At 40.4% G+C, this 288,358-nt stretch overlaps 2 protein-coding genes across 9 annotated transcripts; both read left to right on the forward strand.

The window, feature by feature from the left end:
• Positions 1-18,945: 18,945 nt before the first annotated feature.
• On the forward strand, positions 18,946-38,906 carry NSMCE4A (NSE4 homolog A, SMC5-SMC6 complex component). The gene is made up of 12 exons (XM_084634682.1): positions 18,946-19,091; positions 19,243-19,557; positions 21,829-21,909; positions 22,522-22,652; positions 24,582-24,733; positions 26,620-26,719; positions 28,404-28,494; positions 32,594-32,688; positions 34,870-34,918; positions 36,641-36,732; positions 37,569-37,638; positions 38,255-38,906. The coding sequence occupies exons 2-12, from the start codon at positions 19,248-19,250 to the stop codon at positions 38,257-38,259; spliced, it is 1,176 nt and encodes a 391-aa protein (XP_084490808.1). The 5' UTR covers positions 18,946-19,091; positions 19,243-19,247; the 3' UTR covers positions 38,260-38,906.
• A 3,468-nt stretch (positions 38,907-42,374) lies between these two features.
• Positions 42,375-224,235, forward strand: ATE1 (arginyltransferase 1). Of its 8 annotated transcripts, none has more exons than XM_084633129.1 (13): positions 42,375-42,967; positions 48,362-48,425; positions 50,323-50,385; positions 51,311-51,414; positions 53,361-53,624; positions 62,447-62,679; positions 66,750-66,878; positions 83,327-83,494; positions 95,989-96,021; positions 111,056-111,237; positions 125,954-126,053; positions 183,644-183,764; positions 220,812-224,235. In XM_084633129.1, the coding sequence occupies exons 1-13, from the start codon at positions 42,733-42,735 to the stop codon at positions 220,988-220,990; spliced, it is 1,875 nt and encodes a 624-aa protein (XP_084489255.1). In that variant the 5' UTR covers positions 42,375-42,732; the 3' UTR covers positions 220,991-224,235. The 8 variants fall into 8 exon arrangements, with proteins under 8 accessions (XP_084489255.1, XP_084489258.1, XP_084489259.1 ...); XM_084633130.1 differs by lacking the exon at positions 42,375-42,967 and adding an exon at positions 42,989-43,624; XM_084633132.1 differs by lacking the exons at positions 66,750-66,878; positions 83,327-83,494 and adding an exon at positions 65,553-65,681 and having other exon boundaries at positions 42,376-42,967.
• The last annotated feature ends 64,123 nt before the right edge of the window (positions 224,236-288,358 follow it).

A 288,358-nucleotide genomic window follows, 5' to 3' on the forward strand; every position in this document is an offset into this window, starting at 1 on the left:
TTGAGGCTTAACTAATTTTTGGTGATGCCACAAATGCAAGGTGTTACAATAAAGACAAATGCATTAATATAAATTATTTGACCATAAAGTTGTTATCAGCAAGTTAAAGTTCAATGCATAGGTATCAGAATAATTGCTATATTATTTACCAAAAATTGCAACTCAGGCAAATCACCAGCTGGATCTTAATACAATATCCTGGCATTGCTTCTGCTTTTAATTCCTTTTAAAAATCAGAAGTACAAAGTGTGGAATATCTAGCCAACCGTGAGCTGGTTATTCTTATTAATTATTCATGTACATACATGTGAGAAGGAAGAGGAAAACTGTTTGTAAATAGCTGTGGATTCCAGGGAAATAGATGGCTTTGAGTATTCCATTCTCTGCCAGTATGTTACCTTATCATAGCAACCTTGTCTACTGTTTCACTCGGTTCAATTAATTAATCTTTCCTTTTGAAAAAAATTCCTGGCGCCCCTTTGAAGGCTTTATCCTGCAAGGTGCTGAGTGTTCTTCCCTGAATTCCCAGCACCTCACAAGATTGGGCCCTAAGTTTGCTAGATTTCCATCAATAACTGGTGATCTTCATCCTCTGAAAATACCTACTCAGACTGACAATGTATATTATGATTTGATGGGTTGTAACCAAACCCACTGTACTGAAAGAATATCTGTAGACAGAATTTTACCTCCCTCTGAGGTGAACTGCAAATGAGGAAAGGGAAGCATCTGTAAGAATCAAGAAGTGTTTTTAAAAAGATACCAGCACCAGTTAAACTACCTCCTTCTGTTCTCACTTGCAGAAATTGTTCCTTGAGGGGTAATCTGTATATCAGAAAGATCTATGATTGGACTTCTCCAGTTTACAATATTTAAAGAGAGGTGTGAAATTTCCTTAGTAGTAGATAACCTATTAGGCTACAATCAGGGAGAATTATGTCTGAGAGGAAACCCCTAATTATGGCAAGCAGTTACTTCCTGGTAGACGTGTGTTTGGAGGCTACAGAACTTGGATAGCCTCCAGTTACGGCCTTTTCCATGAGCTCTTTCCTTATCTTTAGGCTCCCCATCCCCTTCTCTGGGTTATACAGCCTCACAATTCCCCAGAGGAGAGGATGGAGGAGTCAGAAAGTAAGGAAAGGGCTCAGGGAAAAGGCAATAAGGTCCAGGAGTGAACAGACCTTGGCTGCTGAGTAGAGGGTCCCTGAGCTGGAACGCAGAGTAGAGGCCAGGGCAGGGTTCTCCTTCCAGCCACTGAGGAAGTGGTACTATGGGGCTAGTGAATGGGAAGATTGCCTGAGACTGTTGTCAAAGAAAGACTTGGATACCCAGGAAGGGAGAATACACAGTGACCTGGCCAAAGGGCAAGTCATGAAGAAGGAGCACCTGGAGTCAGAGAGAGAGAGCACTAATCCCCACAGTGGCCAGCAGGAGGCACCCCTAGCAGTAAGTGGACCCCAGGACCCTTTCATTAAGATTTAAAAGCAACTGGTAGTGGCTAGTGAATTTCTACACCAATAAGTCTCTCTTTTGGAGTTAGAGAAGTGGTTTATATCATATTGGTATATAAAGGTGGCCCAAGCATGTGCCAGCAAAGGAACATAAAGTTGGAGCTGATTTCACGGCATCAGCGTTAGCACTGGGGGCAAGTCACTTGGCTGTCTTATAAAACAAATCTGTTCCTGTGTACAACATACCAGTGGAGGCTGCCGGACCCTGCACTTCAGCAAGGAACAATGTAATCACTTAGACTGTTCCATTAAATCATGGTATAAAATAAAGTATGAAGCAATCTGAAATTCAATTCAGACTGAGCTATTGTGCCAAAGGCTAGGAAAATTGTGTATGTATTTCATTTGGTCCCGGTGGAAAAGGACTTGGGATCGCAAACGCTGACCCTTCACAAATCACCCATTTTTTTAGGTTTCACACACTGATACATCTTGTAATTCCAATGAAAATACATCACTGAAGGGTGAACCTAACAGAGTCTGATGGACAGCAAATAAAAACAGTCCTGTCAGAAATAAATCATTGAAAAGCCTACAAGCAACTGAACATAAACTAGTTTCTTTTGCCACAATCTTGGGTGTTGATGATACCCATTGGTGTATAAACCTACTTATAGTCAGGAAAATGAGGGATAAGGTGAGCTGAATAGGAGGAAATATAGAAATCAAAAAGTACGGAAGCTTTAGGCAATATGTGAAAGTATGCAGTTCGCAACAGATGCTCATTCATAAAAAGATAATTCATATGTACTTGCAGTAAGCCAGTGTTTCTATCCTGCCATAAGGAATCACTGGGAGTGCATATAATCACTGGCAGTGCATATATGTTAGTTATTTAAGAATACTACCCTAAATTGCCTCAATTTCAGAAATAATGTGGTTTGTGTTGGCTAATATTGCTGTAAGTGAGCCAATAGAAGACCTTGGTATGATTTTGGAAATACTGCTCTTTAAGCCTTCAGAGGTCATCGTGATCAATCAATCAGAGATGTTGCATATATATTGCATTACAAATTTACTATAGTGTAGGTTGTTAAACAGGAGTCCCTCTGGAAATTGCTGGTAGTCTGCAGGGATCTGGCTGATCACATGATGCTGGCTTCTCATTTCCAAGAGCTGAATTGTTTAAAAGTCATCTAAAAATACGTAGTGGATATCTGTCTGTGGAAATAATTTCCACAGGGATTGTTATATGATGGTGAAGGGAAGGGGAACAATGCTGCCAACTCATCAATAATGTGATTCATGCTCGTGTTATAGTTGTGAGTCCCACACGTGCTATTCCGGAGCCTTGGAGAAGGTGCACTAAACTGCACAGCTAGAACCAATGAATTTGGCTGCTAATACTTTTGTGCTCTTCACAATCCTTATGACAACCCAAATCCTGTTACTGCTGCCTTGATGGAGGTAACTATCATTCATCCCGTACCCAGATAAGAACTCACAGTGGATCACTTCCGGTAGAGCTGGAAATAGAACCCAGGTCCCTAATATAACAGAGCCAAGTTTTATCCGCTCGACCCACTACCTTTGAGGGACTTATGGCAAAGTTAGGTGTGCTGTAATCATCTGCATTGATCATGGCTCTGTCACCCTTTACTGGCTAGACCACATAGAGAGGTTTGGGACTGCCACTGCTTCCATTATAGGACCACTGATTCCAGGGCCGGCTCCAGCTTTTTTGCTACCCCAAGCGGCAGAAAAAAAAAGGAAAACAAACAAACAAACCAGTTGAGTTGCTGCCGAAGTGCTGCCCAAGACCTGGATGTGCCGCCCCAATAACTGATGGAGTGCCGCCCCTTTCTATTGGCTGCCCCAGGCACCTGTTTCCTTCGCTGGTGCCTGGAGCTGTCCCTGACTGATTCTGTAGCTCAAGTGATAGAGATTTATGATTTTACATTCAGAAGTCCAAGGCTCACTCCCCAAAGATGAACCAACCATGGGTGGTGTGACATTTGGCTATGCTATCTGTATACATTACACTTCTCTACCCACAGAGTCAGGAAGAGAAACCAATATCCCTAACGCCCAGCATTCAAATTCTCACAAATATTTATGTAACCCAGGGCACAGTGTCCTCCTCTGTATAAGTTAGACCACAGGGGATAACAGCATGTGTCTCTCCCACCATGGGGTTGCATCTCTGACCATCTTGGCTAATAGTAATTGATGGCTATCCTTCATGAACTTTTCTAATTCTTTTTTGAACCCAGTTATACTTTTGCCCTTCACATCCCATGGCAATGAATTCCACTGGTTAAATGTATTGGGTGAAGAGTACTTCCTCTAGATTGTTTTAAAGCTGCTACCTATTAATTTCCTCAGCTAACCCCTAGTTCTTGTTATGTGAAGGGGTAAATAACATTTCCCTATTCACTTTATATCTGTACTATTTATAATTTTATAGACCTCTATCCTATCCCTTAGTCATCTCTTTTCTAAGCTAATCAGTCCCAGTCTTTTTAGTATCTCCTCCTACAGAAGCTGTTCCATACTCTGAATAATTTTTGGTGCCCTTCTCTGTACTTCTTTCAGTTCTAGTATCTTTTTATGAGATTGAGTAACCAGAATTGTATGCAGCATTCATGGTGTTGGCATACCATAATTTTATTGGGGCATTATATTTTCTGTCTTATTATCTATCCCTTTCCTAATGGTTCCTTACATTGTTAGTTTCTTTTGACGGCTGCTGCACACTGAGCAAACGTTTTCAGAGAACTATCCATGATGACTCCAAGATCTTTCTTAAGTGGAAATTTAGACCCCACCATTTTATATGTATAGTTGGGATGAGATTTTCCAATGTGCATTACTTTACATTTATCAACATTGAATTTCATCTGCCATGTCATCCAGAGTGAGACCTGAAGAAGAGATCTGTGTAGTTCAATAACTTATCTCTCTCACAAACAGAAGTTGGTCCAATAAAAAATATTACCTGACCCACCTTGTCTCTCTAATATCCTGGGGCCAACAGGGCTACAACACTTGGTCCATTTGTAACTCTTTGCAGTCAGTTTTTATCTTAGCTTAAGTAACTTTATAATCTGCAAATTTTGCCATGTCACTGTTTACTTCCCTTTCCAGATCACTTATGAACATTGAACAGCACAGGTCCCAGTATAGATTCTTGGGAAACTCACTATTTATCTTTCTCCACTGTGAAAACTGACCATTTATTCCCACCCTTTGTTTCCTATCTTTTAACTAATTAATGATCCATGGGGACCTTTCCTCTTACCCCATGAATGCCTAATTTGCAAAAAAGCCTTTGGTGAGACTTTGTCAAAGGCTTTCTGAAAGTTCAAGTATATTATATCCACTGGATCACCCTTGTCCATATGCTTGTTTACTCCTTCAAAGAATTCTAATAGATTCGTGAGACATGATTTCCCTTTACAAAAGGGATGTTGACTCTTCCACAAAACATCATTTATCTATGTGTCTGATAATTCTGTTCTTTAAACAATAGTATAGTTTCTACCAGTTTGCCTGATACAGAAGTTAGGCTTACTGGCCTGTGATTGCCAGGATCACTTCTGGAGCCTTTAGAATACATAGATCACTGTTACATTAGCTACCCTCTACACATCTGGTACTGAGGCTGATTTAAGTGATAGGTTATATACCACAGTGAATAGTTCTGCAATTTCACACTTGAGTTCCTTCAGAACTCTTGGGTTAATACCATCTGGTTCTGGTGACTTATTACTGTTTAATTTATCAATATGTTCCAAAACCACCTCTATTGACCCTCAATCTGGGATAGTTCCTCAGACTTCGCACCTAAAATGAATGGCTCGGGTTTGGGGATCTCCACCACATCCTCTGCAGTGAAGGTCAAAGCAAGCATTCATTTAGTTTCTCCACAACAGCCTTGTCTTCCTTGACTGCTCCTTTAGCCCCACAATCATCCAGTGGCTCTACTGCCTGTTTAGTAGGTTTCCTGCTTCTGGTGTACTTCAGTGGCATGCTATTTGTGTAAACGAGGCATGCAATGCATGCCCAAGGCCCATGAGACAACTCCATCCAGCCCCTGAATGTGCACGGAGGACATTATTTTGCATGCAAGTGTAGAATTGCATGCCTGACTAAATGTCATTGCACACCACTGATGTACTTAAATTGTTGTTAGTTTGTGTCTTCAGTTAGTAACTCCAAGTTCTTTCTTGCTTTCAATAAACCAGTTTGTGTATAGTCTTTTTAAAAAGATAGTAAGAGTTCTTGTGAATCAAACTGTACTTTTACATATTAGGTATTGTATCAACTACTTATTTCAGTAAATCTTTGATAGTGATATTGGAATTTTAAAATAAAGTTATACAAACTTGTTAAAAAGACATTGTATTAAGTGATGTTTGTTTTGCCTTGTAACAATATACTAGGCCAAATTCTTCCTTGGTGTAATTTGACTGAAGTCAGACTTGCACTAGGGATTTTTTTTTCTGCTGCTGCTCTGTGAAGCATAAAGACTGCATAAACTTAAGCTTTTTTAATGGAATATACTAACCTGTGTTTCTGCTGTTATTCATCAGACATTTGGATCTTGAGTCAATCTTCACAAGCTTGTTTCTTTTCCAACTTAATTTCAAATGGAACATTCCTCTGGATTGATGTTACAGGACATAAATCAACAAATGTAGATGAAAATGGTGAATCTGAGCAACACATGTAGTCAAAACAAGATTATAATTTGGGACTCTCCCAGATTGCAAGTTACTTCCTTTCTATGTTATGTATTCAGAAAGTGTCTGAAATAAATATCTAGGAAAGAATTTTATATTAACGAGGCCCAAATGGGTCAATGTAGGTAAGAACTAGCTTGTTTTAGTATAGAATAGCTTTTATCTGAATTATAGAATACTCCACCTTAAATTAATATTCATCATAACTGTCTTCAGCAATAAGCATAAATTTGTTGTTCTTCTCAGCCCCTTGAAAGGCTCCCAAAAGTAAAAATCCTCTATAGTAATCCTTGTAGCTGCAATTCCTTCTTCTGCTTCTTTTAAATTACATAAATATTCATTGTTAAAAGGTGAGTCAGAGGTCCCAGTCCTGCAGCTGCAAGTTCTATCTGAAAAAGTTTGGTTTAAAACCAGTACAAAAAGTAAACAGGTTTTGAATAACAAAGTTTTGAATTTTTGGTCTCTCTGTGTTGATTGGTGATGAGATTACAGTGCCTAGCACAGTGTAATCCTGACCTAGTTAAAACCTTAACAAGCTATTGTAATACAAGTTAAGAAAAATAGCTATCGCTATGTAAAAAAAGTAAACAATGTTTTAAATAGGATTCTTTGTTGAACTTTTTTGGGGGATGGTTAACAGCTCTTACAAATTGCAGTGATGGGTCTGACAGTGGGTCAGCAGGCACCATAAACTGTAATTCCAGATGTAACTTTACATTGTTAGAGTTTAAATAGATCTATTTTGAAAAAGAAAGTTATTTGTCACTTTAAAATGGTTTTTTTTACCAATGCACATAAACCCATTCTGAGCAACGGAGCAGGATATTAAGGCTTTGAGGTTTCCATTTTACACATTACTTAGATTGTTAGCTTGTTTGGGCAGGGACTGCATTTGTGTTGGTACAATGGCTAGCACACTGGGGCTGAAGCTGTACGCACTACTGTATTATTATGGAGGCACCAGTCATTATTCCATAACTAAGATTGAACTCCATTTCATGCTTCTATAAAGCAGGAATTAAGCCTGTTTCTTACGAGTTTTTTAAATATTTACAGCAGTTACTCAGGGTACAGAATGAATTTGCTGAGAATTCACAAATTACTATTAAATAGTTGTTAAATTTAAAAGTGGTTCTTTTGTTGTAGTAGCCAGGCAAGGTACTAACAAACTTCAACAGGACTTTATTTTTTTTAAGTGGAAACCTCTTTTCCAAGCTGTTGCTGCACCCTCAAAAAGAAAAGGAGTACTTGTGGCACCTTAGAGACTAACCAATTTATTTGAGCATAAGCTTTCGTGAGCTACAGCTCACTTCATCGGATGCATACTGTGGAAAGTGTAGAATCTCTCTTTATATACACACAAAAAGCATGAAAAAATACTTCCTCCCACCCCACTCTCCTGCTGGTAATAGCTTATCTAAAGTGACCACTCTCCTTACAATGTGTATGATGATCAAGTGGAGCCATTTCCAGCACAAATCCAAGGTTTAACAAGAACGTCTTGGGGGGGGGGGCGCGGAGGGTTGGAAAAAACAAGGGGAAATAGGTTACCTTGCATAATGACTTAGCCACTCCCAGTCTCTATTCAAGCCTAAGTTAATTGTATCCAATTTGCAAATGAATTCCAATTCAACAGTTTCTCGCTGGAGTCTGGATTTGAAGTTTTTTGTTGCAATATCACAACTTTCATGTCTGTAATCGCGTGACCAGAGAGATTGAAGTGTTCTCCGACTGGTTTATGAATGTTATAATTCTTGACATCTGATTTGTGTCCATTTACTCTTTTCCGTAGAGACTGTCCAGTTTGACCAATGTACATGGAAGAGGAGCATTGCTGGCACATGATGGCATATATCACATTGGTGGATGTGCAGGTGAACGAGCCTCTGATAGTGTGGCTGATGTTATTAGGCCCTGTGATGGTGTCCCCTGAATAGATATGTGGGCACAGTTGGCAACGGGCTTTGTTGCAAGGATAGGTTCCTGGGCTAGTGGCTCTGTTGTGTGGTATGTGGTTGCTGGTGAGTATTTGCTTCAGGTTGGGGGGCTGTCTGTAGGCAAGGACTGGCCTGTCTCCCAAGATTTGTGAGAGTGTTGGGTCATCCTTCAGGATAGGTTGTAGATCCTTAATAAGGCGTTGGAGGGGTTTTAGTTGGGGGCTGAAGGTGACGGCTAGTGGCGTTCTGTTATTTTCTTTGTTAGGCCTGTCCTGTAGTAGGAGACTTCTGGGAACTCTTCTGGCTCTATCAATCTGTTTCTTCACTTCCGCAGGTGGGTATTGTAGTTGTAAGAATGCTTGATAGAGATCTTGTAGGTGTTTGTCTCTGTCTGAGGGGTTGGAGCAAATGCGGTTGTATCGCAGAGCTTGGCTGTAGACGATGGATTGTGTGGTGTGGTCAGGGTGAAAGCTGGAGGCATGTAGGTAGGAATAGTGATCAGTAGGTTTCCAGTATAGGGTGGTGTTTATGTGACCATCGTTTATTAGCACTGTAGTATCCAGGAAGTGGATCTCTTGTGTGGACTGGACCAGGCTGAGGTTGATGGTGGGATGGAAATTGTTGAAATCATGGTGGAATTCCTCAAGGGCTTCTTTTCCATGGGTCCAGATGATGAAGATGTCATCAATATAGCGCAAGTAGAGTACGGGCGTTGGGGGACGAGACCTGAGGAAGCGTTGTTCTAAGTCAGCCATAAAAATGTTGGCATACTGTAGGGCCATGTGGGTACCCATAGCAGTGCCGCTGATCTGAAGGTATACATTGTCCCCAAATGTAAAATAGTTATGGGTAAGGACAAAGTCACAAAGTTCAGCCACCAGGTTAGCCGTGACATTATCGGGGATAGTGTTCTTAACGGCTTGTAGTCCATCTTTGTGTGGAATGTACAAGCCATTTACAACACACACTTTGCTTCTCTACAAAAGAAAAAGGATACTAAACTTTCTAAACTACTACATGCCACAAGGGGCCACAGCAGTGGTTCCCTCAACCCACCCAGCAATATTGTTTACCTATCCAACTATACTCTCAGCCCAGCAGAAGCAGCTGTCCTATCTCGGGGCCTCTCCTTCTGCCCCTCCACCCCCACGAACAGGATACAGTTCTGTGATGACCTTGAATCCTATTTTCGACATCTCCGACTCAAAGAATATTTCAAACATACCTCTGAACAACATACTAATCCACAGAGACCTCCCTACCAACACTACAAAAAAAAATGGATTCTAGGTGGACTCCTCCTGAAGGTCGAAACAGCAGACTGGACTTCTACATAGAGCCATTCCGCCGACGTGCACAGGCTGAAATTGTGGAAAAGCAGCATCACTTGCCCCACAACCTTAGCTGTGCGGAACACAATGCGATCCACAGCCTCAGAAACAATTCTGACATCATAATCAAAAAGGCTGACAGAGGAGGTGCTGTTGTCATCATGAATAGGTGGGAATATGAACAAGAGGCTGCTCGGCAGCTCTCCAACACCACTTTCTACAAGCCATTACCCTCTGATCCCACTGAGAGTTACCAAAAGAAACTACAGCATTTGCTCAAGAAACTCCCTGAAAAAGCACAAGATCAAATCCGCACAGACACACCCCTGGAACCCCGACCTGGGATATTCTATCTACTACCCAAGATCCATAAACCTGGAAATCCTGGGCGCCCTATCATGTCAGGCATTGGCACCCTGACAGCAGGATAGTCTGGCTATGTAGACTCCCTCCTCAGGCCCTACGCTACCAGCACTCCCAGCTACCTTCGAGACACCACTGACTTCCTGAGGAAACTACAATCCATCGGTGATCTTCCTGATAACACCTACTACAGGAAAGGCCTAACAAAGAAAATAACAGAACGCCACTAGCCGTCACCTTCAGCCCCCAACTAAAACCCCTCCAACGCATTATTAAGGATCTACAACCTATCCTGAAGGATGACCCAACACTCTCACAAATCTTGGGAGACAGGCCAGTCCTTGCCTACAGACAGCCCCCCAACCTGAAGCAAATACTCACCAGCAACCACATACCACACAACAGAACCACTAACCCAGGAACCTATCCTTGCAGCAAAGCCCATTGCCAACTGTGCCCACATATCTATTCAGGGGACACCATCACAGGGCCTAATAACATCAGCCAGACTATCAGAGGCTTGTTCGCCTGCACATCCACCAATGTGATATATGCCATCATGTGCCAGCAATGCTCCTCTTCCATGTACATTGGTCAAACTGAACAGTCTCTACATAAAAGAATAAATGGACACAAATCAGATGTCAAGAATTACAACGTTCATAAACCAGTCAGAGAACACTTCAATCTCTCTGGTCACACGATTACAGACATGAAAGTTGCGATATTACAACAAAAAAACTTCAAATCCAGACTCCAGGGAGAAACTGTTGAATTGGAATTCATTTGCAAATTGGATACAATTAACTTAGGCTTGAATAGAGACTGGGAGTGGCTAAGTCATTATGCAAGGTAACTTATTTCCCCTTGTTTTTTCCTACCCCTCCCCAGACGTTCTTGTTAAACCCTGGATTTGTGCTGGAAATGGCCCACCTTGATTATCATACACATTGTAAGGAGAGTGGTCACTTTAGATAAGCTATTACCAGCAGGAGAGTGGAGTGGGAGGAGGTATTTTTTCATGCTTTGTGTGTATATAAAAAGAGATTCTACACTTTCCACAGTATGCATCCGATGAAGTGAGCTGTAGCTCATGAAAGCTTATGCTCAAATAAATTGGTTAGTCTCTAAGGTGCCACAAATACTCCTTTTCTTTTTGTGAATACAGACTAACACGGCTGTTATGTTGCACCCTCAGTAGCTCTCCCTCAGCCTCTTCAAGTCCTCCCCCGTCCTTCCTGATTCCTGTCCTTTCAGACTCCCAACAGTGCTCCCAATCCTAATAAGCAACATCTAAACACCACATCTTTTAAGAAACTTATCTGCGACAGTCTTTTCTTTGTCCCAAACCATATTAAAATATCACTAGAACTCTTCAGACTTTCCAAACATTCACATTAATCAGAATCTTGTGCACTGGCTATATCGGGAAACATTAGATTATAACTAAGCTAAGTTACTAAAGATTGTTTTATCTAGTTATGATTATATAGGCTACAAACAGGGTCAGGTCACTCTTAAGTAGGACCATCTTGACAAAGGTGACTTTAACCTTTCCTCTCAGTTAATTTGCATCCAACAATTCTAATGGTTGTAATGAGGCCATAGAATGAGGGATACTGCACAACGACAAGTGTTCTTATTGGAATATTAGTTGGGGATAATTTTAACAATCATTTTCATCCACTTTGTGGCCATAAACACTAACAATCTTTAATCTTAATAGTTGTGGCATAATGTCAATAGAAAGCAAAATGAAGGTTCTTTGGGTACCTGTAAGCTCTTCAGGGCAGGGACTATCTTTTTGTTTCATGTTTGAATAGAACCTAGCACAATAGGGTCCTAGTCCATACTAGGACTCTGCGGAAGGATAGACTTACCATTGCAGTACCCTCTTGTGACTGGACATGGCATCTCTTTCATCTTTAGCACCCCCCGCTCCACTTTTAGTGGTCTCTCTTGTTGCAAGTTGGCCTTCCAACCAGGTCAAATTTAGCCCCACCCCTTCCAGGGTAACAGAAACTCAACAAGTAATTCCAAGACCTTGTGTCAGGCATGGGAACTCAGGCAACCTTATGCCTTCCTAAAGATTTTGCATCATCCTTATTCCCTTATGTCAGAGTGGATTCATGCTACATTTCTTGTGGCTTGTGGGGGAACTCAGAAACACACTCTACACTGGGTTCTAAACCAGGGACCTTACAACACGCAGCCAGTCTGTTCCATCAGCCACTTTCCCACTGCCTCCCTGGAGGACGCCTTCCTACCATTAGCCTTTTCCCCTCAGACTTTTCCTCAGCCCCTTTGTAATAAGCAATAGCTCCAAGGACTTCTCAGAGGTTTAGCTCCTGTCCTTATGTCAGCTACAGGAGTGTATGCCAATCACATGTGTCAAGGTTCCTCCCCCACTCTGAACTCTAGGGTACAGATGTGGGGATCTGCATGAAAAACCTCCTAAGCTTATCTTTACCAGCTTAGGTCAAAACTTCCCCAAGGTACAAAATATTACACCTGTTGTCCTTGGACTGGCCGCTACCACCACCAAACTAATACTGGTTACTGGGGAAGAGCTGTTTGGACACGTCCTTCCCCCCAAAATACTTCCCAAAACCTTGCACCCCACTTTCTGGACAAGGTTTGGTAAAAAGCCTCACCAATTTGCCTAGGTGACTACAGACCCAGACCCTTGGATCTTAAGAACAATGAACAATCCTCCCAACACTTGCACCCCCCCTTTCCTGGGAAATGTTGGATAAAAAGACTCACCAATTTGCATAGGTGACCACAGACCCAAACCCTTGGATCTGAGAACAATGAAAAAGCATTCAGTTTTTTACAAGACGACTTTTAATAAAAAATAGAAGTAAATAGAAATAAAGAAATCCCCCCTGTAAAATCAGGATGGTAGATATCTTACAGGGTAATTAGATTCAAAAACATAGAGAACCCCTCTAGGCAAAACCTTAAGTTACAAAAAAGATACACACACAAAAATAGTTATTCTATTCAGTACAATTCTTTTCTCAGCCATTTAAAGAAATCATAATCTAACACATACCTAGCTAGATTACTTACTAAAGTTCTAAGACTCCATTCCTGGTCTATCCCTGGCAAAGACCAGCATATAGACAGACACAGACCCTTTGTTTCTCTCCCTCCTCCCAGCTTTTGAAAGTATCTTGTCTCCTCATTGGTCATTTTGGTCAGGTGCCAGCGAGGTTACCTTTAGCTTCTTAACCCTTTACAGGTGAGAGGAGCTTTCCCCTGGCCAGGAGGGATTTCAAAGGGGTTTACCCTTCCCTTTATATTTATGACAACATGTATTCCCAGACCTCCTTCTTCTACTGGTCTCTCTAGTCTTTATCAACTACAGAGAACTAGTTTATCTCCCAGCTACTTCCTTCTGTTGCAGACATCCTCTCTTTTTAATAGCACCTAACTTCATTTTTTATTATTCCTGACCCCTCTTTCAGGTGCAACCAGGTAGGAGAATTGGCTTTTCATGTGTAGCCTATCACAGGCTCCTACATGCTACTGCAATGCAAATAATAATTTCCTGTGGCCAGGTCTATACTTTGAAATGCTAGCTTAACATACAATAGTCTGGAAGAGTTCAGCCAGATCAGTTACAGCATTAGCAATGTCATTAGTGTGAGAACATCAATGAGTGCATGAGACCCACTTAAAATTTGGGAATACCTTTTGAATCATCCACAATTTGAGTAGCACAGTACCCAGAAACACAAACAACATAGCATAGCAAACAATATAGAGGTAGTACAAAATGCCCAGCACTTGCATGAGTCACACCATGTCTTGCAGGGAAACCCCAACTGTTAGTCATTATCCTCCTTATCATCATCATCCTGATGTCTCCTACGCTGCAGCACACAGGCTGGGCAATGTTTATTACAATGTGTTACACTGATGACCCCTATATCCAATACATATTTATGGGGGTTTCAGTCCCTTTTCCCCCATTTGAATTTCTACACGCCACTTGTATTGAAGTACCCCACTTCCTATAGGTTAATTATCCATTTATATCTAATTAATTAGCATTTATGTAAATTGGTTGCCATACTATTATTACAGTTAAACCTTATGAGTTTCATTTTTACATACTGCCTAAAAATATCCTAAACTTCAGTAACCTGTGTTTGTGTTTTTCTTACTTCATATCCATCAACACATCTTATTTGTTGCAGAGCAAGCATCTTGTGACTTGTCATTTGCCTGTCATCTAGTCATGTCAAGCCTAGGCTTTACGTATAAGCCATACTTACCTTATAGACCTTGGGCCTGTCTGTTCTCTACTTCTATTATAACATTAATCAATTTTTTTTATTATAGACAAGATTACATTCCATATCTTAATATGACTGAATTTCTTTTAAATAAAACCTTAACTTTGAATTTCCTGGTTTTGTAATGCTTGATTTTTGGATAAATACAACATTCTTGTAATGTTCTCTTCTTCCCCCACCTTAATTTCCTGATATGTACTCTCAACCTTAGATCCATATTGAGTACTTTATCTTTGGCTAAATAACACAACTGTAGTCTGTGGTTAGCTGATGAGTTGGTGTCTGTATCTCAGTACCAAGTATATGCTTGTTAATTTACTTCACATGACATAAACTGCTTATTCAGGGATTAATTAATGTACATACTTAGATAACTGAAATGTCTGTACATTAATTTTCACATTGTCTAGAAATAAAGATTCAATTATACTGTTGAACTGTACTTTGAGTGAATTTATGCAGGGAAGCTTAAGCACAGTAGCAGAATCTCTTGTAATCATGTCTAGTGTGAAATCAGTTTCTTAACAGGGTAAAAGTCTTAAGTCATCTTTGAATGGCTTTGCTCCATCTGGCCGTTTTGTTAATAGCAAGCCAAAACATAAAACATAATTTTTTTTGCTAAGCCAAGAGGTAAAGAGCCACTGCTATCTCTTCCCTGCAGAGACAATTTTGCTTATAGACGTCTATTTCTTTTATTCCATATGTAATTACTAGAAATGTTTTAAGTAAAACAGGATCTTTGTTTAAGAGTTGTAGTATGTTTGAGTACCTGTACATCTCTGCCCTCTACTGGATAGAAGATCAGATCCTATTCCACCTGTGCCAAAGGGAGGATTTCAGGTATCTAGTTTTCATGCTTTTGGAATCTATTTTAGGGAAATTCTGGCTTCCTTTGAGGAGTTAAAATTATTCAGAAAGTAAAAATGGGGAAAAAAGTTCCCTGTGAATCCCCATTCTTACAGAAATGAGACAACCATATCTGAGAGATCTTTGGGGCCCACTCATCTCTTTTGTAATCAGTTTTCAATGTTAAAAAGGTTTAATTTAAAGCTTCATAACAAAAGCTTTTTACAAACATTTGCTTGATGTTTTAGCAATCTTAACCTAAAACTAGAAACTAAAGTCATAAGCCCTGCATTGGCACAGACAATAAGGATTTTCCTTTGTTTGTAGGCACCTGTGGAGTATCACATACAGTCCTCAGCTAAAACCTCTCCAACACATCATCAGTAATCTACAACCCATCCTGGACAACAATCCCACACTTTCACAGGCCTTGGGAGGCAGGCCAGTCCTCGCCCACAGACAACCTGCCAACCTGAAGCATATTCTCACCAGCAACTACACACCGCACCATAGTAACTCAGGAACCAATCCATGCAACAAATGTCAATGCCAACTCTGCCCACATATCTACACCAGGTTTCAGAGTAACAGCCGTGTTAGTCTGTATTCGCAAAAAGAAAAGGAGTACTTGTGGCACCTTAGAGACTAACCAATTTATTTGAGCATGAGCTTTCGTGAGCTTCTGACTTTGTGCTGACCCATAACTATTTCACATTTGGGGACAATGTATACCTTCAGATCAGCGGCACTGCTATGGGTACCCGCATGGCCCCACAGTATGCCAACATTTTTATGGCTGATTTAGAACAACGCTTCCTCAGCTCTCGTCCCCTAAAGCCCCTACTCTACTTGCACTATATTGATGACATCTTCATCATCTGGACCCATGGAAAAGAAGCCCTTGAGGAATTCCACCATGATTTCAACAATTTCCATCCCACCACCAACCTCAGCCTGGTCCAGTCCACACAAGAGATCCACTTCCTGGACACTACAGTGCTAATAAACAATGGTCACATAAACACCACCCTATACCGGAAACCTACTGACTGCTATTCCTACCTGCATGCCTCCAGCTTTCACCCTGACCACACCACACGATCCATCGTCTACAGCCAAGCTCTGCGATACAACCGCATTTGCTCCAACCCCTCAGACAGAGACAAACACCTACAAGATCTCTATCAAGCTTTCTTACAACTACAATACCCACCTGCTGAAGTAAAGAAACAGATTGATAGAGCCAGAAGAGTTCCCAGAAGTTACCTACTACAGGACAGGCCTAACAAAGAAAATAACAGAACGCCACTAGCCGTCACCTTCAGCCCCCAACTAAAACCCCTCCAACGCATTATTAAGGATCTACAACCTATCCTAAAGGATGACCCAGCACTCTCACAAATCTTGGGAGACAGGCCAGTCCTTGCCTACAGACAGCCCCCCAACCTGAAGCAAATACTCACCAACAACCACATACCACACAACAGAACCACTAACCCAGGAACTTATCCTTGCAACAAAGCCCGTTGCCAACTGTGTCCACATATCTATTCAGGGGACACCATCACAGGGTCTAATAACATCAGCCACACTATCAGAGGCTCGTTCACCTGCACATCCACCAATGTGATATATGCCATCATGTGCCAGCAATGCCCCTCTGCCATGTACATTGGTCAAACTGGACAGTCTCTATGTAAAAGAATAAATGGACACAAATCAGATGTCAAGAATTATAACATTCATAAACCAGTCGGAGAACACTTCAATCTCTCTGGTCACGCAATCACAGACATGAAGGTCACTATCTTAAAACAAAAAACCTTCAAATCCAGACTCCAGCGAGAAACTGCTGAATTGGAATTCATTTGCAAATTGGATACTATTAATTTAGGCTTAAATAGAGACTGGGAGTGGCTAAGTCATTATGCAAGGTAGCCTATTTCCTCTTGTTTTTTCCTCCCCCCCTCCCCCTCAGATGTTCTGGTTTAACTTGGATTTAAACTTGGAGAGTGGTCAGTTTGGATGAGCTATTACCAGCAGGAGAGTGAGTTTGTGTATGTATGGGGGTGGGGGGGATGTGAGAAAACCTGGATTTGTGCTGGAAATGGCCCACCTTAATTATGCACATTGTAGGGAGAATGGTCACTTTGGATGAGCTATTACCAGCAGGATAGTGAGTTTGTGTGTGTGGTTTTTGGGAGGGGAGTGAGGGGGCGAGAGAACCTGGATTTGTGCAGGAAATGGCCCAACTTTATTATCATGCACATTGTGTAAAGAGTTGTCACTTTGGATGGGCTATTACCAGCAGGAGAGTGAATTTGTGGGGGGGGGTGGAGGGTGAGAAAACCTGGATTTGTGCTGGAAATGGCCCACCTGATGATCACTTTAGATAAGCTATTACCAGCAGGACAGTGGGGTGGGAGGAGGTATTTTTTCATATTCTCTGTGTATAAATAAAGTCTGCTGCAGTTTCCAAGGCATGCATCCGATGAAGTGAGCTGTAGCTCATGAAAGCTCATGCTCAAATAAATTGGTTAGTCTCTAAGGTGCCACAAGTACTTCTTTTCTTTTAGTCTATAAGGTGCCACAGGACTCTTTGCCACTTTTACAGATCCAGACTAACACGGCTACTCCTCTGATGCCTGATTACTGAGGAAGCAGTGATAATTGTGCAGGCCTTGCTGGTCATAGATTCATTATGCTTGGCAACAGATTATTATATTTGAAGTCTTGTGAACTGCAGCTGCCTGAACATGAATTTTGTGTAAAGGGGATGTGGAAATACAGCATATGCAGTCACGTACATACTTGAATAACTATTCACATGTGGATTTTTTTCATTACACACACATCTATGTTTCAGAAGTGGTGTCTGGATGTTTATTTTCCTTAAAAATGGCTAGTTCTCTCTGAGGGATAGTCCTCAGTAACCTTCTGAAAAACATTTGAAACAACAAAGTTACAAGTAATTCATATTTAGTTTTCATGTACATATAGTAGAAAATATCGGTCTAGTTTTAGGTTTCACAGTTGCCTGCTGTGTAACTCCACAGTTCCACGTTGGTGCAGTACTCTAACAATTTATTTTTTGAGCACCTGGTGAAGTTCTGCAGTTTAAATACTAGTTCCAGCCAACAGAGGGTCCAATTTTGAAACAAGAATGTCTTCCTAAAAGCCAGATAACGCTGTGGGGTGAGGATGTGCAGTAACCACTGCCTAACGTTGTGGACCAATCCTGTCTCATTGTTTGCTCGTACAGTATTGCTCGCTCTGTCTAGATCCGTCTGTTGTCTCTTTATAGTTAGACAGGTTTCAGAGTAACAGCCGTGTTAGTCTGTATTCGCAAAAAGAAAAGGAGTACTTGTGGCACCTTAGAGACTAACCAATTTATTAGAGCATGAGCTTTCCTGAGCTACAGCTCACTTCATCGGACTGTAAGCTCCTGGGAGCAGGGACCATCTTTTTGTAGGGCTCCTAGCAGTACAGGGTCTGGGTCCAGGAGCAGATAGTGCGACAGTTACATATCTACACTACCGTGCTATGAACAAGGTAGGGAAGTGCCCTGCCGCCGATTGCACCGGCTGTCAAACCACACGGTGCGTTGAACACGGTCACGCACCAGGACCGTGGGCAAACCTGCAGCTTCCTTCGAGCACCGCCTGGTGCGGCCGGTTTGCACCCATCATTTGGCATGAAGCGTGGGCCCTGCAGTTAATTTCCAGGTTTTAAAGAGAGATGAGGTGAGGGGGAATGTAAAAGAAGAACTACAGCGAGGTGCCCCGTGTCTCCCCGGCGCTCAGGGCAGCGTCAGCACCCCGCCCCCGCTGAGCAGAAACACCCTCCGTTCTCACCCCTCAGAGGCGCTTCAGCGGCTCCCTGAGCGTCGTGTGCCTCCCACACGCCAGGGGGCGCTGCAGATACTGAGAGACGGAGGCAGAAGGGGACGCCGCCGGCGCTACACATACCCCTAGGGCGAGTTGCTTCCTCTTCGCTCTCCCCGCCCTCCATTGGCTTCGCGCTTTGGCCCTCGCGCTTCGCCGTCGTGGGAGTCCTAACAACGCATGACGCTCAGGGCGCCAGTGGTACGCGGGGCCCAGCGCGTTGAGGGGTGAGAGCCCGGCGGAGCGGGAGGGTTTGAGGAGGTGTTTCCCCCGGAGGGGGGATGGGATGGGGCAAGGCCCGAGCCTGAAGGAGGCCGGGGGAGTGAGGAAGGCGTAGGGCCGCCCGCGGCTCACGCTCTCCTTCTGCCCCGCCCGCAGCGGCGATGTCTGAAGACGCTGGAAGCGGCGGCGACTCCCTCCAGGCCCGGGGCCCGGACTCGGGCCGCAGCCACCGCCAGCCTTTCCCGTCCACCTCTCGCAACGGGGCCGTGCCCGAGCACCAGCAGCGCAGGCTGGCGGGAGGCCCAGGCCGTCAGGGCCCCCCGGAGGCTGCGAACGAAGCGGGTGACGGGGAGGAAGCGGAGTCGGAAGAGGAGTCCGGGCAGGGCAGCGAGAGGGCCGAGCCTGATGAGGACCACACGGACAGGAGGATGCTCCGGCAGCAGTATCGTCAGCTGATCAACAGAGTGCAGCGTAAGCCTGGGGATCGCCCCGGCCCTGGGGTCCGGGAGGGTGATCTGTGTTCGTACGGGGCTGGCACAGTGCGGTCCTGGGCAGTGGCTGGTGCTCCTGGGCGCTAGGGTAATACAAATAGTAACGACGATGATAGCGCTGGGGTCTCCCTGCGGCAGCCAGAGACTTAGCCCTGCCGCAGAGCTGCAGCTGTCTCCGTCGTGCTTGATGCAGCTGCAGGAGACTGCCCCGCCCAGGACAAACGGCCTGTGCCCTACTCACTGGGAGGCTTATAGAGAGCTAGGGCTGAAGCTGGTGCTGGTCTTCGGATGATGGAGACTAACGTCACAGCAGAATTCTTCCTCTCCAGAGGGAAAACACTTTACCGGGTTCTTTAAAGGATCGTCTCTCCTCCTGAATTGTATGAGTGAGCATTGCCAAATTTTGGGCACTTAAGTGGTTTAACCTTCATAGGTGCTGGATAACCAGACAATCTGTTGCAGGAGTTGAGGGTGTTTGACATTTTTGAAATTTAGGCACCTAAATATTTATTTAACATCTCGTTTTAGACATCCAAGTTTGAAAATTTGCTGTAAATGTGTTGCATCCTTTTTTGCTGCCAAGGCCCAATTGAGGGAGGCATACAGGCTAACATGGCTGCTACTCTGAAACGAGTATAAATTTAGCAATTTGAGGTGATGGCCTATTTAGTAGACTTTTATCTTTGAATTAAAAACAACTTTTGTCATCACATTTTTAATGTTAAAATGTAGAAGGATAGTTGGTCAGAGACATGAGAAGTTTAGTAATCACTATGTGGTCACCATAATTCCATATAAAACTGTATTAAAGCAATGTTAAGACTTCGTGCTTTAGGATTTTTGGGATGAGATATGGAAAGTCCTTATCAGTGTACAGCAACGCAGTGCACAGATGAAGATATGATATTTTTACCAGAAAGTACGGAAGAATCATAGCCAGAATAGACCTAAACCAGAACACTATCCTACAATTTGCAAAAGGGTCCATGGGGTTTTCAGTGATCACCAGTGCTTATGACCTGTATTTTACCTCTATGATCTCTGTTTCCCCTATGTGTACAGTCATCAGTGATGTCCCTTTGTCACTATTCTTCTGACTTGTAAGAGTGCTTGACTACTAAGTCATCAATAATAATTCCAGCAGCACCTGGTATTTTTTGTCTTTTTTTTGTTTTTGTTCCCCCTGTCCCCCCTTCCCAATCCCCCCGAAAATCTTCCATCTCATTCTGACTTGCTTAATTTACATAATTTTTACATGAAATTGCAACTCAGTTTTAGAATAACTCAACTATAACTTATAACTAGTGTTATAAGATGTTTAATAATACACTTATCAAGAAAAACACCAGCGCTTTGGAAAAGTGTATTAAGAGCTGGATGCATGTGCTCAAACCACTTGAACACTATGCTGCTGTGAGTAGTCATATAGAATCAGGCATTCAAATATTCCCATTGTGTCGATGTTTATTAATCTAAATAAATGTAGTTGTTTGTTTTAACCTAGTGATGTCTAGAAATGAAACAACCTTTATTATTATTATATGTATTATTGTATAGTGTTTAGGAGTGTTGGTCATAGACCATGACCCCATTGTGCTGTACAACCTTGCATGTTTTTATAGAGGTCCCTAATTGGTGATGTTTAAATGTGTAAGACAAATGACATATGGCATAACTCTCATGAGCTCTGGTAACTACTTTGACTTAGAACAGGATATTTTAATTGGAATGATCAGCAAATTACATATAAGATTAAGATCTACTTCTTAATTTTGGAGCTTTTTAAAAATGTCCACATGCCAGAAATATACTGTGGATGGTTTGTAATCACTTTAGGGCTTGTGGGGGAAATCCTAGCTTTTGCATTTCTGAGTCTCATTCTATAAATGGGAACTCTTTTTATTGAAACATTCATTTTACAGTACTGAAATAGTCCTACTATCTGCAGTGACAAGTGCTACTGTTTTGATCTGCAAGTACTTAGCAGTAAACATGCGAATAGTCCCGTTGATTTCAGTGGGACTACCCGTATGCTTAAAGTTAAGCATGGGCATAAACGTTTGCAGGATCAGGGCCTACATAAATGCTCACTGTAAAAAGTACTAAAAACAGATTTGGAGTACTTTAAATTTGGTGAGATTTAGCGTCAAGCACTGTTAGCTACTTATGCTTAAGGCTATAGGTGTTTATTTTTTGATGTGTACATGTTTAATTTAAGATTTCATTTATTTGTTGTTTTCTTTTTTCCCAGAGAATCGTGAGGATATGCTGAGTTCAAAAAGCAATAGTTTGACAGATGCGCTACAAGAAGCCAATAAATTGTTCAGTGGAGGTAAAGTTAATCCCACAGTCTATTTCAGAAATTTTTGCTTTGAACCTCAAAGCTACTGATGTGATACTCAAAATAAAAAAAATTATGGGAATCAAATTCAGGTCCAAGTACTATATGAAAACACTAAAATATAGCAGTACAGTTCTTTAATAAATTGAAATGAAGATGGAACTGCTTGAGCAGACCTCACTACACTTAAAAAAAGGCAACAAACAAAGCAGCCAGGAAACTCCCCTTTAATAAATTTAGGTTTATAGCTAAAAATACAACAGTTTATTTATACTTCTGTATCTTGGCTCTGCAGTGCAACAGGAGTGAAAAAATAGTGTAAAAACTAATGTTGTTTAAGTAAATATATTGGGGAAGAAAATGTAATTTTACTTTAATGATGGCTTGACAGTGTTTCATGCCTCCTATTGGCAGTGATTGCTATTTGCAGAATTGGCAAACGTTTTCTTTTAGAGCAGTCTGTACAATAAAAGGAATGGTTTGATCTTCAGAAATTGACTTACAAAGCACATTAGCTCTGATTTTAGAGTTAGTGTAGTGTATACTTTATCACATTTAGACAATTGTATTTTGCTAACATACATCTTTCTTTTTCCATAACAGTTTCCCAGGCAAGGGAGGCTGCTCTGGATGCCCAGTTCCTTGTTTTGGCATCAAATCTAGGAAAGGAGAAAGCAAATGAGTTACACTCTGAAATGACAGTATTTGACTTGCCAGCATTTGCTGAAGATTTAGTAAGTTAAAAACTGCTGACTTGTTAAAATGTGGCTTGAGATTGCCCTATATGTAATAGAAGGGGAAAAGAAACTGGGGTTTGAAGATTTCAGACAAAACACTGCTGTTGCATTAAAACTTAGCATAATTTCATGAGGTTCTTTAACTTTTTTTGCAAGCAGTCTAGAAGTTTATTCTAAGTTTCTGCTCAATCTACAATAGTTGTTTTAAAGGCTACATTTAGAATCTACAGTTTTAATAAAGGAAATGTAGCTATACAAATTTAGACTCCAAATGTTACAGGATCAGCGTCTTACTGCATCAAATGATTTTTCACAGCAGTGAATTGAATGAGGTTCTTTACAATAGTGTATTTAGTAAAGAAAAGAAATCTGCTGTTTGCTGTTTTGAAGGTATAGCTTTTCAAAACCAATGTTTGCTGTTCTTTTTTCTATTACATGCACTAATTCCTATTTTAACCAAAGCTGTGATTTTCAGTGGGACTTCGATATCTGAATCTTATTGGCAGTTTTGAAGATCTCCTGTTTTATTTCTTGATACTCTGGCTAAAAAGTGCCAGTTTGCGCTGACATTGGAGCAAAAGCCAATTTCATTTTCTTATTATAAGCTGTTACAAGTAGCCTACTGAGGAGTTGCAACTTTTTGTCAAAGGTGTAGCTTTGTTGTACAAGAGAATTAGGTTCCATTGCTTATTATTGGCTAAAGGGGGAAGAGGCATGTGATGTTTATACGGTACTTGAAATGTGTTCAGTTGTCCCAAAATGTGGTATGTTCAGAAACTGTGTGCTTTTAATTGCATTGTAAAGTTAAGAAACAGTAACTTCCACACTTGCTGGCATAGCGGTCATGGATTGTATGAAGGCAGAGGCGAAACTGTACTCTCATTCTTAGATATAGCTATGCAAAGACAAGTTTAACACGCACTGGGCAATGGAAGAAAGCTTGCAAATGAATAGAGGACTTGTGTTGTCTTTCTAGCACCATTCATAACCATCCGTTTGCATAGATATTTAGTTTATGGGTAAAAATACAGGTATCTGAAGTTATAACTGGCAACTGAACTTCTGGAGAACATATGATAAGTAAGATAGTAGATAGCACAGCATCACTCTTTGCTGCTATGCAGGAGGACACTTCAATTCCTGTCCTCTGAAATGCAGGAAAGCTGTCATGTTGAAGACAGCCGTGAGGCAGTGTCTCTTTAAACAGCCTCGTGCTGGCAGTCTGAAAAAGAGAATTGATAACTGCCTTAGGTCCCATTGATTTCATGGAACTACTCACAAACTGGTCATAACTTTATGCCTAAATCTTAGCAGAATCGGGGCTACAGGTCCCAGTTCTGCAATAAACTCTGTTCAGGCAGATGCCTTCACCCACGTAGATGTCTGACTTCAGTGGGGCTTCCATAGGGCTGAATGGGCTACCTGTGTAGAGCTTATTGCAGGATTGAGGCCTAAAAATTATACAGTGGGGGTGAGGATAGACAAATGAGAAACTATAATTAAGAGAAACTGCTATGTTCCAAGAAGGAACATACCAGTTTCTTTTTTTGTGATAAGACCAGTAAGATGTTGGACCAAGACCAATCATTCTTTCATATAATATTTAGTGAATTATTGTATAATTTTTAAAATGTGGATTTTTTTCCTTTTTAGTACAATTTGGGAAGACATATCTAAATATTTGAATTTTTGTTTCAGTAGCAATTGACAGTGTCTTTCTTTCATTAGGTAATTCATGTTTCTATATGTCGACTTTAACTTAGTTCTTTTTTGTTTTTTTTACTGTAATTGGAAAAAAAGTAAGCGATTCTTGCAGTATTCAAGTAGGGTATACATTATAATGCAATATCTTAGAAATAAGTAGCCATTGACTTTGCTTTAAGTGAAATTTAGATGCAATATCTCCCCCCCCCCCACCCCCAATAGCTAACATTTATGGGCCTAAATCGTCTAGAAGGAGAAGAAAATGATAGTGATGATGAGAGCATTGCTCATGGATTTTTACCTAATAATGCCTGGCATAAACTGGGAGCAGAAGCAGAAAGATATTTCAGAAGATCTCCTTCTTTTCACTACATGTAAGTATATTCAAGGAAAATGATCATGTATGCTGAAGTGCAACATGGCCTAATTCAAGTTAGTTTTCAAAAGGACTGACCCTTAGCTTATCAATGTTTAGGTAGTGCACTGTATTTGAGAGAAGAGATTAACTTGGGAGTCTGGCTGCAGTCCACAGCAGAGGTCTCTCCTGGCATGGCAGTTGCGTCACTGCACACTGAGTTGTGCCCTTCTCCCACCTAGATGAACTCATGTTCACCCAGGCATTTCAAATAACATTGTCCTTTCGGGGTCTGGTTTATGAAGTAGTAACACAGAATGAACATGAACCATTTTTTTCACTCTTCTGAAGCAAACAGTTCTTCCACTGGACAGTAAGATCTCAAAATTTCCTTTACCTAGTCTTTTCTGCCCTACAGTGCCATCCTCTGAAAACCTCTGAAAGCCAAAGTCACAGGAGAGTCCTCCTCTCCTCCTTAGGCCTTCCCCAGGCCCTGTAAAGCACTTTGTGGGCTTTGCTCCCAGACCTCCTACCTGATTGTGTGTCTATCCTGATCTGTCTCCCTGAGCACCATGTAATCCTCTGCAGGATTCTGTAGTTTGAGAGCCTCCCAGTACTTCCTGCTTTTCTCAGCTTTTCCTAGGAAATAATCTGAATCCTGGAAATCATCCCCACACTTCTCCTTTCCTGGCTCTACTGCTGGAGAGGCTTTGTGCTCCATGCAAGTTTTCCTCTGTGTGAAGAGGCACTCTTATGAGGTGCTGCCTCCGGGCTGCTGTCAAATGATCCTTGGTTACCTGACTCAGGCCCAGAAGCCCGGCGTTAACTTCAGACAGTCCCAGCTCACCCTGTGATAGATCCCAATTTAAATGAAAAAGATCAGTTTGATCATCCTGTCCCTGCTAATGCAGGTTTTCCCCCCTACAAGTAGAATTTCAACTCTGATAAAAGACTGAAGTATTTGAAGGCCTCAACCAGCTATACCACTTGTACTACAAGTAACTGTTGCAAGTGGTTGTAAACATGATCATACGGTCTAACACACTGGATTATAATAATGGATTGTAATAACAGATGATTGATATGTTAGGAAGACTAGTAGCTAGTTTACTATTGAAATCTCAGATAGTTTTTGTGTTTTAAAAGTACCAACAAAGTGCTGAGGGTAATTTTATTCAAACATTATACTGGAAATGATCAAAGATATTGAATGGAAGAAAGTCTAACTTTGATTTCTCTCTAAATAGTTGAGTCTGGACCTTTAGCTAAACCCTTCTTCTATAGAAGGTTAGGTTTCCTATGGCAAAGTGTGAATATTGACAAAGTACTGAATTTTTGGTATCTATTAAAGTGCCCTGAATTAGAACCCATGTTTTAAGAAATTAGATCTATATCCATTTTTCAGTCCATTGAACATACTATGCCCTATTCTGAGAGTTTTGTTTCAAAAGGCGAAGTTAACATGTTCATAGCTACAGGCTTACAACTGTAAAAATTAAACAAATGATCAGAGAAAAAATATAAAATTGGACTATTTTCAGAAAAAGAAGCATGGACTACCCCAAAAGCTCAGTTTAAAGAAGATATAAATTCAGTGTTACTAGTTAATATAAAAAATGTCATGTCTCTATGACAAATAGATTTTAATTTATTTTACTAAAAAAAACTTGGAATAAAATAATGCATTTAACATTGTATTGATTTATACTGTTGCAAAGCTGATTGCAAATTGTAATTCACAGAACCATTAGTGGTGGCAGTTTATAGGAATCATAGTACATATTAGAAGCTTCATGTTCAGTTTCCTAGCATTATTTTCCATCTTAACCCAGCAAACAAACTGCTCAATATATTCTCTAGTAAAGTAGTTTACATACATTCATGCTACTTTTCTACTTGGGTTAGGTTGGGATCCTTCAAGGCTGATCCTCCTGTAGCAAGGCAACGGATTGAGAGGCAGAAAAGGAAAGCAGGAACAGAAGAAAAAAGGGCAATGCCTGCTCAGGTTTGTAAAGTAATATTTTTAATAATCATTTTTGACAGCATAGCTATCCTAAGTCACTTTTTTAGTTTGTGAATTATCTGTTTTCTCTACCACTATGGCTGCACTTAAAACGCTATAGTGGCACAGCCGCAGTGGTGAGGGATTCTCCCGTTGCTGTAGTTAATCCACCACCCAGAGAGGTGGTAGCTAGGTTCATGGAAGAATCTTTCCAATGACCTTGTGCTGTCTACAACAGGGGTTAGGTCGTCTTAACTACATCTCTCAGGGTTGTGGATTTTTCACAACTTTGGGAGACTTAGGTGATGTGGTCCAAGTAGGAGATGCCCAGGATTTTACGGAAATATCTCATCTCTGCTACCTGTATTTTCCGTTCAAGTTCTGCTGTAAAGGTCCGTGTCTTGCACACATACTGAAAAATGGATATGACCAATGCGTGCAGCAGTTTCGGTTTGGATTCCAGGGAGATGTTCTTATTCCTCCAAATTGGTTTTGTTTTGCCACTGCTGCTTTAGTATGCCTCTCTTTATTATGGATAAGACAGATCTGCAAAATCACATTATCTCATTAATATCCTGTTAGGAGTAATTTCAAACCTGTCATGATTTTTCTTAAGTAAATGTCTGGCCTTTTTATCAACATAGGTTAAAGAAAACCTTAAGTAACTGTCCATTTTAGTAATAACAAGCCCCCCAACCCCCCAAACTGATTTTTAAGGTTTTAGAAGTTTATGCACCAGCAGAATCCTCCCAATTCCTCACAACTAGGAAAAACAAATGGTCCTTACAATAAGTCCTGGAAATTGATAAACTGGAACTCTTGAGCTGGATTGGAAGAGCGGGAGTAAGTTTCCAAAGCAGCGGCTAACTGTCTCCTTTCTTAAATAAGTGGGGCTGCAGTTCAGGTGCCACTGTGCATGGCAGATGTGGCAAAGAGAGAAGGGTAGTCTTTCAGATAAATAGATTCCAGGCATTTGACATAGTCAAGTATGTTATGCATATTATGTTCCATGACAGCAGCCTTTTATTACTCTGTCTTCTGTTTTTTATAGCCAAATGCAACAATTCAGAGCTGATGTTTTCTTTCTGCTGTCAAAGTTTGACTCAGACTCACAATTTATCTGACCACTCTGTTTTATTAGCAAAGCTGCTCTGCTAATACATTTAGAAGTGAGCCCCCCGAGTGGGGCTTGTGTCTCTTAATTTATACAGTTTTTGGAGAACAAGTTACAGAGAAGTTACAGAAAAAAGAAGAAAAAAGATTTTAGTCACCACCCTTCGAGATCCCTGAGACCAGTCACATATCTTCAATTACCTGCCACCCTTAACAATCTCCTTTAACAGCTTCCAGTTAACTTAACTAATTGCCCTTCACACCTTCCATTCTGATGCCTGCTTCTTAGATGTGCTGGCTCTATCTTAATTGCTTCTCCATTCAAAAGCTAACTGTCCCTACATGTGCTCCCTCAGATACTTTGTAACATATTTTGGCATGCCCTCTCATATACAATGTATCCAGCATGTCCCCTTATACAACGCTATACTTATACAATGTTATACTTCCACACTGCTTAGTACTAAAACTTGTCACTAAAAGAATATGATAAAAAAAATGTAGAAAAATGTTTTTTCTCTGTAATGTTGGCTTACACCAGGATAGATGCATGATTCTTGATATTTTTTTTCAGTTGAAGAAAATGGAGGAGTCTCATCAGGAAGCCACAGAAAAAGAAGTAGAGAGGATCTTGGGATTGTTGCAGAGCTATTTTCAAGATGATCGTAAGTGTGCCTCCAGTTTAGCTAAAATTTGCACTAAACAGGGAGGTGTAATATGCTATATAGATTACACTTTGGAAGCTAGGGAATGAAACTCAGTTACTACATTAGTAATTAATGGTGTCTAGAATCCAAGGTTCCAGTGTGTCCTCCTTTGCTGGTGAGGAGGTTAGGCTTGTAGACTTGAACTCTGGCCACATTCTAAATTTTGTCTCTGTGCGGTCTCCACAGCGATTGTACTGCATTTATGGCCTGCAATTGCAGCATTTAGCCTGAGGAGCTGTTGTTTCTCTCTGCAGACTCAGAAAAACATGGTTTCAGTTGACATTTGGAACAATAAGGACTAGAAACTTGATATTTTTAAATGTAAGCTTGGGTTCTGCTGAAACTGATGGAGGCTGTTCGAGAAATATGACAGTGAACCAGTTAAACTAATCTCTTGACTCTAGTCAAAAATAGGGTATTAGAAAGGTTCTTTCAGTCCTTTTTTTTTTAAACAGGTAACTGTGACAGCAGCCTATCATCTAACTGATGATATTGCACGAAGTTAATTGAGCACATATGCAAACAGTTGTGAGACCTCATCCACAATAAGTTTTTGAGCGGACATTAATTAGGGCTCTACTTGAATTTCAGCCAGCATCACTTATGAGATTTTGGATGTGTTGAGACAACTTTTTTTCCATGACTTGTGTATTGCCTTGGCTAGTGAAGGCCAGTGGGGGAAAAACGGAATCCTTCGCAGATGGGAATTGATACTCCCTCTGTTAAGGGAGGACAAAATTCCAGTTTGCCTTAAGGAAGTGTGTTTTGTGGGGCCTGTGTTCTAGAAACTAGTCCTTGGTGTTGAGAGTCTATTCATTATCAAACTGTATTTAATCTTTCATTTTTGGTTAAGATTATTATTATTTGGATTGTTATGATGTGACAGTTTTCACAGCATATGGATTTCTTTGACGTACAGTAACTCCTCACTTAATGTTGTAGTTATGTTCCTGAAAAATGCTACTTTAAGCGAAACGATGCTAAGTGAATCCAATTTCCTCATAAGAATGAATGTAAATAGCGGGGGGTTAGGTTCCAGGAAAAAAATTTTCACCAGACAAAAGACTATATTTTTTTACAGACACAGAATAGAAGTTTTAAATAATTTAATACTGTACACAGCAATGATGATTGTGAATCTTGGTTGAGGTGGTGAAGTCAGAGGATGGAAGAGGATGGGATATTTCCTAGGGAATACCTTACTGCTAAATGACCAGTTTCAGAGTAGCAGCCTTGTTAGTCTGTATTCGCAAAAGGAAAAGGAGTACTTGTGGCACCTTAGAGACTAACCAATTTATTTGCATAAGCTTTTGTGAGCTACAGCTCACTTCATCGGATGCATTCAGTGGAAAATACTGAGTGGGGAGATTTATATACATAGAGAACATGAAACAATGGGGGTTACCATACACACTGTAACGAGAGTGATCACTTAAGGTGAGCTATTACCAGCAGGAGAGCGCGGGGGGGGGGAGGGGGACCTTTTGTAGTGATAATCAAGGTGGGCCATTTCCAGCAGTTCACAAGAACGTCTGAGGAACAGTGGGAGGTTGAGGGGGGGAATAAAGGTGGGGAAATAGTTTTACTTTGTGTAATGACGCATCCACTCCCAGTCTCTATTCAAGCCTAAGTTAATTGTATCCAGTTTGCAAATTAATTCCAATTCAGCAGTCTCTCGTTGGAGTGTGTTTTTGAAGTTTTTTTGTTGAAGAATTGCCACTTTTAGGTCTGTAATCGAGTCACCAGAGAGATTGAAGTGTTCTCCGACTGGTTTTTGAATGTTATAATTCTTGACGTCTGATTTGTGTATTCTTTTACGTAGAGACTGTCCAGTTTGACCAATGTACATGGCAGAGGGGCATTGCTGGCATATGATGGCATGTATCACATTGGGAGATGTGTAGGTGAACGAGCCTCTGATAGTGTGGCTGATGTGATTAGACCCTATGGTGGTGTCCCCTGAATAGATATGTGGACACAGTCAGCAACGGGCTTTGTTGCAAGGGTAGGTTCCTGGGTTAGTGGTTCTTTTGTGTGGTTGAGTGGTCAGCCCCCCAACCTGAAGCAAATACTCACCAGCAACCACACAACAGAACCACTAACCCAGGAACCTCTCCTTGCAACAAAGCCCATTGCCGACTGTGTCCACATATCTATTCAGGGGACACCACCATAGGGCCTAATAAATGATGATTTAATAACTAGGGCTGCATTTTATAATCTGTCTAGTCAGGAGGTTGCAACCTTTTATGATTTATACAGGCCTTTCTATTGTGATACGTGCTTTTGTCATCTCAAGATTAAGCCGTATGCCCTCCATGGGGCTACATCTTTAGTTTTGCTAAAACGGAAGCTACTGTTGAATGCAGCTCTTCACTTCTTAAGCAGGTGTCTTGCTGCAAACATGCAGTGACGGTATTTGGAATTTGCATTGGCCGCCTATTTGCTTCTGGCTGGAGATAAAGGTGGTGATTTGGACCTGAGAAGCCCTAAATGGCTTGGGCCCTGCCTGCCTTCACCTGAGATTGACACAGTTTGGGTAGTGAGGGGTGTTGAAGCTGGAGCTTACTTGGTATTTGAGAGGGCGCTATTGGCAGGGCGTTTTGAGGGCCTTTCAACTTTCCAGTTTAGTTGGAAATAATCTGAATTTGTTGACATCTAGAACCAAGAGTAATCTTAGACTTAGAAGTGTGTGTGGGGGTGATTACCAGCTCGAGGAGACATACTTGCATACGTTCCCAGCTTGAGGAGACATACTCTCATCAAGCTACCATACTAAGAATAGTAGTGTAGCCCTAGTACCATCATGGGCAGTGGTGAACTCAGGGTGACCAGCCTCACCACTGCCCTTGCTACTGTGGCTACACTACTACTTTTAGTGCACTAGCTCAATGAGAGCTAGTGTGAATATGTGTACTGGAGGTGGGAATCACCACCAGCTCCCTGTGTAGACCTAGTCTAAAAGCCTACCAGTTTAGAAGGCTAAGGTGGCTAGGGTTTGAAGGTTTTGTCAACTCAAGGTGTGGAGTTTGTGCTTTCTGTCAAAGCAGAGATGAGGATGTTTAATATTTGTGTGTTGTGCCTGGCTATTTTTTATGCTTGGAGTAAAGGGGTGCAGGCACTTCGATCGCTGGTCTCCCATTGCTGTTTTTGTTTCTGTTATGTATCTGTGTTTTTTAATTTGTCATGAATCTAAAATCAGAGACAGGTGTGTCGGTTTTCATTTTAAATAAACAAATAGTTCGTTGAGCCACATTCTGCAGGCTCAAAGGCTAATATTTAGGGTGGGAGGTGCTGTTTTGGCTTCATTTCGTGTCTTGCCCTGGTTGCTGGGATCCCGATCAGGGTGCAGAATCCATAATTTTCAGATTTGAATGGGGAAACAGATTGTTAGTATTTTATCTTGTTTTTGTTCTCAGGTTTTTTGCATATGTAATAAATATGCTGATTGTGGACATGCTTTTGCCAGTAGTATATTAATATATTTGTATAAGAACATTTTAGTAGCATTGATCATCTATATTTAAAAAATATCTTCTCCAGCTAGACTTGCAGGGAAAACATATGTTTAAAAAAAAAAGTCTATTTAGGATGCATAACTGGGAAACTTCTTTTAACAAGACTCTAGGCAGAGTTCAGAGCCGTTAATTACATGTCTTTTGATCTCCTACCACCCCTTTCCTTCCTTTTTAATTCTTTCCAATGTATGGCCATTCCAACAGAGTAGGGCATGTTAGCACTTATCTTGCAGGAGTGTTCTTAATTAATGAAACAATGACAATTTTTAACTACTTTATTTCATTTCAGGTGTATGTGGGGAGGTGGGACGTAGCGGGGAGAAAGGGGTAATACGCTGTGTATTAAAAAACAAAAAAACAAAACCCTGTTACACATTAAGAATTTGAAAATATATTAAAATTCACATAAGAACAGTTAAATATATAACAATTTGCTTAAGCCCTACATAGACTATTATATCTCTTAAATTAGCATTTACATCTCTGCAAGCTTTATGTATACCATTTGTTTTATAACCACTGTTTTCTTATGTCTATAGCGACTATACCTATTTCCTTCTTTGATTTTGTGATTGATCCAAGTTCTTTTGCACGCACTGTGGAAAACATCTTTCATGTGTCCTTCATTATAAGGGTAAGGAGTAACTTGGTCTTCAAATCTTACTTGTATACTGGAATGATCCAAGAAAACCAGAATATTTGTTTCTTTTTATTTACCGTAATTGCAGCTGCTGTTTTCACAGTTTTAGTGAGGTGGTATATTTTTTGCTTCTGTGACAGGATGATTTGGGAATGCAGGTCTAACATTTGACACTGATTTGATACTGTGGAGTCCAACTCTGATTTGCATTTGTGAAAATTTTATTGGCAAAGTGTTTGAAATCCCATTTTTTTCATTAGTCTAATAGAGAAGTTTTAATAGATGTGTAATCAAAGACAAATAAGCATAAATGGATTTTACATTGTCACCAGAACCCTAAGATAAAAATTGGGGTGGACTGATTTAAATTAAAGCTATATAAATCACCAATTTTAATTATAATTTCAACCAGCAATCAGAAATTTTGATCTGGTTTTGCATTTTTACTTTAGTTACTGTGTTAAAGGTTAATTTTCATTGGTCAGTACTTGTTGCTAACAGGAGGTTACACTGTAACAAATACACATCATTGCTTAAATTAAGATAGTTTAACATACATTTTTAACATTAATTTTTACATTTGTATTGTTAGAAAATGGTGACCAATGCTTTTTTTATTTACTAGGTTGTTTCAGGCTGCATTTGGATGAAAATCTGTTTTAGTTTTTTAAAAAAATTAAATAATATATTTAGCACTTTTTGATTTTTATTTAGTTTTATTAATGTCTGTTTTGCATTTATAAGTATGGTTTATGCATTGAGCCTGGGACTTGTACCCAGAAACTCCTGAGATCTAATCCTTGCTCTGACACCGACTCATTCAGTGGACTTGTCCATGTAGTTTGTTGTCTGTGTAGATCAGTGGTGGGCAACCTGCGGCGCACGCAGCCTGTCAGGGTAATCCACTGGTGGGCTGCAAGACCGTTAGTTTACATTGGTACGGCTGCCCGCAGCTCCCAGTGGCTGCAGTTTGCCGTTGCAGGACAATGGGAGCCGCAGGAAGCGGCGGCCAGCAAGTCCCTGTGGTTTGCGCCGCTTCCTGCAGTGCATCTGGTTGTGAAATCAACCGTTTACCACCCGTGGAAGTGGTTTGAGGGTTTTTTTAGTGTTTGTTTGTAAATCATTTTAAAGAACTAAAACTTTGTGCGGGCACTTATTGATACACTCTTGCTTATATTTTTGTAAATTAATCCTCACTTAATCTGTGAAAGTGCTTTGCTCCTTTTGCCTGATTTCATACATGAAGTGTGGAGTACCAAGCATTATTCTTCCCCCGAATGACATTGTCCAGGAAGAAATAGGAATAATGCAAATGTGATGGTGTTTTTTCCTTTGTTTTTCCTTTGAAGCGGCTGGTAAACGAATCAAGTTATGACAGTCACAGAACTGTGGAATATATTGGAATAGTAGTTGAATTGTTTTTAAGATGAGTTTTAAGTGCAAAAGCCTGTAATCGCTTAAGAAGACCATGTTTTCCTGCGCATGTGTTTTAATGGATTTAATTCTGTAGTTGACATATTTTTAATCCCAAATCCCCTATTTTTGTATCCTTAACTTCACTTATATATTTTGCTTTGGGCTAGAATATCTCAAGTTTGTTCTCTGCCTAAAGTTTTTTTTTCAGTGGTTTAAAAGTAACCAAACCAGTTCTCAAATCTTTTCAGGACTACTATGTGCTCAGATAACCCACTCTCTTAATTCAAGTTTGGCATGTATGTAATCAGTGAAAGGAATTCTTTTGAATTCAGCGAAGAAAATTTGAAAATGAATAAATGATAATGAAAACTATAACTATATTTTCAATTTAAAATGCATGTGGTGAAATGACCAAGGGAAGTGTGTCAATACTATATTCATGTTATGATTGAGATTTTACAGATACATGTTAGGAAGTTCACTTATGTCTCCCTTAGCAACGGTAAATTTGCACTCCTGTGAATATGTAGGAAGTATTTGCAAGAGGCTTAGTTATTGTTGCTCTGGTAACATAACTAAGATTCTTGATGCAAGAATATATGTACATTTCCACTAATATAGCATTGCAAAGTTAGTCATATAAATAAATGAAAACTGTGTAGCCTTTAAAAAAAAATTGTTGTTGTCTATTTCAATATTTTAAATCATCTGAACAGTTTCAGTTTCTGTAATTGTAAAACAAATTGTATTGCATTCTAGGATGGCTTTGCAAGAATAAAGCTGGATCAGGACAAACTGCCAGTAATAGGTAAAATACATTTAACTTTTTAAAAGGCATATAAATTACTCAGGCACCAAAAGAGTTTGTGTATCTAGACGGTTTATAGGTCTTTTAAGCAATAGATTTAGGACTCATATCTCAAGACCTCACCATGACCTATTGCCTTCAGTGGGCATTGCTTCTGTTCCTATGTGGTATCTGCTTCATAGGCCTGATAGCATAACCCTTGCTTATTTGAGTAACTGTAGGATTGGACCATGCAACTTTCAAAGTATTGCAAACAGAGAGAAGCACTATAACTTGCATTTGTTAAATGAAGAGTCCTTTAAAGTTTACTTTAGTTTCAAGCCAGTTCTGTTAGGATGCTTGACCTTTTTCTCTGCAGACAGACACAGACTGCATGGGCTTTGGTATACAGGTCACTGAAGTTGCTAAAAAGATTGCTATTAACTTGAGTAGGCTGCGGAGCAGGCCCTATATGAGCTAAGAAGATACATAAGAACGGCCATACTGGATCAGATCAGAAGTCCATCTAGCCCAGTATCCTGTCTTCCGACAGTGGCCAATGCCAGGTGCCCCAGAAGGAATGAACAGAACAGATAATCATCAGGTGATCTATCCCCTGTTGCCCATTCCCAGATTCTGGCAAAAGAAGCTGAATTCTGGCTAAAGAAGTACCTGTCCAAAAAAACCCAGAAAATGGAAGTCTAATCCAAGTGAACCTAATGGAAAGAAGTATAAATTATGGTAGGTAAAAAGATGAACATTAGGAGAGCAAAGAGAATTTGAAGAGAAAATAGTCTGCAAATAACAAAAGTCTTAAACATAATAGACAAAGCAGGAAGCCTGCAAAAGCAAAGCAGGCAGCCTGGTGTGTCTGCTAGAATGCCAAGGAAAAAAAGGGAAATTGAGGATAAGCTACATGATTTTCTTTTTAGTTTTCACAGAGGGTAATGGGGTATATCTACATGAGACCTTCATTTTTTAGGTAACAAAGAATTAGTCCTGGAACAAATTGATAAAGAGCAGTAAGTCACCTGTACCAGATAGTATTAATCCAAGAGTACTAAAAGAATAAGAGAGAAGTTGACAGTGGCAAGCAAAAAATGCAATACACTAAAGTCAGCTATGGATGGCTGGAGAACTGGAGGGGAGCAGATGTCATATAAAAGGCAGTGACAGATACTTGGACTTACAGACTAGTGAGCCTTATATCAATACCAGGAAAATTGGTTAAAACAAGAATTAAGAACAGAATTATAAACACCTAGACTGTAATATTGTAGGGACAAACAAGTACATCACTTATAAAAGATAATGTGTCTAATCTAGAATTCCCTGAGCACATCATCAGTCATTAGTAAAGGATAATTAGTTGGCATGAATTGACAAAACCCTTCCTTAGAGGATACTAGGAAAACATGAGGTGTGAGGTAAAATCCTGTAATGGATTAGAAACTGCAATGTGGTGGTAATAGGTGAAGTTTTAAGATGGCAAAATATATATATTTTGCCTGAAACAGTCTGGCAGATTTGACACAAATTCACTACCAACTACTGAAGTTAAGAGAATATTTACTGTTGGTTTTTTATGCAGCATCTGGTACTGGCCTGTCAGAGACATAATAATGGACTAAATGGGCCACTGACTTGATCTGATATGGCAATTCTGATGTTCCTGAATGGTACTGTAACACCTGACATGCCTTTCTAACTGTATGGGTCCTGAAAATGTGGTATTTTGAACAGAGCCTTCACATGAAGAAGAAGGTAGAGAAAATGACCAGAATGCCCAAGTACGGAACCAAGCAGTAATATCTTTGAGCCATCAAGACTGGAAGGTACAATAGATGACACTGCCTTTTGCTTTAGTTTAAATTTAAAGAGTCTCGGAGAGCTCTGCTATTATATGATGTGAAGTCACAAAGTAATGCATCTTATGACAAGTTGTGTACACATCTTTGTATCAATACATATTGATCATTATGGACTCCGGAAAACTAGTAGGTACAATCAGTTTCTTTCTATAGTGAGATATGGAATATCTCACTATATTATATAGATATTTTCATTCCAGTCCATGTCACATTTATACTGCTTCCAATCTAAGGCTGTGCAGCTACAAATAACTTTCAATTACTGTACTTTATAAAGGCCATGTAGATATTAGAAGTCAGTCCAAATTGCTGTTTGTTTTCCTGTGTTACATGGCATTCAGTCATAGCGGGGGGAAGGTGGGGAAGGGATGTGTCTGCTATTTATCATATCCATAATTTGATTTAAAAGAATGTCCTAGGGTGCATAAGATCAGGCTTATCTAAGTTCCTGAAGGTGGTATGAAACAATGATAGTGCTCCATATGGTGAAGTGCTAATTGTAAAGCTATCACATATGCACCCACTTTTCACAGGCTGGGTGTGCAGAACTTGGTGACCTGAAGTTTAGTTTGACTAATAGACCTTAAAGTGGTTTATTTTTAAATATACCTGTAGCAAAAAAAAGATTTTTGGCACATGGAACTCCCATCCCTTCTCCTCCCTAAGTTGACCTAATCATTCTAGCAAGTGCTGAAATGTGAATGCCCTGTGTATTTCTAATACAACTAATTCCTATGTGTTTAAGTAGTCATAGTAGTGTAATAAACTTTTTTTTTTAAACTCTGATTTTCTCTGATCAGGACATTGTAGAAACTTTTGAAATCACAGAACCTATGATTCCCCCTCCTGGTGTCAGCCAAGAAAATGAAAGTAAGTATTTATTTAAATTGATTTGTCAGAAGACTTCTTCATAGTTCAATCCATACATTTTGTATGTATTTGAAAGAATTGTAGAGAAATTACCTGTAATGCTTGTGTAACCCATAGAATGTAATATGTTTAATGTAAATACTTGAAATTGCATATTTGTTTAGGGTTTTTTCCTTAAGTATACTTTAAAGACCACTTTAATTCAGGTGAATTACTCTGGATATTGCAAAGTGTTTAATTACAATGATGGGTGCTGTAGAAAAACCTGAGTGTGACTGTATTCTTTGTGGATCAAAAGTCTTTGCATATAAATCTTCTAAACAGCAAAGAGTTGAAATATGTGTACTTGAACATTTTATGGCTGGCTAGTTGTTCGGTTCTCAGAACTTCATACTGATATTGTAAATATAATGCTGTGAATGATCATGGTTTAGTTTATATAATTTTTAATTTTAAAAAGGACAGTTGATAAGTGATAAAATATTCTAAGGGCATCTTAAAATACATCTATGGAATTTATTTTTAGGAACAGAGTACATGAAGGAGCAATGATCAATGTAATAAGGTTTAGGTGATATTGAACTGTCTTTTAAAATGTTCTTTATTTCTTTTCTAGGTTAGGTTCCATGAAGGAAAAAATGTGTGTTAAAATATTCAGATAAGTTTTATATGTATATACTGTATGAAAAAATTTATTTTTGATGAGAACACTAGTTTAGTTTAAATTTGATTCTTTTTATATAACAAGCTTATTGTATCTTTTTATTTATACATGTCATTTACAGTAGTAAAGGTTGTCATGATACATAAGGCATTTTCATCCTATCATGATTTTCTTTAATAAAGCCCTTCTGTAATGTTGACTGTTTTCCAAATTTTTATACAATAAATGTAGACAGGGATGGCCCAGAATACACAGACTACATGACTGCAGCTTAAGTTCCATTTGTGGTTATTAGTGATTGTTATTGATACTCTGTACTTGATATGGAGGTGGGGTATACAGAAAATAGAAGGTGGTTTAGAACTCTTCATCGGGAGCTTTAGAAAAATGTTGGTGTCACAGCTGAAGTGGAATGAGAATGGAATGGAATATAAACACCAGAGGAAGAAACAAAACTTGCCAGATTTTGATCCTCAGTGTAGCGTCGGATGAATGCTACTCTGAAACCTGTAATAAAGTCTGCTGCAGTTTCCACGGCATGCATCCGATGAAGTGAGCTGTAGCTCACGAAAGCTCATGCTCAAATAAATTGGTTAGTCTCTAAGGTGCCACAAGTACTCTTTTTTTCTTTTTGCGAATACAGACTAACACGGCTGTTACTCTGAAACCTGTTTAGAGGCTGTTGGTTTCAGACCTGTTGATAGTAACACTTCCCCCTCTCTTTTTTTGTCTTTTTAACTTTTCTGTCTTAAGTGAGTTGACTTACATCATGCCAATAACTTAATCAGTATTTTTCTGAAGACAGAGCTTCCTTTCTTATGAGGGACATTTTTGATGGGTTTAGATCCCCGCCCCTTCCCTTCTCCTTTCTGTTCTTTCCCACCCACTTACTGTTGCCTCTTCTGCTTTGTCTGATGCTGTTCTCCGTTAGCACTCTGTTTTCCGGTGCATGATGTGCTGAAATACCTTGGCTGACATCATAACCTCCTCTGCTAGCTTAGGTAGTGTTGCCTCTGGTTTGAACATTTTAGGACAATTTATTGGCGCATTAGGCAGATTGAACTAGGCAAGGAAGGAGTTAACTCTCATGCAGGTTGAATGCAACAGTTTCCTGCTTTTATCAGGGTGCTGCACTGAGGCCCTGGTTCAGCAAGCTATCTCTATTCAGCAAGGCACTTCAGCAGGTGGTAAGGTCCCATTGACTGTAGTGGACTAAAGCACGTATTTGAGTTATTTGCTGAATTGGGGCCTAAGTCTTGAATGGGTTCACTTCAGCTACTCATTAGACAGTAGGTTTTGAATGGGACTCCAGTTTTGATGTACCTTACAAGAGAAAACTGCAAGTTTCTTGAAATGTTACACCTCTAGTGCAGTTTGCCTCCCCAATTTTTGTGCAGATTCTTCCCTGGTTTTGGAAATCTTGCACTTTTTGCCACATGTTGTAATGCTCACTCATACTACACGCTGTTATAAAAAACTGTTTTATCTGTCAGGATTTAACCTGCAACTGTAGAGTAGAGGCGAGGAGTGAGATTGATAGTGGACATTGGAAAAGAATTAAAACACAGGGAAATAGAGTTAAACAGGATAGTGTTCACTCACTAACATCTGTGGGGGGGAGGGAGGGGCTGGGAAGGAGGAAAAGAATCAGAAGAAAAGGGAAATGAAATAAAGGCAAAAAGAACAAAAGTAAGGAAGAAACAGCAGTAATCACTTTCTTCTATTGAGATTTCTGTGAAATCCTTAGAACAAGAGGTGTCTTTGGTTATTTAAAAAACAAAACAAAACACCACCACCTGAGCTCATAAGTACTGACTGGCTCAAAAGGAACTGTCACCAGCTTTGTTAGACACTGTCTACCTTCAGCTACTAGTTCCTGACAGGCCAAAGCAATTGCAACATGCACATGGAGATTCTTTAAACTAATATCCAGGAAATAAACAGAGAGCTTAGAAACATTGGTCTCTGATCATGATGCCATGGTGATTATCAACTCCTTGTTTCTTCTAATCTTTATCAGGACTTTTAGTATTGAGGCAGTGATAGAAAGGCACGGAGGAGCCTCATCCCTCAATGGAAAGAGGAGACATTACTTGTTGTTGCAGTCTGTTGTTTGAACAGAAAATTGCTTCTACTGAAAACAATGACTAAGAGATCCATCCATTACCAAAGAATACCTTATCAGAAGAATTATGAGACTGAGCATGGAGCAAATCAGTTTGTTTTCAATTCTGTTCTCATAGAAGTTGGTGCCCCACAAGACCACCTCTTTGATGCCAGATGTATGAAAGATCTTAGACCATTCAAGACAATCCTCAACTCTAGAATATTAATGTATAGTTACTGTTAACCAAGGAGACGAGATTTCATGGGTTTGAAGTGTCTGTGAATCCCCGGGAGGATGCATCTATGGACACTAAAATGTGAATGGGTAGTACTTGTAAGTCTACTCCTGACTGAAGATTGTCCTTGGTCTCCCATGAGGCCAGAAAGACCCTGAACTCATCTACTCTTTAGGGGTGATACAAGAATCTCCAGCTTGCTTCCATTCACCACTGTTTTCAAGTTTCCCTGTACTTTCATTTGCATGTGATAATTCCACATGGTTGTGACTGAATGAATGTCAGTAAATTGATCAACCTTCTGTTAATAAGAATTTCCGGTCACTGCTTATTTTGTTATTTTGTTGTTTTGTTTTGTTATTTTGTAAGGAAAGGCACTTAGTATTGAAGTCCATGAAAGAGCTAGGAACTGCTGTTTATGGGGGCACTTACATTACTGTAGGCAAATCACTTAATTTTAATTTTTGGAGGTGCCATATACGTTACTGAGGTTTCTGAAGAGAATCCTTCCCCATGTCGGTGAAAGTGAGGAAGAATGGTCTTGCAGTTAAAGCACAGGAATGGGGCTCAACAGACTGGGTTCCATTCCTGACTCCTTGTGTAACCCTGTCAACATTATTTAATATCTTGCTCAGTTTCTCCATCTTTATGCTGTCTTCAAGGGGCCAGCTAGCCTACTTTCCCTTTTTTGAAGTTTGGGAGAAAATTTTTGCAGATTTAATACTGAAAACCATTTTGTGTTTAAGGCTTTAAGGGGGTCCTATAATGAAAATTGCCTTTTGCTAAAGGAGAAGAAAGTGTCGGAAAGAGACATGAGGGACACTTGCAGAAGTGGCAGGTGTGGGAGCCAGTGTTGTGCTTGATATGTTTGTATGTGGCAGCTGTGGACCTCCTGTGAGGACAGGGAAAACTCTATAATTCCTTTCTTCCCCTATTATGGGGAACCTCCTTAGATTGCCAGGGGCCAGGAAAACAGGCATGTTCAGTGCATGCAGATCTGAAAATGGGAAAAGGTAGTGTATGTCACAAATACTCCATGTTGGAGGGAGTGAAACTGGACATGGTCAAGCCCATATGCCTTGCAATGGGATGAGGGAAGCTAATGGGGGAACTCTATGCTTGCACGAGGCCCATGGTGCTGCAGGAGGAGAAGAGACTAGTCCCACTTTTATAAAGGGGGGGAAGGAGAAATTCATTTCACACAAACTTTAATGTGGAATTAAAGCTGCTTATACTCAATTGCCTCCTGTGCCCCACTTCTCCTACCTTGCCCAATATGAGTTTAATTCCAAAAACTCCAGTTAGAAAAGGTAGGATAGGTAGAGTACAGCCTTTTCCACACACACAGAGCATTAGAAGGAAAAAAAACCCCAACCAGCCAGCAAAAGTATTGGAAGACTGAGGTGCAGAGTTAAGGTGACATCTCTCCCCCCCCCAGCTCTTAGACGTTTGTAAAAACAGTAAGTGAAATTTTAGGCGTACATTGATTATTTTAAGTTCATCTCTTTACAGCCCCTGACTTGCTCACAAATAGCTTTACTAAGAGGGAAAACTCTTTTGTAATCATGGCAGAGTTCATGCCTCTAACCTTCCATGGCAGACACTTTTTTATTTTTGTAACAGAGGGCTTCAGTCCTTAAAATACATCTGGTAAGGTATGTTCTTAAAGTGTATCCCACAATAAATATAAAAAAATATTGTTTTTATCATCCTGCATTTACTAGTATTGTGTACTCAACATTTTATTTAGGCTCCACAGCATAGGGTCTGAGTGAGTATTCGCTAGCAAAGGGTTGTAGTAATGGGTTTCATGCTCAGTGCCACGGCAGGGGCAATACCTGCTGCGTTGAAAGTAATTGAACAAACAGCTTGGCAGGGAGCGGTTCTCGCGGAGAAGGCTGTGTCGCCTCATGGACCCCCTCACACTTCACCCCCCCAGGCTCCCAAGCGGAGAATTTTCAATCCCTGGAGCAAGTTCGTGAGGCGGAGCAGCTCCCGTGCATTGAACAGGGCGCCCGGGAGCACTAACCTCACCGCAGCTATTATGCTTTATGATCCCAGACAGCGCCACGCCTGCCAACTCCCCAAATGCACGAAAAGGGTAAACCGGCTGCGTCCCGGCTGAGGGCTTGTCGAATAAGGCCCGTGCACATGGCGGAGCAGCTGCGACCTTCCCCCGGTGGAGGGGCGCTGCAGGGCGCAGTCCGTGGCCGGGTGCGAGGCCCCCCGTGCACGATGCACTGTACCGTAGTGGAGTACAGAGGCTGGAAGGAGGGTTACCAGTGTGGCTATTGCGCCTCTGTCCAAGGGAAAGTCTCCACTGGTAAGTAGGTATAAAGGGCTGGGCTGGAAACAAGCCCTGTAACACCGGCTCTCGCAAAGGCCGAGCAAGCAGCCCGGATCTTCAAGCACTGGCTGCCCGGGAGCCGGACGCAGCCCTCTCTGCCTGCTGCTACCTGTGGCGGAGTACACAAATGTCTGGGCAGAGGTCCAGCTTGCTCAACCAAGGCTGGGCACCCCGCCACCACCGGGCCGGGCCGGAGCTCTGAAATACCGCTGGGAAACTGGGACTCCCTCAGCGGCACTTGCCCTTGGTAAAGATGGCGGAGCTTGCGACCTTCTCGTCGAGGAAGCTCCCGTGCCCTTAGTAAAGAGGACGGACCCGCCCCTCTGTTTCTCCTGGAAAACGCGTGGGCTGCCGTTAGTAAAGATGGCGGAGTTTATGACTGTGTTCCTCCCTGTGAGGACGCAAGCTCGCCAGGCTTGCCCATAACCAAAATGGCGACGGCGGTTGCTTCCGGGCTCCCCGGGGTCGCGAGTAGGGTTTCAGGCACGGCGCTGCCCTGAGCTGGTGGGTCAGTACGGACCGTGGGGAAGATGGCGGGGGTCGACCGTTCCTCGAGCATCGTTGAGTACTTCGGGGGAGAGGCCGGCTACCGCTGCGGCTACTGCAAGAACGTGACTGGCAACCTTTCCCATGGTGCGGGCCGGGACCCCCCCGGGGCTGGGGCGGGGGAGGTGGCGGAGCAGTTGGACCTGTTAAAGGGGACTGAGGGAGTAGTTGGGCGGGGGGGGGCCGACCCGGAGGATAGCCTGTGGGGTGGGAGAGGCCGGTGGGAGGGGCTGGCTGGGGAGGGACTGATGCGGGCAGTTTAGGTGAGGGGACTGGTTTGATTCAGGCTGCAGGACAGGGAGAGTTGGCCAGTGTGAGGGGGCCGAGGGCGAAGAAGAGACATAGGGACGAGGGGGAGAGGGACTTGGGAGCATGGGTGCTTCTTTGTTTATATGGGGCTGAGGGAAGTGTGGGAACCGGGCACGTTCATAGGCTGGCTGGTGGAAGGGGTAGTTCTGAGGGTTAAGATCCAGTAGCAACCTGTTCACATTAAAATGCCCTGGCAAAACTGCCCATTCTTCCCTTAAGCCTTTCTGTGAGCCCTGCCTTTCCCCCCAATTTCTATCAAGCCTGCATCTGTGTAGAGTTTACAGGTGTGCCAGTCAATCCCAGAAGTTTTAAAAAGCTCTCCTGAAAGTAGGCTATGCCACTTTTGGCTGTGAGAAATGTAGCATTTGTGGACTGAGGGAAGTCGGCATTCAGATCGATAGTCAGGAGAGGTATGGGGTGTGTCTGACCTTGCTGCTGACTTGCAACGTGACCTTGGCAAGTCACTTAAAGCCAAACTTTCAAAACTGGCCTCTAATGTAAGTGCTTCCGGTTTTGGATTCCTAGCTTCAAGGAACCTAGATCTTGACATTCGAGGTGCTTAGAACCCACAACTCTTAACTGAACTCAGTGGGAGCTGTAATCACTGAAAAGTTAGGTACATAGGTTTGAAAATGTGTCCCCTAATCTGTGTGGGCCTCAATTTGTGAAAGACTTTCAGCTCTAAAAAGGAAACATTTAAATATTGTTTGTACACTATTAATAGATGGGTATTCCATTATCATAATTTTAATGATTTGTCTAGATGTAATTTTTTCAAGAATAAGTAGTTATTCAGTTTTCAGAGTAACAGCCGTGTTAGTCTGTATTCACAAAAAGAAAAGGAGTACTTGTGGCACCTTAGAGACTAACCAGTTTATTTGAGCATAAGCTTTCGTGAGCAGCTCACGAAAGCTTATGCTCAAATAAACTGGTTAGTCTCTAAGGTGCCACAAGTACTCCTTTTCTTTTAGCTATTCAGTGCTTGGCAGTGTGAAACTGACAAGAATCATGTGAATTTCAGGCAGCAGCTGCCAAGGCTTACAGGGTCTGTTATTGGGGGGGCTGCCCCACCATGTGGATTACCCATTGCTGGATGCACAACAGGGCTTCTGTGGGAGTTGCTGAGCCAGCCAGCCAGCTTGGGAGTCTAGAAGCTCAGGTATCACTAGCCCAAGACAGTCAAAGCTGCAGGGCTGCCATGGAGTCGCGAACCCTGGATGCCCATGTCAGGATATCCAGACCCCCGGCTGCAAAGCCAGGAAGCTGGAAGCCCTCGGGGTTTGTCTGTGCTGCAGTTGGGAGTGAATATCGAAGCCTGGGTAGACAGACTTGCACTAGTGGGACCTGAGCTATTGAGCTAAAGATAGCAATGTGGACATTATGGCTTAGGCTCTCAAGCCCACCCCACCCTGTGGCCTGTGACCCTGAGCTGGAACATCCACGTATCTATTTTAGCATGGTGGCTTGAGCTAGGCATACCCTGAGAGTCCCATCTTGAGCTGGTGTGACCGGTTTGGTCACAGAGACCCCCTTGGGACTGTCACCTGATGTGTTGAATTTGCCTCTGACCCCATTTTCCCTGCCACCTTGGGACTCCAGAACCCTTGCCTCTGAGCCAGACATGCTGGTCAGCTGCAAACACAGACCCACATCTGGTACACACCCCCAAAGCAGCAGACTTCAACCAAAAACTGCTCAGCAGGTCACCTATCTCCAGCACCCAGACACCCAGTTCCCCATGGGATCTAAACCCCAAATAAATCTGTTTTACTCTGTACAAAGCTTATACAGGGTAAACTCGTAAATTGTCCACCCTCTAGCACTGATAGCTGTGCATATCTCTCTGTTTTGCTCCCCCAGGTATTAATCACATACTCTGGGTTAATTAATAAACAAAAGTGATTTTATTAAGTGTAAAAAGTAGGATTTAAGTGGATCCAAGTAATAACAGACAGAATGAAGTAAAATATCAAGCAAAATAAAACAAATTACACAAGTCTAAGCCTAATACATTAAGAAACTGAATACAGTTAAATCTCACTGTTACACATGTTCCAGTAAGCTTCTTTCACAAATTAGACTTTTTCTTAGTCTCGGCCCAATCCTTTCCCTGGTACAGTTCTTGTTAGTTCCAGCTCAGGTGGTAACTAGGGGATTTCTCACAACTGGCAGCCGCATTTGTTCTGTTCCACCCCCTATTATAGCTTTAGCACAAGGTGGGAATCCTTTGTGTGTCTCTCTGGGTTCCCAGCCCTCCTCCTAAATGGAAAAGCACCAGGTTAAAGATGGATTCCAGTATCATGGGACATGTTCACATGTCTTGTGAGCCCCCCCTCCATTGTTCCAGGATTGGCCGCATGTATGTAGTGGAGGCTTGCAGGTAAACAGAGCCATCTACAGTTAATTGTCCTAGTCAGTGAGAGCCATCAAGATTCTAAACCACCATTAATGGCCCACACTTTGAATAATTACAATAGGACCTAAGAGTTATACTTCATATTTCTAGCTTCAGATACAAGAATGATACATTCATACAAATAGGATGAACACACTCTGTAGATTATAAGCTTTGTAATGATACCTTACAAGAGACCTTTTGCATTAATCATATTCCAGTTACATTATATTCACACTTATAAACATCTTATAAAACATGAAGTGCAAACGTCATGCTAGTGGGGCCTGAGGTATTGAGCTAAAGATAGCAATGTGGACATTATGGCTCAGGCTCTCAAGCCCATCCAACCCCTAGGCCTGTGACCGTGAGCTGGAACATTCACATAGCTATTTTAGCATGGTGACTTGAGCTCAATATACCCTGAGAGTCCTGTCTTGAGCTAGTTCTTAGCTCTGTGTTTCCCAACCCTGGCTGCAGTCCACACAATGGGGCTGCCACAGATCCTAGAAGCCTAGGCTCCTCAGCGGCACACCAGGAAAATAGGCAGGCTTCTGATAGAGTTTGTCAAACCTGAGACATTTCCGTGAAATATTTCAGGTTCAACAAATTTGCATTTTCCTTTGAAACTGGCTGGAAAAAGAAAAGGAGTACTTGTGGCACCTTAGAGACTAACCAATTTGTTTGAGCATGAGCTTTCGTGAGCTACAGCTCGCTTCATTGTAGCTCACGAAAGCTCATGCTCAAATAAATTGGTTAGTCTCTAAGGTGCCACAAGTACTCCTTTTCTTTTTGCGAATACAGACTAACACGGCTGTTACTCTGAAATTTGGCTGGAAAGTTCCTGACCGGCTGTAATGCTTCAGAACCAGAATTCCAAGGTTCAGTCCCCACCCAAGAACACAGCATTATATTCACACAAGTAGTTCTTCTGTTTTCAGCTGGAGTACTCTTGTGAGTAAGGATTTGTCTACACGGGAAAGTTATACAAGTGAAGTTGTGAATTTAAACTGATACACATGTGTGGACACTCTTGTTTTGGAATAAGAGTGGCTTTTTTTGGTTTAGCTTATGCTGCTTTGGAAGGAGTTTAAGATAAACCAAAAAAAAAAACCAAAACAAAAAACCCCCACCACCTTTATTCTGGAATTATACTGGTATAACTGGTTAAGCTTTCCTGTGTAGACATACTTTAAAGATCTGCAAGGTTAGGCCCTATTCTGGTAGCTGTCTGTGATCATATTCTGTGCACTTGTCCTAACCACCCGTACAGTTCAGGCCATTTTATGGTCTGTCTTGCTTCTCTTGGCTTGAGGACTGCTCTGTTTCTTGAGTTCAGAGTCCCATTGTCAGGTAATATGGTATTAAGTCTTTTCATGTTGGGAATATGGAATCGTGTATTAAAGTCTTTATCAGAACCACAACTGTGGTAGATACCGCAGTAAATGATAACATAGTAGGCACAGAAAGAAGCTTAGATAATCCCTCTCATTACTTGTGCCCTTTCATCTGCATTTTGTTTTGCCATTTCTTCTGGTGTTAAGGGTCTGAAACTCCTGGTTTAAATCTGCATCAGGAGGCCTTCCAAATATATCCTGAGCTACTCATATCTAAGAAGTGAGGTATTTTGCTCCTAGCCTTGAATGGCATCACCTTAAAATTGGGGAACTATATGTGATTGCCTCTTTCAGACATGTCAGTAGGGAATTTGGGAAACTAATAAATATAATCAGATTATAAAGTCGGTTCTACCTTTTGTATGGATGTTTGAATAAAATGACAAAACACATAAGTATTTTAATACACTTAAACATAGTAAATATTTGACACTAAAATGTTCTAAATTTTAAATTAATTGGATGATTGACTTTCAGTTTTACTTCAATCTTGTTTTACATTGCCTGTTTTTAAATTCTCTTAACAAATTTCCCATTAAGTTTTTTGTCTCTTTATTCATTGAAGTGTTTAATATGAAGTTTATAAATATAAGAAACTGGTCCCCCAAAAATTGTTAGAAGAAATCCCAAATTAATCTTTTAGATTTACAGTAAGCTTTCAGTAGAAATTGCTTAAATTTTAATGTTTTAAAGATAACTGTGACAGTGACCTGTTTGTTACAGGCATGTGGGCTCATTCGATGACTGTTCAAGATTACCAGGATCTTATAGACAGAGGATGGCGAAGGTAAATTAAGAAAAACAATCTTTAAAGGGATGCTGTCATTTTAAGCTTGGTCCAAAATTTAAATTTTGTTTAAGGAAGAAAAAGCTTTCATAATACTTAAGATCAGTAGACTATTTTACTAATTAGATAGAAAAGTGAAAACATCTGTATTTAAACAAATACACACATCGCAGCACTGAGGAACTGAAAATGATTTTCCTTGTCCTAGCTGATATAAATGCAATGTGCAAAAGTATAAATAATGGCAGATGAATTGGATTTTCAAAACTTTCACCAACATAAGTGAATATGTATTTATTTATAATATATTGTTCTTAAATTGTGTTAGTTTGAATTATCCTTAATAATTAGGGATTTGGGGTACAGGAGGGGGCTCTGGATTTGTGGCGGGGGCTCAGGGCTGGGGCAGGGGATTGGGGTGCGGACTTACCTCAGACGGCTACTGGTCAGCGGCGCAGCACGGGTGCTAAGGCAGGCTTCCTGCCTGTCTTGGCACCGTGGACCATGCTGTGCCCCGGAAGCAGCCAGCCGCAGGTCTGGCTCCTAAGCAGAGGCGTGCAAGTGGCTCTGCATGGCTCTTGCCCACAGGCACTGCCCTCTCCAGCTCCTGGCCAATGGGAGTGTGGAGCCAGTGCTCAGAGCGGGGGCAGTGCTCAGAGCCCCGCGGCCCCCCACCTCTGAGCTGGACTTGCTGCTGGCCGCTTCCGGGGTGCAGCATGATGTCAGAACAGGTCGGGGCTAGCCTGTGTTAGTCAGACAGCACCGCCGACGGGACTTCTAATGGCCCGGTCGGTGGTGCTGACCAGAGCCACCGTGACCCAGTTCCTTATATTCCATGACCCACAGTTTGAAAACCACTGTTCTAGGATTCCTACCAAGGTGCTATCCTCCATTTTTGGAGATGCCATCTTTTTTATCGAATGTTGACTAGTGGGCACGGGGTAATAAATTGGAAGCTGAATTTCTGTATTTGAGGAAGAAATTGTTTTTTCATCTCTCTCTAACCCCTAACCCAGCGTCTTTTGGTTGCTCCAAGGAGGATTGCTACTTTACCTTTTCCTTAGCTTCTGTTTTTTTGGCTTTCCTACTCTGTGGATACCAATACTTGCCTCCACAATTGCTCATAGTTTTTCCAAGGAGCAGTAGCAGAAGTATGTAATTGCCATGATCCTGATTCTTGTCAGTTTCATCGCTGTCCAGGTCTCTACAGCAGTCATGAAATTGACCATTCTAATTTGTGAAGTCATTCCAACTTGACTTGGTTGTGGCTTGCAAAAGCTATGAGCAAACAGATGACGCTTGGAGGTATATGTCTGGAGACTCAGAAAAACTGTCCTGTATCAGGAAAAATATCTGCCATTATGAGGGGTAGGCATGTAACTTAAAAGAAAAAAATCTCACATTGTGTGGAAATTGTTAGCTTAGGCCCCTCCACGCTCCAGGATAAACTTCCATGGTAATAGGCAAGTAGATTTTTCAAGCCCTATTCTGCTTCTAATTACAGAGAATTGGAGATCACTATAAAAGGTGTCTTAACTAGAATATAAATTAACAGTCAGGTAGGAAGGTATTGAAAAGTTAGATAGGAGATGGGGCTACATGACCAAGATAAGAGTCTTTCATAGTTGCGTTTCCATGCCTCAGTTGGCATTTTTGAAAGGCCTAAATATGACTGGATAAAATTTGAATGTGGAAGCAGGTAGCAGGTTGGTGAAAATGCTAAAGAACTTGCTATTTCAGTTTTGTTACTCTAGTCAGTACGGGATTTTCATATTACTTGAAGGAACAGTTTCATGTGTTTTTAGAACAATTTAGAAACTTCTGTGAATTAATTTTGTATTGTACTTATAACAGACATTGTTACAAGTTTAATGAAGTATTTTATTATAATTTTTAGAAGTGGGAAGTATGTCTACAAGCCCATTATGAATCAGACATGTTGTCCTCAGTATACAATAAGGTAAGAGCTTATTGCATGTGAATAGTGCCTTTAAAGCTGTGTTACATATAAAAGGAATAATTTAAAATATGATAGTAGTGTGAAAAATCGTAACATTTAAGGAAGGCCACATGTTCAAAAATAACTTGGCTTGACCATTTCCAGTTGAGATCGTGGTCATACAAACATGGTCTTCCAGGATGTATTAGTTCCTCCTGGTTAAAATAATTAGTTGGATGGTAAACCTACTTTTTAATGGTATTGCGTTCTTTGAATGTTACATAAGACATAAGTGGGTTCATGCAAACTATGACAGGCTTCATCATCCTGCACCATCCCATCATGAATGCATCCTGGCCTATCACATTTAGATTGCCAGCTTAGAGCAGCAGTTATGTGAAGGCGTACATGAAATGAGCTGGTGGTTGCAGGCTGGCTCTTAATGGATGTGTCTGCGTCCTACAGGCACTCTCTTTCATATTCTCAAAAGGGAATACTATGGACTTAATAGTCATGGAGAATGAACTACCTTTACTTCCAGGTAATGGTGGTGGGTAGTATCAAGGAAGCTTGGATTGCTGCCACCAGTGCTGTAACTGTTCTTTGGGTAACTGGATGACTCCCAATAAGTTCTTTTCTCAAGCAATAAAACTCTTTATATTTTTTAATGAGAATGTACTCCTTTATCCATATACAGTTGCAAGAGTGCATATAAAGGTGCATATTGCAAAGGCATCCATGAGGTCAGAATCTTGAAAATAATCCTTTTAATAAAGTAGTTGAGCAGGTGGTTACAAGGGAATTTAAATAGAAAAGAAATGAGTTAAAGAAAAATAAATAGTTGTATGCAATATTGTATTATAACTTTCTATAGTTCTTTGTTTTCTTTGAACTATATTTCTTGTAAAAAAGAGAATATTTAAAAATATTTGATTTCCTGTTTTAGATGTCGACCTTTACATTTTCAACCTTCCAAATCTCACAAGAAAGTTCTGAAGAAAATGTTGAAATTTCTCGCTAAAGGGGATTCTCCCAAAGTGGCTGGTGATGGTAAGAAATTCTTGGTCACTGAAGAAGTGTGAGGATTATTCCCATGGAAGAGTTAATGTAGCCTGCTATGTTTTTAGAAATGGTTCAGGCCCTGAAAGGGGCTTTGATGGAGGGTGGGGTGGGTAAGAAAGTACTCTCATTTAACAAAAAAACCCAAACAAACTAAAAACAAGATCGAATTTAGCCTCGGTGTTTATTGGTTGGATTCTAAATACCGTATCTTTACAACCTGCCCTGAGAAGGGGGAACCATGTGGCTACATTGCCCCAGGAGCAGACTAGGAATGAATTGTGACGGTTCCTCGTGTGCTACTTCCTTTTCTGCGGAGGAGTAAGTTTAACTTTTTTTTCATATAGCAGCTTGCTTCCCCCACCATGTACCTGGCACTTTCTAGCTAGGGGAGTATCAGGCAAGCGGCTTTGTCTCACCCTTGCAACTGAAGCTACAATCTGAACAGGATCAAGGGAAGGGCCTTTATTCCCATATGTGATTACAAGAGCCCCTACTCAAGAAAGCTCTGAGAAATTTACAGAAAAACAAAACTGGCAATTTTTTTGGTGAGCCTTTCAGTTATTTTGTGCTTCCTCCATTGGTCACAGCAGGTTATTAGATTATAACTTGAGTATTTTGTTTGAAGTGAGATTAGTTGTGATTTTCATTTTAGGAAAGCAAACAGCTGTTATCATGGATGTGTGGCACAAAGAAGACATTTGATTTGATTTTTCAGGCTTTTAAGAGGGTAGTGCAAATAAACAAAAGCAGTGTATCTTTTTATGTTGAAAAAAACTTGTTAAATTGGGAAAGTGCAACACTATTTTGGATGTTGCCATGAGCGAAGTATGAGCTATAATTTATACAGTGAAATTCACTCAAACAATTGTTTCCATGCCGCTTAAGCCTGTAGTGGGCTAGGCAGATGGCAATTGTAAAGGTGGAGTCTCTATGGCAGCACTGCACAAGGTATTGTGGTATTGGACTGGAGAGTAGTTTTGGTGTTTGTCAGTGTACATGAAGCACAAGGATATGAATCCCATTGTTACAGCACACCTCACGTGAGTTAATGCAGCCTCTATTCCCATCAATAAGATAGAATAGTAGTCAGAGTTATAAGTAGTTTCAGGCCTAATCTGCTCCTGAATCTGAGTTCCCCTGGATGCTGTGTGCATAGGCCTCCAGCTCCTTTGGAAGCTGACTGACTATACTGGGTGGAGAGGAGAAACGTGATTGTAAAACTGATCCTAAAAAGTGAGGAAAAATAGACTTTTCTTGAATATTTTTATAATAATCTTAATTGTTACTGATAACTAAGGTGCTACTTGCAATATTGAGGAAATTGTGGATTCTGCAGTATTAGGCTTCCAGTGCAGTTTTGACAGTGGGAGCCCTGACGTGTGTGGGACTGACGCTGGGAGTCCAGGCAACCCTGGGCCCTCACTCTCAGCCCCGGTGGCTGACAGCGGGAGCCTCCCGCTCTCAGCCTCAGGCAGCTGACAGCAGAAAATCGTAGAAAAGTGATAATGGACTTTATTTAGGTCCGTTATTACTTTTCTGCAATTTTCCATGGCTTGTCTGCAACTCGGCTGCAATTTTTTGACAGTCATCCCACAATTCAAGTAGGGCTTTACCTGTGACATTAAAAGGTTAAAAAAAAAATTTGGAAGTGATTTTTAAGTGGACTGTCTCTTCAAGCGTTGGATAAAAATCCAGTGATACGTTTATACAAGCCAAAGACAATTACACCCACTGCCGTCCTTCTTTTTTAAACGATACTGTTTCCTATCTTGATACTCTAACATTGCTTGTGTCAAGATCATAACTATCTGCATTCTTGCTAGCTGTTGTAGTTTCTAAATGATTTGGATGCAAATGAATCTTAATATAATAACCCTGGTGTGGTCTGAATCTGGATTTCCTGTCTTGCATTGACAGTTTGTCATCTATCTTAGTTACAGAAGAACCTATGGATTCCCACAGAGAGGATGCTGTTGCTTGCAGTTTTGTATTAAAAAATGAATCTGACATCAGTCAATCTGAACTGAAACCTCTGAATGTGGAGGAGACGGAGAGGGTTGAGACTGAAGATAACGCAGAGGAGGAACTGAAAAAAGAAGTGGAGTCAGAGCCTCCCCAGACATGTGCAGATAAAGACAGTGCAGGATCTAGTGAGAGATCGGATTCAGCTAAACTTGTTCATGCAACACCCAAGCCAGGTAGCCAAAGTTTCTTTATTTGCCTCTCCCCCCATTATTTTTCCCTTCAGATTGTTTTGTTAGAGTGTTATACCTTGGCTGGTAAACCTAGGGCTGTTCCTCTTTCTTTCATATGCCCTCAGTTGCCCAGGAAACTACAGTCTGTAAATCAAGATATGGTGCATATTGCATGACTTTTTAATGCTCCCAATATTTTGCCCAGTTCATTTTGTTCAGTTCACTGGAGCCATCCAGCAGGTGCACCTCTACCCCGATATAACATGGTCTTTGGGAGACACAAAATCTCACCACGTTATGTCGAGCTTGCTGTGACCCCCCCGTTCCTTGTTCCCTGACCACCCCCTCCAGAGACCCCCCCCGTCCCTAATTGCCTCCAGGACCTCACACCCTACCCAACCCCCCTGCTCCCTGTCCCCTGACTGCTCCGACCCCTATCCATACCCCCTGTCCCCTGACAGGCACTCACCGGCAGTGGCAGGAAGCGGCGCAACATGGCCCCAACCCGCTCCACTCCGCCACCTCCCAGCCACGGCACTCCGCTTCCCGCCACCGGTGAGTGTGGGGAGGGTGGGGAAAGGATGCCCCCACCTGCGGCGGGAAGCGGAGTGCTGCAGCTGGGAGCTGACGGAGTGGAGCGGGTTGGGGCCGGGCTTCCGCCACCTCCGGTGAGTGCAGGGGGGATCCCTTCCCCCAAGCCCCCTCCCTCCAGCGACACGGCTGGGGCCAGGGCGAGGGAAGTGGAGCGGGCTGCTCCTGGCCCCCCGCTAATCCCCTGGGCCATTCTGGGACTGTGGAGCCCACAAAAGTGCCCCCCCCCCAGCTCCTGCCTCCCAGACCTGGCGGGGGGGGAGCCCCTGACCGCCCCGGAGACCCTCTGCCCCTTATCCAACCCCTTGGCCCCAGCCTGGCACCCTTAACACGCTGCTCAGAGCAAAGTGTCGGAGCTTTACTGCATTGTATGCGAGCCCGCGTTATGTTGGGGTAGAGGTGTATTTATGTCCATGGTTGCTAGTTTCTATGGCTGCCAGTTCATGGAAGCTTTGAGCGTCATCTAGGCTCTCCAGCCAAATAGGCAATTGATAAATCTCACCTCATAAGCAGCAATAGAAAACCAATTTGGTGTCTAAAAAAGTGGACTTAGTTACTTCCATTCATGAAAACTAGTTAGCTAAGGGTTATCTTCCTTTAGGTGGCATGTTTAGTTATCCTGTAAATTATTTTCTCTGTTATAGTTGCGTCTTATTTGTGCACATTTATAAATTATCTTCTTCTTTTTAGGAGCTATGTTTCTTACACAGAAAAAAAACATCAGTTGCATATGTTCAATGGCCTAGGGTTGTACTTGCTATTTTCTGTTCCAAGGACAAGTTGGACTGTACTTTGCTGCAGAAGCAGAATGCTAGTGTTTTTGCACTCCAGAGAAGGATAGCTTTGCCTTGGCCATGAGCCCATGGAAAGACCCTCTATGGAAGTGCCCCTTGGCCTGTTTCATATGTTTAGGATGTAGCCTTATTTTTCTTTGAGAGACTTAAATATTTTAAAAACCCCCACCCTGCTTGATAGTAAAATGTGAGATAGTGAAAATGTATTTTTTTAATTGTATGTGTAGTAGTTCCATTTTTCTTTTATACAGCAAAAATAGACGTTTTCTAGTTCATTACACTTCCAAAGACTCATGCATTTGTGCAATGCTGGGGGTTTTGTGTATCAAACACTGCACGGGAATTTTTGCTTATTTTACTTATTCTGTAGGACAATGACCTGTCTATGTAATGAGGTTTTTATTTCTATATAAACAAATTTATAATGGAAAAGGTCAACTTTTTCCAAGGCAAAAACTAAACGTCTCTCAATCTGGAAAGTTTTAAACTAGAAGTAACCTTTAACACTAACTCCAAAGAGTTTTTCTTTGGAATTAAGAAGCAGAATAGTGGAGATATTTTTAACATTTTTCATAACTTAGTGGTTGTTTTACATTTTTATCGCACAAGTTACAGTGCAATCTCTCAACTGCCTTCAGATTTGTTGTTTTCCAAAATATTCACCTTTAACGGCAGAAACTAAGTATGAGATGTTTATTCCTAAAAAAAACCCCCAAACAAACAAACAAAAAAAACCCCAAAGCAAAATACTACCAATTGAGCATTCTAAAGGAATAACTTGAACAGGAGTCCTTCCATTCTAAACTCTTCTGCTTATGGGAGCTGTGATATTGCTTACTGTGGCAGCGGAGCCAGGCAATTTATAGCTCATGTACTAGGTTTTCTAAAATGATCAACCCCCCCCCCCCCCGCAATGGATTGTCTTTATTAGAAAAAAGAGTGTGTTCTTACCCCCTGTTAGTGAGCACATTCTAACTATACTGGGTGAAACCCTTGTGAAGAAAGACAGGGCAGTTTGTAGTTTTCACATATGTTGGCAGGTAAGTATACGGACTATGGGGGACCCTAGAGGTTAGCTTTACTTGCAAACGTGTGAAAACTACAAACCACTTTCTCTTCATAAATTATTTCTTACATTAGTTAGTGTCTGGCTAACGTGAGATAAACTAAGAATACACATTTTTTTTCCTAGCAAAGGCTCACCCAGCGAGTGACAGATTTTCAACAACACAATATCCATTTAAGCACCTAAATGAAAGAGCCAGACTTCTTGTAAAAGTACACAGCAAGAGCATTGGGAAAGCTGCTTGTTGGGCACTTCCGTAAATCTGGTCCCAGATTTCTAAAGGCTTGTTAGAATATGGCGATTACATTTTTTAAAAAGTTAAATACTTTTCTACCCCCTTGTGGACATTTTTACCAAAAAACAAAACAAACAAACTGTTAAAAAGACAAAGCTTTGCCATTAACTATGTAAACTGTTTTCCTAGACCTTGAATGCAAACTAAATGGAAATTGAAAAGGAGTACTGGTGGCACCTTAGAGACTAACACATTTATTTGAGCATAAGCTTTCGTGAGCTACAGCTCACTTCATTGGTTGCATGGAAATTGACAGCAGATGGCAGCCATGAGTAAAGATTAGTATAAATTGCCTTGTTTTAAAGTCGAGGTAGAGTCCTCAATTTGTGTGAAGAATAACATTGTGTGACACTTTTTAAACAATATAGATGCAGAGAAAGTTTGAAATGTATTGTTTGTATTCATTATTTCAAAATTAAGCACATATTTTAGAAACAGAAATTTCCAGTGTTGTCCTTTTCCTTTTTGGAAGGCTTTAAATAAAATATAAAAGTGAGTTACAAACACACCCAAATCTTATTCAGTATACCTGCAATGTTTTAGATGTAGTAAGTGTTAAAGGTTACTTCTAGTTTAAAACTTTCCAGATTGAGAGATGTTTAGTTTTTGCCTTGGAAAAAAGTTGACGTTTTCCATGATAAAATTTGTTTATGTAGAAATAAAAACCTCATTACATAAACAGGTCATTGTCCTACAGAATAAGTGGTCTGTTTCTGCATATTTTCATAAGGAAAAAAGGTTTGAATATTTATATAAAAAAAAGTTAAACCAATGTATTTATTCCTTTGCTAATATATTGTTTGTGTAATTTACAGAAGAAATGTGAGATTAAACAGATGCTGAGGACAGGCTAGATGCTCAAAAAACTCTTCAAGAGTATCATGAAAATTTTAAACTCTTCTGCTGATTTCTTCTAGGACCTTGGGCAAGTCACAATCTTTGTGGTTTCCCAATCTGTCAAATGGGTATAATGATGCTTACTTATCTTTGTCGAGTGCTTTGAGATCTCTAGATGAAAAGTATTATTCTCCTAAACAAAAATGTTAGTTAACTGAACAATAAGGATGATCACTTACATTCTTTTCATTGCATTGGCCGGAATTGCAGAGGAAGAGAGCAGGAGTGGTGTTGGGGTGTAGCAGTTACAACCTCCCGCTTATTGGCCAGTCGTGCCTCTTCCCAAGGTCCTTGGGAAGTCTTCACCCTCCCACCTGTAGTGGTCACTGCTCAAGTCCATTAGACTAGAACCCTTCTGGTGAATCATGGCAGGCTTGCCACTGGAAGAAGCTACCTCAGGAATGCAGTATGGTACCTCTGCTCCTGAGGCACCCCCCCCACCCCACCCCGGTCTGATGAAACAGGTTTGCTGGTGAAAAGACTAACTTAGGGGTGGGTGACCATGGGTAGATCACCTGCTCCTCTGTGATATCTCGTCTGTGTCTTCCTCTTGTCTCCCTCCTCCTCCCCATATCTTCCCTAGGTGCTTCCTTGTATTCTAGTAGAGCTGAGGCAACATCACCACAGATTTATTCACACATTTAAAGGTCAGAAAGGACCATTAGATTATCTAGCCTGTCCTCTTGAATAGCAGTCCATAAAATGTTACCCAGTTACCCCTGTATTGAGCTTCCCCTGAAGAGCCCTGGTTGTGCTAGAGCCTCTGCACCAGGTATCGCACCTTGGAGAGCAAAGCCTGTGTGTGTCAAGACATTAGCCCGTCCATCTCTGGTTCCGCACAGTGTTGAGTCTTGATGTACCTGATATTGGACAGGTGTAACTTTATTACCTGGTTAAGTAGCATTAGATTAGGCACCTAACTTTACTCCTCCAAGGGCTCCAGGCTCTACTCCTCTGTGGGCTCAGGACCTATTCCCTGTGGACTCAGGGCTTAATCTTTTGCAGGTTTAGAACATCTTTTACCAGTGAAAGAGCCTTACACAGTAATATCCTACTTAAGCTCTATTTATTAACAATCACCAAAACAATACACACGCTAAACCTACAATACTCACCACTCCCAATAAGGCAGATGAACTTTTCTTGATGGCCAGTCAAGAACAGGTCATCTGGGGGACTCCAGCTTGTGCATGGTGTCATTGGCAGGGTGTTGAGGGCTGCCAGCTATGATCTTGGGGCTGTCCTGGAATTGGTTTCCAAGAACTTCCTTTTGTACCACAGTTAATATAGTGCAACTTGAGTCTTGCTTAGCTTTCCCTTAACCAATCATTTTACTAAAATATTACTAAACAATTTTCTAATCAATCCTAACATATTGTAAAACAATTCTTTAACCAATCCTATATACAACTTATTTAAGGATGTTTTGTTAAACATTTTGTTTGTTTAAGTGCTCTTATGAGGAAAGCATAGGAAATAGCTGTCCTTTTTTCGAACTGGATGAAATCAATGTTAATTTTCCAACTCTTGATATTCCCCATATCTTGTGTTCTAACATTGATAGCTTTTGCCTCATTGTCAATATGATACTTATAAAATGAATGATAAAATGGAAGATTACAGTTCCTTACGTTCTGAGTTCATTTTGTTGTATAAAAGCAAGCGAAATGAGACTACAGATTTTAGTCTTGGACCAAGGCCAAAATATTACTGCTGACTTGAAGGATCAGTCACTTTTGAAAGATTCAATATCTTGGCCAATGAAGCTAAGTAAAGAAAATAACAGATTTAGAAGACTGGAATATTTTCTCCAATTATCTTTTTCTAAGTCTGATGTTTTCTCCAGTATACGTAATGGGACTTTATCAAAAACCATAACAACACAACTACTACTACCACCCACAATAAAACAATAACGCGACTTAATGGAAATTTTTTGACCAGCCCTGTTTATCATTGTACCAGATCTGTAGAGCTTGGGTACAGAGTAGTGAGTTAATTCTTAAACCTTTAGGTTATGGAAGTATTCAGCACCCATTATTTTTTAATGAACAAAAGGGAAAATTATAAGTTGTATTGCCTTAATTTATGTACATTCAACATTTGTTCATGAAAGACTGTTTATCTGTAGCATGTAGCTACTGGTTTTAGACTCTCTGTCAACCATGAAAATCAGCAAAATTCTAATAAGGGGTCAGGACTCAAGCATTTTTCTGGTTTTTCTTTCCAGCAGGGCCATTTCTGCAAAGGGAGACTTTCTCTTCATTTGTTTCTGTGCATCATTCCATATATATGATTTTACCAAGTGCACCCGTTGTACCTCTGGATCAGAGGAGTATGCATAAATTTAAATGATTGTGTCTCATACTAGAAATGGAAATAGGCCTGTTATAGTTTATTTAAACTCAGACATTTAGTTCAGCTTCATGCGAGATAGGAAAGTGACATATCTGAATGTTTAGAAAAGGTGTCATTGGGAAAGAAAGCCACAGAATTTGAAGGTGAACAGGAATTCAGTGAGTCTAGTCATAAATTAGCTGCTTTAAACAATGATTAATATAGCAAATATTGATTTTTAAGTACTGAAATACTTTAATACCTTTTTAGTGAAAAGCAGGAGAAAAATTACATTACCCCATCTCAGTAAATATCAGGAGAGTTTTAATTATTATAAGCAATGTGTTGGTGCGTTTCCTGCAGCATGATGGGTCCAGTGAAATCTAAGAATACACTCTTTGAATTAATAACCGTGACTTGCATGAATACATGTGATGTTCTGCATTCTATCAAAGGTCTAAAAATGAATATGCTTTCTTAAAGGCGTAATTAATAGGTGTGAGATTTTTCCATTTTAACTATTTGACATCGGTACTCCAATATGAGTCTTACTTCAAGTGTTTTTACAGGCACAAAGCCTGTGTATGGTTGGAAAATTTTAAAAGTTTTGATTATTTTTTAAAAGAAAAGCTCACTGTTTGTAAAGCATATAGTATTAGACGTTTCTTCGGTAAGTAAAAAAAAACCCTGAATTTAAATATAATATGTCTAAAAATACAGTGAGTGAGATTTTTACAACAAAGCCAAGAATATATTAACTTGTTTTAAAGCAGTATAATATATATTACAGCTGATGTGCTATTTTCATTTGCTAAATAAGAAAATAATTTTAATAAAATGGAAGGGGGAGTGGCTGGTGGTTTTTTCAGATCTTGTAAATTACATAAATACTAGAATACCAAAATGCTGTATTTTCTAGAGAGACCTGTTGTAAAATATTGTACCAAGTGTCTTCTATACAGTATACTGTTTCTAATGTGACTTAAATAAGATAAGACTGATATTTGGAATATTTATTTGCTTCTGAAATAAATGGAAATGCTAGAAATGGAAATATGAGAAAATACTGTGAAATTATACATACTGTTGTACAGTTCTTGTTTTCATAATTTAGAGTTATAGAAATATATTCAGACAGTAACATTTTGAAGAACATTGAAGTCTCATTCTCAAAGTGATTAGGGCACTTAAGAGCTTTGTAAGTCCCATTGAAAGTCATTTTTAAGTCAGCCACTTCTGAAAATGAGAATTAAACTCCAAAGTCAGTTATGCACTTCTGAAAATTTTACTCAGTATTAGTGATCAGTTTGTAATAGTGAAGCACCATATAGTCTTTTCTCACTTGTGTTAAATTATATATGGTCCGATAATCTTTAAGCTATCACTAATGACTCTTTCCCATACATGTTCCTCTTATACATTTGTCTTCTTTAAAAAAAAAAAAAAAATATTTCAGAACCAACCATAAGAAGTAACCAATAAGAGCCGACATAAAAATATGCACATTCAAAATACTGATGATGATGGGGTGGCAATATAGTTATTTAAACCTTTTTAAAAGTAGGAAAGCTAGGTCGTATTTCAGACTACACACTTATCTGGCCTTTAATTCTTCTCTGCTCTGCATATTAGAGCTATTGGCAATGACTATATATATGTAGCAAAGGGTTTTCAGGCTGTGTGAAATAAATCCATTCTACTTTGCGTCCTGTGCATGATTCTGTCAGGTTGCCCTCTGCGTTGCTAATGCAATATATCAATTCGCTGTTGGTGGTGACAGGTCCTTCCAGTGCCTCAAGGTGATCCTTTTAATTGCTTGGATATAGGACTGCTTTACACAATGCAACTAAATAGGAGCTGGCCTTTGTTTGTGGATAGATGTGGTAGTGATTTAAGCACAGTGTGTGTCGGGAATTGGGAAGTCTTGATTTGTATCCTTGACTCTGAAACTGACTTAAGGTCTAGGCCAAGACCTTTAACTATTTACCTCAGTTTCTCCATCTCGAAACAGGGAATGATATTTGCATCATGGGGCTATTGTCGGGGCCTTGTTTATTTTGCACTTCTTCCACCACTAAATCCATCATTTATAATTTTGCTACAGAATTTAAGCTTTCATTTAAAATAAATAGGGTATTTTAGTCCTTGTGGTTGTGAATGTAAGCATAAAAATGTGAATGAATGAGTATAACTAGATTATCCTCCTAAGTCTGTAGAAAGCATGAAACAGTAGCTCTGCCCATTTGTCTCAGTGGAGCATTAATTCTGAAACCAACTGTTTTATTGGCTGAGCATTTTAGCTGAAACACCCACCTACTGTGTTTATCTCTGATTTCAAACTGACTTCCATGCCAAACATCCCATTTCCTACTCAGCAGCTAAAATCCTGTATAATTTATATGATACAGCTATTCATTTAGACAAAAATATGCAGCATATTGAAAACTGAGTTCAGGGTACAACGTAAAATTGAATTTAATGTCAAAATGAATGAGGGCTACCGTAATGATTGTATTTTTGTTTAATTCATTTAAAAATCTCAAATTTTAATTTAAGGGAAGCTACCATAGGATTTTTAGTTTGCCATATCAGATGCCATGAAAGGAATGATCTTGCTGCAGTTTAGGTCTGGCTTGCCTTAAGGCATGTGGGATCCTAGCTAATGGCTGCAAAATGTTTTGAACGTGGAAAAGAGTGCTGTGTAAATGCTAAATAACATCATGCTATTAAAAAAATTATATCTTTTGTAAAAGTATTTTTTGTAACCAACTCTCTTCTGTCCCACCTTTCATGTAATAGCTATCTGTGATATAACCTTGTTGTTTAATTCTTTATGTCCGTCTAGGAAAAGGGGCTGATTTGAGCAAGCCGCCCTGTCGAAAAGCTAAGGCCATTCGGAAGGAAAGAAAATTGCACAAGCTTCTTCAGAACCAGACACACACACTTGAAGGCTCTCCAAGTCAAGTGGAGCCTCAGGTTTTACACTCTCAAAACTCTAAATCTAAAGCGAATCAACCTAAGTCCATTGAAGACTTCATTTTTGTCTCCTTACCTGATGATGCCGCACATCAGTTAGAGGTATTGTCAGTTACATTGCTATTGATTTATTTTTATGCACATACATAAGAGAAATCATTTCTACCGTTAGAAGCAACTTTCAAAGAAAAGACTAGTGAAAACATCTGAAGTGGAAAAGGCTCACTTTTAAAATAAAAGCACTGGAGCAATGATAAATACTATTTACATTTCCAGCGCTTAATTTGTCAGCTTTTGAAAATATATTTTGCTATAAAATATACATTATCAGGGAGATTTTCAAAAGTACCTAAATTATTTAGGACCGTGTGCTCATAAATTGCCTAGCTATTGTTTAAAAATTTCCCCTTGAAATCTTATGAATGAGAAAACAAAGGTGAGCCTTGCTTGGCCTCTAGAGGGCACTCTGACTCTTACAATCATGGGCTCTTACTGCTGAGAATCCTACATTTAACAAAATACTGTGAATCATGGTGTATAAAATCAGTTTACAAATGAAAGAATTAGAATTAGTTGAGTGTTATGGAGAGAAAAATGCAATGTAAATTTCTAAAGCATATACATATTTAACTGTCTATGATGATGAACCTAATAGGAAAATAAAACCTGTTCTTACAACTGAATTGAAAAGGCATAGTACAAAACTCTTTCCTATAAACGTATGTCTGAAATGATTTATAGCAGGTCATCAAGCTTTGCATCTATAATTTTTTTCTTAATGGCAGTCAATACATTTAGTTGTCTGTTAAATGAGTTACAAAAGAATTTAGTAATATACTGGCTACTGGCTGGCAAGTCTGAGTTTTGAGAACTTTCTAAGCTTTTTGTTTATTTTTAAATTGGACAAACGTTCCTGGAATATGAGACAGAGAATAGTTTATTGAAGACTTTCTTGCCTCTTCTATAAACTAGAGCCTGGTATTTATTGACCACCAGGGGCAGTAGTGTTCATAATATTGACTGAAGTTGAGAAATATAGTGCTTTTGTGCTAATAGGTTGAAAAGATCACCAGTGGTGGAAAATAATGGCTTGATTTGTACAGCCTAAATAATAATAATAATAAAAAAATAAAGAAAAACCCCACAGGCCTGGCTCATTCTTCCAGGTTTTCTGGTACAGTTAAGTTACAGGAGAGTAGGAGAGAACTTATGTATTAAGAAGGAAGGAGGGATAGTTGACCAGAAGATACCAGGCTTTTGGAAGGGGGCCAAGAGTTTAGGAGGATTTGCAGGAGGGAGTCAGCACAACTGTCGAAGAGTGATTCCATGAGTTTTCATGGGTCATGGTGGATTTTATAGGCAACAGCAGAACCTCCCCAGAACTGGAAATTATATTGTTTCCAAGCTGTCCTTGATATTGAATACAGCCTTAAATATGTCTGAAGATACGGGATGAAGATGAGGTTGTCTATATGATATTACTTTTTTTAATCTAGGAAGCAACCATTTTCACTATAAACTAAAATTTCCAGTTATTACTTTTCATTGGTCATGCGGATGCCTGCTGTTGTAACTCTATAGTAAATTACGATTCCTGAGGCAACTAACAGGTAGGAAATGGGAACAGAAAATGAGAAATGATTACCTAGGAAAGAGTACTGGAGAAAAGGAGCTGGGGTTATAATGGGGACCACAAACTAAATATGAGTTAACAATGTAATACTGTTGCAAAAAAAGCGAATATCATTCTGGGATGTTTTTGCAGGCATGTTTCGAAGTAAGATAAGAGAAGTAATTCTTCCACTCAGCACTGATAAGGCCTCAGCTATAGTACTGTGTCCAGTTCTGGGAACCACAGTTGGGGAAAAATGTGGACAAATTGGACAAAGTCCAGAGGAGAGCAACAAAATGAGGACAGGACAGGACAAGAAGTAATGGGCTTAAATTGCAGCAAGGGAGATTTCGGTTAGATATTAGGAAACCTTCTTAACTGTAAGGGTAGTAAGCACAGGAACAAATTACCTAGGGAGGATGTGGAATTTCCATCATTGGAAGCTTTTAAGAAAAGGTTAGGCAAACACTAATTGGGGTGGTCTAGGTCAGCGGTTCTCGGGGGGGAGGGGAGGTGGGCTGGGCTGCGAGCAGGTTTCAGGTGGTCCATCAAGCAAGGCTAGTGTTAGACTTGCTGGGGCCCAGGGTGGAAAGCTGAAGCCCGAGCAATTGCCCTGCTTGTTACCCCATAACATCAGCCCTGGCTTTTATATGTAGAAAAACAGTTGTTGTAGCACAACTGGGCTATGGGTTGGCCTCAGAAAGAAAAATGGTTGAGAACCCATGGTCTAGATAATATTTAATCCTGCTTTGGTGTAGAGAACTAGACTAGAGGACCTGTCCAGGTCCCTTCCAGTCCTACATTTTTATGATTTCTGTGATTGTATGATTCCTCTCTTCTTTTCCTTTTAATTAGGAAAAGGTCTAACTGTTCTCCTGTCATCACCACAGTAGTGAACTTCCTCCAAAATGTATAGAGTTCAGACTTCCAAGACTTAAGTGCATCTAGCATTTTTTCAGCATGATGTGAGATTGCAGTAAAAACACATTTTTAAATTATGGAGATCAGTTAGTGTCTTGCATTTCACTCATTGGCTTATTAGTTTTTTTGAACAATATTTGTATATTTCTAATATAAGGGCTTAATTACCTTAAAATTAATACTTAGAAAAACTCAAGTTTCATGCACTGAGAATAAAAGAAAACCTTCTTTATTTATCTGTTACATGGTAGAATTTTTTAGCTAACACACACCTGAAAAAAATTGAAAGGTTGAAGCCTGATTTATTAATTAGACTTTTAAGTGTGATCTGTTTTGCTGAAAGTCAGAATTTCTCTGATTGTGATATCTTTCATCAGCTTTTATTTATGTATGTAATTATGTGATATTGCAATAATGAATCTGTCTTTAACTTCTTCTGAAGGTGAGGGTAGTGAGATCATCTCCACCAAGTTGCCAGTTCAAAGCCACATTTCAGGAATCTTACCAGGTCTATAAACGTTACCAGATGGCTATTCACAAGGACCCACCTGATAAACCAACCATAAGTCAGGTCAGAAGGCCAAGTATAATTTTATGCAAAACCTCAACTTCCCCTCCATTTCATAGGTCTTGGATGGATTCTGTGAGAAACAAATGTGGACTTTATATCCATTATATACATGTAACTCTAATGGAAGCATGTAAAATCAAGGGAATAGTGAATTAAACCAAACCAACATCCTGGAAGTGCAAGCTGTTTTTTGGTATCTTACTGTAGGTGCCACAAATATTTAAACTTTATTGCAGACAAAAAAATGAAGAAATCATGGGCATGATTCAGAACATTTGGAAGAACTATACAGGAAAGCCATAGGGGAGTAGGAGAGGTGGACCATTGGAGGCACTTAGATACTAATATGAGGACCACCATATACATATTCAGCATTTCAGAGGGGTAAATCCTGAAGTAGAGTTTCATTGACTTAGATGTGAGTCTTTACATGAGGAAGGCAAGCATAATATGAACCAAAATGTGTGTGCAATAATTATCACATGCAAAAATTGCCTGTTGAGCTTTTACTGGAGTTCGTATAAAGCTCTTTGCTACTTACAGTTTAAAACAGTTTAAAAGAAAACAATACATTCTAGCTAAATTACATGTTGTCACTATTTCACACAATGAATGGACCTCATGTAATAGTTAAACTTGCCTGGTATATTATTTCTCTGTGAAGCAAAGCAAAAACTGGGGCAGGGGTGGGAGGGGAACTTAGGCAGCAAGTATTAGGGATGTGCCTCTGAAAAGAAGACTTTCAAACACACTCTGAACTATGCAGTCAAAATAAAATGTCTGTTATTTTGTTCTGTTTGTATTACCCAAGGATAAGAGGGCAGAATAAATTAGTACTTGCAGTATGACAGCCTTATATAAAATCTAATTTAAAATATCTGTAATACTTTAATATCACACTCCTTTCAGGTTATGGGGTATACTTGCCTTACCCCATTTAAGATATGATGCTAATGGCTGCGGCTTTGAAATTGCTTTGAGGAGATCTTCCACTAGCCTTACCTTCAGGAGCATATAATCTGATAAGATGCATTTAAATATTTTGCTTGTATTTTCCTTGCTCTGAAGGTGAGGTTAGTACCTGTCTCCTTTGAAGACCCACAGTTCAAATCATCCTTCAGCCAGTCAGCTACTTTATTTGCCAAGTATCAGATGGCTATACACAAGGATACACCTTCTGAATGTGGCGAGTATGAGGTACAGTTCACTGCATGCACCTTTACCAATATTTTTTGATAATGTTCAGATAAGTGGTAGCAAAGGGTACCTTTGAACTAGTCTGCACACTGAAAACTGTACTGCTATTACAAGTTGGGAAGGAAAAAAATAAAGCATTGTTGCATTCAGTATTTGTGCCAGGTTTTAGCTCAGAGGAAAATTTCTCAGCAGGAGAGAGACTGGATATGTTATTGCAATCATAACAAAAAAAATACTGACACCAGCAAGTAAATAGAGCAGTTGTACATGGTTTAATTAAGGAAATTTGCGACTGACATCTACAGTGAAAACAATGAATCGCAATGTGATGACTAAAATATTGTTTACCTGAGTTAGAAAATGTGTTAGATTCAGGATACTGTTTGGTAGCTGTGACAACTTCACATTTCAGATGCCATTCTTCGCTGTATTTTGACATGTTACTTTTTACGGCTTTTTTTTTTTTTTTTTAACATCTCTGTTTTGTTTTTACTACATTGCTAATGACATCATATATGGTCTGTTTTTTCCACTGCGAAAGCCAAATTAGCATTAAGAATATGCTTCAGACTGGTGGTTGCACACTCAACAAGAATACAAAGACTGTGGAAGAAGCTTGCTTTTTAAACCCCAAAAAGTGTTTATCCGATTTTAATCCTAGCTAACCACATAGAATGTAGGTGATTTCCTAAGAGGCGACATTAAACTTTAGCTAGCAAACTTTACAGAATTCGTGTCTTGTAATCTAGTTCTCTCTTTTCCACTGGGCACAAGTATAAAGTTAATATGTATCCCTTATCTAGTCAGAAACCTCTTCCAAAGTTATACTTAGCTAGAGCATTTCATTCTTAGGAATAAGATTGTACTAGCAGAGGTGGTATCAGATAACTCATGGTTGCTTTCCACCTGGAATAATAAATAGAGTAATTTTTTCATTTGTTTTCAGGACAAAAGTTTTTAAAACATTTAAGGGAGGTCAGAAGGGCGTTACTGAAGGATGTTGAAAATACCGGACTGTGAAGCCAAGAACTCTGATTTTTCACTTCATTTGATATCATAGTTTTTTTATAGTTCCTAACATAGTGAAATCTGAATAATGTTTAGTCATTCCTTTCACTGGCATAACCATAGGTGGTTATACTGCAAACCATGGAAAGCAATACTGGGGAAGTGGTCTAGTTTGGACTCTAATGTTCATGGTGGTTAGATCATGAAATTGCTCTTGCTTGGGGTATAATGACTCTTTCCAACTTTAATGTCTTGAGTTTTAGTCTGACACAACATCCCTGATCTTTTTCGCTCCAAAGATCTTGCTGACACACAGAAGCAGAGATCAGAACCTGCTACTTTTAATTTCGTCTTGTTCTTTATATTAAAAAATGAATGAAGAAGTCTTCATATCATAAAGAAGCCTTAAAGGACAAAATCAAAATAGCTATTTGATTTGCAGTTCATCTTTGAACTAGGGATCAGGAATTAGGGGTTGTCATAAATATAAAGGGAAGGGAAACCACCTTTCTGTATACAGTGCTATAAAATCCCTCCTGGCCAGAGGTAACATCCTGTAACCTGTAAAGGGTAAAGAAGCTCAGCTAACCTGGCTGGCATCTGACCCAAAGGACCAATAAGGGGACAAGATACTTTCAAATCTAGGTTGGTGGGGGAAGGTTTTGTTTGTGCTCTTTGTTTTACGTGGTTGTTCTTGCTTGGGACTGAGAGAGGCCAGACAAAAATCCATCTTCTCCAACCCATCCTAATCTAAGTCTCCAATATTGCAACCAGTATAGGTAAGCCAGGCAAGGCGGATTAGTTTCTTTTGTTTTATGTGAGTTTTCCCTGTGTTAAAGAGGGAGGTTTATTCCTATTTTCTGTAACTTTAAGGTTTTGCCCAGAGGGGGATCCTCTGTGTTTTGAATCTGAATACCCTGTAAAGTATTTTCCATCCTGATTTTACAGAGGTGATTCTTTTACCTTTTCTTTAATTAAAATTCTTCTTTTAAGAACCTGATTGATTTTTCATTGTTCTTAAAATCCAAGGGGGTCTGTGTTCACCTGTACCAATTGGTGAGGATTCTTATCAAGCCTTCCCCAGGAAAGGGGGTGTAGGGCTTGGGGGGATATTTTGGTGGAAGACATCTCCAAGTGCGCTCTTTCCCTGTTCTTTGTTTAAAACGCTTGGTGGTGGCAGCATACTGTTCAAGGACAAGGCAAAGTTTGTACCTTGGGGAAGTTTTTAACCTAAGCTAGTAAGAATAAGCTTAGGGGGTCTTTCATGCAGGTCCCCACATCTGTATCCTAGAGTTCAGAGTGGGAAGGAACCCTGACGGGTGATATGAGACTCGGTAGCTCTTTGGACAAATGCGAGAGGTCTACCATAGGCTTTGATGGCTGTGGGCCCTGTTGATTTATTTTAAGAGGGAGATCTGAAAACAACGATTTGTAAAGATGGCTTGGTAGGAATCCTAATTTTCCCTGTCTCAAGGTATCAAGAGTGCCATGAGTCATTTATTTGAATTTCAGAGTGGAAAGAAGGTGAATTTCCAAGAACAACTTAGCGCTTGTTCATCCGCCTCATCCTTACGTAGAAATACAGTGTAATGTGATCCACTTGAATGATTTTACTATTTTTTTTCTTGATAGCTTGAGTATCAAGGCTACGTGTAGTTCCCTGCTTGGGAAGAAAGACCTAGTGCCTTATTCAAAGCTCATTGAAGTGAGTGGAAATACTTCTACTGACTCCAATGCCATGTTTCTCAAATGCATCCACCAGGGGCTTTTCTTGTGACCGCAGCCTCCTGGGTGATGAGTGGGGAAGGGCAAAGCAGCCATCCTTCCCCAGGGCCACCAGCAGGAGCTGGTCCTTGCTGTTTTCTGGAACCACAAACATGTAGGAGCAGGCAACCAGTGTGAGTTCCCCACGTTCGTGGGGGTGGTGGGGCTTGGACTTCGGCCCTGAGTTGGTGGGCGGCAGGCTCTGGCCGTGTGGCGGTGGACTCCATCCCCCAGCTGCAGGGCTTCAGACTCCAACCCTGGCTCACCCTCCCATCGCCCCTGGCCCGTCCTGCCTGCCTCCCTCCCTCCCTCCTCCCCATCTAGGGCTTAATTTGTCCCCCAGCTTGCTGGGGCTGAGTAAGTCTGCTGTGAAAATTGATATTAACAAATATACAAATATCACTTTTCACAGTAGCAGATTTACTAGCTAGCACGTCTTTTAAAAAAAAAAAAAACAACCAAAAAAAGCAAAACATGCAGAGCATCTTATTTGTGTTCCTATTCTGTTTAGGTCCAGTAAGGAACAGACACAACTGTATATTACTTTTATTATTGAGTCTGCAAAAAAACAAAAAAAACCCTACATAAATAAATTACCATGATTTGGACATGTATATGTGCATATTTATTTGTTTTTCCTAAAATTAAGTAAGTATTTTAGGAAAAAGTGTCAGTGTAGCCACCAGCAAGAGTTGGTGGCTGCACCCTGAGGCCACGAAAAAGTTTGTTGTGAGAACCCCTGCTCTAATGACCTTGGATCAGGCCCCTTGAAAGCAACAGTAAGTCTCCTTTGGTAGAAGTCATTTTGGGAATTGTTTGCCCGTAGGATTTCTTGATCCACCATTAACATGCAATGAGGCAGAGCAGGGTGACCGATGAAGTAGCTAGGGGAAATGCAAGATGTTGTGTGACCACAACCAGTTGCCTCTCATGTCTGCTCCAGGGTGGATTTGATTTAAATCATGATTTAAATCACTAGTCAGGAAGACTCGATTTAACCATGGATTTCTTCATAAAAGTGCATTCTTGTTGGTTGTTATAATCTTAATACATATTCTTCACAAGTCAGAGATAGATGTAGGTTTCATTTTTAGAAGGTACACACTATCCATTTTTTAAGTGATTTGTTTTGAAATCTTTTCAGATTAGCTTCACAGCTATATCAGAAAATGAATGATTATTTGGTTATTTCATTTACCAAAGATAATTGAAGCAGATATTTATGAAGTCATTGGGAGGTGAACTATCTCCAATTCAACAGGTTAAGCATCAATATTTGGAGGATTTTCTTGCGATGCTGTATTAGGAGGAGAACATCACCAGACAGTTAAATAAAACAATTTAAATGTCTAAAACAATGTTATGTATTCTGGATTTTTTTTCTTCAACAGCAAACATATAATATTTTAACAAAACAAGCATATGAATTTTTGAATTTAGTTAAATATTTGAGTTTTTTTAAAATCAGGTTTGTTTTTGTTAAAATAAAATATTAAAAAAAAAACCCACAAAAATTAAATCGACTATGTCAGCCAGGTCAACATGAGAAATTTAAAATATTGGCTTCTGCAGCTAACTCAGTCATCTTCAGCTTCATTTTCCTGTTTGTTCATAATCTGGAAAGGAAAAACAAGCTTTCCTGCTTTTTCAGGTCCCAAACGATTTCTCAGTTTGGAATGAATTAGTCCAAAGGAAGAAAATATTCTTTCTACGCCGGCAGAAGAAGCTACTGCTGTTAAAAGTGAGATTATCACTTCAACAGTCTCTGAATCCAACTGCTTAAGTGACTTCCACCAGTTCACTTAAAACATCATCAACAAACACAGACAGTATTTCTTGAAAGGTTCTTATTCCCAAACTGGGTCTCTTTTACGGCCTGCTGCCATTATAGGTTTTCTGGTATGGAAGATCTCAAATCAATGAAGTCTACACTCAGAAAGACCTCTAGACTTCTGGAATATGCTGCCCAAACAGTTTCACTTTTGTTTCTACTGCTTGTCCCTCCCTTCTCACATTTATCTCTAGACTTCTGCTTGTCCAGATCGGTTCCGCCCCCAACAATCTTCTATTCATTGAACTTTTTGAAACTTTGCACTTTTAGAGAGAGATAAGGGATTGACTCTGTGTACACAGATTTGCAGAGGGACAATATGGTTGAAGTCTGTTATTTGTCACCTCTATATAGTTATTTTATTTTAAAAACATTTTTTCTATTAACAAGCATGTTTGAGAACTGCAAAACTAAGCATCTCTGATGGTATCTTCTAGACTGAGCACTGAGTCCCATTGGGTAGATAGAAAGATTTATCTAACTAATCTTTACAGAAGTTCCTGGAACCCAATCAGACTGCATCCCTAATCCATGAACTATTGGAACTCATTTACAAAACTTTTCTTAAACATTACATGAATATATTGTCTCATACTATAGAACTATAATTTATAATCCCTATTCCATGATGAGAGAACTTTGAGCTGTAATGTAGCTTAATTAAAACTATCTTTAGACAGGTTTTTCCCTAAAAAAGCATTTTGTCAAAAAAAATAATCTGATAAAAAAAAATCACTGATTTTTATTCACCCTGGTCTGCCCTGACTTAGTTGTTGTACGGTAGGAACAAACAAATATGACAGGAACCAGTGCTCGGACATTGGGCAGAGAGGGTTTTGTTTTGGTTCCTGAAGGAAATAGTCCACAGAGTGGATTCTGCATACTGTTTGTTACATATTAGAAGCCCCTAATTTTTCAGACTATGAGGGATAAGGAAGATGTCCTCAAGTCCTTGATCTGAGTCACTTGTAGGAGAAGATGGAAATCACCACATACAAGATTTAAGAGCTCTTAAAACACTCTTTTCTCTCCTCTTTTATTTATTTAATAAATCATAGAGACATTAAAAAAACCCACTTTCTGGAGCCAAGCACTTCCTTGAGTGAACGTAGAATTAATTCTCTCTCCCCTGCGAAAGGCCTCTTATCAGGGTAGCCGCCAGAGTGGATGAGTTTAAACTGATAAAAGCTAAGTAATGCAGAGTAAAGACTGAATAAAGAACAAAGACCCCTACTTCAAAAAGTTAGGTCTTGTCTATTGTATTGTATTGTAGCACATATGGGTGTAGTGGATAATCTTTCTGCTCAGGAAGATAGTACCACAATTCACATATTTGGAGTATGGACTGGTGCCAGTTCAGAAACTTTTCTAAGTTTTAAATTCAGAAACCAACCTCCTGAAAAAATTATGGGACACATTTCACATGCTCTTTCAGGAAGATGATCCTGAAATGTTGGCATAGGTATATACTGTGTACTCACATTGATTATTTTTTTCTGTAGCTCAAATATTTCTCATTGCAGCAGATGGCAGTTTTAGGAATAAAATAATTTTGTGACTGACAGAAAAAACTAAAGATGAAAGTTGTAAAGTAGTTAATAAAACTCTTAATCTGTAAAACTGAGTACTGCTAATATAACATGAAAGAACATTCACTTCCATGCAGATTTAAGATGAGAACATGTCCCTTTACATCTGGATGTCAAATGAGAAGGGGGATAATGAGCCTTCTCTAAGAATATCAGATTGACTGGATTTCCTGTAGCATGGCACAGGCTGCAACTGTCCTAGCGCTCAAAGACTTTTTGAAGCACTGGCTGTTTAGTCCCATTCTGAGACCAGTGCTCAGTGCCCTCTAGAATATTCAGTTTAATTTCCTTTCCAACCATGGTTAGCTAAAAATACTAGAATAGTGCCTTTCATTCATACCTCTCAAACTGCTTTACAAAGGAAGGGAAATATAATTATCCACTTTAAGTTGGAGAAACTGAGGTGGTTGGTGGAAGTGGTTTGCTGTCAGAACAGGCTTTCTTTTTTGGTATGTTCCTTACTCCTAGGTTAGTATGTCTAACCATTGCAGTGATGGAACTGAATATCCTTCTCAGTTGCAGCTGAAGGAATTGTTCGCAGAGATTGTAAAACTCTCTGTGGGTTGGTCCTCATTTGTTTATTTTATGAGTAATATGCTGGTTCTGGAGCAGGTCCTCAGGGTTCCTCTTCAGCATGGATCACAAGGATTTGGAGTATCAAAATCTCAGTTTTCAACAATGGGCTTTAAAAGGAAAAACTTACTGGTGCTGGAAGAAAGACTGGAGGTGCTCTTTAAGTATATGGTCAAGAGTGAGACTTATTGACTGAGGTATTATTACAGATGGAATCTGATTGATATTGACATGCCTGCTGAAGAGTTTTTCTGGATACCTGAGAAAATTATCTCTAGGTCTTCCCCTCTGGGCACTATCCCTGAAGTTTCATTTGTTGAACTGGAATGAAATTGAACTGTAAACTTTGGATGATTTTGTAGAGTCTAATAAGCTGACCATTTCCCTTAGGCTTTTATGACGTCTGATATAGGCTATGTCTACGCTAGAGAGCTTACAGCAGCACAGCTGTACTGCTGTAAGATCTCTTGTGTAGTCACTCTATGCCAATGAGAGAGAGCTCTCCTGTCAACATAATTAAATCGCCTCTAACAAGCGGCAGTAGCTATGTTAGCGGGAGAAGCTCTCCCGCTGACATACCACTGTGCACACTATTACTTATGCTGGTGAAACTCATGTCACTTAGAGGGGTGTTTTTTTCCCTCAATCCTGAGCGACAAAAGTTTTGCTGACATAAGTACTAGTGTAGACATGGCCTTAGTCAACTCTTCTGGACGACTTCAAGTGTCTGGTCCAGCATGTATAGCTGTACTAATTTGAAAGAATAAATCTTGTATCTGGCTCTGGTAAATAGTGAGTATTTCATGCTTGACTTGAGGGCAGTATGTGAGTGGAACTTGTGCTGTGGCCAATACCCTTTTGCGCTTGCTTGATAAGATTGCAAAAATGACAAAAGCCAGATATTAAAAATCTCTTACATGCCATGAGTTCCTTTATTATTATATAAAAAAGGATGCTTTTTAAGACTGTATTGCTAGATTTTTTTTTTAAAGGAACTTTAACACTGAATTAAAAAGTTTCAGGAGCTAGTTGACATTGGGGGGTGTTCTGGGTGGTTTTTAAACCTTGATTTAAATTGGGTTGTCTTTCCAAAACTACAGCTATTTGGTGTGATATTTTTGCTCTGTCAGTGTGCACAACTCTACCTGAGCATGTGCACAAGAGAGAATAAATGACAGTATTCTGAACAGGAAGTTAGTGTGGTGTATTAACTCTTGTTTTATTCTCTAATTTTTCTCCTTTCTTTTAAATTGAAAAGGCGAGCTTTGCCTTCCTAATAAACAATTTCTTTAGTGGCCCGTAATTAGACGCTCTACCTTCCTGCTCTGTGCAATGACAGTAGAACCACAAGACTAACACAGTTCCTTTAAAAAGAATACCAGTTTGTTCAGTCGAGTTCAGTGACTAGCTACTAGTCAAAACTGACTGAAATAATTGAACAGAAAAGAGCCGTGTGTTGCTGTTGTCTGCTTCATCTGGCAGTCAAGTTTTTCCCTTAATTTTTTTTTTTTTTTTTTACATTCTACAAGTGCAAGACAGTCTCTTTTTGGTTCCCAAATCTCAGGGTTTATGTAAATTCATAGCTAGGCTAGTTGTAAGACTGAGCTCTACTTGTAGCAAAGTATGTCATAGGTTATATATTTTGCTAATTTCTTATTCCAATTAAGGTATTGTTAATTTTGGATATTAATCTCTAATAGGTTTGTCAAAGACCACAAACTTATGGTAGTATAGCTATATTAAATATAGAGCTGAAAGGAAAAGGAAGGGAGACCATTCACTTTTTAAAAAGTGATTCTGATGCTATGTCTCATAGCTTTGTTTTTTGCTCACCACCGTTGCCAATCTATTTCTACTGGACCATTGCCGGTATCAAAAATCTCTCTCTCTTTCTCTGTAAAATACATATTCACTTAACCTTTTCTCAGTTGCCAGTTACAGTATTTTGTTTCCAACCTCCCCTTATTCAGCAGTGTTCTGGAGACAGCAGTCTTTTCGCCCCTCTAGCAGCATTTCTCAGCATAGTCTTGGTGACAACTTTATTTCTAGTTTTCACCTCTGAGATTGCCATTCTCCTTGTAAGATTATCACACTTCTTTTGGACCAAAACTGAACAGAAAAATCTTTGCTGACTCACTTGCCAGTCCTGTTCTGAGATGGCTGTGTCCCCCCCGTTCCTCGCCCCCCGCCACTATACATCTTGGCTACCACATAACTTCTTGTACCTTGTGTTAACTTAAGCCCCAATCCTGCAAACCTTTACACATGTATTTAACTATACTACCTTGAGTAATCTTATTGAAATCAAAACAACAACTCTCAGTAGTAGAGTTAAGCACATGAATAAGTGTTTGCGGGATCAGGTCCTTAGAATTTAAACTCTTTGAACAGGGGCTCTCTTACTTTTTAAAAACCCTGTATTTTTACAGTACCCAGCACAGCAGAGCCAAACCATGGTCATAGCCTTTGGTCACTGCGGTAATACAAGTAATGATTCTGCAGGGCATTGAGCACATTCCAAACCCAACTTTCCCTCCACCCTCTCACTGTATCTTTCCATTCTTCCTTATGCAAAAATACCTTCTTCTTTGTCACTTTTGAATTTCAGTTTTCATTTACTTACATTGCGTACTTAAATTCATGTTCAGCTTCCTTCCTTCTTTCCTTCCTGAGTTTTAGTAGTAAACTAAATGATCAACAATCTTGTCTTCTGTGCACTGAATACACTAAAATTTGTAATGTTTTTCTCTTCTGCCTCTTATTCATATATGCACCCAATAGAGTGCTCACTCGCTAATGATATTTTCACCTGTATAATTGAAATTTTGAAATAGTTAATGTACAGATATCGAAATAGCAATCATTTTAAAAAAGGCAGTCATTTTTAGTCCATTGTATTTCATAAGTATTTTGCTCAACATCCCTTTTATTTCCTTCTAAACAGCACATATAATCACCTAAACAAGACCTTAGTGTTACTTGTTGCATGATCATTTGTTACACCATATTCATGGCTGAAACCCTAGTGTTAAAGCTGCTCTCATTTTGTAAAGATTGCGCTGAGCAACTATATATTTTATTTTCCCATTGATACGTTTCTTATTAATGGTACATTGATAATTGCATATATGGACACAATATACTAATCAGTGAGTTTAGTAAACCTATGTTAGTTGTGAATCAAGTCTCCTTCCCTCTTTGTCAGTTAAAAATACTGTCTACATTATATGTCAACTTGTTGTACTCAAGTCAGTTTCAGGATTTGTTTAAGGTTAGCGTCCTACTGGATTTTGAGCATTTGCTGTCAGTGTCTATCAATACAATGGTTTCTATGATTCATTGTAACAGATATGCTGGAGGTGAGAGTCCTGGTGGAGGTAATCTAGTTCCAAGCCCCACTGATTGCGACAACATATTAAAAAAGTAATGTTGTGATTGGTTCTCTAGTTGAAGACATTTTTTTCTTCTTCAGAATCTTTATAGCTCTTCCAACTGGTTGGCAGAGAAAATGGTTGCTTTGGAGCATGCTTGCCCTTTGCCAAAAATGCTATAGTTTCTCCTGGAATCCAAGGTAGTTTTAATTGCCAACAACAATATTTTTTCATCTGTGCTTTCATCTTGACTTGAAAACGGCAACCATTTGGCACGTAAATCTTGCATCTATTAACTATTCCCTTTGTCTAGATTTGTTTACTATCAATTGCACTACCCTTGGAAGACCACTTAAAAGCTACAGACCGCAATGTCGCTTGCTTGGAGATGTTAGCCATGTGTAGAGCATGTTACTCCAGTGCTTCAAAGTTTGCAGTGGCCATCTCTTTGCTTCCAGGTGCAATTCAAGTGCTGATGTTAATATGTGAATTCCTAACTACTACAGGCCAGCCCTCCATATGCTCATTCTAATAGAGTAAATGAAGCAAGGTTCCGGTGGGGGGAAAAAGACATGATTATATGACTGAAAACTCTCAGTGCATTATAAGTAAGTAGAGGTGTATGTGAACTGGATTTTTTTTGCTTTGGGGAGAGTGTCACAAATTTGAGTTTTCTTTGGTTTTCTTCCAGAATAAAAGTCTTTGAAACTTTCTAGAAGCTAAAATTAGGAAAAAGTTGATCAAGACATTTTGTTTTGACAAAATCTAAACATTTCTTTCTGATTTTGACTTTCTTCATTTTATAATATGAAATAAACTGAAAAAGTAATTTCAAAATGGAAAATCAAACCATTTCAAAAAAGTTGAAATGGGATGTATTGACCTTATGAAATGCTTTTTAAATTTTTTTTTTTAGTTTCTAAATGAATTTTTATTAAAAGGCAACACACTTCCTCAAGATGCCATGCTTTCGATGAATCAGTGGTTTTCAGAGGAAAAATGTTCTATAGGAAAATTTCCAACCAGCCCTACACATGGAGGGCCAGAACTAGTGTTCCTGGGTGGTCTTGATTCTGGTATTTCCTGAGTTTTGGGTGCTTGACTTTCCAGTCTCAACTTTCTTTTAACATAGTTTTTATATATATAGGTTATTTTAAAAAGAGAAAAAATAAATTGTATTTTGTGCAATTGTAGGATATTTGAACATTCAGGAACTTTAGTATTATGGCTCCAGCAAGGTTCACAGAACAAAATACAGACAAGAAATGGTGATATTTGACAGTTTTTATAGCACAATTAAATCTGAAAGGCTTTAAGGGGGATAACAAAAGTCTCCTTTCTGACCCCAGGGTCATCATCCGACCAAATTTCAAGTTCCTGCTGCAAACTCTGGTGATGGTAGAGCTCTTAAAAAGAAAAAGTCAAAACATAGTTATAATGGAAAATGTTAGGCAATATGAATATAGAGTTTGCCTCCACTCCTTGTATCATAAATTTGCTACTATATCAGGCTTCAGCTTTCCTATAATCATACCTTTTAGTATGTAGAAAGATGCTAATGAAATCAGTACTGCAAGGATTTATTTACAGACTTAACAAAATTATTTACTTATTTGTACTGAACTTGGGTGGTGGTTATGTGGGTTTGGTAAACCAAAGGAAATGATTCAAGCCATAAAGTAAGAGGAGAAATTACTAACGGTAGGAAAAAGTAAGTATAGATGTGACCTCTGTAATGAATAGCAATTTAACATGATGTTCTGATCACTGACCAAAAGTAAATTGCAATGTATATTTTGGAGAACTTTATCATACCGTACAGTGAACCGTAATGGATTTTGTGCAACCCTCCATTAAACAAGTTTTTAAAAAGTATTGATTTTTTAAATCAATGTCAGATGAACACAGTATCATTTAAAACATTTAAATACAGTATCATTTAAAACGGAATTCTACAGATTACCAGGAGATCAAGAATATTATAACTGTTCAGACAAAGTGTAGTAAATGGAATTTTGTTCACTGATTGTGTTTTGAAATGTTTTTAGAGTTACACATTTGTATTTGTCTTTGAGTGAGTAGGAAGGAGAAGTGGTTTATGAACTTGTGATATTGTTTGGTGATGTGAGTAATTTTCATGTTGAAAAAGCAATGTGGTGGTAAAATCAACTCCATTTTTCTTAGGAGCATTAATCTTAATTTTCTGCAGTAAACTATTATAAACCTTGCATACACTTAGAAAATTTATATGAAAATATTGGCTTCTTTGTTAAACCCATACACAACTGTGTATTCAGAAATCAACTTGAGGTCAAACTCAGATGAACTATTCACTGAAAAGTACATTTAAACTATGATATTGTCACCTCCTTATTTTTCTTCATCTCAGAAAGACATCCAGTGGCTGCCAATATATAAATATTAGAACTTGCCTCTGAGCCACAATGACTATGAAAATGATAGAGTAAGATAGTTGCTATGAGAGAGTAAATAATTCACTGTCATGGTATTGAAAGTAGACAGTCATATTGTATTTCCATAATGAGAAATTAGTACAACAATATTGTTTGATTTATAAATGAATTAGATTTGTCTGACTCATCTAGCTTATTCGCTCCTCCAGACAAATGAGTTAAGTCAACTAATATCTAAAAACACTCCACAATTCAATACCATTTTGCTTTCCGATGTGATCTAGAGGAATTCGTTTCTCAGTTCCTGTGACTTTGCTAGGCAATGTTAGCAGAATATCAAAATACACAATGCAAACTTTTCTTTTGTTTACTAGTTATAGTTTCAACAACAGAGGGATTTGACAAAGTGTATGTGCGCTAGTTGGTCCAGGAGAATAAGGTGTTAATTCCAGTTTACCCCTCTGCTTATGCAGGTGCTCAGGGGAAAAGTTGAGTGACTCTCTTGTTACAGGGATTGGGAAGAGAGAGGGATTGGGAATTTCCCTGAGGCACAGGAGTCAAGGAGAGGTCCAAGAACACAGCAGAACCTGGTTGATATGACTTCCTGATGTGTGGCTTTGTTTACTTATTTAAAAAAAAAAAGTGTGAATCAGAATAAAAAATGAGTTCAGGAGGTGTATAATGATTTATCCATACGTCTCCCATTGCTGTTATTGCAGTCTAGTGGTAGCTGTGTTGGTGCTAGGATATTAGAGAGACAAGGTGGAAGAGGTAATATCTTTTATTGGACCAACTTCTGTTGGTGAGAGAGAGATGTTTTTGAGCCACACATTGCTCTTCTTCAGCTCTGGGAAAGGTACGCTGAGCATCATAGCAAAATGCAAAGTGGAACAGATTGTTTAGCTTAAGTAGTGAGCACATATTGCAAGGGATCGCTCAAGCTAGAGGGGCCTGCTAACACCTCTGCAGACATGGGACAAAAAGATGGGGTTAGTGGGTGACAGATTGTTGTAATAAATCATAAATCCAGAGTCTGTTCAATCCATGATTTTTAATGTCTAGCAGAGTAATGAATTTAAGCTCCCAGGCTCAACTTCTGAAATGGTTGTGCAGGTTTCCTTTGAGGATGAGGACTGATAAGTCAGATGTGGCATGATCGCTTTGTGAAGTGATGTGGTACTTTTGTCTTCTATCATTTTCCTGTGAGTTCATTCAAAAGCGTAGTGATTGTCTGGTTTCACCCACATAGTAGTGGTTGGGGTTTTTAGTGCACTGGAGGAGGTATCCCACATGTTGTGATAGGCATATGAAAGGTGTGTTGTGGAGGGTGTTGATCACTGTAGCAGTAGAGATATATATGTCTGCAGGTTTTGCATCTGTTGTTCTGGCAGGGTCTGGTGCTGCTTTGGGTTGGTGTGTCCTGGTCTGTGGGGAGCTTGCTTCTGATGATGACTTGGAGGGTGTGGGGTGGTGTTTGAAGGCCAGAAGGTGGGGGGGTCAGGAAAGATATTTCTTTCAGGATGGGGTCCCCATTGAGTAGACGTTGTAGTCTGATATCCCGAATGAGTTCCAATGTGGAAAGTGAGAATGGGGTGTACAGTTGGAAGGGTTTTTCTTTTTTTGAAGCAGGTTCTTTCGGGGTATTTGGCTAGCCTATTCCATGATGCTATCTACTTCTGTGGTACAGTGTCCTTGTTTGGTGAAGGCGGTTTTAAGTTTGTTGAGGTGTATATCCTGGACTTCCTCCTCGGAGCACATTCTGTGGTATCTGAGTGCCTGGCTGTAGATAACCGATTTCTTGGTGTGTTCAGGGTGGTTACTGGCTCTATGAAGGTAGGTATAGTGATCCATGGGTTTCTCATGTATGGTTGCCTGTATGATTCCATTGTTGAAGCTGATTGTGGTGATTATTGCAGGGGACTGGACTAGAAGACCTCTCGAGGTCCCTTCCAGTCCTATGATTCTATGATTATTGAAAGTCATGAAGCTAGCACCCTGTATGCTACTTTGAAAATTTACCCTGCCTGTTTGTATTGTGAAAGGGTATCCAAAAATAAATAATATTTGTGATTGTAAACTTTACTAGGGGTGATGGATATTCCTAGTTTTTCAATGTAATATGCGTTACCAACTTAGTTACTATACTATGACTGTAATGTAGGGAGAAGAACAAATTATGTATACATCAAGTGTCAAATGATTGATTGAACTGCTTTGAGTAAAAGATGTATAAATGTAAGCCTTTCATTTTATGTCATACAGTAGGTTATCAGCTAGTGGTAAATAATGAATAACTGAAAAGATTGTTAAGTTTTAGTGAATAAAGATCTAAACAATCCTTTAGGTTCCAAATTCTCTGCTGGTGGTGGTGAGTGCAGCTCCATTGATTACACTGGAGTTTTCCCATTTACACCAGCAGAGAATTTGGCCCTTTCTATTTGAGTATGTTGATAGCATGAATTATGACAGTTGTTGCTACCCTTTAGGGACTGTGCCATTTTGTTACTATGTTCTTTGGACAACTCCTTGAACTTTTAAGTTTATGGACAAACTGTTGAATGGTATGGGGCATTAAATACTATACTAGCATATCTAAGTGATTAGTTAAAACACTGAGGAATCTGTCTCCAGCTTGGAACCTTCAGGGACATTCTTAAAGTAGATGTAGTGAGTGCAAACATTTGTAATCACCGTATACCAATATGAATTCTGAATAACAGTCAAATCATACCTTTGTTAAAGAATGTTCAACACCCAGAATGGACTATAATTAAAACTCTTACACCTACGATTGGTATGCAACAGTTGACAATTCGTAAGTTTTTGTTGTTGTTGTTGAGGTAACTGCCCTTCTCACAGAAAGTACTGTACACTGGCTAGAGACACACGAACATTTAACAAAAAAAATTTGAAAACCCTCCAAACGACAACTGGCCTCAAACTGACCTTTTTTTCAGTTTTTTCTCCTTCTGTACTGACCTCAAAGTTAGGGTTAGAAGAACTCCTTAACTGAGAAAGAGGTTGGAGAATGCAATTTTCTATTTCACACAGTCCCTAGAAACAACAGTACTTGGACAAGGAAATTGCATGCCTGGAAGTGAAATAATTTATTAGTCCCTACTGTCTTACCTTATTGGTAGGGAATATGTTTAAGTGACAGATCACTGTCCATTGTTCTAGCTGAACTACATTAGAATACTAGGGTAACCAGATAGTATTTGATGCTTTAGTGCTATAAATTCATGACTGCAACCAGGCTTTGCTCTCCTGGGTTTAATTCCTGCTGGTCGTGTTCCAACTTGATGTTGGTTAGCAACCCACACCCCAACTGTCTAAAATGTTTGGGGGAATCCAACATCAGTGGCAAGTGCCACATTTGTAAAGGGTTCAAGCCTCGCTCTAAGAAACATTGAGCAGCTAGGCTTAAGTGTCTTCTTATGGAGTCAGTGTTTTGCCCTCTATTACAGCTGTCATGTTCAGATTGGACTTTGTGTGACAGCCTTGATACGGAAGTCTCCGCTTGTGACGTCTTCAGCACCTTGTTCTCTGTCTCTGATACCAATGAAGAGACACATCTTCCAAGGACTCAGTACCACAATGAGCAAGATCATCTGTACTAAGGCCAACTAGAGGCAAGGACTCTGGAAGAAGCTCTGATGGGAGACTCTTCCCAAAGCATCCCTCATCTAAAAAGGGGGATTGTAGACTCTAACTGGTGTCATGTCAGTCGAGGTTGAATCCTGAAGTTTGCGTCAAGCTCAGGACTCAATACTAGTACTGATGATGTTGGAGGTATACACAGCTGTCAGTGGCCTTCCTGAGGTAAGGTATCCCCCATGTAAGGTATCCCCCATCCTGCTAGGATCTCCTCTCACCTACCTCTGTTGGTTTTCTCGAGGGTTCACTGAGAACATGCAGGCAACATTCCTCAATGCCTGGTACCGGGATTGGTACCAAGAAGCTGGAAGTTGCGCCGAGAGCTCCTCCATCGCAAGAGACTGACCAGACATTGCCTCAGCATCCTGATGCATCATCATCTTCATCAAGAGAAGAGGCTATAGAGATGGTGAGCAATTCACCACTTCCAAGGGATTACAGGGCTCACAAGAGCCACTTAAAAGGGTAGCATCTGTTCTGGGCTTTCAGGCAGAAGAGGTCTGTGAGAAATCCAACAAGCTAATGGATATATTAGCTTTGGCGGGCCCTCCAGGGTGGCACTCCTGATTAACAAAGCAACTTTGGAGTGAGTCAAAACACTTTGGCAAACCCTTTCTTCCCTCCATCCCACAGCGAAATGGGCAGAAAGGAGATATGTCCCTTCTAAGAATTTTGAACACTCCAATTGTGGCAGCAGCTAATGAACTGGGGCACCAAGTGTTGACCCCAAAGAGAAAGGAATTGAAGAGACTAGACTAGTTCGGCTGTAAGCTTTATTCAGTGGGAGGGCTGCAATTTAGAATTGCTAACTAACAGGCTCTTCTAAGTCGCTATGACGACTCTCTGGGAGAACATGATGAAGTTTAAAGGAGCAGGAAGGAGTTTAATGTGATGGAGGAGGAGGACAAGCCGGTGGCCAGGACAGCTTGGAAGTGGCTGAGTCAGCAGCTCGAACCAGGGCATCTGCCGTAACTATGAGAAGATGTTTGTGGCCACAGTCTTCAGATTTTCCTCCATAAGTGCAGCAGGCTACCCAAGACCCCTGAAGGTTCCTCCCTCTTTTCAGGAAAGACAGAGACGGTAAGGTACAAAGTAGACTAAATGATTCCAGGGCGATCCTGAATTCATTGCTTGGAATCTATACACCAGTGCTGAAAAGGAAGCAGTTCAACTGGCAGCAGATTCTCAAATATCTGAGCTTTATACTTTATACCTTGGTCCCAAGATGTGCAGAAAGAGAGTAGCAGAAATTCCAGGAGGTGATTCCCTCTCCTCTGCATCTTCGCATGGCAGATTCCTCTTGATCACCAGCCTGAGTTTGTCAAGGGCAATATAATCATCTGTTCGTACCCCTGTGTTTTTCAGTAGTCTATTCCATTTCCTCCATGCTTGGGGACACATAAACAGGCAAGGGAGGAGTGTGTTTATCGCAACTGCATCAGGAGGTGATTCTCCTCTGGGAGTTCTGCATAGCCAGCTCCATTCACTTCAGAACTGCATACCTTCCAGGTGCCCAGAACATGTTGGAAGATCATCAGGGCAAGGGCTTTCTCTGATCATTGTGAGTACGCACTATGTCTGGACATGTCCCAGTCCATCTTTCAGCTGTGGAGGGACTCCCCAAGAAAGTGCTGTCAGTTCTGTTCCTGGGAAGGGCACAGCCATGGCTCATTGATGGACACTTTCCTGCTACCATGGAAGAACTCCCTAATGTTCTTCCATGGTACCTCATACTTATAGCACTGGTTTGACCTTGAAAGCGCTGGTATTTGACCTTACTAACCATGTCAGTCAGACCTCTGTCTCTCCTCTTGGATCCAGATGCAATTTCTCAGGACCATGGCTGTCTGGTCTAGGCCAGTCTGCAAACCCTCCAGCTGACAGAGTGGATGCTTCATGACTAACACTGTTGGAAAGGGGTTGCTCTAAGGACGTTCTGTAATTACTGTTGAACAGTAGAAAGTCCAGGTGCACTGATGAGATGAATTTGTTTTCCCTTTTAAATCTGATATCAACAGAAGCATCTCTTGGCATAGCAGACTTCTATCAGCCACTTATTGGGCTATCTTTCGCACTAGAACATCAAGGTCTGACAGTTAGCTGTATTAAAGTATATTTGGCAGCTATTTCAGCTTTCTATCCTTCAGTGGATAATGGCTTTATTTTTTCTAACTGCATTACTATCAGATTGCTACAAGGGTTAGGCTGATTATACCCACAGGTATACCTGTTCCCCATAGGATCTGACCCTGGTGATGCTAAAATTAATGGGGCCACTCTTTGAAATTCTCAAGACTTGCTCCCTGCTCCACCTCTGTATGAAGGTGGTGTTTGTGGTTGCAATAATTTCATCCAGGAGAGCAGGTGAGTTGAGAGTCTTGGTGTTAGAGCTTCCTTATACAGGTTTCCATAAGAGTAAAGTTTACTTCTGCCCTCACCCAAAGTTCCTAAAGGTAGTGTCTAATTGCCACATTAATCAATCAATTTATTTTCTGACTTTCTTTCCAAAGCCTTCATTCGTTTGATGTGAGAAGAGCTTTAGCTTCCATTTGGACCGCACAAAGTCCTTTAGATCCTCAATTCCATTGTTTGTTGCAGTTGCAGACAGAGACCAACCAGTTTCCACTCATAGAATTTCCTCTGGTATTTCTTCTTGCATTCATTTGTGCTACCAGTTAGCTAATGTCACGCCAGCACCTAGAATGTTAGCCCGTTCAACTAGAGCATAGAAAGCTTCAGCATTTTTCCTGGTGCAAGTAACCCTTCAAGACATTTCCAAAGTGTCAACTTGGTCATCAGACTACAACTTTGTTGCTCGTTATGCCATTTCCCATCAGTCCAGGAATGATGCTAGTTTTGGATGGGTGGTTGTCCAATTGCAGGTACACTTAACATGGAGGCAGGTCTGGAATCTGCTTCTGAGTCACCTACAGTGGAATGGACATGTCCAAAGACTTGGAGAAGAAGAAAGAGATACCTACCTTTCCATAAGTATAGTTCTTTAAGATGTTTTGCACTTGTTGATTTCATGACCCACCCTCCTTTCCTTCTCTATTGGAGTCTATCTGGTAAGAAGGAACTCAGGAGGGTTCGGATGGCTCTGTCCCCTTATCTGCATGCAGTTGTGCACGACACCTGAGGCCATTTGAGCTGCTCCAACAGATAGCACTGAGGAGAAAAAGTTCTCCAATAGCTGTGCATGAGGTGTGCAGACACACCAACAATGGAATGGACATGTGCAACACATCTCGAAGAACAACAGTTACAGAAACGTAGGTAGCAGTTTCTTCTTGTGATGTGGCCTTCCACTAGTTTGGACAGAATAGTGGGTAGCTCCATCTAGTTCTTGCTTGAGGTAAAATTATTTAAACTTTTTTCTTGTTCTTAAAGAAATACGTAGACACCAAATATCCTAGTTTTCTGGACTCTGGCAGCCAAGCTTTCAGCACTGTGTACAATTACCTTCTTTTAGTTAGTTGAGGTGTTTTTTTTCTTCCCCCCCAATGCCATCTCTTTCTGCTCTGTCCGCCACTCTTTGACCTATGAGATTCAGCCACCTTAGGACAATGGCTTCTCTCTTTCTCTCCACACCTGGCAGGGGAAGCTTCAGCAGTAGTTTGCTCAGTTGACTTCCTCTCTCTCCCTTATGGCCACTAGCAGCAGCTTAAAGTTGTTTGGATCACCACACTCCTTAGCTGCAGTGGCTTATTGGTTTTGATCTCCAGTTCACTGAAAGAGCCTTGGGCAAGCCATCAGCAATATGAACTGCAGCAATGAAGATTCCTTCTCATGGCCTTAGTGTATACGCACCTGGTTATTAGACAGATAAAGATGAATTGAGGGGATGCAGAGAAAAGCTATGAAGTTAGACACAGACTACATGTGTGATCTTAGGCCAGGTCACTTCGAACCTGACTCCTGTGATACTCAGCACTTATAGTTCTCAGAGAATTCTGCTGGAGTTTTGAGTGCTCAGCACCTCTGAAAAATCTTTGTGCCTGTCTTCTGTTAAATAATACTTCCCCACTTTACATGGTGGTTGAAACTAAATAATTCATATTTGAAAGGTCACTATACTGTAAGTGCGAACTGTATTTATTGTGACTCAAAAGGAAAAGGCCAAAATCAGTAGGGAAAACAAGTATTTTGAAGAGGATATATACTGTGAATAAAAATAAATGGAAAGCTATTAGAAATGCTTCACGCAATCCCTTCCTCAACATCTTAACAAGAAAAGACAGCGGTTGTTTAATTTCTGGTGCAGTGTGCTAAAAACTTAACCTTCAATAAGTTAAATAAACATTAACAAGTGTAACTTGTGGCACCTTAGAGACTAACCAATTTATTTGAGCATGAGCTTTCGTGAGCTACAGCTCACTTCATCGGATGCATACCGTGGAAACTGCAGCAGACTTTATATATACACAGAGAATATGAAACAATACCTCCTCCCACCCCACTGTCCTGCTGGTAATAGCTTATCTAAAGTGATCATCAGGTGGGCCATTTCCAGCACAAATCCAGGTTTTCTCACCCTCCACCCCCCCACACAAATTCACTCTCCTGCTGGTGATAGCCCATCCAAAGTGACAACTCTTTACACAATCACCAGCAGGAGAGTGAATTTGTGTGGGGGGGTGGAGGGTGAGAAAACCTGGATTTGTGCTGGAAATGGCCCACCTGATGATCACTTTAGATAAGCTATTACCAGCAGGACAGTGGGGTGGGAGGAGGTATTGTTTCATATTCTCTGTGTATATATAAAGTCTGCTGCAGTTTCCACGGTATGCATCCGATGAAGTGAGCTGTAGCTCACGAAAGCTCATGCTCAAATAAATTGGTTAGTCTCTAAGGTGCCACAAGTACTCCTTTTCTTTTTGCGAATACAGACTAACACGGCTGTTACTCTGAAACCTGTCATTAACAAGTGTGAAGTTATACTTTACTAAACAAGTAATTCTTCTATGAACAGATCAGTTGTTGTTAACACTTGTATTACATGCCTATTTTTTCCAGTAAGCCTAAGGGTGATCCCATTTTATGACAGTTGACAAATGAACAATATTAAATTCCTATAACTTAGTGTAAATGTTAGTTGTTTGTCTTTTGATGTGGAAATTCATTTTACCAGCAAAGTCATTCTGAACAACTGCTTATTTGATTAAAGATAATGTCCCCTGTCCTAGAATACCGTTAATTCTCAATTACTGCAGTTGTAAACACTGTGAATGTGTGTGTGTGACTGTTTTAAGTACCCATCCAGGCATCCAGTAGATTAATCTGTCTAATAGATGTTGAATGATTGTTGTTGTTTATTTTAGTAATGTTGAAATCTGAAAGAAACAGGTAGCTTTTCCTGATGCTCTTGGTGATGTGTTGAAAGAAAATTATGCTTTCTGGCAGTGCTGACATGGTAAAAAGCAAAATAACTTTGGTTGTATTGCTAATAAACATAAAATTAAAAGGAAGGGATACAAAATAATGCCTAAGTATAATTTGTGTGGTATTCATATATAGAACTCCATTAAGATTAGTGTGGACCTAAAGCTCAAATATTTCACTGTTTGTTGAGTGAGTGTTTTCTCTTTTTAGACACTAGGAATTTAAACAGAGGTAATGCAGTAACAGTGTTACTATAATAATACAAATATGAGAAGACCAGCAGGTTGCATTTGAAAGTGGTGCCAGTCATTAAACTTACAAAGGGAAAATTTTTCAATATACTGAAATACACAAGTAGGTGAAATTTCAGTTTACAAGTCCAATGTTCTTATTCGTTTGTCTTTTAAGGTAAATGAAAAGATTGACAAATACCTTGTGTTATAAAACATTTAATGACACTTGGCTTTCAGGTACATGATTTTGGCACCATTAGCCTCATTTATTATTTGTGCCATCTCAAAACCAGGTAAATAAATTTCTGGCTAGAGAGCACTAAAGCTATCCAAATTCTAATTTTTGTAAAGTGTGGTTTGTTTTTTTTGCTTTTTTTAACTACTAAGCATCTTCTGTAAACTGTTGTGTGGTATTAGGCCACTGTAGATATATCCCTGGTTCAAGACTTTTCCGCTATTGGTTATCTTCAAAAGATTTGAGGACTTATAGTTTAAATGTAGTTTTTAAAGAGTCTAGTTTTACTGTACTAATATGGTGTACTGTAGTTTTGTATTATTTGTGTTAAGACATTTATATTTTTTTATTTTATTTTTCTTGCTCCTTTTCATCCATCATATGTAGTAATCAGTGTGGCTGTTCTAGGATTTAGCCACACGCTATTTCTACAATTACATTGTTAGTTAATGTAACTTCTAGGTTTTAAGTCTCTTTACAGCATTGTTCGTCCTTAAGAAAAACTTACAGCTGCAAGACAACCAAAATAAATGATGTGGCATCTGTACAAGTTAGAAAACATTTCCGTACATGATCATAAAACTTGTAAGCAGTTTTCAGAAAAAAGCCAAAATGATCAGTTTTATTGCCTTTTAGACCCACTGAAGCAAGAATTCTTATTTAACTTATTTGGGATATTTTATAATGACAAGTTCATAGAGGAAAAATAGTATGCCCCTCAGTTTCCACTGCTAAGGTAGTTGGTCAACCTCCTTACCTTATGCTTAGTTAAATATTTGTCTTGGAAGAAAATAATGTAATAGCATACAAAAGATTCAGTGTCTGAAAAGGTGCAAAAAATATTACCAAAGTGGTCAAATAGTTTGTTCTTTATTTTTCCAGTTTTTTCATTACCTCCCTGAAAAGACAGTTGAACCAGTACAGAAAATGAAGTCAGAAGTCCACGGTACGGCCGAGGGACTCATTCAGATCTTTAGAAACCATATATCTGTGTATTTAAAAAAAAAAAAATAATTAAAAAGTGGATATACCTTGATACTTGACGTAGTTGATATACCTTGTCTTCCAAAGATACCTAATACACTGGTTCTCTACTTTGGTGTCTTGAGTTTCCAGTGAGTGTGTGGCCAAAAGGCATATAGTTTTTTGGTTTTTTTTAAACAATCGAGGCTACTGGGGGATGCTTTCACCTTACACTCTTCCTCAGTCAGTTGGTGTATTAGTGCATTTGCTGACAGCTACCAAACATTAGTCTCCCATGCCACTTTGTTTTGACTGTTGCCTTAGCAGATTCTTCCCCCTATACATTTGCAAGTTAGTTTTTCAATCCATTTTTGTTGCATATCAACGCTTCCTTTTTTGGTGTTCCAAGTATTCACTCTAGTTATTTACATGGCCCGCTTCTGGGTAGTAAACAGACTGCCTCGCAATCGTTAATGAAGTTTTATTCTTACAACATCCCTATGAGTGAAGGAAATAATCTATTTTACAAATAGGGAACTGAAGCACAGACTATGTTAAGTAACATGCTCAAGATCACTCAGGCAATCTGTGTCTGAAATGGGAATTGAAACCATGTCTCTTGCATCCTGGTCTAGTTCCTACCCTGTATGTTGTTAACTTTCCCTGGGCCTGTTCTTATGCAAACACCAACTGTAAGACTCACTGAGCTCCATCACATTTCAGGAAGATATGGCAAGAGAAAACCCCAGTAATCTTGATCACTCAACTCAAGTTTGAGAAATGCGGTTCTCTAATACGTTAAATTTGCCCCATGATATCTTCCCTTTGTATTTCCCCTTATTTCAAATCTTTCCCTTGAGGAGACAATTGGGTCCCTCATCCAGACCTCAAATGGAATGGCCATGTTGTTGCAGACTTTTTTTTTTTTAAATGTAACTTCTAATCATGTATCAGCTGTGCTCTCGGTATCTCTGTAATGCTTTTATGTGAATGCATGCCTTTAAAGGTGACAGGCAAAGGAAAAAGATTGGGCTTGTATCCCTTATTTGCCTGACAGATTTTTTGAAAGCAAATTTTCTATGCTTTTCTTTCTTTTTTTTTTCATTAGAAGTTTTGTTGTCTGTCCTGGCAGACTGTGGAACTGAAGGTTAGTAAAATGATGTTGTCACAAGAGTTCAGAGCAACTGATGAGAGAAGGGATTTTTAGTCACACTATAAAACTTACGGGGAGAAGGTGTGGGTTTTTTTTATTGAAACCTAGTTAACTATGGTGGTAAATGTTTTGGTTAAAGGATGTCTTTGTTAAAGATTCAGTGTCCTGCTCCTTCAGTTAAAATTAGAGCTCAGGTTAAACATCTGAGACAAGTTCTGATGAGTCTCCCAGGAAAAACAGGGAAGACCAGGCTTGACATTCCTGGTGCATAGGTGATAAATATCAAGTAGAATTAAAAAAAAAAAAAAAACCCAAACATCTTTTAGACCTTGTTTGCACACTAAAGGTACAATAAGGGATGCCAGCTGTTCTTAAAACTCTGCATGGGTTCTGTTCCTGTATTACTCCTCTTTATGGACTCAGGCCGGTCTCTTTCAACGGCTGAAGTGTACTTAGCAGCCATTTCCTTCCACAGTGTTCCTGTACAAGGAATTTGTTGTCTTTTCTTTGTACCTGAATAAAATTGTTCCTTAGAGGCCTGGTGAATTTATATCAACACACATGAAGTCCTTACTATCTGTCGGATTTTAGTCTGTTTTTTACTTGCCAATCGGTAGCACTTAAATTGGGGAATTACCCAGTTCTCCTAAAACCCTGCCCAATAATGCTCACCCTGCTACAACTACAGCAGGTCTGGAGGGAGAGGAGGATAAAAGAACAAAATGTTTGGCCTGGAAAGAGGGGCCCACAGAGAGAATCCTGAGGAACCTCCATTTGGCTTGTATGGAGTTGTCTTCTCTCTCCCTGTGTGTTTGTAGTACCTGAAGAATGCCATCAGGGGGAACTGGCAAACAGTTTGAAGGAAGGAAAAAACTCAGTAGATGGATCTTCTGTTTGTAAAAGTCCAGGAAGCCTGCAGAAAAGCTGTTTCTTCTGCAAGCTCTGTGCACCAGTTCCTGCAAGCAGCCTGCAGTGCATCATGCAGCCCCCCTAAATCAAGCAGAACTGCAATATGTCGGAAGAGGGAATGGGCTTGCTCCAGAACTCATGAAAATATTCCAGAGCCACCGGATAAGTGGACAGTTATCTGTCTTGTGGGTGAAGATAGATCACTTTAGTTTTCAGGGCTGAGAGTTTGGCACCTTCCATTTAAAATGTTAAAACTGTTCAAAGATTAAATTCACAGATAACTCTTTTTTCCCCAAGGGTAAATGGCAGCTATTAATCTGCCTCTGTCTTTGAAAATGAATTGCAAAGATAAGCAAACAACTAACATAGTCAAAAAGAATATACTTTGTCTTTCAGTTGTGCCTTCCCTCTGAAGAGCTCAAATCACTATGCAATCATTAATATGAAGCAGGACTGAGAGCTAACCCTTTCCCCATACGTGCTATGTATATTGGATTTATGGTTACTATTTTGCTTTGAAAGAAACCATGTTCTTAGATGTAGCTCTCATTTACCCATAACATCCGATGCAGCTCATAATTTCCCACTAAAAAGTCAGAAGTATTATTTTTCTAGAAGCATGTATTTGTCTTCTCCACTGGTTCGTTTGAGTTAAAAACTTCCCTACATTCTTTCCATACCCTTTTTAAAGTATTGCTTTCTTAATGTGGCTTTTTGGTAGTATATTAATCTATTTTTGTATTTTCAGTTGTATTTTGTTTTATATTGTTTTTGGTAGTGGTTGACAATTTATTATAATAATTGGATTATGATAAATTAATGTAGCACTCATTTTATAATTGTATTTATTGTATGAAAAACTGAAAGCTATTGGTTTATATGAGGTTAAGATTAGAAGTTTGCACTTGCCAAAAGATGTCCAATAATATTTGCAAATAACTGTTGATAAATGGTTTCTGCTAAATAAATGCAGACACTGTGGCCATTTACCTCTTGCGTTTAGGGGCAGCACTTTAGAAATGTGTTTGTAATTGTCTTGCATCTGAGAATGAACTTGAACTATACATTCATGGCTAACTTCAGACCTCCTCTTTAAATTGAGTGATTCTGAACCCAGAAAAGATACCTTTGTTTTGCTGGTCAGATTGCATTTTTTATTAAAGTGAATTGCAGATGTGGGCTTCAATCAAAATTTAGCAACCTTTCTGCCTCTCGCCAGTCCCACTGCTGCCAAAAACTACACCATCATTGAATCACTTATTTACGATTACAGTAGAAAACATGGCATTGCTAGTTTTAGAGATATTCTTATGTAAAATATGTTGGAGAGCTTTGTTTGTTAGTTTGTTTGTTTTTGGGCTATTTGCTAATATTTGTTTATATCTTCACAATCATTGTTTTTTGACTAATTTGAAACACTGATCCGGTGAAGCCTACTTCCTAATTGCAATTATTATATAGTTGTCTGTTAATTGAAAATCATGAACTGAAAGATAAACATAAGTTATCTAAATGTTTACATTTAGATTAGAAACTGAGTTTCTTAAATTTAATTACAGTGGTTTATGCTCCTTGATTATATTAAACAGTTTGTGTTGATTTTTCTGAAATTATAAATATGGAGTTCATTAAACTTAAATCTGCAGGTTCTATGGAACAATCAGTTCCTTGCTACTTTAAAATATTTGACTTTCTTAGATAAAATGTCAGGAAAGTTTAATCAATGAATGTATATTTTAATATGAAAGCTTTAGCAGATATAAATAGATGAGGAAAGTAACGTGCAATAATTAGATACGAAATCAAGTGGATGACTTGAAATAGTTAGTTTCCCATAAGATTGTGAAATAATTCTAGGTTATTTCTCCAGCAGAAAGGCTGCTTCTGTGTTTCCAATATTTTCTTGGAAACTGACTTAATCTTTAACGATATGGGGTCGCTGTGGTAGTGAAAGTGCATTTCTGACAAGCAGTATGTAGATAACTGTGGCAACATATACTCTCTGGCGAACACAGTTTGGCTGTGGAAACTAAGTCTTAGATTAAGATAAAAACTTTTCTAAAATCAAATGAATTGCACAGCAGGGCCTTAATCGATAAAACTGTTTGAAAAGTGTCTTTGGCTCAGCTTACTGACCCATAGGGTATAACTTGCACCATAAAGCTAGAGTTACAGATTAAGAACTATTGGGGGTCTTCTGACATCAAAATTAACAACACATGGTTTTTTTTTTTTTTCTGGTGCCAGAACCTTCTAAAACTATTGGCTATAATGATTGATATCAAGGTCATGGAAAACAGACAAGCAATGTAGGAATTTATAAATCTCTGCTCTCTTTTTAGCCTGTGTGCCTCAAATTTGAATGGCTCTTAGGAAAACGTAAAATGAGCTTTTTTTCAGAATCCAGAAGTAGAATTAGAATATTACAAGCATACATTTTCCCATGCCTCTGCAATAAAACTCAGAATTACTCAGGGTGTTGAACCCCTTCCTTGTGAGCATATCTGAAAGGGCTAATTATAGACAACACACACAGTTTCCTTGTCCTCAGCAGCTGTTTTTAGACATTGCTTAAAGCATATGTCTAAATATTTACCATTCATTTGTAGGTTAACTTGATTTTATGTGTTTGGGAGAAAATGTAATCAAAATTAGTGCCCTAGGAAAAATCTTAAATTTTATTTCTGTTGAGCTCTTGATAAATTTACTGTAGAATCAGTCTTTTCTCATATACCATAATATATGGTTGTGACTGACTACTCAGTTTGTACTTTACTGATTCTCCAATTAGTGTATTTATGCAGATTTATGCAGCTTCAGGGGGCTGGAGTTAATTTTTAAGTGATCTGTTTTACAGTAATTTGGCTGTACAAACACTCACTTTCATAAATAAGGATTTATTTAGGATATGTATAGCACTTTTGGCCTAAGGTCAACAATGCCAGTGTAGTTTACGTTGGCATTTTCCTACTTTATTCTGTTCTAAGAAAGATCTTTGCTGTGGGAAGTCTTGTTTATCAATGATACCATACATATACTCCTTCAGAGAGAATTAATCCTTTGCCTGTATAAATCACAGTAAATTCATTAGGGGAGGAGTGAATTAAACTGGGCAACATAACACTATCTGTTAAACAAATTGATTATATTTTAAAAATCCATTTTGGGATAAACTGATCCCTGTAGTATCTTTAAAATATTGACAAATACCTATTGTGCAAAATAAGTAAAAGTTATGCTGCTTTATTTAGAAGATAAATGGCATTAGGTAAATTACATTATTGTATATTCATAGTCTTTTTTTTTTTTTTTTATCTTGAACACAATCACAGTCTTTCTGTTTGGGTTTCTCCTTTTACGGCAAACTATTTGTGGCACATCAGTATATGCTGAAGAAAAACTCTAGCTTTGAGAATACTTGCACTTTCAGGAAGCTGGTTTTCATGGACCTGAGCAGGCACGTTTTTGACTATGATATTCTGCCTGTAAATGTTAAGATTTAACCAATCTCTACCACCAAACAGGAAGACCAAAAAAAAAGGTGCTTTAGTGATAAGGATGGTTGGATGGAGGAGCAAGAGGTGTGGAGGTGGGAAGAGGAACTTTGAGCTTGTGCAGGGCATGGATTTAGAATAAAAATAAACTAGACGCAAACTTTGTATATGTAACTGTAATTTTATGTAGTTTTCCTCGGTCCCTTCTGGCAATTTTGTATTTTTACCTGTTTTGTATTTGACAGAAGATTTCAAATGTTTTGTAAAATTAGTTCAAGTTTTATCTTCCAGTACTGGTAAATAAGACATACAGTAGTCTCTTTTTGGAAGGTTTATTTTAATTTATGGAATCATCTGTTTTTACTTTCAATGGTTTGTTTTGGAAAATGAAGTATTCTTAGAGATTGCATAGACTTCAGGGTATTCAAATTAATAGAGAAAATTTAACTTCAATGCTAACATTCTCTTGTTTCTGTGTTGTTTGTTCTGACCATCCTCGGGGGACTATGCTTCTGGTAAATCCCTCCAATGCAGTTCACAAGATTCCTCTGCGATTCTCCACTTGAGGTATGAATTTAATCTTAATTCTAAACTTTGAAATGATTTAATTCCAGTGTATCTTGGTTTCTTTTGCCTTCTGTAAACTGTACTTCTACCAGATCATTATCTAGATACTACAATAAGAGGACTATCTGTAAGGGACATAGGCTGAGATTTGCAAAGGAGCCTATGGGAGAGGCACATTCTTCCTTTGAATTTCAGTGGGAGTTGGTCGTCTTAACTCCTTTAGGCTCTTTTGATAAACCCAGCCATTGACTCTGGTGTACACAGTACACCTATATTTTAGTATTGGGGATTGCATAAATTGAGGCAAAACCCGGAAGCCCTGAGTCAAGCAAAGCTCTTCAGGACTGTAGAAGCAGGTCATGAAAGGCTAATAAGACATGTAAATTTCTGATTGATTTAAGTTAATGTTAAAAAATCGTGGTTGGATGTTTTTTGTTTGCTTTTTAAATAATGGCCAGGTATCTGATTGAATGTTATAATTATCTTAGGATGCCATGCTATCTTTTTCCCTTTTCTCTTTAGTAGTAGTCACTAAGGCAGAATCTATCCATAGTCTGGGAGAGAAAGGTATCAAATTATTAAGGGCATCATTAGTGCCCCTCAAACATTATAGAGGGTAGGGCCTTCTGTCCCTGCATTCCAGCAACATCAACTTCATTGCCAGTCCAGCAAGATCTCTTGGCATATTTTGAGGGGGACTAAAGGAGCAGAAGTTAAGTAAAATTCTAAAGTTTTCATTGTGTTAATGTGCTCTCTCTGACCCCCACATAGGACGTTTATCATTCAATGCTACTTAGGACACTTGGTATTCTAAAGACCAGGCTTACTTTATATACTAATTATGAAACATGTTCGACAGTAATGTACCAAGCCTCAGTGAGTGTTTGTCCCTACAAAAGATGGTTTAACAAGTGAGGAGCTCTGTGTCTTATTTTAAATTGATTATGTTAATGTTTATCAGTTTCAGTGTCTAGTTTTTGTCCTCTGAACTGATTCTCTGACTCTGTTACTACAGTACAAATCCAAAATAAACAAATAAATTTAATAATTGAGGAACATGCCTGTTTGGTTTTATGCTGCAATTAACTTTCTCAGCCATCAACAAAATCCTTTCTCTGCCTTCCTTAAGATTCCATCTGCAGTGCACAGACCTAAGGCACTTTTGAGGATGCGCCGTATAGTAAGGTTGTTGTTGCTCACTAGGTCTGGGAAAGAGATCCTTTTTTAAAATAAGACATCCTCGTTTTTGCTTAAAAGGGGTGCAAATGGTAAATTGGTTATTGCATCAGTTGGCTTTGAAGAAGTTTGGCTAGCACGCCTGTTTTATTCTGGTCATCTCAATCCATTGTTGTGACAAAGTGCAATAAGACTTTAACCTTTTCAAGATCCACTCTTTTAATGTTGGGGCCTGCATGCCAAACCAGGATGGCTGTTACCAGGAAAATCTTTGTGTAAGTGAAAATTTTCACAAGATGTTGAAAGCACAGTAGTCTACAGGGCCTAACGGGATCTAAGATCTTTACTGTGCTCACATGCTTATGATTATATGTGATCACCAATTTTCTGCTCCTCTGCTCTCATTGCTGGCAGAAGTTTTTATCACAGCATGACAGCTCGTCCCCTAGCTGGTTCCTAAATGCATGCTTGTTACATGGCTCTTCTGCTGGTTTAAAATAAGTTCACTAGTAGGTTTCTGGAAAATGGCTAATCTGTCAGCCTCAGTTTGTTTAATATCCTTTTTTCTTTTAAGAATTAAAACGATGGAAAAACATTTTTTTTGTGGGGGAGGGCAGGAGGAAAGAGGTTATGCATAAAATCTCATGTCATACTTTGGGTTATTATGTCAATACAAGTAAATTAGAAATGATCAAAAAGCAAACTCAACATTAAGAGAGATTTTTTCCCTTTTTGACAGTTTGTTTGTAAAAACAAGTTTGTTGTGAATTAAAGGAAAATTAAGTGAACACATCACTTTTTAATCTTATCTGCTTTTGTTCTAAAGAGGAGTCCAAGACTAGTGACCAAGAACTGAGAAAGGAGTTCACAGTTTGGAATGATGATTGAGATTACTTCACTTCCAGAACAAATACTGGGAAACAAAAATGTGGTACTGTCTTTGTTATATGTCTTAAAGAGTTAACGACCACATGATGGCAATGAAATTGTCAGGTTATAGTAATTACACCAGTAATTTGATATGTTGCAGTTTGAATGAAGCCATGTGTGGAAGGTTTGTTACTTTTCTCTGCTGAATCTACCTCCTTTACATTCCTGCAAGCTGAAGACTAATAGAGCTCATTAGACTTTATAGGAAAAGGGCTTTTATCACCTCGTCAAGTCAGGCAGCAGATTTCCATTATATTTCTAATTTTGTATGGCTACATAGATGCTGATGTACAGTTCCCTGCTAGGTTTATGCTAGTATTCTTTCTTACAGACATTTTTTATTGACATTTCAAAGCTTGAATTAAATTTTGTGTGGCACCACTTACAGATGTCTTCAATTAGATGAAGTTAAATAAAAGGGGTTGTATATCTGAGGCCAAAGGATTCTTGAAATTCTCTATTCTAAAATGATTTCCACAAGCCAATCCAGTAGGATGCAGCTTCTTCCATTTTGGGGGGGGGGGGGGGGGGAATTCAAAGCAAAACTAAACCTTATGTGAGTTTGAATTTGTTTTGATTTTTTAATCTGTATTAGCTGCAGCAAGTACCTATATTAAAATAGTCTTCCCACTCATTTTATTTTTCCTTCCTTTATTACTTAATTCAGTCTTGAGGTATTGCCATCAATTCTTAAACATGAATTAAAATATTATTTCCTTCGAGATATAATAAGTGACAGTGGAAGAACAGAAAACTCTCTAGCAAAAACTACAACTCTGTAAAGAGAACCATCCTATTTTCCCCACTAAGACTATATAAAAAACATTCAGCTTTTTATCACTGCTAAAGATTTTGGTGTCTTCTCAGTCTGTCTAGACAAGAGCAAGATTGATGGTGTGGTACAATGCACAGCAATCTGCCATATAAATATTAGCAGAATAGCTGAGAATTATTCAGTGAGTAGAAATAAGCGTATCAGTGATGACACTCTCTTGAGGTACTCATTGGTGTTTACTTGGAGAAAATTCAATGCTCTTAAAACAGAAAGTTGCAAAGTCAAGTAAGAGTTTGTACATGAAGTCCTCTCTGCACAGAAATGAGAATTTACCTTACAAAAATACCAAGATTGGGGACAAGAGTAGGACTACAGTAAACGATCTTCTGAAGTTCCAAATGTTTGTGATGTTGGCAAATCTTTATTAAGCATAATTGTTAAATAGATTTTTGGTAATCAGCAAATCTTAGTCCGGTTTTTGTTGTATTTTTGTTACCCTCATTGGTTTGCTTTCCCCCATTTTACAAGCCTTCCTATCTGTCCTCTTCCCAGGCCACTTACGTTACTACTTTATGGTCTCTCTTTGCCCTGTCTTTCCCTCACTTTGTCTCATCACCTCATTTCAGGTTCAGAACTTTATGCAAGACACCTGTTACTAGCATTGACAGTGGATTTGCTGTCAACCTTCTAAAATGCACCAGACAAACTAGCTTTCAGAGCAGGTACAGCTTACGTGTTTTGCTAAGCTTTCAGGGTGAGGAACGAATGTGCTTGTGACAGCTGGTTTGCTGGCTGGAAAACTATTTTCTTCCCTTGACCGCCCCTTCTAAAAATATTTAAACATGCTGTTTAGTTAGTCCCCATCCTCCACCCCCAAAAAGTCATGGGTTACTATTTAAGAAGTTAAATTTAAGGTTTGATTTATTATGCAGTGTTTAAAATATGTGGTTTATATTTTAGAAGAATAGAACTAACAAAAAGTTTGTGCTCCAACAGAAATTCTAATATTTTTATATCTGACCTTTTATATTCATGCTGTTCAGAAAACATCTGTTGGCCAATAAAGTTCTGATGTTTTAGAAAAACTAAGATTAATGGGATTGGTGTATAAGGTAATTCTATATTATATCCTGTTAGCCCTTACTTACAGCTTGTGATAAAAATAACTGATGATTTTTTAAATGTCAGTTTTCTCTGCAGTTTCTTCCTGTCTTCTATCAGAGGGGTAGCCGTGTTAGTCTGTATCCATAAAAACTCCTTGTTCTTCCTGTCTTTGTTGGTCATAAGGCCAAGACCAATCAATACAAAAACTTTTCACCTTCCTTATCCAGACCATCAAATTTTTGTCCAATCTCTGTTCTCCCCTGTCTTTAGTTGCATTTCTGTGTAGCAGCTGTGTGGTCGTCATCATCTTTAACTCTTCATTTAACCAGGTTTAGTGCTAAGTGACTACAGCTGAGGAGACAATGGTTGTGAGTTCTTTCCTTTGAAGATCTTACCCTTTGCTTCCCCCCCCACATACAGATGTAGTGATCTGCTGGATTTAATTTGTTCAGTTCTGATGGGATAAGGTTACCTTAAATACATTGTAACTAGACCAACCAATGCATTAGACTTTTGATGTCATTCTGTCTGAAATTAGAAAAAGTTGCAGAATAAACTGAGTAGGATTATACAAGCCTCTGTAAAAGGACAAAATCAAATTAAAACAGAAGTAGCCTCAGAAGATATTGCAGCACTTGAGAGCGGAAGGAAAGATGGGACCTCGTTGGGACCACCCTTTCTTCCCAGTGTCCCAGGATGCAGAACTGTGAAGAGGTGAGGCTTCCCTTTCCTCGGGAGGACCAGGGCCGATACAGAGCCCCCTTGCCCAAGCCAGGTAGGCTGGGGCAAGAGAAGAAAATCAAGGGAGTAACCAGGGTCATAACTTTCAAGCCAACAGAAGCAAATGCAAAAGCAAGCTCTGCACCAGCCACCTTTGGACACTGATGATGTCATCAGCCAGCTTCCTACACTTTTCACTGTGGATCAACAGTGACAAGGTGTCACTAAGCAGTTTCTTTGAATTTATTCCTGTTTCTAGGAGTTCTTACAAGAAGAGTCTGATAAAGTATCCTGGGTCCATTAATATTCGCTACTTGAGATACTTGTCAAAATTTTGCAGCATTTCAATAGATTACTTAAGGCAGTCACTTACCTTAGACCCCAGGTTAGGTTTTCTCTTTCACCGGGGAGCCTTAGTCCTTAGGTTCTCTCTTCCCCTTTTAATCTTCAACCTTAAGTTTTTATCTATTAAAGTGAGTTTCTAATGGCTATTACTCGTGCCTCCTTGATGGAGAAGAGAGCTACACTTGTGTAAGGAACCTTAAAAACAAGACATGAGCATATTTGGACAAGTACATTGTTTTCTTCTGAAGGTAGCTTTCGAATTTTACCTCAGTCAGGGTATTTCCATTCTCTGTTTTTGTCCCAACCTAGGCAAGAGAAATCAAATTAAAAAGTAAGTAGTAATTTGCTCTATAAATTTTAGTTATAAAACTAATAGGTATATTATTATAGAACTGTACAGAAAACATTCAAACAACTTTCTTGATTAAAGACCAGCAGTCTATTTTCACATATTTGATCTGTAGAGGACAAACTCAGGGAAACTTAGTGTTCCAAAATGAACAACTCAAAATCATTTGTTACGAAAATCTTTATAAGTATAGAACCCATAGCATTACACTCTTCTGCTGTAAGTATTTTAAAACTAGGGCACATTGAAAATGCAAGAGATTATGAACGTTAGCATATACAATCCTCACTTCAGAGCTGTTGAGTACAATGCTTTTTGGTACAAAGATTTAATAATTGGTTTCCCATCCAAGGCCCTAATCCTGCAGAGATATAAATTCCTGAAGTAATTTTTTTGTGTTGTGAGTGGTACCATTGACTCCAATGGGAGTGTTCAGAGTGCATTAAGCTAAGCACATGTGCAAGTGTTTGCAGGATCAGGGCCCTGCTATCTCCTTATCCCAACCCAATTTAGCGTGTGAAAGCTGTCAGGATCACATGACAAAGTGCATGACTACAAGCTGCATGTCTTGCTCGTCTTTCATTTTCCCTTTGATGTTGGATACACCGTTTATATACTGCTAACAATCCCAATTGCTTTTCAGATACACTAATAGTAAGAGCTTGCAAATCAGCAAACTCTTTTCAAAAGAAAGCAGAAACCCTTTGTATTTAAAACAAAAATATTTCCCCTGAGGAATCCAGTATTGGTAAATTTAAGACACCAATATTTTTCCCATTATGATTAGGGTGACATTCATTTTTAATCTTCACAATTTACTTTAGTTTAGTTCTCTTTTTTTCCTAGAAAAGTGTGAATAATTCTGTTTAATTTCATAATGGAAAACTACAATTTCTGCAGTACTGGTTCATGTAAAAAAAATTGAATCTACGTTTATTGAAGTTGTTTAGAGAAAATAGTTTCTTCCTTGGCAAGCAAACCTCAGATTGTATGCTTAGGTTTCATCCAATAATTGCTACATACTGCAGCGAGTTTGCTTCTTAGGTTATATATAAAATTGTGGTACTTCGAGGCTTAGCTATCATAGCTAATTAAAAATCAGTGTAAAGCTTGTAACAGTCTTGAAACCTATAAGGATTCATATGAGTGCTGACGTTTGATTCAGTTGTTCATATTGTGAGAAATGGGAAATAAAAATATTTGGCCAAACTGTGAAGTCATTCCACATTTATTTCCTTATGGGTATAGAGAATTATTATCAGCTACAAGAAAACCAGCAAAGATTTACATTTTTCAAATATATTCCAGTGTTGCTTTTATCAGTGACCTCTTTGTTGAGAATATATAGCTTACACTGCATCAACTGACGAAGTGAGCGTGACTGTTCAAAGCCACCAAAACTGAAGAAATTAAAAATTACCACATACTGTAATTCAGTCTGACCGGTAAACGGGCATAATGTTAGCGTGATAGCATACAGGATCCTTTAAGTTGTCCCACCCTCCCCTGACCACATACACACAATTAACTCCAACATTAGCAGAGTTCCAATAAAAAGTCAGGGCACACCTGGCAAAAGATTCCCTCTAAGACCCCTGAGAGCGTGGCGAGCTAGGCGAGCTACCAGGTTCACAGAATACTGGGGAGGCACTTTGAAAGCCATAATTTCACTGACCCCAGGGAAAACTGTATCTAGACTAGGAGCAAGAGATTTCCTCCTTTCCTTTCCCTTTATGAGTAGTATAGACTTGTCTTCTCACCTTTGTCTTTACATCCAAAGCAGAAGAGAGAGAACGTATGATCCCTTAATTGTTATGGCTAACGTTACATTCCATCTGGCAAGTGATAGTCGCTGTATTTCAAGATTCATCAGGAACAGATAGAGTGACCGGACTATATAGGAGTAAAACTACACCGTTACCTTGATTGTAAGTTCTTTGGGACAGGAACCATCTTTGTTTTGTGTATATACATCATTTGTTTTGTGTATATACAGTGCCTTGCACAATACGGTCCGGGGCCATTACTCCTAGCTTCCCTGGTAATACAAATTAATAATAATAAATAAACTAAAGCTTCTAAAAGAAAAGTGAAAGTGACTGACATGCATTAAAGCGATCTGGGACATTGACTATCATAAGTGAAGTTTGAATATAACAATTTACTACAAACATGTTCCACTGTATTACTGGACTTATGATCAATACAATATATTAGATCAGGAATCGGCAACCTTTGGCATGCGGCCTGCTCCCTGGCAGGCCGGACTGGTTTGTTTACCTGCCACATCCACAGGTTTGGCCGATCACAGCACCCACTGGCCGTGGTTTGCCATTGCAGTCCAATGGGGGCTGCAGAAAGCGGTGCGGGCCGAGGGATGTGCTGGCCGCCGCTTCCCTCAGCCCCCATTGGCCTGGAGCGGCGAACCGTGGCTGGTGGGATCTGTGATCGGCCGAACCTGCAGAGACAGCAGGTAAACAAACCGGCCCGCCAGGGAGTTTACCCTGGCGGGCCGCATGCCAAAGGTTGCTGATCCTTGTATTATGTGATATAAGTTAATATTAAATATGATTTAAAGCACTAATGATACAACATTGAGATGTAAAAGTTTATAGCCAGTATGGTATGAGGTCAAAGTAGAATCAAACCCTCTGGTGTTTATAGAATTGGTAGCTAGTTGAATGATAAGTGCAATTAATATGTAACAAAAATACATTTTATTGTACTTTTTTAACATGATATAAGCTAGTTTATCTTTTAATTTTGGTCCTGGTTTTAGTTCTTAAATCTACATTTTTGATTGCACCCATAGCACCCATAAATCTTTATAATTTTCACACCAATGAATCCTTGAGTTTTTTCATATTGATACCTAATATTAGCATTTGAGACCTGGTAGCCTCAACCCTCCTCCGGGGTCGGGGGGAAGAACTAATTTTGCTTGGTTTTGTATAAAACTTCAACTTGTTCACTGAGAGTATGGTGTATATTCAGATATCCCACACTCTTGTGTTTTGGGATTTAAATTACTTAGTTGGTCTCTTAAACAAGATTTGCTGCAGAAAATATTGTAATAGGACGTTCTTATTTCTATCACTCTACCTCTCTTCTTATGTTTAGCTGATACAAAAAACTTCCTGAGACTGTTTTACCCTTTTCCCTTCCTGTTTCTTAAATTAAAATGTGATACATTTTCAAGAATATATTCAACTAATCTATTCAAACTAAATAAATATTGAATTTTGTTATATTTTTCTTTCTCATTATTTCCTGTGCTAAAAAACAGCAAACAAAACTGTCAAATGTATTGCACTAGATAATAAAATAAGGATATATTAGCAGAGGTTAATTAATGGCCAGTGGTGGGGCATGAATTGTTCAGTTATAAACTATGCTACTTTCTGAGAGTCAGTGTCTGTTAACTCAGGGTACAGCACCCTGTGGGTGGGGAGTGTCTGAAGGCTTGGGATAGTACAAGATACCAGCAGCTCCTGCTGTACCAGATGGCCTGGAGCCAGGCCACCCAACAGTTTGCACCATGTTCTATTAACCTAGGGTTGAATCAAGCCCATTGCCTTTAAAATACCATAATAAAAATAATCCAAATGTTAGATCTTGTTTGAAGAAAAGGTAGCATTCAAGGTCATTTGCCTCAGACTTGTGAGGGCCTGGGGTTTTAATAATATAGCCCTTAATCACAGCATACCTAGTTGTGTTGTGATTCTCTCTCACAGCTTGAGGTTTAGCTTTTTTTTCCTCTGGTGTTTTTCTTTTTAATGTAATTTATTAAATGAGGGGAAAAAACACTGTTAGCTTTTAAATTCCCCATTTTTTTTCACTTGGACCATGTTGTCTTTAGACACCCTCTTATTAAAACCCTGAAGGCATAAATATTTTAAACTGCGTTACTAGGGGAATATTATTTCTAACATCAGACTGTTTCAACAGAGTGGTTTTGACATTGGATTTCTTGACTCGTTAATTTTAGAAGCTGTGGCACTTTTTGTAGTAATCAGAATAACTCAGAGTTTTTGTGGAATAAGAGTTAGGGTGCAGTGTTTCTGGTAGATGAGGTGAGCCCTGTACGATATGTCTTAATCATCTGATGTCAGTTATTGTGTACTTAGCATAGCGAGTGCCAAACATTGTCCCAGAAGGACACTTTAATAGTGCAAGGTGCTATGAACCCATTTCTGGAGGGACAGATCAATATTTCACATTGACTTAGTATTCTAGATCTGTTATACCTGAAAAGCCACTAGATGGAACTTAATACAAGTAAGACCTCAAGTTCAATGGAGTTGAGCATTCACTAAAATATTGGGGAGTGTGGGGAACAATATGTTACAAAAGATTACTTTGCATGAAAGGAGGAAATGTGTAAAATAAAACTTTGTTTGGTGAGGTTTGGTTTAATATAATGTAGATTCCAGAACTTTGCTGGGAATTATTGGCATGCCTGTAAAATTCATTGTAAAATAGAATTTGTTCATAATATTTTACAATAATTGAATTGGTGGGAATTAACAGTGGGAATACTTAAGGTATAAATAGTAAATACTGTACCTGACATCTGTGCTGCTTTTGCGGAGGTTCACTGATTCATTTTGATTGAGATGATGTATATGCATCTTCTCCCTCTACTCGCTGCCATCTGCGCACACACAGGCATTCTTTTACTTCACAAAATAACTGCACATTAGCTGAAATGTTATTCTATATACTCTATATATACGTTATGTTGTTATATACGTTATGCTATATGTTATTCTATATACTCTATACTTTTTTTTGAAAGTTCAACAAATCCTGTTATACGTTATACGTTATATACGTTATGTTATTATATACGTTATGCTATATGTTATTCTATATACTCTATACTTTTTTTTGAAAGTTCAACAAATCCTGTTGGACAGTTTTTAACTTCAGATATTTAAATTTAGACTTTTTTTGCATGTGGATAAAAGTTTACTCTTCCAACTTTACTGCTTCACAGAGATTGACTTTTTAAAGTGTGAAGAAATTGGAAGCAGTTTAATTTAGAAGAAACACAAGTACTAGTTTCTGAAGCTGTGTAATGCAAAAGCATAAACAGCATTTTCTGCTAAATTTAAGGTACTGGGATGTGACTCTTCAAATAGAAATGCACCTCTATTGCACCTCTCTTGGTGGAATAAGACAAAAATAGAAAAACTTATTGCTCTTAATATATTTCAGTCCATGTCTTCTTGCTGAGGGCCTTATCAACATCTGTTGAAAGGGTGATGTGCAGTCTGAGTGCATGCAAGGGGCAAGAGCGTGATGCTCCAACAATGCTGGACCAGTGGAACATAAGAGCAAGCACAAATTAGAGCAGATTGTTCTATCTTGAAATAATGGCTAAACTGACCCCTGCCTGCTTGCAGAAAGTGTTAAGAAGAGCTCTGGTCCACCTGAGGAGCTGGTGCTTAAAGTAGTGTTGCTTTCTCTTGGGACATGGATGTGAAAATAATCCCTAATGAAGAATTAATCATTAGATATAATATAGAAATAACTTGTTTTTTGTCTTGAGTAGCTGCTGCATGAACAAATAGTTTATATAAGAAAAAACATAACTGATATAAGATCTGCATAGATCTTCATAGAAACAAGTCTGCGTATATGCACTATAGTTTGAGGTCCACATTTTTTATTGATACACAAGCTGTCAGTTCCATATTTAGTGTTAGTAATACCACACTGCAGTTATTGGTTGAAAAAGCAATTGGTGAAATCTGCAGTTATTGGTTGAAAAAGCAAGGAGAAACATCTGAGTTTTAGGCCTTAAAGTCTTGAAATTGTCCCATATAGAGGTTTAATATTAACACGGTTATTTCATATAATTTTTTTGGAAAATGGGGGAATATTTTGAAAATATAGATGTAGGGCATGCAGCTTTCCTAAATAAGATGTTAATCTTGCTAGTGTACTCCAATCTTAGCTCTGGTTCAATGCATTTAGTTTGTAATAACTATAGCCAAATACTTTCTCTTGTGCCTTTTATAAATGGTCATATTGTAAACACTACTTGCATGGTCTTTATCATTGGAATTACTTGTTTGAACAATTCAGTCACTTTTACCAAACAAGTCAGTTGGAATTATTTTTGCTCATGTGACTAATTTTTGACATGTGGTACCAATCAAAATAAATTTGACTGCCCATCATCTCTTCAGTCTAGGCTATGGTATAAAAATTCTTCACTTAAACCCACCTTCTGTTGTTGTAATGTAAAACAGTTGGCAATAGAAGGTAATATCAGATTTATTGAGTGAAAAGCAGTTCTTTCTGAAGAACTTGTTGTTCAGTGAAAAACATGACAAGATGGATAATTAAGTTGAACACTGTGGAATTCAGGATTAAAGGGAACTAAACGGTAAAGAAAATGTCATGCCAAAGTTAGTTGTGCAATACATTTTAATTAGAAGATGGTTTTCTTCTTAGTTTGAAGAACCAGTCTCTGGGTTTAGATAAAAAGAAAAGGAGTACTTGTGGCACCTTAGAGACTAACCAATTGCGTATGCATCCGATGAAGTGAGCTGTAGCTCACGAAAGCTTATGCTCAAATAAATTGGTTAGTCTCTAAGGTGCCACAAGTACTCCTTTTCTTTTTGCGAATACAGACTAACACGGCTGTTACTCTGAAACCTGGGTTTAGATACTTACCTAATCTGCATACTAGACTGTCTGTACAAACACACAACAACAATAAATTATATCCCTACAGCCAACCACCCTGCCCTGCCCTCTCTTTAGAGAGCTGAGAAAAAAGATAAGCTCTGAAGATTCTTCTGCAACAAATACTTTACAGTTTGAGTTTCTCCACTAGTTACTATGAATTCTCTAAATTACTGTAAACATTAAGCGCCTCAATACCTGTCTGAGAACAGTATTGTACCAATTTTAAAGATAAACTGAGAAATGGAATTTCTCTGGCCAAAGTCACATAACGAATCATTTTTGGTATTTGGAATACAAAAGGTCGTCCCCCCCTGCCACACCTCCCCCCGCCCCCGGTAATAGCTCGCCTTACCTGATCACTCTCATTACAGTGTGTATGGTAACACCCATTGTTTCATGTTCTCTGTATATATAAATCTCCCCACTGTATTTTCCACTGAATGCATCCGATGAAGTGAGCTGTAGCTCACGAAAGCTTATGCTCAAATAAATTTGTTAGTCTCTAAGGTGCCACAAGTACTCCTTTTCTTTTTGCATATTCTGAAAGTAATATATTAAATGAAGAGGCATGAACAAAATCTTGTCCTGCATCGCAGTTAGTTGTGGGTTGATCTGGGACCATACTCAAAACATACTTGCCATAAAACCATAAATTATATCCTCAGAAATCCTGACAATTTGTAGTAAAGCAAAAAAGTGTTACTGGAATTTAAGTATTGTACTCTATTAAGTATGAGAGCACATTGCCAAGATTGTTTTTCTGTTTGTTTTTTGAACCCCACAAAGCAGAATACTCATCTTCAAAGTTTGTGCTTCACTGAACTTGGCACTTTTCCTTGAAAATAATTTTGCAATGGAAGCCCTAGGTAACATACAGAGAGCATGACCTTTTAAAATGCGAATAGTGTATCAGAACGGTGTAGCAGTGTTACTGATAGTAAGGTATACACAACTTGTTAGTAGCGTATGTAGTGTAACACCAAGGTTACATATTTAAACCCAAAAGGCAGAGAATATGAAGTAATAATTAAGGTTCTCATAGTGACAGTAACCCATATTGTATAATATATTCATGTATGCATTTAACAGCCTAGCTAGCAACACTCTGTGATAGATGCATGAGTCAATGTTGGACCTGCATCCAACCTTCCTTTCGGGGAAATGTATGTGTGTTTCACAACATGTGGGAATTTGAGGCTATGGCTACACTGCCCTATCCTTCTTACAGAACTCTATTAATGCAAACAAACCTTTTAGTTCTGTCCTCGGTGTCCACACACAGGGGAGTTACAGAACAGCCCTTTGGTGTACAGTGCTGTTTATTCCCCTGTAGTCTGAAAAATGGGGCACTGTAGACAAGTCCTGAGAAGAGCTCCTCAGAGTCCTACTTCTGAACATTTTTGACTTTTCCAAAATGGGAGAAGCAAAAAATAAGTCCCCAAATTAGTTTTAATAATAATAATAAAAATCCCAAACCTACACATTTAGACAGAATTGTTCATATTAATATAGCGCTCTGTGTTATGCTACATGATTACACGATTGAAGCCTTGAGTCAGTTTGTATCATTGAAATTGGTAATCTATACCAGCAACTGATCAGAAAAGAACTATGGGTTTTTTTCCCCATCTGAACAAGATTACAGGTGAGCTTCTTGTTATAGAAAAATGAGTTTGTTCTAATAATCATAAAGCAGACATGGAGGGGTAATTCTAATCTCTTTCCAGCAACTGCAAAACTAACATAATATCACTAGTTCAAAGATGTGCTCCTATATCATAGCTTTTTTCTGACAAATTCTTTGATCCCTGTAGGACCTATTCAGTCTAAATGGTGGCTTTAATCATTAAGGCTAGATCCTTTATATATTACACAAAAATCATTACATGTATTCAGATTGTAAATAGCTATTTGTTTTATTTAACAATGCATGGTGTTAAGATAAGATTGCACACTTTCTTTCTTTGAAGGGAAAAGAGTCAAAACAGACCTTTCCTGCTTTATTTCTTGCTCCCCATTGCTAATAAACTAAGAACATTGCTTACAGTTCTAAGTGCTTAGTCCAACAAGAATTATCTTCTGTTATACAGTAAGCAAGACTACAAAGCTTAAATTTGGTTCTTCAGCACCCTGATCTTACATACAATTTTTAAAAATAAATTCTTAACAAGAGGATATGAATGACAGTGGAAGAAATATAAAGCATTTATTAATCATAGAAGGTTAGGGTTGGAAGGGACCTCAGGAGGTCATCTAGTCCAACCCCCTGCTCAAAGCAGGACCAATCTCCAATTTTTGCCCCAGATCCCTAAATGGCCCCCTCAAGGGTTGAACTCACAATCCTGGGTTTAGCAGGCCAATGCTTAAACCACTGAGCTATCATTAAATGACATACATGTTTGGTGGCATGTCCCTTATAAAGGTAGAAGTAGGAAAAGACTCACGACCATATCAGGGAAAAGCATCGTTTGCAATACCGCTTTAAATTGCACATAAAACAATCTGGAAAAAACGCAGATAATTTTGATTTCTCCTAATTTCAGCAGAATCACTTTTCTGATGTTTGGTACAGAAAGTGTAGACTAATAATCGTGACTATAGCGAGAACCATGCATTGACACCATCTTGCAAGCTATAAAGCTAACTCTGTGAAATGCATGTATTTTCAAAACAGGAATTGATTGTCCATCTTATTTGATTTTGATAGTCAAGATTTTAGGTATTTCTGGAGATTTCACACTGCATTATTGTTTAATAGTGATAGAGAACAAAGGTAGTATGGAAGTGGAGGGTCTTCAAATTGTGTGTCCATCCCGTGTAGTGTGGAATAAGATTGCATTGTGTGTGGTGTTCTCTGCTATCTTTTTTTCAGTTTTGTTTATACAGAAAACTTGTTTAATCACTAATTATCCCTTTTTTTTGGTTTCCCTTAGGCAGAGAATCCTCCCAGTGGTCCTGATTGTGGTTATGGTTCTTTTCACCAGCAGTATTGGCTAGATGGGAAGATAATTGCTGTGGGTGTAATTGATGTTCTTCCATACTGCGTGTCCTCTGTGTATCTGTACTATGATCCTGACTATACTTTCCTATCTTTGGGAGTCTACTCTGCATTAAGGTAAGAGGAGAACATTTTTGATCTTCAGTTAGTAGTGATTGATATTTGCTCTTAAATTTGAGTTTGTGTACTGTATTTCAAACCAAACCTTATACTGGAGATATTAAGCAAGAGTTTCTTGTTTAATTTTGATGAGGGAGAAGCTTTTAGGGGAAAAATCCCTTTATGTAGTTACTCGAGATTTTGCTTAAGTTCTGAACATTCTCAGCATTGTCTACTAGTATTCAAGCAGCTATAAAACGTTCCATATAATATAATATAGAATTAATATAGAATTACATTTAGAAGAGGGAAGACAATATTGAAATTGAAGTTTTCTTATTTGCTTCATCTTTTTATTTGGATTAGGAAATTGAGTTTTTAAGTGAAGGTTTTTATTTTTTTATTAATCAAGCTTTATATCACAATAGATTAGATTTTGCCATTCTTAGGCCAGGACTACACCACAGACTTATATTGGTATAACGTTTCTCAAGGGTGTGAAAAAGCCCTGAGCAGCGTAGTTATGCCCACCTAACCCCCAGTGTGGACAGCGCTATGTTGGTGGGAGAGCTTCTCCTGTTGACATATCTACAGCCTCTCGCGGAGGTGGATTACCTATGCTAATGAGAGAAGCGCTCTCATTGGTGTAAGAGCATCTTCACTTAACTTCTTTAAGTGCAGACCTGCTCTTACTCATGTAAGGTAGCCCTTCACTCCTCAGGTAGTCTCATTGATTTCAGTGTTTACTATACTTCAGTAATTTTTTTCAGCAACTAAACTATTTGTCAAAAAATGCATTTTTCAGCTGAGCAAAACTCAAAAATTTGATACAAATTCAACAGATAGTATAAGACAAACAAATTTTTGTCCGGACTGAGATGCTCTTCACAAAATGAGAAGAGGTGAGTGAGGAGGAAGGAAGTGGGGTGATGGTCTATCCTTATAACTTTTAGCCTAGTGGTTAGGCCACTCACGTGGGATGTGGGAGACCCCTGTTCAAGTCCTCACTCTGCCTGATATGGAGAAGGTATCAGAACTTCTTTGAGTGATTGCTCATGTGTATTCCACAATAGGTGTGCGTGCTCGCCACGGCACCGGTCCCGGAAGTTTTACCCTTAGGGGAAATTGTCCCAGCGACTCCTGGAGTGGCGCCTCCATGGCGTAGTATAAGGGGTGCTGCATGCTCCCCCACCCTCAGTTCCTTCTTGCCTCTACTGAAGGTGCATCGGAACTACTCTACTCCAGCTTTGCTGTAGCTCGTCCCCAGAACTTTTTGTTTGTTCATTGTTAGTACCTGTAGTTAGTTAGCTGTTCAGTTAGAGTGCCCGGGCCACGGCATGCCCCGGGTTTTAAGTCGTGCAACACTTGTAGGCAATCTATGCCAAGGAGTGACCAGCACACAGACTGTTTACGCTGTTTGGGAGAAACCCATATCAGCGATCGTTGCAAGATTTGCAAGTCGTTTAAACTTCGGACTCAGAGATTAGGCTCCAGGCTATTCTGATGGAGTCGGCGCTGACCCCGACTCTGGTGTGCCGTTCCAAGTCGGCACCGGGCACCGCGGTGACCTTCTGGAGCCTTCGACCAGTCGGCACCGCTCCCTGTACATGGGACACAAGAAGGCAAAGGAAACGCTTTCTTTGTAGCGGCAGCGAGGGAAACCAGGGGCAGAGACTAGACCCATGTCAAGCAGTCCTTGATCCCCTCCGGCCTCAAGGCCTCCGACTCGCGTCGGGCGGAGTAGCCGAGCCAATTTGGAAACGCCGGAGGCCCTGCAGGTGGCCTGGGACGTCATGTCCATGCCAGTACCAGGAGCGCTGCCGATATTGGCACCTCGCTCCAGGGGCAAGCCACCGCTGGGTTCTCCAAAGTCGCCCCCAGCTCGGCACCGGTCTCAGGCCAGGGAACATTCCCAACGCCGTTCGCCACCCAGCGACAGTTCAGGGCATAGCCCTCAACTCCCACCAGACTGTCTGGGTGGGTGTTGTCCGTCTGAAACTCTCGGCACCAGTCTGCGTCACGGAGTGAGTACAGACAGGACCGAGGCAGACGTCGCCAGAGGTCCATGTCTCATAGGGATTACCACGGCTGGTCATGGCATGGACGTTGACGCCGTTCCCACTCTGAATCCCGCTCCAAGACTCGGCCAAGGCAACACCGCCGCAGCCCAGGGCATCGATCGCTGGCATCTCGCAGTTGCGAGTCCGCCTGTCTGAGCCCATCGTGGAGCAGCAGCTACAGATGGTACCAGTCCTCCGCATCAAGGTCGCGGTCCCGTGGGCAATGTTGTTCCCGGCACCGCTGTTCCTCCCGGTCCCGAGACAGCGGCAGGTTGTTTGTCAGCCTGGCCTCCGCTTGTAGTCGCCCTTCCATGGGACAGGCCAGCCAGGCCGAACAACCAGGGCCTGTCAGTGCCGCAGCCAGTGCAGTGGCCCCGGGCCCCTTGGCGGGCCCAATGGTACCAGTGGGCACTGTGGCCCCGACACAGCCCCCAGTGGGGGCCCGCTCAGTAGCCAGATCCTCAGAGGCACTGTCGGCCTCCCTCTCCAGACCTCCGAGGAGGGGGGTCAGTGTAACATACGTCCTCGGGACCGTGCCCAGAGTCTGACCAAGTGATCCATCCCCCAGTGCCAGCGGACACCCAGAGCACTGTGCTGGCCTTCTCGCCCTCCCTGGATGAGGCAATAACTGCCCTGCCCCAGTCCGTCCCGCAGGAGGACTTTAGGGCTCATCAAAAGCTTTTTAAAAGGTAGAGGAGTTGGAGGAGCCCTTGGATGCCCTGTTCAATGTGCTGCCCTCTTCGGCACTGGGCAGGGTAGCTTTGCCCTCCATGAAGGGTGGCAAAAATTTCAAATGTCTTGTGGCAAACACCGGCTTGCTGGCCCCCATCTCTAAGAAGGCGGAACGCAAGTACTTTGTACCCACCAAGGGGCATGAGTACCTCTACACCCACCCGGCACCCAACTCCCTGGAGTCATCAACCACAGGGAGCGGCAGGGCCAACCAGCTTCTACCCCAAAAAATAAAGTTTTGCGGAGGCTGGACTCTTTCAGGAGATGGCTTTATTCTCCCTTGAGTTTTCAGTTGCGGGTGGCAAACCACCAGACGCTCCTGGGCAGATACAAATTCAATTTGTGGGGTTTCCTGCCCAAGTTCAAGGATCCTCTCTAGGAGTATGATAAGAAAGAGTTCAAGGCGCTGGTGGAGGAGGGTACAGCGGCTGCCAGACCATCCCTGCAAGCAGCTTCGTATGCGGCAGACATGGCAGCACGCTCCAGGGCCTCAGCGGTGTCCAGGAGAAGGGCGTCGTGGCTCCTGCTGTCTGGGCTGTCCAGTGGAGCACAGGCTGCCATGCAGGATCTACCGTTTGACAGCAAAGCTCTGTTTATGGAGCAAATGGATACAAAGCTGCATGGCATGAAGGAGCCCAGCCCACCCCCCAGACTCTGGGTCTCTATATCCCGGCTTTGGCCAAATCTAGGTTTAGGTCTTTTTTTTTTTTTTAGGTTTAGGTCGCAACAGGCTTCCACTCAGCCAAAGTACGAGGCCGCCTATAACAAATGGAGGGTCTCTAAAAGGTGCCCTCAGAGGCAGTCACAGCCTGCCCCGCAACCTGGGTCTTGCAAGGGCAAACAGGTGGGGAAAAAGGCAGTTTTGATGGGATGCTCGGGGGCACCCTGCCAGTTCTCCCCAGGGATTTCCCCGCTCCTCCCCTCCATGAAGCTTCCCTTCTACAATTGGTTGTGTGCTTTCCTCCCGGAGTGGTCACAGTTGAAAGGCCAAAGGAGGACTCAGGCCTATCCTGGACCTGCGGGATCTAAACCAGTTCATGGTAAGGCTCAAGTTCCGTATGGTCTCACTGGCCTCCATCATCCCCTCCGTGGACCCCGGGGACTGGTACACTGCCCTCGATCTGCAGGACACATACTTCCACATTCACGTTTTTGAGGGGCACAGACACGTCCTCCATTTCCTGGTGGGCAGAACCATGACCAGTTTATGGTCCTCATGTTTGGCCTATCCACTGCCCCCAGGGTATTCACAAAATGTATGTCAGGTGCTGGGGGGTCCAGACCTTTCCGTATCTGGATGATTGGCTGGTCAAGGGCAGCTCCAGGTCGCAGGTGAGGGATCACGTGACGCTTCTACTGTCCACGTGCGCCGCCCTGGGCCTGTTGGTAAATGACGCCAAGCCCACGTTAGTCCCAGTCCAATGCATAGAGTTTATGGGGCACTCCTGGACAACTCATCGGCCGCAGCCTCCCTCCCACCGGATAGGTTCGAGACCCTAAAAGGGCTCATCGACACAGTCACAAGGTTTCTGGTGACTATGGCCAGAGCTTGCCTCCAGCTCTTGGGTCACATGTCAGCGTGCACGTACATGGTCCACCACACCAGACTCCGAGGCCATCCAGAGCTGGAGGAGCCCCATTCGGAGTTCTCCTAGGCCAGGAACAGGATGGACAAGGTCCTCACCGTGCCTGACTTGGTGATCGCCTCACTGTGGTGGTGGTCCACCCCAAGCAACATGCTCCAAGGGGTCCTGTTCCGGGACAGGACGCTGAAGCTGGTGTCCGATGCGTCGGACCTGGGTTGGGGGGCCCATGTGGGGAACGTTCAGACCTAAGGTCTGTGGTCGGCACAGGATCTGTCCCTACACATAAACGTCAAGGAACACAGGGCGGTACACCTAGTATGCGTGGCCTTCTGCCTGCACCTACAGGGCAAGGTGGTCCAGGTCCTCACGGACAACACGGCCTTGATGTTCTATATCAACAGGCAAGGTGGGACCCGGCCCTCTGCTGCGAAGCCCTCAAGCTGTGGGATTTCTGTATAGTCTACGACATCTGCCTGAGGGCCTTCCATGTGCCAGGTGCCCGGAACACATGGGCAGATCGCTTCAGCAGGAACTTCTCCTCCCAACACAAATGGTCTCTCCACCCGGAAATGGCTCACCAGCTTTTCCTCATGTGGGGCTGCAGCAGACCCGGCGCTGTCCCCAGTTCTTCTCTGGGGGCGGGGCGGGGACTGGGACGGGGCGCTATCTCGGATGCCTTCTGCCTGTCCTGGTCAGACCAATTTTCTCTATGCCTTCCCCCCCCATTCCCACTGATCAACAGGGTCATGGGGGGAAAAAAAAACCCAAAAAGACAGACAAGGCACAGGTCCTCCTGGTTGCCCCGTGGCCAGGCTACATTGGTACGGGACCTTCACAGGCCTGGCGGTTGCTCCGCCGCGGCCATTGCCACTCCACCCAGACCTGCTCTCCCCGGACCAGGGCATCTCTTCTAGCCAACCCAACAGCTCTGTATCTCACAGCATGGCTGCTCAATGGTTAGGTAGAGGGAAACGGACGTGCTCAGAAAGGGTCCAGCATGTCCTCCTGAAAAACAGACAGCCCTCCACGCCATGCCTACTTGGCAAAATGGTTCGGTTCTCCAGATGGGCGGCTGAATAGTGTCTCCCCAGTGGCCACCCCGATCCAGCTTGTCCTGGACTACCTCTCTACCTTAGAGCCCAGGGCCTGGCGCCCTCGTTAGTCAAGGGGCACCTGGCAGCCATATTGGCCTTCCATCTGCCAATGCAGGGGCACACAGTATTTCCCTATGCTGTGACTGATCACTTCCCCAAGGGGTTGGACCGTCTTTCCCATATGCTAGGCCCCGGTCCCACAGTGGGACCTGAACCTGGTGGTGTCTCATCTCAAGGGGCCCCCATTTGAGCCGCTATTAGCGTGTTCCTGGTCTCACCTCTCATGGAAGGTGGCCTTCCTGGTCACTATCATGTCGGCCATGCGGGTCTCGGAGCTCAGGGCCCTGACTTCGGAGCCCCCATGCATAGTTTTTCATAAGGACGAGGTTCAGCTCTGCCCATATCCTGCGTTCCTCCCTAAGATGGTCTCTGCCTAAGACTGGGTTAGGACATTTCCTGCCGTAAGGCTTAAGGGCCCATAAAGCCAAGGTACCGCGGGGAACTGGCTCTCTGGGTACTTCCTGTACATCTTGGGCAAACTCCTTCCAAGCTTTGTCTAGCTCCCGCTCCGCACTTGTTTTACTTTGGTTCCGTGGTACTGCAATGATGCCCAGGCTCCAGGACTAGAAACCTGGCAGTCTGAAATCTGCCCCAAGCCTCACGCATGCAGTGAGAAACGCCCCCCTACACACGCTCAACGTGTGAAGGGCTCTGGCTTTCTACCTCAAGTGGACTAAGCCGTTCAGGAAGTCCTCGCAATTGTTCGTTGCCTCGGCTGAGCGCATGAGGGGTGGGTCGGTCAATTTCCACTCCGCGTGTCTCCAACTGGATCACTTCGTGCATCTGCACCTGTTATGATCTGGCAGGTGTTCCCCCAGCACTGATTGTAAAGGCGCACTCGACTCGAGCGCAGGCCTCGTCAGCTGCCTTCCTAGCCCTCGTCCGCATCCGGGACATTGTAGGGCCACCGTGTGGTCTTCGGTTCACATGTTCACCTCGCACTATGCGATCGTCTCCCAAACCAGGGATCACGCCGGGTTCAGCAGGGACGTACTCTGTTCCGGGAATTTGTAAACTCCTACCCAGATATAGCTTGGAATCACCTATTGTGGAATACACATGAGCAATCACTCTAAGAAGAAAAGACAGTTACCTTTTCCGTAACTGGTGTTCTTCGAGATGTGTTGCTCATGTGTATTCCACATCCTGCCCTCCTTCCTCTCTGTCGGAGTTGTCTGGCAAGAAGGAACTGAGGGTGGGGGGAGTGCGCAGCTCCCCTTATAAGGCACCATAGAGGTGCCACTCCAGGGGTTGCTGGGGCGCTTCCCCTATGGGTACTGCTAGGGGAAAAGTGTACAGCACTGCTGCACATGGCGAGCACGCACACCTATTGTGGAATAGACATGAGCAACACATCTCGAAGAACGCCAGTTACGGAAAAAGTAACTGTCTTTTTTTCTCCCACACTGCAGGAGAGTGGCCTAGCCACGGGGCCATGGGATACTCCGATGTGGGTGTCTCAATCTGTCCTGTTGAAGCAGATTATAAATAGTTTTAAATAGTCAGTGGAGCTGGGACTTGAACTTGGGTCTCCCACATCCTATGTGAGTGCCCTAACTACCAGGTGCTAAAGTTATTGTCTCTCTCTGGCCCAATGGCTATTCATCATCGTTCATAGTGGCAATTCATAATGACCACCACCATTTCTTCCTCCTATTGTGTTAATCTATCGCTTTAAAAATGCTTGAAACAAAATGTTTTGGAGAGAGTGAAACATGTTTTGTCTGACCTGGAATGGATTTTTTCAATTTGCTGAAATGTTTTCAATTTTTGGTTTTGTTTAATCTGAATCAAAATTATATTGTTTCATTATCTTTTGGAAGGGCCAGAGAACTGAAAAATCATTTATTCACTTAGCTCTGGTGTTTACTATCTGCAGTGGGGCTAATTGAGGAGTTAAGGACCTGTTGCACATGAATAAGGATGACAAAATCTGAACTCAAGGAAAAGTATATCCATTTCATTGTGGATATCCATTCTACATTTAATAAAAAATAAAAAATTTTTCAGCAAGGAAGCTATTACTGATTGTGAAATGCAGACTATAGAATGTTAGATACATACATTAATATACAATTACCATGAAATCTGGAAAGTGGGGCTCATCCTGTAATTAGGGTTGGCTTAGCTCCTGGCTCTCCTGCCCATAGGATAAGCCACCATGTTACAAATCCCCACTCCAACTTTCAGTGGAGGTCAGACAGGGCTACATTCTTGGCCCTCTCCTTTTCTGTCTCTACACCTTATCTCTAAGTGATCTAATTCAAAAGATGGCTTTAACTATCATATTTTTGCTGGCAACTGCTCCATCTATTCAAACTAAAATCTCAGATTTTTCTGTTATCTGCTTGTAAATATGCAGCTGTCAACTCAAGCTCAACAAGGACCAAAACTAATCTCGTCTCCCTCCCCTGATACACGTTTCCCACTTTTTCAGTCATCATGGACAACATCCTTCCTTTCTCTCATTAAGGCCTGTACTCTCCACTTCATCGCTGACTCACTCTCTCTAGACTCTGAAGTCCAGGACTTACCTAAATCTTGCTGCTTTTTCCTGTACAACTCTTAAGATCCAACCTTACATATTTATTCACACAGCTAAAACTCTCAGCTGGGCACTCCGTAATCTTGCATCTTGACTATTGCAGCCACCTCCTTTCTGGTTTTGACTAATGCCATCTTGTCTCCCTTAAAACCTTTAAATATGCTGATGAAAAAATCATCTTCCTAGCTCATCAGTTTGACCATGTCACACACTAATTCTCCTCATAGTCATCACAGACAACCAATATCCAGAGTTCTGCAGAGGTTAGGGCTGTACCGATAGTGAAAGGGTATTTTCAGGGCACCAACAGAGAATGGCTACTCAGTTCATTTGCCTGCATTAGCTCTAGAAAAGCATATAGGGTTTCCAAAACAAGTAGATATACAAGATACATTTAGAGGTATACTAGCCCAGGTGAAAATAATTAGTTTCCCATAGAGTGACAAGCTGGGTGAAGAAGTATCTTTTATTGGACCAACTTCTGTTGGTAAATGAGAGAAACTCCTCTTCATTTGTGTGTGGCTCGAAAGCTTGTCTCTCTCATCAACAGAAGTTGGTCCAATAAAAGATATTACCTCACCCACCTTGTCTCTCTAATATCCTGGGACCAACACGGCTACAACTACACTACATACAACCGTTTCCCATTGTTCATTTAATCATTAAGGATACTGTAGGTAGAAAACTAGTTGAAGTTTGGAGACCCTATAGAGAAAGAGCAAAGGCAGGTGAATATTAAGCTCTTATCTTTATCTGTCAATTTTTTTCTGAAGCTCCACATGTACTGTGAGGCACTTCGAGGATATGTGCTGACACTATTCTCTGTATAGCTTGGTTTGTATTTTTGTATACCTGCCCTATTGTATCCATATATCAGTTGTACTTTTAGTATATAAGATCCTGAGGGGAGGGACCTATGTTCCTGTTCTCGCTTGGTGTATGATGTCACAATGTTATTAATGAATATGACATTTTAGTAATGCAGACATTAAGAAGGCAAGGTCTTTGGCCTGGAGGAGCTTACGCCCTGGTTTAAACAGGTGGCATACAAACTACTAACTGAGTGGGAGCAGAAGAGCATGTTGGAAAGTGAAATGAAATAAATAAATTTTTGAAGAGTGAAGTTGCTTCGTGAGAGGCTCTTCTAACAATAGAATGAAAAAATGCACAAAGTCAAGAATGGGAGAAAAAGACAATGGGAGAGAGGATTGGGCAAAGTCATAGGTCACGAAGCAGGATGGGAGAGGAAACTGAACTGGAACTAGGTCTTGTTAGTTGTGTGGTGTGCTCAGCTAATGTAATGCAGCGTAACAGCATTATTCTAAAATAGTCTATAATATTTTTCAGAGTTGCAGCCGTTTTAGTCTGTATCCACAAAAAGAACAGGAGTACTTGTGGCACCTTAGAGACTAACACATTTATTTGACAATAAGCTTTCGTGGGCTACAGCCCATTTCATCAGATGCATAGAATGGAACATATAGTAAGATACAGAACATATATCTATACATACAGAGAACATGAAAAGGTGGAAGTTGCCATACCAACTCTGAGAGGCTAATTAATTAAGATGAGCTATTATCAGCAGGAGAAAAAAAAATTTGTAGTGATAATCAAGATGGCCCATTTCAGACAGTTGACAAGAAGGTGTGAGGATACTTAACACGGGGAAAAAGACTCAATATGTGTAATGATCCAGCCATTCCCAATCTCTATTCAAGCCTAAATTAATGGTATCTAGTTTGCAAATTAATTCCAGTTCAGCAGTTTCTTGTTGGAGTGTGTTTTTGAAGCTTTTCTGTTGCAAAATTGCCCCCTTTAAGTCTGTTACTGAGTGACCAGAGAGGTTAAAGTGTTCTCCGGCTGGTTTTTGAATGTTACGATTCCTGATGTCAGATTTGTGTCAGTTTACTCTTTTTTGCTTAGAGACTGTCCAGTTTGGCCAATGTAAATGGCAGAGGGGCATTGCTGGCTTAAACACAGGGAATGCACTTTTAATATTTCTTGACATTACTGATTTCCTTTACTGAGTTTGATTGTATAAAGGTGTACACTTGTCATTTCCAAAAGATCCCTAATCACATTGCATAGTGATCAAAACAGAATCTTTATAACTCTTTACTAATTGAAAAGATATTTTAACCTTAATTTTTTTTAATGATGAGAAGCTCCATGCTTCTGCACAGAACTGACACCTTTATATGAGTTACTATGTACAGAACAGGGAGGCAAACAAGAGTTCACAATGGGATCATGGTCTCCTATAGTCTAATATTTTTTTGAGTTACTTAGCCTCCCACTTCAGTAGCGTAAATTTAGTAAATCCATTTCCAGGTTCAGTATCTTACTAGATTTGATTTTACAAAACTTGATACAGTAAAGCTATGAAGTTTAAAACGTTATATTGACTATCAACCTCATGATGGTATGCCTGGACTATGCGAATAGGCAGTGGTACTGCTTAATGGGAATAAGGTTTGCAGGATTAAATCCATACTGATTAGTTTACCTTTGTATATGTCTGAGGCTCTTATTGTAAAAATTAGGCTTTTACCATTTAAAGATGTCTGTGGGGAGGAAAAAAGCCGTCTGCAATTGTAAAAATATTATTCCTTCAATTTTTTTTATTTCCAATTATTGTGAAGGTGTTTTTTGTTTACGTGAAACATACTCTCCAGGTTGCTATATATGGACCAGTGCACTGGATCCATGTGCTTTTAAGCTCCCCTGGATCTGGGTGTGCTCCAGCTACAGTCTCTGGTTTCTCAGGCACACTTCTCAGGCATAGATTCTTGTACAACTTCTAGGGAATGGGACTTTTCAATCCAGCTCCCTTGGGCTCCGTGGACCAATGCTGGCCCCGGAGACCAGGAGAAGCCCCCCAAAATTTTCACATGGTATGTATGACTGAACCACTTTCACTTTAACTTAGCATGGTACCATTCTGGTTTGGCCCAGTTGCCTTGCTGTCATGACCAAATTTCAGTTAGTGGTGGTATGGCTTGGGGCACCAGATTGCAATGACATTCTGTTTGGGGGGTGGCGCATTTCAAAAGGGGTGGGGGCCAAATGCTCCTTTGCCCTTCTCCTGTGGCTCTGCCCCTGCCTGTGGTACGCACCGGGTGTAACGTGCATGAGTCCTGGCACCACTATCCAGGATGCCCCAGTTGCTCAAGCACACCTTCCTCAGAGCTTCACCCTCTTGGGTACTCTGGTTTATAGTTCAACACTTCAGGAGTATGTGATGATTGAAGTAAGTAACATACAGACTTCTCAGAGGACTTTCTAATCACACTTTACTCATAGTGAAAGCACAAGAAATCACAGTACACAGGGATCTCTACACAGTTCCCTTCCACCAAGTCTTCATAATTTTTGGACCGCTCTGCTGGAACATGTCAGAGAACATGTCACTTTTTAACAGCAGCTCCTAATGCCCTTGTCTTTGTTCCTATTCTCCTTCTCCCCCCCCCCCCCCCAAGGACTTTCCATTGCTCAGGCCCACCACTCCCCAAGCCCTATTGACATGCATGGGGAGAACGGATTTCTTCTAGGCTGCAGCCGTCTCATTCTTGTAGAGTGCCTCCATCTGAATGGAAGACCATTGCATTCAGGTTAACAACTTTTATAATTATTCCTGTCACACCTCCCCTGACCTAGTCTGGGCGGTTCATGACACACACCCAGTTAGCAAATGGCTGCTACAATATACAGTGATGCAATCAGTGATACAGTAGTTTCATAAACTTCAACCCGAAGTTGTAAGTTTTACATAAAGAACTTTCCCAAACTGTCACAACATCATTTAAGCAGAGACCGTGACAAGACTCACTGAATACTTCATCAACCCAAATTATGTTGCGTAAAGTTAGGCACCTAAATAAACGGTACCTGATTTTTCAAAGGTGCTGAACACATGAAAGAGTGCTGTATTTTAGGACTGTTTTTATATATTTTTGTATGTATCACATTTCTTTATTTAACAATAGATTGACATAGACCATGCACGTGAATGTTTGGAATGATCTAAATTTCCTACATAATAAATTCTAAACTTTATGTAGGCACAACACACTTTCATGGCTCAACAAGCTGAGAGGCCAGCTTATAAATCGTGCTGCGTTTGAGGCAGTAAAGCTGAATTCCCAATGGTATTAGAAGGGGCCAACATAGTGTTACTCTTCTTACGTGCGCGTGTGCACACACACACAGAGTTAGAGAGAATTTAGGAAATCGCAAAGGAACCTGATATTATAAAACCTGTTACCAATTTTACTCTGAGGAGATTGGAACTACTTTAGTTTTGTCACTTCCACTATATGCTGTTGAGAATGTATGTTGCTGAGTGTGTAGAAAGGAAGAGATCTGAAGTTGACTAAGTAGTGTAGAAACACAAGTAAAGAACAAGGAGAGGAGTAGAAAGTTACTAGTAAGATATCAGCATTAATGATTTTCACTACATGATATAAACTGATCAAAAATACACTTAGAATTGCACTATTCCCATTCCCAGAATGAAATTCACCCTCTTTTGAATACTACCTAATGTCATGAAAATTAACACTTCATAGTACTCTACATTTTTTACAGAACAAATATATTTCAAGTTCTAATTGAACTATTTTATGTAGCATTGAAATACTAGTTAAGAGTTTTATGTTAATTTAGTTAATGTGGACGCAGTAGGGGATTATAGCTTACAAGTATACTGTACTTTTACTAAATGTGCATCATTTTTAAAAAAGGTCATACACTGATGTTTTATAAAAGGTAGTTAAAGGGCTCCATTATCCCTTTTATACGTACTGTATATGGACGGCACAGTTATATGATATGTAAATTAAAGATGGAGTGGCAGCCTTAACTAAGAATGTTCTTGCTTTCATCTGGTTGAATCTACATGCAACATGGTTCCATAAGAAAAAAAGAAAATTATAACTGAAAAGATTTTAAAATATAAAGATAGTGTTTTTCATTTTAAATGCCAGCTTTTGTTTAGCAATTGTTTAGTTGGACCCAAAGTAATCTGAATGGAAATATTAACATTGCTTACATCACATTGTAATTACTTTTAAAAGGTTTTATTTTGCCTATAGTATTCATACTAAGCTCTTAAATGCCCTTTTATTTGGCTGGATTTTAAACACGTGCAGAAACTGTTATCTGTCTTGGAGTGTGACTGTCCTGTATCACCCCCTGCTGGCCCTGTGTTGCACTGTAGTCACTCCCTACCTCCGTTTCTCACCTCAAGGTGAGTTATCTTGGCTCTCTGTGCTCTAGTCAGTTCTAGAGAGGGGTCTTAACCCTCCAATCAAGTCACAAAACAAGAAACTAAAGCATCCCAACAAACAAAAATGTTCTTCTGCCGTTTGGAGCTTCTCTTCAGTCCCTTTCTGGGCCCTTTTCCCAGTCCCTGTCTGGATTGCCCTGGTCTTTCTCTTCTCTGGGTTATAGTGCTGACCCCTGAGCTGTTCCCTCTGGAGTTAAGCTTTCCCTTCAAGGGGCTAGCTCAGGACCTTACATGAGAGCCTACTCACTCCCTGTGGTTCCAAGTGCCAGACTCTACTCAGCCATTTTATAAGGCCCAAGTGTTGCTAATTAGCTGCCATCCAGCCACTTAGATAATTAACTACTCATGGGTGGAACTGGGTTAGCTCATTCTCCTTAGCGGAGCCTATGACTGGTACGCTGCTCCATGACTCATCTGAAAGGACCAGCCCTCTGCAATTGTGTCCAAAAGTTTTCTATTTGAATTGAATATATGCATAGGTATAGAGTACATTTAATAAAACACTTAGTTTCCATTATATGTAAGCATCATGTAGTTTTTAAAAAGTTAAACATATTAGGATCTCAATATCTCGCAATATCCACATTAGTAATTGAACAGTTAAAGGAATTAAAAACAAATGTTGCTTATCCCCTTTCCTTCTCAAACACACATGGACACACAGATCCATTAGACACTGAGAGTGGTGAGCTTCCATCCATGTTTCAGCCAGATGCAAATTTAAACTTCCAAGTTACAAATGCTTTAAAAAAAAGCATGATAATGGAAACACTGACAAAACTTTTACTATAGCAGCAGTGCCCAGTGCCAGTATAATAAAAAGAGAAACTTATTGTGAAGTATTGTGATGTTTTTCTCTCCTAATTTACATGAGGAAGTCATATGAACAGGCACTATATACGTGAAAAATAGCTTTTGCTGCATGAAGATGGAAATATTTGCATATAAATCGCTAGAACACACAATAGAATAAACAAGAAGCTTCTCCTTGAAACTTGTTGATTTTAAAAATGCTCTGATGTTTGCGTGTACTGTTTTAGCCTGTCTCTATATAATTACTGGGCCGGATTTCTATAGAACAAGAAACCTGTTAAATGGGTGCCTTTAACCTCTTGCTATTTGAATTCAGATCAGCCAATTGGTAGGCCAAAAATGAGGCTCTTTTGTTTGAAATGGTGTTTTGAGTTTTTGTGGTTTTGAAATAAAATTGCTTTTGAGTTTACAATTTTCATTCTTTACTTGACTAGAGTTTTGTTCTTTTCTTCAGCCAAGAGTTAGGTAACTGTAGTGTATTTCCTTTATAAAAAGGGTACATGTATCTATGAAGACTTGCATTCAAAATTATTCCTTTTTCTTCACTTTCACAGGGAAATTGCTTTCACTAGGCAACTCCATGAAAAAGCTTCTGAGCTGTGCTATTACTATATGGGTTTCTACATTCATTCGTGTCCTAAAATGAGATATAAGGTAAAAGTGTTTTTATTACTATATTAGCATATTTCATGCTGTTTGAAATGTCTGACTGTGATCATCATACTATTTTATAATTCTCATACTGGATGTTAACATGGACTTTGCAGGGTTATAGTCGAATGTTGGCTACTATTTAACTTGGCTTACGAATGAATTTTTTTTTTCAAATTGATTTGTATGTGGTATTTATTACAAGTTGGCTTAAAAATTTCTTTCACTAGGAGAAGCTTTCAAGGATGTCAGACAGGAGTATGTCATATGACTGGTTACCTGGGTGTACCAGATTTGCAATATGTCATGCAGTGTACTCTTGTCATTTTGTTTGTTTTGTTTTGTTTTTTAAATCACATGTGACTGAATATGGAAATGTTGGGCAACAACTAACATACCTTCATAGCTCCTAGGTATGCTTGGGTTTCTCCCATTTAATTTTCTGTAATAGGGACACAGGAAGTGCTGTACTGGAACAAACCAGTAGGCACCTAGTTGAGTATTGTGTCTCAGATAGTGTCCAGCAGCAGATTGCTCAGAAAAAGGTGCAAGAATCCCATAGTAGAGAGTTTGGAATAACCAACCCATCAGAAGTTTGTACTTAACCCATGTTAGTTTAAATCAGCTTATGTCCTGAAGTATGAGGGTTTTGTCCCTTCTATTTTTTTTTAAATCTAGTGTGAATCTGGGTGCTCTCATTATCTCTATGAATGTAAATTCTTTTTTGAATCCTACTCAACTCTTGATCTCAGTTTTGTTGTATGTTCCCCAAAAGTCTACAGAACAATGAAACATAGCAAAATAAATGTGTTGTATTAATAGATTTCTTTTGCTGGCTGAAACATCTTTTTCTAGCAACAGAAAGGAATACAGCTGAAGGTAAAAAGCTCATTGCCACTTCTGTTCAAAAATAACTAATATAAAGTTTGAATGCAGTCAGAGTTGCATTTATTTTGAGTGCTGATTGGTAGAAAGGATGCTAATAGACCTGCTGAGATTTCAGTTTCTGATACCAGGGCGCTCTAATGTCTAAAAAAGCTTCTAAGCTGTCTAATTGAAAGTGAGGCAAGAGCCATCTCAATTTTGCTGTGACCCACGTTCAGCATGTGTCCATGATTACTCGTTTCTCTCTAGCTGACAAAACAAGCCTGGTTTTGTTTAAAAAAGTGACCATCCCTTTTTCTTTTGCCAGCGTCAGTTTATCATCTGCATTCACCAGCCAAACCAAAGAAACAGTTACATTTGTAGACAAGTCAGTGAATAGCAAAATACCACCTCTGACTTCATGTCTCCTTAGAGTATCACATCAGTTGCTGAAACTATGGGTTTTAATTACTTGCCATGATTTTTGGTATACATTAGAAGTTTGGGATGACTCATGACCATTAAGGCACCACAGTTTAACATCCCTAATCTATTATGCAATGCAACATTTGTAGAGGAATGTATTTAACTTAATAAAGTATCTGAATAAGAAGAGAGACCTATTTATAACTGATAAGACAAACACTATCTCTCAACTCTTTAGGATATCATTATTAAGAATCACCTGTCAGCCACTGGCAGTAACTTTACTGGCAAGATGAACTTTGCATCCAGGGTGGAGGAAAGCTCACACACAAGCCAACTTACTAAAGTAGCCAACAAGCTATCAAACTGTAAAGACTAAATGGTACAAATGTATGACTGACCTCCACAGCCATTCTGCAATTATATTATTAACCACAATGTAGCCTGAGTTCTCGTGAGGTAAATTCTACTGTTTATGTTAGTTTAAACTGATTCCAGTGAAAATTTGACCTTTTGTAGATGCTTCCAGTTTGCACGCTGTTTCCTGTTAAATTCCTACTATGGAAGTAGGGCTGATTTGATATTCTATGCCCTTTTTAGTTACTCGGAACCAAACTCTGTCCTCAGTTACACATGAGCGACTCTTTTGACATCAATGGGGTGCTAGAGTGTATTTGGTCCGTATTGAACCTATACATGTCTGTGTTCTTAGACAACTTTAAATGTCCCAATTTTGAAATTCTGCATTTGCAATACCAGAAAGACTTCAAAAAACCAAACCCCCTCCCCCAAAAAACCTATACATACACAGAACACATTCAATAGTAGGAGAGGAGGGAGAATGAAGATTTATGGAAAAGGTTTCAGGTTTTTCCATTTAACAGTCACCACATGTGATGTCATTGCAAACCAATTTGACATTAATTCTATAATACCCCCCTCATTACTCTGAGTAGTACTCTGGAAACAAACCTTAAAACAAAGCATTGAAACCTCTCCTATGAAGTGAGGAGTGGTTTTATATATGACTGGTGGTGGTTTTATGGATTAAATAATTATACAAGAAATTTCTAATTTGACATATTGGTGTTAAATTGAATACTCTGCTTAGTCCTGGTTTTAATAACTCCTTTCCTCCAATGGTGCCAGTCTGGAAAAATATGAAGAGATGTGGCTAGAAGCTGTTCAGCTGATGTCATGGTGAACACAATCAAATGATGGAGGAGAGAAGATGGGAGTGAGGGGTGTCCTGAGAGAACGAGTCATCCTATAATCTGCTCTGCAGGGTTATACATTTTGAGACCATTTAGAAACTGAACATAGTCCCCCTGTGGCTATTAAGTAGGGACTTTAGAAGGGAATATACATATTAACAACTGGCTGCCAACTTCAGCTTGAGTTGAGTTGGAGATGTTCTTGCTTTTAACCAATACAGTAAAAAAGGGTTGGGATAGGGTTTTATTGGTGACCTCCCTTCTTTTTGTGCTATGCTGCTGCAGTTGATATATGAAGTCTTTTGAGCTGGGATCTCTCCCCTTCCCCCCACCCCTTGGCTTTAAAGGAAGGTGCTGCTAGCCGAGCATTTTCAATGACGACACTGCAGTTCTGGAATTCAGACTCTCCCTGAATCATCTCATCTGTCAGAATTCAAATCTTTTGATCTCCTAAATGGTTTGCTAAGACTTCAGTTTTCCCTCGATGTTTGGGAAAGGGGTGGCTGATGACTTGGGATATATCAGAGTGGTGATTTTTACTATGGTTTAGTGAGCTTGTGGTAGTGTTGCACTTCAAGTGGATGTAAAATTGAAGTCCTTGATCCTGTGGTTATGATCCATGAGGGCAGACTGCTGTTGAAATAACTGGGCACTGCATGCATGCAGCAGTCTGCTTTCATGAGTCACAATCCAGGATTGGGGCCGTAATTGGTTGTGTTCAGATTAAAAAGAGACCATATTGTGCAAAGTGCCTACTGCCCAGGTGGGCATTTTAAAATCTTTAATAAAAAATGTGGCTCAAAGCTGAGAATGTAAACTCACATTCGTAAACACCAGAGCCCTATTCTGACTGGGCACTTTTATGGAATGCTGATCACTGACCATATCCCTTTTGGACGCTGTTTCTGTTGTTGAGACCATGTAATATTCCAACTTCAAAAATTTTAGAACAGAATAACATTGGGTAGTCACTATATAATAATGGCTTCCTTTTTCCTTTGTAAGTAAGTGCTGGATTGCATTGTGAGCTATATGGAGAGCAGATGGGAGGTTGCTCCATCTGTAGTTTTTGTACTTATCACAATGGTAACTGGGCATCTGAAGTGAATTTTGCCGAAGAAAAATTAGAGGCCTGTGTATTTTATATCTTTTGTGTACTATATTTTTATAGTTAATGTAAATCCTTATGCAAGATTATCTTGGTTTGTGCAACCTTCTTCAAGTATAGCCTGGGCTTAACACCAATAATGTTTTTAGCAAAGCTGAGCAAGTCACTACTAACAATGAATAAATTACATCTTTAATGGTAAATGTGGGCCCTTTTCGTTCAAAAGATGCTATTTCCACAAATGCTCATATGACTCTTGGCACAGAGTGATAAATAGTGTGTAATGCTGGTTGAAGATCAGAGGCTAGAACATAGGGAAATAGAACCCTCTGAACCTAAGTCCCATGGCACTATAATAGCACTTAACTATTCTGACTTCCAGGCAAAAGGTGGAATGACTAAAGGATAATTTTTCAGCCCTGGGGATCAGACATGTATCTACAGTAGTTATTAAAAAGGAGTAATGTTTGACACCACCTCTCAGATCTCCCATTTGACTGTAAATGTGTCTTAAAACAGTAGTTATAGCACCAATTAAATTATTGTTAAACTGGAAGTGGGGGACAGGAATGTTCAAAAACCCTGTCGTGAGCTCTTTATATTCCCATCACTCTCCAGATTTTCTTCCATAATGGGTTAATATTTATTAATTGGTGAAATAAAAGCACAAACTTAAGGATTTCTGTAAGCCAGTTAACCAATATGTTAGTGTGTGGAAAAAATATAGTGAATAAACATTACGCAGTGATATTATTCCATTTATTTTAGGGTGGAACTAAAACTTTTCTACGCAACCTCATGACCTTCTGGTAAAACTTTTCAGACTTACTCTGTTAAATGTGATGGTTTTTATGTTGGAAAAAGTAGTCCGCTGGAAAGTTCAAGAATGTCAGTGTTTCCACATTCAAAAAGGCTCTCCAAGATTCATAATGCATGGTGCCTTTTTTCTTCAGTCCTTTGGAGTCTGTGACAAAGCTCCAGGCACAAGAAAGCATTTTAATTTATAGTGATGTTGGTTTCGGACTGTTCCCATGTATTTTAACAACTGTTAACGTTTCCCATTTAAAGGTCTGTGTTTACCGGTACAATTATGAAATCAAATAACCAAATTCAGCTACAATCACTCCAGAGAGATCCTTGGGAAAGATCTTTCTTTCTCTCTATTGCGCCTCCATCTGCTGCTTCGTAATTCAGAATGGAGAAATTTGACTGATCAGTGGCTACAGATGCTTAAACAACCTCATTCTTCCAGGTTTCAGAGTAGCAGCCGTGTTAGTCTGTACCACAAAAAGAAAAGCCGAACTTGTGGCATCTTAAAGACTAACAAATTTATTTGAGCATAAGCTTTCGTGACCTACAGCTCACTTGATCGGATGCATTCAGCGGAAAATACAGTGGGGAGATTTATATACACAGAGAACATGAAACAATGGGTGTTACCATACACACTGTAATGAGAGTGATCAGGAAAGGTGAGCTATTACCAGCTGGAGAGCAGGGGTGGGGGGGCACCTTTTGTAGTGATAATCAAGGTGGGCCATTTCCAGCAGTTGACAGGAACATCTGAGGAACACTGGGGGGTGGAGGGGGAATAAACATGGAGAAATAGTTTTACTTTGTGTAATGGCCCATCCACTCCCAGTCTTTATTCAAGCCTAAGTTAATTGTATCCAGTTTGCAAAGTAATTCCAATTCAGCAGCATCTCATTGGAGTCTGTTTTTGAAGCTTTTTTTATTGAAGAATTGCAACTTTTAGGTCTGTAACCGAGTGACCAAAGAGATTGAAGTGTTCTCCGGCTGGTTTTTGAATGGACTACAAGCTGTCAGGAACGGTATCCCTGATAATGTCCTGGCAAATCTGGTGGCTGAACTTTGACTTTGTCCTCACCCATAACTATTTCACATTTGGGGACAATGTATACCTTCAAATCAGCGGCACTGCTATGGGTACCCGCATGGCCCCACAGTATGCCATTATTTTTATGGCTGACTTAGAACAACGCTTCATCAGCTCTCGTCCCCTAACACCCCTACTCTGCTTCTGCTACATTGATGACATCTTCACCATCTGGACCCATGGAAAAGAAGCCCTTGAGGAATTCCACCATGATTTCAACAATTTCCATCTCGCCATCAACCTCAGCCTGGACCAGTCCACACAAGAGATCCACTTCTTGGACACTACCGTGCTAATAAGCAATGGTCACATAAAAACCACCCTACACCGGAAACCTACTGACCGCTATGCCTACCCGCATGCCTCCAGCTTTCATCCAGACCACACCACACGATCCATTGTCTACAGCCAAGCTCTACGATACAACCACATTTGCTCCAACCCCTCAGACAGAGACAAACACCTACAAGATCTCTATCAAGCGTTCTTACAACTACAATACTCACCTGCTGAAGTGAAGAAACAGATTGACAGAGCCAGAAGAGTACCCAGAAGTCACCTACTACAGGACAGGCCCAACAAAGAAAATAACAGAATGCCGCTAGCCATCACCTTCAGCCCCAACTAAAACCTCTCCAACGCATCATCAAGGATCTACAACCTATCCTGAAGGACGACCCATCACTCTCACAGATCTTGGGAAACAGGCAAGTCCTTGCTTACAGACAGCCCCCAAACCTGCAGCAAATACTCACCAGCAACCACACACCACACAACAGAACCACTAACCCAGGAACCTATCCTTGCAACAAAGCCCGTTGCCAACTGTCGACATATCTATTCGGGGGACACCATCATAGGGCCTAATCACATCAGCCACACTATCAGAGGCTCGTTCACCTGCACATCTACCAATGTGATATATACCATCATGTGCCAGCAATGCCCCTCTGCCACGTACATTGGCCAAACTGGACAGTCTTTACGTAAAAGAATAAATGGACACAAATCAGAGGTCAAGAATGGTAACGTTCAAAAACCAGTCAGAGAACACTTCCATCTCTTTGGTCACTTAATTACAGACCTAAAAATGGCAATTCTTCAACAAAAAAACTTCAAACACAGACTCCAACGAGAGACTGCTGAATTGGAATTAATTTGGAAACTGGATACAATTAACTTAGGCTTGAATAAAGACTGGGAGTGGATGGGCCATTACACAAAGTAAAACTATTTCCCCATGTTTAGTCTCCCCCCCCCCCCCCCCCGCCCCGTTCCTCAGAGGTTCTTGTCAACTGCTGGAAATGGCCCACCTTGATTATCACTAGAAAAGGTGCGGCCCCCCCCCCGCCCCTCTCTCCTTCTAGTAATAGCTCACCTTACCTGATCACTCTCCTTACAGTGTGTATGGTAACACCCATTGTTTCATGTTCTCTGTGTATATAAATCTCCCCACTGTATTTTCCGCTGAATGCATCCGATGAAGTGAGCTGTAGCTCATGAAATCTTATGCTCAAATAAATTTGTTAGTCTCCAAGGTGTCACAAGTACTCCTTTTCTCATTCTTCCAGTCTCTTCTGACTAAAGGACCCCCAAACAGTGTATTTTGCTTCCCTTACACTTTCTGTGACTGTTACATCCCTGGCTCTCTAGTGGTTGTTATCAAACTGCTTTTTGTTTCTGCTATTCTGGTTTCAACAATTAGTGTGTAGTTTGCTACTCTTTTTTTAACTTATATTCTATATTGACTATAAAATAGAGTTTTATTTTATTTTAGACAGAGCTTGCTTTCCCTCTGGGTTTTCCCAGGGTTCTTCAACTCTAATAGTTGTGTGCAAATTATTTTTAATTTTAGTTCATGTTGTTGCTTACTTTGGCCAATGATCTGGTTTTGCATAAACTGTGTGTTTAAGTGTTTGTAAATCAAAACTGAAGTACTTTAAAGTGTGAAACAGAGCTAATAGCTTCTTGCCATGCTATCTCTGTGTACTGTTTTAAGGACAGTCTGTGATATGAAGAGGTGTTTTGACTAAACTCTTTATCCAGACTTGTATGCAGGCCAAAGTAAATGGAATTATTTCAAACAGTCTACTTCAGTATCATGACGTGGCCAGACATCAGATAGATGGAACACTAGAAAGGACTCTGAAATGGCAGAAAAGAAACAAAAGGCCAATTCATCTGTGGTTAATCATTCTTAAACTAAATACCTCAGACTGACTGTGGTCATAAGCAGTGCCCCTGGAATTCGGCAGAGCTTCAGAGCCAGTTTCTGTGGCTGATTTTTAGGGAATTCAACATCACTTCTGCTGCAGTGAAAATATGTTCAGTAGTAGTCTGCAGTTCCACATCCGCAAAATCCAGAGTTGGCTGTCTAATTCCCAGGAGTCCTGGCTTTTTCACAGTTCCCTGACCAGGGAATTTAGTTAACCTTTTCAGTAAACTTGGATTTGCTACATAGGCAGAAATGAAATAACCACAACAGGGTACAGTCCAACAGGATTTTGCTTACAGCCTCATGCTGTTGTGACTCTGCCACTGAAGTGCTGAAAAGATTGCAAAGTACTTCACTAGCTCCACACAAAATGGAGCTGGCTTTTGTACCCTAGTGATGGATTCTTTATTCAGAATCTAATCAGATATCAACCAGCCATTCTGTGCCATGTTAATACTTAGACTGACCATGGAAAATGACAACTAGATGAGAGATTGCTTTGGAGGGAAAATAGGAGGATGTGAGACTAAGCCTGCTTAAATCTGTTAAAAGTTTTTAGTGAGTTTCCAGGGTTAAATGTTTTGTTGGGTTATTTGTAACAGTAAATGTACATCAAAACATACACAAATAAATGATTGTTACATAGTGCGATACCAGAAACATGCTGCAGAAACCAGTTACATTATATGATGGAATAATTAGCTTAGATCACAGGCCTCTATTCTTTTTTCTTAATTGAGTATCATATTTTATAGACTGGAAAACTATTATCCTCGCATACAATAATTTTCTTTCTCTCTCTCTCTCTCTTAGTGGAGAAAGAAGCAAACTCCAGCATACAATATGTTTGATTTCTCATGGGATTGGTAAAAGACAAACTAAAATTGACAGGTGCTGTAGTAGCAGAATAAACACTCCTGGTTTGTTGTTCAATGGCAAATTAGATCTCTTCCAGACTGACTGACTGCTTTCTAATAGTAGCATCAGTTATAATGAATGCAGACAACGTGTAACTACTCTGACCTCAACCTTTGTTCCAGCTGCCACCACTCTAGAAATCTGTAATATCAAATTAAGAGAGCAAAGAAGTATATGTCAGCCCTCCACTTGTGGAGTAATAATACATGAAAATTACATCTTGAAATCACTGTACAAACTTGAGCTAAAACCCCCTGTGTGGTGAAGTGTATCCAGTGTAAAATGAGGTATTGAACACACAGATTGTGATATGCAGTCATGTGGTGAGTCAGTGGCAGAACTGGGATTAGAATCCAGAAGTCTTGACTCTTGGTCAACTATCTAAAGACTAGAGCACGCTCCCTCTGGTATCTGACAGTAGTAACAAACAACGTTTATCTGGACAAGAAATAAGATTTGTGTAGTATGATGGAGAAGGGAGTGGGAAGGTACTTTTCTTCAGTAGACCTTTCCAGTGATTAGGATATCACCAGCTAAATGTCACATGCACTCTTTAAATCCCCAAACTTTGAAAGCTGTGAATTTACCCCATGTGTTCTATTTAGTGTTTTTGATTAGGGACTGGCAGTCAAGACTGCTCCTGAGTTACATTACTGGTTTTGGCACTGAAACACAATGTGGTTTTGGGAAAAATCACTCAATCTGTCTGGCCAAGATTTTCAAAAGTGAGTTTGGATGCCTCAATATTTGATTGCCCAAACTATGACACCTTAAAAGAGCCCAATTTTTAGACTGTATTGCTCAGCATTTTCTGAAAATCAGGCACTTTTTAAAATGTCTCAGGTTGAGCACTCAAAATCACTAGTCACTTCTGAACATTTTGACTCTCATATACTGTAAAATGAGGATGATACCTATTTCTTAGTCCAGGTCTGTACTACAGACCTAGACCGCTATAACTTCATCACTCAGGGTGTGAAAAATCCACACCCCTGAGCAACGGTTATACCGACCTAAGACCCTGTGTAGACAGTGCTATGTCAACAGGAGTGGCTCTTCCGTCGACATAGCTACCGCCTCTCGGAGAGGTGGATTAACTACGCCAATGGGAGAAGCTCTCCCATCAGCATAAGTGCATCTTCACTTAAGCGCTACAGCAGCGCAGTTGCATTGGTGCAGCTTCACCAATACAGCATTTTAAGTGTAGGCCTCCCTTTAGACAGTTTAAAAATTAATATCTGTACAGTGCTTTGAAGTTCATCTATTATGACTGCTTTTGAAAGTAGGTTAAAGAGAGAATTCAAAGTGTCGCTTCCTTTTAAATAGAAATGACACAAGATGGCTTCCTGATTCTACTGTAAAAGCTGATTTTTCCTGGGCATCATCATCTAAGGGAATCTGCCAATTACCTACAAGTCAAATCCAGTGTGCTTATGAATTTTGCACTGCCCAAATAGATCCAGTAGGTCCTCTATTCAAGGTGTGGGATACGGGTCAGGTCATGTGATAGCTATTAACCTCCTAAAGTCCACACCCAACCTCCTGGTTTTATCCCTTTTAGGTACCATCACAATCAGAGATGTCCAGGGGCTTTTTGATTTAGTAGTCACCCCCATATCCAGAATGTTTTCCACTTCCTCCTGAATTTTCTTCTGCATTTCTCCTTTAGCACGATATGCTTTGCTAGGAACAATTTTGTCAGTTAAACCTGGCCGGTTGGAAAATACCTGCCTGTAGTGTTGGAAAAGGTCTAACATCTGCTTTTGGTGGGGTTCAGTGCTCTCCAGAGTAACTGCTTCCTTATTCTTCCTGACCAGATCAATTAAGGGGACAGTAAACGTTCCCTCATCAGTGCAACAAATCACATTCACTGCCATCTCCCTTTCATGGTAAGCTTTGTGGAAGTGGAAAAAGGGATAAAGGGAATTTGAACGCAGACATCTTAGTTTTCTTAGGAATAGAGCAAGAGTCAGGTTCACTCTTAACAACACAAGACTTTAAGACAGGGCCTGGGTGAGTGGGAAGCAAGTGGGAAGACTGTAAGAGATGCAGTTTTGACCTTGTGTTACATAAGAATGGAATGCAGACTGTAGCAGGAACTGCTGAGAAAAGTAAGATATCAGGAAGGAGTATGCATAAACAAGATGGGGCTGTTGATCATTATTGTATGCATCAAAAGGTATAAATGCTTGCCCTAACTGTTTGTTTGGCGGAGACCTGCCTAGGAAGGGAGAATCCATGTCTGTGTGTTCTCTCCCCCTTGCAATTGTTTGAGAATAAACTGTCTCTGACTTGTTGCAAACAACCTAAGACTGAAGACTGCAAGTTTTTCTTCCACAGCTTTCAATCTATTGGAATACTTTGCACAGCTCCCCTGCCATAGGGCATCCTTACATAATAAGTGACCTCATTCTTTCTATCACCTCAGAAGGTTCTTCCCAACACTCTTATATTTGGTTCTTCACTGGAATCAACACTAATACCAAATCACCTATGCCAAAAGGTCTTTCTTCAGCATACCTATCATAACAAGCTTTTTGAACCACCTGACTCCTTTTAAGGATTTGCTGTATTAAGTCCATCATAGCCTTTAAATTCTCTTTAAAATGAGTGACATCCTCTCCTACAGGCTGTCCTGTCTCCTCTGTACTACCCTTCCAAGACCCTTGAATTAAATCTAGGGGTCTCCTCACATGTCTCCCATAAAGGAGATCAAAGGGGGCACAGCCAGTAGTTCTTTGGGAACATTTCTATGTGTGGGAAAACAAATAAAGGAGTAACACATCCCAGTCATTCTTTCACGTGGTGACATACATCTTCAGCATAGCTTTCAAAGGCCCATTATATCTTTTCACCAGACCATTAGTTTCTTGGCAATAAGGGGCAGCCTTTATATTCCTCATTCCACACAATTCCCATAACTTTTTGAAAACTAAGAACATGAAATTTGCACCACGATCTGACAAGATTTCTTTGAGCAAACTTACTTTGCTGAAAAAGGTGGATATAGCAGTAGCCACCATTTCAGCTTCAGGGTAGCTGGTTGCAGAATCCACCACAACAAGTATGTATTTCTTTCCATTCCTGGAAGGTTTAGTGAGAGGCCCTACAATATCTATAGACGTTCTGCAAACACCTCCTTGATGCTGGCAATGACTGAGAAGAGACTTGCTGGGTCCCTTTTAATCTCTTACACTTCTGACATGTCACAACTATTACAGTCATCTTTTACTGTCTCAAACATGAGGCTAACAGAAACTCTGCTTAAGCCTGTCACAGGTTCTCTCCACTCCTAAGTGTCCAGGAAATGGGCAATCATGAGCTAACTGCAACAACTGTGTTCTGTACTTATCAGGCACAACTACCTCACTTGGATCTCTCTTTCTCAATGACAGCCCCTAGACCTCCTTTAAAAAAAAAAATCTACCCTGCCCTTCCCCGGCTGGGGTGGTATTCTGAGCTGCAATCCTCTCTTGGTTCAGGGAAGGATCAGCCTGTTGAGCCTCCAACTCCTTTGGACTCCCACTTAAGTTGAGAGCAGACTCTGGCAAAGCAGTGGAATTTTCAAATCCCTTATCTAACAAAGGGCTGCTGGCATTCTCCCTCCCCAATCCTCCCCGCTGTCCACGGACAAAGCAGGTGAGTTATTGCCATACTCTTTCTGGCTGTGACTAATGACATTAACCTGCTTAGCCACAGTTAAAGTATTATTGCCTATTAAAATATCAGCAGGAAGAGGCTTTCTAATGCCCACAATAACATCTCCTTTCAAATCCTCCCACTCAAGGTGAAAAGGAGTACAGCTCACTGCTGTAGCTCACGAAAGCTTATGCTCAAATAAATTGGTTAGTCTCTAAGGTGCCACAAGTACTCCTTTTCTTTTTGCGAATACAGACTAACACGGCTGTTACTCTGAAACCACTCAATGTGGACATTATCCAGTGGCGCAGTTATAGAAAATTCAGCCAAAGCGAATATATTTAAATTCTTACCAGGGAGTTTGTTGTCTTCCCTTACCAAATTTTCCTTGGCCAAAGCAATTTGGGACACTGTGTCCCTCCAGCCCTTACAATCTATGCCATTTACCTTTTGCATTTTTAATAAATTCTACATTACTTTCCCAAGACTCAGTCCTAAGAGAGAGTTCACTGGGCCTTTCACCTCCTCTTTTGCTGGATCGATGGTAGGGGTACTCACCTTGGGGATTGTGGGTGTGGACTGTGGGATGACTAAATTTTGGACAATTTGGTTTTATATGGCTGGAAGCCAGACAGTGATGTCAGACTATCTGCCTTTCCTTCAGGCAGAGGGTTTTAAAACCTGGCCTCCATTGTGGTTTTTATGAAAGTTGGGGTTAGGTTTATTCCCAGACCCCTCCACTCTCTCAACCCAGGTGGATGGGGATTTCCCTTCTCCTGAAATTTGCACCCCTGTGAGCCCTTGTTTCAGTAGTTTCATCAGGAATTGCTGCAGCTTCCAAAACTGAAAAGTTTTTTTGTTTGTTTGTTTGTTTTTGTCAAAGATGGCTGCCTTCACCTCATCTGTAACTACCCGTAACAATTGCTCCTGGGCCATCAGATTAAACAATTTTTCATAATCACCTTCTGCCGCACCCCATCATCCATTGTCTGATAAAATTACATGTTTTATGCACGTATTCAACATGAGCGATACTGTCAAATGTTAAGATTTGTATACTTCAGTTGATAGGATTAATGGGTAATCTTAAATCTTTTCAATATATTTTCTTTAAATTTCTTCTTATACACTATAGCATCACTCTCCTCCAAATCATTAACTGGGAAGATGACAATAGTTTTTAATTGGTGAACCTTTTCTTCTGGAATCTTGTTATCCCATGCAGTTTCTCACAAGTGGACAGAAACTCTACTACACAGTCTCTTTAAAATTTGAGTAGACTGTCTCCCACTTCCCAGTGTTGTGTGGGAGTGTACTCACAGGCTGAGGAAGCGCCTTTTGCTCCTCCAGTACTCTGAGCAAGAATGTGTGCGCTTCCATCTGTTTCCAGTGTGCCCTCTCCTCAGCTTCAGCATTAGCTTTGGCTGCTGCTATATGTTCCATGCGTCTTTGATGGGCTCTCTCCTCAGCCTCCTTCTTGGCTTTGACTGTTGCTTGGATTGCCTCAGTCTCCCTGACCACAGCTCCACCATCATTCTTTCATGCTCACGTTCTTCCTGGGCTGACTGTTGTTGCAAGCAGACCAGTTCCCCTGCAGTGACTGGGGCAGGAGAGTGTGTGGATGCCTGGTCAGAACTTATGAGCAAAGCTCTCAATATCTGATCTGGGGCTCTCTTTTTATGGTTTATTCCCCTCTCCTTACATAACTTTTCAAGGTCTTTTGTCTCAAGACCATCATATGATTGTGGTCGACTCATTGTGTCTATTCATTTAACTTTTAAAAACTCTCAATATCAAGTTTAAACTTTTAACAGCGCTGGGTTATGATCTGTAAATCCAGCAGACTTGTGGGCATGTGAATCCTTCTGAGTTTGCCAAATGTCACACTTTCTGGAATGGCTCATGACAATGATTGCCAACCTTAGGGCAGACCATCAAAAAGCAGGGCAGAAACCCCAAACTGGTTGTATGTTCTATAATTAGATTTCACCAACACAGTTACAAGTTTCAGAGTAGCAGCCATGTTAGTCTGTATCCACAAAAAGAAAAGGAGGACTTGTGGCACCTTAGAGACTAACAAATTTATTTGAGCATAAGCTTTCGTGAAACAACTCTGACATCATAATCAAAAAGGCTGACAAAGGAGGTGCTGTTGTCGTCATGAATAGGTCGGAATATGAACAAGAGGCTGCTAGGCAGCTCTCCAACACCACTTTCTACAAGCCATTACCCTCTGATCCCACTGAGGGTTACCAAAAGAAACTACAGCATTTGCTCAAGAAACTTCCTGAAAAAGCACAAGAACAAATCTACACAGATACACCCCTGGAACTCTGACAAGGGGTATTCTATCTGCTACCCAAGATACATAAATCTGGAAATCCTGGACACCCCATCATGTCAGGCATTGGCACCCTGATAGCAGGATTGTCTGGCTATGTAGACTCCCTCCTCAGGCCCTACGCTACCAGCACTTCCAGCTATCTTTGAGACACCATTGACTTCCTGAGGAAACTACAATCCATCGGTGATCTTCCTGAAAACACTGTCCTGGCCACTATGGATGTAGACGCCCTCTACACCAACATTCCACACAAAGATGGACTACAAGCCGTCAGGAACACTATCCCCGATAATGTCACGGCAAACCTGGTGGCTGAACTTTGTGACTTTGTCCTCACCCATAACTATTTCACATTTGGGGACAATGTATACCTTCAAATCAGCGGCACTGCTATGGGTACCCGCATGGCCCCACAGTATGCCATTATTTTTATGGCTGACTTAGAACAACGCTTCCTCAGCTCTCGTCCCCTAACACCCCTACTCTGCTTCTACTACGTTGATGACATCTTCATCATCTGGACCCATGGAAAAGAAGCCCTTGAGGAATTCCACCATGATGTCAACAATTTCCATCCCACCATCAAACTGGACAGTCTCTACGTAAAAGAATAAATGGACACAAATCAGACGTCAAGAATTATAACATTCAAAAACCAGTCGGAGAACACTTCAGTCTCTTTGGTCACTCAATTACAGACCTAAAAATTGCAATTCTTCAATAAAAAAACTTCAAAAACAGACTCCAACGAGAGACTGCTGAATTGGAATTAATTTGGAAACTGGATACAATTAACTTAGGCTTGAATAAAGACACTGGGAGTGGATGGGTCATTACATAAAGTAAAACTATTTCCCCATATTTATTCCCCCCCGCCCCGCTCCCCCCGGTTCCTCAGACGTTCTTGTCAACTGCTGGAAATGGCCCACCTTGATTATCACTAGAAAAGGTTCCCCCTCCCCCGCTCTCCTGCTGGTAATAGCTCACCTTTACCTGATCACTCTCCTTACAGTGTGTATGGTAACACCCATTGTTTCATGTTCTCTGTGTATATAAATCTCCCCACTGTATTTTCCACTGAATGCATCCAATGAGGTGAGCTGTAGCTCATGAAAGCTTATGCTCAAATAAATTTGTTAGTCTCTAAGGTGCCACAAGTCGTCGTCCTTTTTTTTTTACCGTTACAAGTGTTAACTCCTGAAGAACTATAAAAATCTTACCGTTCGCAAAAAGAAAAGGAGTACTTGTGGCACCTTAGAGACTAACCAATTTATTTGAGCATAAGCTTTCGTGAGCTACAGCTCACTTCATCGGATGCATACTGTGGAAACTGCAGAAGACATTATATACACAGAGACCATGAAACAATACCTCCTCCCACCCCACTCTCCTGCTGGTAATAGCTTATCTAAAGGGAGCAGGAAAGTGGCGTGGGAGGAGGTATTGTTTCATGGTCTCTGTGTATATAATGTCTTCTGCAGTTTCCACAGTATGTATCCGATGAAGTGAACTGTAGCTCACGAAAGCTTATGCTCAAATAAATTGGTTAGTCTCTAAGGTGCCACAAGTACTCCTTTTCTTTTTGCGAATACAGACTAACACGGCTGTTACTCTGAAACCAATCTTACCATTGAGTCACAGACAGTCCTGTTGGTCATTTCAGTCTATCTTGCCACCCAGGCAAGATGAACTATATGATGGTCACTTTACACGAAAAATCACGATTTTCAGGTTATTCCCAGTCCCAAAGGACCAGTCACTTAACCCAGGTCAAGTGTACTCGCATCTCAAACCAAAGACAAAGCCTGTAGCCAGTCCTGTAACAAACTAACTAAAGATTTATTAGCTAAGACCAGAAGAATTATTTACCAGGTTAAAATAGGAAATGTGCACACACAAATGAGTTATCTTAGATTTAAAAAGATAATATAAGCTTCTATAATAAGCAACTCTGTACTTTCTTTCGGTCTGATCCATGCGAAGCAGCATGAGGATCTCTTGCTTATATTTAGGAATCTGCCCCTGAGGCTATATCTAAACTACAGACCTTCCAGCAGCACAGCTGTACTGCTGTTGCTGTAAAGTGTCCCATTTAATCGCTCTGTGGCGACGCTTGTAGACATTGTCTCAGAGTCTGGACAGCATAAAGATCCTGTTTCTCCTTGATGGGGATTTATATCCCATTCACCCCAGAATCTAAACTGATAGAATGAATTCATGTGTATGCCTCCCCTTCCTGGAGATAGTGAGGAATGCAGCCAACAAGGTCTTTGTCCTTTGATGCTACACAATGCTTCATTTGCCTTCAGTGGGCCATTTTATGTTCAGGATGAGCACTTCACCTTAATGAGTGTTGGTTCTTCTGTTTGGTGAGTGACACAATTATAGAAGTTTACAATGCAAACACTCAATTTATGTATCCCGTGGTATAAAGTTATATTATAAGTAGGATTAATACATGCAGCATCCTACAAGCATTCCATAAAGTCTAAACGCGTTCTTGTAACACTAATATCTATTTAACTATACTAATCCACAAGTAAGCCAGACTGATTGTTTAGCTATGCATTTGTCAGTGTTCAGTGAGGCCCTGGGTCTTTGTCATGAGCCGGCACCTGGGCTGCCAGCATCACAGGGCTATTTTAATTGAAGAAGTTAACTGTATTTCATTGCACTCCATTATATATTAAACTTTTGAATGCTGAAAATTGAGCTAAACACCTATAAATTCTTCCCAAGGAATGCGAATCTTTAATAAATTAGCTTGTTTTAGCCAAACAAGCTTTAGCTTAATTTATCTTAAATTATCTGGAACCTTCAGTAAGGTCTGTAACATGGCTTTTCTGATGTCCAGAAAACTGAATCTCTCCACATTTGATCATTCATTTGTTTCAGCTGGAAGCAAGAGTACTAGTATACTGTAAGAGATTAGTCTTGTGGGGTGTCACAGAATTTAGTTCTCACTGCTGTGGTGCCTTCTTGTGGCCACCTCTGGGGATTAGCTCTCTATCAGTCTGACACCCCCGTCCATCTGTCATTCATGCTGTGACCCCTTTCTCACCCTGGGAGTTAGTGTTTCCTCTTTGTGAGTCAGGATGATCCCTCTTTGTGGCTTGGCCTGCCGGCCAAGTAACTATAGTGTTCCCCTTCCAGGGTATCAAAGTCTCACTGGACTGGTTGAGCGAGTATCATTCCTGGCAGTCCTCCAACGCAGTTATGCCACTTCCCCAATGGCAGCTAGGGGAAGCCAAACCCACCCACTATTCTGGGTTCCAGTTCAGAGACACTCAAATCAGTGGCCAATGTCTGTGCTGTCCCAAACCTTGCTACTATTTCCTGCAGCGCTTTTCTGCTCTATCACCCTTCTGGGTAAACCCTTTCTTCAGGGCTGGGATCCCAGGGCTTCTGTTCTTACCCTGGGTCTCCTTTCCCTCTCTAAGCCAAAAGAGTGACTACAGGCTTCCACCTTCTGCCCTCATTTCCTGGTGGTATACTAGCTCGGGGTGGGGTGGGGTGGGGGGAGGATGGACTTTTTGGCCTGAGGGCCACATCTGGGTATGGAAATTGTATGGCGGGCCATGAATGCTCACAAAATTGAGGATCGGGGTGTGGGAGAGGGTGAGGGCTCTGGGGTGGGGACAGAAATGAGGAGTTCAGGGTTTGGGAGGGGGCTCCAGACTGGGGCAGGGAGTTGGGGTGTGTGTGTGGGGGGGAGGTGAGGGCTCCAGCTGGGGGTGCGGACTCTGGGGTGCGGCTGGGGATGAGGGGTTGGGGTGCAGGAAGCTGCTCTGGGCTGGGACCAAGGGGCTCAGAGGGCAGGAGGGGGATCAGGGCTAGGGCAGGGGGTTGGGGTGCAGGAGGGGGTCAGGGGTGCAGGCTCCAGGTGGCGCTTACCTCAAGCAGCTCCTGGAAGCAGCGGGATGTTCCTTCCTCGAGCTCCTATGCAAAGGCGTGGCCAGGCGGCTCTACACACTGCCCCATCCGCAGGTGCCGCCTCTGCAGTTTCCATTGGCATGGTTCCTGGCCAATGGAAGCTGCCGAGCCGGTGCTTCGGAGCGGGGCCACATACAGAGCCCCTTGGCTTCCCCTATGTGTAGGAGCCAGACGGGGGACACGCCGCTGCTTCTGGGAGTCGCGCAGAGCCAAGGCAGGCACCTCAGACCCACTGCGCTGCTGACTGGAGCCGCCAGGGTCCCTTTTCAACCGAGTGTTCCGGTCGAAAACTGGACACCTGGCAACCCTAAGTCTATATGAATCTCATTGCTGGTTTGGGGCCTAATGGAGCTGGGTGTAAAGGATTTGCTGGGTCTGGAGGAAAATAATGTAAATCACTAACTTGGTCTTTAGCCTAAAATGAAAGCTTTTATCACTTCACCCATTGTTGGAAGCACTATTATAGACCTGACACAGGTTTTCTTATCACTCTCTTAGCTACATTAGGCAACACAGATAAAGATGAAAATTAAAGTTGGTAAGTCATTGTGAAGGAAACCTCTAAGGTAGTGCAGTAATAGCTTTTCTGATGAGGCCACCAAGTGATATCAATTACATTTTAAATGTAATTAAATAAAACATTGACGTTTGTGGAACCTAGATACTGCTTCATGTAGTGTTCGGGCAACGTAGCATCATTTGCACTGGAGAAACCAGATGGAATCCTGTTCTGCTCCTACAGGAAAAATGCTTCTAGACTGTTTAATATATTTGTTTTTTGAAACACTGCTGATCAATGCTACCTTTTTATGGTCAACTGAAGCCCCTTTAGGAAAAAAAATACAAAAACATACAGTTCTAGCTGTGCTTTTCTAAATGTATATACAGTGTCTGTTCCTTATACCAAGCTGAACAGAACTGAAGTATAAAACAGCTGACATAAAAGAAAATAAATACATTTGTGACTTTGTACACCCGTCTGCTTGAATCACCAATGAATTAAATGCTTGTTACACAGCTTTTTGTGGGCCTCTCTCTCTCTCTTATGTGACCAAGTCTCCTGTTCATTACAGCTTTTTTCCTCTGAGGAAATAACTAAACAAGCGGTCATGTGTCTGAAAACAGACACCTTTGGCAGTAAGTGAATATGCTTATTTAAGCATTAGAGAGTTCAACCTCAAATGCTATACATTTGTATGGTATGGACTTGCTACTGTACTAGTTGTCTACCTGGCACCATTTACTAGGGTAATGCCTTACTCACAGGACAAATTTCTTCAGAAATGCTTTATTAAACTTTTGTTGTTTTCAGTATTATTTGGAGTGTGTATTATTTCTGCGCTATATTAATGGATATTTTCTTGATAGAGGAGGATAATCCCTCTTAAATCTTCACATTTGTTGTCTTTTGTACAAAGCTGATATTTTGTTTATGAATATGCATTAAACACAAGAATTCCAATATAGTTTTTCAAACTCATCTTTATATTCTTTCAGTAATTTCAAATAAGATAAAATATCTGGCAAATGTAAATACTCCATCCATGTGAGTGGTATATCTTTATAAATAATCATATGAATTAGTCATTCAGTGATAAGTTATAAAACTCTAGAGATTAAATTGTTACCTCATTCGAGTGATACTTAGTTTGGGACTTAATGTGCATTAGGAGTAAGCTTACAAATTTTACCTTGCTTACGTTAAATTCTTTTACAGTAACTGTGTAATTTTATTAATTTGTGTGTTACGGTCTAACGAGTCTAAATTGTAGTAAGACAATGAATTGACTTTCCACTTTGTACCATTATTTCTGTTTTTTTTTTTTTTTAAAGATTGCTGACTTGCAAGGAAAATCTGTAAGGGTTAATGGCTCCAGAGTTATTAGGAGTAATTTGACTACTGCTGTCAAAGAGAGTTGCCAAAAAGATTAATTCAAGATCACCATAACAAGCCTGAGATAAACTGTCCTGTGAATGATACACTGGAGAGAAGTTTATCATGTCTAATGCATGACCCTACGCAGTCATAAACTCACTGATTACAACAGAACTCTTAAATCTTCTCTGCAGGCTTATTCATGAACTCCATGGCAACTATAAAGCAATTCACATGAGCACAATGAGAACCATACTCTGTGATTTATATAGCCAAAGCTTTGATTTTTTTTTTGTGTGCCGTAAGCAGAGTTTACATTTCACAAGTCATTGAGTCTTCCCACACCTGATATGATGGGATACAGCTCCATTTTCTAGCATTGATAACATTTTTCAAGTTCTGTAAACTGGTTTTGTCATTTTGAGAAAGTATAAGAAATTTGGCAGAATATTGAATATATTTCTCAGGTTATAATGAGCAACTGATTAATGCTATATCATCATAGCTCAGATTCATTTCATTTTCCATTAGCGTGGGTCATTTTTTGGATGATCCCATAAGGACACTATTAGTCTCTTTTGTGTGTATGTCTTTCTCTACACATCATCTTAGACATTGATATTTCCTTTTACCAAGTTAAAGAGAAGTTGGGAAGAACTGCCATAACTGATTACATTGGTTGTCATACTAACCAAGATATTGGCACCTTTGCCCTCTCCAACAATGATTTCTCAACCTATGGCGCTTGAGCCATGTGAGGTTGTTGGTAGCCCTGCATATGTCTATTTTCATAATAATGGGTGAGACGTTTTGGCATCAAAGGTCTGGTGTTCTAGAAAGAAAATTGCAATTAAATACAATCACTCACACAGACATCGGTGGTAGACACATCCATACAACCAGATTTACTGAGTCTAGTGTATACTATACTATATCACTCATTTAGCTGCAAATAATATAGCTCATATTGTATCCTTTTTTATTTTTCTGTTTTGATGATTGTATTAATTATAATTGTTTTTATTAGGGAACATTGGCTAGTGGATTTTATTGGGGATGGAAGCCAGGAACTCCTGCTACTCCTGCCCCTGTTGCCCTTTGTGGCCTTTACAGTAGGAGTTGGCTGACATATCTTGTAATCTACACAAAGAAAGAGCTTTCTCTTCCTCTTTCAGCAAAGATTGAATAGCAGATGCTGTAATGAGGTCTGATCATACTAAAACTTTGTTAGTATACTACAGTACTTTTCTGGGAAGTATTATAAACTTAATCTATGACTAACAATATATATTAACACAAAGTCATGTTGTGATGCATTATTTTTGTGTTTGTTTGAGTTTGTTTACTTGGTAATTTGAACAGTGTGTGTCCCAGTCCATGCAAATTAGTGACGTTTTACTATTGGAAATGTTCAGCTAGTCCAACAGTTTAGCTGGCAAAATATCCTTAGTGTTTAAAAGAATGATTAACTGGGTGCAGCACAGCAGCATTGTCTGAATAGGAACTCGAGTCCTAAGGCTCATAAAGGGGATGAATTTGAACATCAGGAAAGAAGCATTATATGTAAATTTTCTAGCAACAGGTATTAACTGGATAGCATAGGAGCCAGCTGTGAAGACATCAGTTTACTTGCTATTGTTATCGGAGGCAATGACAACGATAACAGCGTTGAGATCCTCTCCTAGACCTTTTTCACACGGCTTATCCAGAACAACTCGTCCAGTTCTGGGAGAGCACTTCATCCAGTTTGCGGGGATCCAAAAACTCAGACTCCTTCACTCGGGTTACTTTATTAAGCATGTAACAGTTCTATGCCCATGCTGGCCAGGCCCAGATGCAGGGGGTTTAGGTAGGATGATACCACATTTGCAAATCATGGCACATGCTACACAGTTTATATACATTTTTCTTACCCACTAACATCTATTCTTCTTGAATCTAATTGGTTTGGACATCATACGGTTCGAAGTAAGGTGCTACGGGATAAGAGGGAAGGTGATCTCATGGATTGGTAACTGGAAGATAGGAAACAAAGAGTAGGTATAAATGGTCAGTTTTCAGAATGGAGAGAGGTAAATAGTGGTGTTGCCCAGGAATCTGTTCTGGGACCAGTCCTATTCAACATATTCATAAATGATCTGGAAAAAGGGGTAAACAGTGAGGTGGCAAAATTTGCAGATGATACAAAATTACTAAAGATAGGTAAGACCCAGGCAGAATGGGAAGAGCTACAAAAGGATCTCTCAAAACTGGGTGACTGGGCAACAAAATGGCAGATGAAATTTAATGTTGATAAATGCAAAGTAATGCACATTGGAAAGCATAATCCCAACTATACATATAAAATGATGGAGTCTAAATTAGCTGTTTCCACTCAAAAAAGAGATCTTGGACTTATTGTGAATAGTTCTCTGAAAACATCCACTCAATGTGCAGCAATAGTCAAAAAAGCAAACAGAATGCTGGGAATAATTAAGAAAGGGATAGATCATAGGACAGAAAATATCATGTTGCCTCTATATAAATCCATGGTATGCCCACATCTTGAATACTGTGTGCAGATGTGGTCGCCCCATCTCAAAAAAGATATGTTGGAATTGGAAAGGGTTCAGAAAAGGGCAACAAAAATTATTAGGGGTATGGAATGACTTCCATATGAGGAGAGATTAATAAAACTGGGACTTGTCAGCTTGGAAAAGAGACTGCTAAGGGAAGATATGATTGAGGTCTGTAAAATCATGACTGGTGTAGAAAAGGTAGATAAGGAAGTGTTATTTACTCCTCTCATAACACAAGAACTAGGGGACACCAAATGAAATTAATAGGCAGCAGGTTTAAAACAAAAGGAAATATTTCTTCTTACAACACACAGTCAACCTGTGGAACTCCTTGCCAGAAGATGTTGTGAAGGTCAAGACCATAACAGGGTTCAAAAAAGAACTAGATAAATTCATGGAGGATAGGTCCATCAATGGCTATTGGGCAGGAATGGTGTCCCTCGCCTCTGTTTGTCAGAAGCTGGGAATGAGCGACAGGGGATGGATCACTTGATTACTTGTTCGTTCCCTCTGGGGCACCTGACACTGGCCACTGTTGGAAGACAGGATATTGGACTAGATGAACCTTTGGTCTGACCCAGTAGGGCCATTCTTATGTTCTTATGTAAGGACCTTTGCAGATTATCTATGGCCCAATTGCTTATGTCCTCACTTTATCTACATTTCAAGTTTATAATTTCAGGGTATTTAACTTACCTCAACTAGCCCCAAAACACTATCTGTAGCACAATGGTATATTACACCCTTGTGTTTAGTTTAACCTTGCACTGAAATCAAACTGCCTGTCACACCCTCGTTTACAGTTCAACATTGTACTCAACCAAGCTGTATGCAAGTTTACTCATGTCCAGCAACATCTATGCCTGCAATCAGTAGTTGTGAATATATTATAGGATAAAACAGGGAAGTCTCTTTATGAGAATATAAAGCTGTAGGGTGCCTTGAACTGAAACATGGTCTGAATTATTTGTAGTGTTTACATTTGTGGTTAAATTAATCTGAAAATGGACTTTGTGTGGGGGCTTGAATATCCTCTCCATTCCTTGAGTTGTAGTTAAGTATCTGTTGGAACAGAATTTTTCAGGAGGAGGGTATCGCAGGAAATGAATTGCCAAAACGGTACAGAGGTTTCCTTGCCTGTTGTGTACAGCTGCTGCAGAAGCTTGGTGGACAAAAGTTTTGTTTTATTTTGTTTCACACATTAAGTAGAGCAAATGGTGTGCAGAGAAAGAAACAAGTTAAAGGATGTAGAAGGAAATCCAGAGCAATTTTGACTTAGTACTAGAATCACGGAAGATCGTAATTGGTTGTGTTTAGATAACAGCAGAGAAACATTGTAGAACTTATTCCATAGTATCCTATGGTAGCTGAAATTTATTCAGGGCCATGTAATTTAAAAACAAAATCACAGTCCCAGTGCCCTTAGTTAATATTAGAGGCACTGCATTCCAGTCCAAGACTGTGGAGTCAGGCAAGCTCTTGGCTGGTGCCTTGTTTTCAATAATAGCATCATGAGGGCAATAGAGCTTTGACATACTGTACAAAAAGGGCCCCAGACAGAAGAATCAGAGGCGACGTTAAGTGTTTTGAATTTTTTAAAAAGTTTTGATGAATTCCAATTAAACAGTCCCAAAGGCTCTTAGAAATTACTTTATTGGGGCAGGTCTAGTAAGATCTGGAAGCTTGGCAAGCGGTTGTCTTTGCTTTCAAAACATAAGGCTAAGTTTGCTACAGAAATACTGCAGTTTCCAGATAGTGCCTAGGGCTTTAGAATTACCATAAATGAAGTTTAAAAAATGTAGTTAATTTTGTCTTTATTCAGTTACTTAATGTTTTTCAGCTGCATAATTAAACTATACCAGAAATGAAAGAATTTGAAGGGTTGCAGTTCTGAACACAATTACCAAATCTGTTTGTGTTGTATGGTGTGTAGGATATTTCTGAGATTTTTGTAGTATGTTTTTTTTTTTTTCTTGGATAGTGCGTATGATGTGTTCTCTTCCTTTCCTTCCCCAATTAAAAATTGTGAGTAGTTGGGACATGTTTGCACAAGCAAGAAGGGTAGTAGAATGGGGAGGAAAGAGGTTTAAAAATGACACTCACTAGCTGAACAAGGTTGCTCGGAGCAAAAGTACAGTGGCACTGATTTGTTCATCCCAGCACAAGCATAATATTGTTTCATGGGTAGGCAATGAAGGGAGGAAAGAATGAACGTTTTATTCTACTGACCTACTGATTTTGTGGGTTTAAAAACTGCTGTTCTAAAAGGCAAATTACAACTAATGCATACTGTTGAGACAATCCCCCGACTATGTTCTTTATTTTTTCCATCATACCCTGTTACTAGCCAGTGTAATTCTGTTTGCTACAGTTAACTGTTGTTTAATTGTCTCCTGGTTTTTTTTGTTTCTGTTTTTTGGTTTTTTTTAGTGTTTGTTAATACTAAAAGGGATAACAATCCTTCTAAAATCCAATATATTATGTGTTTAAGTGCTGGCCAATGAGAATGGAAACCAACTTTGCTTTTCCCCATACACTCAATTAAAAAGCTTTGTATTGACGGTGGACGTTAAATAAAATGCTTAGATTAAGAGTACTGAAAGAAAAGGTCAGTGTGGTGGGCTGGAGGTAGCCAGTCCTGAGTTCTGCCTTTCACTCCTCCATCTGGAAGGACCTGAGGATGCTGTGGAGTATAGGCAGCCAATTTCCTAAGCGGGAGATGAGCCTTAATTTGGCTCCACAATGATTCATAAGTCAGGAGTGGCATTGATGGGACTGCAGAAGTAGCAGTGATCTAACTATAACAGTGTGATATTTTGTGGGGGTTTCTCCTAGTAAATAATTTTGTAGCTTTGGTAGAGATATTGTCTGTTTGTAAGGACTTATTAAAACTGCATTTTAGAATCTAAACTGACATTTCCTTCCAAGGAGACCCTTTTCTGTTTTTGTTCTGTTTGTTTTTTGATGCTGATGACAGTGGCTTTTGAAAATAGCACAAAATGCCGCCTGATCAACAGGCGATGGTGAAGGGACTTCACGTGATTAATTGTCTTCCTTATCACATGGTTGAATGAAATGTTAGCCCCAAAATAACTGGATTACAGATGGGACCCAGTTCTTGGTATAGTTCTTGGTCCACAGCACGTTTTAGCAGATGACAGAACGAGGAGTAAAGGTCTCAAGTTGCAGTGGGGGAGGTTTAGATTGGATATTAGGAAAAACTTTTTCACTAAGAGGGTGGTGAAACACTGGAATGCGTTACCTAGGGAGGTGGTAGAATCTCCTTCCTTAGAGGTTTTTAAGGTCAGGCTTGACAAAGCCCTGGCTGGGATGATTTAACTGGGAATTGGTCCTGCTTCAAGCAGGGGGTTGGACTAGATGACCTTCTGGGGTCCCTTCCAACCCTGATATTCTATTCTACGTAACATAGTACAGTTGGTGGTTTAACTCATTTGTGTGCAAACTTATTTTTTTATTTTGTTATGGCAATTTAAGAAAAAAATTAGTGACATCTTGACTTACCATCTATTGGGATACATAAAGCTTAGTTAAATAGAAATTTTCCAAAAATGTAAGTAGGCCGATTTTTGTACGTTTTAAGACCAAGAGTATTTCTGAACTAACTGTAGCTAGTGGTAAAACCCAACAGTAAATTATTCTAGCCATTCAGGAGAGTGCTGTTGAACCCAGGCAGTCTTGCATTTATGTTGTCACTTGGCAGAAAAAAATCTCATATTTTCTTTCTTTTAAAAAAAAGTGAGTTTCGTTTGCTCATAGTATTCCTGAACTTACTCCAATCTTACCATTTATGTCACTCTACTACTAATGATCAAAGTTAAAATCACAAATCCAACTTGATAAATGTTGAAAAATCTCAGTATTAAACGCTTTGTTTTTAGTGCAGGAGACAGAATTGATTAACATGAGTAGAAGTTTGGAAAACAAGTCAGTTAAAAAAATTATACAATGCAAAGACCTTTTATATATTTAATACATTGTCCTGAGGCAGTCGGCATTTTCTCCAAAATAGCTTGGCATGAATGCAATACATTTATCTTCTTGCTTATTTCAGGCCATATTTTCTGCACGTCATTCCTACAGTTGTTTAATATTTTAGTAATTGGATTCCTTTCCCTTATCATACATTAAGCATAGTCCGAAAGAGACTCAAATGGGTACAAGTCCAGAGACTCTGGGGCCCCAATATCCCAAGATTTATTGTAGCATCTAATACTGTTGCATTCTGCATTTCAAGTTCAAGTCTCACTAAGATTGAGAAAATGAATGGAAGCTTGTACTAGCTGCAACACAGTTCACAATCTGCTTTGTGCTGTTTTAGATCTTTCAGCAGTTACAGTAGGTACATTTGTTGAGCCACAGGAAGGCCATGATGCTGGCTGTTTTGGGTATTTTAAGTTTTGGGAACCTAATGATGTATCTATCATGACTTTTATTCTTGGCATAGGTTTTGTCAGACTGATTGATGTGGCTGTTTTTTACCCTGATCAATGATCAGTTAGCTTTGACTCAGGTGTTTGTAAATTTTTATTTTTAGTCTCTGTGGTTGTGAGAGCCTTGATGAAGTAGAATGGCTTTATACCATAATACTATTTTGCAGACCAATAGGTTATGTAAGAAAAGAGTTTACTGAACACATTTTAGGAACAAGCAGTGGCTAAAATTAGCTAAATAAACATTCATTTGCTCTGTAAAAGGCAGTTCTGCTAAAATACATATCACTGATGGTCTAAAATGTAAGTTCTGTTTTGTACCAGTACTTCCATTTATCATTTAAAAAGCTGTTTTGAAGGTTCAGATTCAAACATAGGTGCCTCCAAGTATGGGCAGCCCTTTATCCATAAGATCATGTAGGAAAACCAGACAGACTGGTAGTAACAGAGATGTGCATTAATCTTTCAGTCAGAATCCCTGATAACACACATGATGGACATTTTCAAATAAGCATGAACAGTTTCCCTTTTAGATGTAGTTATGCTGTATATATTTGTTTTACATTTTCCATCTTCAAATTTCCTTTTTATGGAATTATGTCATTTTGGACCAGCTATGTTACAATCATGTTTACTTGAAATTTATAATAGTACATAAATAGGGTTCCACAGTAATGAGAAGAATTTTTTGGTAATAAGTTAGTTTTCAAACATATAGCCATGTGGTGTGGCCTACTGCTTCATTCTAGTCCTCATTTTGTGTGACAGTATTTGTCTTACAGATGTCTTTTACCATGCCCCTGCCAACATAGCTTTGACTTCAAACAATTTTAAGTGGCATCCTGTAAACCTGCTGTCCGGTCTTCAGCAGATGGAGTATCGTGAAGCTGTTTAGAAGTGCAGGTGGAAACTTTGTCGGTGCCCCAGAGGTGAAAGTAAGCAGGTACGCCCCGGTACAGCGTACCGGTAAGAGCCGGTGTGCCGTACCAGGATCGGCTTTCAGAGACGGCAATTTAAAGCCCTGCGGTAGCGGCGGGACCCTTTAAATCCCCGCCTGAGCCCTGCTGCCCGAACCCTGGGGTAGCGGTAGCGGGGCTCTGGCTGGGATTTAAAGGGCCCCGGATCTCCAGCTGCTGCTACCCCCTCCTTCCCCCGGGGCCCTTTAAATCCCCACCTGAGCCCTGCTGCCCGAGCCCCGGGGTAGCAGTGGCGGGGCTCTGGTGAGGATTTAAAGGGCCCCGGAGCAGTAGCGGTGGCTGGAGCTCCAGGGCCCTTTAAATCCCCGCCAGAGCCCCGCTTCCGCTACCTCAGGGCTTGGGCAGTAGGGCTCAGGTGGGGATTTAAAGGGCGCCGGAGCTCCAGTCCCCGCTACCCACCCGGGGCCCTTTAAATCCCCGCTGCAGCCCTGCTGCCAAAGCCCTGGAGTAGCGGTGGCCTGGTTGCATCGGGGATTTAAAGGGCTTGGGGCTCCAGTAGCTGCTACCACAGCGGAGCCCCAGGCCCTTTAAAGCTCTGCCAGAGCCCTGAGCCCCGGGGTAGTGGTGGCAGCCGGGAGCCCCCAGGGCTCCTCAGTGATTTAAAGGGCCCGGGGCTCTGCTGCGGTAGCGGCAGCTGGAGCCCTGGGCCCTTTAAATCGCCCCCGAGTCCCGGGGCTCCCAGCCGCCTCTGCACTGGTAGCTCGGGTGTGATTTAAAGGGCCCCGGGCTCCCAGCTGCCACTACCGCAGCAGCAAGATTTAAAGGGACCGGGGATTTAAGGCCCTGCCTCTTCTGGTTGAGGCCGTGCGCCCTGCTCAGGACTCCGGCGTACCAGTAAATCCTCTAACTTACTTTCACCCCTGTGGTGCCCCCAAAACATCCAGTCTTTATTCCTCCAGAAAACCTGTCTCTTACAAATAATTTACATGCTGAATTTAGTGTTCAGCTGATAACTAATCTCATGCAATGCTACCAGAATCTTAATATGTGATATTACTGTACATTTTGAACTTAAATGGACTTATTATTTTTCAGATTGTCATACTAAGATAAATCATCAGAAAGAAACATTTGTTTGAAATATTTACAGATTGGAGATTTTAAAAACAAAAATACAGATGGCTGTGATGCAGAGGCCCATTGGTGGTTCACTACTCTCTGAACAACTCGTGTCAGGCCTGACTTACTCACTACACCTCATACGCTATCGTCAAGATATATACCCAACAGGTGGCATGTAATATATCATCGGAAAACTAATAACTCATCAGTCATTAACATTCTTGTGTGATGTATGAATGGATTGTGTACAAAGAGTTATGGATATGTGCTAGAATTTTATGTTCTTGAAATGTGTTTGGTAAGCGGTGCATAAGCACCATGTGTGTATTGGCTTGTCTGAGCAACCTGGTCATCAGGCAATCACAGTGAAGGTACATAAAAGGTAAACAAAGCCAACTAGTGAGTGGGGGAGATAGCATCTTAACTCTAATGAGGGGAGGTCTGAACCTCAAATGATAATATTGAAGCAAGTAATTGTATACAATTACTATATTATGAAAGTGTATAGAGTAAGGGCTTTTTTGAAAGCCTGTAACACTCTGGTGATTAATACTGTGAAATGTACTCAGCACTGTATGAGGAACTAGGGATTCTCACTGATATTATGTTTAAAGTCGGTGACCACACAGCTTTTCTCCCAGACAGAAGGGAAAGCTGCTGTCTACCAGTGTCCAGTGTAAATTAAGCAGTGTGGAATCAAAACAGTAGAATCTCTAATTGCATTCAGATTGGCAGGGGATGGAGCTAGCACCCTCAGGAAGCGTTCCTGCTTCTTGAAGGAGTGTCAATGAACTTTGAGAAGAGAGCATGCAGCAGGAGAGAGAAGCTTTGTCTGTCTGGGCTTACTTTTCAAAGAATATGTTTCCACTGTTTACTGGACTGTAAACAGAAACGGGGGAGAGCCCCATCGTTATCCATCAGTTCTGAGATTAAAGGGGCCAGAGCTCTTGAAATCATAAGCTGTTGAATCCTTCAGTCAAGGGGATTGAGGTCTCTGGAAACTGAATATGGGTGAGAAACATGCTTAGGCAAAGATTGTAACTTGCTGAAGTTGAGTTTGTGTTAAAAGAATACTTATACATTTTGTTTGTACCCTTTCTATCTTTCCTCCTCATGCCTGGTATTGCTTAAACCTGTGACTTTTTTTGTTGTATAAACTTGTTTTACTGTTAAATAGAATGCAGTGATTGAAATAAGAGTGTTTGTCAAACCCCAGTTAAATTAATGAGTTGCAGTGTTTTGTCTCTTTAAAGGAGCAACAAATGAAAAAACTCCTGTGTGTGTTCCAGGAGAGGGCTGGATACTACTGAGGCAGACAGTTTGGGGAAATTTGATCCTGGGGGTGGTGTTTGGGGTCAGTCTACAAAAAGTAACTGGTTGGTGGAAGCAAAGCTGTGATCTGTATGCTTGTTACAGGCTGTTGGTGTCAGTGCTGTGAGCCAGAGCAGGACAACATTTCAGGTATCCAGAGTTGTAGGGCAAGTGGTGACATAACCCTTACTGGTCTGGCTTGAACCTCAAAAGCATTGAATATTTTTGAGATCAGCTAAACTGAGTATTTTACTCATATTTCAATACCTTATGGCTAAACAGAAATAATCATTGTTTAAAATCAAAATTTGTGGGTGCTTTATAATATATTATCGATTACCACAAATGCATGTATCAGACATCCATGACTTGGCATAAAAGGTAAAAGTTTTTTTTATGTACCTAAGACAGTATGGAACTAGCCATTCAAAATACTATTTATTTTCCATAAGTGTTCGCAGGCAAATCTATAGTTCCAAAAATATTAAGGGTGGGATTTCTAAATCACCTCAGAGATGTAGGAGCACAAGTTCCACTGATTTAGGATGCTTCTGAAAAATCCCAATTTAAGTGCATGGTATGCCTTAATCTGATGCCTACATCTCCCAATTGAATTCCCAATTGGGCACATATGTCAACTCCTGCATTTAAACGTTTTCACTGGCGTGGGGGTGCATGGATAAAACGTAAAGACAGCTATAAATTACTCTAATATTTATTATGCTCCCAAATAAGAACTCAAGGTTCAAGTAAGTGGATGGACATGGAGGTAAGCTTTCTCTTTAAATGTGCGATTATCCATTTGATATAAACTAGGCTACCATTGTATTTGCACATATAAATAAATCATAATTTGGTTGAAATAGTTTCCTTTCGTTTCCTCAGAATCATATTGCATATAATATATTTGATTATGCAGATTTTTATTTTTTAAATTGCCTTTCTATTCATAAAGTCAAAAAGCACTAAAAATACACAACTATTAGCCAAAGAAAATTATATATATATATAATAATATAATAATAATATATATAATAATTTTCTTTGGCTAATAGTTTATATATATATATAAAAATGTATTTGCTATGGTTTACATAGGACTAATTATCATAAACCATTTTTATCCATGTCTAATCTAATAGCAAGTTCTTTTCAAATGAATATAACTTAAAATATTATTTGAATTTTAAATTTAGTTTATCTCAGTGCCCAAGTAAGTGATCATCATTGTTTTGCACTGACAAATTACTTGATGTTCAGTACGGACTAAAAGTGAGACTGATCTGCTCTATATCAAAGAATCAAAAAGCCTTAATCCTGGAAGGGGCTCTTTATGGATATACACTAAATGCACACAGATCCTTTTGCAGGCTCAGGTTACAAAAGGTAGACATGTGGCTCAAACAAAGATGTAGGAAAAGATGGAGTTGTGTAAGCTCTTAAAGGTGACTCTAAGCTACTTAAATGCAGATTTACTTTCAAAGAGCCCTATAGCTAATCAGCTATTAAACCTGAATGAGCTTCTAAAACCGCTTTGTTCTCTGACAGTTTCGCATATGTGTACCTGCCGCTTGTGTTCATGTATTGTGTATGTGCAATGTATAATACACAATGATTATTTTCATTTTTCCTGGATACAAGAAAAGAACCCCTAATTTTCATCCATTTCATTTATCTCACACAGAGAGTATTGTCATTTTTGCCAGTTCTGCAAAGGAAAGATATGGGATCCGTGTGATAGATGCTTTAACTTCTTTTTTACTTTTCACAGCTGCCAAAATAAGCTTCTTTTGAGATGCACATAACATTGTTGGTGTGTCTCTACTGCAGCATTCCACTTGAGGGCTCCAGTTGGGTTTTATCTTTTTTGTCACAGTTCTGTAATTTTTTTAATATCCGTTTCTGAATTTAATGCCTGAGCCTCCTTAAGATCTTCTGCACTAAAAAATTTAAGGTGGTCGTTTCACTCTAGTAATCACATGGTTTTATTTTTGAATATTCTCCAGCACTTTTGTTTTAAAAGTAAAAAGATGTATAGTATCACTTACTATTAGCAGACTCCTTGCAAATTTCTGAGAGTCAAAGATAACGAGTTCCACTTTTTTTGTAGCCCTTTTTCCCTACTGTACTTGATTTCTATTAGTAAAATACACAGCTAAGAAATTGGGGAATTTAAAATCATTCAGCTTACTTACCACTGATACCTATTTCTCTGTTTCCCCCTCAGACTTCTGCATTAACTTGTAGTACTTATCTTCCTAAGGTTGTTCTGTAGTCTCCTGTTGATTCTTCTGCTACTGAATTTTTGCTCTCATGATGATTAGGTACAGTATGACCAAAAGGGTCAGATGAACCCAATTCTCTGCTTCAGAAGCGTGTCCGTGCTATACAATCTTTAATGCGGCTGTTTTCACTATTCCCAGTTGGTTATTTTTAATGGGCACTCCTGCCAAAAATTATTTGAAACCACTTTAGCTTTGTTCTGTGCTGTAAATTTTTGTATCTGCTGCTATATCAAATTCTCAGTAAATCTAGCAGCTTGCAAGACTGGTCAGCAGCACTAGTGTTAGCTACAGTTAAATTGGTCCAGCAGGGTCCTCAAGACTAGTTATAAATCTCAGCCTCCCAATTGCCCACAGTATGTTTGGCTCTGTCAAACTATGCTCAGTTTTATGTACATTTTGGAGAGTTATTTACTGTATCACATTTCATGTTTTCCTGCAGTCCACTTAGAACTGTTACCTGCTCAGAATTCAAAATTTGTGAAATCATCCCACTTTCTCCCTTGCTCTTGTGTTGTCAAATAATACTTATGTGGCTGAGGTAATTGTTTCAGACATGTGAAGCAAAGCTTGAACTCTGAAAGTAGGAGCCGGTGATCTCTGGCAAGATGATATTGGGATCTGGCAGAATGCTAAGATGAGAAAATTAGTTTTTCCACAGTGTCTCTGTGTTTACACAATCGATTGTATTCCTGTGGAGTCGTTCTGAAATTTTTTAGTGTATTCTCTCTGCTTAGGTTGAAATAATGTTTACAAGTACAAATTGACTGTCTGAGTAGAGTGCAGTGAATTTTATTCGAGTTCTTGGCTCTCTAATACCTTGTGTATTCTCCCCCTCCCATTTCAAAATTTTTTCCCCTGGTTATCTGCACCATATTATTGACACAGGACAAAGTGTCAGAGAGTTCTTGCAGTTGGCTGTACAACTCAGTTTCTTCATGTTTGGCTGCTGTAGTGCATAGAATCATAGAATATCAGGGTTGGAAGGGACCTCAGGAGATCATCTCATCCAACCCCCTGCTCAAAGCAGGACTAATCTCCAACTAAATCATCCCAGCCAGGGCTTTGTCAAGCCTGACCTTAAAAACCTCAAAGGAGGGAGATTCCACCACCTCCCTAGGTAACCCATTCCAGTGCTTCACCACCCTCCTAGTGAAAAAGTTTTTCCTAATATCCAACCTAAACCTCCCCCACTGCAACTTGAGACCATTACTCCTTGTTCTGTCATCTGGTACCACTGAGAACAGTCTAGATCCATCCTCTTTGGAACCCCCTTTCAGGTAGTTGAAAGCAGCTATCAAATCCCCCCTCATTCTTCTCTTTCGCAGACTAAACAATCCCAATTCTCTCAGCCTCTCCTCATAAGTCATGTGCTCCAGCCCCCTAATAATTTTTGTTGCCCTCTGCTGGACCCTTTCCCATTTTTCCACGTCCTCCTTGTAGTGTGGGGCCCAAAACTGGACACAGTACTCCCAGATGAGGCCTCACCAATGCCGAATAGAGGGGAATCGTTGGTCCATTGACTACTGGAGCTTCCCTTAAAGTACCAAATGTTGAGGTAGCGCAGATGTATCTTAACCTCCTCTTCCCTTGACATGTATGCCACTAGTTTCCTTCCACAGAACTGAAGTGGATATTGCCTGTCTATTGAGGATCTATTTGGGGAAGAAAACTATTAGAGCCTTCCCTGGGATAGTGCTTGGGGTGTGCTATAGACAGCCGGGATCTAATTTGGATATGGATAGAGCCCTTTTTAATGGTTTTAATAAAGTAAATACTAATGGAAACTGTGTGATCATGGGAGACTTTAACTTCCCAGTTATAGACTGGAGGACGCGTGCTAGTAATAATAATAGGGCTCAGATTTTCCTAGATGCGATAGCTGATGGATTCCTTCATCAAGAAGTTGCTGAACCGACTAGAGGGGATGCCATTTTAGATTTGGTTTTGGTGAGTAGTGAAGACCTCATAGAAGAAATGGTTGTAGGGGATAATCTTGGCTCAAGTGATCATGAGCTAATTCAGTTCAAACTGAACGGAAGGATTAACAAAAATAAATCTGCAACTAGGGTTTTTGATTTCAAAAGGGCTGACTTTCAAAAATTAAGGAAATTAGTTAGGGAAGTGGATTGGACTGAAGAATTTATGGATCTAAAGGTAGAGGAGGCCTGGGATTATTTTAAATCAAAGCTGCAGAAGCTATCGGAAGCCTGCATCCCAGGAAAGGGGAAAAAATTCATAGGCAGGAGCTGTAGACCAAGCTGGATGAGCAAGCATCTCAGAGAGGTGATTAAGAAAAAGCAGAAAGCATACAGGGAGTGGAAGAAGGGAGGGATCAGCAAGGAAAGCTACCTTATTGAGGTCAGAACATGTAGGGATAAAGTGAGACAGGCTAAAAGTCAAGTAGAGTTGGACCTTGCAAAGGGAATTAAAACCAATAGTAAAAGGTTCTAAGCCATATAAATAAGAAGAAAACAAAGAAAGAAGAAGTGGGACCGCTAAACACTGAGGATGGAGTGGAGGTCAAGGATAATCTAGGCATGGCCCAATATCTAAACAAATACTTTGCCTCAGTCTTTAATAAGACTAAAGAGGGTCTTGCCCATTAGCAAGAATTTTTAATGAATCTGTAAACTCAGGGGTTGTACCGTATGATTGGAGAATTGCTAACATAGTTCCTATTTTTAAGAAAGGGAAAAAAGGTGATCCGGGTAATTATAGGCCTGTTAGTTTGACATCTGTAGTATGCAAGGTCTTGGAAAAAATTTTGAAGGAGAAGGTAGTTAAGGACATTGAAGTCAATGGTAAATGGGACAAAATACAACATGGTTTTACAAAAGGTAGATCGTGCCAAACCAACCTGATCTCCTTCTTTGAGAAAGTAACAGATTTTTTAGACAAAGGAAACGCAGTGGATCTACTTTACCTAGATTTCAGTAAGGCATTTGATACCGTGCCACATAGGGAATTATTAGTTAAATTGGATAAGATGGGGATCAATAGAAAAATTGAAAGGTGGATAAGGAATTGGTTAAAGGGGAGACTACAACGGGTCCTACTGAAAGGTGAACTGTCAGGCTGGAGGGAGGTTACCAGTGGAGTTCCTCAAGGATCGGTTTTGGGACCAAACTTATTTAATCTTTTTATTACTGACCTTGGCACAAAAAATGGGAGTATGCTAATAAAGCTTGCGGATGATACAAAGCTGGAAGGTATTGCCAATTTAGAGAAGGACAGGGATATCCTACAGGAGGATAAGGATGACCTTGTAAACTGGAGTAATAGTAATAGGATGAAATTTAACAGTGAGAAGTGTAAGGTCATGCATTTAGGAATTAATAACAAGAATTTTAGTTATAAGCTGGGGACACATCAATTAGAAGTAACGGAGGAGGAAAAGGACCTTGGAGTATTGGTTGACCATAAGGATGACTATGAGCCGCCAATGTGATATGGCCATGAAAAAAGCTAATGCGGTCTTGGGATGCATCAGGAGAGGCATTTCCAGTAGGGATAAGGAGGTTTTAGTACTGTTATACAAGGCACTGGTGAGACCTCACCTGAAATACTGTGTGCAGTTCTGGTCTCCCATGTTTAAGAAGGATGAATTCAAACTGGAACAGGTACAGAGAAGGGCTGCTAGGATGATCCGAGGAATGGAAAACTTGTCTTATGAAAGGAGACTCAAGGAGCTTGGCTTGTTTAGCCGAACTAAAAGAAGGCTGAGGGGAGATATGATTGCTCTCTATAAATATATCAGAGGGATAAATACCGGAGAAGGAGAGGAATTATTTAAGTTCAGTACCAGTGTGGACACAAGAACAAATGGATAATAACTGGCCACCAGGAAATTTAGACTAGAAATTAGACAAAGGTTTCTAAATCAGAGGACTGAAGTTTTGGAATAGCTTTCCAAGGGAAGCAGTGGGGGCAAAAGATCTATCTGGCTTTAAGATTAAACTCGATAAGTTTATGGAGGAGATGGTATGATGGGATAACATGGTTTTGGTAATTAAATATTTATGGTAAATAGGCCCAATGGCCTGTGATGGGATATTAGATGGGGTGGGATCTGAGTTACCCAGGAAAGAATTTTCTGTAGTATCTGGCTGATGAATCTTGCCAATATGCTCAGGGTTTAGCTGATTGCCATATTTGGGGTCGGGAAGGAATTTTCCTCCAGGGCAGATTGGAAGAGGCCCTGGAGGTTTTTCGCCTTCCTCTGTAGCATGGGGCACGGGTCACTTATAGAATCATAGAATCATAGAAGGTTAGGGTTGGAAGGGACCTCAGGAGGTCATCTAGTCCAACCCCCTGCTTGAAGCAGGACCAATCCCCAATTTTTGCCCCAGATCCCTAAATGGCCCCCTCAAGGATTGAACTCACAACCCTGGGTTTAGCAGGCCAATGCTCAAACCAGGAGGATTCTCTGCTGCTTGAAGTCTTTAAACTACGATTTGAGGACTCCAGTAGCACAGATATAGGTGTGAGGTTTTTTGCAGGAGTAGTGGGTGAAATTCTGTGGCCTGCATTGTGCAGGAGGTCAGACTAGATGATCATAATGGTCCCTTCTGACCTAAATATCTATGAATATCTATGAATCTATGATCAGAAAGATCTATGCCAGATTCAGATAATATGCAATGTTTTGACATTCCTGGAGGGCAATCCATTTTTAGCTATTTCCATGGTGATATTATCATGTGTTGGACTTTCCTGGTGATGTGTTCAATCCAACCATGTTATGAGGGTACAGAAAATATTTAGAAAAAATTTACACAATTATCCTGTTTTATGTAAGCCCTTTTGAGGCTGTGCATACTTGTAATATTTGCCTTTGTTTCTCAGTTTGAAGAACTATCTTTCTCATGCTTGTCTGTCATTTGGATGTTATTATTTCAACTTTGGATAAACATTCAGCCAACTTAACTCAGTTCAGAGTCCATAAACTTGGTGTTTCTGTCATCAACAGACTGAAACCAAGGTACAATAACCACTGTAGACTAAATAATGTTATTTATTAGGCTTGAAGGGGCCATTTGTTAATCTTTCTATTGTCTTAGGATACAATGAAACACTAAATATATTGCTTTGAGAGGTCTTATACCTCACATTTATTGCCTTATGTTTTATAAGGCAGATCATGACAGTCATCAGAATGAAATGTTGAATAGTTTTTTAATCCTCCCTATTCATACTTCCCAGAGAAACATTATAGCAAAGTTTCTAAATGTTTCTGTTGTGCAAGCTGAGAACACCAAGAAAATCTAAGATGGCATTATACGTGAAAAGGAGAGAGATAATGTTAGTGGTCAGTTGAAGAGCAACCCATTAAAAGTGGAGTCAGCACTTTAAAAGTTAGAATATCTTTCCCCACCACCCTTCCATTCTTCACATTAAAATGCTGCAGGATATTGTTGGGCATTGTGTTCGGTCATGTAAACCATAGAAATATATGCACATGTTCAGCCCAGGAACAGTCATTCTTTAGGATTGCAGATATAAATAAAGTAAACATGTAAATGCAAACAAATATCAAGTACCTGAGGATTGTACAGGATCCAGGGAGGGGGAGGGGGAATATGAAAAACAAGAAGCTGTGATGAGGGAACAAATTGTTTATGAGATTAGAGAGAGCAAATAAAAGATATTTTAGATTGTGTGCTCTGAGATATTGCATCATGGATGGGATGGGGCAAGAGTGGTGGTATTAATCCCTCACTATTCAGCACTGGGAAGATGGCACTTAATATGTATAATTCTGAGTAGTGCAAAACTGGCAAGCTTTTTATAAAATGAGGGAATTCAGAGAATTGCAAAAAGAATGATAAAAGAAATGGAGAGCTTGATAAGAAGAGAGGATATAGAAGCTAAATATATATGTTTTGACAAAACTGTAACTAAAGGCTGTATAAAAAGTAATATTTGTAGCTACCAAGGAGAATGAGATTGTTTAGCATAGTCCAAGGTAGGGTATAATTTATGTCCTAGACTGTACAATATCATACCAATGCAAGCGGTGGAAGCCCCTTTGCTTGAGACATTCAAAATTAGGTTGGACTGAACAAATCAGAATATATTACAGAGAACTTCCTGTCTTGGCAGGACAAATTTACCTGACTGGTCTTTTCCCTCTCTTATTTCTGTGTTTCTGCTAAACTATTTCATAAAAAATTCACCTGGCAGTCATTGATGCTGTAATAAACTTGTAAAAGGCAAATCTGTTCCTACAGAACCTAGAATGATTACACTTTACTTAGGTAATCATACATTTTAAACCATCTTTTAGAATCCTGTTTCAGCCTCTTGTGGGCCATTCTGATTTTTCAAGCTGAAGTACTTTATTTGTAAAGGTTATTTTACCTTTTTTCCCCGGGCATAGGACTCTGGAGGACTAGAGAGAAAATTGAGTGATGTCAACTCCTCTGTAATAAAGGAAATGAGTTCTACTATGTCTGATCCCTCTCAAGAGAGAATTTTGACAGAAACAGGATTGATAGCACGTACCTCAAAACAAAAGGGAAGCAGATTGCTCCTTGCCTTCCTCACCCCCTTATTTCTGATTCCTTCTGCCTTTTACCTAATCCCACTTAACTCTTTTCTTTTAAAATTGCACAGCTGTCCTTTGGTGGAACATGCTGTTATTGAAAATTGATTGGGAAGTATTTTCTTCCTGTCTTCCAGTAACATCACATTTCATTGTTTCTTCACATTAATGTTGTGTTAATGTAGTGCTCTGAGTTGAGAAACGTGCATATTTGCATTTCAACACTTCAGTTTTAGTGCACCTAAACTCACCATCCAAAGCAAACAGAGGGTATCCTCTGACCCCCTTTTCAAATAGAGCTGGTGGTAAGGAATATTATGCAATGTTAAACTCACTTCTGACTCTTTTGGGAGGAAGAGGAAGGGAGTTATTCTTTTATTTTGAGGGAGAAAGAGCGAGATGGTTTAAAGAAAACTTGGTCTAGATCAGATTGGGGTAGGCTATGTGCTCAGCATCCCTTTCCAAATATTGCTACCTGGAGAAAAGTTCAAATCTACATCTCTCAGAACCTGTGGGATTTTTAGTGTGTATGGGAATTATTGGGGGAGCGGGATTTGTGTGTGTATTATAATATGAATTTTATGTATAATATAGATGGGGTGGTAGCACTGCTTGTTATTAAGGCTGCCCGACACCTTCCATTATAAGACCCTGTTTGGGCTAAAATTTTACAAACTGGATGACTGCCTCAGCCTGTGTACTTTTGGGGGTGGTGGGGAAGGCGTTAGTGGCAGGCCAGGAGTAGAGTTTGAAGCCAAAACAGATAATCCATTTCTGAGAAAGAGGTGAGGGAAAAATGTTTTTGTCCATGTAAAAAAAAAAAATCGTATGTTTTCTTTGAAAAACTTTTTCTGTCCTGTACTTCTGAGCAGGGATTTATAATTTGACAGGGTGTGTGGGGCCTTTCTGTCAGGGATGTCCCTTGCCATCTGTGTGAAAACTCACCCAAATCTAGACAAGTTATAAGGCTTTGAAAATTCACCCGTGCTCAATAGAGACTTAAGAGTTTACCAGCTAAATTCATTGAAGATTCCACCCTTGTTGAGCAGGATGTTCCTTGCAATTGCACCTGTAGGCTGCTGTGGGACATTCTGTGGGTCAGGGTCAAGGCATCTGAACTGAGAACAGGGAGCAGGTCTCTCCTTTGCTCTGTGACTCCCCACCACCACCACACCCAGCCAGCATGGAGGAGAAAGCTGCGTAACTTGAATGCACAGGGGACAACCACCAGACCTACAGGGCAACAACCTACAGGAAGTTGAGTCATGGGTGAATAGATGTGAAGAAGGAACCTAGGGATGAAGATGGTGGAAACAGGGACTGCAGGTTGGTGTGGAGAGGCGGGGAGGAAGAGGAGAGGGAAAACTAGGAGTTGAGGTGGTGGGGAGACTGGGTAAGTAAATGGGAGGTTCAGGGGGAGAGACTGAAATCAGATGGAGAGACTGGGACTGGGAACCAGTGGAGCAGGGGGAAGAAGAGAGAGGTGCTGGGATGCAGGGGGGACAGCCGGAACTGAGTGGGCAAAGAAATTGGACAAGAAGCCTGATAGCTGGGTTGGGGGGCGAACATGGAGACTAAATAAAGAGCCATGTGAGGGGGATTGGGACTGGGAGTCAGTGGGTGGGAGGAGCGACTGCAGGCTCATATTGGGAAGTGAGAGAGAGAAAATAAAGAGCCATGAGGAAAGAGACCTGGGAATGTCTGGACAAGGAAACTGAGATGTAATGCAGAGGGAGACTGGGACATGGAGTTCAGAGATGAGAGACCAGGACTTGCTGGGCAAGAAGATGGGGAGTGGGATGAAAAGCCTGAGGAGTGGCGACTGGGACTCTGGATGACAAGTAGAGGATGGGGATGAGGATCCAGGGAAGGGGAAGAGATGGGGACAAGAGTCTTTAATTACATGATCACCTACTTATTTTTTTCCAAAGGACCCCTACCTCATTCAGTGCACTGCTCTGGGGATAAATCAGTGTTGTGTAGCGAACAAGGCTGTTGTCCGTAGAACCTTGCCTCACTTGTTGCAGAAGTTAGAATTCGTGTAAGAACTTGAATAGTGAATGAGACAGGGGATTACAGGAAGATTAAGGCAGCTGAATGCTGCCTGGGAAAATTATATTCTATCCTTGCTTCTGACATGGGGTTCCTACATGATGCAGGACAAGTTACTTAAACCAGACTTTTCCCAGTGTTCCTCAGTCTGTGTACCTGACTTGACACTGTGCAGTGTGATTTTTCAGAAATGCTGCAACTGAAGTTAGTGCTATGTAAGTTCTCTGAAAAATCTCAAATTGGTCTCCCAAAATCAATGGATACTTTTGACCTCTGTGCCTCAGTGCCTTGTCTGTAAAACTGGGATAGTACCACTACCTCACCTCACAGGGCTGCTGTGAAGACAAATTAATTCCTGTTTGTGAAATGCTCAGATACCACAGTGATGAGCAGCATAGGAAAGCCTGTGAGGAAATTAATAATTTTGTCTTCAGAGCAAGGTTTGGATAGCATTCAGTAAATAAAGCATGTAGCCACCCACTGAATGACGAGGAGAAAACAAAATATTTAATAGTTGCTTTTTAAGTAAGCACTGTTTGTTTTGTGCACTGAATGAGGCAGGAGTCCTATGGAAAAAATGTGATCATGTGGTTATAGACTATCATAACCCATATGCACAAGGTTGCCTAATTATGGCTGCACTGGCAACCTCCTGGCATTTACTAACTTTTGAGTGCTTGACTTTGCATCCTTAATTTTCTTTTAACGTAGTTTTTGTGTGTAATATGTATATTTGTTTATAAGTGGTCCCTCCCATTCCTTTATTTTTTAATACAGAGAATTGAGATAAATGTGGGCTTTGAAATGGTATAGGTGCTATAGGTAAAGGGCAAAGATTAATATATTTTTTTCCAAGATTTCCCCCAGGTTCTTAGAATCTATGCTGGTTCTATATTTCGGAAGAGAAACTGTCATTATGGTGGAATTCTTGTCAAGAATCAAGTAGCTGTATATATGATATTATGCTCATTTCAATTCAGAGTTACCAGCAAATTGGAACCTTTAAAAATGTAGCAATTTAAACTTTCAGATTATAATGACCGAGATAGCCACTGCAATGTTTTTATTTATACATCAGTGTCTGTATGCATAATAGGGTTTTGTATTAAGTAGGCTTTTCTGTCTTTCTCTTGGCAAAATCATTTTGTTACATGAAATGTTCAACAGTCATCATGGAATAATTGAGATACAATATTTCTGCAATATCCTATTTACATTCATTTTGGGGGTATCACAAATACATTTAAAATTTGTTTTTAAGTTATAGCTCGACTGTAGTAGTGTTACCTTGAGATTTGTTGTTGTTGTGGCAAAATGTATAGATATACAATCAATACCTTCATTGAAATAAATGTTGGGTGAAACCTTCCTGCAGAAGATTTGACAGAGAGGCCATTTCAGAAAACGATCAGCGTCTCAGTGTGGCTTAATATGCAGTACTTTAATACTCTTGAGTAGGGAGTGTAGATAATTGTTGCTACTGTGCTTCAAAAGTAGAAATTTTTTCCATGATAGATTAAAATGTCTCCCTATTGGTTAATTCAGATAATGGTCATGGATTGGTGTGTGAGACAATCAAGAATATGTTTTTATGGTGAGATTTTAATGTGATTGAAGTGGAATTGAGGAACTTAAGTTTGCAGAGCAACCAAGAAAAGCTTTTGTATGTACGAGAAGCAGTTTTGCTGGATGTTAGAACAGAACTATTTTTATGGAATTACTACATCTGTATAAACTTAACTGATGGTTGGGTCATTCATGCTTGTTTAAAGCATTAATAGCTATTTTATGAATTGTACTTTCATCACAAGGAACAAATCTGCTTAGTTTGTCCTTTCATTTCTCCCCAAAAAAAGAATCAGTTCACTGTAGAAGTCCTACTCTTTTTGACCAGTTGGAAGAAATGTGTTCAGACATGTCTAATTTTCACATTCAGTTCCCATAATTAGACATGCAAATATAGTATTTGCATGTGTAAATGACTAGTTAGATGTTTAAATGACTGCTTACACATAAGGATACCTCTCTGGAATGCTCAGTTTTGTAACTGTTCACCTTTTTTACTCACAAGTACTGAAAGTTGGGCTGTATGAGTTGGATTTTCAGAAATATGGTAGGCATTGCTCTAATTCTGTTCCAAGTAAAGTCAATGAGAGCTTTATTGCTAACTTCATTGGGAGCTGAGTTAGGCCAGTGCTGAGCACTTTTGAAAATCTCACCCTGTAGTACAGATTTTTCCTAAAAAAAGTAACACTATTGTTTAACTTCTGCTTCATTCTGTATGTCTAATTTTTCTAGGTAAAATCCATTTTGCCTTTAATAAAATCATTCCATTTTATTGGAATGCACATCAATATAAAGATTTTGGAGGAAGACTAGACTAAACTAGTACTTAGTTTAACTACTGTAATGATTTGACATAACTCAGAATTTCCTTGCTTTTATAATTGTAGACTTACTACCATGGTCTAATTCATCTGAACACATTGGTAATGGTTAGTTCTCACTTAGTCTTTTCCCCTGTGCTATCCTTCCATTTCGGTTAAGAGTTATGCTGAAGTATCCATAATAAAAACAGCCTAACCATGACATATTGGGATCATGGTCAGGCATAAATCAAAAGGGTCAGTATTAAATCCATTTATATCTTGGATCTAATGTATTCGAGTCTGAGACAATGCAAACCTGGTTGTGATGAGATAATTCCTAAAGAGGTACAAATACCTTTTTCTCAGAATAAAGTCAAATAAATAGGTACATCTGGTTAACAATAATGTTTCAAATCTAGTAACTGAAATCACTTAGATGAAACAGTTCAAACTTTCACATAGTTGCCAGTCTTTGTGAATGGAAGAGGAATAAGCTTTTGTTAACGTGCCTTGGAGAGGAAAGGGACACTTGAAAATAGTTAGCAGAATATGTGTAGTGCATTAAATTATATTTCCTTCAGAGCTATGGCACCAGAAGCTGATAAAACAGCAGACAGAAATGCAGGCTTTGCAAACGCTATGGTCTGACTGCTATTTATAATAATGAAGCAACAGTCTCTTGAACATACTGATTGCTCTTAACTTTGAGTTTAAATCCAGAATTATCTTACTGACTAATGTGGTGCTGTCAGTAAGGATAATGGGATCTGTTTAATATTAAGAATATGGCTAAAGACACAGATTATCTGAAGCACTATTGATTGGCTAGCTGGGTCTTTCTGATGTCACACTCTCAACAGTTCACAGCTGGGACTTCATCTCATAAACGCACACAAAATTGGCTAATCTCATGTTCTGTGTGGGAGTGGGTGAATGTGGTTATGGAAGAGGAAGAAATGCAGCTGAAGGAGAGAAGTCACTTCAAAATGCCCCCTCCTCCAAAGTGCAAGCTGGTCCTTCCTGCAACACTTTGTGGATCTTTTGGACACACTTATCTCATTTTCTAGTGTAAAAGCTAAACTGAGAACTATTCAATAGTTCAGATTATTTTTATGAAAGAGAGCAATTTGAAAGTAGCTGTTAGGCCAGTGACTCTTTTAGTTTCTGATGATAGGAGTGTCCAAATAACTCAGGGAACCTTGAAAAAAGTGAGAGAGAGCTTAGAAAAAAATGGACTAAAAATATATTGAAAATAGTTGGGGAGATGAAGGTACATGTCAACGATTCCCTACTTTAGCTTTCTTGTAGGAACTGCCTTTCCTAGTGCAGGGATTGGCAACCTTTGGCACGCAGCCCGCCAGGGTAAGCCCCTCGCAAGCCGGGCCAGTTTGTTTACCTGCTGCGTCCACAGGTTTGACTGATCGTGGCTCCCACTGGCCACAGTTCGCCACTCCAGGCCAATGGGGGCTGCGGGAAGCGGCGCAAGCCGTAGGATGTGCTACCTTGCTCATTTGATATCTTGCTGGACTTACGCTGTCAATGTGGCTCTCCCAGCGAGCATCACTTAGTGGCTTCATGGTCAGATTTTTAACGCCTGTGAGGATCTTCCATCTGATAGTTGATGCTGAAAAAAGGATGTATATTCTTTGCAGTACTCTGAGGAGAGATACTGAATCTGACACAACCAGATTGAGGGAACGGCAGCCGCAAGGCATGAAGAAAGCTACTGGATTCAGCATAAGGATCCTTGCCTGGGAGCCACTGTTTCTTCCCTTCATGTTCACGCCATTGTCGTAGCCTTGGCCACGGCAGTCATGTAGCTTTATTTTATTTTCATTCAAAATGTTCATAAACAGTTCTGCTAGGCCTTTTCTAGTAGCGTCTTCCTCAGAGTGGAAACAGTTAGTGTTCCTTTACTTGGATACAGCCAGCATCGTCGTCAGCAAATCTTATTGTAAATTATATCTTTTCACTGTGACTAATGTCGGGTGTGCAGTCCATTATTACAGCGTAATAGTTTGCTTTGCTGTGCCGCATCAATATGTTATCAAGCACAGTCCTTGCCATAAGGTCAATCAATTCATTTTCAATTGTTTTGCAACAGTAATGGTCCATAGTTTCTTTACAAACTACTGGACGGTGCTCACACGTCGCATTGTCATATTTCCCAAGGAGCTCTACCAAACCGAGGAAATTACCATTATGTTCAGTGAACAATTTATCTGATGAGCCCCGGAAAGCCAAATTATTCTTTGCAAGAGGAAGATAATTGATATCAGATCCTTGAGCACATTCCTTCAATGCTGGATTTCTACATTAATAATGTGCTGGTTTTCTGCATCAATGCATTTATTCAGCTTGAGCCTGGACTCAACCTCCATCCATTTGGAGTACGCTGTAAAATAGCTGGGTGACTTTTCATGGGCAGCACAGTATGGGGAGGAGGTGAGCAGCCCTCAGTGGTGAAAGAACAGGTTAAGGACTATTTAGAAAAGCTGGACATGCACAAGTCCAATGGGCCGGATTCAATGTATCCGAGGGTGCTGAGGGAGTTGGCTGATGTGTTTGCAGAGCCATTGGCCACTATCTCTAAAAACTCATGGCAATCGGGGGAGGTCCTGGACAATGGGAAAAAGGCAAATATAGTGCCCATCTTTAAAAAGGGGAAGAAGGAGAATCTGGGGAACTACAGATCGGTCAGCCTCACCTCAGTCCCTGGTAAAATCATGGAGCAGGTCCTCAAGGAATCATTTGGAAGCACTAGGTAGAGAGGAAGGTGATCAGGAACAGTTAACATGGATTCACCAAGGGCAAGTTATGCCTGACCAACCTGGTTGCCTTCTTATATGAGATAACTGGCTCTGTGGATATTGGGAAAGGGGTGGACATGATATACCTTTACTTTAGCAAAGCCTTTGATACGGTCTCCCGCAGTATACTTGCCAGCAAATTAAAGAAGTATGGATTGGATGAATTGTCTATAAGGTGGATAGAAAGCTGGCTAGATCGTCAGGCTCAATGGGTAGTGATCAACGGCTCGATGTCTAGTTGGCAGACAGTATCAAGAGGAGTGCCCCAGCGTTCGGTCCTGGGGCTGGTTTTGTTCAACTTCTTCATTAATGATGCGGATGATGGGATCGATTGTACCCTCAGCAAGTTCATGGATGACACTAAGCTGGGGGGAGAGGTGGATACACTCGAGGGTAGAGATAGGGTCCAGAGTGACCTAGACAAATTGGAGGATTGGGCCAGAAGAAATCTGATGAGGTTCAACAAGGACAAGTGCAGGACAGAAGAATCCCATGCACTGCTACAGGCTGGTGGGGACTGACTGCCTAAAGCAGCAGTTCTGCAGCAAATGACCTGGGGATTACAGTGGATGAGAAGCTGGATATGAGTCAACAGTGTGCCCTTGTTGCCAAGAAGGTTAACGGCATATTGGGCTGCATTAGTAGGAGCATTGTCAGCAGATTGAGGGAAGTGATTATTCCCCTCTATTCAGCACTGGTGAGGCCACATCTGGCTGTAAGTACTGCACATCTGAAGTACTGCTTCCAGTTTTGGGGGGCCCACTATAGAAATGATGTGGACAAATTAGAGAGAGTCCCAGTGAAGGGCAACGGAAATTATTAGAGGGCTGGGGCATATGATTTATGAGGCGAGGCTGAGGGAACTGGGATTATTTAGTCCGCAGAAGAGAAAAGTGGGGTGGGGGAGGGGATTTGATAGCAGCCTTCAACTACCTGAAGGGGGGCTCCAAAGAGGATGGAGCTAGGCTGTTCTCAGTGGTGGGAGATGACAGAACAAGGAGCAGTGGGGGAGGTCTAGGTTGGATATTAGGAAAAACTATTTCACTAGGAGGGTGGTGAAGCACTGGAATGGGTTACCTAGAGAGGTGGTGGAATCTCCATCCATAGAGGTTTTTAAGGCCCAGCTTGACAAAGCACTGGCTAGGATGAGTTAGCTGGGGTTGGTCCTGCCTTGAGCAGCAGTTTGGACTAGATGACCTCCTGAGATCTCTTCCAACCATAATCTTCTGTGATTCTATGTTACTTCAGAGTCTCAAGCTAAGTTTTATGACAGAAAGCAGTCTCTGATGTACTGATTTGTGGTATGCAGTTTTCTCACTGCTGTTTCTGTCCTCATACGAGGCTGATTCTTCTTTATCATTTCTCTCCTTTTCACGTAAACTAGATTTTTTTTTGTCGTCTTTCTCCTTTCTATGTGAGCCACATTCTTCTTTATCATCACTCTCCTTTTATGCCACCAGGAAATGTGGACTTTTCTCCATCACTTTCCTCACATTTCCATTCCTCATCTTTTCATAATAGGACTTCCATCATTTTACACTTTGCTCCTCAATTTCTTCTGCACTGGGATGATTGCTACTGCCTAGAGCCCAGTCTGTGTTGTTCTGTTTCAGATATTTTCCCATCAAATTTTCCCCTTTCTGCAAACTAGATTACAATTGAGGTTTTCGCTTCCTATAGTGAGTTCCTGCCTGGAGACACCGTGCCCCTTACATAATCGTGAGGCATGGTTGACAACATTGTAAGAGGTTCAAGGAAAATGTAGTTTTTCAGAAAGTCTGGAAGGGTCCACGAGATTCTAGAAAGGTCCAGAACATTCCAGGAAGTTAGTGAAAAATGAATCCACATACGGAATACTTTTAAAACATTTTGTTTACCCTTTTGTTGCTAACAACAAAAACAGCATTCCAAGCTTGGCGACCCCCACACCCATAAATCTGGCCCTGGTCTTGAGGGGCAGGCAGCAGATGGGAGACATACTCACAACGAATTCAGAGATAGTGACTCTGCAGGAAAAAAAAGCTAAAATTACTCTGATGATACCAACTTATGTTTATTCTTTAGTCAAGCTAATTTTTTCTGCTATTAGCTACCCTATTCTATTTAAAGGTCTAGAGTTTCCACGATCTTTAGCATTGACTAACCAAATTTTCAACAACTTTCTACTGTCAGTCACTAATATATTAATAAACATTAGACAATAATTTAACTTGGCTTTCATCCTTTCTAAAGAGCAACTAGTAATGAAAGCTGTTTCCTATCCATGCAAGTTTTTAATATGTATCAGGAGTTTGACCCTTACCCTGTTGCATATAATTTGCAACAGTAAAGTGTTTATAGATCATTAGCAATTCAGAATTCAGAGATAGAGTGACTCTGCAGGAAAAAAAGCTAAAAATAAACCAAAATGATCGGGAAGTTTGGATGAGGTTTCTTTTTTATTATGTAAATTTAACAATCGACAATTCCCATGAAGGAGATGAGTTTTGGTCAATAACTATGTGCACACATTTTGCTGAGAAATTAATGTTGAGACTGAGCCTGTTTTCATTTCTAGAACTGAAATTTAATCTCTGCACTTTGAGTTAATTTAAAAATCTTAAACAGATAGATACATGTAACTTGGTGTATGTTGTTTACCTTAAATGTCTTGAGGAACCTTATCACAAACTTTTTGAAAAGCCAAGCAAATTATATGCAACAGGGTAAGGGTCAAACTCCTGATACATATTAAAAACTTGCATGGATAGGAAACAGCTTTCATTACTAGTTGCTCTTTAGAAAGGATGAAAGCCAAGTTAAATTATTGTCTAATGTTTATTAATATATTAGTGACTGACAGTAGAAAGTTGTTGAAAATTTGGTTAGTCAATGCTAAAGATCGTGGAAACTCTAGACCTTTAAATAGAATAGGGTAGCTAATAGCAGAAAAAATTAGCTTGACTAAAGAATGAACATAAGTTGGTATCATCAGAGTAATTTAAAGTATCAAATGTAAAGTGTTTATAGATCATTAGCAATATCTAAAGTACTGTTACTAACTAGGTCACATAGAAGTAATTGGTGCACCATCATTCTGTGTGTGTTTTGAAGTGCAACTTTAAAGGCTGTGTATGTTTCATAACTTGAGGAAATAAAAAGAGTGAGAAAAAACATTTATTGAATATCTTTTCTGTGTACAAGAAACAGCAATAGCTATATCAGTCTTTACATTATCCTCGGTTGCTGCTAAACCTTTCCTTGCAAAGACTAGATGACAATAATATCACAGGTTTCAGAGTAGCAGCCGTGTTAGTCTGTATCTGCAAAAAGAAAAGGAGGATAAATTTGTTAGTCTCTATGGTGCCACAAGTCCGCCTTTTCTTTTTAACGATATCACAGTTGATAAAATGTACACAAAGTACAGAAAACCTACTGCTGGGTGGAAAGGGGTTTCTCCTTGAATTTTGATTTTAAACTTCTTGAGCACAAAAAAGAGGTGTGCAAGTAACATCCCGTGTGCATAAAAAAGCAAGAGGTGCCGCGAACTGTCTCTCATGCCCTAGGAGTGTGTCTTAATACCGAAAGTGCAGTTAAACTTCCAAGAATATTGTATTCATGTCCTGGAAAATCTCGATCGCGTGGTTGTTAATATATTTTGAAGATTACATAAAAAGTACTTATTCACAGTGTGTTGTAGAGAACAAGATGTGCTAAAATAATTTAAGACTTTTTTTATTATTTGCATCCAGATTATGCTATGTGCTCTACAAATTGTCTGTTTGCAGATTAACTCCTTTTTATTCTGTAATTTACTCCAAAGGAGGTAAATTAACAAATGTGTGGTTTTATGTATGCACAGAAATATATGTGTATAAAACTAAAAACGCTACTTTACGATTAGAACTGTGTGTGGGATAGGTAGAGTTTCAATATTTTTGAAATTTCTTCTGTTCCAGAACAAGGACATAAAAAAATTAAATATTTCCAGTGAACTGAAATACTGGGAGGAAAAAAAAATTGGGGGTTTGTGCTAATCAAATGAAACTTTTTTTTTCAATTTATTCTTTACATTTTATATTATATAAAAATAAACTCAAACAAAAAATCTAAATGTTCTGTTCCAAAAATGTCAAAAATGCTTTTTTCAAACTTAGTTTCAAAATCAATTTTCATCACAAGTGGTATGTTCCTTGAAATATTTAGCTGTCGACAAAGCAACGTTTTCTGACAGAAAAATATTCTGTTGGAAAATTTCCAACCAGCTCTACTTAGAATTGAAGTTTGATTGTATATTAATATTACTGGATATTTTTTAAAAAAATTGAGCAATATATTGGGCAAGAGAGTTCTTCATTTTTTAAGTCTTTTAGGCTCACCTGTTGACACATGGAATACATAAGAGTGATTTCTGAATGTTAGAAGTACAAATGGATTCAGATGTTTAGCTCTTTCTCTGCTAGTTCTGGCTCACCTCACTGACTCAGTGTAGCACAGACCAAACACAGTTTGTGAAAACAGAGTAGCTAGAGTTACTTGTAAAGCACTCTCTTGGGGGCCAATAAAGTCTATCTTTGTTTATGTAATGAAATCAGGGAGCAAGGGTCTGCTGTAATTTTTTGCTGATGGGATTCCATTGGTATTGTCTTTCAATGAAAAGCCTGAATTTAATAAACCTTTAAGGCTGACTTACTTTTTCTCATGATGTGCTGCGTAGCCCTAATGGATTGCTGTTGATAATTTGGGCTGTTTTGTTTATGTAGTGTTAGAGCTTCTCTTTAAGCAGCTGGCTGGAAACTGAGATGAAGGCTGCCTTAATTCACTTTTAATAAAAGATCAATGGGTTTATTGTGGGAAAAATAAAATACAGATGTAAACTTTACCTGATATAAGAATTAAATGTATGTTTAACCTTTCTTTCTTGTTTGTTCAATGCTACTGGTACTTAATCCTCTTTGTTTTTGAGGCTATTATCTTTCTTTTGTGCTTTTACATTTTAAATTTGACTTAAACTGTAAAAACAAACTATGCTGATGATTTTCATCTCAAATGCTCACCAAATCCCTCAGATTTTTCAAAGTATTTAAAAAGTAATCTCCAGACTGAAGTCTCATTAAAACCTTTGCTCTTGCTCTGGGACAAAAGTTCAGAGAAGCTTCTGATGACTTTGATTTGGAAACTGTAAAACAAAAAACGGCATGGTGTGAATTGTTAATTTAAGTTTTCTTGTAAGTCTGCCAAGTTGTCTCCAGAAGTTTACAATTAATATCCAAGAATGCTTAATAATATCCTGAATGTCATATTAAAGATTTTTTTCTCTTTTTATATTAAATATAAGAAGGAAAAAAGCCCACTAGTGAAAATAAAAATAGAGCATGCCTTATTTTTGTAAAAGAAATAAGTCCGTGTTTACATGGCAGTAAATTAGCCCTCTAGAAAGAAACATCAGTCTCAGAGAAATCTTTCAGTGATGATTGTTTTCAGTATCTTATTTTTTAAAAAAACAAATCAATTGTCAAGATGTGTGCACTGATTTTTATGAAGACACTCATTTTATTTTTGGTACTTGGAAGGTATAGGATTTTAGATAAGGTTTACCGAAGTGATGTTCATCTTATCTACAGTAGAAATTAAAACAACTTCTTATGGAGTTTTTGCAAATCCCAACCCAAAATGTACTGACATTTTGTTGTCTCAACAAAACTGGTTTTTGCAAATCCCTGGAAAAGAAAATCTAGCTTTAGCAGATAAATAACTTGAGCATTGGATTTAGAATCTATGAGAAGGCAATTCCATTATACTATAATTTCCAGATCTATTAAACCCACTATTTACACATTCTTTTAAAAAGTGCAGCATCCTATTATCTGCAACATATTTTCCGCTAGGCACGCTTTCTCGATTGAGAAGATGAGTCATCAGCAGATGGCACTGGAACTCAAGTGCTTAGAGTTAGAGGTGGTCTACGAGGTGATGTAGTTTTTTCTAATGGAAGTCGTCTTATATTTAAGAATCCTCAAGATGGTCACTACCGTAACTACAGTACCATAAGAGCAAAGGATTTTAGGTCATTAGGAGAAGTAAGACAAAATTTATTTATGCCATAGGTCAAATGAAATTTTATTCTTTAATTTGAATCCAAAGATGAATCTTTTTGGGCAGTTGTTTTGGAAATCTTCAGTTACACTGCTGTGATGAACCTAAATGAGACTACCTGTGCAAAGGTTTTTTTCCTCTTGAGACAGCATGCTCATTTCTTCTGGACTTTCTGGGTATATTTTTAATATTTCCAGAACTGCTTCTTTGTGATATTGATTGTACACTTTGATATTTTTCTTAGAAAGGAAAAATGAAATCTGAGTGTTTGCCAGTGATTGTTTATGGAAAGGGTGCTAAAATACACAAATGAAACCCTGGCTAGATACTTATGTTTTCTACAGTAAAATGGGAGTGTATGAAGCATATCATATCTTCTCATTTAGCTGTTTAAATTATTTATGGTGAATCAAATTATATTGCCTGTAAGTTATTTTTTTGTTTTAAAAAAAAAAGTCTTAGGGTTATATCTAAAATACAGCGGTATTGTTCTAATGTGTTTATAAAGTGGTTGTAGACTTCCATAAAATCTCCTGCTATGTGCATTCTGTAGCTTTCCTGTAGTTTTTGAAAATTAAATTAATATAACAGAGTTATCCAAGTTACTCCGAGGAACACACACACAGCTTCTCCCTCTTGATGACATTGCAGAATTTGGATTTAGGTAGTTAGAGTGAACCACAGCATTTAAAAAAGGGAGGAAAAAAGGTGTTTGTAATGTTTGGGGATACTTGAAAACAGAGCGGAGATTACCTAAGAGGCTTGGGTACTGGTATAGTTTTCACTCTACATACATTTATATTTCAAGTGATATCCATGTGATAAACTGAGCCTACCGTGACCACCTCATCTGCACTCTATCCATCTCCAGCATGACTATTGCTAAGATTCTAAATATTTGGAGGCAGGAAACATAAAGCAACTTGCCAGAGAACCATTTGCTTCTCTTCGTTCCTCCTCCTCCCCATGTGGAATTTCCCCACGAAAATTTAATGGCTCGAGGTTCAGAACAGGCAATGTTTAGTCCTGGGACAAGGACAGGCATAAGCTCCAGTATCTCATAAATCGCCAGTTGAACAGCATATGCTCCATCCCCCCTTTCTAATATTAGAGGGCACTTGTTTCTAGCTATGGTAGATTACAGTGTAGTGTAAATTCTACATATATATTGAGATTAAGTCTAAATCTAAAAAAGATGAATATTGTAATTAATTCATAAATGTCAAACACCATAGAAGTGAGTTGGGATGATTTCACTCCTTTCTATATGCACACTTCTTTTGTCTTCGGTATTAGTAATTCAGGTCCTTTCCTGTCAAAGATCATGATGAAAACTTTCAGGTGACGACCCAGGAGAAAGTATAAAGGGCCCAACTGAATGATTCCAAGGACTGCAATATGTTTTCCTCCTCTCTGATAATATATACTCACTGAAGGATGTAAGATTTCCTATGAGTTTATATTGAAAAAATCCTTTGTGTATGTTGTAAATTTCCACCATGGTATGAGGGAATGTAGATATTTTACATCTATTAGTATGACTCACGCATATAACTTTTTTCATGCTGCAGTGAGTTTTAATGGCACAATATAAATAGAAAGCCAATATGAATTTAGAGACACAACTTCCATTTTAAAAATGAGAGTTTTAATGAGAGTTGTCAAACTAACTACTCAAGTCAACTTTGAAATTTTCTCAAATGTCTACTTTACTTTTATGTAAAGAATTGGGTTTGGGGCTATATCACTGAAATTATGAGTTCCTGGGGTTTTTTTGTTTCGAAGCTGTGATAGCTCTAAATTAGATTGCATTTTAATAGTAAATCTTATGACAAAAATGTTCCATGTGTAATGAAGGTTTGTGGATTTGCCAGGGATATAGTTAATTTTAATTTGAGGCTCCACTTTATTCCTTGAAAGTGGTGTTTTTTCACAGTTAGATATCACTATCCATTCTTAAAAATATCTTGGACTTCTGCTTTTGTACTTGTTACAGACAGTGCTTGAGGTAGCCATTTCTTTGGTCTTTCCTTTGGTTTAGAATCTGCCAGTTAATACTTGACTCTAGTTAATTTTATACCTAAAGCTTCACCTCAGAACACACAGAATTTCACAATTAATCCATGTAATTTTTCAGAGGGCTGCACATTTATTTAATTTTCAAAACTCAGAACTTTAAACTCAATATATTTTCAAACCCAGTGTAAATGCATTTTAGGGAAAATTGAGTTAAGATGAGTGACCAAGCTTTCCTTGCTTATGTAGATGAAAGTACAGTATGCAAGAGGCTGAGCAAGAGTTAAATTGCCTTATCCCATTGTTTAGGTTGGAAAACAGCTCTCAGAGATGGTTACTAAAATATCTGTCCACTCTTGACCATTTGAATCCATAAATAATTACACTTGTAATACAAACAGGTTTTTACTCAATCTAGCTGAAAAGACAAACTGGTTTCCAAATCCCCAAATTGTTTTGTTGGGGTAATGGTGACTTAAATTGTGCCATAAGTGTTACACTAACGTTTCATTCAACAGCTCTGTTTAGAAAGCATAACATTTAAGAGTGGTTTATTTAATAAAGCAATTTCTAGTCTTTGGCTTAGACGAGAATGTTCTAAAGCCATGAGGTTTAAGTTTATACTTGGAGTTGAGGAATATTGTTTTAACTTAAAGTAGAAATTTGCTTTTCGTAAAACAGCAATAGTTACAAACTGATCCTGAATGATTTTCAAATGAGAAAATCAAGGTCAGACAGAGAGTTTTTAAAGTAAATGTTTTATTGCGTGTTTTAAGCAAACACTGTATACGGAAGGCTACTCTAAATGAAAACTTCCTGGTTGTCTGTAAATGCAAAGTAATCAGTTTAAACCAACAAAAGGTATTGATTATACAGAAGCCTTAATAAAAACAACCTGCAAATTGGAGTCATTGATGGAAAGAGAGGCACTGCTAGTGAGCAGAATGAACTATCATTTGAAGTGGAAGGATGGAGTGAATGGAGCTGGGAACCGTTAGAAGGGCTTCGCTTGCTAGAATCTTCAGGAATGTAGCCTGGATGTGGTTCTGTGTAAAACTGATTAGTTCATCTTATTTTTTCAGTGATCAGTCTTAATATTGCAATTACTAGGTGGTTTTCTCATTCTAACTGTAATAAGTATGAAAGCTGCTGATCAGTACTGTAAATGGGTGGTTAGTATTTTAATTGTATGACATCAGTGTATGAATTTCTGACTTAGCATGCCTGAAGTTGAAGTAATTGGCAGGAAGCAATTAATTGACCAGATCATCTAAATATTGTCGAGAGTTTAGTAGCAGGAGAGAGGATTTATGCTTGTCTCAAAAAATTCAGAAAATTTATTTCTTCTAATTCTTCAAGATCAAATGTGCCACTGCATAAAGATTTGAGTATTCAAGTGGAAGAACAGAACACTGATTAATTTAATTCTGTGAATGAGATGGTTTCAAGGACATTGTTGTCATTGAAGTATAGCCGCAATAACAATTTAAACCCTTTTTCAGATCTTCTATCAGCTCTTTAGCGTCAACTTTTTTCAAGAGAATTTTTTGGCAGTAGAAGATGAACATCAACTGATTGCCTTTTTTATTACGCAAAATGAACCGTTTAAAGAAGTGGCTGAAACTGTTTGAGATGCAGGCTTCTGACTCTGCTACATTCAGTGTGATTTGTCATAATTCTGCTCACGAGCAGTGGGTTTCAGACCCTATGTCGCTCGAATTTGTTCTTAGTTTTTTTACTTTTCATAGCATAGCCCTTGTTTTTGTAACGTGATACATGTTTTCTGTTTGAAAACTAGTCATGTTTGATAGTGCCACCACATTTCTTGAACTGTGTATGGAGGTTCAATGGGGGGAGTGACTAAAATGAATAACAGGTCAAAGGTGGGGTTTCAAAGTAATTCGCAGCTCAAAGATCAAACTTGTTATAAACGGGGTGAATTGACTGATTAGAGTGACAAATTATTGCTGAGGTGATAATTTTCTTTAACTGCTGGGATAAGGAATATTTTAGTTGTTTTTTCATTTCTAGAAACACCTTATCTTGGGAAGATTATCCTTTTAACAAAAATTCTATCTCTGGGGCTTTCCTAATGCTACTCATGATATTCTTGGAATGACTTGTATATTGAATTAACAAAAATGTTCCATTTCTTCTTTTGTATTTTAATATTTCATTAAAGGGCGTAGAACAAATGATTCATCACTAACACAATAAAAACAGTTTGCTGCCTTAATGGTGGGTCATACTGTTCTTTTTGTGTTTCGAATGAACAACATTTCAAACAAACTGCTTTTGTAGTGCTGAATTTTTTATTGTCAGCACCAACTCAGCAAGACTGTAGGTAATAACTGAGTTTAGAGTTCAAAGAAGCAAGACTTGAGTATTCATTGTGGACACCATAAAATATATTAATATATTAATTTGAGAAACTTTTTTTTAAAAGATACCCAAGTCAAGCTTGTGTTTCTGAGATGGTGCAGAAATCACTAACAGGGTCACTTAATGTTTATGGTGAAGTTGTTTCTGGATCATTTTGTTTAGTCTTGATTAAAACCATTCCTTGCACATAGTGAACTCTGGAGTCTTTTAGCTGGCATGTTGTTATGTAACTGATATGTCTATTCTTTTTTTCATTCTTCTTCATAGGGTCAGTATAGGCCATCTGACTTATTGTGTCCAGAGACATATGTCTGGGTACCCATTGAGCAGTGTCTACCTACACTTGAGCACTCTAAGTATTGTCGCTTCAACCAGGACTTAAAAGCAGGTAGGTTTATAATAAAAGGTAGGCCAAATTGTCTAACTTATTTTGACAATATCTATCACTGTCATCATCTGCTAATAAGATTTCCATAAAGCCTTATATCTATTGTTATAAACATCGAAAAAGCACTTCCAGTAATCATAGCAAATAGAGAGCATGTCTTCAGCTGTCTATTAACAGTATGCAATTGATGAAAAGGTTTCAGTGTATAATACATTCCATAGAATATATGTAATTTAAAGTGAATATTTCCTAATGGCTTTATGTGAACATATACATTATTTATTCAGTCCATTTGATGAGCTAAATGACCAGTCTTTTCCTTCTTTAGACTTCAGTCTGATACAAATATTTAAATAAAGAGAAAGGAAAGAAGTCAGGATAAATATCTTAAGCTGAAAAGAGTACCAAAATTGAATTAAAAGAGATCTCCAAATGCGTTTATTAACAAAAAAGATTCAGTACCTGTAGGGGATTATGTGATGAATACCTCAAATAGTGACGATAAGAGGAGCATTGTGCATATGACTAATCTTGACTTCACCTTGTTTTACCTCTTAGTGTCTGGATTGCTTCTTTCACACAGTGATTCACCAGCATGTGCTGTTCTGATCAAAATCATCACAGTTTAGAATACAAAATGATAAAAAAGATTAAAAACAACATAATAGAATAAAAAAGATGTACCTCTCCTGTAGGCCAACTCAATGCTCCGGAAAGGTTCTGTAGGAGTATTATAGCACTGGATGGCGCATGCATGAGAGAGGTGGCACAAGGACAGGAAGCCAGCACTGCATGTCTTTGGGAGACCTCATTTTAAAAATAGTTTAAAATGAGGTGCTGAATACCTTTCTTTTTCACCACAAAGCTGTCTCTTCATATCCCCATGCTATGAGGTCACCGACCATTGTACCATTCAAAGATGTAAAACCATTAGAGTATGTCTACCCTACAAAATTAGGTCGATATTATAGAAGTCGATTTTTAGAAATCATTTTATTTAGTCGATTGCATATGTCCACACTAAGTGCATTAAGTCGGTGGAGTGCGTCCTCACTACCATGGCTAGCATGGACTTACGGAGCGGTGCACTGTAGGTAGCTATCCCACAGTTCCCGCAGTCTCCCCCGCCCCTTGGAATTCTGGGATAAGCTCCCAATGCCTGATGGGGCAAAAACATTGTTGCGGGTGGTTTTGGGTACATGTTGTCAGTCCCCCCTCCCTCCGTGAAAGCAACGGCAGACAATCCTTTTGCGCCTTTTTTCCACGCAGACGCCATACCGCGGCAAGCGTGCAGCCCGCTCAGCTCAGCTCAGCTCGCCGACACCGCCGCTGTTGTGTCCCGGGTGCTGCTGGCAGCAGACAGTGCAATAGGACTGCTGACTGTCATCATACACAGCTTCCGCTGCAACTCTGCTCTGCTGCTATTGTTTCAAGAGCGAATTTCTCCATGTTGTCTGTCATGGGCTCCTGGGTACATGTGTTCTCCCTCGGGAAATGTGCGCGGTGCTAACAGTCATCCTCCACCACTTCCACTACAACTCTGCTCTCCTGCTCTCATGAATCCACCTCACAGGTCCTCTCGTCATTCTCTATAAATGTCTATTCTCATGGCATCCATCGTCAGCCACCACTTCCGCTGCAACTCTGCTCACCTGCAGTCGCCATACCACGGCAAGCATGGAGCCCGCTCAGATCGCTGCGGCAGTTATGAGCATTGTAAACACCTCGTGCATTATCCTGCAGTATGTGCAGAACCAGAACCTGCAAAAGCAGGCAAGGAAGTGACAGCAGCACGGTGACGATAGTGATGAGGACATGGGCACAGACTTTTCTCAAAGCACGGGCCTTGGCAATTTGGACATCCTGGTGGCAATGGGGCAGACTCATGCTGTGGAACGCCGATTCTGGGCCTGGGAAACAAGCACAGACTGGTGGGACTGCATAGTGTTGCAGGTCTGGGATGATTCCCAGTGGCTGCGAAACTTTCGCATGCGTAAGGGCACTTTCTTGGAACTTTGTGACTTGGTTTCCCCTGCCCTGAAGTGTAAGAATACCAAGATGAGAGCAGCCCTCACAGTTCACAAGCAAGTGGTGATAGCCCTATGGAAGCTTGCAACGCCAGACAGCTACTGGTCAGTCGGGAATCAATTTGGAGTGGGCAAATCTACAGTGGGGGCTGCTGTGATCCAAGTAGCCAACGCAATCACTGAGCTGCTGCTATCAAGGGTAATGACTCTGGGAAATGTGCAGGTCATAGTGGATTGCTTTGCTGCAATGGGATTCCCTAACTGTGGTGGGGCAATAGACGGAACGCATATCCCTATCTTGGGATTGGACCACCTTGGCTGCCAGTACATAAACCGCAAAGGGTACTTTTCAGTGGTGCTGCAAGCACTGGTGGATCAGAAGGGACATTTCACCGACATCAACATGAGATGGCCGGGAAAGGTACATGACGTTTGCATCTTCAGGAGCTCTGGTCTGTTTGAACAGCTGTTGGAAGGGACTTGCTTCCCAGACCAGCAAATAACTGTTGGGGATGTTGAAATGACCATTGTTATCCTTGGGGACCCAGCCTACCCCTTAATGCTCTGACTCATGAAGCCATACACAGGCACCCTGGACAATAGTAAGGAGCTGTTCAACTATAGTCTGAGCAAGTGCAGAATGGTGGTAGAATGTGCATTTGGATGTTTAAAAGCACGCTGGCGCAGTTTACTGACTTGGTTAGATCTCAGCGAAACCAATATTCCCATTGTTATTGCTGCTTGCTGTGTGCTCCACAGTATCCTTGAGAGTAAGGGGGAGACGTTTATGATGGGGTGGAAGGTTGAGGCAAATCACCTGGCCACTGATTACGCACAGCCAGACACCAGGGCGATTAGAAGAGCACAGCAGGGCGCGCTGTGTATCAGAGAAGCTTTGAAAACCAGTTTCATGACTGGCAAGGCTATGGTGTGACAGTTCTGTTTGTTTCTCCGTAATGAAAACCCTCCCCCTTTGTTCACTCTACTTCCCTGTAAGCCAACCATCCTCCCCACTTGGATCACTGCTTGCAGAAGTGAAACGTTGTTTCAAAATCATGCATTCTTTATTAATTCATCACACAAATAGGGGGATAACTGCCAAGGTAGCCCGGGAGGGGTGGGGGAGGAGTGAAGGACAAGGCCACACTGCACTTCAAAACTTATTGAATGTCAGCCTTCTGTTGCTTGGGCAGCCTTCTGGGGTAGAGTGGTTGGGTGCCTGGAGCCCCCCCATCCCCCCGCGTTTTTTGGCATCTGGGTGAGGAGGCTATGGAACTTGGGGAGGAGGTCGGGCAGTTACACTGGGGCTGTACTGGTGGTCTGTACTCCTGCTGCCTTTCCTGCACCTCCACCAGACACCGGAGCATATCAGTTTGATCCCCAGTAGCCTCAGCATTGCTTCCTGCCTCCTCTCATCTTGCTTGTCCCTCCTGTCCTCGCGTTCATTTTCTGCTTTCTTGGACTCTGCCTTTGTTTGCCTCCACGCATTCTTTCAGTGTGGAAGGACTGCATGAGCTCAGAGAACATTTCATCGCAAGTGCGTTTTCACCTTCTTATCTGCGCTAGCCTCTGGGACGGAGATGATAGGAGGAGTGTTGAAATATTTGCAGCTGTGGGAGGAAAAAAAGGGAGAGTAGTATTTAAAAAGACACATTTTAGAGAACAATGGGTAGACTCTTTCGAGGTGAACCAAGCTGTTAACATTACATAGCACATGTGCTTTCGGTACAAGGTCTCATTTTGCCTCTTATATTGAGGGCCTGCCAGTTTGGTGTGAGAGATCTCACGCAGGGCCAGGCAACAGCATTCGGCTTGCAAGCAGCCATGGTAAGCCACAGTTTTTCGGCTTCTTCAACCTTCATAACATGTGGGAATGGTTTCAAACAGCAGCACCCTCCTTTCCCATACCAAGCACCTGTTGGGTTGGGCATTTAAAAGGAGGGGCTGCGGTTTTCGGGTAAACGTACAGCACAAACCCAACTAAACCCCTCCACATCCAATTCTCTGGGATGATCGCTCTCCTGAGGATAACACAGAGAGATAAAGAACAGATGTTGCTTGAATGCCAGCAAACTTTTGCCATGCTTTGTTACGCAATGATTACGCGCTACTGGCCTAGCGTGGTAAAGTGTCCTACCATGGAGGACGGAATAAGGCTGCCCTCCCCAGAAACCTTTTGCAAAGGCTTTGGGAGTACTTCCAGGAGAGCTTCATGGAGATGTCTCTGGAGGATTTCCGCTCCATCTCCAGACATGTTAACAGACTTTTCCAGTAGCTGTACTGGCCGCGAATGTATCCTAAGTCTTCAGGGCAAATTAATCATTAAACACTCTTGCTTTTAAACCATGTATTATATTTACAAAGGTACGCTCACCAGAGGTGCCTTCTCCAGCTTCATGGTTCAGGAGCCTGCCTTGGGAGGGTATTGGCTCCAGGGTGATAAACAGTTCCTGGCTGTCGGGGAGAACGGTTTCTCCGCTTGGCTGCTGTGCGCTATCCTCCTCCTTGTCATCTTCCTCATCCCCAAAATCCTCATCTCGGTTGCATGAGACTCCCCCCTTGCAGGTGTCCACAGAGAGGGGTGGGGTAGTGGTAGGGGCTCCCCCTAGACTTGCATGCATCTCATCATAAAAGCTGCATGTCTGGGGCTCTGACCTGGAGCGGCCATTTGCCTCTTTGGTTTTTTGGTAGGCTTGCCTGAGCTCCTTAATTTTCACACGGCATTGCTGCGGGTCCCTGTTGTAGCCTCTGTCCATCCAAGCCTCTGCACTTGGAGATTTTTGCAAATATTTTGGCATTTCATCTTCTGGAACGGAGTTCTGATAGCATGGATTCGTCTCCCCATACAACAATCAGATCCAGTACCTCCCGTTTGGTCCATGCTGGAGCTCTTTTGCAATTCTGGGACTTCATGGTCACCTGTGCTGATCAGCTTGCCATGCTGGCCAAACAGGAAATGAAATTTAAAAATTTCCAGGGCTTTTCCTGTGTACCTGGCTCGTGCATCTGAGTTGAAAGTGCTGTCCAGAGCGGTCACAATGGCGCACTCTGGAATAGCTCCCAGAGGCCAATACCATCAAATTGCATCCACACTACCCCAAATTCGACCCGGCTATGTCGATTTCAGCGCTAATCCCCTCGTCGGGGAGGAGTACAGAAATCAATTTTAAGAGCCCTTTAAGTCGACAGAAATGGCTTTGTTTTGTGGACGGGTGCAGAGTTAAACCGATCTGACGCTGCTAAATTCGACCTAAATTCGTAGTGTAGACCAGGGCTTAGAGTCCACATGGCTTGAATGTATATCTTGATGTTTGAAACTGTGCTTCCCTAATGATATCCAGTTCTTTTTTTTTCTGTGAGCATGAACAGTAATGGAATTGAATATTATTTGCCCTATTTTTCCTTCATTCTTATTTAAAATCATAAGAATATTTCCATGTACTTTAGTGTTGGGGTTTTTTAGTGTGTAGTCTACAGCTGAATAAAGAATTAGTGTTTCAATGGCAGTATATGTGCAGTGTGGGGAAGGATGGAGGACATTGTCCTTTCTCACAAGCTGTCTGGTTGACTGAAGGGGTTGCTTTGGACCTTAGAAGGAGCTACATTCAGCACTGCTCATCAGTAGGAAGATTATGGGAACACAGAGAACTTCAAGAATGGGGAGTTCTAGAGGTGGGTAATAAAGTATCTGAAAATATCTAGCTACTTAAATGCATTTAAACAAATGCAAGGAAACAAAAAAAAATATGTATTTTGTACAACTCCTGAGCTGAATTTTAACTTGAGGCAATTTGCAATGTTAATTGTCTGTAAACTCCTTAAAAGTAGAGCTCATTATGGAAACCTGGGTAGGACCTTTTGTGTGTATATAAATAATATACCCTGGCATTCATATTGCCACCAGTTATATCTTCCTGTTTCATTAGCCCCATGTCACTGTTTTGCTCCGTACAAGTAAACTGTTGCAGGGACTAAAACAGTAGCATACGGTGCGTGTTTGAAAAGTGTTGTATTAGTGCAATATGTGCACTTACAGTAGGACCTGTTAAATTAGGATATCATGGAAATGCAAACATTTATTAAGCCTCACATCATTCCAGTAAGGTAGGTGTGTAATATGCTTTGTCACCATGCAATTAGATTACGGTAACGTGCTTAATATAACAACGTGATGGACATTGAGACCACTGAAATTCAAATTTAATGCAGAATGCATCAGCCCATTTATTAAACAGGGTTTCTTCTTGGGAACACACACCACCAGTGCTCAGTGATCTCCACTGCCAATAAGATTTTTGGTGCATTTCATGGTATTGACCTTAATCTATGAATGATCTGGTGTCTGAAAGACCTCCATTCTTCCTCTCCAGTACTGCCACAGTTGTGGTCAGCAGAAGAGTGCAAAGTGCCTCTCTTGATGGTAAAAATGAAGATTGCTGGTAGGGCATTTTCCATGATAGATTTTCTGCTTTGAAATTCGCTCCTTTCCCCACCTATTGGTCCATCGGTGCCTAGATCTGTTTAACTGGGAAGCATGCTGCAAAAAAATACTTTTGCTCCTGGACATTTGGGGAGAGGGCCAAGGCTTAGAGAACGGTTATTATATTTGCCATGGTGGGGTGTATATTTTAATTATCGTTCTAATATGCTAGTGAATAGTTATATATTCTTTGACTTTCTAAAAAAAAACTAGATTTTTCTTTTTGCTGCATTATTAGTCATTCCTGATTTGTGGTACTATTGGCTAAATGATTTTATTGGATCACTCGCTGTAAACTCCTTTGCCTCCTTTTGCATTTATTTTGCTCAGTTCCTGAATTTGAAACCCAGTGGGATTTATGGAATAAGGAATAAATCTACAGCAATGGGGGGGGGTTCATATGTTACTTGGTGAAGAGGGTGTCAAATTCCAATGCTTCTCCTCCCTCAGCATACCCTGATTGCTCTAAAAGTAGATACCAGGCATGTCACACGCTGTTCAAGAGAGCCAAGCCTACTCCTTGCAGTGGACTGTCCACATTATGAAGGCTTATATAGTTGCATATATAATGGTTGCCATTGAAATGTCAAAATTTACCAAGCCACCACACCTATTGTATGGTTGTTATTGGCATATGTTGAGAGGAAGGATTCCCCTCAATGGTTAGGGCACTGACCTAGGACTCAGAAGACCTAGCTCTGCAACAGATTTTGTGTATGACTGGGCAAATCATTTAGTCTCTCTGTCACTCAGTTCCCCATCTGTAAAATAGGGATAATAGCACTTCCCTACGTCACAGGAGTGTTGATAAATACGTTAAAGATTGTGAGGCGCTCTGATACCACAATAATGAGGGCTATATAAATACCTAGACAGAAATGTTACTTTTTAAATATTTATTGCAGCTATTATGTTGGGTATTGTACAAAACACGAAAACAAAGACCGTTCCTTCTCCAACGTTTTTATAATAGAGCTACAACAATAACAAGGCGCAGTGGGGAAAAAAGGCGAGGGAACTTATTTGGAATTTTGTTTTTAAGTGCTTGTGGATATCATGAAAAAAGTAGTTTTGAGGAGGCTTTTAAATAGGGAGGATGGTGGCTTGACAAAGCAGGACTAAGTCATTGCATTCCAAAGAGAAAGCATGGAAAAATGTGCAAAGACATGAGTGGGATAAGGAAATAAATTGGTTGGGAAGCTGGCTTTGTTCCTTGCCCCAGGAAAGGAAAATGTTGTTGTACTTGCTAAATAACCAAACCAATGTAGGTTGGTGATAGTGTGGCAGTGAATAAACTAGAGACTTGGAAGATAACCCAATAAGGGTAAGGGAGCATCAGCAGCTCTGGGCTATGGAATCCTTATCATAGAAGAAACATTTGGAAATTTTAAGATGTAAAACTTTGTATCTTTATCAGTATTGAATATCTCAGTCCAGACACTATTTGAAATCAGACTTATGTCCTGTGGTTTAAGGAAATGAAAACACAGTTACATGCTGAAATATATGAGGCCTGCTGTGAGCTTACAGTCATTTGAGGTTTAAGTAGCTGCGGGCTCTAAGGAAGCTGCTCTCTACTGCAGGGCCAGTTTCCTGCAGCACACCCTCAGTACAGTCAGTAATGTGAGAGCCTATAATTCAGGGTGGATTAGACAATACTGTTCTATTTTAGATGACTGGATTTTCCATAATACTATTACCCTACCTATAGTAATTCTATTAAGAGCTCCCAATTTTTCAGTTATAGGCTTCCCTACTCTCAAATTAGCATCTAGTTTCAATAAACAGCTGAAAGAAGCTACACAACCTTTTCAGTGTCACCTTTTGGCAATAAAAAGTCACTGGAAATTCTCTTCTCCCTGTCTTCCTTAACATATATTTTTCAAGGTGAGAACATTTTGCAGACATTGATCAAGACAGGAAAAGAGCCAACACTTTTTGCCACTTTCTAAAAAGCCAAACAATTCCAATTGAATTTAGCAGTTGCAGAATAATTGGTTGGTGAGGGAAGAGTGTATTTACTGCATTTGTTAAAATCTCCTGAGCAATGTAGAACTTTTTTTAAGCTCTTCCCTCTCCCACCTCTGCAATACTGTTAAGATTTCTGAAGTTCCTGTGTCTACTATGTACTAGAAAAGTATCTTTCCTTAAATCAGCTAGAAAATACTTTTGTGAATTTTCCACATTTGCATTTGGTTTTGATTAAATGGTAAGGCATACTTTAAGAACAGAAATACCGGGATAGTATTTGCATTTCTGATTTCAGAGGATTATGCCTGTTTCACATTTTTTGTGTTTTGATATTTGGAGCATTCCGCACTCTGTTTTTGTAATGGCTTTAAACTGTACCATTCTTTCTCCTTCCTCATACTCTGCTGCTCCAGCATCTAATATCTTTCCCTGCAGCAGCAGACTGAAGAAAGAGAGAAGGAAGGAGATGGGATAAACTCCTCCAGTTATTACACAACAAAGTGATGAAACCAAAGGAGAGTCTAACATAGATAATATAAACAAAATATAGGTGCTAATCAAACAATTTCTTAAGCCTGAAAGAATTTTAAAGTCTCTAATTATTTGGAACTGTGATTTGGGCTAGTTTTCAGGGTGGAAATCAGTTGGTGCCTCACAGCTGCATCAGGTTGGACTCATTACTGATTCTGGTCAACATAATAGGGTTCAATGCACTTTATTTAACAAACAAAACAAAAAAATGCTTCCAGTCTTACAGAAATAGTCCTATCGTGTGCCAGCAAACCCTTAAAACTGATTTTAGAGTATATTAGCATGTTGAAAACCTCTAGATATGTAGTTTTTAATGTACGATATGAAACAGTTGAAAAATAACTGGGTTCATCAAAAATTGTTAGTGTTTTTATAATTACTAGTTAAACTTCAGATTTTAGTGCATACAAGCTGTGCTTTGCTAAAATATTCTTTCTTTTTATAAGTGGTAGTGAATTCAGTGATAAATAAGATTTCTGTTTGCTGTCTTTGCATAGGTGTTTTAAGGAATTGTGGTAGGTTTAAACCTTCAGCATCTTCAATTCCTCATACTTCTGTGAGGAGGTATGTTAGGATCCTGATAGAAATCATTTAGGCAACACCAAGTATCTTCACATAAATAGGATTTGACTAATTAAATGTAAATAGACAGGAAACTAACAGAACAATGAAACGTACTGATAGTTTTTTGGTTTTTTAATAAAGGGAGGTTTGGAGAGTGAGATTCTTCTGAACTGTTTTCTCTGTGGTGTACAGATCATGAGTTCTTATCCCTCGAAATACTCTGCCTTAACTGAGCAGCCTATTGCAGACCAAGGGTCTACTGTATATTGAAACTAAACTCTTTTTAAATGCTTTTTTTGCCTCTGTCTTCACTAACAAGGACAGCTTCCAGACTGCTGCGCTGGGCATCACAACATGGGGAGTAGGTGGCTAGCCCTCTGTGGAGAAAGAGGTGGTTAGGGACTATTTAGAAAAGCTGGACGTGCAAAAATCCATGGGGCCGGACGAGTTGCATCCGAGAGTGCTAAAGGAATTGGCGGCTGTGATTGCAGAGCCATTGGCCATTATCTTTGAAAACTCGTGGCGAACGGGGGAAGTCCCAGATGACTGGAAAAAGGCTAATGTAGTGCCAATCTTTAAAAAAGGGAAGAAGGAGGATCCTGGGAACTACAGGCCAGTCAGCCTCACCTCAGTCCCCAGAAAAATCATGGAGCAGGTCCTCAAGGAATCAATCCTGAAGCACTTACATGAGAGGAAAGTGATCAGGAACAGTCAGCATGGATTCACCAAGAGAAGGTCATGCCTGACTAATCTAATCGCCTTCTATGATGAGATTACTGGTTCTGTGAATGAAGGGAAAGCAGTGGATATATTGTTTCTTGACTAGCAAAGCTTTTGACACGGTCTCCCACAGTATTCTTGTCAGCAAGTTAAAGAAGTACGGGCTGGATGAATACACTATAAGGTGGGTAGAGAGTTGGCTAGATTGTCGGGCTCAACGGGTAGTGATCAATGGCTCCATGTCTAGTTGGCAGCCGGTGTCAAGTAGAGTGCCCCAGGGGTCGGTCCTGGGGCCGTTTTTGTTCAATATCTTCATAAATGATCTGGAGGATGGTGTGGATTGCACTCTCAGCAAATTTGCGGATGATATTAAACTGGGAGGAGTGGTTGATACGCTGGAGGGCAGGGATATAGGGTACAGAGGGACCTAGACAAATTGGAGGATTGGGCCAAAAGAAATCTGATGAGGTTCAATAAGGATAAGTGCAGGGTCCTGCACTTAGGACGGAAGAACCCTATTCACAGCTACAGACTAGGGACCGAATGGCTAGGCAGCAGTTCTGCGGAAAAGGACCTAGGGGTGACAGTGGACGAGAAGCTGGATATGAGTCAGCAGTGTGCCCTTGTTGCCAAGAAGGCCAATGGCATTTTGGGATGTATAAGTAGGGGCATAGCGAGCAGATCGAGGGACGTGATCGTTCCCCTCTATTCGACATTGGTGAGGCCTCATCTGGAGTAGTGTGTCCGGTTTTGGGCCCCACACTACAAGAAGGATGTGGATAAATTGGAGAGAGTCCAGCAAAGGGCAACAAAAATGATTAGGGGTCTGGAACACATGACTTATGAGGAGAGGCTGAGGGAACTGGGATTGTTTAGTCTGCAGAAGAGAAGAATGAGAGGGGATTTGATAGCTGCTTTCAACTACCTGAGAGGTGGTTCCAGAGAGGATGGTTCTAGACTATTCTCGGTGGTAGAAGAGGACAGGACAAGGAGTAATGGTCTCAAGTTGCAGTGGGGGAGGTTTAGGTTGGATATTAGGAAAAACTTTTTCACTAAGAGGGTGGTGAAACACTGGAATGCGTTACCTAGGGAGGTGGTAGAATCTCCTTCCTTAGAAGTTTTTAAGGTCAAGCTTGACAAAGCCCTGGCTGGGATGATTTAATTGGGGATGGGTCCTGCTTTGAGCAGGGGGTTGGACTAGATGACCTCCTGAGGTCCCTTCTATGATTCTCAGTAGCAATACAGAATGCCTCTAAAGATGTGCTTTGTCATCTATTGTCATTAAAAATAGTCAGCTTCTTCACTAAAACTGTCCCCGGGAGCTTTAATAGACATTGTGTTGAGTATTCTGCAAAAGTCAAAAATAAGGACAGATTCCTGTCCAAAGTTGTGAGGATAAATACATATAAGTACCTAAAACAGATAGAACAAATGAGGATAAAACAAAATATTGAATAGCTGTCCATTAAAGTGAGCACTGTCTATCCTGTGCACTCAATGAGGCAGAGGTCCTGTGGAAGAAAGTGAGTATGATCATGTAATTAAAAATTGTATCATAATTAGGGCTCCATGTCTGTTGCAGAAGTCACTTCTGCAGCGGCCAGTGTGGCTGACCCCAGGGCTGCCCAGCAGCTGGCTCCGGGAACAGCCACTCAGGCGGCCCCCCAGGCAGCCCCACTGGTCACTTCTGGAGTGGCCCTTGGGCCAGCCGCATCGGCCGCTACTTGGGCTGCTCCAGGCAGCTGGTGCCGCTGGCCCCGCCTCCCCAGCAGTGCCCCCCCCCATCCTCCCTCCAAACAGCAGTCCCCCAGCCCCTCCCCAGCAGTATTCCCGGGGGCAGCCAGAGCAGCCACTGCTCAGCGGTCCCCAACAGCTAATGCTGTTGACTTCCCCCACCACAAGATTTAGTCAGGGTTATTTATAGTAAAAGTCATGGACAGTTATTGCCTTTGACCTGTCCATGACTTTTACTATAAATACCCATGACTAAATCATAGCCTTAATCATAATATATATTCACAAAGGGGACTGAATTAAGATTTCACAGGTAACCTTGAATCTGATATTTCCTAACTTTTCACTGCTTGATTATGCAACCTTAAAAATGTTCTTTTAATTTTGAGTATAATATAGTGTATATTTACTGTAACATAAGTAATTGAACAACTTATTTGTGTTGCCCTTGTTGACATTGTGAAAATGTACCAAAACGGAATTATTTTAAAAAAGGAAATTCTGATGGGTTCGGTCACCCCCTTGCAACTGTCACCTGATGTGCTGAAATTACCTCTGAGCCCGTTTTCCCTGCCAGCTTGGGACTTCCAGAACCCTATCTTGTTGAACCAGACACGCTAGCCTGCTGCAACACAGACCCAGGGTCTGGTCCACGCCCCCAAAGCTGCAGACTTAGGTAACCTGCTGAGCTGTTTTCAGCTATCTCCAGGCACCCAGTTTCCAATAGGGTCCACAACTCCAAATAAATCCGTTTTTACTCTATATAAAGCTTATACGGGGTGAATTCATAAATTGTCCGCCCTCTATAACAAAGATAAAGAGAGATGCACAGCTGTTTGTTCCCCCCAGCTATTAATCACTTACACTGGGTTTATTAATAAACAAATGAGATGGTATGATGGGATAACATGGTTTTGGTAATTAAATATTCATGGTAAATAGGCCCAATAGACTGTGATGGGTTTTTAGATGGGGTAAGATCCAAGTTACCCGGGAAAGAATTTTCTGTAGTATCTGGCTGATGAATCTTGCCCATATGCTCAGGGTTTAGCTGATCGCCATATTTGGGGTCGGGAAGGAATTTTCCTCCAGGGCAGATTGGAAGGCCCTGGAGGTTTTTCGCCTTCCTCTGTAGCATGGGGCACGGGTCACTTGCTGGAGGATTCTCTGCTCCTTGAGGTCTTCAAACTACAATTTGAGGACTTCAATAGCACAGATATAGGTGTGAGGTCTTTTTTAGGAGTGGTGGGTGAAATTCTGTGGCCTGCATTGTGCAGGAGGTCAGACTAGATGATCATAATGGTCCCTTCTGGCCTAAATATCTATGAATCTATGAAAAAAGTGATTTTATTAAGTATAAAAAGCAGGATTTAAGTGGTTTCAAGTAATAACAACCAGAACAAAGTAAGTCACCAAGCAAAATAAAGCAAAAACGCGCAAGTCTAAGAAACTGATTACAGGTCACAGACTTCTTTCACAGACTAGACTCCTTCCTAGTCTGAGCCCAATCCTTTCCCCTGGTACAGTCCTTGCTAGTTTCAGCAGACATCTCATGTGGTAAGCAGGGGTTTTCTCATGACTGGGAGCCTCTTTTGTCCTACTCCACCCCCTTTTATAGCTTTGGCACAAGGTTGGAATCTTTTGTCTCTCTGGGTCCCCATCCCTCCTCCTAAATGAAAAAGTACCAGATTTAAGATGGATTTCATTATCAGGTGACATGGTCACATGTCACTGTAAAACCCCTAGTCTCCATACCCCATTGGTATGGAGCATTGAAGTCCAGAGTCAGTAAAGCTTAATGCAGGGCTGTCATAATTTGGGAATAAAGAACAGGAAGTCATGTCTCTGTCTGTCGGTCTGCATCCATTTTCCTTCCACAAAGAGGCCATTGGAGGAAAATGAATATAGAAAATTTCATCCAGTATTAGCCAGCACTAAGCAGATGGAATTGACGGTGAAAAGGGTAAATAAGATTACTTATCACTTGTCTATTAGGTTGGTTGTGTTTCTAATTTAAAGCAGAAATACGCAGCTGTAAAGTCTTTTCAGCTTCAAACCTCAGAGTAAGAAAATCAGTCTGTGAGTGCACTCATCCAGTAGAACCAATTTAATAACCTTAATAACAAAATAGATATGAAATCAGGAGAATATTGGCACTTTATTTTTGTATTATTAGCAAGGTTGGAGAAAAATAGAATTATGGCTTGCACTTCTTATTAAAACAGGTGCAGATGGATAATGCTAGTTTTTGGTACAAAGAAAGCATTTAACTGGAACTCCAACTTTTGATGATCTAAAAGTAGATGTTGAGCATATATTTTGCTATTTAATTAATTCACACCACTTGCCCTCACAAGTCATCTGTGTCTGGCACACTTACATAGTCAATTCTCTGTGCAACTGGGAAAATGGAGATTTCAGTTGATATGCTGTATTATTATATACTGGCACGTTTGAAGTATTTGATTATATTGTACAGAAAAAAGAAGAAAAAAACCTGGGTTAACTGGCACACTAAAATGCCAGCAATATTTCAATCCTGTGAATCCCCTTATTCACCTCAAGAATATGCTCCCTGAGGCTTAATAAGGTTTTCTTTAGTAAAAAAACAAAACTGCTAAATACCCACAGACTTGGACATTACATGAGTTGTTACAAATAGGTCTGCTCATTTTACAAGCATGTTCATTTGCATAGTGCTTTTAGTGTTTCACTAGAGAAACTAGTATGTAGTGACTGTTTTTGTAACTTTGTGTTTGTTTGAAACGCACTTCACTTTACATAAAATTTAGGTAGTAATCCTCTGTTTATACTTTTCTAAACGGGGTAAATTTCAAACTTCATATAAAAGTAGTGATGGTAGTAATATAGCATCATTTAAAGTAATTTTGTATTTTGTAGCCATCATAGTGTAGAATGTGCATATTTGCTTATTGATCATATTAAGTACAGGAATTGCAATCAAATTTAGTGCTGTATTTTTAGTGGACTGAATTTGGCCTCCCTTTCTGCAAGAGCAAATTATGTTCACGTTTTTGCACCAAGAAAATGAACTACAGGTGCAAATTTAGCATGCTTCTGAAAGTTTGTCTTAGCATGGATAGTTGGTAAATACAGCACTGTTGTTTCTGAATCTATCCAAATGGATTTATGTGAAATACAAACCAAACATAAACTTCAGTGTTTTTAACATTCCTCCTGCATGATCTGCAGTGTCAAACTGATCATAATTTAGGTGTTTTCAACAGTATCACATGCACCTTCTTGGGAAAAAAATAGATGTAAAATAAATCTATTCAAAACAGAGTAATTGCCTTTTAAAAACTCAACTTGTCTAAAAATTATCACACAGTAGTATCAGAAATTACCGCATTTTCCTCCTTAGGAGGTAGCTGTAAAGGAGGTTTGCAAATGTTAGCTTTTTAATAATATCTCTTGTACATACATCAGCCTGGGACAAATATGAAATAAGTACATTTTCCTATAAATGAAAGAGAACTGACTATTGTTTTTGTAGTACAGTAAAAGCTTTGTTATCTGGCATGGTGGGGGAATGAAATACCCATTTTCAAAGCATTAGAATACAATAACATGAATAAAGTATAAACTACAGTACACGGGTATTCACCAATCTAGTAGTAGTACTGCACTGCAAAGTGGTTGGTTTTTTGACGCATTTAGGTGTATACAGGTAAAGTTTTCTATACAGTAGGTTATCTTATGATACTACATATCACTATGGGCAGCGCATGGCATAAACCCAGATCACTATAAATACACTTAACACAAAAGGTATACTGAACATAATTTAATCTTTCTTTGATGATTCAGAAGGCACTTCAGGATCTTGCAGTGTCTCAGGGTCATCATTATCAACATCAATGATCATTGTAGTTGTAGAAGGTGTAGGAGATTGGGCTGAATCTGTAATGACACTATGACATACCCTGGAAGCTGCTTTTTTTGAATAAATCCCTGGTATGAGCTTGCTTACTTGTCTTCTGCCTCTTTTGCATAAAAGTAGAGTGCAGAATGTTCAATTGCATAACCTCCTGGCGGTATACTAGTCCCGGTTACTAGATTGAAGATTTGTATTGGGAGATATCAGAAATGCCAGTTAATAGAGCTTTCTGGATGATAAAGTGCTGGATAACACAGCTTTTACTGTACTTGTGATCTTGACAATCAAAGATCAATTCCTTGCTCTGCCAGAGACTTCCTGTGTGATCTTGGGCAAGTCACTTAGCCTTTCTGTGTCCATCTGTAAAATAGGGATAATAGTATTCCCTGCCTCTCAGAGGTTGTGAGGATAAATATATTAAATATTGTGAGGTGCTCAGACACTATAGTGATTGGGGCCATATAACTATCATAGAAAGCTTTACAGCAAATGTGCAGAATTGTGAAGTCCTTGTCAGTCTTATTTATGGGGATACTACTGCTATATTTCAGAGTAACAGCCGTGTTAGTCTGTGTTCGCAAAAAGAAAAGGAGTACTTGTGGCACCTTAGAGACTAATCAATTTATTTGAGCATGAGCTTTCGTGAGCTACAGCTCACTTCATCGGATGCATGACATCCGATGAAGTGAGCTGTAGCTCACGAAAGCTCATGCTCAAATAAATTGGTTAGTCTCTAAGGTGCCACAAGTACTCCTTTTCTTTTTACTGCTATATTATAATACATCTGGTATTTACCATGTGTTTTAAAAATAAAGTGACTTCTGATTCCTTTGGGTACTTCAGAGGGCTTGGAGTGGGAAAGGGCATTATTACATTCTAGTAGATTGTGAAACATATCTTTGTTTTTCTTAATTTAAAAACTGCAAAAGGGCTAAACTTTCTTTCTCTAAACACAGCCAAATGTGGTCGGCTCCAGTTGTATAACCAGCAAGGGAAGACCTGTATCAATTACTCCTATCAAGTCTTTTAGAATTTTGCATCTCAGTAGTTCATGTCTGTTTCTAATTAAGTTTATAAACACTTGAAACCAATCTGGAGTGAGTATTTCTAAATCCAGCCTGATCCTTGATCACAAAAGGTATTTAAACAGTGAAGATTGTGCTAATGAGCTGTAGCCAAGCAAATTTGTTAACTCTCTTCTTAGTATGTGAAGAAGGGGAGGGGGGGAAAAAAAGCTAACATCCAAATGAAATGGAAATGATCACTCTTGGATTTTCCATCACATGACTTAAGTTTTTAGAATTAGAACGATCACACCATAAAATCATTTTCTTGAACCTTAAATGTTCCAGTGTTTCTTAAAGGCAGGAAAGATAATTTAATCAATTTTAGTTAGCTTTATTGAGCTACTTTTTCAACCATCAGTGACTACGGACAAAAGTTTAAACTGTGCAATTTGTAGGAAGGTCACAAAAATTAACCCTCATAAGTTAAATTTGTGAACCTTTTGTATGTTAATATATACAAATGTTATGCACTTTTAAGCAAAATGTTCACCTCTTGAAAAGTTGGAAATGCTTTCAAGATGTTCCTCAAAATAACATAACATATATTTGTTTTTATCAAGACTATTTTATCAAGCATATAGTAGTTGCACAGGTGACAGCTGTGTTCATTTTTATATTTCTCCAGATAATTTGTCTTGGAACTTTCCCATAAAAATTGGAAAGATTAGGAATGAGTCCACATATCAATTAGATTTTTATCCAGGTTTATATAGCCTAGGAAATGTACCTGTACTGTGTTCACTTTGACCTTACATTTCCTTATAGTTTTTTGCAGGACTAAATAAACAAGGTATTCGTATGATTGCAAAAAATCTCTTCTTGGAACTGTCCCTTGGAATTTCAGATGTACTTTTCAACATTTATTCTTTTGATATTTCTTATATATTTTGTGCTAAACTATTTTGTAGTGTTCATGTAAACTGTTAAACAATTGCCACATATCACCCAAAGGCTATTTTAGGTGTGCTTGATGTGATTCTTATGTATGGTTTATATATTAATTAAAGGGCAAGATGCTGTGAGGTTCTGAACACCTCTCAGAATGGGCACCTTAGTTTGGTAAGTATTTTAGGGTCATTTAACTCAAGATACACTATAAATGTTAAGATAGTCATTTGGAAGTATTGAAATCCAGCTTGATCCTTGAACGTCATCGGTTCTGCAACAATAGTTTCCAGAACAATTAATTTTAAAGAAGAAATGTATTGGTTCAAAATATGACTACATAAAAATCCTTTCCTTCTCTAAGCTATTGCGTGTGATCATCTGCTGTAGGGAGGTAGACCATTAATACTATGAATCCATTATTAATGCTTGTTTGGTTTTTGTCCATATTCCTTCTGCTACTAGTATTTCAAATTTGTGTGTTCAGTTTACTGACCTTCTAAGTGTAGCTGCCTTCTGGTGCATATAGACGATGCATAGAACTCCACTGGACCCCAACCACGGCTCTTTGTATTCCTGTGGAATGTATAAAATAATTGGCAATCCTCATCTAAATTACCTTCAGAGAGATTGTGTAGCACCCACTTTTTCTTATTTAAATATTTTCAGTTATCCATAAACCATATTTTAACAACCAGTGCAAGAGTATTCAAAGAAGCCTCGTGAATATAATAAGTTTTGGAGTTCCTGGATAAAGACAACTTTGTGAATTGTGATGGCAAAAACCATAACTTTTCCAAAAGCGAAATGCTTGATATTTTTGAAGTTGTATGGGTTTTGTTCAAACTTTGCTTGAAAAATAAAAATCTTCTGGCAAAATATTTATGGAAAATATTGAAAGGAAGGATAAGTTTGGGAACTACATGTCAAAACCTACCTTACCATGGTAAATGTCCTATTTGTAATTTCATCTCCAAATCTATGATAAAATAGCATTTCCGTGTTAGTATTGAGGCAAGTCTACTACATGTGTAACTTCATTGTGTGACTAAAACTTTTCCTCACTTGTCAATATCAAGAAATCAGGAAAAGGATTGTTAAAATTCGTGAAACCATTTTTCATGCTTGTAAATTGTTCAGAAAAAATGGACAAAATTCTAAAAATAGTTGATGGGATAAGGTGGACAATTCAGGCTGAATTGTTTCATGTAGAGGATAACCAACATATGGAATTAGTTACCAAACACGATAAAAGTTAAAAGTATAATTGAGCCCAGATATACAGCAGATGCTGTTAGTGGCTCCAGGGATATGTGCTGGGCCTGAGTCCCCTTCCCACCGAACCAAGAAGAAGCCACTGGGGGACACTGGGTTCCAGCCAGCACTACCAGCTACCACAGCTAACTCTTCAAGGGAAGACCTTTTTGTAAGGCCTTCACAGCTTCAGAACATGTTTACTCTTCCTCTGCTGTCATGATATCATCCACTCTAATCATGTGGACTTTTTTTAGACCATAATTGATGCCATATTTTACTTATTTTTTCCAATAATTGATTGATCTAATGTGATTTATGTAGCCAATTTGCTACTGCCAATCCAGTCAAACTTTGCCTCTTTCACAACGACATCTGCATTCATCTTTGTGGTTTTCAAATTTATCCATTCCTCTCTCCCTCCTCTTTGCCTGGCTCATTCCTATCTCTTCATTCTTTACCCCAATGAGCACTTTCCTTTCCCCAGCTTCTCTGCAGATGCTCCTACCTTCTTTAATCCATTTATCTCCTTCATCATTTCCACCACCACATAATTCAAAGCTACCAGAGCTTATCAACCACGTCCCCCCAGCAATCATACTATGTTCATAGCTTAGCAAAGCAAATGCAACAACTTGTAACTCTTGTCCTCCATGCTTTCTTCCATTCCATTGTTTTATTACTGTATGTCAAAATTTTGGTCTCAGTATTACAAATTGCAGTGTCCCCAAGTGTCACTGAAACCTACAGCTGGTGGGGGCTCTTGTAAGGTCAGGGACTATGGGCCAGATTGGTTCACTTCATTATAGTACTGCTTCAATTTACACCGGTTGAGAATATGGTCCTGTGTCTTTTATTTGTCCGAAAAGTGCGTGCCATACTTTAGATACTGTATAAATATAATAAAAACATATTATTTCTGAAAAAAGAGGAGTTTGTAAGGATATGGCCAAAAAAAAAAAACCCAAGTTGATGAGACTAAAGTAAATCAGAAAAAGACAGGTGTGCTGTACTGGATTACTTTTCTCTTGAGTTAAATTTTTTGGTTTTAATTATTTAAGTATTTCTTGCATCAGACCCAGAATACAAAGAAAACATTATTTAGGACCTCAGTTCCTTAAAATTCAGGATAGTCATCCACAATTTTAGGGATATTATTTCGAATATCCACAGTATATTCCTTTAATTTGTTTTTAATTTGAAATGGCTGAGGAGTAGTCACTAAGCCTTGGGTATCAAACATCTAAAATTTATTTAAGCTTAAAAATAAAAGCTTTTACCCCATCATAAGTATAAATTAGTTTTGAAATCCTAGATGTTGAAGGATCTCACAAACCATCTGGAGGGACGTTCAAACTCAGACTTTTTGGAAGCAGGCATGACATTATATTTGTGCACTACTTATGGCAACATAAATTAAACTGGCAGATTAGAATGATTTTGCCATATTGAAAATTACTGTTTACACCAGAGAGAGATTTTTTGGATCTTGACTTGGTTTCTGTTATCTTTGTCTTCACAAAAAGTTAAGGGCTTTAATTAATGGCTAAAGTTTTTTTTTTCTAGTTAGTATTTCTTCTGTACTGCAGTCATTTTAAAATATTTCCTTAGGCAAAATGTGTTCAGAAAAGTAAAGTGAGCATTCAGTATTTATCACAGACGTCCAGTGTGCTAGCTGGTTTTAAAACTTGTATGTCTTCAAGCTCATGTAGTTTTCTGCATTTGTTTATTTGAGCAAACTGTTTTGACCAGAGAAGTTCTCCCTAATGAAATCCTCAGTCTGAGTTCCCTGCCATGCCTCATGACACCTACCCATAATTCAACCATCTAGCTGTTAGGTATGCACACAGAGCTAATGAGCCAACTGAATTTACAAAAAGAAAAGGAGTACTTGTGGCACCTTAAAGACTAACCAATTTATTTGAGCATAAGCTTTCGTGAGCTACAGCTCACTTCATTGGATGCATACTGTGGAAAGTTTAGAAGATCTAATTATATACACACAAAGCATGAAAAAATACTTCCTGCCACCCCACTCTCCTGCTGGTAATAGCTTATCTAAAGTGATCACTCTCCTTACAATGTGTATGATAATCAAGTTGGGCCATTTCCAGCACAAATCCAGGTTTTCTCACCCCCCCCCCCCCCACACACACACACAAACAAACTCACTCTCCTGCTGGTAATAGCTTATCTAAAGTGACCACTCTCCTTACAATGTGTATGATAATCAAGGTGGGCCATTTCCAGCACAAATCCAGGGTTTAACAAGAACATCTGGAGGGAGGGGGGGGGTAGGAAAAAACAAAGGGAAATAGGCTACCTTGCATAATGACTAAGCCACTCCCAGTCTCTATTCAAGCCTAAGTTAATTGTATCCAATTTGCAAATGAATTCCAATTCAGCAGTTTCTCGCTGGAGTCTGGATTTGAAGTTTTTTTGTTGTAAAATAGCGACTTTCATGTCTGTAATCGCGTGACCAGAGAGATTGAAGTGTTCTCCGACTGGTTTATGAATGTTATAATTCTTGACATCTGATTTGTGTCCATTTACTCTTTTACATAGAGACTGTCCAGTTTGACCAATGTACATGGCAGAGGGGCATTGCTGGCACATGATGGCATATATCACATTGGTGGCTGTGCAGGTGAATGAGCCTCTGATAGTGTGGCTGATGTTATTAGGCCCTGTGATGGTGTCCCCTGAATAGATATGTGGACACAGTTGGCAACGGGCTTTGTTGCAAGGATAGGTTCCTGGGTTAGTGGTTCTGTTGTGTGGTATGTGGTTGCTGGTGAGTATTTGCTTCAGGTTGGGGGGCTGTCTGTAAGCAAGGACTGGCCTGTCTCCCAAGATTTGTGAGAGTGTTGGGTCATCCTTCAGGATAGGTTGTAGATCCTTAATAATGCATTGGAGGGGTTTTAGTTGGGGGCTGAAGGTGACGGCTAGTGGCGTTCTGTTATTTTCTTTGTTAGGCCTGTCCTGTAGTAGGTGACTTCTGGAACTCTTCTGGCTCTATCAATCTGTTTCTTCACTTCCGCAGGTGGGTATTGTAGTTGTAAGAATTCTTGATAGAGATCTTGTAGGTGTCTGTCTCTGTCTGAGGGGTTGGAGCAAATGCGGTTGTATCACAGAGCTTGGCTGTAGACGATGGATCGTGTGGTGTGGTCAGGGTGAAAGCTGGAGGCATATAGGTAGGAATAGCGGTCAGTAGGTTTCCAGTATAGGGTGGTGTTTATGTGACCATCGTTTATTAGCACTGTAGTGTCCAGGAAGTGGATCTCTTGTGTGGACTGGACCAGGCTGAGATTGATGGTGGGATGGAAATTGTTGAAATCATGGTGGAATTCCTCAAGGGCTTCTTTTCCATGGGTCCAGATGATGAAGATGTCATCAATATAGCGCAAGTAGAATAGGGGCGTTAGGGGACGAGAGCTGAGGAAGCGTTGTTCTAAATCAGCCATAAAAATGTTGGCATACTGTGGGGCCATGCGGGTACCCATAGCAGTGCCGCTGATCTGAAGGTATACATTGTCCCCAAATGTAAAATAGTTATGGGTAAGGACAAAGTCACAAAGTTCAGCCACCAGGTTAGCCGTGACATTATCGGGGATAGTGTTCTTGACGGCTTGTAGTCCATCTTCGTGTGGAATGTTGGTGTAGAGGGCTTCTACATCCATAGTGGCCAGGATGGTGTTATCAGGAAGATCACCGATGGATTGTAGTTTCCTCAGGAAGTCAGTGGTGTCTTGAAGGTAGCTGGGAGTGCTGGTAGCGTAGGGCCTGAGGAGGGAGTCTACATAGCCAGACAATCCTGCTGTCAGGGTGCCACTGCCTGAGATGATGGGGCGCCCAGGATTTCCAGGTTTATGGATCTTGAGTTTGGGGGTGGGGGGGTGGGGGGGGTGAGAAAACCTGGATTTGTGTTGGAAATGGCCCACCTTGATTATCATACACATTGTAAGGAGAGTGATCACTTTAGATAAGCTATTACCAGCAGGAGAGTGGGGTGGGAGGAAGTATTTTTTCATGCGTTGTGTGTATATAATAAGATCTTCTAAACTTTCCACGGTATGCATCCGATGAAGTGAGCTGTAGCTCACGAAAGCTTATGCTCAAATAAATTGGTTAGTCTCTAAGGTGCCACAAGTACTCCTTTTCTTTTTGTGAATACAAACTAACACGGCTGTTACTCTGAAATCTGAATTTACAAAAGGCATCACCTCTATAGCTGAAGTTTCTTACCTTTCTACCACCTCAGGCAGTCTTGGAACCATTTCCTCATCTACTGCAGTTAGTTTATTTGGCCAAACTTCTTTTGTTGCTCTTCGTTGAAATTTACTTACATAAAATTAATTTTAAGTTACATTTCATCTTGGTATAGGATCCAGTCAAGGTGGTACTTCTGGAGAAGTATTCAAGCTCCAGGAATTGTGCTTCATGCGACAATAGAGGTGGCCCTCAGATCAGTATGTCAGTTGCTAAAACTCATTGGGAAAGGGTGCTCAGCACCTGTAGTGTTTGTTTCACAGCAATAAGCAAGCTGAAGAGATGCCTTCAATTGGAGGAGGTCTTTTCCACACAGTCTGTTGTATCAGTCTCTGAAGACAAAAAGATCTTTGGTTCCAGTACCCTCTCAGAACAGTACAGATTTCTCTGCAGCACTGCCACCTTTTCCCAGGAAGGTTTTCATCTATACTGAGAGGTTCCAAAGAAGAGGCCTCAAAGTGCTCTAAGTCTATGTGCAATTTCTTTCATCTTTTATTGACAGCAGTGGTTTCCAGGAGACTGTAGCGTGCTGAATATGCGCTTCGTCATTCTAATTAGTGCAGTCCAAGGAAAAAGCACTCCAGATACTTTGGGAACTCCATTCACAACTCCATGGCCTTTGGAGAAAAGTCTAAAGTTGAAGAAGTCTGCATCCAGGCCTATTGTTAACTGATATGGTTTCCAGCACCAGAGAGACTGGGTTGTGACACTACCGCGTAGAGCTCAAGTCAAACTTTCATTTAGCCTTATTCTCTTCACTTTGGAGCTAAATCAGATGCTCATTTCAGCTGGCAGTCCTTCAGTCTTTATTTAACCAACACTTTCTACGGGTGTTGCTAATCTTCTACAGCGGACCCCTTCAGAAACAATTTTGTGTGGAGAAAGGAAGGTTACTTTTGGTAACCACTGTTATTTAAATACTTCTACAGCTCTCCACTAGCCATTTCTCCTTCAGAGCATAATAGCTAGATTAAATGATTAGTATGATTGTAGTGACAGTTATAAATGTAGTTTCAGCTTCATATTCCTATATTGTTTTCTGTTCACCTGGTTAAATGGCTTTAGAAGGATTCCAGAATTGTGGGCCATGGCATACAACTTCTTTTAGTGTAGATCTGCATAGGTGGTTTAGTCCAAGAACTACATTTGCTGGTACATAAGTCTTTTTCAGATTGCTGCAAGTAACATCTGAAATCTGAAAGGATCTTTATGAACTTTGTTGTTATAAAGAAAATACCTTCCATAGATATTTCAAAGAATATCTTCCCATTCATCTTTAGCATTCAAATAATAAGAGTCAGAATACAATTGCTTAAAGTTCTGTTAAGGCAAGTCTGGATTATCAAATTTTGACTATTTGTCAAGTGTTTTGTCTGGTGGTTACTAAAGTTTTAATTCTAAATAAAAAATCAGTGATATGATTTTAGGCTCAAAGCCAGACAATTTTATAAGATGTGTATAATATTTATTGTGTTTTCCTCTTTAACCATCCATTTTAAGGTTTAATAAGTTGTGCTTGCAGTACTGTAATTCTTTTGTCTTAATTTGTGAAACAATCACAGATGATGAGTTAAGGTGCATTTTTCCTCTTAGGACAAAAGGTTTGCCTTTTGAATAGTGATTTCAGAGATTACCAACTTCTTTTCTGCTAGAGTAAGTGAACTGCAAATACTTGGCTGAGTCAGACCATCCTGAACGTTTTACTGTACTTCCTTTGTGACTTGTTCTTGCTGGTTTTAATTAAAAACTTTTTTTTCCCTGGTGAGGTGTTTATGTTAGCTAATGCTTCCTTTTAGCTGTGCTTTTAGTTTGGTCCGAAGTAGTAGTTTTATATCATGAGGGATATTAGACATTAATTTTTCTTGATGAATGAGTTTGAGATACAATTTGAGACAAAAAATACTAACTTATTGTTTTGCATAAATATTAATATTCATGTATCCAGCCTATCTGAATTGTGTACTGTATCTTTCTAGTAATAGCTTATGCTATTCTATTTTTCAAATTTTTCAAAAGGCTTCCAGTATCTCACAGCTGACACAAAAGAAAACATGCTTTACAATCAATAAAAAGCAAATTAAAATAAAACTCGGTCAGATATGTCATACTTACAGTTTTCTAGCTAGCAAGTTTAAAGTCCATTGCCATTGATCTGTACATCTTTAATTTAGTTTATCATTGCAGATCTGAGTTGTAAAATTAGAAAAGGTAATAGTGTACAATTAGTTTCCTTTTGATCTGAAAGATCACAAGATATGAAGCACTTACAACCATTTATAAACTAAATTTGTATTTGAATTGAAATTTTAGATATTTTAGCTTCCTGCAAGTTACCACTTTTTTTTTTCTTTCATCATTTTTGATGTTGGCAGTATAAGGCAACTCTAATCCTGACACATTGTACATTGTGCTTCTTTGCAGGTTTAACACGCTAGAAAACCTTGGAATTAAATATGAAATTAGCATTTATGACTAATAAGTTTCAAAGCAAAGTGGAAACTGGTCCATAGTCTCTTTTATATGATGATTGTTTTAAAAGCAGCCTCAAAAGCTGCCAATCACAGAGATCGAACTTTTATTGCTAATGGCACATTTTTGTGCCTCCCACACTGATTTTGAATTATGGAGTGATACGCGGCATTGTATGACCATTAATTCTTCAGTTATTTTCTCTAAGGTACTAAATATGGAGCTAGCTCCCCCAGTATGGTAAGGTTGTCTTGCCCAGGTTAAGCAGCACAAAGAAGCCCTAAAAACAGTATAACTGGCAACTTGAGGATACCCACTGGTTACAGGAAGCTTTGAATGGCATAGAGCCACCCAGTGGCTCCAACAAGACTCCCCCATTCTCACCCCGATAACTAGCAAATGAAACATGGAAACTGGTATTTGACAGAACATTATTATGCCCCAGTGATCCCCAACTGGTGAAAGGGCCCTTTGGGCCCTGGGCATCCAGCATAGATTAGAGCAGACCTGGGGACAAAGTTAAGGTTGTGCATGCAACTGTAATGTTTCCTTTGTGTTCAGTTATTAGGGTTCCCCCCCATGGAGTGTTCTGAATCCAGTAAGCAAGTATTTACTTGCTCTGTGAAATAAGTTTTTATTTCACTTTTTAAAATTTTGGGGGTGGGGGGTTAAGCTTAGGTTTTTGCATTGTACCAAAGGCCATAAGATCTAAACTGAAGTTACTGATATATGAAATGTGAGTTCTTGGATTGAAACTAGAGAATGAGCAGTATTTTTAGATAGGTAGCACTTCCAAATGGATTTACTCCTGTCAATTCAAGCACCTATTGCAGAGTTACACGGACATTTCTACATATAGAAAATAGCGTGCATCTGATCTTTTGGAAGTTGAAGCTAGACAAATTCAGACTGGAAATAAGGCATACATTTTTGACAGTGAGGGTAATTAAGCATTAGAACAATTTACCAAAGGTTATGGTGGATTCTCCATCACTGACTGTTTTAAAATCAAGATTGGATGTTTTTCTATGCTGTAGGAATTATTTGGGGGAAGTTCTATGGCCTGTGTGATACAGGAGGTCAGACTAGATTATTACAATGGTCCCTTCTGGCCTTGGAATCTGAATCTGTGAATTTACCTATACTCAGAAATGCACTTTTTACCTTTTGGAGAGCATTAGTGCATCCTACTGTTATATATTCGTCTGTGCTGTGAAATCATTAGTGGACCTGTGTGTATGATGTCCTCTTGTTACCTTAAACATGTGTCTCAAACCAGATGACAGCAGTTAAAGAAATATAAGCAGTCTTACTGGGAAAATGGTCTTGATGGCCAAATATTTTGCATGGTATAGGTTTTGTAGTGGATTTAAGAAAACTCGGAATTATGATCAGAGACGGTCTCATATCAGAGTTTAGCCAGGGTATCATGATTCTTTCTTCATTAGAAATAACATAACCGAATAAGATTTTATGGTGACTCTCTAGCTGTATCCAGTCCAGAAAAATAGAGGAATATTTTCCTAATTAGTGACTTTAAAAAAAATTGGCTGTTGTCCAATTTCCTTTCTGTTTTAAAAAGTAATAAATGGCAATAAAACTTACACTTTTTAATTTTTTTGGCTATTTCTACTTGTTTATTTTCCTGTCATTCAGAATTTTATGTACTTAAAAGATTAGCTCTTAGCTTGTTCTTTTTTTGTTTCTTGCATAATTTGAGACTTGGTCTTGCATAAATTGAGAGTTAAGTACATCAGCAGTCCATTAAATGAGAAAGAAGAATCAGGCAAAAGGTGTGATAGTGATAGCTTCTTCAGGTACTGCCAGCGCTCCTCAGTTCTGCCTTGATTGGCCTTTAGCCTCTTAATAGGCTCTTTGTAACTGGGCACATTTTTGTAACACATCTTCCCAAACTCCTCTTATTTCTGCTCATTTCTGCCACACGTTGAAAAAAATGACTTTCAGAGACTGTATTGTGACTGTCTTTGCTAGTCTTTTTTTATCAAAACTGTTTGAACCCAACACCCCAAACTTGAAAAACTGATTAAGATTTTAAAATTTTGCTGCAAAGAAGTTTTGAACCATTAAGCTTTTCATGTTGTAGTGCTGATTTAAAGCATGTTTCTACTTGCAGCCGTGCATTTGTTCGACTATGTGTCTACATTCTCTTGATCTTTCTGTGTACTTCCAAAGGGCCCTGTCCCCCGTTACTGCCACAAACATGCAAACACAAAATCTAACACAAAATTCTCTAAATATCTGTAAGAAACCAGGTAAATCTGCTTGTTCAGCTGGTATCAGGTTATAATTAAGAAAATTTTAAAAAATCTTTGGATTAGATTCAGGAATAATGTCAGAGAACGAAAAGACTTGGGCTCTAGCTGCTCAAAATCTTCATAGGAATAAAAAATAAATTCCCACAAAAATTTTAAAAAAGTAAAGCCAAAGCTTAATCTGTGAGAACCTGCAGTGATACACTCTTGATGTTCACCTCGTTCTTTGTATGAATAGAATAGCAAAATACTTCGTTTTATTAAAACACTGTCTTTCACCAGTTTCCTGAGTAAGTGAGATTATTGCCATAGTTAGCATAATATCAGTGTTCATGGCACTACAGTTAGGGCTGTCAAGATCTCAAGGCATAATTTGCAGGTTTCGCTTTCCAGTTTTCTTTACCAATTTTTGAGTTTTTCAGTTGCCTTGTGGGGAAAAAACCAAAGTTGAAGAAACACTGCTTTAAACTGTGATGATCAAATAAAGGCTGCTCTCTCCATACACCGCCACTCCCTCTAAAGTCCCTACTAGCTGCCATATTGCGGAAACCTACCCTAGAGCGAGATTGCTTTTTGGAGAACCGACTATTGTTATTGTTAAGTGATCACTCAATGTTTGCTGTGTAGCAAGTAAAGGCCCTCACTTCAGTATCCGAGTCGGCTGTCTCAACATTTCTCATACCTTTTGACTAGAGAATGAGTATCCAGGCCAGGAAATCTAATCAATATCTCTTCTAGCAAGACAGAATACTAACCACAGGGCCTCTGGGCCAGCCCAAGTGCTGTTTTCTTTTTCATTGATATTTGTCAAGCCATTAGTCCATAATGACAGCTAGATATTACAAATCAGCAAATGATTTAAAAATATCACCTGGTAGCCTTCTCTTTGACTTGTGTGGTTCTTGTTCATGTATGAGATTTCAATAACTTTTTAAAAACAAGGAAATCCGCAGACAAAAACTGTACACCAGGTATTAAGGTTGCAAGTGCGTACCAGTAATTTAAGGGTAAAAACCATTACAAGGGTGTTATGATTATCCCCAAAACAAGTATTCCCAGGAAATTAAGAGTTAAAGTTAAACTTAAAGAAATTCAAACATATTAAGATATAGAAATGGATGGCTAAGGCACCCAAACCTTCACTCTGCCCTGACACACTGGGGTGGCGGGGGAGGGGTGTGTATGTGTGTGCACAATCCCAGTATCTATAAAATTAGTTTACTCTAACCTGGAATAATCACCAACACTAAAATGCACTGATCATAGTTTTATAGGTATTGAATGACTTCAGCTTTAACTGGTCTACAGTGAAATGTGTAGAAATGTCTTTTGAAATCTAGTGGTTTTAGCATCCTAATTTAATGATAGTTTTTTGCATGGCAGCTAGGATTGTGTGGTAAATAGGAGACATAAATAAAGTGTATGTAATTCAGCTGTGTCAAGCAATTTTGGTTTAAAAAATAAAAATCAGCAGATGACTAGTAAGTAAATGACTTTGTGTGTGTGAAAAAACATGGAGAGGACAAATGTTTTTAAATTAACTTTATTCAACAAAATTTCCGTATGAACTTCTAGCTTAGAGATTTTAGTGCTTGATCGACAGCATATTATTTCTTGGAAGCCGAACCATAGCAATTTTCCCAACTTTTGCTGAGCTTTCAGAAATATTTCCATTCATGCTCTGTAAATTGTTCTGGATAAATTACTTGAAAGAAGAAAAGAGAACTTAAGATCAGTGTATCCTGTTAAAAAGTTAGTTGATATGCACTTTGCTATAAAATTACCCATTTTTATTCAAAGTGTTTCAAAGTCTGTTTCCCATTTGGAGAAGAAGTTTTAAATTGATTTATTCTGTACTCTGGCATAAGCCTCCAGAAAATTGTTGCAAATCAATATGAAAACATGTGAGAGACTAAATCATTGGATAATACTTCTGTTAAAGTTTGCCAACCTGAAGTAGAAGCATAAACCAATTTGGGTTTCTTTAGACCAGATCCATAACTTGGGTAGCCAAAAAGTTTCATATTGTGTTGTACTGAGGCTTTTAAAGCTGTGTATATTTTTGGAGCTATCCTTCGACCGGTAACTCGGAGCCTCAACTTTTTGCATGGACAACCACAATTGGCTCTAGGTTCAGAAAATCAAAAGCACCCTCTTCCTCTGTAGTGTTGAATATTTAAATCCTTTGCCTTTTTCAATATGTAACTAAAGTCCAGATTCTGCTGTGTAGCTGTATAGAGCCATAAAGTAATCTGAGTCTGATCCTCTACTTTCTCTGAGTATTTATTTTTCTCGATTTCCCTGGTATGTACTATACAGGAAGGATAGACATGGGTGTTAAAGGTAGGGGAGTAGCATTGGACACAAAACATTCCGTAATGAAATAATTCTGAGTAAAGAGAACCTGCGTGTATACAAATCCCAAGTCATAATAATACAACTCTATTAGCGGGTTTACCCATAAGAGAAAGATGTTGTGTATGTAGTTTTGGGGGAGATCTAACATCTAACTAAATCTAATAAAAGCAGTAACAATGGGTGACTTCACCCTAACCGACGTGCATATAAAGTTAGGGTTAGTGCTAGGGGTTAGGGTTTGGGTATTTCATCAGAATAAAGTTGGAGGACTGGTATTTTTGAAACCTAAAATTATTTCTTGGACCAGTTAGTTCTAGAGCATACAAGTGATGATCAACTTCCAATTTGTATTAAATAACACACTGGAGTTGGTTGAAGAAATAACTATGTACAGTCAAGCCATAAGGTAATAGTGACCACAAAATAATTAAATTCAACCTATTCAGGAACCAAAAAGTAGCACTGTGGCATTCTAGATTAAAAAGGGGAACTTTAAATAAATAAATAAATAAATAAAATAAGGAAACTATTCAAAAAGAGCCTAAAGTCAAAAGTGAGGAAATGAAATTCTTAGGCTCAGCATGGAGGCTGCTTAAACATACCAGAATTGAGTCGCAGAAAATATACATACCCCTAACCAAAGAAAGGGAAAGGAAAGGAATAAAATGATATTGTTAAATGACAGAGTCCAAGAATCAGAGGGGTAGCCTTGTAAGTCTGTATCCACAAAAACGAGGAGTCTGGTGGCACCTTAAAGACTAACAGATTTGAGTTTAACAGGTATTCTTAAAAAAGCAAAAAACAAAAAAGGAGAGAAATCCAGACCAACTGACAACAATAGAAAGCAAAATGAACTATGACAAAATTAATGTAAGATGAAAATTAGAAAAGCCAAGGGAGATTTTGAGAGAGAATTAGCTGAAGACAAACAAAATTTTTTTAAATACATCCGAAGCGGGAAGTGTGCAAGAGATTCAGTGAGTCTGTGTACAGCTAGGCAGTAAAAGGAGAAATGGAAGAGGATGTAAACATAGCAAAGTAACTGAATGGTTACTGAATGGTTGTCATGGCCTTCGTGGCAGAAATAATTACCCAAAATCAGTGATTCTCATCTCGGGGTCTGGGGATCCCTGGGGTGGTCATGAGCAGATTTCAGGGGGTCCTCCAAGCATGGCCAGTGTTTGACTAGCGGGGCTCATGGCAGAAAGCCAAAGCCCCACCAAATGGGGCTGAAGTCCGTGACCCTGAGTCCTGCCACCCTGGGCTGAATCCGAAGTCTGACCAATGTGGGTGCCCCTGGCAGTTGCCCTGTCCTGACACCAGCCCTGGCTTTTATATGCAGAAAACCAGTTACCGTGGCACAGGTAGACCGTGGAATTTTTATAGCATGTTGGGGGGGGCCTCAGAAAGAAAAAGATTGAGAACCCCTTGTCCTAAATCTCATCTTTTTAGGTAATAAGGATAAAGCATTGCCAGAGACTGAGGTATCGAAAGAGGAAGTGTTGAGATAATTTTAGAAAATAGTAACAAATCCTCAGGACTAGATGTCATTGATTCAAATAGGCATAAGAGATAGAATTGAGAAAAAGAGCATTTAGGGTGAATTTCAAAATAAATTTCTTGACAGTGAGGTGTATGATGTAGTCTTCCCAAGATATGCGTAGAAACTCTCTTCTGCAGGACATTAAAAACTGGCCTTGTGGGGAGGGGGAGAGACTAGGAAATACACTGTAAATAACCTTGAATGGTCCCCAGGGTGGACTGGTTGATCATGTCTTTTCTGCCTCCAACATCTATAATGTTAGGAGCCTTTTGAGACTGAAGAATAAAGCGCACAAAATTGAGGGGAGAAACAGAGGTCATTGGGTGGTTCATGAGAATATACTGTGAGAAAGTATGGGAGAAAAAGCATTTTCTGATTTTTATTTTTTTATTTTTTTTAATTATAACAGCTTCTCCAATGAGTAAAGTTGCTGAGCTGCCCTTTCTACTTCAGCTGTGTCTGGCACATAGTAACCCATGAGAAAATTAGGGAGGGAAAATAGGAAAACACTAGTTAAAACTATTTTAATAAGACACAGAAGCAAGATTAGTTGTTGGGCTTTTTTCCTGCTTTTAAAAAAACACTGTTTCATTTACATTAATATACTACGGATTTCATTCCAAGCTGATATGATAGCGGCATCCTGTTTTGCACCTATGTCACAACAGCACAGTTACACAGAGAAGGAACATTGGTACTCATATTTTCAAAAGTACAATTAATTGTCTTTAATGTGTGCTTAATATTCAGATTGAGGAGCAGATTTCTGATTTTTATGTTTGTCGGGTTATTTCTTCTTTAAACAATACCAGAGCCCAATCTGTTTTTATTTTCCATTAAATCCTCTGGAAGCCATCCTACTTAAGGTAGGATGGCTTCCAAAGAATTTAAATGAATAAAGTGAATACTTTCCTATGCTCATATGATTTTGGCACTAGAACAGTAGCAACTGGAAGCTGACTAAATTGTTTCTTATGGATTTGGTATTGTGGTGACAGAACTTCTTATTCACCCTTTATAAAAGCTTAACAGTGTACCTGAGATTAGTTTAGTGATGACTTAAAAGTGCAAGTAAAAGCCTTTCTTTTTCAGATGCAGTTTGAATCATATTTATTTAGTCATTTAAGTACTTTCACAGCAGGTTCTTTTTGTCCCATAACTTTATTCTTTTATGGGGTTGATAAATTATAGTCACAAAAGAAAGGTAATCTCTCTGGTGTTTAAAAGAACACCTATGGGAAGGATTTTATCATTCTGGTCTTTGTGTAACATCTGTAAGAATCATAAATGGGCATTGAATAAGTGTAAAACATATACATGATCACTAAAAGCATAAGTTAGGGGACTATGCATATCTGAGTTTAACATATTACCCCTTAAGACAGTTTTTACATGCACATACACACAGTCTCTGAAGTTGTGTTGATGCTGAACTCAGGATGATTCTTCCTTCAGCAATATTCAGGATAGTTGGAAGTTTCCCTGTCTGCCCTGTAAGCGTGCATTTTTCTGAAGACTTATAAAATGGTGCCACTGTCCAAGCTGGGATTGGTCTACTGCATGGTTCTCCCCCATAAAATACTTGCCCACAGCTATGCTAAAATCGTGGTAGCAATAAGTATGTTGCATGGTCTGATTCCAAAGAGGATAATGCACTAAGATCTGATGTAGTGAGTAAAAGTGAGCTAAACATATAAAAACACACATTCAACAGCCCAAACAAAGTTCAACTAAGCCAGTGGAGACTGTGGAGAAGTTGAAGGTGCAGGAGCTTTAGTTACTGTAATACATACAATCTGGGGCAAGGAGCAATACAAGCCAAAAGATTCATTTGCCCACAATATCTGGTTTCAGTTTTAAATAGAAGTAATAAATATCAACAAGTAAGTAAAGAACAGCCGTGAAAGTGCTCTCTTCAGACAAATTATGAAGACTAGTCTTGGCACTGGTCCAGTTCAGGTTGCAATACTTGGCCTAAAGGTGTAGTAAGTACAAACTTTTGTCTCCCATTTAAGAAGTTAAAATAACGTTAATTGTGTCACCTTCTGAGGCTGAACTTGCAAATTTTGTTCTCTGTGAACTTTCACAAAGAATGAGAATAGTATAGAGGAGTGGGAAGAATGGTAGAAAAACAAATCCATTAGGATACCAGAAAGGTATTGGCTACACATCAAAAAGCCTAATGGATTTCAAAGAGGGAGAAAAAGCCAAAACAAAGTGTTTTTTACTTCAGAGTTTATCTAAAGCAAGTGCCAGCAATAATTAGTGGAGAAGCATATCTTAGCATGTACTATTCAGATTTTCTTCTTTCACATCACTCTTTCCTACTCAAGAAGAACATTGTACCTTTATGTAAGGAATCACAACAGATAAAAGTAATGAAGTCATTCTGAACTGGATGAATCTCTATTTTATGTATTAATATCTGGATTCAAGCAATCAGCAGAAAAATTATGATTCTGCAAGCTTCAGTGGTGACTTTCAAAGGAAAAACATTGTTAGTGACTTCTTTTGTTTCTTTGTAATGCATAAAGGCAGCCTGAAAGGGATTTTAAAACTTTTTTTTTTATAGTGAGGGTCACGTTTTAATAGACATTCTCATGAACAGCCTCCCATTCCCCATCACATACGCCCATCTCCCCTCTCTTTCATGATAACTCAGCCTACCTGTGGCAGCTACAGAGGTTGCTTACATGGAAAAATAGTTAATACATTTATTGCATTTTTTTAACCTTTCGTGTAATTTAGGTGTTGGGAAACAAGGCAAACAACACCATGTAATTAGCCAGCTCTTCAAAGACCATCAGCAGGTACTCCAAAGACATCAGTGTGGCAATACCTGGACTAAATAATGCAGCATGAAAAATCTGTCTAGTTTACTTTACTTGTAGTCTGTTCAGGTCTATTCTATTAACTGCTTGCAAAGAATTTCAGATGCACTTTGGAAAACCCGTTAGGAAAATATCGGCCTCAATTTTGGAAGGCTCTGTTTTTTCCTCTTTTTAATTAAAACTGTTTACCCATAAAGTAACTATTAGAATTATTAGGATTTCCACATTGGTGGTTTGATTGAATCAGCAGAAGACATCATCCCAGTTGTTTATAATTCATAATGCAAAGGGAAATGGTGTAGAATGGACTCCAGCAAGATTCATTTGAGGAGTCTTAAATCTATGGGAAATGGATTGTTTTTACATTGGGGTGGCAGCTTTAATTGTAAAGAAGCACAATTTTTAGACACAAGTAAATTTGAAATGTTAGAAATTTTGAAAATATATACATGGATCATGAAATGGCTTTATACCTCCCCATAAGAACTTTGTAGCCAAAGCATCTTCTGAGCCCACAAAAATATGTGGTACTCTTCGCATAGCTTATGTCCTATTTACTGGCATTGTAATGAATGTCTTTTTGCTCTGTTTTCACTTAGCATTCTAATAGTTTTACTTTCCAAAAGGAGCTTTTAAACTGATTTTTATATTAATGGCCATGTAAACCTAGTGTTCAGCAAAATCAGTGTTTTCTTTAAACAACACTTTGTAAAAATCTTATTAATGTAGCATGCAGCTGCTTCAGGCAGTATGGCTAGTTGTTCTCTTACTTAAGTAAAAACTTTGTTTCCCAGTTACTCTAGAACCATTTTGCCTGGGATGTAAACACCTACACAAATGAGAATTCAGCAATAGCAGCAACAACTGGATGCAAACAAATGAAGTTTTAACTTATTCAGCACAATACTCTTGCATGGTGCTTGTTAGAATAAATCAGAGTGGTATTGTACATTAGGTTAATAAAATGCAACTATGGATGAGGCTTGCTGCCTGTCTGGGTCCTGAAAGCCTAGGGAAATTGGTCAGGCCAATGCTGTCAACCCTGTTGTTGGGTCTGCAGGACTATGGTATCAGACTGGGAAGGGTTAAGTAATACACGACACATGCTGGACCTCATTTCACTACTGGACCCAGCAGATGGGTATTCATGGAAGAGTGCAAGAGAGACTAGGAGTTGGTTGGGAATAAAGCTGTACTCAGTTTGGGAAAAAGAAAAGGAGTACTTGTGGCACCTTAGAGACTAACCAATTTATTTGAGCATGAGCTTTCGTGAGCTACAGCTCACTTCATCGGATGCATACCGTGGAAACTGCAGCAGACTTTATATACACACAGAGAATATGAAACAATACCTCCTCCCACCCCACTGTCCTGCTGGTAATAGCTTATCTAAAGTGATCATCAGGTTGGGCCATTTCCATGATCACTTTAGATAAGCTATTACCAGCAGGACAGTGGGGTGGGAGGAGGTATTGTTTCATATTCTCTGTGTATATATAAAGTCTGCTGCAGTTTCCACGGTATGCATCCGATGAAGTGAGCTGTAGCTCACGAAAGCTCATGCTCAAATAAATTGGTTAGTCTCTAAGGTGCCACAAGTACTCCTTTTCTTTTTGCGAATACAGACTAACACGGCTGTTACTCTGAAACCTGTCAGTTTGGGAAGAAATTTTGTCATTTATACCCCAGAAAGGATTATGTGGGCACCTTTCTCTGCCAGCGAACCAGGGATCCCATGCTATAGCAATAACATTTGGAAACAGTGTAGTTGTCAAAAACAACACTGCTTTATGGCAACTGTAGGAAGTCCATTTTGGTCAATGATATTGGAAAATAGTTCCAAATACAGTATTGCTTCTGGCATGGATCTCCACTGAACACAAATTTCAATATAGCTTTTTATGTGCGTTAGAAACAGCATACCTAACCGCTTCAGGTGGGTAGATGCGTGATTTATTTTCACTCATCATGGATACGTTTTCAACTTATGATTTACATTACTCCACAACCCATGCATATAGATCAGCTCGAAACAAAGTTATCTTATTCTTTAGTACTAAAGAGAGCACATAGGTACATTACCTTTTCTTAATCAAAGAAAATAAGGTGAGGAAATGCATACTAACAAGGACAATATGTTTATTAATTTGAGTTTTATTTCTTTTTGCAGTTGATGAAGGTTGTATTAAAGAACTGGGCCGAGTTCGGGTTCTTCACAAGAGAACTGTAATGCCTTACAGTGTGTATAAGAAAAGACGGAAGGGGCCAAGTGATGAAACCAGCGTTCAGCAGTATGCAAGTTTGGTGGGACAGACATGTTCAGAAAGGATGTTGTTGTTTAGAAGTTGAAGAGTTATTAAATGGCACTTCTACGCCACTGTATTTTATTGCACTGTTGTTGAATGATACATAATACAGTTCTGTATGCCTACTAAAATAGAGCAGTATGAAATATAGGTATCTGCAGTAGGCTATTGTGAATACATGGTAGTATACTTACAAGCAAAATCTATTAACACTTCAAATGATTTTCAGCAAGGCTTCAGCAATATGTAGAGTGTCTTAGTTAAACTTGCTTGCATGAATTTTTTAAAATTAGGTACTTTTGGCCTTTCTTTGCATTCTGAATACCTTAAAGTACCCAAGTGAACTGAATAACGATTTTTTTTTCTGTAGAGGCAAAGGTTAACCATAACTCTTCCCCAGATGAACGATACATCTATTAGAAAATCTCTCATATGGCTCCCTAGAAATCTGTGATAAAAATTGTGGAAGTTGTAATGAAATGTGTATAACTCTTAGGTTTGTACATGAACTATTGCAAGAGACTTGAAGTGTGCAATTACTTAATATAGAATGCTGCACTATTATATCATACAATTTATTACCATGTAATCTAAATATATAGAGGGGGCTCATAATTTCATAGGAACCATTTTGTTATTTTTAAATAATGTGTATTACAGTGACGGAGATCACACTGAACTTGGAAATTAGGTTCATTTCTCCATGAAAAGGGCAACAAAATTTTGAAAAGCTTTCTTCCCCTTTAGAAATAAAACTGAGAGTAGTTTCGTTATAAAATTACCAAAGAGATACAGCTAAGTGGTACAGTGGGTAAATATGCTAGCCTTATACTTTTGCTGAAAACAGTTCATATCCAAATGTGGATCACATGTGTAAATGAGCTTGGTAGTTAGCTCATACTCATGTGTACATATTACAAAACCATGCTCAAAAAACACCCAGGCCTTGACGTGAGGTACCACTGCTATTCCGCACTGAGGTTCATTTGAAGAATTGTGTGGGGATGCTTGCACAGCACTTGCCTGTTCTGTACGCCTTATAGGTAGCAGTGTTAGCATCCCTGGCTTTCATTTACACTGCAGCCACTCATTGGATGACACATTTAATTTTTTTTGAATAAATATTTGTACTAGTTAGAAATTCAAGAGGTTCTGTTGCTTTGTTATAAGCACTATATTATCTCATATTTGAATATTATGTGTGCTCTTTTGCATCTTTGTGTCAGTATCTGCTGATAGAAGCCAGTTCTTATATAGTTCATCAATAGATTGCAATATCATAAAACTCCATACATTTGAAGTTTTGTTACTGTTTTTGCTAAAAGGAATCAGTACTTAAACTGAATCAGTTTGAAGTTACATATTAGCCTTTCAAGAAAGTGATTCCTTTGTTGGAAAAAAAAATAAATCTTTAGGTGCTTACATTCTAATGTGCATTACCTGTGGAATTAAAAACCATCTTCAATCCTTTAGGAACCTTTTTTAATTTTAAATAGTAGCCATGTACAAACATTGGCACTATGATAATTAATTGGAAATGAAACAAGAATAACTAATTGAGGTCCAAGCAATGCAATTCAAGCAGACATTTTTCCTCCCTTCTACTCCCCAACTTATGATCATCATAGTATTGGTTTCAAATACAAGTCTAAGAACATTTTTGAGAACTCTTTCGTATTTTACTCGACATGGTTATTGCATTGGTCTAGTCAAAGTCAAGTGGCAATAAAGAAACGATATGGGTGTTAGCATCACATCTAAAGTAATTCAACCAGTTAGAATTCAGAGGTAGTTTCCATATGCTGTAATTCACATAGTTTATCCATGATTCAACTGATGGTATTTTCACAGAAGAAATACCTACAGTCTTGTTTTTCAATGTGGCCTACACAGTTGATTTCTTTCTAAAGAGGAAATACTCTTCCTAAACTGTGTTAATGCTTCTTTGAATGATGCACAGTGACACCACAAATTACAATATAACCTTTATAACACTTTCTACCTACAAACTATATTGAAATGTAGTAATATCCAAAAATAACTTGTAATGTAATCTACATTTATACAAATTGATCAGAAAGGCAGGAGCTCCCAGTGGTTTTGGTATTAAAATGCAATACTATGGATGGTAGGCTTCAGACTTACCGGGTTTATTTTGGTTCGTGGACACTTACGCATTTCATACTAAGCCACTTAATTGTCTGAGGTTATTCTTTTGAAGAGCAGAGCTCTTGCTGTGCACTCAATTAATGGAGGCACAGAAGGGTACAGAGATGATGCTCATACTTAGGATAGGCTTTTCAGAAGCACTCAGTGTTGGCCTAGCTCTACTCCCTTTGAATTCATTAGTTAAAACTTGCATTGATTTCAAAGAGAGCAGAGCTAGGGTAATTGAGTGCTTTTGGAAATCCCAGCCTTAATGCCTCATAGAGATGTATTAGTTTGTTGTTTTTATTAAAGAATGTTACAATTCTTGGGAAGATGCTTTGACCAGATATACAATTAAAGAAAAATGGGATATTTAAACAATTGAAATTTGAGGACCGTCAGGTTTGATGTTGCCCTATTTAGTTTGACAAGAGAATGTACTTGTCCATTTCCTAGATGAACATTGAATAGGTGTTGCCACACTCTCTGAATTTCATTTCAATTGCAATGCTACAGCTATGTGGACTTTCTGTTAAACTTGACCACTTAGTTCATCCAATCTAAAAGGCTGAGATCTGACTTGTTTTTTCTTTTCTGTTATTTCAAAGGAGATTATTAATACAGTATTTGTCAGCACTGCTCACTCTACTCTTGTTTTGGAAATGGTACAAAATACCTAAGGTGAAATCCTGGCCCCATTGAAGTCAATGGGAGTTTTGTGGTGGACTTCAATGGAGCTGGGATTTCACAGCTAGTCATTTTGAATTTAGTATAATGTCATGTCATTGAGAACTACTGTAATTAGAAGTTGTGAGTTTAGGAAAAAATATTTTATACATTACTTTTTTTCCAGTGTCAGTAAAAGCTGGAAAGTATAACTCCCCAAACGCTAGGTTGACTTTATTAAAATCGGTGTGGTTTCTAAATGAACAGAAAAAAAGTCAAGAAAATGCAAAATGATGTCAAATACTAATAGAATATTTAATTTTAATTAAAATTAGCTGGGAAGCATATTAATTTCCAACATAAACAGACTTCAGCAAATGTAAAGGAAAGACTTGCCTGCATGTTGAGTTTATTGTATTTGTAAGTGCTTTTCAGCCAGTCTGCTTGACATTTTAATACAAAAAATAAAGTGATTTCCTGTTTGCTGTGAATGCTTATGAATAATTAGTAGCTATATGATTGTGGTCTTCAGTGTTTCTGTTTCTGAACAACCAAGACAATTGTTTCCTAATGTGTATAGCAAGGACACAGAAGTCAAAGGACAACATTGATTAGGTGGCACACGTATCAACTCAAATGCAGCTTTTCTTTGAAACTATTCATTTTTGTCCTAACTAGTAAAATTAAAACAGCTGCTCACCTAATACTTTGATACAACCATTTCCCTATTCTACTGTGAACAGAATAAAATCTAAAGGTATTACTTTTCAAATATAGGAAAGTGGCACAACTAGTCACTTTAATTAGTCTTTACTATTTCCAAAAGGAAGTTTTAAAAATGAATTACCTGACCCAGGCAACCAAATGTTCTGTAGTTTACAAACATAGGAATAATACCAGAAACACTGCAGTATGTAACAATATGTATCTGTTATCAGACCCTGAAAAGAGCACCGCACAACTGAGAACTATGTATTGCTCTGTATGTGTTTCTAGTTGCATATAGAAAAGGAGTACTTGTGGCACCTTAGAGACTAACCAATTTATTTGAGCATAAGCTTTCGTGAGGTACAGCTCACTTCATCGGATGCATACTGTGGCATCCAATGAAGTGAGCTGTAGCTCACGAAAGCTTATGCTCAAATAAATTGGTTAGTCTCTAAGGTGCCACAAGTCCTCCTTTTCTTTTTGCGAATACAGACTAACACGGCTGTTACTCTGATAGTTGCATATAGGTACTTTCTGAGAGCTCAAGTATATAGCTCATTTTACTTTGCTTTGATGGCGATTTGTACAATCAGATCTTCACTCCAAACTATACAACATGGTCAAGGCTCAAATATGAGATCTCCTATGCAATCCTTAATACATTAATACACATTAATAACATAAATACACATGGGGTGAGAAGATGTTAATCATCTGAAAAATATCACTTTGCCTGAAACTTGGAATTCCAGGTTTCAACCCAAAACCTGATATTTTTGCTGTGTTCATCAAATCTGAGATAAATCTGGTAAATTATTTTAAAATGATATGTAATGTAAATTAATAACATTACATAATTATGTATAATTTTTCATTTTATAATCATTTTTATTTTTAAAATCCTGGCCAATGAGTGCAGGCTTAGTATGAGACCTGCTGATGCCATCCCAAGGGGCAGAGCCTTTCTGCCAGGACCATCTTTTGCAGGGCTCAGACTCAGGTGCCCAAATTGTCTCACTCTGGTTAGTGCAGGGGAGCTCTTGAAGGACTTGTGTATCTTTGATAGGGAGGCCCAAACTATGCCACAGCCATGAAAAGAGTTCCTTTATCACTTTCTGTTGGACATGGGCTTCCCCCCGCTACCCCCCATGATGGCTAAGCAAGGTGGTTCTTTTCCATCAGAACTAGTTGGGCCAGAATTCCACTATCTTAGATTTCTGAACAGAGCTTCTGTCAAAAGCCTAGTCCCTCAGTGGTTCAAACCTCTGCTCTAAGCACCTTATAGGCTCCAGTAGATGGTATGTTAGTGTGCTTCTCTTCCCTGGTGCCACATTTTCTGAAGGTAGTGACATTTTTCTACCCTCCAGTAGCTGTCCAGTGCCTTCAATGAATTCTGAACCTAATCTTCCTCAACTTATATAGACCTTCTTTTGTGGTTCTTCACTCAATACATTTACAATTGCTCACCTTGAAAATAGTGATCAAGTGATGACTTCAGCAAGATTGTGGAAGAGCTCTCCACATTTACCTGTATTCCTCCATATTTGGTCTTCTGAGGTGGTTCCTCGTACCTGTCCCTGTTTTCATCTGAAGACTACTCTGAGTCTGTCCCAGTCCCAATATGGAAAGAGTAAACACTAGTTCTCAGAACAGCCTTAGTCCCAAGTATGCAAATGGTTATTGAACTCAAGGCCTGATGGGACTACGTATGCAAGTAAATTTATGTCCATAAGTATTGGGGGATAGGCCTTAAGATGTGTTAACTTCATTTTAAATGCATAGCACCATGTTAATGCAATGCTCTAGCTCATGTCATAACTAAAGATTGCATCCAGGTGGTAGTTTTGATTTGTAAATCACATTTCTAAATATGTATCTATCCAATAAACCAGTATGCTATATAAAATATGTATTTCATAACCATATAAAATGTGTCTTTCACTGAGAAATTAATGTTCACTTTAACATTAAGATTCTGGCATAATTGAATGAAGGAGTTTAAACTGATACTATTTCTTTAGCTCACAAAACATTGTCCTTTTCCCTCAAACATTTCAGTTGACTGAAATTTTTAGCCTTCTCCCCACCCCCACTCCCAATTTGCAGGCTTTTGGCAGTTTGTACTAGGGGACCCCTAAAATCTATTCAACATCATTTTATTTTTAAATGTGTAACTACTGTTAAATAAGGCAAGATGGTTACTTCATGAAGTCCAGTTTGTCAGAGTTGTTAATTCCTATGCCCCGAGACTATGGAGACAAAGCTTTTCATTATTAATGGGCCTTTTTGATTATACAATTAAACAGTGTTATTACAAGTTTGTGATTAGGGACCTCAGGCTCTCAATCAAGTCCTATATGAAAACTCAAGAACCTATATTTAATATACCAACCAAAATTGGGGGCAGGGCAGGCTAGTATTGACAACAAATGGAATGGATGCAAAGTGTCTTTTATAAAGAATTATTTAGCATAGTAAACATTGGGTGTTACAAATTATTAGCACCAGGATGGATAAAATCTGTATTTGAAGCTGACGTGAATAATCCCAATGTACTTGTCTGCTCTATGTCTAGTCAAGTTTTGAGAGTACGAATGATGCTAGGTTAGAAAGGAGGCTTACCATTGCAAAGCTAGCTCCATTCATAAAGAAATGCTTCAGAAATAGAATAGACTTGTTCCTTCAATAGTCGCCACAATTTATAGAGAAATGGCAAGATAAGCACTAATCTGACAGGTAGTCGTAGAAGAGTCTCTTCCCAGGCCTCTGTCTGACTGCTTGTATTAAATGATTAATTGTAAAGTAGATATTAAGCAGTTTTATTTTACTTCTCCAACCTCTTCATATTATGTAACTTGATAGTTTTCATACAGTACATTTTTCAATTAACTATAACTGACTTTAAATTTATATACATCTACATTGCATATATGTCTATATACTGAGTTTCTACTGTATTGAATATAATTTCTATTTATTACTTGTTGGTACAGGGGAATTATATTCCAGAATATTATTGCAAGGTTTATTCTGCGTATTTGTGTTACTGTTGGTTAAACTTGGGGGTTATTTCTTGCAGTCTCTCTGAGCCCTGAGAAATGTTAGGACTGTCATGTTCCAAGAAGCTTCTCCAAAAAAGGAAATCTAATAGTGGAATGTACTTCCAAGAAAATACACTTTATAAAATATACTGTAAAAGAGAGGAAATGGAAAATGCAATATGTAGGTACTATATGTATACAACAGGTTCCTTAATTTGATGCGGTGGAAGTTTCTGTGTAAATAATAAACCAAAGAAAAATGTGGATGGTAAATTTTTAAAGTAAAAGATTTTGACCTATCTTCCTTTCCAAAGTGATTCAAAGCCTAATAAGGCTAAAGCTAATTTTTGATTACACTCTGCCCTGATATAGAGCAAAGGCTACTTCCAGTCTCCTCAGAGTATACAGTATAATTCAGTATAATAACAGGCTTCATTCATGTTTTAGTTAAGTTTCAGATTCATAGGACTCTTCACAATTATGTAAGATCTAGATGGACAATCTATAGATACTGGAGTTTTTCTAAAGCATTTTGGACCTACGATAATACAATTAGGAAGTAACACAAAATTAGGTTCTGACCCCTGCAAAGAGTTACATGCGTGTTTTAACTCTCACTGAATTGTTCCATTGAAGTTGATCTTAATTTATAAATGTAATGTGCCTGTTTAGAGCATGTTGATGTTTTTTAATTTTTGGTGTGGCATTAGAGAGGTCTGCATGAATATTTTGTCTACTGAGATTTAAAATAGCATAATTTGTACTCTTCTGAATTTTCTTTTAGTTTATGCCTCATTTTCCCTGCATGCTTTCTACAGCTGGATCGTAATCCTCATACAAATTATGCTGTATTCTCTGGTTTCAGAGTAGCAGCCGTGTTAGTCTGTATTCGCAAAAAGAAAAAGGAGTACTTGTGGCACCTTAGAGACTAACACATTTATTTGAGCATAAGCTTTCGTGAGCTACAGCTCACTTCATCAGATGCATTCAATGGAAAATACAGTGGGGAGATTTATATACATAGAGAACACGAAACAATGGGTGTTACCATACACACTGTAACGAGAGTGATCAATTAAGGTGAGCTATTACCAGCAGGAGAGCAGGGGTTGGGGGGAACTTTTGTAGTGATAATCAAGGTGGGCCATTTCCAGCAGTTCACAAGAACATCTGAGGAACAGTCGGGGGGTGGGGTGGGGGTAAACATGGGGAAATAGTTTTATTTTGTGTAATGACACATCCACTCCCAGTCTCTATTCAAGCCTAAGTTAATTGTATCCAGTTTGCAAATTAATTCCAATTCAGCAGTCTCTCATTGGAGTCTGTGTTTGAAGTTTTTTTGTTGAAGAATTGCCACTTTTAGGTCTGTAATAGAGTGACCAGAGAGATTGAAGTGTTCTCCAACTGGTTTTTGAATGTTACAGTTCTTGACGTCTGATCTGTGTCCATTTATTCTTTTATGTAGAGACTGTCCAGTTTGGCCAATGTACATGGCAGAGGGGCATTGCTGGCACATGATGGCATATATCACATTGGTAGATGTGCAGGTGAACGAGCCTCTGATAGTGTGGCTGATGTGATTAGGCCCTATGATGGTGTCCCCGGAATAGATATGTCGACACAGTTGGCAACGGGCTTTGTTGCAAGGATAGGTTCCTGGGTTAGTGGTTCTGTTGTGTGGTGTGTGGTTGCTGGTGAGTATTTGCTTCAGGTTGGGGGGCTGTCTGTAAGCAAGGACTGGCCTGTCTCCCAAGATCTGTGAGAGTGATGGGTCGTCCTTCAGGTTAGGTTGTAGATCCTTGATGATGCGTTGGAGAGGTTTTAGTTGGGGACTGAAGGTGATGGCTAGTGGCGTTCTGTTATTTTCTTTGTTGGGCCTGTCCTGTAGTTGTACCCTGACTTCTGGGTACTCTTCTGGCTCTGTCGATCTGTTTCTTCACTTCAGGAAGTGGGTATTGTAGTTGTAAGAAAGCTTGACAGAGATCTTGTAGGTGTTTGTCTCTGTCTGAGGGGTTGGAGCAAATGCGGTTGTATCACAGAGCTTGGCTGTAGACAATGGATCGTGTGGTGTGGTGTGGTCTGGATGAAAGCTGGAGGCATGTAGATAGGAATAGCGGTCAGTAGGTTTCCGGTATAGGGTGGTGTTTATGTGACCATCGCTTATTAGCACTGTAGTGTCCAGGAAGTGGATCTCTTGTGTGGACTGGTCCAGCCTGAGGTTGATGGTGGGATGGAAATTATTGAAATCATGGTGGAATTCCTCAAGGGCTTCTTTTCCATGATCCAGATGATGAAGATGTCATCAATGTAGCGGAAGCAGAGTAGGGGCGTTAGGGGATGAGAGCTGAGGAAGCGTTGCTCTAAGTCAGCCATAAAAATGTTGGCATACTGTGGGGCCATGCGGGTACCCATAGCAGTGCCGCTGATTTGAAGGTACACATTGTCCCCGAATGTGAAATAGTTATGGGTGAGGACAAGGTCACAAAGTTCGGCCACCAGGTTTGCCGTGACATTATCGGGGATACTGTTCCTGACAGCTTGTAGTCCATCTTTGTGTGGAATGTTGGTGTAGAGGGCTTCTACATCCATAGTGGCCAGGATGGTCTTACTATGCCATTAATGTTTTCTCTGTAAAGGTAATTAGTAATTTTCTTTTCAGTCTCTACAAATGTACAAATGAATGATATGCTTTTTTCACAGGATTCTCAGACCCTTTGGCATCTTTCTTCTCCCTCCTCAACCTAAGAGGAGATGTGATATTAACATTTAATATTTTACAGCAAAATTCCCAGATTACTTTGTTTTTAGGTGTCATACACCAAGCACTTTTGAACAAAGCCCACCTGACAAGTTGCTGTAATAATTTTCTGATACTGTTTTGTTTTTTTTTAAATATGTGCTATTTAAAAACGCTAAACTGTTGTATGATAGGTCTGTACTGCCATACATGCAACTGGCATTGGCAATTCTGATGAAAGCCCTCTCTCCACCAGAGTGGATGTGACAACACCTTCCACATGTATTGTGGTAGTAGATGTGACCAAAGTGGCAGAAAGCAGGTTCTTGGTTTCAGTCCAGTTTTTCTTCACGCATTTATTGCCTGATATTGGATAATGAGACTAAGGGCTGAGCTCTCCTTCATGGTGCAAAGTGCCCTTGAAGTAGTTCAGGGGAACTTTCCAGAAGCTGGGAATGGGCGACAGGGGATGGATCACTTGATGATTACCTGTTCTGTTCATTCCCTCTGAAGCCCCTGGCATTGGCCACTGTCAGAAGACTGGATACTGGGCTAGATGGATCTTTGGGCTGACCCAGTATGGCTCTTCTTATGTTCCACTGCCATGAAGCTGATTCAGGTGACCCTGCTGCATCTTAAACCAGGCACCCCCCTTAACCCCTTGTTAGGGGAGGAGGGAATGTGTGTGGGTATGGACAATGGAGGGGAGAAGAATGTGGCAAGGCAGAGCTACACCTGATCCTCCACTGGTGCTAATTAGGCCTGCTCCGTGGAGCCCTAACTTGAGCTGGGCCAGATCGCCCTGAATCAGGAAGCTGCAAGTGTCTCCCTGAAGCTGCCCCTTTATGCTACATCCAAGTACAAATCTGATCTTACATTTTTGTCCTCCAGGTGAAGTACACGGTGTGAGAGGAGCACAAATGAGTCCCATCTTATTCTGAGTCCTTACCCCCTCAGTGGTGTGAAACAAAAACAAGATGGGATGCCCGGGGCCTGCTAGCAGTATGCTTGTGAGCCAGCAGATGGTTCTGTGTCCAAGTATCTATGTATACCTAAGTAATGCCATCGATAAGGGGTCTGAATATCCTGTTTGGGCAAACATGCTAAAGCCCCAAATGGGAGGGGCATGGCTTTCCCAGAAAACTGACTATGCTCTGAAGAAGCAACATAAACTAGTATCTGCATGAGTGGGCTCCTGTTCTCGTATAGGATAGCAAGGAAAAAGGGGTACAATAACAGGCATGTGAGTGAGTATGGCACTATAGAGCCACCTCCGAAGAGCCTGTAGATCCTTCCGAGTGGCCTTCTTGCCTGCATGTACCCCGCATATCTCTTCCCTAAGCTTAACATCCTTATCTTGGTAGTCGAACCTTGCCAGCCAGGATGTAACCCTGAGTAATTTATCTAGGTGAGAGATGTAGAGGGAGGGGCACTCAGTTTTTGGAAAGAGTAAAGCCGTGTCTAATATTGTTTCATGACCCATTAACAAAAAATTGTCTAATAATCTGGTGTCCGCTGTCCACGGTCTTTGAAAGGCTGCATACCAGACTGAGTAGATAATAGGCATGACCTTTACCATTCATTGCCTGTACATATTCTTTAGTCCCAGAATAAGGAACTGTGAAGCCACCCTGAAAACCTTCTCCCAAACAGGAACACTGATGTGCTGGGGAAATTCCAAAACAGCTCTCAGTACTACCAGCAGGGAGGGTGAAAAGAGGCCACCTGGATCAACCTGGTGATCAATGGAGTGACAGATGTCAAAGCCAGGGAAAAGCATGAAAGGAAACCCTGTAAGCTGAGTGCACTGAGAGGAATGAGGGCACGTTTCCCTATGAGTACTGTTTAAAAGACAGGCCATTGGTGTTGGGTAGGAAAGGCTGGTCTTGTGGTCAAGTTACTGGACTTGGATATCTGTGTTCGGTTCCCAGCTCTGCAACAAACTGCTTGTGAGATCTTGGGCATAGTCCATTTGTAAAATGGAGGACACAGGACTGTTGTGAGGATAAATTAATTGTTTGTGGGATGCTCAGATGCGAGGTAATGGTGGAGAAAGGGTGGCATAAACTATTAATCTTTCTACGGGGTGTGTGCTACATTGTGGCCTATGTGGATATGTCACTTTAAGATACCACCACCTACATAGTAGCTGCAAATTCAAGGACATAGTTTCTTATATTAACATAAAACAATGTATATAAACTATTTGAACAGTTAATTCTGGGCATTGTCAAACCTTTTAGTTCTTGAATTTCATGTTATATTTTTCTTTGAAACCAATATCTGTCAGTATACACTTTATAAAATATGAATCATGAACATTAATCTGTAACATAACCTCAAAAACTTTCCTACCATATCTGCTCTGCGGCTGCATGTTACCGGTTGACACCTATTATCTGTTTCTTTGTAATTTCTTTTGTCAGACGTTTGTGCTTCACCAGTTATTTCCAATTTCCTTTTGACATTCAATACACCTGTGTAATGTCTGCCTAAAGTCCATCATTGAGATGGTTATCAGAGCAGAAGAGAAATGTTAGAAAGTCTATTAAGTGGTGAGAAGAGTGGGAGAGTCGATAGGGACTAGGTCAGCTTGGGATCTGTATGTTTCAGGAAAAGGGCGGATTCATTTATTTATGTTCACAGGAATCTTTTGTTCAAGTGTGGTCAGCGAATGTTCTGGGTGCGTATAGTTTAAGAGTAACAAAGCTTATCACTATCAAGCCCCCATTAATCAATTGTTTTCCCTTGTTTGTGATGCTTTGGCCAGTATTAATTGACAAAATGCATGTAATAGGGAGTATCAGTACAGCATAATGGATTGCACAATGCAAGAAAAAAGCCTTCAGGTCAATGCATATGAGTTTAATTCAGTGAAGTGCTTTATTTAAAGGATGACATTGCATTAATTTATTACAGTTGGGATTCTCAGCCTGCAACTGTTGGAATGGTTGTTTACTCATTGCAATTCTTTGGCATTCGCTGGTAACATGAAAGCATACGGGCTATGTATAACCACACTGAGGATGGTGGTACCCACAATGCCAGCTGCAGAGGTGGTTGGTCCATGGCCTTGGAATATCAATGTGCTGATTACTTTCAGGTTTCAGAGTAGCAGCCGTGTTAGTCTGTAACCGCAGAAAGAACAGGAGTACTTGTGGCACCTTAGAGACGAACAAGTTTATTTTGTGGGTTACTCACAAAAGCTTATGCTTAAATAAATTTGTTCATCTCTAAGGTGCCACAAGTACTCCTTTTCTTTTTGCAGATTACTTTCAGTGTAGGGAGGAAATTTGTGGGGACTCACACATTAGTGTTCTGAGTTTGGAACGAGTCATTTCATACAGACTTCCCAAAATTGAGATGCAGGCTCATTGCTTTCTCAGTACTGTCCCATTGTCTTGTTACATGTTTTAACTAAGAGTATATTTATGCTACTGTTTGCCAGCTTCCAACAGCTCTGTCTTCTGCACAGAATTAAATTATTCAACCCAGGCTTCCAACTCCCACTCCAGTCCTCTAACTGTGCCAGACCATGCTGCCTTTTGTTGTGCCTACTCACCTATTTCATTCTGAGAAAAGATAATACAAATGTTACATTAGCTACAATCAGTGCCTTCTAAATGCATGACTACTGCGTGTCCGCTCCAAAGGAGAGCTACTCTAGTAGATTACCTCTCATGCAACTAATTGCTGCTACTCTTTCTTTTGCCAAAATAACATTTTTCACTGTTCTAACAAAACCTCCAGTCTAAATATACATCTAGAATCACTGTTAATCTGTCATACTCTTAGTTCCTTAACTATCTTAACATACCTCTTCTGTTCATGTTACTTTGATTAAAATAACTGTCTGATCAGGTTATTCGTGTGCAGTCACCAGGGGGCATGTTTCAACAAAGAAGTTACATGGTGTCTCCCTACAATGTTAACAAGTGTTTGAATAACAGAATTCTTTTTGGTTTTATCAGCTTCGTCTGCCAGTCTCATTCTGAATTTTGGCTTTTCTTGGAAGGGGAGACATTTTGTTCTCTATCCTAATCATGCCAGAAAAAACCCTTATTCACTGGATGACAAATTTCTGTGGCCATTGGTTCAATTACCTAATCATTTCTAAATGCAATCCCATTAAAGAGTGAGTTATTTCAGTACAAGTGACCATGAGATGATGTACCAGAGATAAAATTAAGCACTAAGGACCACTTCACGAAAGCAACCACCTGACAAAGTTGCCCACTTTAAAGTATCCTCACCCTGGGAGACAATGCTTCCTGGGATCCTCCCCTGACACAGTACCCTGTGCACAAGGCTGTGCCTGAGGACACAGTCTAGCCTTTAGAAGATAGAGAGGACTTCACCTTTGGCAGTCCCTCCAGATTGTTCCATTCTGTTTCATGGTCACTGTAGATTTTTATGCTTTACTGCTTGCAGCGGGGTGGTTACCCGCTCCGGCCCAGACAGGGCCAAGGCCAGCCTGGGAAGAGGGCTAGGGCTGTGGGAAAAGCCAGGACGGATTAAGGGAGCAGCCGCAGCTGTGGCCCACTCAATCAGGCCCAGCTGCCCCTATAAGAGGCTGTGAGCCAGGAGCCGTCAGTCAGTCTCCCTCTGCCTGTAGAGGGAGAAGGGCCTGGCTGCAAGGTGCCGAGCAGGACACCTAGATTGGAGCAGGGCTGGGGAAGGACCAGAGGAGCTGGGAGCTGCAGGCCTGACTACAGGCTGAATAGGTACAGGGTTGCAGAGGGGCAGTCCATGGGTAGGCAGAGGCAGCAGGTCCAAAAACGCCTTGCCTGTGATGTGTGGCATATACACTGCAGTCTGCCCCAGTACAAGGGGCTAAGTGGGGACTGGCAATAGCCCAGACTGAGGCAAGGTGGGGTTAGAGGGTAGGGGGTTCCCCTGGGTGGGGAGACCCAGAACCCAAGAGTGTGGGGGTACTGCCGGGGGGCAGCACCCCAGAGAAAGGGGCCCTGGGAGGGACACGGGGGCCAGCAATAAGGCAGGTCACCAGCCTTCAGAGGGTGCTCCGGTGGCTGGGCGAGCTAATTCCTGACAATGACCAGCAGGAGGCGCCACAGAGGTGAGTCCAAACCTTTACATGGCTATTTTAAATTCCTTAAAAGCTTGCATGTTTTATAGCACAGTGTACTTGACCTTACCTTTATAACTGTGTGTTCTTCTGCCCCTCCAGAATACCTTGGACAGTTATTACAGTATGAGGAGAAAATGTCCATTTTGATCATTCTATTGAGAGAGTACTATTTCTTTCTGAAGCTTGTTTTGTCTGAGGATTTCAAAGCATTTCAACAATTGATTAGTAAATCAGCATAATCCCCCGGTGATGTAATTAAGGGCTATATCGTGCCAACTGAAATGAACATGGCAGCTGATAGTTTAGGGAAGGAAGTAAAAAAGAATTTTCTGTCCAGCTGAGAGACTGCCAGGGGACTTAGGCAAGCAGAAGACGGAAGTTAGCCGAGACACCGGGGTTAATACCCCACCTTATGAAATGTGCCACAAGTCTTTAATGACCTCAGTTTTACACCTCGTCCAAACCACGGGATAAAGTTGGCTCAGTGCTGGCTGGCGGGGGTGGGAGGAGGAAGCAGCACCATTACTACCATTTCCTGCAGGTAGGCATTCTGTTAAAGCCTTCCATTCAAATACTGGCCTAGGAGTGAAGGGGTTGCTGGCCCCTTTAAGGGAAGTCTGGACCTAGGCTACCTCTCAAGAGCTCATTTCGAAGGGAAGGAGACCATCTAGGCAGTCGATTGAATAACGAGCTCCTAGGACTCATAAAAGGCCATCAGGGCTCAGTTGCAGGGAGGTGCTCCTAAAGACAGGCACTCCCTGAGACTCTTGTTGGAGATGGACTGTGGCCTATAGACATCTCCTAGGTAAAGGTGAAAGGAGTGAGTACAAGGGAATAGTTGGGGAAAAGATGACTGAGAATTACCTCTGGCCTGAAGCATAACCCTGTTCTAGGAGAAGAGGTCGGGGTGTCCTGGCTTAAGGAGAGTGAAACTGTTTGTTATAAACCAGAGCTGGGGACTCCTGAACTTGGCTGGATGCTTATTGGTTGGTATTAGCCCAGGGTTAGAAGAAGGGTTGGACTTGAGGGGCTAACGAGGAGGGTTTTCTTTGTAATCTGGAAAAAAGATCCTTCAAAAGGGAGCATCTGGTTTGGAGTTCCTGGGTCTGAGTAAATCATTGCAATGCGGGGAAGAGGGCAGCCAGCATGCAAAGCCACACTGTGCCACAAGGGGTATTCTCAAGAGTGTTGACACTGTGCTTAGCTCAGTGGATATTCTGGGGATCCCAACACAAGATAGTGAAGCTGTAATTGATGCATATTTATTCTGCTTCTAAAACATGAAACCTGTATTGTTTTTGTGTATTCCCTTTTATTATAAAACAGCTTTTTTTCTTGACAAAGGAAAGAAACCAAACACCAAAATATAATAAGGTGACCTGCTAAAAAAGCAAAGCCAAACGTATCTCTTATAACAAAAACCACATTACCCAAAGAATTGAACCTGTCAAAGATCACACAGATCAGGTGTTTATTCCCTGTACATATCATTATGTTTCCTCACTGTGTCCATGGTCCTCGATTTTTCTTTCGCACATATTAGCTCCTTTTAATTCTTGTACAGACTTCATAAGGAACTGGTGCATTTCTGGAGCTAATCATTCAGTGACACATTTAACCATGTTCTTCATTATTACCTTGCAGAGTGACCTACTTGACAGCAAACAAAGAACACATTGACATTTACAGTCGCTAATCTATTGATTCATGCTGGAATACACATTGCAGTCAACAGGAGAACCATAATTGTTTCAGTAAATCCTACGAACAGCACCCTGTACATTGATCTAAAATGTCCTGAAGTTGTAGCTTCACAATGTCCTGACTCTCCCTCCAGGCATCATATTTTTCAACTTACAAGCACTTTTTGAAAGTATTTTTAATAGTCTTGGAGCATGGAACCAGTATCTTATCGATTTGAAATATCTTTCCTTAATGTGACCCTGTTGCAGATAATCCACTGACACAAATGCCTGCAAAGCCCAGCGATCTGAGGTGTGACTGATTTCACACTTTTATATAGGTGTTGATGCTTTGGGATTGGCTCTGGTTCAGATGAAATCAGACTGTTGTGAAAGAGCACAGTGAGTATTACACAACCTCATATCGTACTGCGTCTTTCAAACAAATGATAGTCTCAAAGTTAAGTTTTTGAAATATAGCGAGGCAGAGTTGTCTTTTGTGGTCAACCCAGTGAACTAGAACTCAAGATAGCTTAGTTAAATTACCAGTTTTGCCATGGACTTTCAGTGTGACCTTGGATAAATCACTTAATCTTCTTGTACCTCAGCTCTCCAGCTGGAAAATAGGAATGATCCTTTTTCCTACTCTTTACTTGCCTTGTCTCTTTAAATTGCCCCCTCTTCAGGCAGCGCCTCTTTCTACAGTGCCTACTTCAGTCAGTGCCTCTAGGTGCTACTGTAGCATGTATTACAGTACTATTAAGAGATGGGCTCTCAATAGGGTGAACAGATGTTCCAATTTTATAGGGACAGTCCTGATATTTGAGGCTTTTTCTTATAGAGAAGCCTATTACCCCCTCACCCCCATCCCGATTTTTTAAAACTTGCTATCTGGTCACCTTAGCTGCCAGACGCAGAGAGATGGCACGAGACGGCTGTTTTGATGGTAGGAGTTGCAAAGGAGAAGCAGACCTTTAGTACTGTAGCAGCCATACAGATTTGAAACATCATCAACTACAAGTAAACTTCAATACCTACAATATTACTTCTGCTTCGTTCAGGGGTGTAATGCAGTAACTTTCATTAGTCGACCCAAAACTGCAAAGATTTTTGTGGCTGTCGCATTTGGTTCCCTGTGCCTGCTTCTCTTTGTGTTCAGTTGGCTCCCCCTGCCGTGCCCCCCCCCCACCTTATGGTCTCTGTTCTCTATGCCTTGAACAAGGAGTGTGGGTAGTTTCCTCCCCTCTTCCTGTGTCTCAAGGAAGAAAAACTTCATCAGATGAGGTCCTTACTCAACTTCCATTGAAGTATCCCAGATTCTTGGGTGGAGAGTTGAGGCTCTTCTATCCATGACCACAGTAGCTACTGGAGGTGGGTGTCTAGGAGGGTGGGATTTTTTTCGCTCTGGGCTCTGTGTTTTTCCACACATGATATTGTGTCTGTGTTCTAGTAGGAATGGCCTGGTGGAGATGTTTCATTGATACAGAGATCCTGTCCTGTCTTTACAGCAGCCTTACCTGTGCTTACTTTTTCAGAACATTTTCCACCATTGCTACCACCCAGATAGACAGAACACCCTCATTTTTACCTGTCTGAGGAGGGATAGAGAAAACAGTGTTAAAAAGACCCCCAACCTGACTTGACTAGTGCTGGTTGTAGCACAGTAGTTGGAAATGTTAAGAAAAATTTCAGTTTTGATGCATCCATTGATGGGTCTTTTAGCTCACCCTGTGCTTGATCCTTTTCAGACCTCTCTATATCCATTGCCCACCAACACATTATATGGTAAATCCTACGAAGGAACTAACAATGAACCTGCCTGTGTTCTACAAAGATTTGGGTTAGGTGGTAGACTGAGGGAACTTTTAACTCCATCCTTTGCCCTCTTAGCTTCTGTTTGGCAAACACCGCATGGGGTTTTCTGAGTCTGTATCTTGTTCCCAAATAATGCCAGACCTGAAATATTTTCAATTCTTCTGGTTGCACTGGAGAGTTAAATCATCTGGATCAGCAAGATAAATGCCCCAGAGGCTTGTGAAATGAAGTTGGGAACCATAAATATTAGACTCTTCTTAGAGGCTTGGTGCTTCAGCCTAACACATTTTATCAATTTATTCTATTGTTCAGAAGAGACGGCAGCTTCACTTTTCTGGTCTCTGACCTTTTGGGGTTAACAAGATAACCACAGGCCAGTTGACTCTCCTATTGGTGAATGTATCCTTTCTTCCCCTCTCATGGTTTGTCTTTGATAGCCAGGACTCAGTTTCCCCTTCCACCCACCTTGATGGTCTCTTTGCCTTGTCTGGTTCTTGAGCATCTGTGGCCTGTTCATAATTCTTTCATTTTTCCCTCTGCCCTAGCTGTCTGGAATGATAAAAATTGGCCATTTGGTGCAAGTCTGTTGCCTAGGAATTTCTTTCACTGGGTTGTTCCAGGCACTTTTAAAGACTGCACTGGCAAGTATGAACATTGGGGAAGAAATCGTGGCCTGGGTGCCAGTGTGTCCTAGAGACCTGGATTGGGACTTGGGAGACTTGTGTTTTGTCCCTTGCTCTGCTGTTGATTTGCTAGGTGACCTTGGGCAAGTTACTTAATTAACTATAGTTAGAAAGTTTTTCCTAATATCCTAGCTAAATCCACTTCACTGCAGATTAAGCCATTTGCTTCTTGTCCTACCTTCAGTGTATGAATGACTCAGTTTTGGCATTGCTGTAAATCAATATTTTTTTAAAAAATTACTTAATAAAAATGACTAGGTTTTTTTGGTGTGGAGGCCCAAATAAACTTTTAAGCACAAATAAAAATTGATTTACTCTTTTACGATTGCCCTTATTTTTCTAATAATTAACACTAAAAATCAGGTGGAGGAGGAGAGGGAGCAGCATCCCCCAGAAACCTTAATTAAGGACTAGATTTTGATACTCTAACTCATGTTGAGGAGCACCTTGCTCCACCAGTTATCCTTGTGTTTTCAATGAAACTCCTCACAGAGTAAGGTATTACTCAATGTACCCTATTACTTATGCCTTCTGAACTGTGAGACATTCCCTCCCACTGAAGGCGAGGGCATTAGATGGACTACTGTTCTGAGCAATGGTATGTGCCTGTGCAATCCCTGACACCTCTGTTGAAATAACCCACCAGGGTGCCTGTTCTGACTGGTGTCTATTGGATGTATATCGAAAGATCATATCCACACAACTCTGTGATTTTATTAGGGGACATGCAGCCAAAATCATGCACAGTTCTTTGAAAATGTATGGGGCTGAACTATATGTCCTCTCTGGGGAGAACTCCCTGGGTCAGTCAAAGTGAATTAAAACCAAATGTGTCTGTTTTCCATGTTTACTTTTTAAAATAAATATAGCAGATCAGCATAATGCGGCTGCTATTATGAAGAAGTTTTCCATTTTATTTGGAAGCAAGAGGGGATCTGTATTTTAAGTACAGGCTCTATTGACAGTAAAAAGAACAGTTAATACTGGACCACTGAACAATTCATTTATCAAAGTGGAAGAATTTCAAGGAAGGGGAAATAACTCATAATAAAGTTGGAGTAAAGAATGGCAGCTAGTATACAGAAAATTCAAACAAAGAAAAGCAGCGCTGACCCACTGGGCTCCTATCAGCTCCACAAGAAATAGAGATTGAAAGATCTAGAATATTTTTGGGGTGGTTAGATTACAGTTGTTTACTTTTATTAGTTGACGCCTCCAGGTACCTGACCCAGAACACTCTTGATGGTTTCTTCCCTCTCTCAGCAACTCTTTACTGCACCTTTCCTATACATTTATGCTAAGGTAACTTGGCAGAATAGGTCCCACTGAATTAGTATTACAACTGTTTCTGTTCAAGTCCTAGCAAGTGGTTGGAAACAGTAACTAGAGCATGGTGGCAGATGTAAGCAAAATGGATTTGGCAAGTCACTTAATCTGTCTGTAAAATGGGGGTGATAGTATTTAACCACTTCTGTTGAGTGTTTCAGATGAAAAGTTCTGTGTAAGTACTAAGTATTATTGGTGATGATCTGGATTATAGGGAAGGTCATACAATGGGATGCCACCGAGATGGGATAATGGCTGACGGAGTGAAAGATACTGACAGATTGCAGGAGAATTGTGGCAAAATACGGAAACGGGCAGCCAACTGGAATTTACTACTGGGAGTGTAGGATCATGTTCTGGGAGAAAAAAGCAATTTCTATCCTCATTAGTATCTTGAAGGAGCAAAGGAGACATGGAACTAGGGGCATGAGCCAACACCTGCTGAAGTCCAGGGAAAGACACTCACTGGTTTCAGTGCCTTTGGATCAGGCCCTCTGTGAAGGTATCTGGTAAGTGACTTTAAAACTTAATGGGCTCATGCAAAGAGTTATAGATGATGGTCTGTTCTTGTGGCAAGGTAAGGTTCTGACATAGTTCTGAACTGAAGCTGAAGGCGGAAAATATTAAACTGAATAACAGAAGAGGCTTTTTCTCAAAGAATAATACTCCATCTGTGAAAACATTTGGGGTAGTCAGTGTGAAGGAATATAAAGTTATAAGGGAAAGAAATAATATGACTAGCCTACTGAGAAGCAGTGTGCAGCTGCTCTGAGGCAGGAGTTCAAAGTACAGGGACTTTTGGTTTGTTCAGCAGTAATGATTGTTCATGTGCTTTTTATCAGCTAGTACAGGATGCTCTCTAAGTAATAGCACTCTTAGACCAGACATCTCAGCCCTTTGGACATGCACTTGCCAGAGCAGAAGTAGTAACATGCAAATTGTATCTTGCATTCACACAGCAGTAACTCAAAACCAGTCACTGCTTCTGAGCTATGTGGGCCAGCCTATTTTATTATTTAAAATCAGGATGAAACTTTGCAGATTATAAATGTATTTCTTCAGTCCTTTCCAATTGCTAAAGTCCTGTGAATCACACAAGGAGAATTGTTCAACACACATTCCAACAAAAGAAATTCTAAGGATACTGAATATTCATAATGGAGCTTGGAAAATCTGATTAGATCGTAGGCAAAGTTTGATAAAGAGACTGATTGATTACTTTTCATAGTTTGCTCTGTACTCATATATTAATTTGTACTCTGTTCAAACTCAGCCCACGCTTTGCAGAAACAGAAAGAGTAGGTGTTGGAGAAATACTGGCAAAGGTGTATCTTTGTTAGAATCAGAAAGCAAATTTCAATGGACTTCTCAGCATGGCAAGTATCTAGATGTATAATTTTGTTCTAGCTTTTTCTTGGTTGGACGTTCTAACCCAATATTTCATACCAGTGGAAATAACATTTTAGACAAATGTATACGCTGCAGTGAATATGAACGTCACCACATTTTTCACATCAAATTAAGAATTTAAGACAATTATTGAGAGAAGTGAATGACCTTCGTCAAGCTGATGATTCTAAGGCAAAGATTTTGTCTACTTTATGTGAAAGGAGATCTGATCACAGCTGGCACTTGCATATTTAAACTAAGAGGCAAAACAGTCAATTCATATTTTTGGGTACCATCTTTAAAATATATTCTCTAAAGAAATCAATCACCCCATATATATTAAAGTAACAACATTTTATTGCCCTTTTTTCTTCCTAGAAATGGGCTTGAATCAAACCTAGGATCCAAACACTGGTGACTTGTGGAGTGTTTGAAATATTGATCTCAAAACCCAGACACCTGGGTGATGGGGCCACAAAGGTGTCTATATGGAAAGACAATCCTAATCCGTTCTCTAGAGGGGGTGGGGAGGAGGGAAATGGAAAAGGGGGAAAATACAATAGATTCACAAATGTTAATTAGTGAAAGTTCCATTGTTAAATCAAGTTCCTCGGCCGTGCTGTTGACTTCACATTACCACTGAACCCTGCAGCCTGCCTCTACTGGGTAAGGCAAACCTTGTTTTTACATGTGTTTGGGGTTGGATGGGTTGTTTGTATTTAAATCTAGGGACCATAAAATGAGAAGAATGAAATATTATGTAAAAAGACTGACTTGACCTCCCATTCCAGCTCTCCTCCTTGTGTAACATAACGAGCCTTGTTAAAGAAGTTTATATGAGTAGAACAGGAATACTTTAGAGGGGACTGGCATGCAAGTAACAAGTGTATAATACCAGAGCTTTCAACTACAAGTGTGGAGTGGGAGAGGGAACATGTAAGCTAAAACACTCTTTTCTAACTGCTGTCCTTTGCTTTATGGCCACCTCAGGATGCCTTGTTTTCCAAAACTGAACTATGCAAGAGGTGTGTGTGAATCCTCCTCTCCATTTTGTGTCATGTGGGTCCTGACGCCCACTGCCTACAGATATTTGTGTTTCAAATTTGAAATTTAACCTCACCCAAAACTGCCAATTTTTCTCTGATTTCATATCCAAGCCAAGGGAACTTACAATTCTCTTGATTTTTGATGCAGCGCCACTAAGGGATGCCATATTTGTCGTATAGCAGGGTAGTCAATTATTTTTGTCAAGGTCCAGACTACGGAGAAAATAATAAAAATAATAATGATAATAGTAAGTAAATAAAAAGATTTCAGGGTCCATTCAAAAGCATCTGGCAGTCTGGATTTGGTCCATGGTCCGCCTATTGACTACCCCTGTCTAACAGGTTGGGGAGCCTGTCAATGGCTTACTCTGAGTTTTGTGTGCCTGGAGAATTCTGCTTAGTATGGGTCTGTTGCAAACCTCTTGCATCTCTCTAGCTCTGCTTCTCCTAATTCTCTGGCTCAGTCTGATACTCTCACCTGGGACCGATGTTGTGCCTGCTTCTAGTAATGTAGGACACTGAGGTTTAAAAGGGAGAATGGAGTTGAAGGTGTGTGTCTGAATCCATCCCACTTCTTCCCTACCAGGGACAAGAGGGATGCTGGTGGTGCTATCCCATAATCCCATATGCCATAGCCCACCTTCGAAAGTGAGTCTCATCTGCCTCTGAGTAGTGGCTGCAGCTACAAATGAAACTGCATTGTTTGGGGGGATGGTACAGTTAATTTGATGGCAGCTGTTTGAGATCATGTGAGTTCCATTGCTGTGGGCCATCTCCCAGCAGCCTCTGGCATTACTGGGCTCAGAGCTGGAACAAGGGTGTATGGCTAACAGTCTGGACGGTGCTGCTCCTACCCCTCCCCCAGATGGCAGTCAGCTTCAACTGCCCACAGTCAACCCCCACTAGCCCCTCTGTTCTCCTTCTGGGCTGCAATCAGCTCCCATTGACCTTCGCACAATCAGCTATCATTGAGTCTTTTCCCTCCTGCATGGGAAGCCACCATTTTCCTCCCTACTTCACAGGGAACCAATCCTCCCCCTCTGATGCCAACAGGGAACACCCATTCTTGCTCACAGGCAGTGACCCTTTATTTCCCTTTCTTTTTCTGCCCTGTCCCCATCCCTCTAGGTGAGCAGCAGATGCTGCTACTTTTCCTTCCTCTTCTTCCTGCTGGTTCTCCATGTAGTAGTTGTTGAGGTCCTTCCTCCTAGCACAGCTGGAATGGTTTCCAATCATAAACCCTCCTTTTTCTTGGGTCTGGGAGATCTGTTTCCCTCTTCCCCTCCATCCATCCTGCCCCAATCATGGGGAGTTGGCTGACTGGACTGCCATGTGTGACCTGAACGGTCAACTTAGGAGAAATGTGCACAATTTAGGAGAAATGTGCACAATCAGCTGCTTTCTGGGCTGAACAGTTTGGCAAAGTGTCAGTCGATTTCCCGCCAGACAGATAGGACTATGGGAGTTGCTTTAGAGCCTTTTGTTGCTGTTCTCATAGTGAAAGATGCTGTTTTGTTAAGTTCCTCTCTCCAGTGAAAAAATCGCATCGGTCAGTTGTGCCATCGACCCTCATGATGTAGTTGTGGTGAATTTTAGGTACTGGCTTTGTGCAATACAGTAATCCAGGAACTAAAGCGTTAATTATCTGGTTCTATTGTTCATGATTTAATTAGAAGAGATGTGGCTTCTGTATTGCTATTAGCTAGAACTGCCTGGGAAGAAGACAAGAAAGCATAATTATAGGTAATGTTCGGACTTGCACGTGTGTTTAAGGGGCCAAAAATTATCTGTGGTGTAACTCCAGGATGATTTTGACCCTATCAGCCTGCTTTGGTTTTCAGTTGGAGGAATCTATAGAATCTGCTTAGGACACTGGATTGTTTGGTATTTTTGGTGGATAAATTGAAGTGAATGCTTTGTACTCAGCAATGAACTTCCAAGACTTTCACTTTGGACTGTATTCCAGTTGATAGCCAAATTGCATTGCATGAAGAATTGTGAAGAATCATAGAATATCAGGGTTGGAAGGGACCTCAGGAGATCATCTAGTCCAACCCCCTGCTCAAAGCAGGACCGATCCCCAACTAAATCATCCCAGCCAGGGTTTTGTCAAGCCTGACCTTAAAAACCTCAAAGGAAGGAGATTCCACCACCTCCCTAGGTAACCCATTCCAGTGCTTCACCACCCTCCTAGTGAAAAAGTTTTTCCTAATATCCAACCTAAACCTCCCCCACTGCAACTTGAGACCATTACTCCTTGTTCTGTCATCAGCTACCACTGAGAACAGTCTAGATCCATCCTCTTTGGAACCCCCTTTCAGGTAGTTGAAAGCAGCTATCAAATCCCCCCTCATTCTTCTCTTCTGCAGACTAAACAATCCCAGTTCCCTCAGCCTCTCCTCATAAATCAGCAACCCTTGGGGCACTCCACTTGATACCAGCTGCCAACTAGACATGGAGCCATTGATCACCACCTGTTGAGCCCGATGGTCTAGCCAGCTTTCTATCCATCTTATAGTCCATTCATCCAGCCCATACTACTTTAACTTGCTGGCAAAAATACTGTGGGAGACCATATCAAAAGCTTTACTAAAGTCAAGAAATAACACATCCACTGTTTTCCCCTCCTCCACAGAGCCAGTTATCTCGTCATAGAAGGCAATTAGATTAGTCAGGCATGACATGCCCTTGGTGACTGTTTCTGGTCACCTTCCTCTCCCCTAAGCGCTTCAGAATTGATTCCTTGAGGACCTGCTCCATGATTTTTTCCAGGGACTGAGATGAGGCTGACTGGCCTGTAGTTCCCTGGATCCTCCTCCTTCCCTTTTTTGAAGATGGGCACTACATTAGCCTTTCTCCAGTCGTGCGGGACCTCTCACGATTGCCATGAGTTTTCAAAGATAATGGCCAATGGCTCTGCCATCACATCTGCCAACTCCTTTAGCACTTTTGGATGCAGCGCATCTGGCCTTATGACTTGTGCTCATCCAGCTTTTCTAAGTAGTCCTGAACCACTTCTTTTTCCACAGAGGGCTGGACGTCTCCTCCCCGTGCTGTGCTGCCCAGTGCAGCAGTCTGGGAGCTGACCTTATTCGTGAAGACAGAGGCAAATAAAGCATTGAGTACATTAGCTTTTTCCACATCCTCTGTCCCTCATTCAGTAAGGGGTCCACACTTTCCTTAACTTTCTTCTTGTTGTTAACATACCTGAAGAAACCTTTCTTGTTACTCTTAACATCTCTTGCTAGCTGCAACTCCAAGTGTGATTTGGCCTTCCTGATTTCACTCCTGCATGCCTGAGCAATATTTTTATACTATTCCCTGGTCATTTGTCCAATCTTCCACTTCATGTAAGCTTCTTTTTTGTGTTTAAGATCAGCAAGGATTTCACTGTTAAGCCAAGCTGGTCACCTGCCATATTTACTATTCTTTCTACACATCGGGATGGTTTGTCCCCGTAACCTCAATAAGGATTCTTTAAAATACAGCCAGCTCTCCTGGACTCCTTTGCCCCTCATGTTATTCTCCCAGGGGACCCTGCTCATCAGTTCCCTGAGGGAGTCAGAGTCTGCTTTTCTGAAGTCCAGGGTCCGTATTCTGCTGCTCTCCTTTCTTCCCTGTGTCAGGATCCTGAACTCTATCATCTCATAGTCACTGCCTCCCAGGTTCCCATCCACTTTTGTTTCCCCTACTAATTCTTCCCGGTTTGTGAGCAGCAGGTCAAGAAGATCTCTGCCCCGTAGATGGTTCCTCCAGCACTTGCACCAGGAAATTGTCCCCTACACTTTCCAAAAGCTTCTTGGTTTGTCTGTGCACCACTGTATTGCTCTCCCAGCAGATATCAGGGTGATTGAAGTCTCCCATGAGAATCAGGGCCTGCGATTCCGTTAGTTGCCAGAAGAAAGCCTCGTCCACCTCATCCCCGTGGTTCAGTGGTCTACAGCAGACTCCCACCACGGCATCACCCTTGTTGCTCACACTTCTAAACTTAATCCAGAGACTCTCAGGTTTCTCTGCAGTATCACACCGGAGCTCTGAGCAGTCATACTGCTCTCTTGCATACAATGCAATTCCCCCACCTTTTCTGCCCTGCCTGTTCTTCCTGAACAGCTTATATCCATCCATGACAGTACTCCAGTCATGTGAGTTATCCCACCAAGACTCTGTTATTCCAATCACATCATAATTCCGTGACTGTGCCAGGACTTCCAGTTCTTCCTGCTTGTTTCCCAGGCTTCTTGCATCTGTGTATAGGCACTTAAGATAACTCACTGAACGTCCTGCTTTCTCAGTATGAGGTAGGAGCCCTCCTCTCTTGCTCTCTCCTGCTCATGCTTCTTCCTGGTATCCCACTTCCCCACTTAACTCAGGTCTTTGGTCTCCTACCCCTGGTGAACCTAGTTTAAAGCCCTCCTCACTAGGTTAGCCAGCCTGCTTGCGAAGATGCTCTTCCCTCTCTTCATTAGGTGGACCCCATCTCTGCCTAGCACTCCTACTTCTTGGAACACCATCCCTTGGTCACAGAATCCAAAGCCTTCTCTCCAACACCACCTGCGTAGCCATTCATTGACTTCCACGATTCGACTGTCTCTACCCAGGCCTTTTCCTTCCACAGGGAGGATGGACGAAAACCCCACTTGCGCCTCAGACTCCTTTATCCTTCTTCCCAGAGCCATGTAATCTGCAGTGATCTGCTCAAGGTCATTCTTGGCAGTATCCTTGGTGCCCACGTGGGGAAGCTGGAAGGGGTAGCGATCCGAGGGCTTGATGAGTCTCGGCAGTCTCTCCTTCACATCGTGAATCCTAGCTCCTGGCAAGCAGCAGACTTCTCGGTTTTCCCGGTCGGGGTGGCAGATAGATGACTCAGTCCCTCTGAGGAGGGAGTCCCCGACCACCACCACCCACCTCCTTCTTTTGGGAGCGGTGGTCGTGGAACCCCCATCCCTAGGACAGTGCATCTCATGCCTTCCAATCGGCAGAGTCTCCTTCTGCTCCCTTCCCTCAGATGTATCATCTAGTCCACTCTCCGCATTCATACCTGTGGAGAGAACATGAAAATGGTTGCTTACCTGTATCTGCATTGCTGGTACATGGGTGCTCCCCTTCTGGAGGTCACATGCTGCCAAATTTCTTCACCGTCATTCTGTCCCCGCTGTGCAGCCTGCTCTGAAGCTTCAGAACGTTGTGCCCATAGAAGCATATCCTGACGTCTGTCCAGGAAATCTTCAGTTTCTTTTATGCAATGCAGGGTCGATACTTGTTTCTCGAGACCTTGGACCTTCTCTTCCAATATGGAGATCAGCTTGCACTTTGTACAGGCAAAGTTGCTTCTGTCCTGTGGAAGAAAGACACCTGCACAGGATGTGCCATGTTTAACAACAGCTGAACGCTCACCATCCATATTATCTTCCTTCTAAGAGCTTCCTCTGGTGTTGTAGTAACTACTCAGAGAAGCTTGCAAGATGGAAGCCTCGGTGGGCTCTCCCCAGACAAACTCCCTCTGTTAGGCTCTCTGCTGTTCGCCACTCAGCTGGTTTGCAGCTGACTGTCTTTTTATAACAGTCAGGCCCACTCAAAGCTCACCTGGAACAAAGCACTCCCAATTCACACTTTTCAAACAAACAATCAAGCACACAAGAGTGAACTGTCAGTGTGCTGTAGGCTTGTCCACTTGACTGGCCCAGCAGCAGATGTTCAGATACAGTGATAGTCGCTTTTTGAACCATAATGTTTTTTGGTTTGGCAAAGATATCACCAGTGTGTCTCATATCAGAAAACTGACCATAAAACCCTAATGCTTGGAATGCTTGAAAACTAGATTATATAAAGCAGAGGAAAAAAGCAGGAAACAAAGCTTCGTGTGCCCTGGGGGTTAGGTCTTTTTTGTGTGTTTAGTTTATGATGAAGACTGTGTTTGCGTTGTTTTTATTGTCCTGAAGACCCTGAGCACTATGATAATACAAATAACAATACTAAACACTTCCTTGCTAAGTATGGTGGTTTTATCTTTTAGTGCCATTGTTAGGCAATTTTGCCGTGTCCATCAATGGTTTATTCCAAGTACAGAAACTATAGCAAAAGTAAAATACACTCACTAAATTAAAGCTCCAGTAAAAAAACTACATAATAAAGCTCAAGAAGTGCGTGATTTAAACCCAAATTATTTAGGTTTTTTTCTAAACTAATCAGCACACAGATGCTTTAAAGGGGAACTTCCTCCTTTCTTCTGATAAACATGTGGCGAGTCAAAAGTGTTTGTGTGGTGCCCAGTGTTGCCCTTCAGTGGGGAGGTCACCATGGTAACAGGCAGCTGGTCTCTAGAAAGCCCCTGTATGCTGCCAGGGGGCAGTCAGCAGGGGCACAGGCTCTGTTGGCTGTGTTTAGGATTCCCTCATTGTTTTCTAGGCATAAATACTCTCAATAGGATTAGAATGTTTAAGAGGCTAAAGGCTGTGGGAAAACTTTTGTGTGCCATATTTCTCTCTTCTTCTGTTGTATCTGAACATTTCCACTAGATGAACAATAGTGTTAAAACATAAGGGCAAATGTTTTGGTAGTTTGATTTGGAATTATATATTCATGAATCTACATAATAGCCTTTCAGCTGCAGCATTGTTGCTTAATGCGCAGTCTAGGAGTCGTGAAAGAGGTGGGGGCAGGGAAGGAACAGGGGAAGCGAACGGTGAAAAGGGGGAAAACTAAGACTTCATCAAAGGAACTTGAGAAATGGTGTGAAATTATATTTTTTTCCCTGCTCACACATGGTGCCAAACAACCTAGTTTGCACTTGAACTACTTTCATGGAACTAATATGTCCCTTTTCTCTATTTGGTTACTTGCTTAGATTCTTGGGAAGGAATGGAATAAAGCTGGTCTTCAGCACATACATCTGGATTTTCCTTTGTTTGATGTGATTAAGGTGAGTGCTGTGGACCTGTTGGGTTACCCTAGAATGTTTCACCTGACCTACAATCTGTGGCAATCTCATATAATGAAGGGGGAGATATGTCACTTAGAAAAGAGGCAAACATGGCAAGCAGCCAGCAGGATCAATTTAGATGGGCAGCTTACAGGAGAGTACCATAAAAATTCCCACCCTGGGCATCTCTAGCTAATGTGATCCTCATTTGGGCATGTTTCGAAGTCTCTAAGCACTGTTAAGCTCTCTTGACTTCACTCAGTGCAGTTATTAACGCTCCTGCACACGTCCCTGAATTCATCCTTTATAACTGTATGGATTTAAAAAAATAAAGCAAAGACACCGTTGTATCTCCCTCTCACATAATCTTCATCTTTATTTATATTACAGTAATAGCTGGAGGCCCCAAACAAGATCAGGGCCACAGTGTGCTAGGAGCTGTACAAATGCATAGTAGGGGATAGTCCCTGCCCCCAAGAATTTACAGTTTAAGTCTATGTCTACACTTATAATGCTACAGCGGCACAGCTGCAGCTGTGTCACTATAGTGCTTCAGTGTAGACACTCGCTACAGTGATGGGAGAGGTTCTCCCGTCACTAGTTAATCCACCACCCTGAGATGTGGTAGCTAGGTAGGAAGATAGAATTCTTCCATCGCCCTAGCGCGATCTGCACTGGAGGTTAGGTTGTCATAGCTGTATCTCTCAGGGGTGCAGGAAGGGAAGCAGAAGCACAGAGAGGTGAAGTGACTTTCCCAAGGTCACAGCAGTGGTAGAGCCAGGAGTAGAAAGTTTCCTGACTCCTAGTCAGTGATCAATCCACTGTACCGTGTTGTCTCCCAGTTACTTAATTGATTCAATGTAAAGCTTTAAAGATGTTTTCCATGTATATAATATATAAAATGATGCACTATTAGTTTAATTTACTTTTCCTCAAAGAGGATTTATTTTATTTCAAAGATACAAGAGCTTCTAATCAAGCTGTAACAAAATCCTCTTAGAGCATTAGAGGTCTTATTAAATATACTCATTATGGTACTAATACCAAAGACTGTGTCCTCCTAGTGCTATATTATTGGAAAGTGGAAGAACTATATACTTCTGCCAGGTACACCCAAAAGCATTCACAGGTTTGCCTAGCCCTAGCTGATTTGGGATGATTAATAAGCAATTAATTATAAAACATACGTTATAGTCTCCAAACATATCTAGATGTGTCCTGAATAACTGAGTTACAAGTATACATATTGCCAGCAGTGACAGATTCTGGAAATTAGCACAAGAGTGCAGTGGGTTAATTCACATAGGGCTTTTTCATAGAATGTATTTTAGGTTCTTATATGGCCTTCCATTACTGTAGTATCTGAGCACCTCACTCTCTCTAATCAATGTATTTATCCTCACAACACCTTTGTGTAACAGGGAAATACTATTCCCACCCTTTTACAGATGGGGAAGGGAGGCCTAGAGAGGCTAACAGCCAGATATTTAAAGGTATTTAGGTGCCTAAAGATAGGTGTTTAGTGGGATTTTCAAAACCACCTAGCTGCCTAACTCCCAGTGGTTGAGCAGAAGCAAAATGGTGTTTTTCATCCTTAACATTTTTTCTGATGTTTTTACTTAGCGTTCAGAGGTACTGATGATTTAAGTTCCAATAGTGAACTCAATGCTGCACAAGCAACAAAGGAAGGCACAACCTATGTCCTGGGGAGTTTGAAATGCAAGGGCTAGAGTCTCACAGCCTTTACTCTGGGAGTAAGCAGGAGTAAAGCCTCTCCTTCCTCTGCTGCTTGACTGTGTCAGCATGAGGCTCAGAGTGTGTGAAAAAAGCTGGAGTTACTCATCCACTGCTCTCCACTGCAAGTGAGCAGCTGAGGAGGGGGTGGAGCCCTAGCTCGCTCCTCCCTATTTTCCTGCAAGCCTGGCTGGGTAAACGAAGAAGAGTAAGTTGCTGTCCCAACAGGGATGAAGTAACTTCTTCTCACCCAGAGAAGCAGGGCAGCTGGTCAGGAATGGTGATTCTTGGGCCAAAATCATCCTGTCTCCACAGGGAGAAGAGTGCACAGAGGAGTGTCTTCTTTTGGATTTTTGGTTGGTTGGTTGTTTTCATTTAAATATACACATCGCTATTGCAGAGAAGGCAGGTCAAAGAAATGTGCACTTGGAGCTGACGGTAGTGAAGTTTGTGATGGTTCTATTTCCTGGGGAACTTCATTCCACAGTCTGGGACCAGCCATGGAGAAAGCACTGTCTCCTGCACAGACGAGCTTAATCCTTATTGTCGAGAATTCTGTTGTGTCAGAGGAGTGACCCATTTGAGCACAGTCTTCATCCTGGAGCTTTAAGCAGTTTTTTTCGATATCATGGAACACCTTATGAAGACAAGGACTGAACCCTTGAACTTGATTCAAAATTCTGTGGGTCACTGGTGTAGCGGAGGATGGGTGTGATGTGCTTGCACTAACCTGTGTTGCTAAGGAGACAGGGTGCACTGTTCTGTACTTGTTGGAGTTTCCTGATTGGTAAGGCTTCATGCCCAGGTATATTATATTTTTGCAGGGCAGCCAAAAAGTGGTGACAGTGTAAATCATTGAGTCTAGGTCATCATCTGCCGGGATGGGATGGAGTCTCATATCCAGCCAGAAATGATAGACCGCATTACTTGTGGATGCAGCTATGTGAGACTTTAGCTTGGATTTCTTAGCAAGGAATCTAAGAGTACTCCAAACCTAGGCTATGGACTGAACTGGCTAATTTTGGGTCTAAACCTTCAACCAAAGGAGATTGCACCATAGCTGTGAACTCTTAAATGATTTCCTATACCCATAAGTTTCAGCCAGCTGCTGTTCATTCATGAGCTGATTTCATCCAAGCACTGGACCATTGTGATGGTCGTGATGTGGTGAAAGTTACGTAGAGATGTGTTGCACATTGCTGGCAACTGAGTCCATGTTGTCTACCCAGCTCACCTAAAGATTGCATGTAGGACAAGGAAGAGAAATGAAGTCCTTTTGGACCTCCACAAGTGAGGGGTCTAATGATGGAGGTACAATTTCTCATCACTACACATTGGGTACATCCCTCCAATGACTCAAGCCATTTAGCACATTCCCCTAAACTCCTGCAACCTCTCTAAGGCGGGATAGAAGTATCTCATCATGGTTAACAGTGTTGAATGCTGCAGAGAGCTTCCAGGCGGATGAAAATGGGTGTCTGCCTTTCTTTCATTGACAGGAGGAGATAAACTGCCTTAGTGGCATTGATGATTAAATTCCAGTATTCCTGCTAGGATTATATTTCAGCCAGCTCCACAATCCATCTGGAATTGAATTGGCCATTGATCCAATAGTATAGCTGCAAACATGGTAGTTGAATGGCTGGCAGCCTCATTCTTCAGTGCCCGTATGTTGAGAGCCTTTGGATCTGTGACGATCATACTGAAGACATCCTCTTCACTGGAAGTCTCTGCAACCTCAATCGCTACGTGTATGGCTGCTTTTTTCTTCCTGTGATAGCTGTAGCATTGGGATATAAAGGGGTTCTGTTTCCCATACTCCTTGCACTGTTTTCCACAGACTGGGCGCTCTTCTGCCTGTCATGTTTCTTCCCACAGTATATTCACTGGATCATGGTAGGTGTGTGCTTCCTGGGTTTCTCGGGCTTGAGCCTGTATACTTGTTTTGCACTAATGGCCTGCCATTGTTCTGATACTTTCCCATACCAGTTCAGCTGCCCTTGCTATTTGGAGGCATTTCTCTAGGATTAGATCTGTTTCAACAATCTCTCCTGTAAACTGAATTTGTGTGTTCAACAAAGAGTCCAGTCTCTAATTAGTGAGTCTTTTATGCCTCCAAAGTTACTTGTGGAGGCAAAAGTTCTCAGCTCTACAATGTAAGTATTGATTCCCTTGTCTTGATTTCTGGCAAAAAGCAAACGCATCACCACCACAACAGTATCTCTCTACAGTCTCATTGTGTCTGGGATCACAGTACTCTTCAGACACATTTATCAGTTGTTCAGTTTTTCCAGCATTATTTCTGGCAAAGGTCTCACTCACTGCTCATCCTTTCATTAGTCAGGTCTGATTGTAACTTTATGCCCTAGGACTGAGATTTTCTCACACCCATCCTTATTCACCCTGAGTAGTACCTTTACTTTAATGGGGGCAGCCTGGATTGCCATTTATAATATGTTTAATAATAATACCAATCCTGAGTGTAAGTGGCAGAATCTGGCCCTGAATAAACACTTGCCATTGATTTAGTTCTCAGTGCAGACTAGTGCTTGTGACTGGGGAGAAATGTGGTTTTATAAGGGCCAGTTTGCTTCCCCTTAGGGTGACCAGATAGCAAGTGCAAAAAATTGGGACATCTTTTTTCCTGGGGTTGGGAGTATAATAATTGCCTATATAAGACAAAGTCCCTAATATTGGGATGGTCCCAATAATATTGGGACATCTGGTGACCTTACTTCCCACCCTCCCTTGTTCATGCTGACTCCATGAATAGTCCCGTTGAAATCCATGGGGATATTCACTGAGCAAGATGATGTCCAGTGTGATTAAAGGGTATCAGGATCTGGTCCTTAGGGTGGATGAATGTGCACAGGGCTCTATGAGTTCTTTGACAATGCATGACAAAAACTTTAATTTTATTTACAGGATGCAGTTGTAATTAAGGAAACCATAGCACTGAACTTGTATTTGCTTGTAATGGAAGATCATTTCTGAATGATGAGAGATGTGTGATGCCTTTCAGACTGACTTTATTATTTTTACTTAACTAGTGTATGAAACTTCTTGTAACTAAAAGTCCAAGATGTGCTTTTTGGAAAATTATGAATACCTCCTTGGCAATACTTTAGAGGAAAAATCTAGGCAGATTTTAGGGCATAGGCCAACATGCTTGTCACTTTGTGTTTAAAAAATATTAGGTCATTATAAATTTTTCTCCTTACAATTTTTAAATTGATAGGTAAAATATTATGGAGAATAGTATTTTGCTCACCTAATCTGTCTTCTCTTCGCTGGACGTTGGCTCACTTCCCCTAATGATAGAGTAAACGAAAGTAAGAAATGTATGGAAAAGAGAATAGAGTAGAGTTGCACGATACTAGCTGTTGTGATGCTGTTTCTGCAGCTGTTGCTATTAGTGTTTGTCACTTTTTCACACTTCAGTGAAAAGCAGGTGTTTTCACTATAAGATGTAGTGTGGTGATCTAGCCAAATGCCATTGCTTTTACTTAAATTCAGTTTTTCTTCTGAAAGGCAAACCTAGAAGCAACTTTCACTGTGGCTCCTTGCACTTGATTGCTGTCATCTTAGAACACTCAGATTGCTTTTGAAATCTAACACTTCTTTTAAAAAAAGAATAGAGCCTTTTCCCCCTCTTTCCCAGAAAATTGTTTACAAAAGAAATGTCATGATTTGAAGAAACGCATCTGAACTGTCTTATTCAAGGATTTTCTTGTTTCATCCATGAAAAAAGATCTTTTGGAGCAGTCTCTTCCACTTGAACGAAGGTAAACACATTGTCCATACCAGTGTAATCATTAAACTATTAACAGAAGCATGTCTGTGGGGCTTGTGCCCAGGCAGCAAAATAAAAGACAGATTTCTAAAATCTGTTTTCATCTTGGTGTGCCAAGAGTTAAGATACAAATCCTTTTGCATCAAGATAATAGACTGCTAAGAACTCTGTTAATGGGAAAAATGAGTTAAACAGAAAAAGCAAACTCTGGCTAAGATTGTGAGTGCTAATGTTAATTTAAAAACCCAAATCATTGCAAAGTAGACCAAATAGAAAAGTATTAGTAAACTGCTTCTTCTTTTGAATAGATGATGTGCTGTGATCATTGTCACCTTTGACTTTAAAAGTACTTCACAAAAGGCAGTAAAGGCTCTCCCGTTGCTGCCACTCAAGGCAATGATGAAAATCCCATTCCTTTCAATTTTCAATAGGTGATCAGGCCCCAAATGAGCCTTGAGGCTGCAGAATAGAAATTTACTTAGCTGCAGTACATTCTCTGTGTCTTGCATTATTGATGCACTTAGTTTTCTTCATAGCTATCATATCAAAAGGTAGTTACTTAAAAACTGATCTGTTCCATTTATTTACACATTGTCATTTTATACAGTTGATCTCCAGAAGTATAGCAATTTTATTTTTTCTGATACAGTTAACCAGTGTCATAGCCTCAATTCAGCTGAGCATGGATGCACGTGAGTCCCTGTGTTCAGAAGTGCTGTATGCCTTATGAAAATGTTTACATGCCCTTTTTTCCCCCCATTCAAATAACTGGAAAACAGCTTTTAAAATTCTTATAGAGTTTCAGCTTAGTGAGGGCTGGTAGCTTTGATATCTTTAAGGGGGGAAGTGTTCTAGAATGGAGGCCTATGATACATTCATGCTACGTGATTTCCCACTAAACTTTTAACACGGTATGTGATGAAGCTCCAAATAACTATTGTGACAAAGTTCCTCCTCTACCTTGGTGGGTCTTGCGCTTATTGGTGGATTTGCTCGCCTTGGAGCTTCACAGCAGCCCTCAGTTTGGCCATTTTCATGAACCCACGGTCCAGGTCAACTCCTCCTGTGTCTGACCAGGAGTTGGGAGGTTTGGGGGGAACCCAGGCCCACCTTCTACTCCGGGTTCCAGCCCAGGGCCCTGTGGACTGCAGCTGTTTAGAGTGCCTCCTGGAACAGCTGTGCAACAGCTACAACTCCCTGGGCTACTTCCCCATGGCCTCCTCCCAACACCTTCTTTATCCTCATCATAGGACCTTTCTCCTTGTGTCTGATGATGCTTGTATTCCTCAGTCCTCCAACAATATGCATTCTCACTCTCAGCTCCTAGTGCCTCTTGCTCCCAGCTCCTCACACACACACCACAAACTGAAGTGAGCTCCTTTTTAAAACCCAGGTGCCCTGATTAGCCTACCTTAATTGATTCTAGCAGCTTCTTGATTGGCTGCAGGTGTTCTAATCAGCCTGTCAGTCTTAATGGTCTCCAAAAGGTTCCTGATTGTTCTGGAACCTTCCCTGTTACCTTACCCAGGGAAAAGGGACCTACTTAACCTGGGGCTAATATATCTGCCTTCTATCACTCTCCTGTAGCCATCTGGCCTGACCCCGTCACATATCCCCCCCCCCCCCAGCTCAACACTACGGGGTTGGGCAACTTGGGACGTCAGGCAGTGTACTCGTGACAAGCCATCTGCATTGTCATGGTGGCTTCCAGCCCAGTGTTGTGTGGTGAATTGGAAAGGTTGTAGGGACAGGAACCATCTGGTCACCCTTGCATTCTTCTCTTTATTTCGCTGCATCCACTGGAGGGGTTCATGGTCGGTCACAAGGGTAAACCGTTGTCCCAGAAGGTAATAACATAGTGTTTCCATGGCCCATTTCACAGCTAGGCACTCTTTCAAGCTTGGCATACTTCTGCTCTCTCTGCAGGAGTTTCCTGCTGAGGTAGAGGATTGGGTGTTCTTCATCTCTGACCATCTGCGATAGGACAGCTCCCAATCCTACTTCAGATGCATCTGTTTGTAAAATGAATTCTTTGTTGAAGTCTGGGGCTATAAGCACGGGGTTATTGCAGAGGGCTGTCCATAGATCCATGAATGCTTTCTCTGCGGCATCTGTCCACTGGACCCTGGGCTTTTATCAGGTCTGTCAGGGGACTCGCTCTGGTAGCAAAATGGGGAATAAATTGTTGGTAGTACCTCACCACACCCAGGAATGCCCGGACTTGCTTTTTTCCGATTCGGCTGGGGCCAATTTTGGATAGCCTCTAGTTTTAGTTGGGGCTTGACCATGCCCCTTCCTACAATGTAGCCAAGGTATTTAGCCTCAGCTAGCCCTATAGCATGGTTGGCTGTGAGGCCAGCCCGTCTTCGTGTGTCCAGAACCGTTTCCACCTTTTCTAAGTGGGTTTCCCAGTTGGGGCTGTGAATAATCACATCATCCAGTTATGCCGCTGCATAACTGGTATGGGGCCGTAGGAGCTTGTCCATAAGATGCTGGAAGGTGGCAGGTGCCCCATGCAGTCCAAAAGGAAGAACAGTATATTGAAACAGACCCTCTGGTGTAGAGAATGCCATCTTTTCTTTCGCATCTTTGGCAAGTGGAATCTGCCAGTATCCCTTTGTTAAATCAAGAGTGGTCAAAAATCGGGCATTGCCCAGGCGATCAACTAACTCATCGATATGGGGTATGCATTGAATTTAGATATCTCATTCAGCTGGTGAAAGTCATTACAAAACCTCGTGGTGCCATCGGGTTTGGGCACCAACACAACTGGGCTTGACAACTGACTGTGGGACTCTTCGATGACTCCCAGCTCCAACATCCTTTTTACCTCTGCCTTGATCTCCTCCCTTTTTGCCGCTGGGGCCCGATAGGGCCTTAAAGTTAGCTTTGCCCCAGGGTCTGTGATAATGTAGTGATATGCTTTGGTGGTCCAACCTGGTTTGGTTGAAAACACGTCCTGGTATTGGTTGATCATCTCAGTTACCTCCTTCTTCTGATTTGATGTCAGATCAGGAGATATCCTGATCTGCTCCTGGATCAAGGTCTCTTGGGCCACTACACACGCCTCTCGTTGGTGCCAAGGCTGTAAGGGGTTAATGTGATAAATTTGTTCTTGTTTCCGGCGTCCTGGCTGCCACACCTTGTAGGTTACTTCCCTCACGGGTTCAACCACCTCATAGGGCCCCTGCCATTGGGCCAAAAGCTTGCTCTCTGCTGGGGTACCAACACCATCACCCGATCCCCTGGGTGGAACTGCCTGGCGATTGTAATGGGTTCACTGGGCCTCCTGCACCTTTTCCAAATGTTCCCGTACAATAGCTATCCATTCTCGCATCTGCAACACATGGTCAATTATATTTCTCCCTTCATTGGGTTCCTCTTCCCAGATTTCTTTTGCGATATCTAGTATGCACGAGGGTGGCGTCCGTATAATAATTCAAAGGAGGAAACCCAGTTGAGGCCTGATGTACCTCCCGGATTGCAAACATAAGGTAGGGTAGTAGGGTGTCCCAATCCTTCCCGTCCTGACTTACCACTTTCCTTATCATTGCCCTGAGGGTTTGGTTAAACCTTTCTACCAGCCCCGTAGTCTGCAGATGATAGACTGAAGTTCTCAGGGTATGTATATGGAGCAGCGTACAGAGGTCCTTCACTAGCTTTGACATAAATGGGGTACCTTTTGTCTGTTAATATCTCCTTTGGTAGCTCAACTCAGGCAAAGATCCCCACCAACTCTTTAGCTATCGTTTTAGAGGCTGTGTTCTGCAGGGGGACAGCTTCTGGGTCGCTAGTAGCATAATCCAGAATGACAAGTATATATTGGTGGCCCTGGGCTGTCTTCTCCAGGGGTCCCAGTAGGTCCATGGCTATTCGCTCAAAGGGGACCTCTATGATGGGAAGGGGTACTAAAGGTGCTCTGATTAGCCTGCCTTAATTGATTCTAGCAACTTCTTGATTGGCTGCAGGTGTTCTAATCAGCCTGTCAGTCTTAATTGTCTCCAGAAGGTTCCTGATTGTTCTGGAACCTTCCCCGTTACCTTACCCAGGAAAAAGGGACCTACTTAACCTAGGGCTAATATATCTGCCTTCTATCACTCTCCTGTAGCCATCTGGCCTGACCCTGTCACACTATGTGAACAGCTGTATCTGGTGTGCCACATGTCTGAGTCTTGTGTGAAAGTACAAATACATTAAAGTTCTGTTAATGGTTCTGGGGAGAATTTTCAAAAGCACCCAAGTGTCTTAGATAACTGAAAGTCAACGGGCTGTGTGCTTCTTAATCAAATCGGCACTTTCACAAATCCCACCCTGAGATTTTAAACACGCACAAGTCTGGAAATCCAAAGTTCATGGCTCCTTCAACAACCATCTCTTTCCCCTCCTTGTGCATATGTCAAGTCAGACAGAGCTGCATCTGCTTACTCAGGCCTGAATTTGACCCCTTGTATTTTCATATTGTGTAATGTTAATGTTAATACCATGTGTCTTGTAACAGGACTAGGACCTGATCATGCAATGGGTTCTTTGCAAATGCAGGGGTGTGCCCACTCAAAGCCCATTGTAGGATCAGGGCCATAATTCAGTTTTGAACGTCATTAGAAATGGTGTCAATTATTGTTACTTAGATTAATATCAGTGTGTTAATATTTCTGTTAGAATAAAAAGCACTCTCTAAAATATACATTTGGAAAATATGTGATTTGAGAATCATTTAAAAAGACACATTTGTTGTAATCTACTAAAAATTCTGTGCTATTTTTAAAAATTATAGCTTAGAGCTGATTAATATAAAGACTAGTCTAGCATAGACCTTAAACTTTAGTTCCTGAATCAGTGAGACACATCTATTAAAATATAGGAATATCCTAACATAGCACTTAGCCTCCTGTAAAGAAACCTCTTCAAGTGGATTAAATACTGTTTTGATTTTTATTTCCTCCTAAAAATACTGATGAGATCTGCATGAATACTGGTAGGAACATTTTTTTTTTTAATTCTCAAATTAATTGACTAAACTGTTTTGTGAATCTGCTTAAGAATTATTCAATCGGCTTGTTAAGCTAGGCAAATAACAGAAGAATATTAGTTAGGCAATTTGTTCAAAAAATTCTCAAGTTGAAATATTTATTAACATTAATTTAATCAGACCTGATACTGACACAGAGATGCAGCTTGCCTTAACTCTGAGTAAGAACTTTCTTCTAGTCCAGCTATATCCCCAAATCCCTTCAGATACAGTATTTGCAAACTTGATCAGGAGTAACAGGTTTTTCTCATGACCTGTTGTATAGTTTCCCTCCTGAATGGGCTGTTGTGCTAGAACATCTGCAAATAACTCTGGCTTCAGCATAAAGGGCCCTGTTTTGCCCTTATGCCCCTGTGCATTTCACACTGGTACGTAATTTCAGTTTAGAAATGGTGCTACACGTCTCTCCCTTTCAAGTTACACCGAATGGTTCATTTTCTTCTTTATTCACTGTGGATTTAATTGCCCTGCAACATCAAAAGAAGAATATACCCCAAAATTACCATTCTCTCTCTTAGAATTTAGTTACTGTGTGTCTCAGGGAACTGGCCAAGATATGCTGGTTGGGGGGGAAGAGGGGGGGATGGGGGGAAGCATGCATCCAAATAAGGGCTGTGAGAGGAGGGTGAAGAAACAGACTGGCACAAATAAGAGAGTGTTAAGTGTTCTCCTTTTTACTTTAGCTTCCATCTGTTGGCAGGAGACATTATTATGCCTCTCCCCATCTTATCTTGATATTTTTAGCTGTAGAAAAAGGCAAAGAAAGCCTTTCAGTGTTTGTGAGTGCTTCCCTTTCGAGCTTCATAAATGAAGGCTCTGATCCATTCTTTAATACTATTGCAGTGTTTTTGCAAGTTGTTGGATGCCCAGGCTGTTTAAAAAACAAAACAAAACACCACCACCCCCATGCTCTTTTCCCAAACTATGAGCTGGAACTACAGACTTTTGCCAGTTAGCAGCAAATATTTGAGGGGAAAAAATCAGGACAGCTCAAAACCTCTTTGACAAACAAGGCAATAGAAAGACTGGATTTCAGTTTGTGACAGACTTCCAATCACAGAGTCTTAGAAGTGTAGGACTGGAAGAGACCTCAACAGGTCATCTAATCCAGTCCCCTGCACTCAGGGCAGGACTAGACCATCCCTGACAGGTGTTTGTCTAAACTGTTCTTAAAAACCTCCGACGACGAAGATTCTACAACCTCCCTAGGGCAGTTTGTTCCAGTGCTTAACTACTCTGACAGTTAAGAATTTTTTCCTAATATCCAATTTAAGCCACCCTTGCTGCAATTTAAGCTGTTTGCTTCTTGTCCTATTCTCAAGAGGTTAAGGAGAACAAGTTTTCCTCCTCCTCTTTGTAACAACCTTTTATGTACTTAAAAACTCTCTTCTCTTCTCCAGACTAAACAAACCCAATTCTTTCAAGCTTTCCTTATAGGTCATGTTTTATATGACTTTTGCTGCTCTCCTCTGGACTTTCTCCAATTTGTCCACATCTTTCCTGAAATATGGCACCAGAAGTGGACACACTACTTCAATTGAGGCCTTATCAATGCGGAGTAGAGCGGAAGAACTACTTCTCATGTCTTGCTTACAGCACTCCTGCTGATACATCCCAGAATGATGTTTGTGTTTTTTGCAACAGTATTACAGTGTTGATTCCTATTTAGCTTGTGATCCACTATAACCCCAGATCCATTCCTGCAGTACTTCTCCTTAGGCAGTCATTTCCCATTTTATATGTGTGCAACTAATTGTTCCTTCCTAAGTGCAGTACTTTGCATTTGTCCTTAGTGAATTTCATCCTGTTTACTTCAGACCATATCTCCATTTTGTCTAGATCATTTTCAATTTTAATCCTATCCTCCAAAGCACTTGCAACCCCTCCCAGCTTGGTATCGTCCACAAACTTTGTAAGTGTACTCTCTATGCCATTATCTAAATCATTTATGAAGATATTGAACAAAACCACACCCAGGACTGATCTTTGTAGGACCTCACTCAATATGCCCTTCCAGCTTGACTCTGAACCACTGATAGATAATCTCTGGGTTATGCACTAGCCTTATAGTAGTTCCATCTAGGATACATTCCCTTAGTTTATAAGAAGGTCATGTGGGACAGCATCAAAAGCCTTACTAAAGTCAAGCTATACCGCATCTACTGCTAACCCCTATCCACAAGGCTTGTTACCTTGTCAAAGAAAGTTGCTAGGTTGGTTTGACATGATTTGTTCTTGACAAATCCATGTTGACTGTTACTTATCACCTTATTATCTTCTAGGTGTTTGCAAATTGATTGCTTGATTACCTTTCCAGGTACTGAATTTAAGATGACTGGTCTGTAATTCCCCAGTTTGTCCTTATGCACTTAATGATAGATTGGCACTATATTTGCCCTCTTCCAGTCCTCTGGAATCTCTCCCATCTTCAATTAGTTTTTGAAGATAGTCACTAATGGCTCAGATATCTCCTCAATCAGTTCCTTTCAGACGATGAAATCGGATCTCCTCTTCTCCAAATGTGAGGGACTCCTAAAATTTCACTGTGGGTAGAAATTCAGACTCTTTCCAGAGATTTATTTTTTCAAGGGGACACCTGTACATTGTTCAATTCTCTTTGGAAGATGCTAACCACTTCAGGATGATGGGCTTCCCAATTGTTTTCCATGCTGCAGACTGGTATTCTTGGGAACATGTACATTTCCTACCGTCTTCAGTCTTTCCATAAGCCAGGTGCATCTTGAATTGTGCCCCACTGGAAGCTGACCCGACCAAATTATTCAAAATGATTCACGTTCGCCATTGCAAGGAAGTAGAGGAGCTTGCCGTAGTGGAAGTCACTGTCTCAGAGGCAAAGCAAAAGATTTCTATGAGCAATCTGTATCTCTCCTTATGGATCAAAACTAGTACCCTTGAGAGTTTGTTTTGCCCATATATAAAATTACTGGAAGTAACAAGTTATGTATCCATTGCCTGGTCTCATATCCTTCAAACACTTATGCATGTGCATACCTTTAAGTATGTGAATATTATTACTGACTACATGAGTGCTTAAGTGTTTTGTTGAATCAGGCCCTTGTCCTTCTCCTCCTCCTCGCTCCCTCCTTTTTTGTATCTTGCATCCCTTTCCTCAACTTTTCATTTGTTTTTGTCATTTTAGATTGCCAGCTTTTTGGGGCCCTGATCCTGATTGAAGCCTGTAGGCATTTCTGTGGTTTTAGTAGTAGTAAAAGAATAAATAAAGGTATTCCCTTCCTGTTTTGCTACTCTTTTTTTTTCTTTTCTGTCAGAAACACTGGTGCAAAATGCTAACTGGTTCATGCACTGATTGGCAAGCTCTCCCTAGATCTGCTTAAATAGAATGCATTCAAAGGAAACCAGAAGACTTCAATAGACTTGGAGAGCATAATTATAGATGCCTTTAAAATAGATGAAGTGATTGAAAAAAATTACTTTTTACCCCCCAAATTGGGGTTTTTTTGGGGGGGTGGCCCAGAATTATATTTATACTTGTAGCAAGTGGTTCACATCTTATTCTCCTCAATTCAGGATAACACTTTTTTTAATAAGAGTCAAGTGATCCCTTTCTGAGTTTGAACCACATTTCTTTATGTATAAAATATCCTTATCACTCTGCAAGCTGACACACTGATCCTGCAAATGCTTCCGTGTGTGCATAACATTAAGCACATGAGTAGTTCTCTTAAATCGGTGGGATTATTCATGCTTAAAGTTAAGCACATGCTCAAGTGTTGATAGGAGCAGGATCTACAATGAATTACCAGGAGCATGTGCATGTTGTAGTTTTTAAATAGTTTATTTCAAAATAAAATATTTTACAAGGGAAAAGATAGTGAAAGATAAATGTTGTTTTCAAGTATGTCCAGGGCACATGCAAACATAAGGAGACAGTACTTCAATGAGGACTGTTTAAGCACCTGGAAGAAATGCAATTTGTCAAAGAATTATGATCGTCTAGTCCAGACAAGACTAGCGCCTGAACCAGAGTTTCCAAATCCTGACAAATCAACATGTGTTGAAACTTGGAAATATTTGTTAAATTTTTAAATAGGAATTTCTATTAAGTTTATCAAGGAAAAGTTATTCAGATTACCACTGAGATTTGTAACTTGTAATTTGAATTTGTAATTTGAAGTGAGGTGGTAAGCAGAGACCTCACTTCATTAGACTCTGCATGAGCAGGCAAGAGGAGCTAGAGATCATATCCATAAATAAGATAATCAAAGTAAGCCATAAATCACCTTTTAGGTTTTTTTACACGTTTGTTCCTCTGCTCTTTTGAAAAATTTGAAGCCACTCTTCTCCCCTTTCTATCCTCCACAAAAAGCAGAATGGAATGGTCTCTGGGAGTAGGCATTTTGTCGCACAAGGCCATTCTGCATTGTGGTAAAGCTCTAATTAGCCGAACATTTTCACACAACATCTGTCCATTATCTTTAAAATATATAAGTAAATAAACACACACACACACATACGTGCACAAATAAAAAACCATACACACAGTTTTTATGGGTGTAATTAAATTGTCTTTTAGAAGTTATGGCACTTTTTCTTTTTAAAGCAATAAATTGCAAAGTTTTGAGCTGAGAACACTTAATGAAGTTGATCATGGTATTCCCTATTGTTGTTGGCTTCTTTTAAAGTACAGTGTCCAGTTTCATTAAATGCTGCTCTCCCTCCACACTTCCCCTCCTGTTGCGTTGAATGTCAGACTTTCACTGTTAGCATAGGTTTTCATTATTAGGCTTTACACTTCCAGCATCTGGGAGCAGCATATATAGCATATGTGCACATAATTTATTTATATTTAGAGAAAGTGTGGTGTAGGTTGTACAATGTTAAATTCCCCTTAGGATGGCTGTTTCCTTAATGTGTTAGCACAATGTTTTCAAGAGTATTAGTATTTCCTGCAGTAAAGACTTGATTCACGGTTGTGTCATAACATGAATTCTCTTGATACCAGTGCAGTGATATTTTTAGTTTAAAATGAGGTTTCTTATGCTGTGCAACATGTTGCGGTCAAGGCACTCTTCTTTTTAAAACACCCCCCCTTTTTTTTTTGGTTACATGTTTTCTGAATCTTGTATGCAATTTTTAATAAGGCAACTTTAAAAGACCCAGAACAAACTTTACAACATAAAAATAATTAAATGGAGTAAGTATTGTCCCAGATCAGTTAACAGGTAGGTATTTGAGCATTTCTAGTTGAAGTCCAGCTCTTTTCTTACCTTTGAGGACAGCATTTCTGACTAATAGCTGCAAAGAGCTGTGTGTGTGAAAAAGGCACTGTTGGGTTTTTTTGTGGTTTTTTTTTTTTTTAGTTAACCCAGTCCCTCAGAATGTTTTGGAAATACGTGCTCCAATCAGATCAAAGCAGCCAGGAATAGTAGTAGGCTTTTTCCTTACCTGAAAGCAGGCCTTGTTAATAGTTGTATTCATCTGAGTTAAAATTAAGTTTCTGTGGTGTTGACCTAAAGCCAGCTTTTCCCACAGGACTATTTATTTAAAAAAAAATCTAAAGTAGTAATGTGCATATGGCATATGCAGTAAACTTGAGACAGTCAGGATCTCCATTTGGACTAAAGCTTTCTTTGTATTTCTTCGGTACTTGGAGCCCTAAAGGAAAAGTGTGGCAGTAAGCTGACTTCCCTTTCCAACACATGGAATACGCAGAATTTTTAACTTGTTTGGGAGTAAAGCATTTCAGAGGGCTTTGTACTTGGAGGCAAATAATAAAATTCTGACTTGAATTGCTAGTATTACAGTTTAGGGATAAGTTAACTTGTAGCTTAATTTGCTGTTGGTACCAAAACCTGTGGGCCCCCACCAGTATTCCTATTGTGAACCTAGTTTTGAAAAGAATAGGACTGAGATGGCTGTTACTAATCCTTTTGTAAGAAAACTGAATAAGGTTTATGATGTGACCATGACTTAGAGTTGTATAACTCATCAGTAGAGCAAGTAGACTAGCATTTGTACGTTATGGCTTGCTTAGTTTAGTTCATTTAGTACTCCTGTAAGGTACCTGGTGAACTGAAGCCTTTTATCTATCCACAGAAATGCTATAACATGGCAGCAGGTTTCCTGCCAATGGTCGCAATAGCTGTTGGAATTCCCTCCAAAACATCCATTGCCTGCCTTCCCTTACACCCCTGTAGAACGAACCATTCTCTCAGAGAATGGGAGTATGGGGGCTGTCTTTAGGACACAAAAGCCTAGCCAGTATAGTATGATGGAACATTTTTTCCTACAGCCTAGTAATGTGTGCTTTGTATATAAATGACTCTCATGGACTCTGTCAGGCGTATCTGAACCCAGAAGGCAGTGTGACTAGTGGATGATGCAATGGACTGGGGTTCAGGAGACCTAGGTGCTATTTCCAGCTCTGTCACTAGTCTGTGCGCAATCTTCGGCAAGTCACTTCATGTTTTCCCTGTCTGTAAAATGAGGATAAGACACTGACCTCCTTTGTAAAGAGTATTGGGATCTATAGATGAAAAGTGCTCTCTGAGAGCTAGGTGGTATTATTTATTATTATAATGATATTATATATGTGACTATTTCAAAGGAAATTTTTTTTAAAAAGAAATTCAGATGCCTCCCATATTCAATCTCTTCAGGCTATCTAACTCTTAATAGTTTTTTTTTCTTATTAACAACCCCAGAAGGCATTGCTGCATCAGTAATCAATAAACCAGCTACTAAGGAAAACATTCACATATACCTTCCGAACCATGATCCACCGGGGGAGGGGTGGGGGGGTGGAGGAGAAAAGAAGGAACAAAAAAGAGATTAGAGCTTAATAACTAGCATTTATTTCCTGTCAGTATCTTTGTCTCATCCCTTGAGGAGAGTCCTAGGCTTTCTTGTGCAAAGTCCGACCAAGGTGGACTCTTAAAAACTGTCGTAAATAACTGAAGAGCAATTGCACTCTTTTTGACACCTCCTAAGCGCCCCTGGTTCATTTGCAACAAGGTATAGCTTAAAAAACCAAATTCCATATATTCAAGTCTGTATCATTGTAGAGTAATTCATAAAGATCAGTCACCTAGAAAAATTCACATGTCAAAGAAAAAACTTCAAATAGAAGCTATGTCACTGCCACATACGAAATGAATGCTTGATACTTTAATATCAAGGGAAATTTACAAATTTTGGCTTGGCAAGACAGTAAAATTAAATATAATAGCTAAAAAGTCTTTCAGTAAACAGTCTACATCACTGGTTATAATTGCAATGATTCCAGTCTTTTGTTACCGACTGAGTCAATAGCACAGAAGGAATAACTTTTCCTTTCCTTTCTCTTCTCTTTATTTTTTCCAGTAAATGCTGACATATATCTAAATCAGAGGAAAGCCTGGAATAAGTGAGAAATACAGCTTTTATGTTTCTGTACTGGATGATTAATTTATTTTTTCACAAGCTAAGAGAAGAATATTTTATGGACTTTTTACTCAGCCACCGCCAGTCTTTGTTTACTTAAAAGTTTGAGATCTTCAGGGAAAAACAGCTTCATAAATTTAGGGCAATTCTATAAAAATGTACAAAAATAGGCATAATAGTAATAAAATGTTAAGGTGAAAAAGCAGAGAGGAAAGAGTGTGGAGAGTCCCCAAAGAGTTATGTAATTCCAGGAAGATTTTCCTACCTGGCTGACTCAAAGTTTGACAGGTTCAATGGGCTTGAGTGTGAGAGATGATGGACATGTCTAACTCTCTCTTGTTGACTTTAACTGAAGTCATGGGTGTGCAGCCCCTCTTAGCATCAGGCACATATACTTTACTTTAATACTTCTCTCTTTTTTAACTAGAGAATTAGTCAGCTTCGGGTGTGGCAAAATCTGCCTTGAATTCTTAATACATCTGGATAGGCAGAAAATGATATAATTTATATTTTATTTATTTATTTTTGTATGGTACAACAGCTAAACCAACACTCCTGCCCACTGACTTCCTTCTGAGTGCCAGACTGAGCAGGAAAGAATAGTATCAAGTTGGAAAAACAAATTTATTTGACATTTTAGGTGTGCAGAAGGACCTGTTTCTGTTTGTGTTATGCACATACCTTTTAGTGAGCACTTTGAAAATTTCCCCTCAGCTTGTTTGCATTGGCATGCACCACCCTAGGCAATGGAGCATTTGCCATGAGGTTTGTGTTTCTTACACAACTTGAGGATCGGGGAAGAAGATGAAGAGGTTATAAAGTTCTGTTATTAGGCTTGGGTTTAGCATCCAGAAGTTCAAATCTTTTAGTCTGTTTTGCTTGCTTGCTTTATAAGCAAACCCATAGGGAAAGCTCTATCTGTCAGTTTATTGGGTGAATGTTAAATTTTAATATTGTGTACAGTATTATAAATAGAGAGCCTTAGCTGTGCTGAGTTCACATGGCAGGTATCCTTTTCCCGTCTATTGCTGGAGTCCTTCAGAATGCTGGCATTGTTAGCAGAGGCAAAAACGTCTCTCTTTTTCCTGCACAACCTTTTGCTTCTGCGTTGCCAGTAAAAATAAGAGAATGAAATGGCTTAAATTGCAGACCTCCCTCAAAATAACTTTGTGGTCATGCGTTGAGGGCAGAAATTGTTCATGCTCTTTTAGCATGTATGAGATAAAATGTTTCACATGATTGTTCCTTTCCTGTCTTACTTTTGAAAGAGGGGTTCAGGTTTTCAAGTAATTTCCTATGAGCATGATTTTCCTTTGAGATATTGTGAGAAAGCTAATAAATGCATATTTTCATTGGAAATATAACTTGAACTTTCTTTTTCCTGCACTGCAAAAATGCTACATTTTTAAGAGACCAAATTAGAATATTTTGAGGCCTGATTTTACTCCACCTTATCAATTCTTCACTGTTTTTGTTAAAGTTTATCTCAAGGAACAAATATATTTTGTCAACACAGGCTACTCAATCTTGGAGAATTTCCCTCCTTAGTTCCTCAATATTACCCTAGTATATTGTGGAATGAGGAAAGCTTTGGAATGCTGATGCACTTCTCAACAAGCCCACTTATTGGGATTCTGAGATTAAAGTTCTTCTTTTCATCAAGATAAAACTCTGACCCCTCCACTTTCTTATAACTCAGCATCCTCTAGATGGGCCTTAGGCATAGCTCACGGGCTGGTATGTGGGGATGGCTTAATAATAGAATTTCCTGCAGTGAGGTTCTTATGGATTCTGTGAAACCCTGGAGAGAGTCAAGGAAATCTGCATTATAATACATTGTTTGGTACAGATTTGTGCACTGAGAGGATATACAAAAGGTAACGGAAACTAAATGTGTCAGGCATCATCTCTCTAATCCAATATGGAGTCTGTTTAATCTCTTTCAAAAAATGTCTCAAGGACTCCCACTGCCTTCATTGACTGAGAGTCTTTACTACTGATCACTCCGGGGAATGGGAGTATTGCATAGCAAGGATGTGCTGACTGCGATGATCTCTCCATTTTAGAAGTTTTCAATTTATGTACGTGGAAATTAGACTTGATTAACTCATAGAGGTGCATCTCTTGCTAGAGTGTCCCTGCCAAATGCTTCAGTCAAAGGCTCTGAAGGGACAAAAATGCAAAAGACTGTGGAAGAGGAGGTTGGCAATTTGGAGGAGGAATTTATGATGCTGTAGGGTGCATGAAGAAAGAATGGAGCATGCCTGACATTTTTGTCCCAACTAGGAAATTCAGAAAGGCTTAAGCGCAGCCCTTTAGATGCAATGGAAGGTGGCAGAACTTTTACAATTGGACATTATTCATGATGTGGGAACAATGCTTTGGGTTAGTTCACAGATATCTAGGACCCCTGCAAAGTCATTTAATTCAGGCTGACGTGGGCCAGATCCAAGTTTCAGTATATGCGTCTCCCTCTACAAGCCTCAAACTCCTATGCAAACTGCAGGAGGTTGAGCCCCATCAGCAGGAGGGAATAAGAAAGGTGTGCAGAGTTGTTTTGTGTGTATGGGGGGTGGAGGTGCGGGGGAGGGAGGGAGGGAGGGAGTAGGGATGTAGAGTAATAGCAAATATTTTTACCATGAGATTAAACATTGGTTAAAATTGATGTTCCCAGGGTGGGCCCAAACAATGCTAGCAAACCTGCAGCTACTGGAAATCTCTGGAGCACAGGGTCCCTTCTAATGCTGGTGTGATGTTTACTGCTTATGCCCCAGTTCTGCATGGTATTAGGTGTGGGCAGTTTCATGCTGTCTGAGAACTATCTGAGGATAACATCTTGAGTGCCTTGGGGACTCAAACAGAAGGTGGCAGATGCCTTAACAATACCTACAGCAACATGCTATTTATATAACATAGGCAGAAAGTGTATACCCAAGCAAACAAATGAGAGAGAAATAAAGAATGATATAGGCAGATCAAACTTTCGGTATTGATCGTCTGCTTACTATCAACTCTTGGATAGCTTGCCTTTCCTAAAGGTGGTGGAAAAGAGACAATAAATGACCAAAGACACAGACAACATGAAGCAAACTTCTCTTGTCAGAGGTCACAGGTCATCTTTACTGTAAAAATCACTGTAAAAGGAAGAAAGAGTCAGAATCCCTTTAGAATCTGTGTTCCAGTTCCTAGCTTGACCATAATTTAAGTGATAACAAGAACACCATGTACTTATTAACCAAATACTAGAACTTGTATATAAAGGCCTATACAAAGATAAAAACCGCAACATGCCTATGAAACATTCAAGTGTTGTCTCTCTCTGTCTGTGTTGGCATCAGAACCATCAGCTCCATCCAATTTTTGTCTAGCAGGTTTTCAGCTGTGCTACAATTACAATAAAGATAAATCTTTCCAATATAGTCATCCTTGTAAACCCGTGTTTGGTTAAATAAAACAAAACCTGTCTGTTGCTTTTGTCTAAAGAGATTGTTTGTTCAAAAATCTTGCCATCTAGGTACACAGCCTATTATGTGTTCAGTCAATATGTAGATTGACTTCAGTGGGAGTTTTGCCAGAGTTAGTTTGGTTAAGGGGGGCAGGATTTGCTCCCCCTTGATGTTTATGTGTATCAGGGTTTAAAGAGAAGGGGATTAATAGAGAAATGTATTCATATAAATATACATGTATATACCAAAAAACACATAAGCAGTTGACAAGATTTTCTATTAGAATCTGCATATTTATTCAGTCACCACTCAGAACAACAGCGGCAGATTCTCAGCTAGTGTAACCTGGCATAGGTTCTGCTTAGTCAGTGGTGCTTATCTGATTTACATCAGCCGAAGTTTTGGCCTCTGGACTTGTGTTTTGCTCTTCAACTGATGTTCTCAAACAGAACTTTAAAAGGTATTGGAGCTCTAAGATAGATGTACTTAAATTCTGAGCTGCTCTGTTGAGGAGTCTGTGTAAATAATTCAAACTTTGGGTGGTGCAATACAAGCCAACTTGACACCAGATTCTACACTTTGTAGGTTAGCTTTCCTGTTATTTCTGTATGCCAGGCCCAGTAAGTAGGGAAAATGACAACTAGGCAGCACTGATCCTATCCTATTCTGGGTGCCGCTAGAATACCAATAATCAATATAGGCCAGATCCGTCGAATCGTGGAAGTCAATGAATGGCTACGCAGGTGGTGTCGGAGAGAAGGCTTTGGATTCTTTGACCATGGGATGGTGTTCCATGAAGGAGGAGTGCTGGGCAGAGACGGGCTCCATCTTACGAAGAGAGGGAAGAGCATCTTTGCCAGCAGGCTGGCTAACCTAGTGAGGAGGGCTTTAAACTAGGTTCACCGGGGGAAGGAGACCAAAGCCCTGAGGTAAGTGGGAAAGCGGGATACCGGGAGGAAGCACAGGCAGGAATGTCTGTGAGGGGAGGGCTCCTGCCTCATACTGGGAATGAGGGGCGATCAACAGGTTATCTCAAGTGCTTATATACAAATGCACAAAGCCTTGGAAACAAGCAGAGAGAACTGGAGGTCCTGGTGATGTCAAGGAACTATGATGTGATTGGAATAACAGAGACTTGGTGGGATAACTCACATGACTGGAGTACTGTCATGGATGGTTATAAACTGTTCAGGAAGGACAGGCAGGGCAGAAAAGGTGGGGGAGTAGCACTGTATGTAAGGGAGCAGTATGACTGCTCAGAGCTCCGGTACAAAACTGTAGAAAAACCTGAGTGTCTCTGGATTAAGTTTAGAAGTGTGTGCAACAAGAGTGATGTAGTGGTGGGAGTCTGCTATAGACCACCAGACCAGGGGGATGAGGTAGATGAGGCTTTCTTCCGGCAGCTCACGGAAGCTACTAGATCGCATGCCCTGATTCTCATGGGTGACTTTAATTTTCCTGATATCTGCTGGGAGAGCAATACAGCGGTGCATAGACAATCCAGGAAGTTTTTGGAAAGCGTAGGGGACAATTTCCTGGCGCAAGTGCTAGAGGAGCCAACTGGGGGGGCGCTTTTCTTGACCTGCTGCTCACAAACCGGGTAGAATTAGTGGGGGAAGCAAAAGTGGATGGGAATCTGGGAGGCAGTGACCATGAGTTGGTTGAGTTCAGGATCCTAACGCAGGGAAGAAAGGTAAGCAGCAGGATACGGACCCTGGACTTCAGGAAAGCAGACTTCGACTCCCTCAGGGAATGGATGGCCAGGATCCCCTGGGGGACTAACTTGAAGGGGAAAGGAGTCCAGGAGAGCTGGCTGTATTTCAAGGAATCCCTGTTGAGGTTACAGGGACAAACCATCCCGATGAGTCGAAAGAATAGTAAATATGGCAGACGACCAGCTTGGCTTAATAGTGAAATCCTAGCGGATCTTAAACATAAAAAAGAAGCTTACAAGAAGTGTAAGGTTGGACATATGACCAGGGAAGAGTATAAAAATATTGCTCGGGCATGTAGGAATGATATCAGGAGGGCCAAATCGCACCTGGAGCTGCAGCTAGCAAGAGATGTCAAGAGTAACAAGAAGGGTTTCTTCAGGTATGTTGGCAACAAGAAGAAAGCCAAGGAAAGTGTGGGCCCCTTACTGAATGAGGGAGGCAACCTAGTGACAGAGGATGTGGAAAAAGCTAATGTACTCAATGCTTTTTTTGCCTCTGTTTTCACTAACAAGGACAGCTCCCAGACTGCTGCGCTGGGCATCACAAAATGGGGAAGAGATGGCCAGCCCTCTGTGGAGAAAGAGGTGGTTAGGGACTATTTAGAAAAGCTGGACGTGCACAAGTCCATGGGGCCGGACGAGTTGCATCCGAGAGTGCTGAAGGAATTGGCGGCTGTGATTGCAGAGCCATTGGCCATTATCTTTGAAAACTCGTGGCGAACCGGGGATGTCCCGGATGACTGGAAAAAGGCTAATGTAGTGCCAATCTTTAAAAAAGGGAAGGAGGAGGATCCTGGGAACTACAGGCCAGTCAGCCTCACCTCAGTCCCTGGAAAAATCATGGAGCAGGTCCTCAAAGAATCAATCCTGAAGCACTTGCATGAGAGGAAAGTGATCAGGAACAGCCAGCATGGATTCACCAAGGGAAGGTCATGCCTGACTAATCTAATCACCTTTTATGATGAGATTACTGGTTCTGTGGATGAAGGGAAAGCAGTGGATGTATTGTTTCTTGACTTTAGCAAAGCTTTTGACACGGTCTCCCACAGTATTCTTGTCAGCAAGTTAAGGAAGTATGGGCTGGATGAATGCACTATAAGGTGGGTAGAAAGCTGGCTAGATTGTCGGGCTCAACGGGTAGTGATCAATGGCTCCATGTCTAGTTGGCAGCCGGTATCAAGTGGAGTGCCCCAAGGGTCGGTCCTGGGGCCGGTTTTGTTCAATATCTTCATAAATGATCTGGAGGATGGTGTGGATTGCACTCTCAGCAAATTTGCGGATGATACTAAACTGGGAGGAGTGGTAGATACGCTGGAGGGGAGGGATAGGATACAGAAGGACCTAGACAAATTGGAGGATTGGGCCAAAAGAAATCTGATGAGGTTCAATAAGGATAAGTGCAGGGTCCTGCACTTAGGATGGAAGAATCCAATGCACCGCTACAGACTAGGGACCGAATGGCTAGGCAGCAGTTCTGCGGAAAAGGACCTAGGGGTGACAGTGGACGAGAAGCTGGATATGAGTCAGCAGTGTGCCCTTGTTGCCAAGAAGGCCAATGGCATTTTGGGATGTATAAGTAGGGGCATAGCGAGCAGATCGAGGGATGTGATCGTTCCCCTCTATTCGACATTGGTGAGGCCTCATCTGGAGTACTGTGTCCGGTTTTGGGCCCCACACTACAAGAAGGATGTGGATAAATTGGAGAGAGTCCAGCGAAGGGCAACAAAAATGATTAGGGGTCTAGAACACATGACTTATGAGGAGAGGCTGAGGGAGCTGGGATTGTTTAGCCTGCAGAAGAGAAGAATGAGGGGGGATTTGATAGCTGCTTTCAACTACCTGAAAGGGGGTTCCAAAGAGGATGGCTCTAGACTGTTCTCAATGGTAGCAGATGACAGAACGAGGAATAATGGTCTCAAGTTGCAGTGGGGGAGGTTTAGATTAGATATTAGGAAAAACTTTTTCACTAAGAGGGTGGTGAAACACTGGAATGCGTTACCTAGGGAGGTGGTAGAATCTCCTTCCTTAGAGGTTTTTAAGGTCAGGCTTGACAAAGCCCTGGCTGGGATGATTTAACTGGGAATTGGTCCTGGTCGAGCAGGGGGTTGGACTAGATGACCTTCAGGGGTCCCTTCCAACCCTGATATTCTATGATTCTATGATCTTACAATAAAAATATATCTGTCTCCTAGTCACAGGATTGGTTTTCTGTATCATTTAGGTGGTTTCGGTGTCTGGAAACTATAGCAATGGATGCGTTAAAAATGTGTGGACCTACTCCTGTTTATGTCAGTGGCAAAATTTCCTTTGACTTGAATAGGATCAAGAGTGAGTTCATAGTCTTGGAAAAGAGATAATTAAAGGGGCATATGATAGAGGTCTATAAAATCATGAATGGTGTGGAGAACGTGAATAGGGAAATGTTATTTACCCCTTCACGTAACACAAGAATGAGGGCTCACCAGGTTTATGATTGCCCTGTTCTGTCCCTTTTCCAGTGCCAAGATAAAGAAAGGGGTGTGGATAGATAAAGACAGTGGTGGGAAAGAAGGGAAAACAGCAAAAACAGAACAATTCAGAGAAATTTCAAACTTTTTTGCAAAACATATTTACCATTTTCCAACTAGCTGTATTACTTGTGGGGAAGAAAGATGATGATTGCAAAGAAATGTAGCTTGCTTTCATCTTCCAGTTGGAACAGCTGCTGGGAGTATTCAAATTTGCCTAGTTGCATTTTATGACACATTTTTTTGTGAAAAACTGTTATCAGAACAGTAGCTGCGAATGAAGGAACGAGATTAAATTGGGAAAAGTTTCATGCTTTCATTTTAAACTTGTGTGTGGGTTTCGACGGAGTCTTTCATCTCTGGATTCAAGGCTTCTTCACTTTTTTCAAATATCCTTTTTGAAAACCACTTGAGACTGAGAGGTTGTGCAAATATTAACTGGCTATGGTAAGAGTTCAGCAAGGAACTCTTAAAAGTTTCTGCAATGTGAGGCTTTTAAATACGGTGCTCTGGGTACACAGAATGTTTTTTTTTTTTCCCCTCCCTACAGCGTTTTTATTTTGTGGGAGGCAGGTTCATTAGGTGTATGGTCTATGTAATTTTGATAGGACAGATTTATGACAGCAAACCATTATATTTTAGCATCGTTTCACTGTGGTGGATTTGTTACATCATTAGCACCATACAGAGTCAACTTTGCAGCTACAATGGGTCTAAATCCAGGTCCCAGCTCTAAATAAGCTTATGGCTTTTATGCTTATTTCCATGTCTGTTTCCTAAGCAGGCTGCATGTCAAGGCTAGTTAGGTATAGAAAGGACTGTGGAGAATGTTCCTGTATCCTTGCCAAACACAGAAAAAGCAAGGAGGAGAACTGGTTAATCAGCTTTACCAAAGATGAAAACTATTCAGTTTTCTTTCTTTTAAATGTTTATATCATATGAAAATATCACTATATACTAAGGAATTGGGAAAAGGAGGGATAATTTAACTGGTTCTGCAAAGACATGAAGTCAAGCACATGTATAAGTCATTGAAGGAGTGGGGACTTAGATGGTTGAACATCTAGTGTGGGTATTAACAGAACCATATTTTGCCTGTAGTGAATTATTTGTGACCTAGAAATATACTGCTTATTGCTCTGCAATTAAGTTCTCCAGCTGGCTTTCTTGAAGAAATAAGCTGTAAAACAATCCTTTTAAAAATCCTTTTAGGTACACTTTTGTTCATTCCACCATAGTTCCCATGTTTTGAATTCAGAATTTTTCCAGTGAGATGATTCATCTAAATAAAAGCTCACCTTCACTCTTTTTGGTTTTAAAAAAAAAAAAAACCACACATTGAGGACAGCTCTACCCATGAGAAGACAGGAGCTTTTCTACTCCACCCAACTTGCATAACTGTTCAGAGGATGAAATGAAATGAATTTTTTGTAGTATGTTGATGAGTAATTCCAGCCAGGGTCATGGAGAGACTGCTGTCAAGCCTGGAAACATAAACAGTTGCTCGAGTAAACAAACATCATGGACAGGTTTTTAACCTTTAGCTTATTTGATTTTTCAGACTACAGAACATGTTCCTTCTCTTGCCCTTTGGTCTTTTAGCTTAGGAACACTTTTGAAGCCTGGTTTAATTAATTCCTCCCTCAAACCAATTAAAGAGGAAGAGGAGGTAGCTTTCATCTTTTTCCTTTGGCAAGAAAGGTGACATTCATGTCTCTCTGTGGATGACTTGTACACTTTACCTGTCTTTGATGGGGCAAAAATGGGGAGCGTACAGTGCCATCCTCTGAAAATTAGTAATTACTTTGGGAATAGCAATGGGTTATTTTCCTGCTGGAAAAATACATGAGGGAACTTGAGTTCCAGTGGGATATTTTCAGCAGATGGCACTGCCTGTCGACCCAAATGTATCAACGGTGTAAATCCCTTGGCTTCAGTCGTTATTCTTGGGATGAATTTGGTCCATAGGTATTCGATCTAAGTTTACTGCAACTCCTGAGCTGTCTAGTATTCTCCAGGTTCCTAAATACAGTGTCTCTATTCCAATTTATCTAGCACTTGAAAACAGTCATAGTATGCAGGCTACAAAATGAGAGGCTGATAAATGCTTCTGTTCTCAAAAGTTGTTAAGGAAGAATTGTTCTTTTTCTGGAAAGAGGATCTTGATTTGAGAAATGTTCCTCTCAGTCTTTCCCTCTCTGTCTCTCCCATAGATCCTGCGGACAAAAATGTTGAGCACCCTGTGAAGAAATGATAAATTAGATGCAGTGGAAATGAAATTTCCATTCAGTCGACATTACTCACACAGTAGTTAAAATGGGCAGCAAAGTTTGTGCTGAAGAACTGCAAGAGATGGAAAAGGAAATCAGACAGAAAGTGTGTGTGTATATATATATATATATATATATATATATATATATATATATATATTTATTACCAAGTAGCATCAACACTTCCATTATACTAGCACTCACTGGATATAATGTTGTACATCTTCCTATTGATGCACAAAGATCAACTAGTTAAGAGCTAGATGAAGCCTTTAATCAGTGATCTGAGTATGTGGTGGTCCTTGTTCTTGGGAATATTCGTTTGCTACAGCCCTATGCCAGGGGCAAGCTCCCCTCTGTGTCATGGTGGCTCCGTTCTATGGGCCAGTGTCTCAAAGGTGTGAAAAGAAAAGGAGTACTTGTGGCACCTTAGAGACTAACAAATTTATTTGAATATAAGCTTTTGTGAGCTCACTTCACAAAAGCTTATGCTCAAATAAACTTGTTAGTCTCTAAGGTGCCACAAGTCCTCCTTCTCTTTTTGCGGATACAGACTAACACAGCTGCTACTCTGAAAGCTGTCAAAGGTGTGAGAAGCTACAGTTCTTCTATATATGTACCTATTTACATCTATACAAGCACAGCTCACTCTTCTAACTTATGTAGTTCTTACAGTGAGATTTCCAGAGCAAGTATGAATTATTACAAATTGGGAATTCACATTTTAAAAAATATCCTCCAATATAACTTAAAATTCCTGGTTTCCATGAATTTCCTACTAGTGTGTTCAGTTGTCAAAATATTTGCTGAAAACTAACACAAAAGAGGTCAAACATAGTCAAAAAAGTTCATTTTAAAATATGAATGAATTTTCAGGGTTCATTATTTTTTGCAGCATTCACACATTCACTACCAGACATTGAACTGGAAGTGTCAAGTTCCAAAACCCATTACGAATCACTTGAGCTGCCCAATCTCCCTGCATTAGTAAAACATTTTGTCATGGCTGTGTGGATTTGCAAGCAGATTTAGCCACCAATTTAACAGCGAGAGTCTCCAGAGGGTTAAGTCTTTCTTTTTTAGACAGATTTAATATTCCCCTTGAAAAACACCAAGTCAATCAAAAAGATGTACATTATTCCAAAAATGATAGGTTTATTTTTGGCAGGTGTTCAATAAGCTTGGAATTAAAGGGAGGGTCTGAGACTCATGATTCTGAAATTACAAGAGATTTTTTCCAACCCACATTACAGTGAAAAAGGAGGCACAGCTTTTGTTACAGTGCTGTAATGAATCACTAAGATGTCCCACAAAGTCAGTGCTTCTGTTTTCAAGGTTTACCCAAATGTAGGGCAGAGAGCTCTGTGTACTTTCACAAGTTCAGGTTTCTGGAAAATGTTTTATAAAACTTCTTCAAGAACCTGAAACAGAGAAGTTCCTTTAACCCTTTCAGTACATCTGTTTAAAACAAAATAAACATACATAAACATTTTAATTTATTTATTATGCGCATAAAGGCGTGACACATGAAAGTGCTGGTAAGAAAATGATCTTTCGTCTCTGACTTCAGTCAGATGACATGGATCAGGATTAAAAAAGAAAGTTCTGTCCCATAAGATCACATAAGAGTGATCAACACACACTGACTCCAATGCCTAATGTTATAGCTGTAGCTGTCCCATGATTAAATTGCATGAGTACGTGTGGTGAGAATACATGTAGTGGTGCAGTGTTTGAAAGAACTTCAAAATATCAGCAGAATATGCTGGACATAAGTGTATGTATCTATTTCTGGTACTTATATGTCCCTCACTACTGTAGTATCTAAATGCCTCACAATCTAACATATTTATCCTTACAACACCCTTCTGTGTAAAATTATCCCCATTTTACAGATCAGAAACTGAAGCACAAAAAGACTGAGTAAATTGCCCAAGGAAGTTTGTGGCAGAGCTGGGAACTGAACACAACTCTTCCAAGTCCTAAGTGAGCTCCCAAACTACTGGGCCATCCTTTCTCTTGTGGCTGTGATTAGCGCTAAATATTTGAAAAGATTATTAGACAGTAAACTTCAGGGTCAAAGCCCTTTTACATGTCAAATAGCTGACATGGAACATAGTCACTTTCACCTGGACCAGCAAACTTGACTAATTGGAGTTGGCACTGGCATTCTTCAGTTTTCCAGATGTGGTGTCTTCCTGTTACACTGGGGAGTGGAATGCTTTACACCTGACGCACTCAACACCTCACAAAATAACATCGGAGCTGAAGATTGCAAAATAACCAGGGACTTGTTTGAGCTGGAAGGGATTCCTAATAGGTCGCGTGGTCCACGCCTGCATTGTGGCAAGATTAAATTAATTAATCATGAACCATGCGTGATGGATGGATGTAAAATCTGACCTTGATTTTTCATTGGCAGCAGAGTCTGTTTGTTGTTTAATCTATTTCACTAGGTATACAACAGCTCCTTACATATTTGTAGACCATAATCTTCTCTCCCCTCACCCTTCATTTCTTAAAGATAATAGAATGACATGAGGGGTGTATTTATCATTCATTTTTTCTCAGAAGACTGGTTGAATATAGTCCTTTCTGTGTTTAATTTTGATTGTACGTTACTATATGAACCACTTCACACATTCTATCGAATCCCATTTTATCTCTTATCAGTTTCTTTAGCTCTGTTGATACAGAATAAAAGCAACAGGGTTGAATGTGATAGTGTCCATTGGGGCTTATTGTTTGAATAATTTAATCTGTTTAAATGCTGTAGTGTAAATGCTGTCCTATGTTACCACATCAGAAGGGAAAATGATCTGATTTAGCTATTTGTCGCAAAAAGTAAATAATGGTTTCGGGTATAGTAATATTTCAAGAAAATATGTTCAGATTTCAACCAACATTCACTGAACATGATGAAGGTGAAGGTTCTGACTTTGTCCATAGTTTACCTTTTCATGCGGTCTCCATGGAGTCTGAGCGAAGTGCATGTTAATATCCTTTTATCTTCTTCCTAATTAAGTAACCTTGAGAATCAACCTGCAGAGCAAGAAACTTAACACAGAGAAATATGGCTGGCTGCTTCATCCGTGCTATGAGATATTGTGCCAGCAACAAATCAACAAATATAATAAATATAATAACCACGGCTCATGTAGAGGCTCACGCAGTTTCCTGGTATACCCCTCACAACACTGGGGACAGCATAGATTGTTATGACTGCAGCAGAAACTGACAATGGTTCACCACCCAATATTTTTAATATAAATATTACAGATGGATATGACTCACACATGCTACCAGACACCCCAAAACTTTATTATAAAATTTCCCAAGATTAATAGTTCTATAAAAATAAAATGATTTAATTTCTTTTCTTAGCAAAGCTCCATCCAGTTGTGCATATGCCGAAATTGAATAACCACCTGCTCTTACTATTGGAACTCCAATTATCTTTTCCCTTCTTCTTCTTCTTCTTTTTTTTTTTTTTTAAGTACCTTGAAGTGTTGTCATATCTAACTTCTGTACTGTAAGGTCTCCAGGGCAGGGACCATGTGTGTGTTCTATAATGTGCCTATTGCATGTGTGGGTGCTGTAATACTAACAAAAATAGCAGGAGCTATTTTAAAATTTTAAAATCTGAATTTTTCCTTCTTTAGCTTATTTCTAGTAAACACACAAAAAAGCCCAACTGTAGTCAATTTAGAGTTAAGGGTGCAAATGCCACCAAAGCAATAATTAAAACCAAGAAAATTGCTGATTAAGCCAATGTTCTTGTCCATGCCAACATCATCTTGCATAGTGTAATGCTTGAACACTATTGTACTTGCATAATGTACTGCTTGAATTTTACCTGAACCCACACCCTTACTCACTGTCAGTTCTGTCTATTAGGCTGAGAAGTTGTGGTTAGTGTTGAGCCAGGATGTGTAGAAAACATGGGGCGAAGGGGAGAATTCTGTGCAAGGGGGAACTGTGGTGATGGATGGTATTGAGGGCCAGGACTATGCTTGGAGTCTGCCTTTGGGAAAGCCCAATCTCTTTGTGCTGAAGGGCTGACTTGGAGGGACTTGCCTTCACCTCCTCCCTAGGCCTATATCTTCTTCACAGCTCTAGTTATCCTACTACATTTACCACCCCTTTGCCCCTCCCTCCCCAGCTTCAATCCCACACTCCCTGCCCATTCTGCCTGTCTGGATCACCCAGAGTAGTTGTAAAGCACAGCTGGTGAGTCAGGGAGGCAACATCAGAAAATGGAAGTAGCTGATAGAAGTAGTCTGTACTTGGTGTCGCTAGCATAGGTTATGCTGAAGGACAGGAAAAACTTAAAAGCTTTTATTAGGTGATGTGTAGAACTATCCAAAGTTGCATAACTGGAAGACGTTATTGGAACATATGTGTGTGTGAAGTTTGGAGTGTTGGGTGACTGTGGTTCTTTAGCTACAGGGAGCTGAAAAAGTCAGACTGTGGCAGCCAAATTTCAGAAGGGGTTTGCTTCTAGGAAGCGTCCTAGGCAGACTTAAGTTAGACTCTACAAGGGACGAGGGCAGACCCTGAGCTGGTGTAAACTCCAGTGGAGTTACGGTGATTTACGTGAGCTGAGGAGCTGGCACAAGAATTATAGTCCTGCTTTGTGTGCAAACCTTTCGGTTGTGACCAGTCCCTCCATAATTACTACATATGAACTTGCTGCAGATTGTAGATTCTGATATGAGATTTAACCTTGTTAGTCTGGGTACTGCAGCACACAGGATTGTGCTATTTAAGAGAGGAGTAGCATCAGCTTGGTTTGTTTCTGTCATAAACTTAGGCTTTTTTTCTTCTCACTATTGATTAGTGATTACATATACATTATTAGATACATAATGTGTCTAACATTTTAAGTACTTCCTGGCCATGGCTGTGTCAAAACTAGTAAAGGAATATCTCAGTGTTTTTCACCCCGTGAGATGGGTTCTCCTGGGACTGGTGCCAGATTTGTTGAGAAGAGGTCCCAGGGCAGAGTAGAGATTCGTAATATCCAGCTGCTCTCTATGCACCCTGCAAAACTGTGGCCTTTGTGGGCCTACATTTGTCATACCCCATTTTGAATTTGGACTGTCAGGTGCTACTATGGACTTCTGCCTCTTTTAGCAGCAGCCCAGCCACCTGCTGATCTTCACTGTAGTCCAGGAGTGAACTTTATAAAGGGGATTGGCCTGAGGAGGGGGTGCAGCATGGTGCAACACTCCTCTGACTCAACCTCTCATGCCATATCCTACTTCCGGGGAAGCAAATAGGAAAAAGGCTGGGGTCTAATGGGGTGGAGCTAGATTGTAGGCATAGGGAGGAGCTGGAGCTGCTGGAATGCTACGCAGCACCATGCTGTACTATAATAGTGAGGAACTTATCTGAATGCAGGGGCCAGCAGGTCAGGTTGGAGGTGGGTGATGGGATGTCTGGGGACCAGAGCACCATCTCCACTCTATATAAATCCATCGTACGCCCACATCTTGAATACTACGTGCAGATGTGGTCTCCCCATCTCAAAAAAGATATATTGGAATTGGAAAAGGTTCAGAAAAGGGCAACAAAAATGATTAGGGGTACGGAACAGCTGCCATATGAGGAGAGATTAATAAGACTGGGACTTTTCAGCTTGGAAAAGAGACGACTAATGGGGGATATGATAGAGGTCTATAAAATCTTGACTGGTGTGGAGAAAGTAAATAAGGAAATGTTTACTCCTTCTCATTACACAAGAGCTAGGGGTCACCAAATGAAATGAATAGGCAGCAGATTTAAAAAAAACAAAAGCAAGTATTTTGTTTGCACAGCGCGCAGTCAACCTGTGGAACTGCTTGCCAGAGGATGATGTGAAGGCCAAGACTATAAAAGAGTTCAAAAAAAAGAACTAGATAAGTTCATGGAGGATAGGTCCATCAATGGCTATTAGCCGGGATGGGCAGAGATGATGTCCCTAGCCTCTGTTTGCTAAAAGCTGGGAATGGGTGACAGGGGATGGATTACTTGATGATTACCTGTTCTGTTCATTCCCTCTGGGGCACCTGTCACTGGCCACTGTTGGAAGACAGGATACTGGGCTGGGTGGACCTTTGGTCTGACCCAGTATGGGCGTTATTCTGTTATGTTCTTATGTTCACTCTCATAAGCACAGCAGGAGTGGAGGTTAACAGCAGGATTTTTTTAGTGAAAATGCAGGAGGTGTGGGACAGAGCTGGAACAGAGTCAGTAAAGTGTAGCTGGGGGCAGGGTCATGCAGCATTGCTGAGATGTCAGGGTGGTGGACAGGAGAGCAGGAGCTTTCCCCCCCACCCAACTCCATCTGTATGGCTAAGCCAGTGTCTGAGCTGGGTGGCCTGTCAGTCTGTAGGGGGCTACTCTGAGATCAGTGCACCTGGCACTGCTTCACTGCATGGGTACCAAGTGTGTGGCTCTGTATGTGGTGAGACAGGATTCGATGATAGCTGACAGACTTGGATCTCTGAATGGAAAGACTGAGTGCCGCACACCACCAGGCGAGCCTCCCTGCCTCTTGCTGCCCAGAAGCTGCTCCCCTCATGCCAACTGTCAGCTTTGCCTTGCTTTCCCAGAGTTTCCTGTACAGCTGAATGAGTCTCAGCTCTTAATTAGGAGAAGCACAGCGTGGAGGCTGAAATGTTTGTTGAATCCTGTCTCGCTCCAGCCTTGGGAAATGATGTTGAAATACTGCAGAAAGGACATCTCTGGAACGATCCGTTTGAATTTTTAACTTGAAAGCACAGAGGGGCTGCTAATGCAGTGAAAATAACTTTTGTGCAAGTCTGCCAAACAAGAGAGGAAAGGAGAATTTAAGACGCTTAAGCTGCCTTAGTTGGACTTTTGTAGCCACACTGTTCTCTGCTGCATCATTCCTCATTCTCTCCTGGATGAACCTGGAATGCAGCCCTGCTGTTTAATCACTTCACTTTACTGCTCACTTGTGGCTAATAGTTGCTCCTCCATATTGGAAGTGGAATGCAGTAGTGCTACTTCACTTTGCCATCACACGGCTGAAACGCAAGCAGACATCAGCCAAATTCAAAGGATTCCGTTCCACAGTGCACTGGGCATGGAGAAATACCTCCACTCGCCACCCCCCTGCCAAATACCAAACAGACGGCCTCTTTATCTACAAAAAATACTGAAGCAAATTGACAGCCCAGATACATGATGGATAGGTAGATGGGGAATGGAGGGTAGCTCTTACTCCACCCGCTAAAGGCCACATTTTTTAATGGTCTGGAACTCTGCCTTTACATTTGAACCTGGAATTTTGAACCCACAACCAACTGTGGACTCAGAATTGCAGATGTCGTTCACTGGGGCAAAAATGACACAATTCCATATTCTAACTACCGAATCCAAAGGAACAGTGAGACAATTAGCTGCCTAAATGCCATCATTTGTGCCCACGATTAATTATAGGCAGAGAATTAGAGGCCATTAAAAAACCTCTGCCCTAAGTAAGCAGATTTATTCTCTCCTAGTCATTAATTATACTTCAGTAAGTGGTCTTGACAAGATTCTCCTATCAGTTGAGACTGCTCTCGTGAGAGAAAACTAGCTGATATTCCACTATGAAAAGATTTTTTATTTCTTTAATGATGTAAAAAAATACCCCAAACAAACAGCCCATAATACAACCCAGATGGAATATTTAAAATGTATTAATTACTTTTTTTCAAATCCAGACTTATGCTCTTTCCATGTAATTTAAAATGCAGAGTGTGCAACAGTGATTGCTCAGGGCTGTGCCTGAGCCCATAGTCTTTAAAAAGAATGTGTGGCAATATATAATTGCACACCTTCTCAGAGAGACCTATTTGTTTGACAGTCTGACTCCCCTAGTGTGTATGTGTTTTTTGTGACATTGGCTGGTTTTTGTTGTAGTTGCTAATATTGGAAATCAAACGAAAACTTAAAATCCCTCCCTGATAGAAGAATGGCCTTCAGGGTGCTCCTTTGCATGAGAGAGCCCCCTTTTAAAAAGAAGTGTTAGAATGATCAGCCAAAAAAGAGGTGCTGTTTAGTTCTTTTCTATCCATACACAGTAGTGCTACACTGGGTGTATAAATGTGTTTAAGACTTTGTAATAATATTTTCAAAGGAAGAATAAAATTCATAGTTTCACATTGCAGAATGATTTCTCTTGTTCTGAAGTGCGAATGAATTATTTTTGAAGGAAAAAAAATCTCTATACAAAAGAGTCTGATGCCGATACAATGTGTAGGATGTGATGTGTGGATTGCCCATATAACTTTCCTGTAGGACTTTCAGTACAGAGTTGTCTGATAGATTTTTCAAATGGAAAAGAGTTTTGTTTGCTTGCAATTATGATACACAATCAATGTAAGTTTAAATGATCACTGCTTCTGTAGACTTACTCACAAATTCTCTTTCATATAAAGCCAAATAAGACAGTTGACAATGCAATTCCATGAAAATGAGACAAGTATTCAAAGTGCAAATAGACTTAAGTATTTGTTCAGAAAGATAAACATTAAGGGCCAATCTATGATACAATCAGAATGAAGGTGACAGGTTTTTACATAGGTGAGAGGTTTTTCGCAGGAGTAGGTGGGTGAGATTCTGTGGCCTGCGTTGTGCAGGAGGTCGGACTAGATGATCATAATGGTCCCTTCTGACCTTAATATCTCTGAATCTAAGTCAGGGGACAGGTTACAACACAATTCTAGTTTTATGAGTAGGTGGGACCTTAACTGTGCTTCTCAATCTGATACAGTCACTTCCAAGGCTTTAGCTCTGTTATGGGACATGATTAACACATTCAGAACTCTCTTCAGTTGTAACCATGTGTCACACGCATTCACTCCTCTCCTTCAAAGTTCTCCTCAGATCTCACATCCCTCATTCCTTCTGGTTAACTTTCCAAATCTGACCTCTCTTCTGGACACTGTTCTAAGTCCATCATTCTGGACACTGTTCTAAGTATAGTAGGAACTTGCAAGATAGGAATGTTGTAAAGCATATACGAACCCTGTTTTAACCCTTTGGTCCTGTTTTTAACCATTTGGGGTCTCTCAGACAGCCTTTTATTACCTTTCATTCCTTGCTTTGTCTAATTTACACTGTAAACCCCACAGGGGAGGAATACGTCATTTTTACATTTCTGAATGTTGTGCACACCCACAGTGGCATGTAAACAGTAATACATTTGGTACATTTATTTTCTTCTGCTACCAATACACATTTAGGCAAAACTTTCATAAGAGTGACAAACAGAGTGGAAATACTTTTCAATAGAGTTGGGGGGAATTTTCACCTTCATAATTTAACTTTTACAACTCTACTGCAGGCATACCATTCTGTGCTATGTTTGTGTTTGAGGCTTTGTAGCATTAGCTCTCTCTGTGTGATGTACCTAGACTCAGTGGTGAGCTGGAGCTGGTTCCCACCGGTTCGCACAAACCGGTTGTTAAATTTTGAAGCAGTTTTAGAACTGGTTGTTAACCTGCTTCCCTTCGGGGGCGCTGAGGCTTTGATGGGCTCTGGCCGGGAAGTGATGTAATTCCTCCTCCGGCCGCCGGGGGCGCTGCGCTGCGGGAGCCATGTAGGCTGCCGCCTGGCCCTGGGCACGAGCCCTGTTGCTGCTGCTGCTCCCCCGATCCCTGGCCCTGGGGCTCCCGCTGCTGCCTGGTGGGTCCCCAGCTGCTCTGCTGGGCCTGGGCTGCATCCTCCTGCTCTCCTCGTGAGCACCCACCACCCTGCCTGCAGCCAGCCCCTGCCTCCAGCCACCCCCTGCCCTATCCGCAGCCAGCCCCTGCCTCCAGCCACCCTGTGCACCCCCTGCCCACAGCCAGCCCCTGCCACACGCATCCCCTGCCCACAGCCAGCCCCTGCCGCACCCCCTGCCTGCAGCCAGCCCCTGTCTCCAGCCGACCCCCCCGCCCTGCCTCCAGCCACTCCCGGCACTCCCTGCCCGCAGCTAGCCCCTGTCTCCAGCTCCTGCCGCACCCCCTGCCCGCAACCAGCCCCTGCTGCACCCCCGTTCTGCCCGCAACCAGCCCCTGCCTCCAGCCACCCCATGCCCTGCCCGCAGCCAGCTCCTGTCTCCAGCCACCCTCTGCGCCCGCTGCCAGCCCCTGCCGCACCCCCTGTCCTGCCCGCAGCCAGCCCCTGTCTCCAGGCATCCCTGGCACACCCTGCCCGCAGCTAGCCCCTGCCGCACCTCCTGCCCTGCCCGCAGCCAGCCCCTGTCTCCAGCCACCCTCGCGCCCCCT

The sequence above is a fragment of the Lepidochelys olivacea genome (assembly GCF_965140295.1).
Source record: "Lepidochelys olivacea isolate rLepOli2 genome assembly, chromosome: 7".
NCBI lineage: Eukaryota > Metazoa > Chordata > Testudines > Cheloniidae > Lepidochelys > Lepidochelys olivacea.

What these genes read in the sequence shown, in the direction of transcription:
- ATE1 (XM_084633129.1), top strand. Translation starts at nt 42,733, where the DNA reads ATGCACGAAAAGGGTAAACCGGCTGCGTCCCGGCTGAGGGCTTGTCGA. An exon ending in TCCCAAAGTGGCTGGTGATG is followed by an intron (nt 51,415 to 53,360) that starts GTAAGAAATTCT and finishes CATCTATCTTAG; the next exon opens with TTACAGAAGAACCTATGGAT. An exon ending in CAACCAGGACTTAAAAGCAG is followed by an intron (nt 183,765 to 220,811) that starts GTAGGTTTATAA and finishes TTCTTTTTGCAG; the next exon opens with TTGATGAAGGTTGTATTAAA.
- NSMCE4A (XM_084634682.1), top strand. Translation starts at nt 19,248, where the DNA reads ATGTCTGAAGACGCTGGAAGCGGCGGCGACTCCCTCCAGGCCCGGGGC. An exon ending in TCTCCTTCTTTTCACTACAT is followed by an intron (nt 24,734 to 26,619) that starts GTAAGTATATTC and finishes TACTTGGGTTAG; the next exon opens with GTTGGGATCCTTCAAGGCTG. An exon ending in TGAGCCATCAAGACTGGAAG is followed by an intron (nt 36,733 to 37,568) that starts GTACAATAGATG and finishes TTCTCTGATCAG; the next exon opens with GACATTGTAGAAACTTTTGA.